Raw genomic sequence first — 288,358 nt, forward strand, 5'->3', positions numbered from 1 at the left:
CTGTAATTCTTGATGAAGTGACGATAGAAATTGGCAAATCCTAGGAAACGTTGCAATTGCTCACGGTTTTCGGGTTTGGGCCACTCCAACACTGCCTGGACTTTCTTAGGATCTATCTTAACTCTGCCCTCAGCGATGACCAGACCCAAAAAAGAAGTGGTAGTGGCATGGAATTCACACTTCTCAGCCTTGACATATAGCTGGTTCTGGAGTAGGCGTAGGAGAACCTTGCGCACATGTTGAATATGCTCAGCCTCTGAACGAGAAAATATCAGGATATCGTCCAGATAAACAAAAACAAAGCGGTTGATCATGTCCCCTAACACATGGTTTTTGAAAAACTGCGGGAGCAATGGTTAAGCCGAATGGCATGACTTGGTAATCATAATGACCTGAAGGTGTGTTGAATGCCGTCTTCCACTTGTAACGCTTTTAAGATTATGGGACTAGGCACAATAATCAGAATTCGTCTCAGGGAGCCCAAAGTATGTAAATGAAAACAAGACAGCGATGAAAGTAAAATGCAATCGATTGTATTGCCAGAAAATAAAAAAAATTTAAACAATACAAAAAACAAAATTAACTTGGATATGTCTATTGGTGATGATGTAGTTGAGTTTTGCTGCAGCTGAGGAGTTGTTATTGAGGGTGGAAGTATCAGGATCTCAGATTTGGGTAGCTCGCCATCAAGTTGTAGATCAAAGCATACAAAACAAAAACCTGACTGATTTTTTCTCTTGCAATTACACTGTAAACCCGGATTTCATATCTAATCAAACATTTAAAGTATAATGTACTTACATGGCTCAAATCGATTAAGTTTTGATTGCATTACTAGCAGATGTAAGTATGTTATACTAATTTGTAGACCTAGTTGAGCCAGTGAATGATTTTAAGTGAAATAGCTTAAAATTCCCAAGTTTTAGTGATGCAATGCATGATGGGAACGTGATCGCTGTCACTTTGCCGCCGTGTCCCTGCTTTTTGCCGAGAAGACGTCACTTTCTCGCCGCGCACCGGACGGTCCAGTGTCTACTAAAACTCGCCAGAGACGGTAAGTAACTTTGATTTAGCTAACGTTGCTGCTGAGTCATTCAACTTAATGTTTCCGTGTTTGTGTGTTGATACAAGGGGATGCTGGTAAGTACTGGGAGGACGTTACCGGTTATCTTATCTAGGTCGGCAGCCATTTTCCCCTGCTAGCTAACGTTACAAGTTTTTTTGTTCACTTGGTGCGCTGTTTGTGAGAAGTCCTAGTGAAGCAGTTTGACGTCGATGGACATTAACATTTTCATCCGTTAGGTACTTAGCTAGCCAAGTACGTCACTTTTATCACCGGAGGGGCTTTTTATGCGTAACTTTAGAGAGAAAGACGTACTTTTATTAAGTTCAACGGACATCACCATGACCGTAACCACCTGTTTGATGGCTTAACGTTAGCTAGCCAAATTGCCTTTTTTATTGCTTGACGCGCTCTTTGTGAACTTGGAAAACTGTCGTTTTAATCAGTTCAACTGGACAATTTCAATCTCTGTAGCGTTAGCGGGCGCCGCCTGGCTTTGAACTGCCTAGTCTCGGCAGATTAGAGGCGCCGCAGGCGAAAACCACACACATTCATGGCGGCAGGGATGGGAGCGCAACGTTATTTACTTTTTTTCTTACTGGAGGGGCTTTTGTGAGCAGTGTAATGCTGTTGTAACCAGTTTAATTAGACATTTTTCCACCTGTAATTTTAGCGTCTTGGTGACACAGCCCGATCCACGCTGAGCGAAGGACACGCACTCAGTGGGAAGAAGAGTGTAAGCGACCACATTGCATTGTTTTTTCCTATTATTAACGTTTAATGTAAATGACTTTCGCCATTAATTGTATTATTGTCTTATGCATGACATGTTTTGTATTAGTGATTATTTTACTTCCAAGTGAATTGCAACACAATCACACCAACCAAAACAACCTGGAGGTAGTTGCACGCGCACATACACGCACACAATCTTACTGACAGTCTCACACAAACACACACACATTCACACACACCCCAACTCAGACACACACACAGGCTCACACACATGGGCCACCACAAATGCATGAATGAATGGGAAACCCTGATATGAGTATCCTTAGCAAGATACGTTTTAACTGTTGTGTCCACTATTTTGCAGACCACTGAGCCAACAGACATCAGGTGCCTTTGTCTTCGGGGACTCCCTGTCATCTTGGCGGATGATTCTTCTGCCTTCTTCAGAACATGCTCTGTAAGTTAATTTGTTTTTGTAAATGTTGCAGGTGCATGCTCCTTTTGTCTCCTTTTTAACTGTTAATGAACACTGCCATTAATTTTCAAAATTATTTGATCAGCATCAGTGTCTCCATTAAGTCTCTATTTTATGGCCAAGCAAAGATAGTTTACCCACTTTCAGTCCCAGTCCTATTGAAAAAAAAATGCTCCCAATAACTAAAGTTGTATGAATCCTTTTACAATTTCGCAATACTTTTTTTAACTTTGCTGGCACCAGTTGGAACTTGTGAAAATGTTTTTGGGTCTAGAACTCAAATGGGGAGTTCTGATTGCAATCGATAGGTTCTGGTTGCTCCATTGGGGGGAAAAAATAAATAAATAAATAAATCAGCACGGCTGTGACTCAGAGTGAGTAAACTACATATTTTGGGCAAAGTGTTGCAACCTGTACAGATCTGAATATGGCATTTGATAAAAATTCGATATCGTCTTTTTAATATAAAATACTTTCAGTGTGGTTTATGTTGTACAATGCTGTTCATTATGAACAGTCACATGTTATTTTTTTGCACAAAAACCATTTTCTAACTGGCATGTTTATGTTCTCTCCTTGTCAAAATGTTTCTTTCAATGATAGGATTTAACTGACATGGACTCGTACAGTGAAACTTCAGTGGGAATTCTCTGCCTTGGTCAAGAAAGTACCCAGCTCAACCCATCCAGAGTAGGGATCATCTTGGAAGGGTCTGTGGTAATGGATGAACTGTTGAACCTACCACAGGCCTTCTGTGTCCTTTTTGGCCTGATCTATGCCCTACACCTGGACTACAAAAAAAAAACACTTTCAACTTTATTCAGCAAGTAATGTTCAAACTGGGTAAAAGTGAGCTGGTACCCAAAATTCAAACTTTGAAAAATCATCTGGAAGCATAAATCGTGTTCAAAATGGCCCTTCTACTGTTCCAGATTTGTTTGCCACAGTTGGTAATGTTGGACTTTTATGAAAACATGTTTATTGTTGTGTAAGGTTTAGGGTACATGTGTTCTGTGGTTTTTGCACTGATTTTTGCACAGGTTTCCATGACACAGGCTTTAAAAAAATTTCATTTCAAATGAGTTTGGTATTTTAGTTACAATACCAACTAAAAGCTAAACCATTTCCCTAATAGGAGTGTAAGTTAGAATACAGTTTTAATGTGATTTGTTGTAATAAGGATGTACACATTATTAACACAATAAGTGTTTTTGATGGTGCTTTGTTTTATGCAATGTTCAGGGCATGAATGACACACATTTTGCCACTGTTTCTGGCTTATTATTCAAAGTTGTTAAAGCAGGGACAATAACCCTGTAACGCAGTGCTTCTCAAATAGTGGGGCGCGCCCCCAGGGGGGGGCACGAAGCGATGCCAGGGGGGGCGCGCGGTGGTGGCGGTTTTAGGCACAGGTTTGTCCGGTGCGCAAATTTAACGTGGGGGCAGCGGTGACAGCGGCTCAGTGCTTGGAAAATAATCTGGTCCACTATTCGGTTCCTATTGTCTGTTCTGTCTGTCCGCGGCTGCGCGAGTGAGAACGAAAGGGGAGGGGTGGTGTGGGCCCTGTCTGCCAGGGGAATCGGGGCACGCGGACCACTGCTACCGCTGCCTGTTGCCCAAGATCACCGCTGCCCTTAGATTCCTAAGCTCATGCTAACAATGTCATTCTTTATGAACTATTGTAGACATTTTGATGACGTGTCTTTATTTTCCATCCATGTTTTCTTTGTCTGCCTGTGGTTTAGTTGGTGTCAGACAGACATAAAGACAGCAGGTAATGCAGGAAAACAGCTGCACTTTTATGAGATCAGAAATAAACAATCCGTCATTTAGAAAAAAAAAATCAGCACGTTTTTACCTATTTCTTCAGACTAAAAACGTTAAATATATTGGTGCTGCTGTGTTAATGTTTCAGATCAATTTAGATTTAATATTATTTATTGATTGAATTATTTTTTTCAGCATCAAATGGTTCAGTTGGTCAAAATGTTTCTAGTTTAAATAAGGAATGACAGATTTTTTTTATTTCAGGTACTTTCAGCTTCTTTTCTGTTTTAGACTAGAACAGGGTTTCTGTGGCTAAATAAAGTTAATATTTGTTGAAAGTGGATTTATTTTGCTTTTTTCTTTTGTTAGTGTTAAAAGATACAATTTTAGGTATACAAATTTTATAGATACTGACCTGATGTATTGTCACCGCGCGAGTGTGTCTGTGTGTGTGTGTGTGGGGGGGGGTTATGGGGGGGGGTCAGGGGGGGCGCGAAACATTTTCTTTTCCTAGGGGGGGCCTGGCAAAAAATAATTGAGAAGCACTGCTGTAACGTAATGCTGTTTTTAAATAAAACAGTAAAAAAAACTTTTGTGTTGCATATTTTTCTTAATTGAAACGTTCTAGTTTAGCAAATGCAATGAATACAAAGGTTTAGTTACTTCAACTTAAAATAGTAAGTGGAGTTCATGTGACAAGTTAATTGATATTACCAGAGATTGTAAGTGAAATCAACTTGGCATTTAGTATTTTAAACTTAAAATGATAATTCCACCCTTTCATGCATTCAAGTTAAATGCACTCAAGTTTTCATAACCCATTACTTAAAAAATTTAAGGCAACCGGTTTCCTCAAATTTTTTAAGTAAATTCAACTTATCCGGGCTTACAGTGTATAGTCTGAAAGGAAATGACTTCTGCGAGTAGGGCTCCTGCAGGGATCTGGATTTGGTGGTCAGACTCATTACACACCACAACTGGCAGGTGACATGGCCGTTTTTGTGGTAGGTTGACAAGACAGCTTTTCACGAAGAGACCACATGGCACAGAGCCGGACTGTGGATGCTCGATGATTACAGTCTTTTCACCCTGTAGCCTTGCGACCAGGCTCCCCTCTATGACAGTGGTTTGTCCAGCCAGTATAGTTTGAGGCGGGTTGGATCGCAGAGTGACAGGGGCGACTTGGCTTTTTGAGTTGCAATTTGAGCGATGTTGGAGGATCTTCTACATAGCAGAATAACCAGAAACAGCAGGTTGAAATCTTTTCTTGGTCTTGTAATGTTTATGATAGGCAACATCTAGGGTATTGGTGCCTATGAGGATCTGAGGGTTTGACTGGTTTTGGTCTGGTACAACGAGTGCCAGAGTATCAACGTTTATGGGTTGACCAAGGATGTCAGCTGGAAAGGTCAAGTTCAATTCAATGAACCCTAGGTAGGGCACGGCTTGCCCCTTTGCACCTTCGATTTCCAAGTGTGGTATTGTTGTTACTTGAGAACCAGAATCAAGAAGACAGTTGTATGATTGATTATTTATTTTAACTTCTCCAGTTGTCTTTGTCCCGATTAGGCCTATTGGCAGTTGTGGGGTTCTTTGGGACTCTTTGGGAAAACAGCTGCTGAGCATCCCACCACAGAAGCTGGCTTCAGTTTAACTGATGCTTTATTTCCCATGCTGCTTGTTTTTGACGTAGCAGTGTCTTTTTCTGTTGCACCAGAATTGGATTGGCTCTGGTGGTGCAGGTGGAGGAAACGTGACCGTCTTCTCCACAGTTGAAGCAATACCAAGGCTTGGGCTTGGTGGATGACTTTTGAGGAGGACTTTGTTTGAGATTTCGTGTGGTGGATTTGGAATCTGCTGCCAGGTTTCGGGTCAGAAGCTGTGACATCTGCTTTTGGAGTCTTTGGAGTTGTTCTTTCATCTCCTTCAGCTCTGTGTTTGGTGGTGGACTTTGGCCACATGAACAAGCGCTGTGAGATTGAATGGTTGCTTTCTGTTTAGCTGCACCAATGTGTTGCTTCATCAATGACTCCTTGGCAAGTTGTCTATCCTCTTCTGTCCTGAGTTGAAGCAACAGGTCAGAAAACGAGGGTGGATTTGTTTTTTGTTGCTCCAGTTGCAGCTTCATAATCAGAAAATTGTCCCAACACCCACGGCAGAAATGTTTCAAAAGATGTATGTCAACTTCAGATGGTGAAACACTCCCTTGGTTGACAACAGAACTGAGTGCTAGCTGCAGCCTCTGGAGGTATGCAGATGGTCGTTCCCCAGAGGTTTGGAGGGTATTCAGGAACTGGGCAAACAGTTCTTCTCCATCTTGAACAGTTCCAAAAGCTGCATCAAGGGTCTTCAGGAACACTGTTGGCAACGTGTCTGGCTTTAGCCCCTTCACCAGGTCAGCTGCAGGTGAAAGAAGGCTCTCCATGATCCTTCGGGTGACTTGCAGGGCAGACAGGCTGGAATCAGCCAGTAGGAGAGCTTTCTGGCCACGCCAGGAATCATAATCTGCTTCGTTGCTTTGCTTGGGCGTCTTCCCGGAAAAGGGTCGCAGACGTGGAAAAGATGAAGAAAGTAGGTCAGTGTTCCGAACCACATGTTCCACAACCACCTTCTGGACCTCGGGTGGATTTAGTTGGTAAGGAGACAGCGATGTTCTTTGCCTTGCTCTAGGCTGACGGCGTAGCGCCTCCTGCTGGAAAGGTGGTGCAGGTTGAGGTTGTTCTGAGCCAGTGTCAACTCCTCTTGCTTCCTCTTCATCGTCGTCACTGTCCTCGTCGTCATCATCCTCATGGTCATCTTCATGCTTAAGAGTTATATTCTTGGCTGCTGCTGCTGAATCCAAGTGGTGGCCAATCTGAGTCATCACCGACTTCAGGACATTGTCGAAATCGCAGCCACTCCGATCTGCAATCTTCTTTAATTCAGCCAGATAGTCAGGGGGGGCTGCTGTTACTGTCTGCTGTGGCAACACACTCGGAGGCTATAGGTGTTAAGCAGAACTCAAGCTCATCATCCGCCGATGTATGAGTGCGCGGCAACAGTGGCTTTAAAGCAGCGTATGAATTTTCATCTGCAAACTCAACGATCAGGTTTTTGTGCAGTGCGCTCGTGGGATTGTTTACGTACAACACACGGCTTAGGTTCACGTAACTACGCAAACAGTCAATAACGTCATTATCGGCCTTAGTGTTTGTTACCCCTGTAATCAAAACTGACTTATTAACATTCACAAACTCCATTGTTTTTGGCAAATAATGGGGTAGAATACAACAAACTAAAGGAAAAACATTTACACACCAGGGCTCCTAGCTAGCTCGCCCAGTGTAACGCTTTTAAGATTATGGGACTAGGCGCAATAATCAGAATTCGTCTCAGGGAGCCCAAAGTATGTAAATGAAAACAAGACAGCGATGAAAGTAAAATGCAATCGATTGTATTAACAGAAAATAAAACATTTAAACAATACAAAAAACAAAAGTAACTTGGAAATGGGTCTGAGTCCTATTAAGTTGTTTCCAAAAGTCTATTGGTGATGATGTAGTTTAGTTTTGCTGCAGCTGAGGAGTTGTTATTGAGGGTGGAAGTATCAGGATTTTGGGTAGCTCGCCATCAAGTTGTAGATCAAAGCATACAAAACAAAAACCTGACCGATGAGCAGGTCTCTTTGGGGTTAATCAAATGGAAGCGTTGAGGTTTCCAAATATGTATCAAGAAAAGTTTCAGGCGTCCTGGTGTGGCCACAGCAACAGCAACAGCTGAGAGCAGGAAGCAGGAAGTAGCAAGCAGGAAGTGCACCAGCTGACCTGGAGCTTATATTCACACTGAGCCTTTCACAATAAGGGCGGGGCCAGGTGTTCCCACTTAGTGTGATGGCAAGTCTGATGCCAAGGGGTTACACACTCATTTCCTTCCCTGATCCGGACCAAATGGTAGGCATTACGAAGATCCAACTTTTTAAAGATCCTGTCCCCTTGAAGGAGTTCAAAAGCAGAAGACATGAGTTACAGAGGATAACGGTTGCGTACTGTAATTTCATTGAGTCCTCGGTAGTCAATACAAGGTCTTAAATCCCCATCCTTCTTCTTTACAAAGAAAAATCCCTCCCCAGCTGGGGAGGAGGAGGGTCTAATGAGTCCAGCAGCCAGAGACTCCTTAATATACGTCTCCATGGCCATTCTCTCTGGGACCGACAGAGAGTATAAATGACCTTGGGGGGGGAGAAGTACCTGGCAAGAGGTCAATGGGACAATCGTAAGGACGGTGAGGAGGTAGGTTGGTAGCTTTTACCTTATTAAACACTTCCTTAAGGTCGTGATAAGAGGTGGGTATTTTAGAGAGGTCAGGGTATTTTTCAATAGAGATCATGTTCTGGCCAGGGATTGATGGAGTTTCCATCGCACCAAGGCAGTTTCTGTGGCAGTCAGTACTCCAGGTCAGGATTCGTCCTGTAAGCCAATCAACCTGAGGGTTATGACGTTGCAACCAAGGCAGTCCTATTATAATGGGTAGGTCAATATTCTTGAGGATGTGGAATCTGACAGTTTCAGTGTGATTGTCGATCTGCATTTTAACAGGTTCTGGAACAAGTAGACTGTTAGTGATCACATGTCCATCAATGGCTTTAACACTCAAATGGTGCTGAGACAATTAACATTGACACTCCACTTATGTACAATCTCCTCTGCCATAAAATTGCTATCAGCCCCTGAATCAATAAAAACAGTTTCTGTGAGTACCTGATTCTTGACATGAAAGGACGCTCTGGTTCTTGGGTTGGGTTGAGAGGAGGGGGACAGGGACCGGCTCATACACGTCTCCTCCTTTCGTGCTGAGCCTGGTCTTTTACTGGGCAGGTAATGACATGATGACCAGGAGAACCACAGTAAAAGCACAGGTTCTGCTGGAAACTACGATCTTTCTCCTCCTTGGAGAGTCGGGCGCGACCCAACTGCATGGGCTCCTCCATGCTTGAACCTGATGAGGCTGACTGCTTGGGGAAAAAACAGGATTGCTGTTCATGAGAAATGGGGTGTGATCTTTGTGATCTCTCTCTTCCTCTCCTGGATACGTCTGTCAATGGGAGCTGCTAGGGACATCAAGTCATTGATGCGACTTGGAAGTTCACGTGCTGCCAGTTCATCTTTAACGTTATCAGAAAGACCTTCATAGAACATGTCGTAGAGGGCCTCTTCATTCCACCCGCTGTTACTTGCAATGGTCCGGGAACGAATGACGTAATCATCGACTGTCTCTTTCCATTGGCGCATCTTGGTTAACTGTCAAGCGGCTTCTCTATGGGGTTTTACTGGGTCGAAAATCTCTCTGAGCTCTTCTGAAAATCTTCTGTACGAGGAACAGATGATCAAGTCACGAGTCCATTCAGCTGTTGCCCACTGAGCCGCTCGACCAGGCAGAGAAATTACATAGGCAACCTTAGATTTTTCTGATGGAAAAGAAGATTCCTGCCGGGAAAAGTTCAGTTCGCATTGACAGAGAAAAGTCCGACATGAAGCAGGGTTTCCGTCATATCTCTCTGGTGGATTCATCTTAGGTTCGTTGATGGATTGCACAGTGATAGAGGGTGGTAATACTTGTGAAACACTCATCGACGTGAGTTTCTCAGTTATGTCGCGTAAACCTGAAGAAAACTCAGCTATCCGCAGATCATAGTTCCTGAAGGCACCCTCAACCTGGGATTGGAACTCCTGAGCTGTCTTTGGGTCCATCTTGCCCGGAACGTTCTGTCAGGAGGGATCTTGAGGACCAACCAAAAACGACAGAACCAGGAATGCAACTTAATATTTATTGGCTGAGGACACTGGGGAGCTGGAGCTTGCAGTACTCAGAATAGACGCCAGAGGGCATTGCAAGTGGTGGGAGCTGCCAGCAGACTTGAGAGGAGGGAGTCGAAAAAAACAGTCACTTAGAGAGAAGCGGAGGGAAGCTGAAAACCTTGAATGAGGAAGTCCTCTAGAGGCCAGTGCCGGGAAGGATCCGATTTGGAGTAGCAGTCTTGTGGAGAAAAACACGGAGTGAGAGCGTCGGCTGACGAGCAGGCTGTATGCTTGGTTACCTGAAACGTGACAGGTAAGTAGGTGTCTGGCTTGAGGACCTGGAGCGTTAACATAGACAGGGCATGAGGTAAATAACTTGAACTTCAGCTCAAAGATCATCAACAAGGCTGGTGGTCAGGCAAAATGGCTAGACGTTCCGGCAATGCTTGAGACTACGTGGCAGGCTTAAATACTGAGGTGCACAGGTGAGAAAAATCAGACCTGATGAGCAGCCGCTGTGAGGGAAGGGCAGCGGCTCTCATGACAGTAAGGTTGTGAGTTGAGTTGAGTCAAATTAAAGACTAAAAAATGGGACCCAATGCCTCCCTGCTTGACACTTAGCATTAAGGGGTTGGATTGAGGGGTCAAACCATCGAATGGTTCCCAAGCAAGGTTGTGTCTGCAGTTCACTGCTCTTCCACGGGATGCGTCAATTATTTAGCACAAATTTCACACACTGACGTGTGTGACAGCTAATGGGACTTTTTTTTTAAAGAAAATCTGCCAATGAGGCAAACATTTTTTTATGCATTTGCAATGGGCCTGTTTTGCTGCCTAGAATTTGTGAAAAACATGCTTATTGGTGAACATCACTACTGTCAGGTCTAAGAATAAAAGCTCCCTTTAAAATACCAGGTATTCTGTTCCTACAAATCCTCAATGGTCAAATATTTATTTGAAATTACAACTAAAGACAAAACTTAAGTTGGACTTGCAAAAAAGAGGATTTGTGAACTTGCCTTCTATACTTTCGAGGTTTTACAGAGAAAAAAAGTAGGTAGTTAAAGTCAGGAAATGCACACACAAAAGAAAATGCTCACACATACTTTTGACCTCACGGGCAAATTTCTCATATCTCATATTTCTCATATTTCTCCCAACAGAAATATGCTGAGACCAAACATCAGATAGTTTCCCTGAAATTTAATTTCTTCAAAACAGCGTTTCTGCTATAAACGTCTGCCAAACTAACCCATAAATTTTTTTTCAACGATCTGTTTCAAGTCATTTGTTTTAAATGCTATGAAATGAAGACAAAACAAGTCAATTTACAAAAAGACACTCTAAAACACAACTGCAATGAACATCTTTTACTTTGATAACATGCTGATAAATTTGACAAATTAACATTAATCTTTGTACAGATAGATATCTGTCCTAGCTGAACACTTTCAAAGTCACGCCAAATATCATGAAATTATTTATTTTGTTTCTTACGTGTTTTGTTCCTTCTTCAGTAGGACAATGAAGGTGTAACAAGAACATAGAATCTACAATTAAAAATCATGTTCATTCTAGAGATGGCAGAGTATGTGTTAGTGATGACCCAAGTTAAAGCACGCACTTGATAAGAAGAAATGTTAATTAGAGAGTTAAGAGATTAGATGTTCATGGTAGTGTGTGTGTGTGGGGGGGGGGGGGGGGCATGATGTCAGTGACGTGGAGGTGAACCCAGGTCCGCAGAACTCTGGTAGGGGCAAAGGAGAAATTACTTCTCTAAGGTGGCGGAAGGCAGCCTCCACCACGTGTTAGCGTGAGGAGCTGGGTGCAGCAGACAATGTGCGTGAGCGGCAAGGAGCCGGAAGGAACAAGGAAGCCAAAAATTCCTTGAGCAAGAGCGTGGTTAACGAGAGATTTCAGGCTCTACATATAGACCATGTGGCCATTGCACGTGCTGAAAGTTAAACCCATTGAACTTTGACCAATCAGGCTCTTGGATTTGGTAGTGAGTGACACAATCAATTCACGGAAGTGCCAACTGTTTGAAAAGAAGACATTATTAATTCCAGTTTGTGTCCGGCCAGAATTATATTAGACCAAGTCTTTCACATATCGGAATAGAGCTGCGAAAGAAAAAGCAAGATTCACGATATTCGCTCCACTTTAACATTTCACACAAAGCCTCTTCCAATTGGAGGTACATGTGTTAGTATCTGAAAGTGACAGTCCTGTGTGAATGCCATATGCTAAAAACGTGTTCAAGAACCCGCGTTCATCCGCCAGATGTAATCATAGCATTAGGGTTTTGTGCACGCATGAATTCAATTCATCCATCAGGTCACTTTTCACTTCTCTCTGCTTTGTTTCAGTTTAGTTGTAGGGTTCGGTTTAGGGTTTGCCTAACCCTAACCAAAATCTTAATCCCCATATTTTTGTCCAGTTCTTGGTTCCACAGGGCTTATTGGTCATTTGTGTTGTGTTGTAGGTTTTGATGAAGTTTCAATAGAGAGTTTTTATTTCTGCCACACCACCAGCTCTTTGTTATTTAGATTTTTCAACAACCTCTAAACTATGACAGAAAAAAAAACCTGACCACAAGACAGGAGGAAGGTTTTCACTGGAGTGGCTTCTCATGTTCAGTTTTATTTTTTATCACTGAAACCTTAGGGAAATGTCCAAACGCGTCTTTCTGCCTGACTTTTCTAAGGCAGAGTACAGTGTTCACCCCACATACCTGATTCAGAGTGTTGCTTCATTCTAACTGAACTGTTGCTTCTGATAGGGTCTGTTGGACCACCCTCATCTCACTTCCTCATCGTACATTACTGTTTTAAAGTGGTCTGTAGGACAGACTCATCCAATCATGAACAAATCTTCTTACCCTTTCTGTGCTCAATATTATGGAAGCGAATCTGTAGCATAAATAAAAAGCAAAGTCAAAACCAGAAATGCTTTTTCATTTTCAAAATGAAGCTGCATTTTTTGACTCAAAAATGAAATGAAAAAGCAATCCACCAAGATGCTTTTTCTTTTTTCCTTCCTCAACACAGCTTATTCTGTCACTTAATTAAAATTAAGATGAAAATAGTATTTGACATTTCATTTTCAAGACGTTCTCTGGTAAATGTGTAGCATAATTCATTTAGAAATGTCTAATTTGACAATTAAAATGGATTAACAGAAATGCTTTTTCATTTTCAAAATGAAGCTGCATCAAATGACTCAAAATTCAAATGAAAAAGCAATATTTAAAAATGCTTTTTCATTTTATACTTAAAACCGCTTATTCTGTGTCATAATTAAAAGGAAAATGCAAAGAGGGGATTGCATTTGCATTTTCACATCCAACCTGCGCACCTTGTTGCAATAATCATTTCTTAAATGCATTTCCAGAGGGGAGGCGGTCTCCGTGTGTCCGGCCGCTGACAGACACAGACACACAGTGGAGCTGTTAGCGGCAGATCGCAGCAGCATTTCCGCCTTCAGCGATCATCGGAGCTTCGCACTCCGCTATGCGAAGGCAGCTGGCGGTCCGAAGATAAAAAGCTTGTCCGCGGTGCGTCAGGAGGAGGACCGCAGAAGGCGGACATGCTGCTTTGTTGTCCTGAGAAGCTGTGTAAACTCATCAGAAGTTCACAACCAACTCAAAGCCGTCTTCTCTGCCGCTAACAGCTCCACTGTGTGTCTGTGTCTGTCAGCGGCCGGACACACGGAGAAAGCAGTGACGTCATCGCCCCGCCTCCCCTCTGCTAATGCTTTTCCTAAATGAATATTGCTACAAGTTTCCCAGGGTGGATTTGAAAATGCAAATGCAATCCCCTCTTTGCATTTTCGTTTTAATTATGACACAGAATAAACGGTTTTAAGTATAAAATGAAAAAGCATTTTGAAATATTGCTTTTTCATTTGAATTTTGAGGCATTTGATGCAGCTTCATTTTGAAAATGAAAAAGCATTTCTGTTAATCCATTTTAATTGTCAAATTAGACATTTCTAAATGAATTATGCTACACATTTACCATGAACCTTTTTGAAAATGAAATGTCAAATAACATTTTCTTTATCATTTTAATTAAGTGACAGAAAAAGCAGTGTTGAGGAAGGAAATGAAAAAGCATCTTGGTGGATTGCTTTTTCATTTTATTTTTGAGTCATTTGATGCAGCTTAAAACTGCAGATAAAACAATGTTCCTCCAGAAACCAGGCAAACACAGACCCTCAATACTTGCACGGATCTTATGGAGGAGGGGCTCCAGGGAGAGAGCGTAGAGCATGCCAGACAGAGCACAGCCCTGCCGTATGCCCCGACCCACCTTAAAAGGAGCACACAGACTGCCGTTCACCTTCAGCACACTCTCAGCCTCGGCGTAAAATACTCTGATTTTGGCAATGAAACCAGCGCAGAACCCAAACTTCTCCATAACTTTCCAAAGGAAGCTGTGTTCAACGCGGTCAAAAGCTTTTTCCTGGTCCAGAGAAATCAGACCTGTTCGTATGCCCAAAAGCTCAGAGACCTCCAAAACATCTCGAATTAAAAAGACATTATCGACCATGAGTCTACCTCGGACACAGTAGGTCTGGTCCCGGTGGATGATCTGCTCCATAGCATCCCTCAGCCTATTGGAGAAGGTCCTGGATAAAATTTTGTAGTCCACGCACAGCAGAGAAACGGGTCGCCAGTTCTTAATTTCTTGAAGGTTCCCTTTCTTTGGCAGGAGAGCTACAACAGCTCTGCGACAGGACGTCGGTAGAGCACCAGAGAACAAACAGTCATTGAAAACCTCCAAGATGTCAGGAGCAAGGATGTCCCAGAAAGCTTTGTAAAACTCCACAGTGAGGCCATCAATCCCAGGAGCCTTCCGGCCCTTCATGCTCTGAAGGGCAGCAGACAGTTCAGGAAGCTGGAGAGGCCGGTCCAACTGAGAGTTCATCTCCTCGGCGACATGAGGCAGTCCACTGCAGAACTCGTCCAACAGGCCGTCATCACCATCACACTCACTGGCGTAGAGTGAGGAATAAAAGTCCACAGCCCTCTGTCTGATCTGGTCAGGTCCAAGCAACTCCTCTCCGGTGTCAGACAACAAGGAGTGCATCACCTTCATCTGTCCATGCTTCTTCTCCAGACCAAAAAAGAAGCTAGAGGGAGCATCCATTTCAGAAACATCCTGAAACCGAGACCGAACCAAGGCCCCCTGAACTTTAGAGTCCAGCAGGCGCTCCAAAGTCAACCGTTTTGCTTTTAGGAGCTCAATATGCCCCTGATTTTGAGTGGACTCACTCAAAGACTCCAAGCCCACAATATCAGTCTCCAAGTCTTCAATAAATCGACAGTAATCACGCGTAACGTTGAGAGTGTACTGCTGGCACAAAAGCTTAATTTCACTCTTACCACCGTCCCACCATTGCCCAAGAGAACTAAAATCATGTTTCTTTTGTCGGAACTGAGTCCAAAAGAAACTTAAAACATCCTTAAAACCAGCATCAAACGTTAAAACTGAATTAAAATGCCAATATGCACTTTTAGGCGTAAAATCCTTCACATAAAAGACACAAACCACAAGAGAATGGTCAGTAAAAGCAACAGGAAAGATATTACAGGACTTAAAAACATTAAAATGGTGCTTAAAACAATAAAAACGATCAAGACGGGCGAGAGTCAACCGGCTCTCGTACATGCGGGACCAAGTGTATTGCCGGCAGTCTGCATGCATCCTTCTCCATACGTCCACCAGGCCATGAGAGCAGACCAGCTGCCCCAAAGCGCGCTGTGAGGCCGGATGAGGCTCTATGTGGTTGCGGTCCAAAAGCTCATTTTCAGTACAATTAAAATCCCCCCCCCAAGAATAAAAAATCCTCCAAACTACAGCTATCCAGTTTTACACTGAGTCGTGCAAAAAAACTCTTCCTCTCAGCACCAACAGTCGGAGCATAAACATTCACTAAAAGCACAGCAAAACGCTCAAACACCGCTCTGACCAGTAAAACCCTTCCTGCAACCAAATGTTCCACCTCCGTAGAAATTGGAGTAAACCTCCTGGAGAACAAAAAACCCACCCCACCACTAGCTGAGGTGAGATGGCTCAGAAGGACCTCACCATCCCACTCTCTGTTCCAGTTCACCTCTAGACTGGGATCACTGTGGGTCTCCTGAAGGAATAAAACATCCAGGTGTTTGGCCCTCATGGTCTCAAAGAGCAGGGCTCTTTTCAAGGGTTCTCTGGCACCATTAACATTCAAGCTGCTCACTTTAAAGGAATCCATCAAATAAAAGGGGGGAAAAAAACAGGAAATAAAATAAATAAGCAAACCCATCATGAATTTAAAAACCAAGTTGTTGTCGGACTTTCTGCATCTGTTTCCTCAGTCTGTAAACCTCCTGATCAGTCAGGTCAGACTCAGCTCTGTGTTTTATGAGGTGCTTAGCAGACACATAAAAAGCTTTCAAATCAGGGAAATGCGAGGGAATGTGCAACTTCTTAAAACCTTTAGTCTGTTGCAGAAAACGTTTGAACATCTGAGCTGGATACAGTTTCATGTCCTGACTATTGGACAGCAAAGAGCTGCCCTGAGACAGTTCACTGCAGTCAGACCAGCATCCCTCACTGTCGCTGCCGTCAGTCACAGCCGCCCCCGCCGCTGAGACCACCAGTCTGCTGGCTTTAACGCCCACATCTGCAGACGTGGAGGCCCGCTTTCTTCGTTTCAGAGAAACCCCCAAATTCCCCGATCCACGCGCTTCAGCATCGACGTCATCAATCCCACCTTCTAGACACGCCCCACCGTCACCCACCACACACTCCACAGACGCACCCGAACCACAACACTCAGAGGGCTCCACCGCCCCCTCATCCACACACACAGCTGCGGAAGCATCCACCCCAGACGCCCCACCAGAAACTTCCAACACATCCACCCCCTCAGTGACATTCACGACACCCTCCACCGAAACCCCTCCCTCTGCAACCTGACTCACCGCTTCCTCCACCTGACCGTCTCCACTCACCACGTTCCCATCAGACTCGCCCACCGGCTCAGGCCCGTCCTCCACGGGTTCAGGACAGGCTGCCAATTCCTCCGGAGGACGCTCAACCAAAGCGGCGCTTCGCGGCGCGGGCGCGGGGCGATCAGCGCGCAACCCACGCTGACCATCAGTCGCTCTACCCGCCGCCGCCGCGGCCACGCCCCCCGAGGCAGAAACAGCGCGGTGTGGACAGGCTTTCACCAAATGCCCCTCATCACCGCAACCAAAGCATTTGAACGAGGCAGAAGTAGCAAAAAGCACATAGTCATAATCATCCACACGCACCTTAAACACAGAATTCAAGTCCTCCTCCTTCTTGTGGAGGATCATGAACACATGTCTGCGATGAGACACGACGTGTTTCAGCAGGGGGGACTTACATCCTGACATAACTTTACGCACAGGTGACACCACCTTCCCGTGTTTGGACAGTTCTCGCACCAGAAACTCGTCACTAATGAATGGAGGGACGTTAGACAGCATGATCTTGGTCGCAGGCTGAGAGAGCGGCGTGACGGTTTCAAACACGCCATTGATGGAAATGCCCTTCTCAACCAGCGTGTTCACCTGCTCCACCCTCTACAAACAAAACAACGGCTCCATTCATACGAGCAGCAGATTTAATTGCAGCATGCCCGATAACTTCCCCCACGGCCAGAGCCACATCCTCCACGCTGTGCAGGGAGCCGGCACCTGTTTTAACGCCGTGTTTCCTGGTAAGTGAAGTGAGGGCCATGGCGTCCAGAAGAACGCCACCGGCAGCTCCACACCCACCACCGGAAAAAACCCACAAAACACCAAAAAAAAGCTAACAATACACCTAAACCATCAACAACTAACACCAAAGTGAAAAAGTAAAGAAAAGAAGAACAGAAAAGGCAAAGAAATCAATCACTCCTCAGCTCCTTCAATCACCCTCCTCTCAGAAGAAGAATAAGAATAAGAATAGATTCGATTTATCTGTGCTATTTCTTGGTGCTCAAACTTTTTCTAATGTGTCCATCATTCAGTCATACTTGGTGATGGTCACTACTGATGTCGCCTCAGCTGTCCTGGGGCAGACTGACGGCCCCTCTGCCCATCACCGGGACATTCATGCACATTCAGTGGAGCCTCACTGGAGGCAGGGAGGGTGAAGTGTCTTGCCTAAGGACCCAACAACAGCTGGCTGGGGGGAGCTGGGATCGAACCGCCGACCCTTCCATCAATGGACACTCCGCACTACCGCCTGAGCCAAGAGTGGATTCTCTCTCTCTCCCCCCTTGCTGGGGGGGGGGGGGGGGGGGACAGCTGTTTGACCACCGGGGGACAGTCTACCAGCTGTCCCCAACTTACCCCCTTCCTCATATAACCTCATATTAGGGTGAGGGGGTGGGGGGCTTAGCCTGCGATGAGCCTTGGGGGGGGGGGGGTTACTAGGCAGTGGCCCCCCTCCTATGGTTGCCGTATGGAGTGGGCCCCCCCTCTTTCGGTTTTATTTGCACCTTAGACATGTAGGGCCCTTGGAAGGGGGGGTGCTTGGACATCACTGCCAGCAAGCAGCAGATGTCCTCCTAGCACCCTACCCGCCAATTTTAACCGCACCTTAGACATTTAGGGCCCCTTGGTGGGGAGGGTGAGGGGACGTCACTGTGAGTAATCAGGAGATGTCCCCTTAGTGCCCTACCCGCCAATTTTAACTGCACCCCCCTTAGTACACACACCCCTCCCCCCTCAATATATGCATCCCAACATAAACACACACACATGCACACCCACACCCTCTCAAACACACATACACGCACACATATTTTGCAAGGAAGGTGGGACCTAGGACCATCTGTCCCCTACCTCTTCCCTGGTGGGGGGTACGGGCCCCTTTGCGACGGCGGCCGTGTCCCCGGGGTGCCGGCTTCCTGTGCCCGGCGGTGCTCTCTCCGCGCGGTGGGGGGGTTCACATCACATCTGAGCCGGGGGTGTTCGTGTCCCTGGGGGGTGGGTTCTGGTCCTTGCTCCTGAGCGCTGGGCCCCGCCAAATTTCCAACTGTGGCCGAGCCTGGTCGGGCCATATTTACAACACCCCTTGTGGGCCCTCTTTTTTCCCCGGGGTTCCCCCCTCCTGGGCGGGGGCGGCGGGCCCCTGCCTTGCTCCTCCCTGGACCAACCGTGGGCCGGGCGGATGGCTGCCTGGAGTGCGGAGCGGGTCTCCCTTGGGGGGTCCTGGCTCGTACCTGGGGTTGGGGCGGGGGGATGCCCGGAACTCCTGGGTGGTGGTGGGGTGCTCGTCTGGGGCTGTGGGCGTCCTTCTCCGGTGGGGCCCTGCGTTAGGCTCTTCCGGCGCGGCGGGGGGGCTGCTCTCCTGGTTGGGCTGGGGCGGCGCTCTCTTTCCCTCCGTGCCTCCCTGCTCTCTGGCTCTGGGGGCCTTGCGGCGGTCCTGCTGGCCCTGGCCTGGGTGGCGGTCTTGGTCGCCCGGGCGGCGGTTGTTCCCTGCCGGTTCCCGTGTGGCGTTGGGGGGATTCCGGCTGCCGCCGCTGCTGTGGCGGGGGTCTGGGTGTGGGGGTGGCTGGGCGCTCCTCCTCCTTCTTTTCACATTCCACCATCCATTTTAGAAGAACATAAACACTCACCTGAGCACAGGTGTTAGCTCACCTTTGCACTAACAGTTTGCATGATTGAATGACTGAAATATTTCACACTAGTTGGTTTTAAGGCATAAGTATGCGTGTGAACACTATCTGTTTTGTGTACATGTCGACAGGTGGACATTTTTGTAGCTAGCAGGTGTGTTTATAACATTTGAGTGTGTGTGTGGACAGGCCCCGCCCTTTTTGTACTACATTTGAACCGTACCATAATGATTAACAACCAGTAAACTTATTGCTTTATGCTGCTTCATGGTCTTATCCCCCCTCCCCTCCTATTATCACCCTCCTACCCCCCCCTCTCCCTAACGTCCCTCTCTCTTCTTCCCCTCTTTCCTTTTCCGTCCGGTCCAACACCAAAGATTTTCAAACATGATTGAAATTAATAAAGTTTGGCCTCAATTACAAAAGGGGTTTGTTCAGTCACACCTTTGGTTTGTCTGAAGATTAATAACCCCTCTTGTTAAAGTAAAATATGTCCAACACAAGAGGCCCTCAGCTCTCATCTGTCTGCCCAGCTGTTGGACAGGACAAGTTAAAAAAAAAAAAAAGAGTGGATTCTCTCAAACATTAAAACCTTCTAAATGTTTTTTGGCAATCTTTGCTTCCTCATTGCTAGCAAATACATTGACACTGATTAGCCACATGCCTTAGTCACACAAATAATTGACCCGTACGGGTGCGGTGGATTTTCGGAAGTTCCGGGCCGGTAGACAGTTGCAGGGAGGAGGGGCTGCATCTGTTCATCCTACGAACTGACTGAGCGGTCTACCATCTTAATATCTTGTCTGGACCACCTGCGGGCCCCATGCAGGTTTGCCCATTTTTCACCTACGGCCAGCCTGTACCCACCCATGAGAACAGTTGTGACTAAGGCCTTATAACCAGCAACAGCAGCGAGATACGATACGTATGAGCAAGAAGCTTCACTTTTTACAGTGAAGGCTGGGAAAGGTGCTCAACCGTTCCTGCACAAGTAGACAAAAAGTAAAGATGGAAAACTGCAGTGGGGTCAAGACCTCCCCTACAGTTTATTTGATTAAACACATGCAGCCCCATAAAATCTGCATGGCTGAGATTGTTGCTGTTTTGCAGGGACCATGCCTGACATCAGTTGTCTTTAGGCCTTTGGCCACAGCTCTACTCCAGAATTATTATTTTATGTGTATCAGTGACGTGCGGTGAGGTTAATGGCTGGTGAGGCACTGACGTCATCAATCAGATTTACAAACATATGAACCATACTGAGTAACTTATTCACCATTTAATTGACAACAGTTAACGTGTTTTGTTTAAAATATCATTTCAACATGTTTTTTCATATACAAACTGCAGCATAGAAAAAAGCACAAACCTTATTATCATCTTACCTTTACTTGTAAATAAAGCCCATATGCCGCTCCTTCTGAAGAAAATGACTTGCCGCTTGCTATCACTTCTTCTATTATTTTTAGCGTCATAATCTCAGGGCTCATCGGCGCCCCCTAACTTGAGGCACGGGGACTTCTGGCCTCACCCAGTTGCTTTTTTGCCGGCGTTTAGCGTTCAGCACAAGAAACACGTCCCTCACAGTTATTTATAAAAACAAACACTGTACATCATATACGTCTGTTAAATTATGTAAACTCAGCTCATATAGTACAAGTGATTGAACCGACATACAGAGAGACAGCAGTACCGACTGACTGCATAGGTATTGCGCAATCCAAGGTGAGGCTCAGCGGGCTGGTGCCTCATCGCACGTCACTTCTTAGTATCTGAACGGCAAATGCGGAAATTCAGCGATTTTGAAAAGAAAAAACACCCAAAAATTATACATTTAAATGGAAAATGACTGCAAAGCACAAATTACTGAACTTAAATATAATAATAATTGAATTTATTTTTCTCTTTTCTTCCCATAATGACAGGTGAGGCACAGCCTCACCTGCCTCTCCTGACTGCACGTCACTGATGTGTATATATATATATATATATATATATATATATATATATATATATATATATATATATATATATATATATATATATATATATTCATAAAATAATAATTCTGGGGTCGATCTTACAAAGTGAGGTAAAGGTTGCTTCAGAGGCATGCTTCTGCATAATCCGGTACTGAATGAGAGCAGGGCGGGGGACAAACATTCCAGAACAATGAAGCCTTCTTCTACCCCCCGCTGTGTCCATACCCACTTAAAATCTGATTACCTACAATTCAACATTTGGCTCAAGTAAACTGGCCCCCTGGAACCAACGCAGGGCCACTGCAGAACAACACATCCTCTCTCAGAAGCCATGAGTGTCAGCTGTGGCTCACATACAGCCTTTCAGGCCCTTACAGAGCACATTATTTCCAATTCAAGTGGTCTTAATATACTTTAATAAGATCTGTTTTTGATTAATTCTCCCTTGAAACCGGTAGTAGCACAGCTACCAGGCAGTGGGCACATATAAAAGTTTGAATGAATGGAGAAGGGCTGCCAGAAAGTCAGGAGGTGGAAACAGAAATCCTGGAGGATTTGTCCTCACCAGCTGGCGTTCCAATCCAATATAATGGTGGTGCCCATGGCTAACAAAGCTGCAGTAAGGGGAAAAGTTTGCCCGGCCTGTTATGTGCTTAAGGTGTGCTCTATACGATTCAGTCGAAGTCATAAAAGCCTTGTGTGTCACATCCTAAGTGGAAGTACAGAGCTGCTCTGCGTATGTTTCCCTCAAGCAAGAAGGGACAATGGCCCTGTGTTGAGCCTGGATTCTGAAATACAGTACATCCAAAAGCAAGGTATTCCAGACCCCCCCCCCCTTCAATTAATAATATTCATTATAATACAACCTAAGGATACACGCAAGGCTAATATAAAAAGAATGCTTGTTCTCAGCAGTAGATGAGGAAATAAGGGGAAAAAAACACGAAAGTCATGTCCGGCCACTACACCTGTTTTAGTGCCTCATGACATTTTCTCCTTTCACCATCTTGACCGAAAACAGAAAATCTGTCAAATTCATCCTTGTAGTACCCAAGGTGAGCAAAGATTTGCAAACCCATGTCCTAAAGGTGAGGAAGAAGAAGCTCAGGACCTCTGACACTGATCTTCATCAACACCTCTGAGTGTTATTTTTTTAAAGGTTTCTGCTACAAAGCAAATCACTGCTATGGGCAATAAAGTTTTATTGATAGACATGTTTATTTGTGGGCCTAACTCGTTATCAACCAACTCAGAATGATGCCAAACTCCTTGCAGAGAGTTAACTTTGAGTTAAATTGTTCCAATTAGTAGAAAGTTTGGTAATAAAAGTCAGCCATTAATGCCCCCATTTAGCCGATTTGTACACACTATGATGTTAAACATATGGCAAATGTGTTTCAAAAATGTCTCCAACTCCTTTGACACCACTCAGTTCCTGCTCATTGCTGCCCTGCCAAACATTATGGTGAACACACATAAAGGTTAATGACTCCAGATTTCCTTCAACTCAAAGAGCATTCAATGGGTCATTATATAGTTATTAAAAAGAGGCAATTATTATACCATTTAATGTCTCCGGAAATTTTTGTTGCTCCACCAGTGTCACAACTTCCACTCCTGCCATTTACACTGGAAAGGTTGGCATCACATGTGCCACAACTGCACACTGCTGAAGGCTGCAGGTGGATGCAGAGCAGAAGCCATGATGTTGTGCGAGTTACATATAATAAATGCAATTATGCATCAACCTGTGCTGCAAGCACAGACTGCTATCGACAATCCATCCAACTTAAAGCCTGCTGCGTTGTTTCCTGTTGGTGGTTGTCCTCGTTGTGCCTTTGAAGAAAGCTATAATAATAGGATCCAGCAGAACTAATAAAAATGCTCTCGCTCAGATTAAAAGGGAGCTTCAGACTCAGCCACGTAACCGCATTCGGCACAAACAGCGAAACACACTTAGAGGCAGAGGCACACAGTTTACAGAAGTGGTTTATACAAGAACGAGCAGTTCTTCTGATGTGTGGATCACTCCTACCTCTCCTATTAACACAGAATGGTGTCAATGTTCCACAATTGGAGAAAGAACAAAAAAAACAATAAATGGAACACAAAAATCTGAAGTGCTGTGGATGTCTGATTAACCGGAAGAGACATCACATCGATGGTTTACTGTCTATTTTCCATTGAGTATACACTGGTTGATGTATGTGCTTTAGTAGTTTTGTGTGCCCAATGAATTCACCTCTGTGAAGTTTCCCTTCCTCAGGTTTAATCCCCAGTCTGGAGCATTGATAGTCTGGCCTGGAGGATGACATCTGTGAATCGTTCATTAACTTGTAACCAGCAGCAGATGTCTTTTAAAACAGCATGCTGCATCTACGCCTTATTTCATTCCAAGAAACGACCATTTTTGCCTGCTGTGCTCAGATGGCTCTATCCTCGTTTCTCTTGCGCTACCAACAATTACACTGGAAGTGCAGTTCATTCCACAATGATAGTTAATACGAGAAAAGAAAGTTTTTTTTATGTCTCCCAAAACTTGTGTGTTTGGTCAGAGAAGCATTTTCCCATTTGCTTTTGAGTAATACAGTTGGCTATCCACTCAGACAAACACAAGCTCAGTTTCATTTCATGGTGATAAAATTGCTGCCATGGATACTAAGTGACTGATAGGAAAAGTAATGTTGGTGCTGAAACAATGAAATGATATTGAGTTGAAACTCAAATGTGTTGTCCTCTCTGTGGCAAATAGTCATGTTTAGGAATCGATGCAAAACCTGGGCTGTGTTTTCAAATGCAAAGACCCACTCTGATGAAAATAGTTTTTTGGGTGAATTTCTTTTTTAAGGTTTTTTTCTATGATGGACAAATATAAAGAAAATTAAGCTTAAAAGTGGATTACTATGTTTTTTTTTTTTTTGTCCCCCCCCCCCCCCCCCCCAAATTGTTGTGAATCAGGAGCAGATGAAAAAAATTCGGTTTGAAAAGGATTGTATTTGTGACCTAGAATATACGCTGGGTGCGCCACAAGCTCCCTGCTCCGCTCCATTCTGAAGGCATCTATTTAAACAAATAGATCCATGTACGTCTTTATTTTCTTTGTCTGAGCTGGCATCTTGCCCACAACTGGATGGCACCAATATTGCGCACCATTTTTGTTGCACCAGTAGTGTTAGGTTGGGGGTGTGAAGGCTTGCAAGGTAGCAGGAGAACGTATAAACAGACAGCTTGATCTAGAAACCCCAGAAGCACTCATTTTGCGTGTTTACCAATAGAGATTGCACAGAACAAACAGTCTCAAAAAGCTAATCGGATGTTGTACCATTATCATCTGTTGAGTTGGTTTTAGGCTCATTCTGAGGTTTTTTGAGTGTGCTAAAAGCAGCATTACGGTATTGACAATCGTTTTGAAGAATTGCACATCAGCCCGTTTTTAGTGATCACACAAAAATTGAAGCATATTAAAACCTCTGAACCACAATGGCCAACCGCTTCAATTACCCCCTGTGCTATCCTAGGCACTTTAACATTGGGAGTTGGGTCATCTAGACCCACTAGACAGTGCTCTGAACCTTTTTTCTTCAATGATTTGTGATCTTCACTGGTGTCCATGGATTACATGAAATCTTTCCACCTTTATCCACCTTTGTCATGGTAGGGAGAACACGTCAATGCAAGGGGGGGGGGGGTCATCTAAGATAGCACAAGGGTTACCTGAGTTAGCTTATTTTGGCTCAAGCCTGGAACTGAGTGACACAGAGACAAATTAATCCAAATTTGATAGTCAAATGTACTTGGGCGTCCTACTGGCTGCCTCGACTGACAACCATAGGTCTACGAATTTCATTATACTGTGACATCTTCTGGCTCACATATGCAGATGATCAAAGATGGAATTGGAGTCACAGGGCTGATGTTGTCTCCCAGCAGCTGTTTGACCTGGAACTAACCTTAACATATGGTTTTGCTGCTCTTGGTGACATATTAGCTTATAGAATGCTGTTTCGGGGGGGCTCCATTTACCCAAGTGATCAACCTGCGCCCACTCAGCAACTGACTTGGAACATTTGAGCCTTCATGGCCACCATAGTGGAGAAACAAGGCTAGAGCACCAGTATTGGAAATCCATCCCAGCCAGATTTAAATCTGGGACTTGAACCAGCAACCCTTTAGCCAAAAGCCCATGTCATTAACCACTAGGCCACAATCCTTTCTCAAGATTTCAACATTCATTAAACTTCTGCAGCCACAAAAGCCTTACTTATGCTTACTAGTTAAAATGATATTGAATAAAATAATTTTTGTGGTGGATTAAACTGGAAGCTTTGTCAGAAAGTGTGAGTGAGAGCAATTTTTGCTCGACATCATTACCCTCATAACTCTCTCAAACGGTCGTGCCATTTTGTCATTTTATGCCTTTCAACATTTTAGGTTGAAATTATCTGTAGTATGTTTTTAGACCACAAAAGACCCCACTTCTGCATTGATGTGTACCAGGGAAGCTAACTGATGAAGGAAAGTATCCAGTAGATCTTGGATTGTATGTGCTTTGGATTGGTCAAATATCCTTTTCACTTCATTTAGTCACTTTTGTGGCTCCTTGGGGCAAAAGTCCCTCAGAGTAAATGTTAAGTTGTGAAAATGAATAGCCTCTGGTGTTAAATCCACAAACACCTGGGAAAGATGTTCGGAACGTTGGAGTCCGGCATAGAGCACATCGACGTTTCCACCATGACATCCACCCTGTGGAAATATCATGCGTAAATTTTCTGGATGGGGGAGGGACAAACCAGAGCAGGAAAACTGTGGTTGGGCTGATATGTGACAGAGTGTAATTCATCTGCTACTGTGCATCCTTAAGCTGTCTGGCAGATCTGGAATTTTTCCCTCTTTTCTCCCTGTACTTGGGTTTAAACTCCATTGATCTAAGGCAAAATTGTCCATGACTTCTCTTAAAGACTTTTTTTTACCCCCCCCCCCTCACACACACACACGCACACCCACACACACACCCACACACCCACACTCCACACTGATTTAGTAACATTTTACATGGCTTCATGGATGTTTCAAAAGTCATAAAAGTAAGAGTGCTGATTGATTAAGTGTTGTGCGACCAATGGAAAACGGCTAAAGCAAGTTGTTAGAGAGTTACAGAACGACACGTGCTAGCTTTGTAGCTCTCATGAGGAAACGGTTAACAGTGCCGTCATGCCGTTAAGGCCCAACAGACCATATCCAATAATTTGGTCTGAGGTAGAAGTAGTGTTGTGCAGCGAAACTTAATGGATTTCCCAAACATCTGCACTCAGAAGTGAGACAAGGATGCAATGGATTCTTAGCTTAGCTGCATGTATTATAGCTACAGACATTACTGAAAACTTTATCATCATACAGACACATAAAATGTAGATTTAATAAAACACAATGTACACATATGCAGTCCTATGACCATACATTTGCTGGAGCCTAAAAATTAAACATAGCATACGTCAAGCGTTTTCTTTCTTCCTTCTTCTTCTTCAAAGCATTGAAATCAGTAGATGAGGTCAAACGACACTTGCATGACAGACGTAAACATCTTCTGCATGTTAAAGATACACACTGCTGTAAGGAAGTCAAAGAATATCTCAGCATAACAGTTATAGCACGAGGCAAAATTAAAAATTATCACTGAACAAAAAAAAAAAAGTACAAAACAGAATTAATAAATAAATCAAATATATACCATATAAATGACAAAGCTACGAAGTGGCTAAGTTTATTATTTGTTTTCAATTATTTCATCTGTAGCTTGTATTACAGCCTTTTTTTCTTATTTCTAAAACATTTAGAACGATGAACGAGTCAATACTGAAAATACAGTAATAAGCTTTAATAATTAGAACAACTATGTACATGGGAATGTTGCCATGCTAGTCATGTGACGATATTCTATTGTTCTTGGACGACACATTACAGTTACAGCATCAAGCAGTCTGAACGTAAACAGTTTGTGCTGAGAATAAAATACTTTGCCTCTAAGCATGGTAATTTCTTTAATATTACTCTCAGGAATGTACAGAACGTAAAGGTCACACATGGGAACACTCAGTCTTCATTTGGAGGGAAGGTGAGGCTAGCTTTGACATAAATACATGAATAATAAAACAGTCTCTCTCAGTTCGAGATGCCAATGCGTGTCCATCGACATCGTTGGCTTCCACCGAACCTCCTCCACTTCATCCCTCCTCGAGCAGCTCGGCTTCCCTTGATACCTCACCTATCGTTGCTCTCTTCTTTGCTCTCCCACCTTCACCTCAAGAGGCCCTGGCACCTTCTGTCAGCCTGGACGGTAATGACTTTGTAATAACGGGAAATTGGGTCAGTTCTGTCCGCTTTAAAGGTCTTCCTTCCGGGAGTGGGGCTGGGGGAGGGGTCAGAGAAGCAGCTGGAGGCGGGGCATGTTAGGTATTGATTTGACACGTTTTCAGAGAAGCGGATCTGTGAGGAGTGTAGTGTCCTGGTAGTTAGAGCATTGGTGGGCTGGAAGGCAGGTGGGGAGGTGGTGACATTAGTCTGTAAGAACATGGGTGCAGCAGCAGCTAGTAGCTTTGTGTTTGTTCACTAGGTATGTTTCAGTTCTCACTGGCTGGAGCGAGCAGAGGCCAAGTGGTCGCTGTGCTGGTTCTGGGCCCGAAACCGCAGCCTCTGCTTGTTCTTCTTCTTTGGCTCTTTGGATCGGTGCTTCCCTGAACCACCTGGATTAACAAAACAGGAGAAAGAGGGACTGGTTAAGTCATTACAACTCTCACTGGCTGTGGTTTTCACAGCCTCATGTTCAGGTTCATCTTCAGAGAACCTCGTGCTGTGATCCAGTGAGTTTGCTAATGTATCGTAAAGCTTCGGTTTAGTGTCATGGCCAGTAAAATTGCTGGGCCACTAAACTGATAAGTGTACTCACACAAGTTTCAAGCATCAAGATGTCTATAAAGATATCACTGCGGGTGTCTCCAACCTTTCTCAAATCATTTTCCAGGACGCAAAAATGGGTGCTAATGTCACAATTTGTGAGTGACTGAGTGGAACATTTTGGAGTTTTTATTTCATAACTTGTGGTTTATGTTTTCATTTTAATGTCAATTTCAGCATTGGGTTGATGTCCCACAGGGAAAAAAATTTAGAGAAATGCTGCATACATGTGGTGTTGGAATAAACGGAAAAAGCCAACTCAAAAAACATGTAGAAACGTCAGAAAAACAACAAATATTCCAACCCCACATGATTGCAGAATAACTTTCTGCACCTAAAAGGTCAATTTATTTGTAGTGCACCAGAATTACAAGGAAAATTAAACATTAACAAGATATATGAACATAATTCATGCCAGTTTGGTGGGCCGCATCAAATTGTTTAACTGGGCCGTAACTTGCCCACCCCTGCTCTAAAAGGAGTCAAAAAGGCCTTTACTGTTTTCTATTATTCTGAAAATGTTGTTTTTGGTAACTTGACCTAGATTTTTTTTTTAGTAAAAATATTGGGACCCTTTAAGTGAGTTTCTATAGTTATGTTTTAGTTTTCTGTGAAGAACACATATGATTGCTTGCTGCCTAATTGAAGCGACTGTAGCACCAACAACAGAAATTCTCTTGATTTGCTTCTCTAGAAAGCACAGGTATTATCTTAAATTCCATTAATAAACAGTTTGTGCAGGTCCAACTCTTAAGTTTACACAAGAATAATACAGATTTTGATGATTATTTTCCTTTTTTTTCTTTCTGAGGACCAAACCTTAAATAAATAACTATTTAGCGCTATACTTTTCAATGTCACTCCCATAAAAAGGCAATACAAGTGCGGGAAGTTGCATAACTCCCTTTCCAAATTGAAGAGGTCCCACTGCCTAAGGTTAATCCATCCCAGGTTTCACTGAGATGGGCAAAGCATGCAGGGAACAGACTTCCTGCTTTGTGAAAGCCTGTGTGGTGGAGGCTGTGCACTCTTCGGCTACCGAACCACAAGGCAACAATCTGGCTGCCAAGGCCACAAATAAGATAACGAGGTGTGTGTGCGAGATGTGTGTGTGCAGGCATGGGGGGTGAGTGTGACGGAATTTGAGGGGAAAAAGAAAACCTAATGGGGGGAAAAGTGGAGTAAGGGTTGGATGATGAGACACTATCTGGAAGCTGATCTAGACCTCAGCGAAATGAGCCACGTTTGTCACAATCTTCAGTTCTGTGTTGTTGTTGATATGCAGGTTGGCTGTGGGTTCACCTGGAGGGCTCCGCCCCCTTCCAATGGCTCTTCATGAGTGGTGCACAGCTGTCTGTACTTTCGCTTAATTTGTTTGAGCTCTATTTGAGTGTGTCCGTTTGTGCTTTGTGTCAGAAGAGAAAATGGTGAAAATGTTCATGTCTGTGTGAGAAAAGTGTATTTATGCAGTGAGGAGTTTTACTGCCATAAACGTCTGTAATCATTCTTTGTGGATTTCACCGATCACAGTTATTTTTAGAACGTAACTCCTGCAATAAACGGTGGAACTCTGTACTGGTGAAAAGATAACGCAGAAATATGCGTAGCTGCAGCCAGAGACAAAGAAATGAGCTTTTTTCATTATTACTGGATGAGAAACAGACACGAAGGACACAGCTGCTCAGTTTTAGTGCAAACTGTGAAACATGTGAGGTCTTTATTAGGATTATGAAAGGAAAGGATCAACTATTTATTGTTTTTTGTTTTTCTAATGTATCAGTATATTTTTCCTGAATTTTTGTCATAGAGAGTGCTATTTGGTCATTGCTTTATTTCATAAATAATGTTATTTATTTTCTTAAAAGGATCATGAATGAATGAAACTTTATTCAAATAGCACTTTACAACTCTTTGAATGTACCAAAGGGCTTCACAATAAAAAAAATCTAAAATGGGAACAAAAGTTTTAAACTAAAAACTCTAGAATCTTCTGTTTAAGAATATAATTTTTAATCCAAATGTTTTCTTCTACATTCCATGTTATATCATTCTCACTGCACACATCTGCTCCTGGTCCGGCCCTTCAATCGATGTGGCCCTCGAGTTAAAATAATTGCCCACCCCTGCACTATCTCCCTGTGGATCACACTTAGATGTGAAACATCAAACAATCTTAGAGCAATTTCCTTCAATTAATTGTGGAATGGTGAAGGTTCTACACCCCCCCCCTTCTGCATTGCCAATCTGATCTAAGGAAATATAACAAAAACATGTTTTTCCGGCCTTGAAGGTCATCAATGAATAAAAAAAGTCACAGGTGCTATTACTACAGGTTAGTTTTCCTAAATTCAATTTAAAGAATACAAATAGTGGAATTATGCGCTAGTTAAATATGACTTTTAGTGCAATCAGTCCACCTCCAATTCCATTTGATGGCAATAAAGTGCCTGTTGCAGCATTAAACCACCCCTTTGTAAGAGGGGAAACCCTTTTCAGTCATTCCTTGAATGCAAGGCTGCATTTAAACTAAAACGACCTGCATTTACTGCAACTGCTTGAAACATAAATAAAGTTAGCAGAGTTAAAAGGAGTTTTTCCTAATTGTTCTAACGAGGGCTGAACATCTTAAACCCAATAGTTGCCATGGGGATGTAGAAACAAATAGAGATGCAGTAAAACAATGTATTTAGTTACAGCGATTTGAGAAAACAAAGTGGAATTATTAGGATCCATAAGAAATTGTAAAAATGTTTTATGAGTAGTTTAAATAATATTTGCTTATTGATCTAAACTGTATTTTATCAAGATGTAAGATTGGCTCTACTTCATTGGGTGTCCTTTTGTTTCTTCACAATCACCTTCTCAGGCCTGCTTTGTTTCAGAGCTTTTTCCAGTTCCTTGTTTTGCTCATGGCTACAGCAAGTTGATGACAGCTGTCATGACAAAGTAGAAGTAAATTCATCCACCCACACTGGGTTTGCACTGTGCAGCACCCTCAAAGTTGTATAGGTCTTTAGGAACCAGAGCCTCCCTGTGAGCTCATGCCTGCTGTAGACTCGTTATTCTACCTGTGAAATGAAGACAAGCAGATGTTTTTCCAGTCTGGGAGATTGTTTTCTTTTGTTAGCAGATGCTGACAAGTCCTGACTTTTATGAGCCAATGAATTATCAGCAGGAACTGATTTCTTCCAATTCTGATTCCCCATAACAAGAAGAAGATTCAGATCAGCAGCCCCCACCAAACTGCCAAAAGACCCTTCACAAACTCTACGGCAAATTTCAAAGATTTTTTAATAACTTAGTCTCTCCGTTGACAGCTAGAGGGCAACCAAGCCCCACATAAGCCCCTTCCCCAAGCATGGGACCAGCGCTCACATCCACCCCATGAACTCCCATTTAGCCTTTCCTCAGGGCACCACAGCCTCTGAACACGGAGCTTTCATCATCTCATATTTACAACTGATGTAATCACTTAAGCTGATTACCAGGGTTCACAGAGGAAACAGTTTAATTTGCCTCAATTGCTTTGAAAACCAAGAACAAATTCATAAATCTCAAGCATGTAAAGATAATTTCGTTTTGGAACGCTCAGTTGGTATCAAATCTTTTTTTTTTTGGTCTAAGTTTTGCGTTGCAGCTGACACTGTGGGCAAAGGAATCAAAGGAGCATGCCTGTTAGGAGTCCGTGGCAGATCCTCTCCACAGCCTTCTTTCTCTTCTACCTGTAATCGCTGTGACTGGACCAATCCTCAACTTCCCCAGCAGTTAGCCTTCCTTCTAACATGCAGCTGTCAGGCTTGGAGAGGAAAAATGAATCAGGTAAATTATCAAAAATCTCCAAAGCATGTTAAAATGTTTGGGAGTTCTGCAGCAGGATGCTTCTTGAGTGTGTGTGAGAATCTGTGTGTTGGAGATACGTAGTCTCTCTGCCTCACAGATTGGGAGGTTCAGTATCACCTACGAGCTTGAGAAACACTTAGTGTCTCATCCAATCTCCTCAGCTGCCAAACCAGCGCACAAAGAAATATTAAACTCGTCTGCACGCACTGTGGTGGACGTTCCTCTGTAACCTCTTAAAGCCAGTCGCCCACTTCTCGGCTTTCCTCTCTCTCGTCTCCATCATCCCTTTTTCCTCCGTGTCCTTGCAATGCTGTTTGAGGCTCTTGGGTAGACGACTGCATGGTCAAGATCCAACAAGGAGTTGAGGAGTGTTCGGCGTATCATATTATTAGGCTCAAACTCCAGAATTATATCTGCTTGTGGAATGGCAATATGACTACTTGCCCAACTGATGCACTGAAAGATAATCAGTCAAATCCATATCCAGGAGGAAGAAAGTCAAAGCCAAAGCTCTCCTCATCTGTGTCAAAACTAATATCTTTGTTTTGGAAAAGGGGACCATATTCAGAAATATGTGTGAGCTTGGTATTCCCTTGAAACTTAGTCCATTTTTACATTCTTGTTTTTTTTCCTCGCAGAGTTAGTGAGAAGTCTTTGCCTTTTTTATTTGCCTCCCAAAAAGGCCAGCATTAGGGCATCCAAACTTCAGCGTGCACTCCCTCTGCTGGGATGAGCCATGTGAAGTCATCCTGTAACGCTTTGGTGGCAGGACAGAAATCAAAGTCCTAATCTTATCTGCACTGCTTTGCGGTCGGAGAAAAATCAATGTTTGACCTCGAGAAGGCATTAAGACATACGGTAAATAGGATCCTGCTCTGCAGAAAGTGCGCCCTTGATCTCCTGTTACCTCTTCCCTCCACTCGACGCCGATGATAAATTAATAATTGTCATAGGACACACTGGAGACATGGGTGGGGAAGGGGCAACAACAACAAAAACATCCAAACAATTCTGCTGAAGATCCCAGTGGACTTAAAGACGGTAAAACCAGCATTTCTGGTGGCTTTTCTTTTTCATAAACAGGCCAAAGCAAGGCCATTATTTGTGAGGGAAGGAGCAAACTACTGGCGCCAGTGAGATTTGATTTCAGTGGCAGAAATTGGATTAGCAGCCATTAAGGGCCTCCTCACACATACATTTATAATGCCGTGAAGGGGAAAGGATCTGCAGCCAGCCAGGGCTTTCTTCACTCACACACCGACAACTCCTCTGTCTGGGAAAATGTTCCGGACGCTGACACTGCCTCGCATTGCTGCTCAACTTAGTTTGTTGGGGATTTCTAGGTAGGACACACATTTAGACCTCAAGTGGCCCACAGTTCATTAAAGCGCAGGGCAGAGGTGAGCCAAGACCGGTACAGCACTTCGTGATGTTGACCGTTTGCAGGAAAATACAGCAGAAATGGGACAGAGCATTTCTAACCAAATAGAACTTGATCCTGATTAAAATGTGCCGTAAAGTCAGACCTGGATAAAGAAGTAAGGGCAAAATAAAAAAATTAGACTTTTGTCACGGAGTAATTTACAAGAAGCTCATCTCGTCAGAGAGCTGACAGGAGGTTCTCTGCAAAGTGTCACTTAGATGCAACAAGGTTACAATGCATGACACTCTTTCAGGATATCCTTCCCTTTCCGCAGGGCTCTGTTTACTGTCATTGCATCGCTTGGTGAGACTCATTAACGTCAACATTAAATAAACAATATTAGAACAAAGGTTGCTCATCTGCTGGATCTCTTTCCTTGATGGAAAAAAAACAGGTTAGCCCACAGTTGGGCTGTTTGATGCTGACATTTGAAGAAAACTGGAAGTGAGAGTTTTTAGGAGAAGTCCCTTTGCTGATGGCAATTGTCAACAAAATATCACTTCTCCGTCTGGATATTGGTCCATCACAGCAGCAAGAAGCAGCCACAACCAGCACGAGAAGCTCATAGAAATGGAGAGGATCCAGAGCTTTTTGAGCCCTGAAGCTGTCTTCCGATTGAGCACCTAAAGCGGAGTGTTTCCATGACAGCTGTTGAATTCGCTTGGATTGGAAAGTGATTATTTCAAGCAATCAAAGCAAAGGTAATGCATAAACAAGACAAGCAACAGAGACGATATATATCAAACATAGGACATTTCACAAAGGTCTCAGCAACATGGTGCGTTCGAGCGACCAGTTTAATGAAAAGTTTATGTAAACGCACATGCACGTTCAAAACTGTCTCGTTTACGCACGTTAACTTTTCAAGTCAGTTTTCCGGCTCTACGTACAAAAGGCGTAGCCATTAAAGGCACGTCGAAAGTTAAACTATTGGACTTTGACCAATAAGGGACTGGGATTTTTTAGTGAGGTCTGGGAGCATTTTTTAATTCATCGAAGTGCCAATTTTTTTTGAAAGTTTTGCATTTATCGGAATAGAGCTGCGGAGGAAAAAGCCTGGAGGAAGATTTGTGAGATTTGCACCGCTGCGACCTTTTGCACCAAGCCTCTTTCCAGTACATGGATTAGTGTCCAGTCTGAACACCACATGCTAATAGCTCATTTAAGGTGCTGAGGTGGATTCAAAAATCATTTTTACAACTACAGCTTCACACACTCAAGTAGAAAATCTAACTTAAAAAAAATACTAATAAATTCCCAGTGGCTTCTTAGGGCACAAAATAAAGCTTAAAATTTGGATCCCAATTTAGGCAGGTCCTTGAAAAACATAAAATATTTATGGTGGATATTAGGGATGCAATGATTGACTTTCCCCATAATTCGGTCCAAACCTCAATTTTTTTGGGTCACGGTTTTGTTTCAGTTTGATAAATAATTTCTGTATTACAGAACAAAAACAAAAAACTAAAGATTCAGAAAGATCCTTTTGCTAATGACCAAGAAACAATATAGAAAAACCTTTTACTTAGCTTTTAAGAAGCCTGATACAATGTCATACAAACGTATTAAACATACTGAATTTAACACATCAGGTGTTCAACTTAAACATTATGTAATTTTGAGTAGTAGGGATGTAAAGTGGTCAGTTTTTTCCATGATTAGGTTTAATGGTTGGTTTTAAACCACCAATTGTGGCATATCTTGTGGATGACAAAACTTAAAGATGTAACACATAAAAATGTGTTGTGCAGTCTTAAGATGTCTTTGTAATTGCCTTTTGTGAAGAAAAGTCGGCAGATGCTGAAGCTGAAGACAACTACAACCAACCAGAGGGAGTTGGACTTCCTCATCTCTGATAAATCAGTTCAGTCATCATGCCTAGTGGTCTGGTGGGGGTACCAGACAACACAGAAGAAGAAATTAGTTCTGCAGAGACATATGACGCAATATGGTTTCTGGTCCATGACAATCTGCCAACCTCCACAATTTCCCCACTTCCACTCGGAGCTGCCAAAATGTAAAGGCTTGTAGTTTATCTTGAAAGCAGAAATGCCAGCACTTATTGTGGCCCCAACACCAATAATGGATATTCTGTGCAGAGACGTCCATGTGGGCTTAAAAACATGAAAGTTATTAGGGAGACAAAATCTTTACTGTTGACCTTCACCTCAAGGTATCACTGTGGATGTTTACATGAAGTTACTGTCTTTGTGGTGATGGCAGCAGCAGAACCAGCATCAGGACTAAGCTGCTGAGTCTGACACGCCTGCAAAACACCGGACTCAAAGAGACTCTGTGGTCTCCTATCTCCAGACTGACTCATCCACACATCTGGGTCTAAGTATACAAAGCTCTCCTGCCTAACGGGCGCTCAGGCAAATGAGGGATAATTAACTCTAGTTGACTTTAATGAATGGTTTAATGTTGTGTTTTATGTCTGATGAGAGAAATATAAAGCTAAACAGTTATCAAAGAGAGACCCAGAGCTGGTTTTCCTGCAGGACCACTTATAGGTCCTTTTCATATGTGTTGTGTGCTCAGGAACATGCTGCCTCAGGACATCATGCTGCGTGTGAGCACAGATACAAGGATCAGGAAACCTGCTGTGATAAACAGAACAGTAGCAAATTCATCCATCAAGCTGGTGAGTACTGCAGATGGGAAATCTGTTTGTCTTCACTCTGAGATAATAAGAGCCGTTTAAGTTGCCTTTAATGTCTTCTGTAGCATAATGAGATTTTTCCAAAGCCTTTGATCCATCCTATAGCTCCCTCAAGCTGTAATATGACGCAGGAAACGTCTTGCGGTGTTACGATAGTCATCCATCAGAGTCGCTGATAAGCATATTATATTAAGATGATGAAATGAATCGGTTTCAATGAGTACGTTTTAGATTGGATCTATTCGCTGCTTCATGACAAGGGCCTTTTAAAGGGGTATGACCCACCATCATTCATGTTTTTGCATCGACATCCTGAAACTCTGGCTACTTAAGGATCTTTGCTTAAAGACAAATTAATACAAATAGATATGGCAACATACCTACGTGTCTTTTCATGCAATCAACCTCTTACTTTTTTTATAACAGATCAGACTTTGCCTCCACAAACAACAAGAATGAATTAAATATGCTGCCTTCTCAAGACCCCAGGATTGTTAAACTTGATAGGAAACCCAAGATTGACACGGGTTCAAGGCAGAAAACGATAATCTGGTCATAGAAGTGAACTCCTTCAGTCAATATTTAATAATGATGGAAGAAATGTTTCAACTGTCTATGCAGTGGAATGTGAAACACCAGGATGCTCTCTGTACCTCAAAAGGTGTAAAAACAAGAAAGTTCAAACATTTCAAACATCTTTTGTGGTGGAGGGTTGATAATGTGGGCCAGTCTCAGAAATGCCTATTCTGCCAGGATTTTGCCCCTCCGGTGTCTGCTCTGCTTTTCCCAGCATTCACCATCATCACCTGCACCTGTTCACCTAGTTGTTTATTGCTTTGCTCACCTCTGGTTCTCTACCAGAAAGCAGAAAGATGTTTCTCTGCAGCTCTCCAGGCTGTTGGTTCAAGTCCTGCTCTGCCTACCTGCCTGACCCTGTTTTGACCTTGATGTGCCCTAGAATCACTCCTGCCTGCCCCCTGTTGGTACTTCTGCCTGCCTATTGAGAAAACCCTGGTTTTGGATTGTGTAGTTGAAAACTTTAACTAAGAAGACAGTGGACTTGGAGTGTAAGAACTGCTGGAAGAGGACGTCTTGGTGAGTCAATCAGCCTCCCTTTCCTGGACTGTGTTGACATCCCTGATCCTAATGCGAACCAACCACCAATGTTTCCTGCCTGTTTAGAGCTGCTGAAATCAACCCGGTGTTGGTACCAAAACCTTTTGGCCTGCAATAAGTGTTCGGGGGCCTGCGACTAATGATGACGTCACACTCTTTGATTGGCTGTATGTTGGTCTGATGACGTGTAAGACTATGATTGGTCTGGATAAATTACGGTTCAGCAGTAGAAGAAGAAATGGCGAGCCCCGTTGTAAACAATCAAAGCCACAGCATAGAGTGAGATGATCTTCTAAACCCGCTTTTATTGTTGTTATGATTCTTATTAAGTGCTCGTTCTCTTATAGTTTTTTAGATCCATGCGGCCAGTGCTTTATTATTGGCAGAACGGACCTGGAAGAAAGGTTCGGATGAGACTAATATGTGCCAACAACATTTAACCACGGATGAACTTTAACTGGAATAACATCAGCCTTTATTTTGTCTGGACCCAACTGGTAACACAAGTTCACATGATTGTTTGGACGGTTTCTCAGGACTGTTCATTCAAAAGCGCCTCCTCCACCTCCCTCCGTCCTTATACCGTCATTATAAACATTTAACTGCAATGTTGTGGTTCTGTTGCCTCCAGGATTCTTTTTTTGGAGATACAAATCTCCCAGGTTCTCCTGAGTCTGGCTGCTCTATGTAACAATAAAATGTAATACGTAACAAAGCACCCTCCCCTACCCGCAAACACAAAGCTACAAGTCCAGCTGCTCTGATCAGAGACATGGTTCACCTGCGTGGAGCAGCCGCTTCATTCTAAAAGCCACAGATCTTTTTACAAAGTGGGTTGTAGCAAAATCTCTTTATAAACACCACAAAGATTAATGTCAGACACAACTTATGAAGGAAAAGAACTTTAGGTTACAAAAGGAAATGTGAAATGAAAATAAGTAGAGCTCGAGCAAATCTCCAGGCTACGTAGTTTGTCCAAGTGAGGCTACCGTAGTGTGACATCATCATTAGTCTCAGACCCCCGAACACTTATTGCAGGCCGAACAGTTTTGGTACCTACCCCTCTTCTGTGCAGAGGTTCGGGTCCTATCCCTCTCGGCCTAGTTTTCTGCCTGTGTGCCAAGACTGAATAATAAATAAAAATGACGGAACAAAACTTTATTCTTTCTGTCAATTTGAAGTGTTTTGCACTTTGGATTCAGTTTTTCCTGAAGTTGAGTATGTTTAAATGTACAGCAAAACCTTGACCAACACCACATGATGAAAAAAGGACAAGACCGCCTGGCAATCCAGAATTGATTAACTGAAGAAGAGAGGCATGGCAGCAGCCCATCAAAGCTCAACCTTAACAAAAAAGATGTGCAGACAACTCAAGCTTCTCCATCAGAACAATGCCAGGTAGAATTAGTGTCTTCACTGTGCTCACTAACAGATTTGTTGATTATGGCTGTTGTCAGGTAGGTGTGTTTTTACAAGTCCAGACATTCTTGGGTCTCCATTTCTGCTGCTCAGAACCCCCCTCCTGTTGTCTCAGTGGGACTGTAAGGGAATGCAGGAGGGGATATGGGGGGATCATGTCCAGCATGAGTTGGTCTTTATCTTTCATTTCTACAAAAGTCCTTTATACCCCCTTCGTTGCCCTCGGAAACCAAAGAGGAAATCTTTTTAAATATCTCAACATGAATAACAACTGTCCCAAAACAGGACTGGCCCCTAATTAGCTGGAAGCCAAACAGAATCAGAAAGGCTCAGACACAAAAACATAGAAGGGGCCAAAAGGATCATATCACATTCCCATATGCAGTCACCCAAAAAACATGGAGGGGGGGGGGGGGGGGTTAAAGCTTGATTGGTTATGTTCTTTCTCTTTCCTATTTACTGTTGCACTATCTCCTACTTTAGTGACTGTTCCCAGCAGAGGGACGTTCTGTTGGATCTCCTGTTGGAGCTACCGTTGCACAGAAGTGAAGCCCTGGGCTGCATCAAGCCCTTGTCAAACAGAAGGCACACAAACAGCTGAGCGACTTCGACAGCCACAATCCCAGGCTGCCTGCTCTGCTCCACTATTAAGGCACCAGCCACACTCCTGTCAATGATTCCCCATCAATTCATCGGAGCACAAGCTTTCAGGCGTACGGCAGACATGATTACAGAGTAATTTCAACACTCATGTCAGAGTATCACCTCACTCAAGCAGAGGTTTTGTGTACTGCAAAAGGCAGCAGAGATGCAGCATAGAAAGTAGAGAGCAAACAAATCAAAGGGACCTCTAAGCTCCCACTAATCCAGAATGAGGCGTCTCATTGCCTGTCAGGATCACGGTCCTGGTCCCTGCCACCCACAGGAAGGTGTCTCTGTGCTTGAAAGGGTTTGACATGGTAACCGAAATGAGGTTGAGTTTCATGACAATGACCGGTTAATCGTGTCTCAGGCTTTTCCTTTACCAGAGTCCCAAAGTCTCACTCTAATCATCTTTTGATCTATTGGAAAGTAGGGATGTAGCGGTACACCTAGTTGGACCGAACCGTTTCAGTACGGCAATTTTGGTTCGGATCACTTTTGTACCGTTTCGTTATTCTGTTTCCCCCCAAATGAATTAACTTTGCGCCGAGGCGGAACTAATGTTAACCGGGAGTTTGCGCCGAGACGCTCAGTGGTGTCTGCGCTCACGCGTGTTTAGGACAGAGTGTGGCAGTGCGTAGCGCAAGAGTGTGTGTAAGCGCACGTTCAGGGTGTGCTGCTCAGTTCACCGGAACAGTAATAAAAACGGTTTCCTTTAAAAGAACGGGGACTGGTTCTTTTTATTAACCCGCTCTGGAGGCTCTGAGGATCCTTTCATTTTTTATTGTTTAGATCTTTTTACATTCAAACATTTTAAATAAGAAAACATGATTCACATGATTGCACGGTTTCTCAGGACTGTGCATTCAGTAGCCGTCTTCTCCAGCTCACACTCCGTCCCAAAGCTGCTCCTCTGCTCGGAGACACAGTTCTCCTGGGAGACCCGGTTTTCCTGAGTCCAGCAGCTCGCTCATGCAGAGCAGACTGCGGTCTGAAGCCTCCTCTGGAGCGCACACCCTAACAAAGCACCCTCCCCTGCCTGCAAACACGAAGCTACGAGGCCAGCTGCTCTGCTCAGAGACATGCTTCACACGGGTAGAGCAGCCGGTAAGTAAGTAAGTCATAGGTTAGTTAAAAATTGGGAAATGTTCTTCCTCCACCAGTTTCATATTGCAAACCTGTTACATCACTGTGTGTTGTTCCTTCATAACGTTGATGAGAGCTCAGTCCTACACAGTCCTGTTAAGTTAACCCTGGCCTCTATTTATCGCTGTAATGGTAGAGCTGTTGGTGTCTTGCCCTGTATTTGTGACTTTTAATGCACAAGACGCACAAGCAGGCCCATACTTGTTTCTTTGTTGTGTCTGCACGTCTGCTCTTTGGGTCCACGCTCGTGGCCATGAGTGGGTGAGAAGCCACAGCTTCTCTCTCAATCACCGGCTGTAATTAAAAGCTGTGATGTCTCCATGCAGACACTCGCTAGAGATGGAGGAAAACAAGGAGTGTGAGGGGGAATGAGAGGAGCTCCTGATGGGAGAGTCAGTGCAACTGTTCACCAGATGTTTTCAGGCTCCTCGCCTTCTTTCTTTTTCTTCTCCAGCCAGACCACTGGAGAGTGAGGACTGTAGCACCCGCAGTGCTGCCTGTTCTAACAGATACGCGCCACGCAAACCTATTTTCCTCTTCAAGCATGAACCTTCTTCTCTAAGCCTCTCCCAGTATTGCATTATAGAATTGGCACAAGCAACAAGTCTGATAACCGATTCACTTCAATATTACATCTTCTGAGCAAAGCTGCAGCTCTAGATACTTTACAATTGGAAACCATTTTGAAAAACACTCAAAAAACAAAATGAAAATATAAAAACAGATTCAAATTAAAAATCCCAAAGGTAAGATAAACTGAAATAGCAGGACATTACAGTAAAAGCAGAAATATTAAAAAAAATTCCCCCCAAAATGTTTGTTTGTATGTTTTATGAGACCTAATAGATCTGGTGTTACAAACACAGACAGACGGCTTGTTCACAGGTGGGGGATCTGAGAACTGTACGCACTGCCACTCTCTTTGTGGACTCTTTGGGGGTGGTGAGTAAGCCAGCACTTTGGGAACGCAGCGTTCTTGTTGGATAATAAAGTGAAACAGAATCTTTAATGTAATGGGGGGCTAAGTCGTTGACTTCTGTGTAGGCTATAAGAAGGATTTTGGATTCTCTGCTGGATGAGCAATCAGTACAAACCCGCCAAAACGGGTGAAGTGTGGCGTCTTTTATGAGTAGCATTTGGATTCTGGCTGTGCCTTTCAGGAACAAGTCTGGAAGATATCTGCAACTGAGATATCTGTTTATATTTTTTTTACTTTGGTGTGTGTGGATATGAGTGAGCGTCTTCATCAGTCTGACTTGATTGAAAGCTTTTCCAGACCCACTGAGAACATGCAGAAGCATTTCAACCGTCTGGGAGGCATGTTGAAGAAGTGAAGCCTGAGGGATGCAGCAGAATCCAAAAATCCCGCTCTAACTACAGCTAACATCAAATTATAAGAAACATGAGCGCCACTCTAAAATATCTCAACATGAGAATTAAATTAGACTGAAAAAGAGAAACAATTTCAGTAGATGTTATTTTTACTATCGGTACAAGAACAAAGTTTGATGTTTTTCACAGTTCAGAGCTGCAGAAAATGAGTCAGATTACAGTGTTTCCTCGTTACTTCAGACCATCTTTTTTTTTTTTTAACAGTACATTGTGTTCTGCATCCTGATTGGCTGTTGATCTTGTCAGTTAATCTCCTTGGTGTCTTCTGTACAGAGATGCTGCGCATGCAGCTTGCCGGAGTTGAGTTACAGAAATCTTCAATCGTGAGCAGATCTTTATTTTCATTCTTTAACACTTATTTATTTTTGTATAAAGGTTACATTTTAAGAGATCAAACGTGTGAAAATGTTCATGTCTGTCTGAGAAAAGTGCATAAAGAATTTAGTGAAGGGTTTTACAGCCTTAAACCATCTGTAATCCTTATTATTAACCTTATTATTACTATAGGATTTTACCTTTTTGGGACCAGAGGGTACTTCCTGTTTGGAACGCAAGAGGGGAAGGTCACTCAGTCCAGTTTTTGTATATAGTCAATATTTTATTGCTCCTTATTTGATGGCGTTGTTGATGCTAGACCTTACACCTCGTTTCTTATGCCATAAAACAAGAACTGAATCAAACTCCTACACATTGACAGTGTTCCACCTGTGAGAAAAAGCTACACTTAGTGAGTTATATGTATTTTTGTCTTCAATTCAACTTTGGATTTTAATCCAACGCAGACTCTGGGTAAAGATGAGAGCAACCGTTCAGAAACTTCTGGCTGTTGGAACATCAACATGGAAGCCAAGAAGATTTGTAGCCCAACATCTAAAGTCAGTCAGAAAGCCAGTTCAGTTAAAATATCACACAACCAGGCCAAATTATCTGAAAAAAAGCATCACACCCCTCATGATTCTTAAAGGCCAGATGACAACAATGTGGAGTATGGAGTCCTGGTGAGCAGCACTGACCCCTCCTCCTCCACTGGTCTTTGAAATGCCTCCACATGTTTATGGCTCATGCCTGTGGTATGACGATGGATTCTCCCGTAAAGAAAAGCCAGCCGGATCATGGGGTGTCTCAAATATTGCTCTGTGAAGACAGCTGCTGACAAAATTGACAGCAGCCACATTTATTTTGGTTAAACAGCATGCCCACTTAGTGGGAAGTTAATCAGAGACCATGCCCCCCCAACTGGCTTTAAGCAGCAAAAACTTCCAAACCATAGAAGCCTATAGAGGAGAGTCTTTGAAAATCACTCTCAGAAAGATCGGCACTAAGTAATTTCAAATATGACATAACAAAACACAAACTGGGAGTAGAGGTGACCCTAACCGACACTGGCAACAAAACAGTGGAGGGCCAGCTTAGTTACTGACACACTCACAAGTCTATCCTCAGTGCAAAGTCTCTGTCTGTCATGTCAGCGTCACAGTCAGACACCAGTCCTGACCTCGAGGCCGGAGCCAGCCCATCAGTGAGTCCAGAGCAGACAGAGTGCTTCTGAGGCCTCGCCAGCTTCTGTGTCGGCCCCTATGGAGAAGCCTTATTAAATAAAGATTAAGCTGTGGCTCCATCTATCACAATAGGCTGCAGAGAGAGGCACAAATATTCACCCTGACAGGGTGGATGGCAATTAGTGCTTGCCTTCTGTCATGGGAAAATGCTTCGTTCTCCGCTCCTGCTGGCGGGACGAACTGATCCGGATTGTCCACTATATTAGCTGGGCCAGAGATCACCGTTAATTACCACCTGTCATTCCACCAGGGCAGGAATCAGAGGAGGATTTGTTTTCTGCACACCAGCCTTTCCCAAACTGGAGAGTTCCTTAACAGAAGTGCTGGCAAACCCAACCTCTGAGCACCTCTGAGCACATGTCTTTTAGATTGGAGGTTATTGCTGACAAAATTATGAAATGAAGGAAAATTAATGTAATGAAACTTGTGCCTTTTTTTTTTCTAGGCAAGTGATTCTGACTCATGATTAAAATACACTGCGATCAGTTCTGCAGAGACAAGCAGAGCATGCTTCATCGGTTTAGCTCAAATGATAATTTTCATTTTGTTAACAAAAGGTGTTCTAGTGGCACATAAGATGGCATTCAATGTTCACAAATGTGTTTATAATTTAAATTTAAAAACTGAAAATAAGCTAGACGTAAAGAGGACCATGTGCAGTGCGTAGCCAAAGACGTCAGAGGTTAGAGTCTGTTTACTCTGAGCTACAACACCTTTGGCTCAGTTGTACAAACAGTAAAACCTGTGCAGCTAGTTCACATTCATGTATTAGCGCTATAATGCTAATTCTGTCTGAGACTGGATTGATCAGTGTTGCAGACTGCCTCACAGACATCACCACCGAGGCGGCCACTGCAGCTCTGTGCTTCATAAAAGAGCTGAGACTGCATAGCAGATGGTGGGCAAGCAGTCCACAAAACTGCAGACTCACTGCAGAGCAAGATACAGCTACTGAGCAAATCCTCTCCAGGTCCCATCTAAGTTCATGTTGGTCCCATGAACCAGACCGTAGGCGTTTGTGCTGCCGTGTAAACAAACTGCCCACCTCAATGATGTCAAATGACCCTAAATACACATGCAGTGCCAGTTGGTCTTCACAGCCCAAGTTAGACAAGCATGAAAGATGAACCGAAACTCCGACACAAACAAAGAAACATACTGTGATTGCTGCCCACATGTTGACTTTACATTGATTAAAAGCTTTCAGGGATTCAGTTACAAATTGGTAACAAGAAGGCTTTTAAATCAGATCTTGTCCAACAGATGAACTGATTTAAACTCACAAACAGAATTTTTTACGGTTGTAGAAAAATCCTTACTTCCCTGCACCTGCCTCCTGCTGCATTTGTTCCTTTCTTCAACAATGTGCTATTGTAAAGGCTCTCTTTACTTGCTACATTCTGAATTTCATTCAACACAGACTAAAGCCATCGACTGTATATGAGAACTGGACTAAGTGACCCCTCACCCCTCGCTATCCAATTAGTAAGATCTCACTTGTTCTAAAAAAAGCCAAAATCCCATAGACTCCTATTGAGAAAAAACAGCTATTACTCTGTCATTTTATTTTGTCAAATACCTATTCTCTACTACTTTTGTTTAACATGTTCTTGATAATCTTATTTTTATGATATTTCTTCTGTAGTCCAAGTTATTCAAATTACAAACTGGCCAATCAGATGCCTCAATAAAAGTAGTTGGTCTCACATCCAAATGTAGGCGCATTTGGTTGACAGATTCTCCCGAGCCCACTTTCAAGTAGCAGGGGTGTGGCCTTCCAAAAAGCTTATTACTGATTGACGAGAGCGAGCGGTTGCCACAGAAACGTTGGCTTGGACCCAGAACCAATGGACTCGGAACCAATCACAGCTTACTGACGACATCTGGTTCCACCATGACAGCATCCATAAGATGAGAAAATGGGAACTTGATTTGATTGGAGCTGGAAGCAGGTCATTTTTGTGATGTCACACTCACCCAGTTCTTCTGTACAGTCAATGACTTGAACTAAACAACAGTTAGCAATTGTTAGCAACGAGTGTGTCAAACACTGTTCCTGCACACAGAACATCAAAATGTGAGTCCAGTTGTAAATGATTGGTGAAACATGTATGCTGGAGCTTCAATAATTCTGAAAGGTTGTTTTTTTTTTTTTGTCATTTCGTGGACAACTTGTGCAGGGCAGCAGGAGTTCATCAAAAATTAGTTGTGGGCATGACTGTTGGTGCGGAAGTAAGCCTCCATTGATATCCCATCATTCCATGGTTTACACTCGCTCCCATTAGCTTTTAGCCCCTTACAACCCCAGGCTAACATTAGCAGTGTAACAGAAACTGCAAGCAATGTCGGAGCTACCCAGATGTACAGTTTTGAACTAGATGCCAGCTCAGATGAAAATGAACATGGTAATGTATCTACTTGTCTGCGAGTGGATGTCAGAATCAGCGACTGTACGTAAAAACTGGACTGATTGACCCCTCTCCCCCTCATGTTTCTAAATGACTGAATTGGCTTGGAGGTGAGGCCTTTTCTATGGGTGATGTTACATTCAGCTGTGTCCATCTGTGTCCATCACAGCCAATGGTCGGAATGGAGTCTTTGGGTGCCCCCACACTCAGAAATGCAGTTTTAATCTTACATTATTTTATGTCCTTCATCATCAAGAAAATGCCCCAACAACTTGTTAAAGGCACCAAAACCACAATATAATTGAAGTGGGTCTTAAAAGATCTGCATTGACTCCCTGTTTATTTAAGAATTAATTTTAAAATCCTTTTGTAAGATGGGTGACATTCACCACCTCTCTCCTCAAAGACTGTTTAACCTTATCTATATTGTCATCTTTACCTGCTTTCTTAGATCATCCTTGACTAACCAAGTCATTGTAAACTCTGTCTACCATGGGGAGCACTATTTCCAGCCAATCTATCGAAGCTACCCAACTTTACAAGTCACTCCCATCTGACAAATAAAACATCCACTCTTCAATAGTAAACACACCTTTTGGGAGGCCACTTTTAAATTTATTTGTATTTTTAGCCATTTTTAACCCTATCCATCTTCAGAACCCACATTAATCCTTTTGACGTTGTGTGGCTGCTGTTTGGCAAAGGCAGGGTTAACCCAAAGAACAGGTTGGTAGTCTGTTGCAGGGGCAAACACTCACATGCACACCTAGGGACAATTTATCATCACCAATCACCTATAAAGCATTTTTTTGCACTGTGGGAAGAAGCCAGAGTGCCCAGAGAAAACCTACAGGAGAACATGCAAACTCCACACAAAAGGACCCAGCTGGGATTCAAACCAGGGTCTTCTCATTGTGGGGCAAGAGCGCAAACCACTACACAACTGTGTGGTCCAGATTTTAAAAGTAAAATAGGAAAAGTATTTTTGGGGATTTTAAAACATCAAATTACTTAATTATATTATTTTTGTCATTTCAATTATCTGTGCAATAAAAAAAACAGACAACCATAACAGGTGGTGAAGTCATGGAATTCAGTGAAGGGGTCGGGTTAAGACAGGTTCTTGAGGTCAATAATCTAGTGCTTTCCTAATTATATCTTAATGTGAACATCAGTAACCTTGGATCCAGCTCATACACTTATATATAGAATAGGTTCTCCAGGGAATCTTTGTCATTAACTGTAGGCATGGATGGATACAAGTTATTGATTGGTTTTAAGTGGAGCTCATTTAAAATATGTCTTTGGCTCTCTTGCAGCTATTATCTTGACAGGATGTGACATCACTGAATCTTGGGTTTTCAAAAATTATTCTTCATATTTAGGTACCTTTATGTTTGCTTGTGTAACAAGTACCCAGCATTTCGTTGGTGAACCGCACTTGGTTCAATACAGGGTGTATTCAGACTGGAAAAATCCGTTGATCTGGATCCAGTCCTGAACTTCCCATTTCAACTGTATTCAGACTGCCATCAAACGATTAGTCCGACTGGAAAGGAACCGAGTCCACCTGGAAAGACGGGTCAGAGAGTGGTTCCCGGTCCCACACCAGGTTCTGCTTGGGTGCATTCACACTGAGAATTTGTTCCGTGTTGTCGGGGAAAACAAACTCTGGTTCAATTTAAGTGGACCAAATTTGTCCAGTCTGACTACGACATTAATTTCCTTTAAGAGGAGTTTCACTCCGGAAAGCAGATGACGGCTTCTTGGATAGAATGCAGCTAGTTCAATTCATAAATGCCACATAAAACATGACTGCATACAAAGAAGGCCTATGTTATTCAGAGGGGCATCTCCTCCTCCAGACTTGGGGGGAATCTGGGGTTGGTCACTTCTCGGGTGGAAGCGGCCGATGTGGTCAGATAAATCAGTTGTCCTGATCTGTTTCAGTAAAAAAATGGAAGCTGGGTACGCTGAACGAAAGAAAAAAAGTGGCTGTTCAAGTTAAACAGCAGGGGAACAATGAAGTGTTTCACCAAACTGAGAAGTAAGTTGTGTTTTTTTTGTCTTTCGAAAACCAGTCGTGGTATCCGGTACAAAGCTCTCTAAGACTTTACAGTGATGAAAGTCAGAATGGAATAAAACTGTGTAATCTGCACAGAAAAGTTATGACAGACAGGATCAGTGGTGGCTGGATCCTTGCTGTCGGATGACTAATGGGATGGAAGGCTTGGCCTCTCCTGAGCCCTACAGCAGAAGGGGTTTCTCTAGTTACACACACAAGAAATCAATACTTCCACAAAGGCCTGTTAGCGCTCCAAAGCACAGGTACACACAGTGGTCCCATGGCCAAGATAATCACTCGAGGTTTCTTCCCTCATTCTTCTGCTCCTTTCCTGCTTCCCCTCCATTTTCCATGCAGTCAGCATGTATTGGGGGTCTTCTTGGGTTCAGCAGAGCACTTGCAGGAGCAATTTGAGTATAAATTGTACTGCACTTCTCCTGAAAGCTGAGTCTCCAGTGTGTTTTGGTTATGGGTTCCAAAATTTGCTAAGCTATAAATTTTTACTATTTCATAACTCTATACTATAAAACTTTTGTCTTTTGGAGGGGTCAATGGTGGGCTTGGCCGGCCTTCATGCCACAAAAGGATTTCCTTTTACCTGCAAATCACAATAGCAGAGCTTCACAAATGTCAGTCCTGCCTGCGTCTGAGAACCTGTAAGCCGATTTACAGAATGTCAGGCGTGTGTGTGCGCTTAAGCTGGACTTTACCCTCTCAGAAATCTCAAATCAGGGATCAGATTAAGAATGGAAGTTTCAAACACTTAGTTGTTATGCATATCCAATGTTACTGACATGACAGTGGCTGCGTTGTTTTGAAGGGCAAAAGACAGCAAAAAGGGCAGGACATGTGCTGACCAAGTTGTCACTCGCATCTTTTTACAAACCAGTGAATCTGAAGACAAGAGTTGCTGGGAATTCTCTGTAGAGACTTTTTTGAAGAAGCAGGCATGCACTGTCATGTGACTGCCCTCTTTACCTCTCCTCTCTTCTCCTTCCTTCAGCTAGAACAACACTTGTTCGGTTGATCAATGCTGACAGAAAATAGCCTTTTTTTTATTGTTTTCCTGCCTACGGACACATGCACTGGATCCAGAGTGTCTCAGAATAATGTTGGCGATTTCTGTCCACTATTTTATATTTTAGCATTTATTTTCAACAAAAATGTGTGTAATGTTTAAGTAATTCCTTTCAGAAAAAGCCCAAAACATATGGAAGAATAACCCTTGTGCTATCCTAGGCACTTTAACGTTGGGAGTTGGGTCATCTAGACCCACTAGACAGTGCTCTGAACCTTTTTTCTTCAATGATTTGTGATCTTCACTGGTGTCCATGGATTACATGAAATCTTTCCACCTTTATCCACCTTTGTCATGGTAGGGAGAACACGTCAGTGTAAGGGTGGGGTCATCTAAGATAGCACAAGGTTAAGCAACATCTTTGATTATGATTAAAGACGATATTACTTCAATTTTCCACCATTCTAATCAGTCAAAGTAGTAACATCGGCTGTGAGTAATCCTCTCATATTCATTTTTGGAGAGCTTTATCTCTATAAAATGTTCTTTTTTACATTCATTTTGTCCGAAAAGTTGAGTGGCTACTAAAATGTGTAAGACGTTGGTTAGTGTGTGCTACACAGGCTTCTGCTTGAGAAACAATTACAGTGGAACCACAAACTAAGCACTATGCAAATGTGCTTTTCTGAAACATTTTTTTACTTCAAACTGTTTCAGAGGTGTCCCTAATCCTAGTGTAAAACTCTTAATGTCTTTAAGTACAAACTACAACATCCACAGCCACTGAAAAACCTGTGCTTGGATTTTTTAGTAAAGGTTTTCAAAGTCCAGATCCTGCTGACATGACACAATTGACAAACTTAGCTGATAATAAGGGTAAATATTTGAGTATTGTTCTTGATTCAAAGCTCTGCTTTGAGAATCAAGTAGAAAAAAAAACTAGACTTAACTCTTACAATTACAGATATATCAAAGGTAAATCTTGAAGTAACCGTGGTCCATCTTGATGCAAATAACCATTTTAATCAGGACAGACTACGTAATAAATTGTATGCAGGATGACTCTAAAACAGCATAAAGCAACCTCTAAATTTCTAGATTAAACATTTCCTTCATTATTTCTTCATCTTTTCTGAATGTAAAATGCATTTCATGTGTGTTTTGTAACTGGCTTTGACCTGCCAAAGTACTGAAGAGGGAAATGAAGCATGCCTGGAATCTCGCAGAGTTACATGTTAATTTATATCTGTGTTAATCAAAACACCTTTTCTCATTATAAATCTCTCATTCCTTCTGTGTACAGTCTGAACTTGATGTCATGTAGTTGTAGTAAAACTGTTTACTTAGTAATTTATTCTTTAAAACATTTGCTTCAGGCCAGCTTTCCAGAAGAAGAAAGAAAAGAAGAAATTCCCAGTGTATCTGTGCTCCTTCCTAAGCTGGCTTTCAACCTACTGGACATTTGAAAGGAAAAACGGAGTCTGACGGTGAACCGCTGTGTAGGTTATCTCTGAGAGTGCTCCACACTGGTTTGGCTGTCATTTTCAAGACACAGCAGAGTTATCAAGGGACTGCTGTTCTGGCAGACATGGACAAAGACCAAAAAAGAACTCTCAGCAACATGTATGATGCATGCTGTTTACAACGGTCTCCTTTACTGGGACTCAACACAATGATCACCTAAAAGCCATCCTTCTTCACATTATCTGATCGTGTTCATTTCTGTGTGATGAACAAAAACACGACCAAAGATCCCTGTGTCAAACAGAGAGAGGAAAATGTGTTGATGTCATCTAAAGCAATCCAAATATGTTAATTCACTGTAATGCAAACCGGGCTGATAGGATGTGTGTTGTAATCAAATTTCAGCTTTCTCTTAGTTTCTATGATTTTATTTATATAATATAGTTATATAATAATTCAGTGCAGATCCCAAACCCAGAGAATCTTCAGAGAAAAGCCGACAGTGGTCTATAGTTTTTATCAATACTTGGGGTGACTGTGGTGCAGGGGTAGAGTGGTCAATCTCTGATCAGAGGGTTGCAGGTTCAGTTCCTACCTTGCCTGCCCATGTTTCCTAGAGCAAGACACTGAACCCCACATTGCACTGGCGCCTTGTATGATTGGCAGCAGAGTCAGTGTGTGCATGAGCGCATAGGACTGTGACTGTGAAGCACTTTGGGCCTTAAAGTCCCACTCAGATCATCTTTTAATCTATTGTAAAAATGTTCTGTATGCCGATTTTAGCCAATAGGGCATAGTTTTTGCAGAGCGGCAGGAGTTCAGAAATTCACCTCTGAGTTGTGGGCGGGAGAGCTGGTGTGGAGTAAGCCCGTCCCCACTTCCTGTCATCCATCCTCCATCATCAGAAAATAGCACAAGAACATGATAAAAATCAACAAGACCACATTCTTCATTGGAGTGGGTCTTTAAAGTAAGGTGAAAAGGCACAAATTACCATTTTTTTTTGTCCATAAAATTGATTTTGTGAATTCAGAATTTTCTAAATTCACTAATTGAAAAAGTAATTACTAGTCATTAGCAAAGCTCCTCTTAAAGCATCATTTTGGCGTGAAAGCTCTCCAAGTCTTTGCAGTTTGCACAAATCCAAGTGTCTTTTAAGGAGGCTCCTAACCATTAACTCTCCAGCAGACCTTCCCCTGTCTGTTCACCTGTGTGTGTGAGGGTGGCCTTCCTTCCCTCTGGGTTGCACTTTAATACCACTTACATCAAGTGCTTATTTTACAACAGATGGAGTTACACGCGACACCCCTGCATCTGCAGAGGGTTTCTTCTCCCATTTGACTTAAGTGGCCCACATTTTCCCTGTGTTTATTTGAAGCTCAGAGTGCTGCATTTCACTGGCTTTTGCCAAGTTGGGATTTTTCACCTGCCGAATGGAATTAACAACACATGCCCCACACTGATATTTGGCTTTATTAAACGGGCCACCACAGTACCTCACAAGACCAGCGACCTCCAAAATGCGTGTGCAGTGACACTTTTAACTCACAGCTTGTGGCAACAAGGGATGCATCCGTCACTGGATGAGGAATTGCACTCGGAGGTTTACAATGACCACATCACCAGGGAGCAGTGGGTTCCAGGCAGACAGACACAGGGAGTCTGCTTTTGGTTTCCATGGAACTCCAGGAAAATGCCTCTGCTATGCATTCATGCAGCATCCCTAACGACTGAGACTTCATACCTGAAGTCTCTGACAGCCGTGTCAGCCATCAACAATGCAGGCTCTTAATTAGAGAGGCTCATAAAGTTGCAAAGGAAAAGGTCGTGCAGCGTGTCAGAGTCAAAAAGAAGTGCTGGGGGGGGGGGGGGGGGGGGGGGATTCCCGAAAAACAGGACACGGCTTTAGGAGCCAAGTGTGCCATGGGACCACTGTTTCCAACCCAAACAGCAGCCGCTGCCCCAGTACTGCTGAAACATGAGAACGTTTTAGAGCTTATTTCAAGTTTATTTACTCTTGCACCACTTGACTGAAAGACCCACCAGTCCAGCTCTCTACGCCAAAAATGGATAAAATCCTTGAGGTTAGAATATTATCCTCTTTCTGCTAAACACCATTCACTTTTTTTTTTCTTTTTTGTTTAGAAACTGAGTGATATCTGCCACTGTAATGGCTTCTCTTTTCTGGGGAATTAAATATTTACACTTGGTTTAGCTTAATCCACAGTTTATGAAGGAAGTAAAAGTACATTAAGGGGAAAATGCGTTTATTTTAAAAGTGCTGCCCTTGCCTCAAATGGTGTGTTTGGACCATCTGTGCAAACGAAAAAAAAAAATTCCTTCAGCTGTATTTGCACACAGAGAAAGGCCATTGACTTTTCATTTACCAGCCGACATAAATGCCACAAAAATCCCTCAACCTGACAGGAGAAACAGAGACAGCTGCTGAGGAAACCTGCAGCTCCCACGTTTAGGAATTCCACTAGGAAGATGAAGGGAGATGGAAGACAGGGGTTTGCAATAAAGTCCAGGAAAAGCGCTTTCTGGAAACAGTGTGCCAAAATCCAATAATAACATTTTATGCAAAAAAACGTCAATGTTAATCTCAGTAACACAGAAATTGAAAATAACAAGGCTGCATGTGATGCACAACTGTTCCACAATAAAGGCAAGCACCATTTTTCTCTTTTGTTTCTAAAGTCAACTTTAGCCTTTTAAGACCTGGCGTCCACATGCGCCGACATCACAATTTGTATTTTATTACCACAATAGTTATTTCTGCTTCACTGGGGCCCTGTGACTACTGTGTATAGAGGTTTAGCTCAAGTCTTAAGATGTCAAAGTAAATGTAAGAACTCAAACTCAAAGGTGCCAATAACCCTTACCTCTCCTGCAATGCCTCATGGCCATTTTGCACATCCTGGACTCGGCGATGGTGGGACAAGGGATTGTGTCCTTGGGTGGTTTCTTTACAATGTGCCGGGTTCGGGTCTCCAGACCCCACTTATAGCCGCAGGTTTTGTTTCTTCTGGTGCAGGCTCCCCAGTCGCTCCACTGCCCCACCTCGCAGCCCTCTGTCAGGGGACATTCAGACCACAGACGAGTGAGAGCAACTCAAGACCCCAGGCTAAGCTTTGATACAGGTTAGAGGGGCTTCACTAAGAAGCCTTGTCTTTGTGTGTGGTCCAAGTTCAACTGCTGTTTTAGAGTCACAAATGGACAGCTACTTAGATACGTGCGATAATGTGCACAGGCGGAAGAACGGATGAAAGACAGTCTTGGTATACCCTTCTGTTGCATGTTTGTTTAGCTTCACATACCTCCACACTCCATGTTGTCCTCCAGCGGCGCAAAACCCTCAGGGCACTTATCAAAGCAACGCCCCTTGTGGAGGTAAAAGCCAGACTTGCACTTGGTGCAGAAGTCTTTGCTGAAGCAAGACTCGCAGTTATCTATCCTGCACCCTGGAGGAAAAAGCAGAAAACGGGGAGAGTTATTGGGGTGTGAGGAACCCTGTCATCTGGAGTTAATTGAGACCTAAAATGTTTGAGAAAGAGTCCTGATAAGGTTACGGTATGTCTTCCTAAAAAATCCTCTGAAGGGGACGTGGTTCACTATTCTCCTCCTCTATTCGACCTCTATCAATAGGTTGGTCTAAAAACATGGACCTATGATGTGCTGCAATAGGAATACTAATATTCGTGATGCTATCTTGTCCCTCTACGCTGCTCAAATTTGTGTCTTTTCCCATAACCCAAAACTAATGAAAAGTAAGGTTTTCATTAAATTGTGAATGATGGCCCATGATCTCAGAGCAATGTGGACCCTTTGGGCTTTGGCTCGCTTTTCAAAGAGGGAAGGTGGGTTTGTTAAATAACATCTTGCCAAATAAATACAGAATGGTTTAGTCAGCAAACCTATCGTCTCCTACTTATCGTCTCACGCCACACCCTGCTGCTATGCATCTCACACAGCACAGCGCTAGAAAAGAAAGACCTGGCAATGTGTCATCAAGCTTTCTGCAAATAGCACGTCAAGCAGGGCTAAATTACAACAACCACACCAACGGGGCGACGCACAGGCCCACATGATTAGAAGGAGTCTCCTGGTGCTATCTAATTTATGCCGCTTCTCAGAAACTCCATGTGGCCCTCTTGCCCAATAACCAGGAGACACCTTTTTTCTGCACTCGCAGGCGCTTTCCAGGTAAAGATGTCATTCCTTCCTCTTTTTGTGACTTGTGAGGGATGGCAACCATGTATTATCATGCGCCTTTCTTTTGACTGCGATACTGTGTGAGAGAGACGGAGGGCTGCTCCTTTATCTGTGACCCCTGCAGGGCCCGGGGAAGGGAAGATTCTCACAATCACACCCCTTAATTACACCATCTCCAGCTAACCATCAGGCCTCCTCCTCGACATTCCTGCAAAACGAGGGGGTCCCTCCCCGCTTCACTTTGAACCCTAAAGTATGGCCTCTGCCCACTCACTCTGGTCTCACGCTTTCCCGACCAGTCTAAACAAACTGCGGACACACATACCAATAAGACGTGGTTAGAGATCGACCCCAAGACAACACAGATGTACTCCACCTTCTAAAACATCATAGGCACTTCTCTCTTCAGCTGTCTCCTATCTCCTCTGGTGATTTGTATGTATTTTGTGCAATGAATTATTGCAGCCAGAATGTTTATTTTTGCTTTTTAACCCATTAAGTTTTTGCTGCTGTGTGTCAAATAATTAAAACTCAGCTAAGTAAGCCCTGTAATCGAAGATGTCTGCTTATTATCTTTGTTTTCTATTAAATGATTTCACTCAAACAAATATGATAGAAATTTGTATTCAAATTGTCTGTAAATGGAAGAGTCAGTGAGGACAAGTTGCAGACACTGCTTGACTGTAAAAGTGTGTCATAATGTATTTATTTAATATTACCAGATGCATAAACTAGCAAAACATTTGGGAACATGTTTAAAAATGTGATCTTTACAAGAAAAAGATTCCAAACTCCACAAATGTATCCAGGCCTGGAAATCTATGGATCAGTTGGGTAACTTTTCATAATACTTTTCTGTTTTATAAAGATAAGCACACAAATGTAATTTAACATTACAAAAAACTAATATATCCATCTCCAAACTGCTCAGATTATTGTTTTTAAGAATAAAATTATGTTTTGCAAGGAGAAGCTCCTCAGTGTCATTCTTCATGCAAGACTTTTCCTTTTCAAGTGAATAACTGCATGATCTAGCTATGAGAGAAAGCCATGACCTTCTGAATGCTTAGTTTAGTAACTGAAGCTGCGGCACTCATTTGTTTGTTTTCAGGCTCAAAAAGAACAGAAAGAAACCATTCTAATTAGAGATCAGTCAGTCTAATGTCGATTACATAAAGAAATGGGGAAAAAACGTTCCAGCTCTTATGGGAGATTCTCCGGGGGGGGGGGGGGGGGGGGGGGACGACTTTATTCAGTGCTTCAAGTCTGCTCTAAGGCCGTGTAGATAAAATTCCTTCTAACTGTGTTATAGTTGCTGCAAATTGTTTTTCAAGAAGACAAACTTTGAAGAAAGGAATATTTTGAAATGAAAAATCCAGCTGTAGGATGTCCTGTTCACTTTTCTATTATAAAAACAAAACATTTCCATCTAATCCTAGACTTTTGATCTTTAGTGTGCAACTACAATGTGGTAAAAAAATCAGAAATACCGCTTATCACTGTTACCCTCAGTAATTGGTAGGTTATTTTAAAATCTGTCTAATTTATATTTAGAATTAATTAAACAACTAATGTTTTATGTAGATCTAAGCTAGGATGTTAGCTTCTTGGGTGTCAGCTAGGGGTGTGACGAAAACCGCATCACCGCGGATTTAGTGTTAATAAAGAATCAATCACCGATCCTCTGGAGGAAACCTTTCATTAATGTTGTCTTTCACTCTGTAACAACAAACATGAACGCGCACCCCCAACACTTGTGCACGCTCTCACTCCTCTTACACACGCAGCGCGCTGACACACACACACACACACATCCTCATTCTACAACATCTATATAGTTAGTTCATTAGTTAGATAGTTAGTTGTTACTGTTATTTGTTAATAAAGAATACTGCGTTGTAATTATAAATTGCATTAATTTGCGACGTGGCCACAGGGGGATTTTGTGTTTGGCAGCAGCTGCGGGGGGAGGGGTTAACCGCAACTCCTGCTGCTTCATCACCGCGGTGATCAAAAATCCCACACCGTCACAGCTTTAGTGTTAGCCAATGTTGCCATCTCATTAAGGAAATAACTGTTGCTAGGAAACATCATGCTGAATGGGCATGATCATCTCACATGTATGTCTTTGCAAAGTGTGATCTGTGGGAAGGGTGGAACTTCTGTCAGCGAGTCAGGCGTGCTGCTGCTTGGTGTGAAGCAGCTGGTGATATCAGGGCTTTCATCAAAGCTCAATTCATCATTTGGATCACATCAGGGATGTGATGTGCCTTTGGAGATGTATCTCAGGACACACTAAATTAGCTTTTAATAAACTAGTGTCCAACACCAAATTCAAGTGACAGAACCATTGCAAGCGCTCTTATTTACATCATTTAGTCAAGGCTTTGAGATATTAGAACCAAACTGTGATTCGCAGCGTGAATGCCCTGGTTCAAAACACGACTGCAATCTTTCTGTGATGAGTTTGCATGTTCTCACCCTGTCTGTGGGTTTTCTCTGACAGTCCACAAACATGCTTCATAGGTTGATTGGTTGCTCTCTCAGTGTCCCTATGTGTGGGAATACTTGTGTACCCGTGTGACAGACTGGTGACCTGTCCAGAATGTACCCTGACTTCATCCAACAACAGCCACATTATGGCTTTGGATACAGCAGGTTAAGAAAATGGATGGATGGGTTTGATAAACATAAAGCCCTTTGTTGTTCATTGTCATAACTAATTATTATTTGTTGTAAGCCACATTTTTCAAATCTATTATTTCTAATTCATCCTTTCCAGGCTTATCATTCCCTGAGACTTCTAGCTGGTAAACAAACAGTGAAGGAGCAGCAGGGAGACATCTGGTAGCACTCTCAAGCAGTCAGCTTGTCAGTCAATATCAGTAACACAACATTTTACACTCTTGAATCAGCAGTAGTCTTCGGCAAGGTTTTTGATTGATCTTGTTGTAAATACATGATAAGTTATGTCACTTTGTAGGATGGATGAAGTCTATAACACGCACTGAGGCACCATAGAAGTTAGAAGCCAGCAGGGGAAGCCTGGGGGGTCAGAGGTCATGTGAAAGTTAGGTGGGTTCCTCCATGATAAGCATTTATCCTTCAGTCCTGCTATCGGCCATGAAGGCTATCTGGGACAGTGTGGGCTATCTGGAGCACTGCAAGGGCTCCGACATGGACCTCAGACCCAAATCAACAGTGAAGCAGCTTGTCCAGCAGTGCCAGAAACAGATCCAGGGGACCGGGTTCATTCCTCCTGAAGGATTAACCTCAGGACCACCTTTAAAGTCTTCACCGGGGTGCCTGAAGGAGGCTAATGAGAAATAATGAGGTCGTCAGACCCTGCTGAAGTTTCAGTGTATCTGGTTCTTAAATGTAATATTATCAATATCGTCATTCTTTTTATGGGTCTGAGGTATTTTTATATAAATACAGCTTAAAGAAAGCACACGCATGGTGAGGAGCTAAAAAAACTGCCATTCAAGTGGCTGAGGAAGTTCCATTTTGCAGAGTTGCCATCAGCTCTGCATCACTTCCACCGTCACCCCTTTGCCTTTCAGGATGAGTTTTGTGATTTAGCTTTTGCGTGGTTTGCATGTCAAGTGGATGTGATCTAACAGCGGATGCCTGGCAGAATCTGGCCCCTCAGCTGTGGTGTGGTTGGGAAACCTGCTGATTTCATCATAGATACTCAAAGCCTCATGCCAGCTTGTGTCAATTGCTGTCCCCCCACAGGATGACTGCACCATGTGTTATCAGTCCATTAACTAAGAAGGAGCATTAAAAAAGACAACTCAGGAAGCTCATTTACCCAGAAATGGAGCAGGCTGTCAGGCCACACATCCTTCTACCTGGAAAGCATGGATCTTAACAAGAAATCCTACCCAGACTCTGTTTGGCGCTGCATTCATGTCCACGTTGTAAAAATATATTATATTATTATTATATATATCTTTTTCATTTATCATTATAAAACATGTATCTAAACAAATCATTTTTAAAAGCCAAGTCAAATAAAAAATAATCTGTAAATAACTGACTAAAAAATTAAAGAAAGCTCAAACATGATTTAGGTAAATATTAAAGCATAAATATTACGTTAATAAAATGCTGGATTAAACTTTTTTTCCAAAACAAATCATCAGTAAAAAAAAAGGGGGGGGACATAATCGTTTCAGATTTACAAAATATTAAGGGCCTTAGATGTGAGTGAACATAAAATACTGATTTTGCTGTGTAGCAAACAAACTAATAAACTCTCAGAGTGCTGCACCTCAATCTTAGTCTAGGACAAACTTTGCAGTTTGAATGTTTGTAGTTTAAGGACATGGACCATCCTGTGTGATTTCAAAGGCAGCGATCACACGTTGCTAGTGAGACACATCGTCGTACCTACAGAGCAGATATAGAATGTGGGCAAAACACTGCTGGTGTTTTCTATGGGGCACTGAATGTAAAAGTTCTGAAATAAAAAATATGCTGAAAGTTTTGTAACTTTGACACAACTTTTCCAATGTGTCATTTAAAAGCAGTCAGATCTATAAGCTAATTATGATAGCAAACAGAAATTTTACATAGAATTTAAATGTATACATTATCTGCAATGTTAAATCTGTATAGAAAAGTTAAATTTAAGTCCATCCATTTTTCTTAACCTACTATATCTCTTTCGGGGTCATGGGTGCTTGTCCCAGCTCCTGGTGGGTAAAGGCAAGGCGCAGGTCTGTCGCAGGGCACACAATCACACACACACACTTATGGATGCTTAGAGTAACCATAGTAACCTATGAAGCATATTTCTGGACTGGGTAAGCCAGAGTGCCTGGAGAAAACCCACACATGCACGGGGAGAACATGCAAACTCCACACAGAGAGAACCCAGCTGAGATTTGAACCACTGTGAGGCTAGCGTGATAACCACTGCACCACCATGCAGCCTGTGTTTGGATAGTAAGCTAATTTGGCTGTGGACCATAATTTTTTTGGAAAGGTTCTGCAAGTGGAATACAATTTAAAAGCAGGGTGCTTCTGTCCCACAAACCAGACTTTGGACATGCTTAATTGGAAAAAAAAAATACACATTTGAAGCTGCTAATGGCAGATATTTGTGGCTATAGTGCTCAGTATTCAGTAGTATTCGGTCCAGCTCTGCCCTTTTTTTGTTTTGTTTGGATGGGTGAACCTCTGCTCAGATACACAGACATAGGTGAAGCTGAGATGGTGTTACTGTCAATCAGCGCACCCCCCTCCCTCCCAGAGAGATACAATGGAACATGACCGATGTGTCAGCCATGCTCCTAGCTTCTCCACCTAGGGAAACAGTCTGTGATGTGCCCTGCTCGGCTGGCCCTAGCGCTCAAGAAGACAGCACAAGCATCAGATGACCGGTCAAGCACAGAAATCCTTCAACTCATTCAAGGTAGCACACTTTTGAATTCTGTTACCGCTGAGAAGAAATGCTTATTTTCATGGGCTGATGGATTCATTGTACTGACAAAAACTTTGAAAGCAGGGTTTACAGAACTGTCATAAAAGCCAAATATCCAAAACTAACTGCTGCTTTTTATTAGACTGTGCAACTACAACAATCCAAACTATGGGACCAGCTTGAAATGAATGAAAAACTAGACTGTAAATTAGAAAAATAGAAATTGTAAAGTAGAAACTTTGGAAGAGCATTATCACTGATATACAGTAATCCCTCGCTATAACACTGTTTACTTTTCACGGTGTCGCTACTTCACGGATTTGCATCGTGCATTGTATTCTGCATTCTGATTGGCTAAAAAGTCACTCCGCTTCTTCTCTACCTGTGCGTCAATAACGTTGCAGTTTAATATGTAAACGTACGTAAAACAGCTTGCCCAATTTACAACACGTACGTGCAAATTCTCTTGCAGTTTCTCTAAAACCCATAGAAAAAAGAGCGACAAAAACTGCCTATCACTATGTTCTTCTCCTGAACAAACACAGCTGCACCGCGGGCTTCAAAAGAAGAAAACACTGCAGAACGGAGTCAGGATGCAGCGGTTCAATATGAATAGCAGTGAAATACACCTGAGTTACAATTTTTCCGACTGTACTTTGTATTTTTTTCATAATCATTTTAAATTTTCTCCCGTTTGATCCAATTACTCTCGGGTCGCGGTGGGCGGGGCTAATCTCTGCAATTTGAAGCCTTCTGTTCACATTGATGATTCAAATTATCATTTGAGAGTACAGTACAGAAGTTATTTGTTGAAAAAAACGTTTCTAAAGTACTTTTATTTGTGAAACAAATGCTTGAGCATGTAAAATAGTTTGTTCTTTCTTTTAATGTATAATAGAGTTTTTAATTTTATAATACTTGTTCAAAAAATAAAGGTTTCTACTTCACGGATTTTGCCTATCACGGGTTCTTTTTGGAACCTAACCCCCGCGAAAAACAAGGGTTTACTGTACGCCACATCAGAGGAGGGAGGAAACAGGCGGCGCCAACAGCAGACCCTGTTTTCGAGCAAAAATGACATCAGCATAATCTCTATCACCCGATGTTGATCATGTCCACCCTTTCATTAGCCGCGGTTACATGGGAAAAATATCTTGATCGGATCAATGGTCGGATTAGAATTCAACTGTGTACATGGGCCCAGAAAAAAGTTTTCCGATTAGAACTAACGTTTACATGCGCAACACTTTCAAAATACTGGAAGAGGTAACGAATCCCGATGTAAACAAAGTGAGCTGCCGCATACATATCTAGCAGCTCGGTGATATACGAGATGATCTTCTAAACGTGCTTTTGTTAATGTTATGGTTATTATGAAGCGCCTGTTCGCTCATCATTTTATTTTTAATCTGTGTGGTCAGTGCTTTTTTGTGGCAAAACGAAGCCGGAAAAACGGTTAGGTGAAGGCTAACAACATGCGCTAACAACATTTAGCCTGGATGAGCATAAATCGATGCGGGAAATGCTGCAATCTGCATCTTGGCTGCACGTAAATATGTGGGAATAACATCAGCCTTTATTTTGCCGGGACACGACTGGAAACACAAATCCACGTGATTGTTTGAACGGTTTCTAAGGACTGAGCGGCATTTCTGCTTTGAAAAGCTAACACACCGCCCCAAAGCCGGAGACATGGTTCTCCTGAATTTGGCTGCTCGTTCACATAGAGCTGTGGGACAGGTGGCAGTCCGAAGCTTCCCATAAGCAACAAAGCATCCTCCCCTCCCCTCAAACACAAAACTTGAAGTCCGTCTGCTCTGCTCAGAGACCGCACAGGGTCCGGACGTCAGGGAGCACGAAGCGTTATTTTGTTTTGGGGTTGGACCTTGGTAGTCTTTATTTGCGGGCCTTGTTTATTTATTTTCAATAGTTAGATTCTGTTAGGCAGCCTTAGCAGGGAGCTGCTAACTCCGACGGTCCACGTGGCTGGGTCAGTTGTCCCCCTGAAAAATTTTATTTTTGGTCAAGGCTCCAATCCCTCTGTTTTGTTTTTTGTTGGGACCAGCACAGTAATTTATTTCATTTTGTTTTACAGGACACAGGTTATTTCTCCCACTCAAACTGTGTTCCTAAACTTTGGTGTCCATCGTTCATATGTTTTGGCCCCTTTTTTTTGATTTCCCTTAGACTGTGTCAGGTTTGCCTGTCGGGGGCCGTAACAGTTCTACATGTTCAAATTGGGGAGAAAGAATCTCACAATTAAAATATCAACTGTCTCACTGTCAAAATACAATTTATTGCTCATAAAAAATGCTAATTGTAGAAAAGCAGTGAGGAGTCTGAAAACATGAAAAGGATCAAATCTTGAATGTTCAATGTAACTATCCTAATTCACATGTAGAAAACAGTTGTGAAAGCTGTCCCCTGATAGCTGGAAAAGATATCTATCAGAGGACAGCTCTAAAAGCTATTTTCTGGTTCATAATTCTTTGGGCCAAAGCGTTCACTGGTCATAAAGAATGAGAGCAAGTGTTTTGGCCCCAGCTCTCTTTTTAAAACCATTATGAACTGCGACTTTGACAAGAACGTGGCTGCACCGCATTCATGCAGATTTGGCTCAACATGAAGCAGCACACTGAGGTATACTTGCTACAAAACCTCCCTGCATAACTTTGGGGTGACACCCACAGGCACTGGTGTGGGGGCAGCTGAGAAGAACCCTGAGGACAACACTGGAGTTGCTGGACATACTTTATGATTCCTGTTCAACTGTATATTAACTGCTGAAAGCCAATACAGCAAGGCCCAGTCTGAAGTGAGTAAGATATTGTCACACATAATGACACATAAGAACAGACCTGGCTATCAAACTGACGCCACCTCAGTTCCAGAAGCTAACTCTGACTCCTGGGCTTAGTGCCACTTTGGAAATCAGTTAAATGTGACTGCAGTGGAGTAAAACTTTGAAAAAGTGTAGTTTACACTGCTTTTAATCATAATTACTGGTGATTTAAACATTATTACTAATAAAAGCTACAAGTAGCATTTAGCGGGCCTGAGCAAGTGCAACCGTCCCGCGAGCAACGCCCCGCTCGAACCGTTTCATGTTGTTCTTCCTTCTGCATTCTGGAGCTGCAAGCTACTGATAACATGACAGCAGCATCTCGGTGGGGGGTGGGGGGCTGTAATCTGTTGGCTTTAAGGACAGAGACTTTTGCATATAGCATGAAAAACAATTCTTAAACCGAAGCCTCGTTTAGAACAGCTCATTTTCTCATCAAGAAGAAGGCATTTTCAGATTGAGAAGTCGTCAAACAAGCAATGATGATAATTACTAACACTGTACCTAGGATGAGAAAAATGGAAGTGATCTAATTTCCACTACAATGTCTAGACAAGTGTCAGTTATGTCTGATAACTTGGCCAATTAGCTGGCCCGGGATATTGCAAAGTGCAGGTGGTTTTGCATCCAGTGTGATGAGTCTGTGGAAAGCAGCAGCTGTTGTTTTTTTATTAACATCAAGAGAAGAACTCTTGACACAACTGCCCTTACAGACAACTACAAGAGGAGTTGAAATTTTTAACACGGTGAAGGAGTTTTTGTGCAGAAAAAGGTACCATTAGAAAAGCTGGTAGCAGGGACTGCAGACGGGGCTCCTGCTATGATCAATCGACAAACAGGTTTCATCACTCACTGTAAAGCTGACCCAGACTTTCCAAATTGTCTGCATTACTGCTGCTTCATTCACCAGTAGGCCTTATGTGCAGAAGTGATTGGCTCTGGACACATAATAACTCCTATTGTGAAAATCATAAACAAGTTCAACTGCAAAGCCAAACAGCACAGGATTTTCAAGGTGCTATTGGAGGAGATGTCTGCTGAATATGGTGAATATGAATATGAATATGAACTTGCAATTTTGACTGATATTACAGGAAAACTGTATTGCGAGGCAATGACAAAACTATATTTTTTTATGGAACAGCCTGCCGGAGCCAGTGTTTCTTGTGGGGATCTTTTCTGCCAGGGCTTGCTGGCTTGGTTGGTGGTTTTTGCTGCAGTTGTCTCGCTTGCTGGAGCAGCTGGAGTTAAACTTTGCAGCCTCACGGCTGTGAAGTGAACCCCGCTGCTGTCCCAGTCTGGGTGGGCACTGTGGCGATGTTCCTATGGCCAGGCTGGCTCCTGGTATGAAGAGATTCCCAAATACCGTTCCTAACTGCAGAGCCAAGCATGTGTTTACATGTTTAGGTCAAAAATGTGATGAACAGCTTCATGTTGTCTAGTGATGTAAGTTTTTAACCTAATTAAACCTAAACATGTCACCCTGTTACTAATCCAGTTGTGTGTCTAAGTTATATAAAAGCATTGTTTTTATATTTAGAGCTCTAAGTAACCAAACAGTCGTCTATCTAAAAGACCTTTTACAATTGTTCACTTTTAGCAGGTCTCTGAGTACATATGACCAATGTATGGTGGATGTTCAGAGAACTTGTATAAAACTTAAGGTGACAGAGACTTTGGAAAAGTGGCTTCATTGTTCTGGAGTTTTTTGTTTCACCCCTCAGAAGAGTTGACTTGGTGATTTCTTTTAAAAAGCTGCTAAAAAAATTATCTTTTTAAAATTTCATTTTCTAACTTGGTTTTTACATTTTGTGTTCCATTTTTTGTTCTTTTATTGGGAAGCATTTGTTATTTGTTTGGTGTTTAAAGTTGCTACATATTGTATATACACATCATTTTTAGAGACATTGTTATCAGTTGTGTTTGTTGGTGTTGTAGTTTGATTTCATTGAATGTAAAGAAAGGAAAAGAAGTTGCAGCATTGATAAAAAAGGATATAAGAGATATTTATTATCCTATGTTTCATCTGTAGGAGTGTAGTGAGGTTGGGTTTTGTTTTGGAGCATATTCATATGTTTTGTTTGAAAAAAAAAAGATAAAATATTGAGTTAATTGTATTTTGGATGAATAAAAAAAAAAGCAACGATAAGTAATAAAGATGTATAACAGACATAAAAGAACAAATGAAAAAGCAGCTGCCTTTTTGTGGCCAAACTCCTGTCATACTTGCTTGCAACCCCTGGCTAATTAAAATATGAGCAGGAACCCAGCAGGGGAAGGACCGGTGAAATTTGACCCCTGAATCAGGCCTGGCTTCAACAGGTTGTTGCATGTAAGAGGAAAAAAAATCCTAAAATTAACCGGTTCATTTTAAAATTGTGAAAGTATTCAGGGACCATTTGGACAGGTACAGCTATATGTCTGTGAAGTTTGGTCTTAATAGTTGTAAAACAAATTATAATGAAAAAAGATTTGTTTGGAGTCCAGACAGACAGAGCAAAGATTATGTGATGCATAGAATTTCTTAAAATTCATCTGTTCTACCTAAAATTTTGAGGAAAATATGGAAGGCAGTAGGACACAGATCCCTACATTTTTCTAAAGTTTGGTGTTGATATATGAATGATAAGTTATGAAAAAAAATAGGTGTTCATAGTTTTGGCTTAAAAACACCTTTTTTGACTTTTTGGACGTAGAAATGTCTCAAAATTCACCTGTAACTTTTTAAATTCTGAAAATATTTAGGAAGCAGTAGCACATAGATGCCTATAACTTGGAAAAGTTTGGTGCTGATAACTTAAACAAAAGTTATGATAAAGATATTTGTTCAGTCCAAAATTTCACAAGCAAAATTATTGATGAAGTTTCTCGTAGCCCTATAGTGCCGCGTATCAAAGGTAGAGTTTATAAGAGGCATCTAATTCTGAAATCCTAGCTTCCTGAGACAAACGGCTGATTTTCTATGAAGTTTATTTTATGAGTAAGTGCAATCGACCACTTCCTGTTTGGGGGGGGCTTATACAGGCACCGTCAGGTTCAAACACATGAAACTGCAGATTATGAGAGAGGACCCTACTAAGTATCTCCAGTTTTAATTTCATGCACGTGGGACGAAGCACAGAGAAAAGATAGGGCAAAATGCAACAAAAACTGTGTTTTTCAATAATTAGGTGGCGCTATGGAGCTCGTCATAGATTGTCATACCCATGGGTTCAGAATGGAAGTTTCATCAAGTCTATAGAATTTCAGTGAGATCAGACAAGGAATGTGCACGTGAGAGCAACTTTTGTGTGCATGGCGAGACGGCCAACTTTGCCACTCTGTCACGACCACACCCCCGCGTTGAAGTTATGGTTTTTTTATCGGAGTGAACTTCAATGGCTTTTCAACAGGTGGACGTAGTTTTGAGGTGTGTCGGCTCATCCCACTTGGAGCAGTCATGGTCCAAAGAAAACATGTCATTTCCTGTTGCCAGCAGGTGGCGCTACACCTGTTCCAGATTTTTCTACTGCAGATGTGTTCAGAGTCAGACTACAATCAAGCACATCAATTTTTGGATCAGATTAGATTATGCATGGCTGAATAATGGCCATTACTCTTGTCAGGGCGTGTTTTCAAAACGACCTTGAAGTTCGACGCACCGCCATGGTCACGAACAAAAAGAAAAACTTAAAAGCTTCGCAATATAATATCGGACATGGGTCTAGTTTACAAAACCAAAGTTTGGAGTCATTATTCATAAATCTCTAGGGGAAGTTCGTTCTAGTACGAGGCCTGCAAAGACCAAGATCCAGCAAAAATGACATATTGACATCAATATAGCAGACTTCCTGTTTGAGTGACAGCTTGGTACCAGAAGACTTTTTTGTAGGTTTCCCTCTGAGGAACATACCCTGTTAAAATCGAGCTTGTACGTATTAAAGGCCTCAAGAAGGCGACTCTTTTGGTAGAATAATAATAATAATAATAAACCTAACAGGGTCCTTGCACTACGTGCTCCGGCCCTAATAACTGGTGAAATGTTATGACATGACTATTCTGACTACAGTGTGTTTGCCTCCATAATTCAAAGAGGTGCATTTTAAAGGCGAGATTAAAAATGGCAGTCCTGTGTGCCCACTTTTGAGAACTTATCGACCCGAAGAGTGATTTAAGATGCAGTACGACTAGCTTTGTGGACTCAGACCAAGTGGTGCTGAATGCTGTATACTGATATAGCGCTTTTCAACCTTGATTCAAAGCCAAACGCACTTTACAGTCACAGTCCCATTCATCCACACGTTCGCAAACTGATAGCAGCTCTGCTAACCCTGCCACCAACCCATAACCACAATAGGAGGAATGTGTCTTGCCCAAGGACACTTTCACACATGACAGTAAAGCGGGGAATTGAACCTGTGACCATCCAATTATCAGTCAACTACTACCACGGTTGCTCATGGAGTGGATGGAGAATGCAAACAAGTTTCTCACCTTGGCCTGGTTTGGTTTCAGATGTGAGCCACAAACTAAAGCCTAAAGCGAACCAGACTTCCTTGAATAATCATGCAGTTTGAAACACCCTCACTTGGTATTGGGGGAGAAAGCAAGGAGAAAAAGGGACTGTTCACCCGCTGATTAAGGGGCTGTACCAACTTTTTTCCCTCTTCAGCTTATGGTTTTTTATGCTGCTTTCAGCCTTTAAGGCCTTTACTTCACTTTTGCTCTTGATTCTCCTTAAAGTAAACGAAGACCCTCACTCTAAATGGGACCAGGATTTAAATGTTGGATCTGCACTAAAATGCAGGTGAGCTTTCACACTTGCCAAAAAATGGACTGTCAGAGAAAACAAACTCCAGTGCAAATCAAACCTCCCAGTGTGAATGTGCCCTAAGGTACAGACAAACAGTGTTTTTTTTATTGTTTTTTTTTTCATCTTTAATTCCCATATTTTCACAACTATAAGGCACACTTAAAAGTCTTAAATTTTCTCCAAACTGTAGGGGGCGCCCTATAAGGCAGAGGGCCTAATGTGTAGTTGTGGGACGGCGGCAGGGGAGTAGTAAAAGACGACATGAGAACCAACTCAGGTTTTCTCCTGCTGCTTTTTTTCCACAATGACGGTGTATGTGTGTATGTGTGTCTGCTGAAATGTGTGTGTGCCGGGTTCCCGCGTGCTCCCTCATTTGCAAAAGGAGGGGGCAGACACTCAGCCAAGTGAGTGTGTGAGCGTGCATTCAGTTTGTGTTACTCAGGGAGGGAGAACAGTAATCTATCTTGAACCCACTCTGGAAGCTCTGAGGGTCCGAACGGGGAAGTGAACCCCCGGAGGAAGATCCGCGGTCAGAAACATCATCGTAGGAATGGTTCAACACTAGCATGCATATTTTACTGGTATGCTGTGCTAACGTGCCAGCGCCTTAAAACCTGGTGCGCCTTTTGTATGTGTTAAATACCGAAAAATTACCCATTACTGAGACCGCCCCCTATAACCCGGTGCGCCCCTTGGTGGTGAAAACACGGAAAGTCCCACCCATTGACTCTATATGAGAAGTGGACAGAGTGAGTGTGACATCAACATAGAAAATGGCTTACCTCCATGTTGGAGCCAGACAGTAAGCAGTGATTAATCCAAGCTAACACTTCTATGGCAACCACTATAGCCAATCAGGAGTGATTTTGTTGGAAGTCCACACATCTACCACTGAAAGCAGACTCGGGAGAATCTCTCAAACGCTATGAACATTGGACGTGAGATGGGATTTTGGCTTATTGGAGCCAAAGGGTACTTCCTGTTTGGAAAGCCAGGGAGAAGGGGGTCACTCAGTTCAGTTCACATATACAGTCAATGCTCCCATCTAGTCTGTTTTGGAACCAATTAGGTATTTATTGTAAAATATATAATTTTGGTAGAACGTTGACATACTATAACAGGTTCACCTAATACTGTGTTTTATTCTGAAAGTCTGCCAGACAGACTTCCTTTCACTCCATCTTTTAAAGACTTTCTCCTTCTTCCTTTATGGAAATTGGGATTTAGCTGCAACAGCTACACAAACTAGACTTTACCTTAAGCTTCTGGAAACCTCAGACACACAACATTACGTGTGTGGTGTGGCCTTAGGGTCAACTCAATGAATATACTGAGTCCTGCTCAAGGGCTGTGACTGCACTTTGTGTCCTGGACTTTATCTCCCAGAAATTATGAAAGAAAAAAGGAAAAAAGAAAAACATCAACTCTTGACCTAAACATTTATGTGCAACTAAATCAACATAGAATACAGATGCATTTGATGCTGTTGCCTTATCAGACAATTTACAGGCATTACAAGGCTTTGTCCTCCTCACAATACATTACATCGTCGACTCACAAAGTAAAATGTGTCTTTATTTTTCTTCTCCACCCATGCTCTGTGGGTCACATGCCTGTGAATCCTCCAGGGCCCACTTTTAGGAAAACTTTGAGTGAAGTTTAAGCCAGCAAGTGGCTGATTGGATAAGCCGTTTGCCAGTTTACCTCTTGTTTTCAGTCCACAAAAAAATCTTGAATGAGATAAGATCACAAAGACAAACTGTTGTAATAACAAGCAGCTGCTCCTCAAGTGATTGCAGAGGTTGTGTTTAAAAAGCTTGTGAAAAAGAAGATGTAATGCCAAAGATTCGGAAAAACTAAAGCACATGGCTGCTCTGACCACAGCACTGGAGAAATCTATGAGGGGCCGTATAAGACATTATTTATTCTGAACCATTCACATTCATACATTCTTGCTCTCACAGTCATATATACTCTCTTTCGCATACATATATTCTCTTACGCATCCATATATTCTCTCTCTCACATTCATACATTCTTGCTCTCACAGTCATATATACTCTCTTTCGCATACATATATTCTCTTACGCATCCATATATTCTCTCTCTCACATTCATACATTCTTGCTCTCACAGTCATATATACTCTCTTTCGCATACATATATTCTCACTTGCACATCCATATATTCTCTCTCTCGCATGCATATATATTCTCTTACGCATTCATATATTCTCACTTGCACATCCATATATTCTCTCTCTCGCATGCATATATATTACTTTACACATACATACATTCTCACTCTCATTGTCACTCTTAAAAAAGAATGTATGTATGTGAAAGACAAGTATATATGAACGTGTGAGGAAGAGTTTATATGTGTGTGTGAGAGAGGAGTATGCATGAAACGGAAGTTACTTTGCATGAAAAGGAAGGCACTTTGAATGAAAAGGAAGGCACTTTGAATGAAACGGAAGGCAGATGATTTCTCGTGCTCTGATTGGACGAGAGGCCGCCACCTCCCATTTTGAACAGACGCTAACACGAACCAATAAGAAGGCCATCGGAACCTTAAGAAATATTTTATCTTCACCTCAAGTGGTCACAAATCTGTCTGCATCTCTAGAGACACAAAGGAATGTCTCAAATACCAATAATGGTAATAGAAGTGCCACCGAAACAGAAAATCCGTATCCACCTTATTCCTAGCCCCCATGAGCCTTTGCGTGAATTATGGGCGACACTTCCTGTAGACGCTGGAACACGCATTTACATTAAAACAAATTCCTCTTGTTTTCGATCCATAACTACATATAAATGTGGGAAAACCAGCTGTCATTTCTTAAAAAAGGCAACGGTGAGGTGGAGATGAAATATTTGTTAAGGTTCCGATGGCTGCAGGACCCCCGTGGCTACTTCTTGCCGGTTCGTTTTTTTTAAAAAATAAACTTTATTAACAATATCTTGCACATACAAAATACCAAACACAAAACTCCACTGTGTGCAAAATACAATCTTCACGTTCGCCATGAGAATGAACAAAAAAACATAATGATAACCATGTAAAACAGGTTATGCAAAAAGAAAACAAAAATAATAAGGCAAAGGAATCTGTTAAAGTTTCAGGAGAGACCATGTTTCAACTGTTCTGACAGCTTTTTTGTTAGTGGAAGATTTAATACTGTTCACATACAAAACCATTTCTTTCTGAAAAACATAAAACACGGTTTTTTTGTTGGCATATTTACACTTGTGTATAAAGTATTTAGCCATAATTATAAGTAAATTAACTACATATATTTTTTCTGCATTAAGTCTTTCTTGTGTAAAATATCCAAAAATAATATGCTCGTAAAATAATCTATAATCTTCACATAGATGAGTTCTTATAAAATGTATCACATCTTTCCAAAATAGTTGAGTGAAAGAGCAAAACCAAAAAAGATGAGGCACAGTTTCTGGTGAGGAATGACAGAATGAACAGTTTATGTCCAGATCTTTTTTAAACTTAGTAAAGAAATGTTTCACTGGATAAAATTTGTGAAGAATTTTGAAAGAAATTTCTCTGATTTTATTGGTGATGAAATACTTTTGTGGCAGGGTCCAAACCTTTTCCCACTGAATTCTACATCCAAAGCTGTTCCAGTATGAGATAACATACGGTTTTGTGGCAATCTCATTTTGAAACAGAGAACAGATACTTTGATTATTCCTGCTAGCTGAAAAACATACCTTTCCACACCACAAGTCTGTTAATTTGGGATTTCTTGCTGGTTCATGTTAGCGTCTGCACTGTAATCCCTAGCGAGTTGACTGAACTTAAAAATTATTTTGTAACAGATTACGCAACAGTTAAGTTATATTATTAAAACTTTTAAGTTAACATTTATTAAAATTCATATTGTCAGTTGGCTTACATTTGTATTATTTCATATACAAAATATTAAGATTCCTCAACTTATAAAAGAGAGATTATTTACTTAAAGTTTTTAATATTTTCCAACTAAAAAACGCTTTAACTAACTATATTTTTATATTACTTAACTCATAAAATATGTAAAATTCACTCAAATGCTTTATAAATTCTTTAACTCATTAAATGTGTAGCATTGAAAATATTTAAAATTCTTCAGCTTAAAATGTATTCTAAACAGAGATATTGATACTGCCCCACTACATTTTAAAGGCTAACATTGATAAAAACCAACAAACGTGAAGGCCACACAATAGTGATTGCTTAATACACTTTTTTTAATTGCTCTTTAAAAAAAAGCACAAATATCAAGAGGATGAAGAAACAATAAGTGCAATAAAACTGCATTATAAGAGTGCCACACAACATATTGACAAAAAAAGTTGGTTTTGTATTTTACGGCAGAAAAAGCAAATGATCACAACAAAACACATTAGTTACATAACACTTAAACCAACAAATAGTCCATTCTGGAAGACTCACTCAACGAAACATTCTTCAGCGTCAATAAATGTCCTTTCAGTGGTTTGCTGTCCTCAAGGCTCAAGACAGCATTCTGAATAAATATGAAGGCAAGTTCAAGTTTTTTGGGGTGCTGTAGGTCCAGAGCATAGATGTCCCCGAAGAGTTAGAAGAGATCAGTCAGCCAGATCTGTGGGACCACTGACGGCAGCATCCGGAGCGTCACCACGACAACTGAGAAGATACCCACAGCAGTGTCTGTGAGGTCTGGTATTCTGGAAAATACAAAACAAAAAACACAGATGAGTTCAGACCCTCAAAGATATTCATCACACTAATGTCCAAAACTGACATTCCTGCCATCTGTCAATAGGAATCTTTTCATGCTAACATTCTGTTAGCTTTTAATCAACTGGCTATGATGTTTTAAGGACCAACTCCAATTAAAATTGTGTTTTTAAAAAGTTCTTTAGCATTTTTCTGAAGGAGGACATTTATAAAATAATTTAAGACTAAAGCTTCATTTTTCTTTATTCAAATAATGATGGATCAGGAGCAGAAAAGGTAAACGAAACTCCACTCCTTCCAATCAGGAGTCCCTGATGTTCGCCTTTCATCTTCCGTCTCAGTTTTAAAACCATTTAAAAATATCACTCAGTTTACAAACTACAAACAATTGCCCTATTTATTATGTCACTCAATAAAATCTCAATCAATATTAAAGGATTAGTGAAAACCATTGACAGGGAGTCGTGTGCACTTACTGTACAGGTCTTGAAGAAGTTGGAGGCATCTTCATGCAGATAAACAGGAAGTGCAAGGAGGACAAGTGCCCGTCTCATGTTCACATCACGTTGGTCCTAAAAGAATAAAAAGAAATATCCATTACCTTTGAAGCAAATGCAGAGCAAACACTTCCAATATTTACTTAAGGAACTTTAAGAAATAATAAAATGATACCTTTTCTAGATGTCTATTTCTAGTAAGAGGACAATACAGTGTTTATGTCATGATCCACTTCAGGTCAAAGACCCAAAGTCATTTGAAGGCAAGTTACACCATGGCTTCTTACAGCTGTTTACAAATGATTTGTTATCCGTTTTTGAATTATGCACATTAGAAATTCACCTGGAGGTCATAAATCCTAACCAAGCTGGCCAGTTCCTGTCTGTTTTGGTGGACTTAGTCTCAGAAAAGGGCAGCTTTAAGTTACACAAACATGTAAAAACTGCACAATTTCCTCTGACTGCATCTACTCTACATAAATCCATTTCAGATCTTGACAGATGAGTTTTCATGGTTTCAAATGATGGAATGGTGCTAATGCAACATCATTTTATTATTGTAATATACTGTCATAAAGACATGACAATATTCCAAAGTGTCTCCACATACATGGCAGTGGAAACACTTTGGAATATTTGCTATGTAGTACTGCAGTATTATATGTAGTACTGCATAGTGCCAAAGTAACAGAACACAACTTGCACCTCCATTCCATTGTGCCACCTTCAGCCTGCAATCTAAATATGTTTAGTTCAATTGTAAATAATTTCAGCTCTATTTAGACCTTTGGCTAGTTAAAATGTGCATAAATGTTTCCATGCTGCCGTATAAATCTAATAATGGTAATAGTTCAGGATGAATGTATTAAATAAGTATAAAACTCACCCACTGACACCTCTTTTCTGGTGAAATGGTGACTTTCTGGTGAACTTTCTGAAGTTCAGTATCTGAAAAAGTCCAAAAGAGATTTTTCAATGTTAAAAAATGTTTCAATTATATTCTGATCAAAAAACATTTATTGCACTACACAACCTATTGCATTTTTTGTTTTTTTAAAATAGCTCTAGACAAATAACAGACAAGTTACCTGGCTGGCCTTGGCGTCTACCTGGAGGTGAAACACTGAACACTCTGTAGTTCGGTACCTGAACACAACACGAGCACGTTGATTAATTTATTTTTACAAAAACCTTTTTTATAACGGAGATCAGTGATTTATAAAAGCTTAAAGCTGCATTCAAAACCCAATGCTTCCATGTAGCAACCAGGCTTAAAACTGTTGGCGGTAGCTCCTCCCACACAACCGTTAGAGGCTTTGAGTGACATTTTTGGACAAATGTCCAGCAGCAAACTTTAGCCACAGACAGAGGCCTCCAACGCGAATTTCACACGCGGATCATGTTTAGTGTGATTGCAGCATAACAGATCATTTCTACCTCTGAAAAAAAAAAAAACCTCATCACTATCGTAACTTACGGGCAGAAATGCATTTTGGGTTTGGCTCGCCATACGTCTGCTATGACAAACTAATCATGTATACATTTCCACATTAATCTCTAAAACAATCATAACACACATATGTTTAAACAACAGTAAACCACATTTACGGTAGTATAAGAGCATTTTTAAAGCATTCATTCATAAACCATGAACGATACTTACCAAATTAAATCAGGGCTGAAGACAAGACGGCACCATCAGCGATGAGGCGGACGAAAAAAAAACCCGAGGTTGGGGCGTCTTGAAGCGGGACGAAATCGCAACGCTTTGCAGAATAATAAAATGCTCGACTTTCAATTTCAAACGTCGCATACTCGCATTCGGCAAATCCAACATGGCCACCTGAGCTAACGTAGAGAAAACGAAAGACCCTCCCACCAGTACGTGATGACGTCATGACGCTACTTCACGGATCTTAAAATTTTTGAGTGCCAGATACAAATAAGCTTTAAAATATTTAGCACTGTTAAGTTAAATTTGAAAAAATCTTGATAGAGCTTAATACTTTATAGTTGAATCAACTACAAAATGACATTTAAGTTGTGTAACCTTAATAGTTATGAGTCAGTACAAGTGATAGGGTTTAGAGTGTGTTCAAAATGGGAGGTGGCGGCCTCTCGTCCAATCAGAGCACGAGAAATCATCTGCCTTCCGTTTCATTCAAAGTGCCTTCCTTTTCATTCAAAGTGCCTTCCTTTTCATGCAAAGTAACTTCCGTTTCATGCATACTCCTCTCTCACACACACATATAAACTCTTCCTCACACGTTCATATATACTTGTCTTTCACATACATACATTCTTTTTTAAGAGTGACAATGAGAGTGAGAATGTATGTATGTGTAAAGTAATATATATGCATGCGAGAGAGAGAATATATGGATGTGCAAGTGAGAATATATGAATGCGTAAGAGAATATATATGCATGCGAGAGAGAGAATATATGGATGTGCAAGTGAGAATATATGTATGCGAAAGAGAGTATATATGACTGTGAGAGCAAGAATGTATGAATGTGAGAGAGAGAATATATGGATGCGTAAGAGAATATATGTATGCGAAAGAGAGTATATATGACTGTGAGAGCAAGAATGTATGAATGTGAATGGTTCAGAATAAATAATGTCTTATACGGCCCCTCATAGAAATCCAATTGCTAGTTGTTTATTGTTCTTTTAAGCTCTTAGGTAAAAGTTGCTTGCACTGACTCAAAATATTACCATAAAGTTGCATTTATGAAGGCAGAATTCATTAAAATGACACATGGAAAGCAGTTGGAAATGAGCGCCCAGCTGCAGAAAGGAAACTGTATTAGAATAGAGGTTGTGATTCTGATGCCGTGTGACAATACAAGATATTGTTCTTACAGTAGTTAGGTGGGGAAGGGATTTAGTTTAAGTTGCCACACTTCAGCATCAGTTAAAGTCACCAGGAATGCAGGGTAGAAATATATTGGAGGAGAAGATACAAAACAAAAGGAAAAATCATGTTTTTTTCATTTAAAAAAACTAAATACATTATTCTCATATGACAAACACGTAGTTTAGTGCACTTTTCCTGTTAATTCTGTACATCTAACAACACATGACTAATTAATACATGTTACTATTCAGAAGCAGTTAGGCCAACATTAACTGTAATTACCTAAAGTGAGCACTTACTTATCAGCATCACATCTATGTTGAGGATTTTCTATCTTGCTTATGTTTTTGAGGAGTTCCTCTGGGTTTTTGAGCAGCTGTATATTTCAAGCTTTCTTAAGTTCAAACCAGTTTCCTTTGGTCTGTAGAGCACTCCAATTACCTTCAAGTGTCTCCGTTTGTGTCACTGAAAAACGAACACCATCATTCTCACAGTTAGTTTTTACCTTTAACATTATTGACGTTGCCGGCGACAACGTAATTTCACTCGCTCCTTTACATCACGAAAATCTTTTACCTTTTACACCACCAACCTGTGCGTCCGAGAAATGCTAAGACTTGAACTAGAGTCCTCTTGGTGTGACGTAAGAGTGCTAACCACTATACGCTTATACCATTCGACATTAATTTGCCACACTTAAACATTATTCATTCTGTTTGTAGTTCCTTGTATACTTTGTAAAAATGTTCTTGTTTACCCTGTCATGTCCACATGCATTTTCAACCTCTTTGTTCAGTCCAATGCTGAGTTTTCAGCTGGTTAGTGTGAAACACTGAGACGACAGTAAATATTGACCGGATCTGTACAGAAAGTTGTCAGCTATTTCAGTTTTTAGGAGTCTGACTGTGAAGAACTTCCCTTAATGGTTCTTCATGCACACCCTTCATTTGTTGAAAGTAAAGTCTCCACGGGACTGTTGGAAGGTAACATGATGCTGTCTTTGCTACACAGCTTTATGTTTTGAACTACATTTTACTCTTTTTTTAATATAGTTTGTTTGCACAGAATTTTAGAGATAATGAATAGAAAAGTGTTTGGATATAAAAAATGTAAAAAGTAAAAAATTGTAAAAGTATGCAACGCAAATGAAATTTGTTTTTAAACGTAATACATTGTCACCTTAATTGACACAGAATATTCCCAATTTAAAAAAAAATTAATAATAATGTTTTAATTTAGTTATTGTCTGAACCTTACTTTTAGTGAAATATGAAGAGGTTCATATCCAAAATATCACTGTTGATTTCTACTACAATAAGGCCCTTTTTTAATTTAAGGATAATACTTTTTTAGGATCTCATTTATGAATAAAATCAAATAAATGTGAAATGTTTTACAGAAATGCAGTCATGATATCACAAAAAGTCATTCTCAGAATTCTAAAATAGGCATTTCCCTGGTTATCTACCTTGTATGTATAAATATAGACAAACAAATATCTTTCTAGTGACTGTGTCAATAAACTGACTTGTTTTATCCCCCAAAATTAAAACCATTCAAGACCTTTGTCTATATAAAACAACAGAAGATTAATTTCTCTAACTTGAGATTCTTAGATCTCTTTTCTTCCGCCTTAAAATTTGCAATTAATTCAGCTGTCAAATGTGTCTTCGCCCAACCGCTGGTGAGATGATGCATCAGCTCACGTTGAAGACTGCGCTTTGGTCTTCCAACTGTGAAGACCCACTTACATAACATGCAACTCTGAATTAAGCTGTTTTATGCTGACTATTCCAAGTTGGCTGCCTTTAGACATATTGTATAGTCATAATGCAAGGCAGCCAGCAAACATTTTTGTATGTCGGGAAGCGGCAACTGTAAGCACAATCCCTCTACATGCTTAGGCTCTTTAGCCTAAAGGTGCGGACACTGTCTTTGGGGATTCATTTAAGTAAGTCTGTCTGGAGTTTGGCTCAGTGAACTTAAACAAAGCTCCGAATTGCTCTCTGTTTTCATATGAAACCCTCAGCCAGAACCTCAGGCCCTTGGTAAACGGCTAAAGACTCTCCCCCTCCTTTAGAACGTATACCACGCTGACATAAGGTTATGAGATCAGGGTACAAAAGAATGTGGAGAACGCTACAGTTCATTGTTTGGATTTGTTCTTTAACAAGATTTAATCAGAAAATTTCTTAGTAACAGTTGTCTTTTGCAGCTTTTATCAATTCCAAATCAGACATCTAAGTACGCAAGACCAAATGTGGGATTTTTCTCCTGTTTTATCGCATAATGTGAAACAAAGTGATGACCAGTAACACTTTAATCTCTACAATGGGATATACAAGTCATTAATATAACAAAGGGGTAAATGCATCTCTAAATTCCTTAAATTTCTACATTAAACCTGTTTTTGGAGGCTTGCTTTCTTTTCAAGGCGAAATTAATGTAATTCCCCAAAAGAAAGGATGAGTGATTTATTAAAGCTGAATTTAATGTACATATCGATGTTCTTTACATCTGGATGTAAAGCTTTCAGACAAGTACAAGGTCACAGGATGTTCGGTAATGCAGGTGTAAAGCAGTGTAAAGACAGGAAATGGGAAACACGAGTTCATCCATACAGGGAAGTTCACAGGGAACATCCTGCTGTGTGAGCAGACAAACCATTCAAATTCAGGTATGTGTCTCTTCTGGATAACTTGCAATAAATTGTGTGCTGTAGAAAAATGTGATGTTAGAGAAGTGTGCATGCAAGGCTCTTCTGGAGGGGCAAAACGTGGAGTGTGACCAAAGCTGGGTTAGTAAAGCAAAGATGTCTTACTGGAGCACATGTTGAACTCGGGACCCCGCATGCCGTAGTATCCGGCTGGACAGTCGTGAAGACACTCTCCATACTGCCTCATCCTCTCCCGCCGCAGAAACAGGAAGAGTTTGGGTGGGCACTTCACGCAGCCATTAACCGGGGAGCATGTCAAGCAGCCTTTACAGATGGAATGTGTTCCATAGCTAGCTGCAAGACAAACAGGAGAAAGGTTATTGAAGAAATGGAATAAAGCAGAAAAGGCAACTTTACTCCACAATAAGTAACACAAGAAGAAGTTTGCAAATATGTCAAAGTGTGCAATTACTACTTTCTCTGACCTGGATTTTAGATTTACATTTAAAATGTCAAAGTGGCAAACTTTTTTACATTCTCCAAAATGCTCAGGCTAAAAAGCAACAACTATATATTTAATAACTTTACTTAACTCTAAAGGGCAATTTAAAAAGAGGTTACTTCACCACACAAAAATGCACAAGAAAATGATATACAAAGGGACAATAACAGTTCATTACAAAAGAAATTGCATCAGCATATTAGAACTAAGCTTAGCTTCAATCTCAAAGCTCACCCACCAGATGCAGCAAAGCATGTGGCTTCAGTTAACTGTTATTATTAAACACCTGTGACACAGACAAAGAAATGGATTTACAGTTTGACTATATGCGAGCTGAGCAAAGTGGTTTTATTATTATTTTCAGTCAACATTACTTGCTTAATAACTACACAAATAAACTATTTTTATGCATTGGTCACAACTGCACCTCTGCGTGGGGACGGGCTATCTGCAGGTAAAATTCTAAATTTTAAGATTGTGGATTGCCCTGTAAGCCCGTAGGCCAAAAATGTTGAATGCACATTTTTTTTCTGCGGGCATGCTGGGGCATACAGGTCATAGCGAGCACATAAACAACACGCAAGGGGGAAGTAGGTGACACGCAGGCACATGTATGCATTTTTTAACCCTCCCAAAACCTGTGCACTGTGCAAAGAGCCCATTGGTGCAGTTCAAGTGACAGCGCATGCAAGGAGTGTGTACTTTTCACTTGAACAGCACCAACGGGCTCCTTAAGAAAGCTTTGCACATCCTTTAGTGTGCTCTGTGTTTGCAACCTAACTGACTGAAATTAGTGATATGGATATGGAGAATGAAGTTTGTGTGGACATCCTTCGGGCGTCCTGCACCTGTGTGCAGCATTTGTGCACAGTCAGTAAGGAGGCAGTGCACACACCTTACTAGAGTGTGGCGTAACGGGGCACTGTACATCAGCATCATAAGCTTACATAATCCTCACGAATACATCACAATACATTTGCTACACGTACAACAATGGTTGTTCCATTTTCATGACGTTCCTCAAGGCAACTGTCAGACACACCTGTGCTCCCTTTAAGATGCAGCCACACCTGGCTACGACCTCCACGGGCCTGGACAACCCAAAAATCCACAGCACCCATACAGGACAGCCCCCGTATGGATGCATGCGACTACGGCATAACAGAGTGATAAACGTCTATTTGCAGAAACATGTGTGGGAGGGGCAGAGTCACTGGCTGATTATTGAGAAGAGTAAAAAGAAACACATGCCTAACATTGTAGCTTGTTTTCTGGCCTCTTTTTTTTTTTTTTTTAAACCAATCAGTAAATAGTAAATCCAAACCTATATAACCCCTCTACTCTGCTTTATGTCTATCCATTGATGGGAGTAATACTGCCTAACCTAAGCCATCTGGGGCCACTGAGGGTTCACTGTCTTGCCCTAGGACACTTCGACAAGTGACTGGGGTAGCCAGTAATCAAACCAGCAATCTTTCAGCTGAGAGCCAACTGTTGTGCCTCTGAGCTACAGCCACTGACATGCAAACTGGAAGACGGGGATATGGTGGTCAGAATTTTGACGCAAGCCACATGCTGTCTTTGTGTGCGACCTTTAAGTCACTGATGCTCTTACCAACTTTTAACCTTCCTGAGTAAGTGCCAATACTGGCGTATAGCCGCGGTTATCTTGTGAAGCAGAAAGAAACCACATCTTTTAAGGTAACAAAAGCTTCAGAGTCTCTTTTCAATGTTTTATATATATCATTGCCCTCATGCAGGATCTTTTTAACACAAACAATTGTAATAATGCATAGTAACGTCCAACTACCCTGGTGGTTCAGATGAGTGTAACCTTTGTCTCAGTGCTCAACTCTCAATGACTTGCAGTTCACCGGTTGACAGACAGGGCAGAGTTGAGGCAAATCGCAAATGTAGAAGGGCTAACCAGACGAATACAACCCAAATATAAGGAAGAAACCATAATGGATGTATCAGTGTACTAGTTTTTTAAACTCACAGTAAATATGTCAAACTGAACAATTTGTAATTTATGCAAATGCTGGTTCTCCTCTTTGATTCCCTCAACATTCGAATGATGATTGGTTGTGGATGTGAATACTGCATTAATTCTGGTCAGAGCTGGCTTCCTAAATGATCTTGTTGAGACAGCCGATGAAAGCCACCCCAAAACCACAGTGACTCTGGCCACGGCTCCAGTTGCCTGCGGAAAACAAAGCAGCCAGTAAAAGTCAGTTCATTCCACTATAAGTGACTTTCAGTGTAAACTCCTTAGTGTCCCATTTAAGGGAAAATCTCCTTGGGCAAATCCAAACAAGAGCCATTTCAGCTGATCCAAGCCAAGTTTTAAGTATCACAAAAAGGGACTGAGGAGGAGCAGCGCTCATACAGAAGGACCCACCACAACGCTTAATAGAGCACCGTGCAGAAAGCAGCCCAGAGCCTGGAAGACAAAACACACAAAGTCTGCCTTATTGGCCGAAGATCCTCATATTAAGTTCTTCTGAATGGATTCACCCAGACAAAAGTGAAAAATAAGTAGTCCCAGTGCAAGCATCGGTTTTTAATCAGGTGAAAATCAGTCAGCGGTTGTCAGTGGCTTCCTCAGACTCATCTTTTTTTCTATTTCCTTTGTTGGAGGGCTGGAAGATAGTCCGTACAAAAGTATGCTGGCTCGGTTGAGCTGCATTCATCCAACTGAACCAGAGTAGAGGGAATTAAGATTGAGTGCTAATCAGAACGTGTCTCTGATGGTCTTAAGGGATGAGGTTTACGACGACACCCCATCGATCACATCCCCACTGCGATGCAATCTCCAAGTCTATTCATCACACGAGGCTGGTGATGGTTCATCTCCAGTCGGCACTCTTTCACTAAGACATCAAGGAGGAGCCAAAACCCCAAATTATAACAAAATTTGGCTTCTCCAATTCTCAAATGGAAAATTGTGTCTCATGTTCAACTTTTCAAACCAGTGTTTAAGGTATTACTAATTCTAATTTCAGCTGTGCCCACGTAAGCAATGCACAGCAAAGTTATTATTCCGTTTTTATCCTAGAGCCAAAGAAAGTCATTTAAAGCTAATAGGTTATTCTAAGCCCCTTTACTTATCTTTACACCATGATTGGAAATTCTTTATAGGTATGGAAAAACACTCTTTATTTTTTAATACCAACTTTAAAGTCATTAAATTATAATGTACTGGAGCTTTTTTATGCTACTGTCCAAATATTGCGGCCACCGCGTGATGTGGAGGCATGGGCAGAAGATTAGCTGCTGCCTCCCGATTTTGATGCCCCGATTTTTTGACAATCGTTGCCGTGGTCATGAATGCAGTCAGGGGACCCTGGAGACCCCCCTATAAGTCAATTATTGCGCTGCTGCCTTCCTGCCCAACCACCTGTCACTGAACGGCCACCACTCAACCTCCAAATGTGTCCGGGCAGCCACTGCCCAATGTCAAAACATTCTTCAAACCTTCACGGCCGCCGCACAGCGTGTAAACATGCAGCTGCCGCCTCCTGATTCCAACTGCCGCCGAGCGGCCACCTGTCAAATATGCTGGAAAACGTACATTTAGGTCGCCGCGCGGTGGCCTTTTGGGATGTGTGAGCAGATGCTAGCAGATGAATTATTATTTACAATTACCAACTTAAATTTCAGTCATACAACAAACATAAAATGTTATTAAAGGTATTTAAAATACAATATATTGTATTACATTTCTAAATAATAAACTATTTTCACTACATAGGCTGACGGAAGCGCTTAAAAAAGGGAAAAGCAAAAAATCCTTGCATGGTGACTCACTACAAGCCTCTTTATTGTTCAAAGAATTTCGTCCCAGCAAAATAAAATAAAATAAAATAAAATAAAATATGGTGGTGTGGTAATTGGATTACTGGTCGATCAATCAACAACATAATTGCAGACACTGACAGGGCTCCTCATAATGTTTGGCACAAAGATCCAGTTTACTCTTTGTTATCAAACATTTGTTTTTCTAGTTGCTAATCTTAAAATGCATGCTGATTGAGAATAACGTAACCACATGCCGTCTGACAGACGCATATCCCACATCCTGGAATTAGCATGTGACTGGGAAAAGAAACACTGGGGGGAAAGGAATGGCTGTTCAGAGTGGAGAGGAACTCTTGTTGCTGATGACGGTAGATGAGCTTTTGTACGTGTCTGTGGAAAGCCTTGGAGCTTCAGGCCACAGGTATGTCAGGAAAGAGGCCACAATTCAGTGTCTGGAGCTGTGCTGTCCAACTCACGTCCCACACTGCTGGTATAATATCCAGTGTACTTTACATTTATCTGTCGTCTGCCAACAGGTTTCAGACATTCTAAGGGAACATATTTCTACAAACCCCTTTCTACAAAAAGCTTCAGAGTGTAAGAATCTCTTCATCACAGCTGCTTCTTAATGTCAGGTTAAGGCTGCTGTATATTTAACACACAAAAGTATTTAGTCAGCCATCAATTGTGTAAGTTCTTTAAAAAAAGCTGGTCATTTTTTTAATCATATGTTTACGTCAACTATGAGAGACAAAATGAGAAAAAGCAAATTCTGAAAAAAACACATTGTCTGATTTTTAAAGAATTTATTTCCAAAAATATAGTGGAAAATAAGTATTTGATCATCTCCAAACATGTCTGTCATAGTTTAGGTATACTTATGATGAAAATGACAGGCCTCTCTCATCTTTTTAACTAGGAGAACTTGCACATGGATGAATATTTCCCCCCACTGTAGAGTGGAATGTAATCGAAGTTGTACATGTGGTCTTCTTTTTTTTTTTTTTTTTTTGTCTGTTTAAAGCGGGTTTAAGTGAATTCAAATCATGTTTTGACATTTGCCCAGCAGCCCCTTTTCTGGGTTTCACAGCCTCACTAATCATGTCATGCCTTCTACCAACCACTTTAAAACCCAAGTGACCCCGACGTGAAGAGAAGATGAGCTAATCGTTCACACTGGCAGCATGGACGCCAGCTTTACCGTACACGGGTTTCAAGAGAGCAGATGCGTGCACATCAATAAGAATGGCACTACTTGCACACCATAAGCTGATGTCGTTTACAGTTTCAACCACACGGTGCTCATTACACAAAACAAAATAAATCTGCCGTTTCCACTTCTGAAAGATCCCTGTGGGCCCCAAGTGTTGTATTTACAACAGCCAGAGTTCATTCAAATATCATAGGGGAAGCATCCACGAGAACCTTTTAGTAGAAAAACCTAATAAGTGCCTCAGTGTGTCATGTCTAAAGGCTGGCACAAAGCTGCCGCTGATGTGCATGAACCACATGAAGGACCCCTCATATCCTCTTCCTTCACCATTAGTAAAGCCATGATGATTGGATTGTGTTGATTCTAAATCGAGTCAGATGCATTTTGTACATGTGCCTTAGCAAAGGGAAGTTTACATGATGCATATATGTTCAAAAGACCAAATTGGCAATTAGAAAACCCAGAGCTTTCTTTATTTAAATATGAAACACCTGCCAGTTCGCTGCCACAGCATGTGGAAAATGACTTAGCTAGCACGCTTTGGCACAGAAGAAAACCTGTACTGCAGATTTTTGCACAGAATGGAGAAATGTGTTATGATGAAATGAGGTCTACTGGTGGAAATGCTGTCAACAAGCTTGGTGCCCCACAAAATGAAAGAGTTTCTTCAATTCAACAGATTCTTTAACTAACCGCCTGCTACCTTTTTTAACAAACAATCCCCGGTCATTTATCAAGCTATCACTGTGCTCTGCATCCTGGTTGGCTGGAGACCTCGTCAGTCAATCCCATCCATGCCCTGTCTCCTGTAATTTTCCAAATCTTTCACTGTGAGCAGGTCTTTGTCTTCCTTCCATAAAATTTGACTTCTTTTTCTACTAAAGTTTGAACTCTAAAAGTTTAAACAAGAGAGGAAAGTGTAAAAATGTTCACGTCTGTCTGAGAAAAGTGTATGAAGCCTTAAAGCATCCACAACACTATTTTGTGGATTCAACCTATCCTGGGATATTTTTAGAATGTTACTCTTGCAATAAATGGAATATTGTGTCGGCTGATGTGATGCCAACATATCCTCACTGTAATGTTGACAAAAGTGTAAAATATTTAATACAAAAATTACAAAACAAACTTTTCCAAAAACATCAAATGTTTTCTCAATTAAATCTCAATTAAAGACCCATTTCAATGAAAATTAAGTTTTTGGTGTTTTTAATATGTGCTTGTGGCATTCTTCTAATGATGGAAGACGTATAAAAAGAAAATTTTGCTTAATGAAATGAAATGAAATGAAATATCGAAATAAAATATTTTTATCGTCATTGAACATGTACAACGAAATTACAGTGCAATGTTTCGGGTCATAATAAATAAAAACTAAAACTGCGAAATAAGACAATATAAAACACCAGTAGGTTAAATTATGTTTGATAATGGTTGTGAGAAAGCAAAAAATGTCATTTGAAAAAGCTTGTAGTTGTTGTGCCACAAGCTCCCTGCTCCGCTTCAGCCACTCTCTGACAAATACGTCCATGTGTGTCTCCATTTTCCTCGTCTGAAATGACATCTGGATGGATAGCTCAGATATTGCTCGCCCTTTTTGCTGCATCGGTAATGTTCATTTGGGGGTTGTGAGGGACCGTAAGCTAGTTGGAGAGAGTGTAAACAAGGAGATGCTGGTAAGTGTGGGCAGGCTTACACCATGGCAACAGTTCTGACTTCAAAATTTCAAAAAGCAAATTTCTAATGAACCCAAACTCAACAGTTTACAACAGAAATGTGCGCAGCAACTGTGTTCTAGAAAATGACAAAGGCTTTCTGCTTTTGGCATAATCCCAGTTAAAAGACCACTGGGAACGCTTTTACAATTGATGAAAAGAGGATTGAAGTCAAACTTTCTTGATTTAGTTTTGGCTCACAAACAGATGTTTGTAGCAAATGTGTGAAAACTTCGTGACAGGTTGCTAAATAAATTGTTAAATAACATTTGCAGATAAAAGCTAGAATTGGACAGTTCCTAAGCATAAGTGTGAGGCTAGCACGTCATGTACACAAACTGTCGTTTACATATTCTCTTTGAATTTTGAGTCTCAATCTAGTTGCTTGTTGATAAAGTTGACAGTTGTTTCAGTTGCACCTACCGATCTATAAGCAACACAAATTGAGGAAAGTTTGAGGTGGGTTTGAGACACATGTATAACTAACCTCTTAAAAAAAGGTAGTTCCTATTTTTTGAGATTTTAAAGATTTCAGCAACAAACAAAAAAAGATATGGTCTAAGTAGTAAAATTTACAACCCCGTCAAACATTTGAATCTATTTTTAGAAGCAGGAACCCATCCAATATGGAAGCCATGCCAGTCAAGTTTGATCTTGCTGACATGGCATTTATCTGGATTATGGACCAGAGGTTCCATCGCAAAGACTGTTTGCAAGTTGTCCACAGCAGTCAACGCCCAGTGATATTCAACTGCTAACAATCTGTGCTCCTGGGCTGAATATTTGTTTTCATTCATGCACAGCAGACAAAATCTCAGCAGGACAAATGTTGGCATGCTGTTTGATATATTAGAGCCCTCGCCCTGCAGCCATATGCTAGCTGGGAGGTTTGTTCTGAGAGCAATTAGAGCTGTGCTGAGATCAAGCAGAAACCCAAACTCTATCTCAGGTACATTTTCTTCAGGACTCCAAAGCAAGCATGACAGACTGCACTAAGGGCTGCCAAAACCCCTCCACAATTCCACCTACGACCGGCTAAACTTCCTGCTTTCCATTTACCTACCGTCACCCATGAAATCACTCACATCCACCCATTCCAACGTTCTGCAATCCGAGACCCTAACAAGGCAAATTGTGCATAATTTGTTTCTTTTGTGCACTAAACTTACCCTCAAGACCCAGAAGACCCTTTGGTTAAAGGTTTTCACGGATGTGCTGATATGCAGACAGGTACTAAAACGAATGTGTGAAAAAGCCTTTTCCAGTCTTTTGATGTTCTGTAAACTTTGATGGACAACACAAATCAGACTGAGTTTGCGTTGTTGTCAAATTCCTTTCATTTTCATCTTGTATTTGTATTTCTGTGAACAAATAAACATATTACTGGAATAGTTGTTGGATGGCAGCTAGGTTAGCAGGGTAGCCTCATTGTGTCAGTATTTGGTGTAGCTGCAGGAAGTTCAAGGTTTTGTTCGTGACCACACAACAACCAAGTACAGAAGACAATTCAGCAACAAACACAGTCAGGATTTTCCTTAAAAAATGAAACTAAATGAGACAATTACAGGCAGCTGTGACCAACCATGAAGGCCACAGACAACCTGCAATGAGAAAACCAAAAGGAAAACCATCAGGTGGCCACCTATAACATGCACCTGATGGATAGGCAAAAAGAATACAATAAAAAGGTGTAAATATCAACATAAAAGTCATTAATTCAGGATGGTTTCAAGCAGAAACAGTTTTTATAAGAGGTCACCGGGGGGATGCCCGGAACTCCTGGGTGGTGGTGGGGTGCTCGTCTGGGGCTGTGGGCGTCCCTCTCCGGTGGGGCCCTGCGTTGGGCTCTTCTGGCGCGGCGGGGGGCTGCTTTCCTGGCTGGGCTGGGGCGGCGCTCTCTTTCCCTCCGCGCCTCCCTGCTCTCTGGCTCTGGGGGCCTCGCGGCGGTCCGGCTGGCCCTGGCCTGGGTGGCGGTCTTGGTCGCCCGGGGGGCGGTTGTTCCCTGCCTGTTCCCGTGTGGCGTTGGGGGAATTCCGGCTGCCGCTGCTGCTGCGGCGGGGGTATGGGTGTGGGGGTGGCTGGGCGCTCCTCCTCCTTCTTTTCACATTCCACCATCCATTTTAGAAGAACATAAACACTCACCTGAGCGCAGGTGTTAGCTCACCTTTGCACTAATAGTTTGCATGATTGAATGAATGAAAGATTTCACACTAGTTGGTTTAAAGGCATAGGTATGCGTTCGTGAACACTATCTGTTTTGTGTACATGTTGACATGTGGACATTTTTGCAGCTAGCAGGTGTGTTGATAATATTTGAGTGTGTGTGAACAGGCCCCGCCCTTTTTGTACTACATTTGAACCGTACCGTAACGATAAACAACCAGTAAACCTGTCTGCTCTATGCTGCTTCATGGTCTTACCCCCCTTCCCCTCCTATTATCACCCTCCTACCCCCCCCTCTCTCTAACGTCCCTCTCTCTTCTTCCCCTCTTTCCTTTTCCGTCCGGTCCAACACCAAAGATTTTCAAACATGATTGAAATTAATAAATTTTGGCCTCAATTACAAAAGGGGTTTATTCAGACATACCTTTGGTTTGTCTGAAGATGAATAACCCCTCTTGTTAAAATAAAATATGTCCAACACAAGAGGCCCTCAGCTCTCATCTGTTTGCCTAGCTGTTGGACAGGACAAGTTAAAAAAAAAAAAAAAAAAAAAAAAAAAAAAAAAGAGGTCACCTGAATTTAGTTTTCAAGTTGAAGACGTTACGCCTCTTATCCAAGAGGTGCAATTATAAGTAGATGATAAAATAAACATAATTCTATATGAGGTTGCTTTGACTAGACTGTGGTCTGTTGTATAAGTTGGTGCTAAATAGAAAATGTCATTATGTGTCCTGAAAAACATATAATTGACATGCAAGGCAGACTATATTCACATATCATTTGGATTCCAGACATGGAAAATGGAAGATGTGAGCCGATATTAAAACAAAACAGCTTCTATTCTCAGAGTTCTCTGCCGTTTCTCCAAAGCCCTCTATAAATCTAATAATTCACACTACAACATGAACTGTGACTATTGTTTGAGACAGGCTCATATTAAAGAACAGTTGTAAATTGTCAACTGACATAACAAAAAAGTAATTCTCCTCCATCTATGCACACATTTATTCCATATTTGTCATATGGACTAGGGGCAGGGATGGAGAACCTTTGGTTTTGGAACAACAAGTCAGAATGAATTTTGATCTCCAGTGGAAAGCATCACAGTCACCAAATGAATTGTAGGCTTGCCTCGTGGCACAGCGACGACCACCGTTTATCGTACGGCGCACCTATTTACTTAAATGATGGCGCAAGTTTACTGTTGTTCCACACAGACAAAAATGGAGAAAGTTTAGGAGGGAGACTGGCAGATACGGTACAGGAAAGCCAGCAAAACAGACACTTTCTCCAACTTCTCACACTACCACACTCTCTAGACAGATTCTCTATAGATTTAACAGCCACTCTAACCTTTCTGCACCAGATTATCACAAGCTGGTACATGGTAAATGACAGAAACCGCCTACTCTTCTGGCCCTTGACTTCATCTGCCATAAATCTGCAGGTCTTATTTGGCTTTAAAATTAAAAAGAAATAGCAAAGGGGGTGAAGAAAAGAAAGTGTAGATGGTATTTGAGGGCATATTTCTCCTCCAGTTTTGTAGAAAATATGCTGCACTGGCCTCCAGCTCTTTTCCAGCTGGAAATAGTCAGGTTTTGGGATCTAAGTTCTCTTTCCAGTTTTGCGTTAACAGATCATTGTGTAAGCACATGTTTATAATTTAGGAAAGTCGTGCTGCTTTTAATGATTTTGCAACATGAAACTGAGAAAACACATTCGCTGTCAGACATATTAACTGAGCCAAAAAGTCCCTGTGACACGCCGGCCAGGGTGGGAAGTGCACCGACTGGTACCGTCACTTGAAAGGGCGATGGTAAATGGAGTGCCAAATGGGTAAAACAGGCAGTCATGCTGCAAACAGGCTACTGGAAAAGTCACAACAAAGAACAACATCTGTTGCCAAAAATGAAAGTCCACACGGAAAGAACAGTGTTGTGGCACAGAAAGATGACCTGAACTGACCTATGAAAACTAGACCTGTTTTTAGGGGGCAAAGAGCAGTCATCCATATAAGATAACATTTTAATCCTGCGTGACAGGTCAATAAAAGCCTGTACCAACTTTGCTCATGTAGCTACGTAGTTGCTAAGAAGACACATTTATGAAATAAAAGAAGAGAACTGACTGATGTGCACCTATTCACACATTATAAACACATCCAAACTGTGAAGAAGCTTGCGTTGATTTTATTTTTTTATGGCTAAATGTATAGCAGTCAAATAGCAAAATGCTAAATTACATTTTTTCTGTTGTCCAAACATGAGAGAGTTCATTTTTCCTGAGGTCATCTTGCATTGTTAACATGTCTCTTTGACAATGAATCCTTTACTGTTAGAATTGGGCCACATTTAAAAGGAGTGGGCATTAGTGGCCGAGCAGCATGGCTGAGTTTGTGGGTTGCACCTTTTAAAGTTTCCTCACCAAGTTTTTCCACTTTTATTCCTGGTTTGTAAAAAAGTTCTTAAGTCACAGCTAATTAATGCAACGTCATTATACTTTTCTTTCCATTTTATTCTATTCTCAAAGAAAACGACAAAGCTTTTATAACTGTTGCTTCTAAAAAAAAAAACTTACACAGATGTTTCAAAATTGTGCTTAAAATCCTAAAAAGATTTGAATTTTTTACATGTTTTTGATTGCTCATACAAAGACATAGAGCATAAAAGACAACACGGGATGGTTTCATTTCACCTCCAATGTTCACACAGCGCTCTTTGGGATAAATTATCTATGTTCATTTTTAATAGCACCTCTGCATCAAAAACAAGGCCAAATGAATCTTTAGGCTGGTTTACTCTGATAAGATGATTGATGCAGCTATCTTTGGTGTTGGTCCCCTGTCTTGTGGGTGCAGCATGCTGTGCACAGACATGCAGACACATTAGCATACAGAAGTCTGTTGTTTATTCTTTAAAGCATTTTTTCTATACATAAGCTCTTTGTTTTAAGATCCAAATCTTTTATTTTTTGAAAAGCTCGCCTGCAATTATACACATGCATCAAATAAATCAATCAGAAAACATGTCAATGACTGTAAGCAATGTTAAGCTGTGACATCTCAGCCTCATGAAAAGCCCTCGTCCCACTTCCGATTCAGCGCTTTGGCTAACTCTGAGGAGTCACGGAGAAGAAATCGACGTTCTTAATGACAGCACACCAAACCCACGCCAAAATCCCATCTGAGGTGAACACAAGGGGGCTTAAAGAGAGCTGGAAATGCTTTTTCTTAAAGCTGAAACTGACAGATGACTGTGAACTTCATGTCTGAAAGACCCGGCCAGGTGAAAATAGAGTTTTGGGTCTTTTAATCATTTTCTTGTGGCACTTTTTTGATGACAGAGGACACATGTAAAGAAAGTTATGCCAAAAATGGCATTTCTGAGTATTTCTTCATTCAAATCGTTGTGAATCAGGAGCAGATGGAAAAAAATGCAGTTGAAAAAGAGCTAATGTCGAAAACACGCTGGACGGCCCACAGGCTCCCTGCTCCCCTCCTCAATGGGGAAGGGAAGGGGGGGTACCAACAGTCCCATCCACAACTCAGGTTCATCTCTAGTGAACTGCAGCTCAGTAGAAACTATGTCTTAGAAAAAGACAGTTTTTTACATTTTGGCTAAAAAGTATATGACCATAATAAAAGGACCACTGGGAACGATTTCACAATAGATTAAAAGATGATCGAAGTGAGACTTTAATAAGAAAATAGCATTTATCCCTGCATTCCTGTCACATGACAGAAATATTTGTTTGACTTGCTTTGGCTCCAAAAAGATTATTTTAAAAAAACTGGAATTTTACCTTAACAAAGACGCAGGGATAGAGTTTGTCCCTGACGTGGAAAATTTATCCACAATGGTTTCTTCTTTCCTTAAAAGGTCTCAGCCTGTAGTAGTAAACAAAAAAGCGCCTGTGCATCTATGCTCAACCTGACTTAGCATGTAAAAACATGTTGTTTGCGGTTTGCTGACACGGAAACGTGGATCATTTGGTTTACAGTAACAGCTGTGGATGCACAACCTGCTCCTTTAATCTAATATTAACACAAGCAGTGTGCCTTACATATGCTGCCAAAAGATGCAGCAGCAGCACACAAGACCCAGGAAGCTCTGTGATATACTGCATTCTTCTTACCTCATGCCTAGATGTCTACATTAGCAGAAGATTATTAAAGTCCTTGATGCCTTTTGATGGCAAAAAAAAAGCAGAGATTTGTGCAGAGTAGAAATAATTTATATGCTGCTACTGCCTAACTATGAAGCCACAAGGGGGCCTCAGTCTGGGTCCCCCTGTGCCGGTCCCCAGCCCAGAGGAAGTACAGGGTTGTGACAGGACAGGCAGGGAATCCAGCATAAAAATCTCTGCTGAACCACCTGTGTGATCCAGTGAAAGCAGATTGGCTGTTGTGTCCCCTGAAGGGACAAGCCGAACGGTAAACAACATCCTGCAGGACGAATCCCACTGTGCAACTGAATGCACTTTTACTTTAAGCAACAAAAAAAAACTTGTAAGTTTTTGTCTGGAAACTATAAATAAAACTAAGCTGGCTTGACCTCACAGTGCAACATGCAGAATTGAACCTTTTCTCCTGATGACACTTATTCAAGCCTATATCCATAACAATCAAGTTACTGCTATGGAAAGAGAGAAATACAGAGCTTGAAGTGGTCCTGGAGTGACATCAATGCTGCTTCATTGTGGTTTAAAGACCCATAAAGTGTTTTTATAGTTTAGTTCATTAAAAAAAACAAAAAAAACAGAATAAATCTTCATCTTCTGGGTCACTATTTTTAAACTATTTACTCAAATAAAGCAATGCCATAATCCAGGTACTTTAGTTGTGAAGGATGCTGCATTCACGGGTCATTTTTAGTTTTTGATGATAATATACACAACTTTTGAGAAATAGTTAAAGTAATGCAGAAGACACATCCCATGCTACCGAGCTCCAATGACATGTTCCATCCTCCTCATCATCAGTCAGCGTCCTTTCAGACTTCTGCTGAAGAGAGCAGATAAAACCAGTTTTATGTCTCTCAAGCATGGAAACACCACAGGAGATTATCTATGATTCACCAGGATGGACTTTATCATCTTCAACGCATGTGGCTTCTGTTTCTCCCTAACTTTGGTTCATCCATCTTATTCCACTTTCCCGGCGTCATGTTTGAAAACTTTGGTTCTTAGCAATTCAGTCTTGCTCGACTTGACAGTCTTGCTTTAGAAATACAACATCTAATAGTAAGAAATGCAGCAGGAGCTTCATTTATGCACTGGGACTTTATAGCTCAAGCTGATATAAAATATTTCGTCTGCAGGCAAAAGTAAAAAGACTTTAAATATCTGCAGGATTACTTGAACCAGTACATGATAAATCCTGTTGTTTTTTTTTTTTACAAGTTTGTGCCAAAAGCTTTCAGTGTTAGCAGCTAAACTGTAAGAAGTATCATAAATCATTCTATAGCTTTTTTGTTTTTTTCAGAGTTTAAAGGTGATGCATAACACATTTGGAAATAATTAGTTCAACTTTCGAGGAGGTGTTGCAAAATTCTGCAGTTTCTTTCTTTTTTTATAATGCTCGATGTCGTTGGCAAATTCCAGGATTTTAATGTAACAAAAAATATGCAGCGAAATGCAAATGTTCCTGAAAATACAGATAGTTAAATTAAATACTAATATTTTTACATCAATTGATCAAAACCTGCCAAAAACAAACTTAAGAAGGGAAGAAAGTAAAGATTCTTGCATTGACAGTAATCAAAGTGAAAGATTGAAATGGCTCCCAAAAGAGGGAGAACCATGCAGAATGAGAATATTTTACTATTTACACTCCCTCAAATTCACTCAAGCTGTGGGAGAAATGTGTTTTGCCCTCTGAAGGGAGGGAAGAAACAGCTAAGAGGAAAAAGGTGGGTGAAAGAAAAGGTGGAGTGGCTCCTATTCAGACCACATGGTGGTAATTTATCACACATAAACCTCACACCTAATTTTCACACCTTTACTCAATGGGCAGTTCCTCTAGTAATTCACTCAGCCATGCACATGCACGCATGCTAAACTACGCTCTTTTAAGAGGGAGGGACTAACAGCATCAGAGATGAGGATCAGTTTAGTCGGAAGGCGTGCTTGGAATAGTTGCACCGCATGTAGCATTGCAGCAGGACTACCTCCCCAACACCCTCTGCGTTTGTCATCACCCTGACTGAAATCATCTCCACTTTCAGCTCACGCATTTTAAAAACAACAGAGCTTTCCACTGGCCAGAAAGCACAGCATCTCTGGGGTTCCAGATGGGAACGTTCGTATCAAAGATGCTTCTTACTGTCAGCTTCACGCTGTTTTGAGACTTCTTTCTGACCAACAATAGAGTCAAATAGGGCTGGACAGTATGAGGACAACTTGCGATGTGCGATTTTATATGACATGAACAAATAGCAAAACAACAAACAACTAATAAATAACTTCCATTTCACTGCAACAGTTTCATTGAAATAAAAGTCAGCATAAGGAAAACTCCAAATGGCCCTCGTCTACACAGGAGGCTAACATAAAAGGGCATCATTCGATCGGTCGGAGACGTGAAGGGGTCCATCCGATTGGTCAAATGTGTAAAGGAATGTATTTGATTTGTTAAAATACTTCAAACTGCCATAAGATTGTTGTAAACATTTAAGGTAACCAACCATAGGCTGATATGGCAATGACCATGAATTTGCTTCCTATTGTGCAGGCCTGAAGTCAAATTAGTTTGACTAAAATAAAGAAGAAAAAGATGAACAGATGACTGCTACAAATATTCAACCATAAAATTATTAAGAAAAAAAAAAAAGTAAGTGTGAGATTTTTTTTCTGAAACAAAATTTCCATCAATATCTAAAATTAAGGAAGCCATTAAGGTTCAAGTTGGACTGACCTTCATTTACAACCTCACACTTCTTGAAGTCTCAATGAAACTTCTGACGGCTGGATGAAGAGGTTCTTCCAAACCTGAACCACAACTAATATTTGGACTCAAGCATGATCTATCCTGGCTGGAAGTCTGTTACAAAGTTTAGCCCCATTGATCTTTTCAAAGAATACAACCTCGCAAACCTTTTTGACCCACCAGGGCCAAAAGGCAGACCTGAGGTAATCATCAGGGTCAAAAGTGGAGTGCACTGCAGGAGGCAAATGGCACAAACCTGCCTCTAAAGCCTTTAGAACTAAAGCCAGCTAGTTCTGACTACGTCAGTGTGATGTAACTCTTATCCTATCCTAGGCACTTTAACATTGGGAGTTGGGTCATCTAGACCCACTAGACAGCGCTCTGAACCTTTTTTCTTCAATGATTTGTGATCTTCACTGGTGTCCATGGATTACATGAAATCTTTCCAACTTTATCCACCTTTGTCATGGTAGGGAGAACACATCAATGTAAGGGGGGGTCATCTAAGGATAGCACAAGGGTTAAAAATCCTCTGATGAAGATCAAATCGATGAGGAGTGTAAAAACTAATGTTCAGTCTTGAGCTGCCCCATCGCAGGTTCAGTTCACCGCACAGACCGTCTGGGCCAACGCAGTCACTGACTTGATTGTCTTTAGCTACAGTTTCAATGTTTATGAGATTATTTCTTCATTTTGAACTAACCTAAGATTTGAAAGAAAATGGTTGCCAAGCAGAACAGCTCATGGCTGTCCACAATAAACAAGCCCTGATCATCATCCCTCCACCAAAATAGAGTGGTTCCAATCCTGGCTGGGACCCTTCTGTTTGGAGTTCTCCCTGTGCATGTGGGGGTTTTCTTCAGGCACTCTGGCTTCCTCCCACAGTCCACAATACATTCCAAAACATGCTTCCTTAACAAGTGTCCCTGGGTGTGATACTGTGCCCTGTGATGGACTGGCTACAGTCTAGGGTTTACCCCACCCTTGCCCAACAGGACAGGCTCCAGCAACCCCTGACCCCAAATGGGATACAGTGGGTTAAGAAAATGAATGGATGGTGTTTTTATAAAATGCAGTTTGGATTGGGTTTGGTTGAACAAAACAAATCAATATTTTTTAGAAGACAGCTCAGTCCACACTCACTCTTGATGAAAGTCATTTCATTAGCAGTAACTAGTCTATTCCCATCAAATTCTAATAACTGATTACCTACCAAGAAGTATGTGCGCCTGAACACGCCTTTGACGAAGTTCATCTTGTTTTATTGTTGTTTTTTTTAAGTGAAATCAATAACTAATCATTTTTGTAATATTTATTTTTCTTTACATTAAGGTATATTTTTTCCTTGACTGACACGATAAAACCAGGTAATTGAAAACCATGTTAATGTATAAAGTTTTAAGAACAGTTTAAGTGCAACTGATGTTCTTACTACACATTTCATTTTAGAAAAATCCGTCTTCCTCAGCTTTACCAGGTGTCTGTGTTACGTTCGGTGTAATGCTTTCATTCCACATCAGTACACTTTCAGTGATAGCATTCACTGAGGATCTACAGAAGGACAGGATGCCGGTGGTTTTAAAGTAAATCCTGAAGATAATGTGAGCATATACAACGTGGGTTTCTGGAATGAATAAAAACAGTTCCTTTCCTCGTAGGCTGGAGGTCAGAGAGGGGAGAGCAAAATTCATCTGTCTGTACAGAGGGATTTTTTTTTTACAAGTTCAGCGCTTTTGTGCAAGGATCATTTTCACATGTTTTACAAAAAAATGTCTGTGTCAAAGCCATGTTCCATTACCGGGGTTTTGGCCCTAGGGGAGCTGGAGGAAGTGGCAGGGGTGAGGGAAGTCTGGGCATCTCTGCTTAGACGTCTGCCCCACTACCCAGTCCCAGACAAGTGGATGAAGATGGATGGATGGATGGATGGATGGATGGATGGATGGATGGATGATGGATGGATGGATGGATGGATGGATGGATGGATGGATGGATGGATGGATGGATGGATGGATGATGGATAGATGATGGATGGATGGATGGATGGATTAATAGATGATGGATGGATGGATGGATAGATGATGGATGGTATGGATGGATGGATAGATGATGGATGGTATGGATGGATGGATAGCTGATGGATGGATGGATGGATGGATGGATGGATGGATGGATGGATGAATAGATGATGGATGGATGGATGGATGATGAATGGATAGCTGATGGATGGATGAATGGATGGAGGATGGATGGATGATTGAGGGATGGATGGATAGATGGATGGATGATGGATGGATGATTGATGGATAGATGATGGCTGGATGATAGATGGATGGATGGATGGATGGATGATGGATTGATTGATGGAGGAATGGATGATAAATGGATGGATGATAGATGGATGGATGGATGGATGGATGGATGGATGGATGGATGGATGGATGGATGGATGGATGATGGATGGATAGATGGATTGATGGATGGATGAATGGATGATGGAGGAATGGATGGATGGATAGATGGATGATGGATTGATAGATGGATGGATGGATGATGGATGGATAGATGGATGGATGGATGATGGATGGATAGATGGATGGATGGATGATGGATGGATGAATGGATGATGGATGGATGGATGATGGATAGATGATGGATGTATGGATGGATGGATTAATAGATGATGGATGGATGGATGGATAGATGATGGATGGTATGGATGGATGGATAGATGATGGATGGTATGGATGGATGGATAGCTGATGGATGGATGGATGGATGGATGGATGGATGGATGGATGGATGAATAGATGATGGATGGATGGATGGATGATGAATGGATAGCTGATGGATGGATGAATGGATGGAGGATGGATGGATGATTGAGGGATGGATGGATAGATGGATGGATGATGGATGGATGATTGATGGATAGATGATGGCTGGATGATAGATGGATGGATGGATGGATGGATGATGGATTGATTGATGGAGGAATGGATGATAAATGGATGGATGATAGATGGATGGATGGATGGATGGATGGATGGATGGATGGATGGATGGATGGATGGATGGATGGATGGATGGATGATGGATGGATAGATGGATTGATGGATGGATGAATGGATGATGGAGGAATGGATGGATGGATAGATGGATGATGGATTGATAGATGGATGGATGGATGATGGATGGATAGATGGATGGATGGATGATGGATGGATAGATGGATGGATGGATGATGGATGGATGAATGGATGATGGAGGAATGGATGGATGGATAGATGGATGATGGATTGATAGATGGATGGATGGATGATGGATGATAGATGGATGGATGGATGGATAGATGGATGATGGATTGATTGATGGAGGAATGGATGATAGATGGATGGATGATAGATGGATGGATGATAGATGGATGGATGATGGATGGATGGATGGATGATGGATGGATAGATGGATGATGGATGGATAGATGGATGGATGGATGATGGATGGATAGATGGATGGATGGATGATGGATGGATGAATGGATGATGGAGGAATGGATAATGGATGGATGGATGGATGGATGGATGGATGGATGGATGGATGGATGGATGGTGGATGGATGGATGGATGGATGGATGGATGGATGGATGGTGGAAGGATAGATGATGGATGATGGATGGATGGATGGATGGATGGATGGATGGATGGATGGATGGATGGATGGATGGATAATGGATGGATGGATGGATGGATAATGGATGGATAGATGATGGATAGATGGATGGATGAATAATGGATGGATGGATGATGGATGGATTCTGTATCACTGATTTTTGTAAATTGAAACCCACAAAATTTGAGTTTAAAATGTATATAAATATTTAAAGCTGGGCAGCAAAGACAGGCATGGAAGGCGAAGGTGTAAGTGTAGTTGTGAGTGTGTTGAGGTGGGGTTGTGTTTTTCTGTACAGTGATTGGTAGATTTTTGTCTCTCTCTTGTAAATAGATTCCTGCCTCATCAATGTCATGGCTAAACATAGAAAAAAACAGTTCCTTCCGGAGCTTGAAGGTCTGGATGGCAGCATTTACCAATTTTTGGTTGCTGGAGGCATCTGACTGGAAAAAAAGACCCTTAAAAAACAGAGATTGAAGGAGATTGTGCAGCAATAGCCTGTGGCTAGAGCCTTGGGTTGGTTGGTTTTGACCTGAGGCCTACATGCCTCAAAAGCTCCATTAGTAACATGAGTAATGGGAATCCCTTTAAACAGTGCAGCTGTGGCAATTATTTCAATTTAACACAATTTAAAAACTAAATAAATAAATAATTGAAAGCGTCCTTTAAGATTTTTTACACCTAAAATACGTCTAATATATCAGTAAGGAGCCAGTACTCTTCTCTAATTACTAGAGTGCGGCATTAGGGGACCGTATGATGGCATCATCCATACATCAAATGTGTGTTCAATTAGCATTATCCTTATAAACACTTGCCAATACACTTACCACACGCACTACAGTGGTACGTTCCACTTTCATTAGGCCCCTTAAGTTGGCCGCACGAGCTTAAGGGAACTGCAAGGCACACCTTAAGATGCCGTCCTTCCTCTCTACAACCCAAATACCTGCAGTGCCCTTGTAGCTGCATGTAACTAAATTACTGAGGCGCAAGGTACACAGGAGTGTCTTAGGGCTCAGACCCATTTGAATGTTTTTCATTTACAAATCATTTATTTGATAATAAGTCAAAATCTGTATCTTTGTATGTGTTTGATTATTAATTTGTAAAAGTAATTACACAGAAAAACAGGTTCAGGCATTCCTGACCCTTTGCAGGAAGTCTCTTCAGACTGGGTTAGACCTTTATACAAAATAAAAGTGTACCCGGCTTTCTTCCTATTGTGGTTAGGTGGGCATGACCAGGAAAACATGGGTTTAGTAAAAGGACGGATGGATGATTTTCTTCAAGGCCATGCCTTTCATGACTTACGGGATGCATAATTGTTTCCTTCATTCCTCATTTGTCAATGTGCGCAGATGTCCGTCGAGGGTTTTGACCAATCGCTCTTTTAGTTATGAGCTGTTCAAAAGTTTTTGTGGGTTGAAAATTTCGCAGTTTATGCTTATTTTACGTAGTTTATATGCAATTATTACTTAAATCATATGCTTTTTTGGGTGATTTTTTAAGAAACCAACGCAAACTTGTGGCCTTTAACAATCGTTCCACGTATGTCTACATGTGTCTCGCAAATTTTTTACGCATGTACCACCGATGTATAACTTTTACATTGCAGATCACGTTAAAATAACGTAGTTGACCCACAAATCACTAATTAATTGCAAAGAAACAGTGCAATTATCACGCACAGTTCCTGTTCTACGTTGATTTACATTTTTTCTGCGTGGTTCATTCGTATGTGATACATCTGTAAAAATTTTACACGAAAGACCTAAACCTTTCTCACTTTTTCTCATTGCCATAAAAAAACAACAAAAGTCCATCAATAAATGACAGTAATTTTTCATATGGTTTCAGTAATGAGCTGTTCATTTGTGAGGCTGATTTGTTGGCCAAATCACTCCTATTGCTGCCATCAACAGCTTGATAAGATCAAATCTCCAGAAGCAAGTGACCCCTGTGTTGATCAGTGTGACTTACTTTTTTATGGCGCCAAAACTAATATCCTGGGTGGAATGCTGATACATATTGCATTGAGGACCAAGACTCTGATGAGAGCGACAGACGCCTGAAAAAGTATAAGAAGCAGGAATGCAGTCATCAAGAGTATCATCCAGTGGAGCCAAAAAGATCTGCCTTGCACCTACATGCCACTGTTTGCTGCTACAAACAAGCAGCAAATCAGGTTGCCAGGTCCTGGCTGCTGTTTGAAACAATGTTCCAAGGTGCTGGAACTCAACAACAGGAATCGACTTTTTTCTTGTCCAAACAGTTTAAGTAAAACCTGGCTTTCTCACAAACCTCCCGCAGGCCTCAAAGTTTATACCGTTGTTTCAGAAATGGCTTCTCACATGCATATGCATCCACTCGCACTGGTACTCCTGATACTAAGCAGCCCTGCAGTGTCAGCTGCACTTCACTTACAGCACCAAGGCAGTGCCATCTCTAAAACCATTAACTGGTAAACATGTAAACTGGTTCTGACCCCGATCTAGAGATACCTATTAGTGATTAATCTTGCTGGTGACAACTGTTTACACTGCTAAGGCTGCTGCTCCTCAGACCTGGCCCCAGTCCAAATAAAATAATGTCCTGTTGAGAAGGATCGAGCCAAGATGTAACGCAAGCGAGTCAGAAGAAGAGAAAAGACGAGAGGAATTTGAGTAACATTAATGGAGTTCTTTGTCTTCATATTTTCTCGTTGCCACAGTATTGTTTCATCGCCTTAAGCAAGATTAGTGAGAAACACAAATAAATACAAGAAAGTCAAAGGCAGCCACCACAATTGATGAGCGCCAAACAAAAAATGTGCAGAATTCAAATCATAACAGAGCTTGCCGATTTCTCCCACACTTCTCTTTCTTTTTATCAAATGTGTGAGAGGAGGAGCTGTTAGAGTCATGCAGGCAGAGAACCCCAAAACTATATACTGAACCACAACAAACAAAACAGCCACAGCCACAATAAAACAAAAAATCACTGTACTGCTGTGAACACTTCTTGGCTAAGAAGAACAAACTGTCAAAAATGAAACTAGAATCGCGTTGGCAGTGTTCTAGCACTTTCTCTGGCTTCTATAACATCTGACTATGTGCTTTTTTCTTAAAATGTTGTTGGCAGAACAGCAGTCAAACCCAAGGCACATAAAACATCTGTGATAGCACTTAAATATTTAGATAGGTAGGTAATTGTTTGGTTCCTAACATTAACACAATTATGGAGGGAATTAGCCAAGCATCAGCAACTAGCTTGGAAATGTCACCAATCAAGTGACACTTTCAGATTTTGTAATACTTAAATGTTTCTTTTTTTATTAATAGCAACACATACAATTCATTTGGACATGTAAAAACCAGTATCACCATATGTCCTTAATTGAGCTCATGCAGTTTGTGAAATGACACAGCCATGAGTCAAACCATTAACACCATACCCTAAGATACTAACAACTATTTTCATATCATCTGTATTTGCCCAAATGTGCTTTTAGTTAAAATGTTGGAACTATGGCCTTACCCGAAAAAAAAGGATGATTTGTTTTTGCAGTTGCTCAGTGAACATTAGGCAAACAGATTACTCTATCTTTGTCAAACTATCAAACTACCAGGAGTTTGTGCCAAATGGCATGTATTAACTATTTTCACTCTGACATTTTGGTACATTAGTTTAGCAGGTAATATTTTGAAGAAACTAAAAATATATATTACAAAAAAATGAAAAAAAGTTGTATAATTTTGTCAATTCTACAAGTGAAACTTGCATAGTAATTGGAATCATCATATTAAAATGTTTCAACTTCTTGGTTATGATTCAAATACCTTCACTACTCACTACAAAGTACTACAGTATTCCCCCCTTGTTCGCGGAGGTTAGGGACCGGAGACACCCACGAATACAGGAGAACCACCCCCACAGCCAAAGACTATCCGTCACTGACCCTTACTCATCAGAAACCATTCTAAAACATTTCTGATGTTGTGTAAAACGTTTATTAAAGAACATTGGAATTGGAGTTTTATTTGTTTTTATTCAGAACAATTGACTTCATCTCCACTTCCCTCCTCTCCCGCAGCACCGCCTTTGGATGCAAAAGTCTCATACAAGCGTCTTCAGCTGAGTTTTTGGAATGAACTGGAGGAGTCACATTACTGAAAAAGATTCTGTGAATACCGAAACTCGAATAAGCGCAGGAACACTGTATCTAGTACGTTCTCCATTTTGTAGTGCATCCAAATCTACAATTCCAAAAACCAGTGCCCTAGAAGTTTCCCAGAAGTCTCTGCGAAAAACCAGTGTGCTTTAATGCCTACTAGATAGATGAATATAGACCACAATGCATTGCGTTTAAAAAAAATAGTCGTAAAATTCTCTTATTTATTAGATTTTCACTTTGTGAAATCAGTGATGTCATGCTTGTCGTTTAAAAAAAAAAGATGTGAGCTTGGTGTCTGAATTGCTTACAAAATCCAGGGCACTAGATAGTCCCGTACTACATAGACTTTTAGTAGATAGGGATTAGGGAAGGAAGTCGTACATAGCCCTGTTTCATGTAACTGTGATTAAAATGGTATATTTTGCGTTTCAGAAAAGTATGAAATGATATCCTTTTTAGCACAAAATGGTATTTTCAGCTCAAAGCAGAGGTTTAGTGGAAGCCCAGGTTTCTTTGACAGCTGTCTGTACTGTAGGTAATCTTTAGGTAATCTGCATTGTTGGGTTTGGTGTTTCCCATTTTCCTATAGATATTCTCTCAGGTTCCGCTCAGGAAGGTTTGTAAGCAAATCAAGCACAGTAACACAGTCACTAAAGCAGCTTTTGGAACCTTTGACAATTTGGGCAGTTGCCAAGTCCTGCTGGAAAATAGAGTAATCTCCGCAGAGCTTATTGGCAGAGGGCACCATGCTTCAGAATTCAGTGTGCTGGCTCTTTTGACTGTGGACTTCAGAAAACACAGTGAGCCGACACCTGCAGGTGACTAGACGCCCCAAACCATCACTGACTGTTAATACTTCATACTGGACTTCAAGCAATGTGGATTCTGTGTCTCTCAATTCTTCCTCCAGACTCTGGGACCTTGATGTCCAATGCAAAATAAGACAAAATGTATTTTTATCAGAAAAGACAAGTTTGAAAGATTAAACAACAGTCCAGTTCTTCTTCTCCTTAACCCAGGTAAGATCCCATGAATCTCCTTGTGAGGCTTCCCCAAACCACTGAATGGATCACAGTGGACAATCCTCTCAAGAGTATAATCGCTACTGTTGCAAGAACACATTTATCCAACACACTTTCTCCTCCTACTCATTTTTTTTTTTAGTTAATACAGACTCAAAGTCACAACTAAATCCACAGATGTGCTTCTGGGAGTTCACGCCATGCGTTATGAGGGGCTCACAAGACAATCTTTGCACATTGTTAAATAGTGAAATTACGACTTCACAGTTTGTGATATCAACCATCAGACACGGTAGAGAATTTATGATGGTATGGGGCTGTTTTGCTGGATCCAGGTTTGCTGACTAGTACCTACAACAAGATAATGACTCAAAACAAAAACCCAAGCTGTACAGGAACTAGCTGAGGACAAGAGAACAAGATAAAACCTGAAAACATGGGGTTGCCAGCATATTGTCCAGACCCATTACATTGGTTTGGGATGAAGTGGACAGAAGAGGCAAAGCAAAGCAACCTACAGTACAATCATTCCATTTCAAAGAACAACAAGGTATTACAGTGAATACTTTCATAAAACAGGAAATATTGGAGTTTACTAAACTTTGGACCAGTAGTTTACCTGTAAATGGCAATGACAGGATGTCTTTGCCTACAGCCTGCTGTGGTGTCCCCCAGCTTCAAAGTGTCAACGGTTGGCTAAGAGTTTGGCAAGATACACGTAGAGAAGGATGAAACAGAAAAAACCTGACAAAAGAATCTCTTCTTATATTCTGGGTCAAAAGGTTTTTTTATGCCATAATTAGTTTAATTACAGGGCGGCTCAACAAACTTTTTGTTTGCTCTGATACCCACAGATGTGCGTCTAAATCAATGATTCCGTTGCTCTCCTTCAATCACTTCCCTCCCAGTGACCACAGAAATCTGCATGCCATGTCGCCCTCACCGTAAATCCGGCATCTTCACTCTGCTGTCCCATGTCTTTAGGGAGGGAGTCAGAGAGACAATGAGCTCAGCATCAAGCCACAGTAATGACTCCCAGCCTTGTCTCTGATTAAAAACACACCGGGTGCTTCTGCACTCCGCAGGCCGCCGTGAGACAGTACCCTTCTCATACCACAAGGTCTGAGGTCCTGGATATCGAGGCACAAGCATCCACAGCAAAAATGAATGTCTAAGTAAACTAATCATTAAAAATATCCAACAAAAAGGTGAGTAATTGAAAGCACCAACTGGTCCACTAATTCCCCAAATTACTCTTTAATTATTCTACTCCTGTCAGGTTTCACTGTAAGAATCCAATTCAATTCAATTTTATTTGTATAGCCCAAATTCACAACAACAGTCGTCTCGATGGGCTTAACTCATCCAGTTTTTGGTGTAACTTTACCAAAGTAAATATTATTGTCTATCACATAAAGAGTCAGTGCATAACTGTAGGTTACAGCCTCCTTACTTCTCCGTATTTATCCGTTTGCTGCTACGTTAGAGGAAAGTTTCCTACGGAGGCGCTTTGTTATTGACCGGCTTACTTCTCCTTTATACCAAAGGCATTGCATGCAATGTTTTAGTTTGATTTGGCATGTACGCATAATTAGATTTCTCATGGAAGAAAGGAGAGGGGGTAAAAGGAGTTGCGTCCATCTATTGAGAGCCAAGGGGTAGGCAACTGGGGGGGGGGGGGGTAGTCACAGCCCCCTGCCTCCCTGCTCTTGCAGCTATTTGAATAGGCGCTGGTGCAAAGAGACCTTAGCACCACACCAGAGTCTGGTGTCTGTTTGTGTGTAGTTCATTTGTGAGTGTCAGTGTACTTTCTCCAGATGTTCTAGGCTTTTAAGATCAATGCTAAAGAGACATCTATCATTAGACTCAACCCAGAAATATACAGACACAAAAAGCTATTGATCCAATGTGTTTTTAAAGTCACATCACCTTGAGAACCATTTCTAAATGTGCTTTTATCAGCCTGGGCAGGCACTGGTTACTGATAGGAGGTTTTTTCCCAGAGGGGCCAGATACTTGTAGTTAAATTATGTTACCTTTTTATTTATTTATTTTTTGGATTAAGGCACAAATATCAAAAACTCATTTTATAAATTGGAAAAAAATCTCTTTTTAAAGCATTTTTCTTTTGAAAACTTTTCATTGTACATTTTGCTTTTAAATAAAAAGCAATTATGAACGTTAGAAATCCTGTACTTTAAAGGACACAGCTGCAATCCGACCGGCTAGACTTGATGTCATATAACTACAACCAGTCACAAATTGCAATTATTTAATTTCTCCTTCAAAATCCTTTTTCATACAGTTGGCACTTCCATAAGTTAAAAGGAACGGCATCCATTTATCGCTACCAAATCCGGGTCCCCGATTGGTCAAAGTTTGTCCCAGTTTAACTCTCTACACATGACTACTGGCTACACATGAATGGAAGGATTTTAAACGTGGAAGCTTGATACGCACATTTACATTAGGTTGTGCGTTTACATAGACTTCTCATTGGAAGTGGTCGCTTTCACACGTGTTGCAGATGGTGGTGGGAACATACCTTAAAATCTAACTTAGCGTACAACTATTGTGATTTTTTTTAATGGAGAGAAATTGCATAATTTTGCACCAGTTTTCTTAAAACCCTAATGAATTGTGTATTTTCATACTACCGGCTTATTAGATTCTCATTTCTCAAAACACTCATAAAATATGTTTGACACTACCAATTTCCTCACAGTGTTGCCAAAAATCTCTCAGACTTTCTGACTCACAGAAACTAATTGCACCGCTTTAAAATTTGAAGTGAGGTCTATCCTGCAAGTGTTTTCACTCTTTATAAAATGTTTGCACCGCAGCAGTAGAGACTCTGCAGCTAATCAGAGAAAAAGGTTTGCAGAGTTTCTGCAAGGATTGCTAAATCCCAGCTCAATGTGATATTGTTTCAATATTAGCTGCATCTCTAATTAATGCAACTCTAATTGAAAATTGCTGCTACAATAAGCTGAAAACTACATTTTTGACTGGTAAGTTTTGAACATGGGAATTAGCAAGCTGCTAGTGTTACTTCCCATGGTTGTCACACTTCAAGTTAACTTAGCTGCTGTCTTTTGTGATTAGCAAAGAGGAAATAGCTCCTTTTAACAATTCCCGTGATTATATTAAACAGGGTTTCGGAAAAACACAATGGATGGCTATTGTGCTCACATCATTTCCACTGAACAGCTTTTTGCTGGATTCATTTGGAGATTTGAATTAGCCATCTCCTTCTCTGGGCAACTCTCCTACCTGTGAAGCCCTGGTATGACTCATTTTTTTAAAAGCTTCTTTTGTGTTGTTGTTTTATGCGTGCCACTTTGAAACAATTCCCAACATTAGAATCTTTACGGCCCAATAAACTCAAGAGAGTCGGACCAAATTGGCTGGCCGTACTTGGTAGCTTTAAAAGGAAACAAATGAAGGTGTAGCTGCTGCAACAGCGGAGGAAACGGGCAAAGGTGAGGGCTGCAAAAATTGCCCCCAAGCTCTGCAGGGACACTGTCGTTTTTGTCCACTGCTCAGAAGTTTCCAATCACTGCAAGGAAATATGGAGTATATTATAAGATTTTATACAATAACTTGATTTATTTCACATTTCCGCAGAAATCTACTTTTATGGTTAACAGTTGCCATGCCTACAGGAAAAACAACACATGTATGGCTTGTTTAGCCAGAACACTATTAGATGACACAGTTTGCAGTAATCTGTTCACAGTTATGTTGTATGGATGTATGTGATAAATCTACAAATTGTTACAGAGGAAAACTTTAGGTATATGTAAATAAATACAATTTTCACTTCTTAACCAAACAGCACATGACATAAAACAGTAAAAACCATTTTTAGGAACTAACGTCACTTTCTTTAAGTCCCGCTCTGATCATCTTTTGTCCTATCGTAAAAGAATTCCCAGCGGTCTTTTAATTAGGAGTTTGCCGTTCTTAGATACAATTTTAAAAAGCTGTGTTGTTTTCTCAGACATAGTTTCTGCAGAGAGAGCAGCAAGAGATCATCAGACATTCATCTGTGAGTTAAGGGCAGGATTGTTGTTGGGAGTAAGCCTGCGCTCATTTCCCATAATCCCTTTGTTTATACTTTCTCCTGCTAGCTTACAGCCCCGACACCCCGTAGCTAACATTAGCAGTGCAACAAAAACAGCTCATAATATTGAAGCTATCCAGCCATACAGTTTTGAGCCAGATGCCAGATCAGACAAGGAAAGCAAAGACATACATGGATCCCTTTGTCTGCAGGCGGATGTATTGGAATGTAGCACAGCGGGGAGTTTGTGGCCTGCAGATTGGAGTTTGTCTGTAACAGCAACCAGCTCAAACAGGGAGCCGGTCTTTCCACACACTTTACAGCCCAGGTACACGGGCAGTTCTTGTCATCAGTGGAAGTGGTAATCCTCCACTGAAAGCCCTGGCTGGGGTATGTTAGGAGACGAGTGTCGTGAGTTGTGGGATCAATGTCTTCATCATTCCGCCATCCACCTGTGCTCTATTTTTTCTCTAACTTCCTCAAACACTCGACCCCACACGTCTATTCACATGCACTCGGGGAGGCTTGAGAGGGAAAAGACACAACCCTGTTCCTTGACACCAGAGCTCAGGCTCAGGTCAGCTCTAATCCTTCTCAGGTGATGCTGTTCAGATTCAGAGGTTTCAGGCTGATCTGCTTAAATATGCCTTCCTCCTCATCGCGCTCAAAATTCCCCGCTGCTCAGCCAGCACCCGAGGAGCAGGAGGGGGGCAACTGCCACTCTGGAGTTTCGACTGAGGGGACCAGTTTTGCATGACCTTAACAGTTGTCCAGTTTTAAACATGGAGGGAGAATAAAGCCTTTTTTAAACAACTGGACCAGGTAGACGTCACAAGAGAAGGCGTCATCCTGAGCTTTTTTTCCCCCTGTTTTTCCAGAAACAGGAATGGTGACACCCGGTGTGTTTCTTGGAGCGTTCCCACTCATCCTGCTTCGGGCACTTAAAGTATAACATTGTGCTGACGTGCTGGTTCCAACATGAACACTTTCACCAACAACCTTAACCCCACATCCAAATTCTTCCCCTACCCCTCCAGCTTCTTCCTATCCCTCTAATTGTAGGGACATCTGGAGGGTTAAGGGGGTCCGAAATAGATTTTTGAAGGGGAGTGCTCTGTAGACCTCCTCCGTGAGGATAATCCGCGTGGTGCTGTGGCGCAGAGCAGAACCAAAGAAGTTTACCTGTGATTGTAAGTTATGACTTTTCGTTTTAGCAAATCGGATGTTATTATGCTGGCAGCTACGCGCTAAAGTGGCTGACCGGCGACTCTTGATGACATCATCAAGTGAGAGTGATGTCTGCATTAGAAGACACTATTTTTCTGTAACTCTCCATTTGGAGGGCTAAGTGTGGGGGTGGGGAGAAGCCGTAGAGGAAGAATTCAGATTTCTGCACAACTTCCGTAAACATGAAGTATTTCATTAGATTGAAGCGATAAAGCCACACATGATACCCTTGTTGCTGAGATCCATAATGTGACACATGTCTAACGTTCACTCTGCTACGCCGAGACGCTTTCATGTAATCACGGTCCTCCCTCCAAAACATGTGGGATTGCTGCTGAGTAGCAGATTACACAGCTGAGCATGATCTGAAACTGGCTGAGGCCTGCTGGGAATTCAAATTTGGGATTCCAATATAGCCATGGAAGGGTTAAAAGCATTACATGGCAACTTTTCCCCACTCTTGACCGTCGTTACTTATTCATTACGTGTGTAAACAGCTTAGAACCCCTCTGTGCATCTGTGTTCCCTACAGCAGCGCCGGTACTCAGCTTGATTTTATGTAGTCAGCAGGTGGCATCATTAGCCAGAGAATAAAAATGAAAAATAATACCCCTGCGTCTCGCTATGATATCCTAGCAGGGCTCACTGGCATAATTTTCCTGTTTCTAGTGTGCAGGATTGGAAGTAAGGAGGTGTAAATTTAATATACGTCTTCATCTGTTTTGCATTTCATTTGGGAGAAACAGAATGTGCAGAATTACCTCTGCCGTGTGGGTCGTTGGATCATGCCGTGTGCTGTGAGAGGAAGGCATGAAGGGGCACTGAAGGGGCACAGAGATCTAAGGTCACCATATTCCCTCATCATTCTGACAACACCTCACTGAACGATGCTGCTGTGCGCGGCACATCCGTGACCACACATTCAGAGAGCGGTTCGCTAAAACACACAGGGGGGTGTTTTGTTCCTCTGATGAACTGTAGGAGCAAAGTTTCAAAGATCTTTGGGTCTGAGCAGACAGCAGCATAGATTTGCTGGAGGGTCACTGGTTCGAGTCTTGGCATTGACAGGTTCGGTCTGGTTGAAACACATGTTTGCCCTACTTCTGTGGAGCCCTTGAGCAAGGCCTTAGACCCAGTTTGCTCCAGTGAAGCGTGCTAAGTGGCCACAGGTGCATGTGTGGTTGTATTGGGCAGCTCCCAGGTATGAATGTGAAGCTACCCAAGTTAACAGTTTGCTGTCAACAAACGTCCCATCAATAAAGAAACGCTTAAAAAGACAAGTTCTATATAAAGCTGCCAGGAGAAGGGGAGGGGGGGGTACTATTTGGGCTTTTCTGGTTCTGCTGAACATGGATTTGTACGGGATGCTTCCTATAGAACTGTGATGAATATAAGGAATGAATCAGATATGGAGAGCTTGGCAGACTGCCGCTGCTTTCTTAGAATGCCACTTCTGCTCCCTCCCAGCCCAGCTTAATATTTCTTTAAAGGGAAAAACCTGCGCATATTTGCACGGGATTAGTTTGACACGTGTAACATCCGCTCTGAGAGCTGGCAGTAACACTAATGTCCAGCTTACTGCGCTCATCTTGAAGTTTTCCCTGCAGGTCAAACCTGCAATTGAACCTCTTGATCTCATCATCCACAGCTCTTCACTTTCCCCTCTCTGTCTGTGCCGCGCTCTCATGCGCACAGCGCCGCTTGGCTATCCTACATAACCTGTAAAAAGAGTGATCAGACCGTGACGTGCAGAGTCTCCCTCACGCTGCGCGCGGAGAAAGAAAAACGCAGAGGAGCTGAAAACCGTGTGTGTGCCAGTATCCCGCTGTGATTGCCTGATTATTTGCAGATGGGCAGCGCCGGGCTTGAAGAGTGCAGAGGTTCCCCCTGGCACGCTGCGCATGCGATTATATATGTGATTGCCGTGGAACTTCTACTTTCCGCGCCCCGAGGATGTCGGTGATGTGCCACGGCTCTGAGGAGGGCCCTGCGGGGACCACCTTCCCAACCCGACGGACCCTCATTCATTCGGAATTACAACAAAGGAGCAGATCTGCCCCCACCCCCCGCGTGACTCCGCTGAGCGATTGTTCTGTGGGTTTCCGACCGACTCGAAGTGGTTATGAGATCAATTAAAACCAGCTTAGGGAGTTGGAGTGGAGATGTGCGACTCATGTGTTCAAGGCGGAGGATTCCGAATCCGCTACTACACACATTGCATTCAGGGAACAGTTTTGCTCACATTGAGCTGCATCAAAATCTAATATAATTAAAAAAAAATCCTGCATTTGTTTGACTTTCATAAGTTTGTTTTACGCGCGCTTGATCCGGAATTTCCGCCTGCTCTCGTGTGCTCCAGGAGCGTGCGTAAAGACACATTTTCACAAAGTGTAAGTGATCTTTATTTATGCCTGGTAGTGTCTCCCTCTCAGGCACACACATGCGCACACGGAGAGTTCTCAATCCAGTGATGCCACTAGATGCTCTGCCCGTTTTAACCTCGGGGTTACCTCTTTTGTTTCTCCTCCAGCGATGCGACGGCGCCTGACAGTTGCTGTACTCCATACAGTTCAAAACGATCAGGGCAAATGAGAAGAGTCGAAACTGCATCTGGGCTGTTATGTGGACTCCAAATAAAACAAAGAAAAGAAATAAAAAGAAAAGCGCAAACCTGCGCCTCGTATGATGAGCTCTGTCACTTTGGGATACCTCCTTTCAGGTTGTTTTTTTCAGTCAATCCTCAAAAGTGTCCAACATCAGAGATGCTACATGGCATCGCGCTTCCTGTCGGAATCATCTTCTCTGAGGAGTTTATCTTTGAACAAGTTAAAAACACAAATGTCCTTGTTTGGAGAGGAAAAACCAAATGGGTTTTTTCATTGATAAGAGTGACGAAATCAACTATCCTGTTGATGAAGGGATGAACGAACCTCTTCTGTGTGTAAATGTGTTGGAACTATCGCAGATGCAAATGTTTAGGAGCCCTCTTCAAAGATAAAAGAAGAAGAAAAAAAGCGCAAAGTGTGCGTAAAAGTGTCCAAAATCCTCCTCGAAATGATGTTGCGCACCTCTCGGGGTAAAGGTAAAGAGTGATCCCGCTTCAGGTTCCTGCTGAGTGCAAGTGCGGCTCGGAAACGTGCAGCATCCCTGTCAGAGTTCGGTCTTCAGATGAGAACAGAGGTCCGAAGAGGAAGGAAAAATGTGGAAGCGTATGGGAGGGAGGGAAGGAGGAAGGGAGGGGATCTGGGGTTCCTCTCCTCCAGCTCTGTTAAAAGTTCCGCTGGCCTCCTGCGTACCTGCGGTGCCACCCTCAGGAGTCAGTCCCGCAACAGAAAAACTCACGTGTTGCTTCGCTGGTTAAAATTCAGCAGCCGGCCAGTGCGTGGAGCGCGCGCAGAGGCTGAGCCGTGACTGAGTCCACGCTGGTCCTGATGCGCGCTGCCCTTCACCTCATATAGCGATATAGCGGCGTGTCGCTGTCACGTGCAGAGATTTCCACTTGTGTTTCCTTTTATTGGGGATGTTTTAGAGTGGCATTGCGCGAAGTGGCCCCCAGCGCCCGCGCACTGGCTCACTCACTGTGGGCCGGTTCGACATCGCCTCTGGGTCCTAGTGAGCGCAAATAGTTGGAACATTCTGGGAAGAAAAACATTTTTCCTCTGTCTTTTCTTTTTTTTCAGAGGTAATGGAATTTCAGACCGTCTGCGGTGGACCATGGGATTTCTGGTTATATCAACATCTTAAATATGCTTTTACTATTCGAATTAGGATCCAAATCAATCATAAAGGAGTGCAAATTTTTCTGTCCGACTTTCTGCTCAGCATTAGTGACCCCATCTCTGCTGAAGATTCAGACCTTCTTTGAACTTGTCTCTAATAGGAAATCAATGGTGAAACAACATCAGGATTTCATAAAGTCTTTTCCTTTTTTATATAAATGAATGAAGACTTAAGAGGACTGGGGTGATCCTCATCCTCACTCTCATTCACCTCATCAGGAGAGACGCAGCTGCTGTCAGAAGAACCAGGTAATCCACACCTAAGTGTGGGGAAGCAAACCACATGGGGGAGGAGGAAGAGGAGGCAAAATTGTGGGAATGTTTTCTTCAGCATCTAGAAAACAGGAATGTCTTACCCCCCGCAACCACTAGGTGTGGCACTTAATCCGTTTTTAATTTAAAGGAATTAATTTGAAGTGGTTTTTCTATCAGGGAATCTACAAGTGTGGGGTCCGACAGTGAAATGTATCACAGATCGTGGATCACTTATATACGTTGCTGTACTTCAGGAGGTAAAGAAAGGGGGGAAAAAATCTGTGTTTAATAATGTCTGCTGGAAAACCTATGGTGACCTTTGTCCTGGCTTTGTTTATGCGCTCCTCCAGAGAGTGGTGACAGACGGTGTGGTCAGCCGCAGCCATGCCCCTGGTTTGGAATCCCTTCTAGAAACAACATCTAAGAGTGCACGGTTAAGGTGAAGGTGATCATTTAGGCCTCTGGTCCCTTTATTTCATGATGTGTCATGGAGAAAAAGGGGGCCGGTAAACCAATCACTTTGCTCGCCTATCTCCCTCTGCTGCTGCTGCTCGTTGCAGTGCACAGAAGAGGAGGTGACGTCAGCATTTGGATGGTCTGGCTCTGCGCCCTGGAAGCCATAACAGCAATGAGGGGAGCTGCTGTGTACTCGACTCATCAGATGATCCAGGCGGAGATTTCATCACTGTTTGACTGATTGAAGGGCAGAAAGATGGAGGGAAAAAATAGCCAGCTCAGGGTGGTGAGGAACACGTCAGTATCTGAAATGTCAAGAGTCCCCAAATATTCCAAGATGGCATTTTCAATGTCCAAAACTCAGAAAATTCCAAAATGTACAATTACAAACTATGCCCTTTAAGTGTTTATCAACAGTTTTTAATCTTTTTTCAAAAACAAGGGAGATCAAATCTGGATCATTTGATGTAATACGATCTAAACGTTTCCCAGTAGCCCTTCAGCTGATATTGAGAGGAAACTGTTGTCATGGATCTGATGTCAAAGCCATAGTTAACCTTTGGACCTCAGCTCCCAACGCCAATCAGAGCACCTTTAATGCAATTCAGATCCTTAATGCTGAGTTTGAAGGCATGCAATGCAGCTTCAAGAAACCTAAAGCATTTGTGGAACCTTTCTACATAAAAGTTTCCTAGAAACCCACAAATTAATCTTAGGCTGTTCAACAGAATCCATTTGAAGAACAACCAGGCATAGACAAAAAGGGTGGCACTTTCACCTCAGATTTTGTCGCACAACTTTTGGAGCCAATTGCAGGGATCAAGCATTTTTTGTTACTGTCAAGAAGACCTTTGCCCCTATTTGCAGTTGTTTTGGTTCACGGTTATTGGCGACCCGTGCAGGATGAACCCCGCCTTTGTCCTTCAGTGGCTGGGTGAGCTCCAGCAACCCCATGACTCCAAACGGGTATTGAAAATGGATAGGTGGATTCTCTTGGGAAAAGAGTTCCAATTGTCTCAGCTTTAAAGTTTTTTCTTTCTTTCCACAGATGTTCAATAGAGGTTTAACCCTTGTGATATATTGTGGGGTCAAAATGACCCCACCCTTACATTGACGTGTTCTCTCTACCATGACAAAGGTGGATAAAGGTGGAAAGATTTCATGTAATCCATGGACACCAGTGAAGATCACAAATCATTGAAGAAAAAAGGTTCAGAGCACTGTCTAGTGGGTCTAGATGACCCAACTCCCAATGTTGAAGTGCCTAGGATAGGACAAGGGTTAAACATCTGAAGAATACGTACATCAGACGTCAGAGGTGCATTAAGCGACTTGAGGATGGCCATTGCCAGCCTTTAAACAAGCAGACTGATGGATTGGGATCAAAGCATTTTCAGTCCTTCCTAGAACAGCATCTTTTCTGTTCAGGTCTGTTTCAGTGGTTCGATTGCTGAAATAATAAGTCAGTGGAACGTCAATAACCAAGTGGCACTGAAGAGCAGGCTTAACTGTCATTTAAAATGGTTGATGGAGAGAATCTTCAACTCTGTCCTTTTGAAATAAAGCATCATTTTTGACTGTTACGGTCTTCAAACTCAACCAAAGCTTCACATATTAAAGTTCCAGTCTGATCATCTCTTGTTTCCGTGGTCGTTATACCCTTTTTAGTCAAAATAAAAAAAAAAAAACTGTTTATTTTGTATAGCGGCAGGAGTTTATCAGACATTGGCTTCTGAGTTGTGGGTGGGACTATTGGCATAGAGCAATCCCACCCCCCCTTCCCCTCCCTGTGGCTGAGTGCTGGGAGCTCAGCTCTTCATTCACAGCAATTTAGAAAAAAGAAAGACTCAGAAATGCAATGTTAAGCTCGATTTTCTTTAGATATGTCCTCCATCATACAAAAATGACACAAAAACATGTTTTAAAACCAGAAACATATTTTTCTTTTTATCAAAGTGGGTTTTTAGAAGTGGCTGCAAACTCTTTTATAACATTAGTTCTACGGGCAGAAAAGTAGTAGTCTTGTTACAGACACAAGGCTCCAGTTCATCCAAAAACGAGCTTCGCTAAAAGACACTTCAACAAGACTTTACAACCACTTCCACACATCCCGGACTAATGTGTCCAAACAATCTGAGCTCCTCAGAATTTGAAGGTTTTATCTGGCCTTTCTATTTTTGAGCCACATGCACCTTGTAATGACCCCGCTGTGCAAACCCTTGTGATGTCTTCTCTTCATGCCACAATGGAATAATGATAGGTCTACCTGCTGCAGCGCGTCTCTGGACGCAGTTTGCTGCAAAGGCTTATTTTCTTTACCATGGCAAAGATCCTGCTGTTTTCACAATGTACTAGCTCCATTTATAGGTCCAGCAGAGAGTGATGACATTTAATAAAAATGGTTTCATTCGACAACAAGCTCCCATGCTCAGCTATACTGCTGTTCCAGCAGCTAAAACCATTACCTTTAGACATGTAGAAGGAAAATCTAAAATGAAGTACCGCACATTAACCTGAAACATAAATTAACCTGCTGGTAAAGCGATATGAGTGAAAGGGAGCAGCAAATGGAAGCATTAAACTGCATCAGACACTTTTCTCTACAGCATCGCTGCTGCTGCTCCACTTTAGAATATAAAGAGTACCGGAACAAAAGTTAGGAGCACCACCCAAAACGGTTTCAACACTTTTTCCATTTTTTACTCATTACATATCACTTAAAACAAAACCGAATTCATGTGGAAAATGAGCACATTTCCACTTTCATAAACACTTGTTTAAGCTTTCCTCAAAGTTCCGCTTCAGGAAACAGAATAAAAAAATAAAACTAAAAAACTTTATGGTTTATCCCTTGTGCTATCCTTAGATGACCCCACCCTAACATTGACGTGTTCTCCCTACCATGACAAAGGTGGATAAAGGTGGAAAGATTTCATGTAATCCATGGACACCAGTGAAGATCACAAATCATTGAAGAAGAAAGGTTCAGAGCACTGTCTAGTGGGTCTAAATGACCCAACTCCCAATGGTAAAGTGCCTAGGATAGGATAGGAAGGGTTACAACAGTTGAGCTGTGGTCAAAGTTCATCACCAAAGCCTTAAGGTGGAATAAGTAGTCATGTGTTGAGCTGTCTTGGACAGGACTGTCACTTCCAACGAGCCATTAGATATCGACTTGAACTTGGTTTATTTCTTTTAGAAAACTTAAATATGACGCCTAAAACAGAGGTGACTGGCAGCCCGCTCCCAGTGCAGACAAATACTTCAGCTTTTATTATGCTTTCATGCTTTTTGCTGAATGATTAATTAATTCTTGTCTTTAAATGCAGTTGTTTCCCTGCTGCCATCAAAATGTTTGAATGGATCTATAAAAGGGGAGTTCCCAGTAAATGTGCCTGGAAAAGACGCCACATTTATGAACATTTTAGGTTGGAGAGAGCAGATCACCCACTAATCTAACTTCTTACTGGTTGAAAAAAAAGTGAATTCAACAGGTGGCAGCAAATGTTCTACAGTATTCATTTAGTTCTCATTTGTAAAGATCCAACAGAGACTTTAGTTTCATGTGTTATTACCGGCTTGTCACATATTTGATCTTTTAATACCATAACCTTTTTAAATTTCATCTTATATTTGGTTGAAAGTGTTCCACCCATTGTTTTCCTGTTTCTCTTTCTTTCTTCTAGTATCTTCCACCACTTTTTGCTGCTTAACTCCTTCTACCATTTTTCAGCTATTTCAACCATTTAACTATTCAAATGTTCGACTCTTTCAGCTTTTTCCAGCTAGGACTTTTTCAAATCCTTGAACTTTTCAAGATATTCCAGAATTTCTGCCTCCATTGAAATCCATGGGGAATCCTTGAAAACCTTTGCTTCTTTCTGTGGTGCAGAGGCTCGCTGGTTCGATACCCGGCGATCGCATTTTTCACAAAAATACATTTTTTGTTATTGTGCCGTTTTCACTTTTTTATGATCAACTTTGATCATTTCTTTATTTATTTTGCCAATTATTACCCTTTTAGTGTCATTTTCATTTAACAATATAGCATCAACCCTGCATTTTCTTCTGAAAATTCAGCTCCTGCTGGTAGAATATGTTTTTTTATGTCGTGTTATGTTTTTTTATGGTGCTATCCCAACACTGCTGATGCCTAAATGTAGTTGCAATGTTCTGCCAGAGATGAATAAAGTAAATCTTGAGTTCTTTCTTCCACCAGAGGGGAACGCACTCATCAAATTTTTTATTCTGTGTGTTAATAAAGGTGTTACGATTAACCGTTTTTTATGACTACGAACCAACCAGATCAATCTGTCTGAGGCATCGAATCGACCTAGACATTGTAAATATTGTTTCAAAATGAAATCAATTGATCTTGGAAAATATTTAGATTGAAGCTCGTTTGGCTTATTTTCCTACAACATAAAAACGACCGAATGCATCAGTGGACAACACACGTGTGATGTCATTAACACGGATCAGTCCATCATTCCAGTCCAATGTGTGGACAGACTTTGAATAAAGTCATGTGACCATCCAGTGTCTAGAATGTTCTAAGAATGTTCCCTTTGGATTCTTTGGATGTGGAAAAACAACAGTGGTGAACTTTAGGAAACTAACGTGTGAATGGATTTGACATTCATTCTAGTTTACTTGTTTGTTTGGACACAGATTTCAATTAGATTTGATGATCTGGAAGAAATCCAAGAATCTGGAAAACTTCACTGGAATTTTCTGTCTGAGTCTCACTGGTTGAAGTTAGGATGAAGATGATCTGGATCCACTTTAGGACAGAGAATCAGATTCAAATGAACAAATATGGAATGTGAATTGTTTCAGCAAAAACAAATGATATGAATTGATTTGTTGTTAAAATGCATCCTTACATCCATAGTGTTTAGCCAGTTTTTCCCTTCTGTAGTATTTAGCCTTCGTAACCCTTGTGCTATCCTAAGCACTTTACCATTGGGAGTTGGGTCATCTAGACCCACTAGACAGTGATCTGAACCTTTTTTCTTCAATGATTTGTGATCTTCACTGGTGTCCATGGATTACATGAAATCTTTCCACCTTCATCCACCTTTGTCATGGTAGGGAGAACACGTCAATGGTCATCTTGACCTTATAGGATAGCACAAGGGCTAAGCCTTAGTCAACTGCCCTTACAGGTCTGCAGTCAAAAATGGTCAAACCTGTGTGGGGCACGCATGTGGTCTGCACTGTAGAGCGGAAGTGTTCAGGTGCAGTCATGCTGCAGGCGACGGCTCGTGGCAAACACTTCTACAACATGAAAAGGTAAGTAAGGAATCGTACGCTCCATTGTCAGGCGTCCCTTAAGGTGGCCTCACGAGAATCAACTGAGACACGCCTTTAAGATGCAGCTGCTCCTGTCTTTGACCCAAAAACTAGCAGCACTCGTATGAGAAGAAGGCCTTAGAGATGATGAAATAAGCAAACAGCCAGGAGTTATTTTTGTTCTCAAAGATGCTCCAGCCTGGAAATCGAAGATTTTCTCTTTAGCCATAGAGCAACCAGTGGACTTGGGCCGTCTTGAGTGTTGTGAAGTTCAGCATGGCATTTCATCTTTTTAGAGATGGGACTGCTGAACTCTCAAATGTCTCTTTTTCACACACCATCACAGATGTGCACACAGAAGGTCTCATCTCTTTCTGGATTCTAAAATAACAAACCTGCCAAACCTTAGAGCATGTTATAAAGTAGCTTTGTTTAGAAGTTCAGTGGAGTGCAGACAAAGACACTTCTTGTTCTTTCGTGATTAAAATGTCCCAATAGTCACTTTATCCATTCAAAAAGAATAGGTAATAAAAGTCCCACACATCGTTTTCATGGAAAAACGCACGAGAGGAGGCGTTAGGTTTCAGCTCAACTGTCCAAAGAGCAGTTATGTTTATCATATGAGTGGGTCAGTGACACATAATGGAAACCAATAAAAAGGAAAGCAGCAGGTCTTGGTCTGTCCTGGTCTGAACAGAACACAGTTTGACTCCTGCTGAGGAGCCTGAACAGCAGGCCAAGCATCTCTGCACCTTCCAGATCTTTGGTCCGACTCTGAATGTTTGTCGTATACATTCTGGATAAAATATGCATGCAAAGAAAATGAGAAGCGCCGCAGGCCTGAAAAGCTGTTTTAGAGAAACAGCAGGGTGGGGTGGGGTGGGGTGTTATTAGAAGGTTAAAAGCAAAGTGGGCTGGGATGGGACATTATAAAGATTGTGACCGTCTGGCTAATGGCTCTTTATGGTTCCCTGGTGTCCTCAGAAAGGCAGGATGACTGGCAGTGAGGGTGACTATGGCTAACTGTACATCACCTCTGCGTGCACCCCTCCCCCTCGCTGGGGCTGCCCGCCACGCTGAAGAGAACCACCGAAACACCATAAAACCAACAGACTAAACAGCCATTCATCATCACTGGGCACTCACCAGCCGCATCACAGCAGCAGTCTGAACTGTCCCGCTCGCTGACTCAATGTGCACATTAAAACTTCATCAAGTATTACTGATACAGAAAGTCCAACCACTCTAACCTCAACAGCCATGTGTAATGTCCAGAAATAAGGCAACAGTGGGTGAAAATGGTTGTGTCGGTCACTTTTATTGAATTTAAACCAACTGTAAAAGGAGATTTTGCTGCTTAACAGACACGCTTGGAGAGAAGATGCGACTCAGCCATGGTGACTCATCTCCGTGGAGGCTAAAATCCAGACTCCTGACCTGCCCAGTTCGGTGTCTGCGAGAAGAAAAACATCCAATTAGACCCGCGGCTGATACCTGGGACCAATCAAAACCAATTCTGATCGTAATTGTGGGAAATGTGAAAGAGGAAAATACATATGTAAGCAGTTATATGCAGACATTTCCCCAACTGGGAAATGTGTGTCCAGCTGCTGGAGTTGACGGGAACTCCGAGCAGCCGGGCGGGAAAGGTTTTCTATACATGAAGGACTTGCAGCCATTAGGACAGCGGGATGTAGCGCTGCTCTGTGAAACTGTTTAAGCTTTTCCAAATGACAAACATCTTTAATGAAGGAGGAACTGCATAAAGGAGGCCACTGCGCACATCCAACTGTTCAAGCTCAAGTGTCTGGCCCATCGTGGATCTTTGAGGAGTAAGTATCTGCATGAAGCTGCAGCTCCAGTGCACATCTTGGGTTTTACCATGAAACTTGTACGGTCAACATCAAAAACACACAGCAAGAAGATGAGTGGACCCTGGGCCAGACACCTGCAGCAGGGAACTCCAGGCTTGACTGATGTCGTCCTAAAGCCTTCACCTTGTTTGCGCTGCAGCCCTGAGTCAGAGAGCCCGGGCCTGGTTTTATGGTGGATGGGAATCTACCTTGTCATTAGGCCTTTGAAGAGGAATGGAGGGATGAAAGCATTACTTCTGTTAAACTTGCTGTTACTGGCTTATTCCGTGTAAAGAAAGCTTTTGTTGATGGCTGTTCATCAACATTCTTCAGCCTTGTTCCTCTCAGCTGCTCATTTCAGGGCCTTTGAAGTCAGATCTTGCTGACCTACTATCTGACCAGTTGAGGAGGGGTTTGGGGCGCCCTACAGCGACGAGGTGGGGGTGGGGAGGGGTCTTGCATGTGTATGTTTTTGCGCATTACTCACCTCGTTCCTGCTGCTGTAGGCCTGCTTTTTCTCAATGTTCATGGCCAACATTTGGCTGCGGAAGGAGAGGCTCTTGGTCTTCTCAATCACCTGCTGGTACGGGGATGTGGCGTTGTTTCCCATGACAACATGGCCCTGGAAACACGGAACACAACGGATGAGACCAGAGTTCATCTCATTTGGTTCTGCATAGACTATTCTGTCATCTCCAGGCTGTAGCTGCATGCTTCTCGTGCATTTCTGGACAATTCTGGGTCATTACAGACAGCCTCTGTGATGTAGAGGCCAAAATGTGAAGCTTCAAAGCTTCACAAACAAATGAAACAGGGTAAGGATTATGGTTCTTTGTTATACCTAACCAAGAACCACCAGAGATGTAATGAAATTGATCTGATTGCTAAGTTGAGCGGGGAAAAAACGGACTAGAGAGGAAGACAAAGTCTCACCAGTTTGGAGTCAATCTTGGCGTCCAGCCTGGCGTTGCGGATGAGGTTGACGATCCATCTCTCTGCTTCCTCGGGAGTCATGTTCAGTTTGTCTGCCAGCATGCTGAAGAGCACACCAAACATGGAAACCGTTAGAAAGTCATAAATACAAGAAAACACAATAAGATGAAATCATAACGGTGGCGTTTGTTGCCTGACCAATGTAGGAGTTTGTCCACAATTACTGGAGCAAAGGCTGTAATTGTGCAGGACATGCAACACTGCATGATCCAGATCCTTGTCAACGAGAGCTGCATTCACACACACAAGAGTTTACACACAGACGAATGAACTCCAGAAGTAATTAACGGTTTTCTTCCTGATGAGAATCACTAGTCCACAGTATTTGAGTGTAGCAACAGGAACGGCAGGATTTCTATTTGTCAAATAGAGGTCGGCCACGGCTGGATGAGCTGCAAAAGTATCACTGCTTGGAGTTGCATCAGCTTGCCGTCAGCTTCAGCTGGTGTGATGAAGTTGTTACAAATATAAAAGGAGTGGGTCATATTCACAGCTGCTCCTACCATGGGGCTTGGGGAGCCTCTGCTGTGGCTGGGGCTGCTCATAGGCCTTAGTTGGGTGGAGGCAAATGCCAGCGGGAAATAATGATGCCTGCAGCCTAGATTTAACTTTTGTTTACACGTTTATATTTGACATTTTCTTTCAAATGTCACAAATGGTAAAATGATGCTCTAAAAACCATATTTTAGCAGAGGGACACTTGCCAGTTTCTTCTGTTTGTCTTTGAGTTTTTGCTCATACCTTATTTTAATCTTAAACTGTTTCGATGCCCATTTGCAGAGACACAAATGAACAGAGATCCTCCAACAGTCAGTTAGCTAAACTTTGCTACAGTAGGACATATTTCAGGATCATTTATGGCTTTTTAAGAGTTATGTGCAGAGGAGGAAATCAAATCTGCCTTTTAGACAAAAAAGAAAGGACAATTGACTTTTTTTTCCCACAAAAAAATGGTTATTTGCTAAAATTGAAAAGCCATAGTTGATTTCATACATTTCTGTATTATCTAGGGGCTTTATTTTCTGCAGGTGTTCGATGGTGACTCTACTGCAAAGTCTTTCGTCAGAGCTTGTAGTGCCGAGTCTGCGTTGACTGATCTTTTTCTTTACTAAACGCTGATCCAGGTACCTGTACAGTTATTACAAATGCCTGAATAAGATGAAACCTTAGCACAGAGCTGGGATTCATTTTGCAGCGATGCATGCAGATCTGCAACTGCATCAAAATAAAATGGTGACTGCTGTTAATGTTGCACTGCAATTGCAAAATGTAATAGTGTTCGTAAATATCCAACAAACTGACAAAAACTGAAAGCAGAGCTTAAAAGAAAGCCTCCTTTAATCCAAGCTTGATTTACAGACTTGCATGAATTACTCGGTTAGAGCTGCAGGGACGACCTCCTGCTGTCTGCGTGGCTCTGGTTACTTCTCCTTTCTGCAGAGGACGACTGTCCACCTGGGTGCTGAGACACATCGTGACTCACTGTGCTTAATGGTGAGCGTCCCTCAAATCAAAGCCAGGTTAGACACTAGCTTTTGATGCAGCTAGACGGAGCTGTGTCACCGCACTACAAGGGGAAGGCCAGGGCGGCTGACAGGCTTTGATCCCTAGCACTTCCCGCTGCAGCTGGCTTCCCCTGTGGCTCAAAATACACAGACCCCTCGACATCCTCATCTAGACCCCCGTCCCCCAACATTTCCTGCCCCCTTTCCTCTGTCTGCTCTCACCCCAATTCATTTAAGGGGAACAATAAATATCATAACCACTATGCGCATGGCTTCAAATTTTTAAGTGACCACATTTCCAAAATCTAAACACCGCTGGAGAATTAAAAAAAAAAGTCACCATTGTGTCTTATTCTCACAAAAAAAACAGGATGACAGAATAATCATTTCAGCAACTAATTTTTACTTCCTGACCCATTAATCACACTTTAAGGGACTTCGTCAGAGTAAGCTGAGGTCTCGTCACGTCACGGATCACAGATCCCACCATTAATGATCATCTCATTCAGTGGTAGGTCCTTGGACTTGGGATTGCTAACATATCTCAGAGCTAAAAACAGAAAATGAGTAGGAAAATAACAAAAGGAGAAATGCTTTTTTGCAACCCATGACTGTTGGTCAAATGGTGGCAAAGCTGCACGAAGAGAGGAGCTGACATGATGTCACAGTCTGGAGTGAGCATCAACAGCAAGTAGGAAGCATTGCCTCAGCAACGTTTGGTCTCCAAGTGACATGAAGCGTCTCTAAACATCCCAGAAAGATACGGGGAAGGAGAGGGAAGAAAGAGATACAGAAAAAAAACCAACTGTGAATGCAGTTCAGTCTCAGAACTGAAGGAAGGCCAAGAGTAAAGACAGAGCAATGGAGCCGTCACTCACACCAACTAACTGAGTAACACCAGCTCTGCTGGACAGATTATGACCTGCGCTAAATGACACATGACGGCTAAATTATAAATAATTACTGACCACCTGTCTGTTCAGAACAGGGTTGGCCGTATGATGACGGAACTTCAGATGGTGATAGAGAACACATGTTGGTGGACATCATAAACGTGGAGGATTTCAAGCCCTAATGTTGGACATCAATTTAAAGACGGGAGATGATCTCTACATTATGGGGGTTTTGTACAGTACATCCACAGGAGGGGGATTTGTCAGAAGAAGCTAAGAACATATCACAATACTCACCACAAAATTTCAAAAGACTTTTTAAAGTGTACTTCGTACTATAATATTATTCTTTTTCTTTAAAAATGCAATAAACAAATTCACGTACCCCAGCAGGGGTTTCTCGAGCATTTCACACAGCTCAAAGAGACTGTTTAGAATCCCACTCCGATCATCTTTCTATTGTAAAACCGTTTCAGGGGTCTTTTTTTTTTAATTTTTTGACAGGGAATAACCGCTTTTACATCATTGTTACATTGTTTCCAAGTTACACATCATTTTACATCATATGTATTTTCAGTCAGTAAATCAGAATTCGTGTTTTTGATCATTTTGTACTCTTCCCCTCTTTTTTATATGAACAGAAGAAAAACAGAACAGCTGTCAATCACACTCCTATCCAAAAAAAAGACGAATCAATAAAATAAACTCACATTATCTTTTGTCTTGTAATAGAGAAGTATTTTATTGTTGGAATTGAATGAATGAATGAAAGTAGTTCTGGTCTAAGAGGTTCAATATATTTCACCCATTTTGCCCACCATCTCAAACCTTTATCTGTTTGCATCTTTATTGCAAAAGTTAGTCTTTCCATAACATAAATGTCATGTATTGTTTTCTACCAATCATACAATGATGGAGCATCTGGTTGTAACCACTTTCTTGTCAAGGCCTGCTTCCCTCCCACCAGCAATATTCTCATTAAATATTGGTCTGCTGCAGACCGCATGTGTTGTATTACTGTTCCCAGGTATAGAGCTAAGGCATTAAAGGGAAAGGTTTCTTGAAATGTCGTCTCCAGACATTTATGGATTTCTTGCCAAAAGGATGTGAGTACAGGACAATCCCAGAATATATGGTAGTGGTTGGCTTCAGATGAGCCACATAACCTCCAACAGCTTGTACCAACACCTTGATGTCTCTTTAGTGTCGGGGTGATGAAGAATCTGATTATGCTTTTCCATCCAAATTCCCTCCAACTATGTGAATGTGTGGTTCTCCATTGGGATTTACAGATATTTTCCCATTCTTCCTTAGAGATGCGCAATCTTCTTTCTCGTTCCCTTAACATATTGAGTGTTTGTGTGTCGGGAGTCCTGTAGACCCTTGTACAGTCTAGATCTTATTCTTCGTCCGCTCCCAGAAGTATAGGCTGTTATAAACACTTTCAGTTTGTCATTGTCTAATTTTCCTGATCCCTCAGCCAAGATCCCATTCAGTCTATGGCGTATCTGAAAGTACCTAAAAAATCCCTGTTCTCCAAACTGTATTCATTCTTACACATTTCAAAACTTTTTACTGCCCCCTTTTTTTATTAGGTTGCAGTATGCTGTGACTCCTGCTGTCCTCCATATTTTAAATCTTGAGTCTGTCCTGTTTGGTATAAAATCTGTGTCGTATGCTCCCCAACGCAGCGCCTTTTCTGCCCCCTCCAAATTACAGTTTTTAACTATTTTCCGCTTTATTTTTAGTGATATTTTTAGCCATGGGTTTTCGTGAAAGTTATTTGTCAGTGGTGGTTTATTTCTTTTCATTCTGGTTTGTAAAATGTTTGAATACCTGTTTTTAAAAGTTTATTTCTATGAGCAACCATTTATTTTTCACTTCAGTTTCAAACAAAGCAATAATTTTTGCACTTTAAAAATAAACTATTTCTTTATCACATTTTCATATCAGGGATTATTTGTATCGAAAAATGTACTTGTTACATTGGTATTTAAGTTAAAGTCTTAGTATTTGTTCTGACCATTCAAATGCACTTTCTCTGTTCACAGATGTATGACAGACTGAAAAGGCTAATAAAGTGATTCAATGAAGTTCATTGTGTCTATAAGTTCTATTAAGCACTTAAATTGTTTTTTTTTTTTTTTTTTTTTTTTTTTTTTTTTTTTTTTTTAATCAGACACTGGGTTTGTTTTGTGTAAAACCTACCGACATGTTTCGGCAGAATGCCTTCCACCTTCGTCAGGGTCGTCATCAGATGGTGGCGTGTGACGTCTTTAAAAACAGCTGATTTGTGACTGAGGCGGAGTCACCTGTCAAACTTTGACAAGTGACTCCGCCCCTTGATGTCCGTCTTTCCGAAGACAACAGACACCGCAGATGGATCATGGAGGCGGTGGAGATCAGAAAACGAGCCCACACTTCCATGAACCGGGATGAGGGGGCTTTCCTGCTCTCTCACACCTGGAGCAACATCCTCCAGAGAAAGACGGACATCAAGGGGCGGAGTCACTTGTCAAAGTTTGACAGGTGACTCCGCCTCAGTCACAAATCAGCTGTTTTTAAAGACGTCACACGCCACCATCTGATGACGACCCTGACGAAGGTGGAAGGCATTCCGCCGAAACATGTCGGTAGGTTTTACACAAAACAAACCCAGTGTCTGATAAAAAAAAAAACAATTTAAGTGCTTAATAGGCTAATAAAGTGTTTGTATAATCTGTTCAATTTATTTGCAGGTAAAACTAGTTCTGCAAATTTGTTGAATACAGAAGAGCCCATAGCTGTTACTTTTTACTTAATATATTTTTCTTAAGTATTTAAAAAAAAGTCAAATCAAGATGAATCATCAAAATTTAAAAGTCTGATTACTGTGCAATAAACAATATCATTTCTGCAGCCCTAATGGATGGGAAAATTATTTCAAACACATCCAGAATCATTTTATTTACATATAAATTTTCACTCTTGTTCAGTACTCAAATGGAGTTCGACCTTCTGCAAATGTGAAGTACAGCTAGACATCACACTGTCAGTGATTTGAATGAATGTGCATGAGCCTCTTCAGCCCAGATATAACGCTGAGCAATTCACATTAACTTATGGTGCCTTTGACGAGCTGCCAACTAAGAACTGGAAGTTTTCTCCTTCTCACTCAATAAGGCAATGTAGCCACTGTGTTTCTAGAGCCATCTCAGAGAACATCCATCCCATTTCTTCCATTACTTTGACTTGCCTTTCGTGGAGGAGTAAATAGTAGCTTTGAAGTTACTGGACAAACTCTTTTCTCAGGGAGACATGAACATTTTCACACTTTTCTTTTGTGTTAAAACACTCAGTTTAAACATTCATAGACCAATATTATAGAATAAACCAAAGATCTGTTCACGATTAAAGATTTATGCAAATGTGGCAAGCTAAATGCATTCGGCATAATAGATTGATGTACAATGACCTACAACCAAGTTAGGTCACAGAACGCAATGTGCTGTAAAAAAAACAGAAAAAACGAGACTGTGAAAGGTGAACCGCCAGGGACCACTGTTTTTGTTTTGTATAAAACAAAGATAATATAGTAAACAGACTCAGTATGGCCATGGTAACTGGAAAACTTGTTATACATACTTAAAAGCCTAATTTCGTTTGTTTGTTTTTTAAACAACAATGCGCCTTTACCCAGAGACTTATGAATAAATTCTGGTTGCCTTTACCAATGTCGATGGGATTTTTAAGAAGTATACCCAGCTCTATTTAAATGTTTGGTTGGTTGTTATTGTGAATATGCTAACGTCGCTGACGCAGCTAACGTGTAGTGGTGTCGGACTACTGTTTTTTTTACGTCACTGACAAGGTAGGGAGTGAGTGTAGTCACTGTTACATCTGGTGTAGTTGTGAGTTACATGTATTGTTAATAAACTACCGTATTTTCACGATCATAGGGGCGCACCGGGTTATAGTGCGCGGTCTCAGTTACGGGGGATTTTTCAGTCTTTGACACATACAAAAGGCGCACGGGTGTTTAGGCGCGGGCACGATGACGCCTCGTTCGGACCCTCAGAGCCTCCAGAGCTGGTTAATAAAAGAATCAGTCTCTGTTCTTTCAGAGAAAACCATTTTTATGTTTGTTTTTTATTGTTCTCCCTAACTGGTTAGCACAAACTGAATGCTTACACACTCACTTGTGCCGAGTGTCTCCCTCTCTCCTGCACAGGCGCCAGCAGACACTGTCTTTAGGACACACAAACACACACCCAGTGTGTGTTTAAAAAGACTGAGTTGGTTGTGATTTATTTGTAAATTTCAGTCATAAAACAGCATCCAAAATTCTGTCAAAGTCCTCATCTTCTTTATCTGAATAGCGGGCTAAATTTCTAACAAACACGGCAGAGTCTGTCTCGTTGCTGCGCAGTTCCAAGCAAACACGTTAGCCTGAGCTACTGCAATCCGTTCACAAATTGCGTATCTCTACCACGCCGCTCCCATTTCTTTACAATGTGAGTCATCGGGATGTCGAAAGACAGCGGCGCCTCGTCCATGTTGGTGATGTGGCTGGAGGTGTTTGTCTGCGGTCTTCTCACTGCAGAATGAGCGGAAGGTGAACAGCTTTTCATTGTAATCCGCTGGAAGTTACTGCAGCACCATAATCCTCGCCTGGATGGAAAGATGACGGCGTTTCATAAAACGAAAGCAAAAGCTTCCTCTGTAAGCGTTGTTGCCCCTTAGTGGAACGGTGACTGCAGAGAAGATTCTCCAAGCTGATCGTTAATCCATCACTCCAGTCGCCTTGTTTCCACTGAAACTCAGCTGCGTCTTCTTGACTGTCGGAGTTTGTTTTCCAGCTTCCTCCACGTGTGAACCATAGATTCATTCATCTTGAATTCTCTGCAGCTGCTTCCACGTTCCTCCGTGTAGCTGATAGCTGCAGTTTAAACTGTGCTTCAGCCATGTTATAAACCAGTGTGGGGACCCAGGGCTTAGCCCCGCCTATGTCCACTAAGACTCATGGGAAGTGTTGATTCCCACACCATAAGTTAGGTGGCTGTAAAGAGAAGTGACCCTAATGTTGTTTATTTAACTTAATGGGCTTCAATGCCGTAAACCAGAGTGAACAAGTTGCACTTCTACTTATCCCTCCCTTACTCATACTGTAAGGGGTTGTTAGGTGGATGAGGCAGTTGTCCACTCCAGTCAATCAAATGGCAGCTCCGGTCTCGCTGTATGAATAGGGGTGTGTCAAAATATCGATATGGTGATATATTGGCATATTTAGTCCCGTGATTGATTCTCGATATGTCTTCATCAAGTATTGACCTTTTATTTATGTTTGAAGACCCTCTAAAACGTCATATTAATCATCCTTTCGTAAGACGATTCTTCGGAGGATCGATAGGGGGCGCTCGTTGTGAGATTGGAGGTCGAGGGCGGAGGAAGAAGAATGCACATTCAAACAAAAACGCCGTAGGGAAAAAACAAGTAGAATAGCGAGAGCAGCAAGTTAAAAGAGGCGCCGGCAGCATTGAAGCTGCATCAACAGAGTTGTGTGAGAAAGCCATGGCTGTTGCTGGCCTGAAGCCGACACAGCCCGGCGTGAATACCTTTTTTCCAGGAGAAGCTACCACCGCCTTCTGCGAGAGCAGAGGCAATGACAGACGGGATTCCTGTTTAAATGTACAAGGAGCTCAGTCCCTGCAGCGAGGTGGAGAACGAGGGATTCTGGTTTTTATTGAATGCATTAGAGCCACGCTTTGACATTCCCTCTCGGAAATACTGAAAAAATGATCCCTGCACTGTACGCCCAGACCAGAGCTATGACTGGTTTCAATTTTATTTTAGCAACCAACGGATTACAGAGTTCCGTGGTTGTTTTGACAATTTTGGAGAGGCACATGTCAGTCAAGTCAAGGTCAGGTAAAGTGATGAAAACAAATACTGTCTGGTTTCCTCAGCAGGGACTTGATCTAACCCCTTAACCCCTGTAAACATGCTCCGTGCATCATACCGGATCACCGAGTGCCCTGAAAGGCCCAGGGCTCATGGCTGGACCAGTCAAACCCCCGTAATCTAATTTATAAAATCAAGTCTGACAAGGTTTTCCTCCCATGAAACACGTTTGTATAAAAGTTCGGACTTGATCTTTTGTCTCAGAGAGATATCTTTAATACCTAGAGATACTTAGATATGAGACCGAGTTATAAGAGGAAGAGGCTGGAAGGTGTGAGAGGGAGCGCCGATTGGCTCCGACTTGACCAACACTATTGACATCCCTCGGCCTTTAAGCGGAGCAGACAGCCTCCATGCCTGGTTTTATTTTACACAACCATGATCCTGTTCCCTTGGGGCACGGATCATTTTCATTTCGACCCCTTAACTCTCCCTGGCTCCTGAGCTTTCGGCTTCAGCCTAGGGGAGTCCTGTGTGTCTCAATACCAAGCTCACAGTCAAGAAGAGAGGTCAACACTGGGGGTCTGATTTGGTTAGAGGAGAAACCAGAACGGAGAAGCCCCCCCAATAACCCCCTTTTTAACATAGATGCTCCAAAACTAAGGCAATGTTAGACAAAAGCATAGCTGCATTTGCAAGAATATGAACTATGTGGAGGAGCCCCTGTTTTGGCTCTGCACTAACTTAACTTTTTTTTTTTTTTTAGAAACCAAAATGATTGAGCTGACTTTTTAATGACTCAGTTGTGAAGTGGAAAGATCACAAGTGTTGCATCCAAACTGTGGTATAAAAAACACTAGTTATGAAGAGAGGGGGGAAGCACTGCACCAAAAGCTCACGTCTCAACAGTTTACTCAAAATGTCAGAGGACAAGTGAGTGTCGCAGGTCAAAGCAGGGTCTCACCGCAGAAACACGACTACAGAAATAGAGCTTGGAAATCAAACCAGGAAAACAAAGCTACATTGGAAAAACACACTGGGGAAACTGAAAAGTCAAGACAAAAAGATGTGTGTTCGGGCAATTACAAGTGCAGGCTGAATCCGTTTCTCTGGCTATAGTGCATTTTGCATAACCCTTTATGGCATCAAGTAAAGGAATGGCGCCAGCTTCTGGTTTACTATTTTGTCCAAAGCAGTGGGCAAAAAGCAAGCTAAGTATCTGTTAAACCATCAGGGCCAGCAGCTGTAAAAATGTCCTCATTAAAAACAACCATCAGATTCGTCTGAATCCACGCTCGGGTGCAGTAGGCTTCTGGGTAAAGGACTAATGACTTGGAATTTGGGTGTCTGTCAAAAATAGACTTGCTATGTCCATCGTCGCAACTGCGACCAAAATAAATGCGGAAATCCCTAAAACTGTACCCAGTTTAGGCTCCTGCATCACAAACCTCGACAAAAAGACCTGAGGATGCACAACAAATATCACAGTTCAACTTCCTCTTTCAGTGTTACCACTAACTTTTGTGGTCTTTAACAACAAAATGGATCCAGTTGCATTAAGCCTGCCAAAATGAAACCAGAACTTTTAATCAATTCCAGACAAACAGCAACTGGAGATTTCGACAGGGTCCGATCACGTTCCATGGTTCAACCTTGACGACGGACCTCCTAGACTCTGTATAACAGCAATTTAATCATTTTCACATCATCTGAAGTCATTAATTGCTTCTTCCTGCTCTGTTTGTAGACTATGTCTACTCTTTGTAAACTCTTTGGCATTCGCAGCATGTTCCAGAGCTAATAAACTGCTTTCTAAGAGTAGGGGTAAGTTTGCACTGTCAGGGGCAGAATTAACAAAAGAGTGTCGGACATGCATGGCCAGATCTGAAAAACCACATAGTCAAACAAGAATGAGGATGCTCTAAAATGACGTCATGAAAAAATGCTATTTGCTCCAAAACACCAATAATTTGCATTTGGACTTTTCAGTCCGTAAGCTAAAAAGACCAACCGCTTCTCACTGTAACGACACAAAATTTCCAACTTGCACTCAGCAGAGACTTTCAGACCCTTTTGACCTTCATTTACCCAGCAAACATAAGCTGGAATGTTTGGGTGTATTGGAGCAGCTGGGAACATCTAAAGCCATCTAAACCTTGACCTCTCGCTAAAGAAAAGTGTCTGTGAACCAGCCTCAGACAGGTGGTCTTAAAGGTCAAGCAAGCAGAGCAACCTGAGGAGACTTGGGAGCAGTTTAAGCAAACAAAAACTTAATCCGCAGTTAGTGTGGGGGTCAGCATGATTGTGTGGATTGGGCAATAAATACTTATCTGTGGGGTAAATGCCACTAATCACACAACAGATTCTCTTGGTTCCTGTTTGCAAACTATTTTAAATGTCCATCGATGGAAAAAAAGGAAGTACTGCAAATGTTCAGAGATGCTTGGCACAAATCCTGAGTACAAAATGTTACCAGTAGCTTATTTAAAGATACCTACACACCAGGTATTTGACGCACATTTAGCCCATGCTATTCACTCTGGATAAGCAGAACGGGGCTACTTCTTTTTTTTCTACTGTTTACTAGTGCATGTTTGCCACCTACAGCTGGAAGAGGCTTGGTGCAAAATGTCAAAGTGGTGCAAATCTTGCAATTTGGGCACGAAACAGAAACTGTTCCATTTAATGCTAGCATCCTTGAAATGGTGGATATGGATGACCATCATGTTAGGAGAATAGCCTTGGTTTATCTTTGTTTGAAAAAGAAACGCAGATGTCGCAGGCTTGTCACCCTTTCTGGGTTCACCAAGTAAACCAAATCCATACGTCACCACCAAATCCAAGTCCCTGAAAGGTCAAAGTTCAACCTGGTTTAACTGGTAACACATGTTCAATGGCCATGGGTTTTGTACGGAGAGCCTGAAAAAGGTCGTAAAAACGTTCATAGCTACATGTAAATGCAAGAATCTTGAACTCAGAAAAACCTGAAACGCATGTTCACATGTGTTTCCATAGACTTTTCATTGGAAGTAGCTGCTTGAACACGTGTTGCAGAGAGGGGTGTGAACGTAGCTTTTTGTAGAAGCTCATCGGTTCAGTTTGGTTTCAATTGTAAAGCAACTAACTTGATGCTGATGCACTGGTGAATTCTGCAGAAGGTCTCAAAGATGAAGAGTCGGGCATTTTCAATGAAGTCCTCCAGGCAGGCAACCAAGAAGAAGTCGTTCACAAGAACCTGAAAAACAAAAACAAATGATGTGGCAAAGGCTCATGCTAAATTCACAGAATGTCTCTTTGAAAAGTTGAAGGTTGAACTAAGATAAACTATTTAATTAGAAAACTACAGCCGGGACAATCACAAGTTTCAATGCGTCATTTGTCTTTTTGAACAAAATATTTAGAGGAAACAAATCTTTTGTTATTAAATGATTCATGTTGCCCAAGTTTCAACACTTTAAGGCCCGCTGTGCTTTAAACAGCCATGTGAACCACAGAGCATTTTGTTTTTTAAATGAAATATCACCATATGCGTTAGATTTAAAATGGGTTTTAAGTTTCTTTAGACAAAACAAATTGAGTTTTTCCCCCCTAAAGGCTGAGGCATCACCACTAGCTGTTAAAAACCAATCATTAAATAAAAATCAATCAAGAACTAGAATGATAAACTTAAAGAAGGCAGAAGGTCTGTGCGTTTATCAGTACACACATCACTTGAGCCACCTAACAACAAAAACTCCTGACTCGGACTCATTGACATTCTGTAAATGTTGGTGACCCAGCTGGTGCCTCAGAGGTTCGATTGTGCAAAATGTTCACTTTCTCAGCATTTGCTGCATTCCAACTCACTTAAAGAGCAATTTCCCATCACAGACCCCCATTTTGAAAAGTATGGAAGAATTACCAGCTCTTTGTTTAAGCTTAAGCAGCTCTTATCAGACCAGAGTTTTGGTCGAATACCTCCAAACGGCATCAAACTACAACATTATCAAGCAACACACATTTGAGCTTCAACACTGCTTATCTTACACTGATAAACTTTAAACAGCTAAGTACTCTAATTATTGTCATCTTGGTTTAAGGCCACATTCACACAAATTTTGGCTTGAAGAGTTATTTTGTGTGCAATCTAAGGGCCTAACTATTGGTAGCCTCTACTTCTCGCTCCTTGACGTGCCTTCATCTGACATCTGACAATGATTTCAGAAACCAGAAGAGTGGGAAAAGAAGAAAAGGGAACCTGTAAAGCCCAAACAGAACAATTTGGGTAGAGCTAAGCATCCCATTAGAAACACATGAGTTGAGCCATTTCAGGGTGGGGAGCAAACCAAAGTCACAAGAGCTTAAAAATAAAAACCCAATTCTTGTTTTTGCAGCCATCTTCATCATAAAAAAGACGAGTGAAACTCTTTTAAAATCTGTGTTCATCACAGAGACGTAACCTGTGTACGTTAACCACTGAAAAAAAAATGTCTTTGCTACCTTCTTGTCAAGCTTTGATGTGAATAATAGATGCTTCTGGACCTCAACCAAGAAACACTTAGGACAATGTTCATCCTTGCAGGCCATTACAGGAAATCCATTGAAAAGGGGCTGTTAAACATTCTGGAAACCACCCGACTCTTTAATCCTTCAAGACCGCAACTTTAGCTCTGGTGCTGACACTCTTTGAACCAGCGCAACTCTTCGACTTTTTACACAATTAACATATTTCCAACAGAACCGGAAGCTGCTTTTCTTTGCTTAAGAATCATTGCTTTACGTTAATTGTGTAAAGGTCAAAGAGTTATGACGGCCTGATGAAGAAAAAGACGAGGTTCATAGCAGTTTATGGTCTCTAATGGATCTGCTACAAGTAAGCCTAAAATATGAGAGGCAAGAGCAATATTTACCAATTTGTGTAAGATACTGTAAAATATGATGTCTTTACCAATGAAGCTGTTTTTAATCTCTTTTAAATAAACCTAAAAACACAAAAACAATCCAGAAATGGGTTTGTTACAACAGGTTTTCTGCCCTCAGTAGTAAAAGTCACCACATTGACTCTGTTCAGCTTTGTCCTTCACAAACAAAAAGAACCTTTATCCTGCACTACTCGAGTTCTATTTTCACATCAGGGATCAGGGTTACATTTGACCTTTACAGACCACAACTGAAATAAGCAGAAACAAGTGTCTGCGGAGACTTTTGCTTAGAAAGCTCTGACTGTTAACTACTGGCCTCATGGGTCAACGACAAGCCAAGCAGAAGCTGACTAAAGCCTGAGTCATACAGGAGACCGTCCTATCTGCCAGTGCGATACAAGACACAAACTGCGGCTGTTCTGTCTTCATCTGACCCACAGGGACAAAGGCACGGGGCCAGAGAAATCACCATTACTACCATGTTTACCACAAAGTTCACTGTTAAAACTTCAAAGACATGACCCACAAAACAGATGTTCTCAAAGGAGCTTGACTTTGTTAGGGAAAGGAACAATAAACAAGACCATCTACTTCTGATTGGACGGGAGTTAAACGGCAGAACGAAAAGTGAAAAGACTACTCACCGACTCGCATTCTCTGAGCTTCTTCTGGGCACTGTCAAAGTCAAAATTCACGTACAGACACTCCACAAACTCAGTGATTGGATCTTTGTAGGTGTAAGACTCCTAAAGAAACAAAAACAGTTTTTTTTCAGGGATGTCTCCATGTATCCCAAATCATGTAAGTCACTACTGAAACAAAAAGAAGTTCTGGACTAATTGCAGCAAAACAGAAGTTTTTTCCCCCTTTTTTCCCCTTTACAAAGTAAAAAAAAGAAAAGAAAAGACAGTGTTTTGTTTTAATTAAATTGCCAACAATAATAACACAGACAACATGACAAATGATTTGCACACTGGCTACAAAGGCTAATTCAAATAGGCTGAGTGAAAACACTCTGTGATCTTCAGACAGTTTCATCAAAGCGGAAAGAGTGACTTCCTCGCCAACCCAAGGTCACCAGGAGGAGAACACAGAGTCCATCTTTTAGTCATTCATTTTAGTAAAAAGCAACAAGCTTTGATCTCTGAAGTCCCTCTGTCACTGGTCAACAAGTAATGGGCATAGAACATAAAAGTCAGGTGGTTCCCCGCCATTCATCAGAAGTAATTGTTCAGAGACGTTGCCAGCAAGGCTGAAGCTCTAAGATACACCTGCTGTGCTTGACAGGAAGGGCTGGACGCTTCCTGTTCCTTCAGACCCTAATAAACTCAGACTATTTCAGCACCTGATGTTTGAAAAAGAAAGTCTGTTACCTGCTGTATGACCTTCACTAAATCCTTCAGAACCTGCCGGCGCTTACGCACATCCTTGTTTGTGATGACCGCTGTGGTTAGGTAACGCAAGATGTGGGGGCACATTGTCTGGATAGCATTGAGATATCTGAAAATGGGCAGACGAAAAAGTATTCACTTAATAGAGCAATGTTAGCAAAGACATGATCTTTACAAAGACACATATATAACATTCTGGCTGCCTGTCAGGGCCCTGGCATTTGGGATTGGGGAAAATACTTTGCAGCTAAACAGATACATTTTCCAGCAAGACCTTCATCTCTGCAGCTTAAAGCTTTCTCTTTCATTAGTCCTGTGAGAAAGGGGGGAGGAAGAGGAAACCCTGGCAAGGGGATATAGCTCTTGAGCAGGGACCTGCCCGGTAGCAGAAACTTAATCCATGAGGGACTGATGCTCCAACCACAGGTCAACTTGCTAAAGTCTGAAAACAAGAAACACAATGCTGTTACAGGCGGATTCTAATCCCACACTTATTTCAGAAAGAGGATCCTGTACAAACATGCAACGCCAGCACGCAAAATCCACTTTACTTGTCAGGATGGTCGTAAATGTACATTACCTGCGTCACCAGAGCGGTTCTTTAAATATGTGACCACATCTGATCAGAAATAAGGAAGTGGGCCCCTTAAGGTCTCTCAAAGCTATGGCCAGAGGAACACATGGCGCTCAAAGCAACCGTCCTGACAACAGTTTAATTAGCCGGATCAATTAGAGGGACAGGGTCCTGTGGTAGCTGTGATGTTGAGTCTAAAAACAGCAGTGGGCTACATGGCAAAGCCCGTCACCGGTCTCCTTTTAGGAGAGCTCCCTCCTTCTCTTTGTAGTTGTTTGACTTTTAAGGAAGACCACAATGCTTCATGCTGTGTTCCTGATTAACTTACACCTACACACTACTGGGGCCTCAAATAAGGGATCCGGCGGGAGTCCCCGCATCATGTGCAGTTAGACGGTTTTCACTGTAGCCCTGCTTCAATGGGATTTGCTCAGAAATATCGAATTTTTCTCTGAGTATAAGTCAGAGTTTTTCACATAGTTTGGCCAAGGGGTGCGACTTATAAGTGTTTTTTTTTACAAATACATATGCGCCTGTGTTTTACAAATACATATGCGCCTGTGTTTGTTATTTTCCTATCAACAACAACTAGAGGGCACTGCAGTTGATGGAGCAGTATTTGCTACTGACAGGAACCCAGAACAAGAAGCTCCGTTCATTCTTAAGGCCCGTACACACCGGGACGAATTTTCGCCAGCCGTTATTCGCCAGCGGTTTTCAACACGTTTTTTGTGTTCACACCCAGGCGAATTTCGCTGACGATGAGCCGAGCGAACATGCAATTTCATTCCCTGACATTAGATGGCGCTTAATGTAAAACAGAAATACTCCTGTACACAAGGTGGCGCTGCGCAACTTTACGCTTCTTAAAGTCGCTTTTCACTCAGAAGAAGAGAGCAAGTATTTACGTGCTTGTCAGAATCATACAAAGAAAACATGAATATTTCAAGCATCAGTTGCTCCAGCTCCAGTTCCAGCGATGAAGAAATGATTGTTCTGTTGAATGATGAAAGACGTCGGAAAAGACGTCGATTTTGGGAACATCCCATAGTTACGAGAAGAGAAGAACATGGGGAGTTTTATCGACTGGTACAAGAGCTGAAAATGTATGAGCGTTTTCGGGGATTTTTAAAATGTCCGTCAGTGAGTTGCATCTTCGTCTTATTTCTTCGCGGCAGTGTTGACGGTACTTGGCGTGTATCTTCTTCGCCGTGACGTATGTGTGCTCAGCAAGACAGTTTTGTGTTTGAGCACCCCCAAGTTGTGTTTTACTGTAACTTCAGAAGCTCCAGACACGTGTGCAAAAGCGCCATTCTCATTGGTCGAATAGTCTTTGACGCGGCGGGTCAAACCAAAAAAACAAACCCGAGGCGTTTTTTTAAAAATGACGCTTTTACGCGTGGCGTTTTTCGCGTCGGTGTGCACACTCACATTGGTGCCCTTTGTTTAGTCACGAGGTGTTCAACGTCGGCGAATATCGCGCGCGAAATTCGGCCCGGTGTGTACGGGCCTTTACAGTGGGCTCTGCAGAAGTGATATAAAGAGCTTAGTTGACTTGTTAGCATGTTCTTTATGTGATGGGTATTTGAATAATTGTTCATATGTTGTGCCAAAATACTAGATTCCTCTTGTGTTTTATGAATCTAAATAAGCATCAATGTTTTACGGTAGTGAAGTGTGCATATATTCAGTCTATTCTTCTTGTCTATTCTGTTGATATGATTTGCCTTTCAAGATGAAATGTCTGTTCTTGGTCCCGTATTTTATACATTGCTCCCAAAAGTTTAACTTATACTCCAGTGCCACCGGTCTAGGATTTTTTCTTTTGTTATGAATATTTTGGTATCTGCGACTTAAACTCCAGAGCCAAAACTACAATACTATGGATCACCACAAGGAGTCTGGAGGAGAATAAAAAAACAAAAAAAAAAAAAAGGTCCGTTATTTCCGGACTATGGAGCGCACCTGATTATAAGCTGCAACCATAACATTTTTTAAAGGATGAAACATTTTGTACATACAAAAGCCGCACCTGTCTATAAGCCGCATGTGCCCACATTGAAACATGTGTTGTTGATTGAGGATGTGCTGAAATCTTGCGCTGCGTGTGTAAGAAAGAGGAGGGAGCGGTAAAAGCGGAGCGAGGGGAGAACTCGTGAAGCGCAAAAGGGAGGCTCCTTCCTCTTACACACAGCTCGCTGACACACATACTCATTCTACAACACCTATAGAATTAGTTCATTAGATAGCTAGTAGTTACTGTTATTTGTTAATAAAGAATACTGTGTTGTAATTATTACTCGTACCGGTATTCATTTGCGAAACGGCCGTTGGGGGATTTTGTGATGGGGGTAGGGCGCGGACCACAGCACTGCAGCTCCTGCTGCTTCATCACAGAGGTGTTCAAAAATCCCACACCGTCACAGCTCTATTCCAAACAGTGCATGTGACGCGGCAGCAATATGGTAGTAACAGCTCTAACAGGACTGGTTAAAAAAAGCATACCGGTAAAAGTCACTGAGAGCAGCAGCGCGTTTGTGCGTCTGTGCACTGAAACCATGGAAGTCTTCCTCCTCAGTGACGTATTGAAATAGCGTCAGATATTCTTTCGCTACACTCTCTCTCAGTCTCTCCTTCCTTGTAGTTGTCAGTGTCACTCTCATCCTGAGGTAAATTCTCTCCTGAGCTTGCGCTGTCCTCTCCGTCACGCAGCACACCGGCTTTTCCAAACCCGTACCTACGATGGTGGATTTTTTCACACTTCTTTTAACTTGAAAGCTGCGGCATATGCATTTCTTCTTGCATTTTCCATGATGAGGGTCTGTTTGTACTATTCATTCACAAAGCAGGAATTTACATTAAACTTGCGTCTTTCTCGACACATATAACGTATTCTCCCCGTCTCTCTCTTACCCTTTCTGCTCGAGCACCCCTAGTGGCGGTTAGAAAAAATGCATTAAAAAGAAAAAAATGCATAAATTAGCCGCATCATTGAATAAGCCGCAGGGTTGAAAGCGTGTGACCAAAGTAGCGGCTTATAATCTGGAAATTACGGTAACTTGGCAGTAACCTCTGGAGTTCATATTTGTATGACTGACACCTGTGCAAAGCTGCTTTAACCCAACTAACTAGTGCTGCAGCTCATGTAGAATGTGCATGCTGCAGAAACAAGCTGTGAAAGCCCATCTGCTGACTGCAGGGGTAAGAGAGGTCAAATGTGGAGCTGAAGGCCAGCCGCTGGTCACCAACTGCTGCCAAAGGAAGTGCTGGTCAACAGATAGGAAACCAAAGCCAAACCAAGCTCCAGTGGGGAAAACATGAGGTTTCTACACTGTGAAAATGCAAAGCACACAAAACTACCTCAGTTTGTCCAAACAGATGGCTGGGTGCACTTTTCATGAGTAATTATTGGGCTGGCCCCCTTAAATCATTCACAATAAAATGAAAAACCAAGTAAAATTCAGGCAACCAGACATTTGAGTGTGCTGTGTTGTGGTCGCCTGTCATACTGTCTGTGGAGGCCAATCATCTGTACAATTACACAAGCCTGCAATCAGAACTGGGAAGGGGGGTAAAGGGGGTGCAAAGGCATCAAATTGGGTGGTGTGCAAATTTTAACACAGTGTATAAAGTTTCCGATCTGCAATACACATGGCCTGCTTCTGGGCTTGGAGAGTAAACAGACCACACGAAAAACACACACTTCTGAAACCACTTGCAACATACCAGCAGGGTTCACAAGGAAGCCCACCACCCAAAAACTGTTGTTGAAGCACAAATGTTCATTTAAGTCAACTTCATGTCAAAGAAGCAGGAACCCTTTTTTTCCTGCAGCAGTATCTTTACTGCACCCGGGTAAATGAAAAAACTTGTCAGCAGACAGATTCCTCTGTGCTAGTGATGAAGAACAGCCAAAAAAACCTTCATATAATCTTATAAAAGTAGTATAGCGGTGCTACAACTCCAAGTATACTTGTAGCTATATTGATAAATAGTCTAAAGTTCTTAGAATTTAACAAAAAAGGTTCTTCTCTTTAACCTCTGAGCACTTTTTTGATCCTCTAGATAAAAAACACTACAAGAAGATAAAAGTACTTACTGGGGTTGATAGAGAAAGAGCTCGATGATGTTGTCTCTCCCTTTGGGGTGGTTGAAGAAGACGAAGAGAGACCAGTGAATGAGCCATGTCCTCTGCTGGAGAGACTGGAGAGGGGAGCTCACAGACTGTCGAGGACCACGCCAGACACCCAAACATGCAGGAGGAAACACGCACAATAAACAAGGGGGGGGGGGGGCAGTCAAAAACTCCTTAAACCTTGGACTTTTCACTGAAGTACAACAGGAAAAAAAATGTCTGCTTGTCCTCTAAAAGGCAATCAAATACCAGCAACACCTTCATGCTCGGGTTGGAGTTCTTAGGTAGTCAGATGAGTACATGTGGTGAGAAACAAAATGCCACAGCAAAGCTGTACTGCAAGTGAAATGTCAATATGGGAGTCTATGTAAGAGTATCTAAATGCAGTATCAAATTCTGAGAAGTAGGGCATTTACGTTGTTATCAATAGTCTCTCTCAGGCGGGTTAGGTCCTCCATGGCTGCCTCCCAGTTCTGCATCAGGATCTCTGAGGCCAGCTTGCCCCACAGCGAATTCAGGGCGTTCTTGTCTGTGGATGGGACCTAACAAACACATGACACAGCAAACTCCTTCAATGTCCATCCATGTTACTTTGCACACAGCGGTTCAGCAAAGGCAGTCAAAGCAGAATCCCTTTTGCCTGAATCCTGAAGCGGTTTTACATCTCATCCTTCAAGATGAGAAATCTTGCAGATATGAAATGTACTTGTCCGAGTCATGAAGACGCACAGTATTATGTTGTTTCAATTTTCGCATCATAAGACGTTTTCCAACAAACCTATTGATACATGATTGGCTTTGAAATTGCGTTATTACAATTGACTATATGAGAACTGAGCTTAGTGACCCCTTTCCCGTCATTCCAAACAGGAAGTACCAGCTGGTTCCAAGAAGCCAAAATCCCATAGACTTCTACTGACAGATAAATAAACAGTTGTTTTTTCCAGTCATTCCATTTGTCAGAGCAACCAGTCTTGCTCTGTTACCCTTTTTAATGTGTTCTTGCAAATCCCATTTTCTTCATTATTTTTTAATAAAATTTGTTTAGTTATAAACTGACAAATCGGATGCCTCAATAAAAGTATTTAGTGTCTGTTATTCCCCTCATCAAATGTTTGAAACGTTTACAGATTCTCCCCAGCCCGCTTTCAGGGCTTGGGAGATCTACCCCCCTGCCGTTTTTCCAGCTCTCTCTGCAATGCTTGCTGCTGATTACCTGGACCAGGTGTGTTCATTCAACCAGAATCTGGAGACATCTGATTGAGCCAATCAGCAGCTAGCAGGGCGTGGAAATCCAGACAACAGTGGTGGAGGGTGGAACAGGGTGGAAGATCGAGGACCAGGAACGAGTGTAGACAGTTCAGTTTTAGTTCTGAAATTTTAGGCAGGAGATTTGCATTTGCTTTTGTTTTATTCAAAGAAAGAAAGTCCTGGAGACTCTCTTTTTTTGAAGAGAATAACCACCATACCTACTTCTAATCTGCAGAAAATCAGCACAGCTCTGTGTGTATCTCAGTATAATTAAGTTCAAATATGAAGTGATGCTAACAAGACACGTCTTTGAGAGGGTAATTGCTCTCCAACATGGTGCAGGGACCGTTTCTGATTTCCAGAACAACCCAAAACAAACAAAAAAGTATCAGGTAATGAAATACAGGTTGAGGAAAATCAACAGTGCAATCACTTTGGAGTGGACGTTGGCCTATACCCAAGGGCTCATGGGAAACTGTGCCACAGTGGTTCACGATAACGGCAAAGACCAGACGCGGTGACATGAGCCAAGCAGGAAGTCAGGCTGGGTGTCTGCTGAGCATCCAGAGGAACTTTAATGCGGGCAGCCGACCCCCATTTCCCATCTGACAGCAGCAGACTGAGACGCACCACAGAAGCACTTAGGGAAGACTCAAATTAGAGATTTTTGACACATACATGTCATTTTTTAGGGTAATCCCCCCCCCCCCCAACAAGAGTTCCAGTCTTGGAACAAGAGTGTTCGATTACAGAGCAGAACTCGGGTCTATAATGACTGAGTGTTAAGCGCAGAAGTCACAAGAAGGATCCTTATTGTAACTGAGAAAAGAAGCTGGCTGCTCAACCGGCATAAAGGTCAGCGTTTCATCTGTTCAAGTGTTTTGTTTTCTTACTTTTTTCCCCTTTTCTTGGAAGTTCCAGCCTGCTTCATTTGGCTGACCTCCAGGTCATTATGGCAGCTTTCTACACACACATAAACACACATACACACAGTCTGGCTTTCAGTCGTGGCCACGCAAGAAAAGTTCAATACCTGGGTTTTTCCAGCAGTTACCTTAAGTTTCCACTGGTTTGGGAAATGGGCACATTTTCGCTGACTGACCAGCAACAATAAATTTACTGTGTCGAGGATCCGTCGGGATACTCAATCTTTATTCTTAACATTCAATCCCTGCATTAAGAGATGATATGAATAAGTTGCTCTTTTCGGGCGAGGCCACACTGTAACAAGACCTGAGGCATGGATTTTGCAAGGCTGGCTTCCTTCATTTAATTGACTGGGTTTCCCACGTTAAATGACTTTATGGAGCTTCACCTCTCCCATAGGGGGGAGGAGAGAGACAAGGGGCCTATGAGGATGGGAGGTCCACAAAAACACAGAAAACAGAGGGGTAGAGCTGTACACTCTAATGAAATCCATTTCTACCTTTGCCCCCCCCCGGAAATAAAATCTCTAGCATTTCTTAGCGTAAGCAACGTCTATTTCAGGTTAAAGGAGCTAAACTTTAAAAAAGAAAGGTACAAAAAAAGAGGTACACTAACTTTTTTTAAAAACCATCAATGCTGAAAGTGTGTGAATTGGTTTGCTGCAAATGACTTCAGAAACTATAAACAGCTGCTCTCAGAACAGTGAAACATTCATTGCAAAGGTTTACAAAGACTTTCATTGAGTGTTTTTTTTCCTGCAAAAAGTATCAGTCGCCAAGGATGATGTCTTCATTCTCCAGAGAACAAACACGTCCCAGTCCTTAAGGAACACACTAGAAATGCGTTTGATTACCCCCTCAGTGACAACACAAAGTCACACGGACACCAAGGATGTTCTACGTTTTTCTTCTGTTGACTTTTTCCAATAAGAAAAAAAATCCAAAACGCTGACAGACAATTAAAGCCAGCTTACAATGCCTAATGCTGAACTCAGGCGTTTATGAATATTCGTCCAATAGTGATGTTCGATTAGCTGGACTGATATATTAAACAAGATGTCTCTGAAGAGCCCACACCAGAACTACATTTCTACAAGAAAAGACCCAAATCAGAGAGAGATTAACTAAAAAAAAAAAAACGTTAAAGACCTTACTTAGACAACACGAGTTCATAATAAATCCCTTTTTCTAAATGCAAGGGTAACTTAATAGCCAAAGATTACACTGCACGTTAAGTAAAAGGTTCTAAAGAAAATTCTTTAAGCATTTACGATGTCTCTGCTACTTTTTCTAGATGTGTCTAACTATTGTTAAATAACAAAGACAACTTCAGTAAAAACAAAACAATCTTTAATTGATTTTTCTATTGTAGAAGACGAAAAAAAAGTTCTTGAAACCCGCCTATTAATGTCTGAAAAAGTAATTGCACCCCATTAAAAAATGAATGGACTGTGATTACCCACCAATGTGGAGAACAGTTTAAATGTACTTGATTAGTACAAGACTTCCCCAATTCTTTGAAATAAAAGCTTACTGACAAAGTGAGCCACATTAACACATCTGTAAACGACACACACCACGCTGCTATGTAAAGACATTTAGAAACAGCTGTAAAACAACGTGGCCAACATGTATCAATCTAGAAAGGTTAAAGTTATTTCTAACGTTTCTAGACCCAACCACAAGGAGAGCCATTTATCCACAAATGGAGAACCTTGGTGTTAAGCCTTTCTAAGAGTGACCTTCCAACCAAAATGACTAAGAACACAATGACCACTCATCCAGGTCATAAAAGAACTAGACAACATGTGAAGAACTGCAGACCTCATTTGACTCAGTTAAAGCCAGAGTTCATTATTCAACAGTAGGAAAGAGACAGGACTAAAATGGAACCATGGGAAAGTTCCAGGGTTAAAGCTACCGATGACCAAGGGGAAACACAGACTCGTTCCACGTGTAACAAAAACATCAGTTATACCCAGAACTTTAGGACAAAAAAAACACATTCTGAAAAGTCAATTTTCTGTTGCACCTGACGTACAGCAAACAGAAACGAGGCAACTATCAAACATGGTGGCGGTAGTATCATAGTCTGCATCCTCAAGACCTGTACAAATTGTTAAAAATGACAGAACCATGAATTCTGCTCTCCACCAAAAGATCCGGGACAAAAAGTCTGACTTTCAATTCATAAGAATGTAACGTGTTAAAAACAATTTTACAATAAAAGTTTAAGATTTGTATTTTGTTTAACCGTGTTTTTCCTGTTTGTCCCTGCATCGTCATTTTAATCCACTGTTAACCTTAGTAAATCAGGTGTTTTAGAAGTTTAAATTGGGAAAGACTTGAATGAACAGCAGGTTTATAAGAAAATGCAATTGTTGTTCTATTCAGAGATAGCAAAAACAAAGTCAAACAAGGTGCCACCTTCTGCTTCTAACACCAACTAGAAAATACCACATGTTGCAGTTCTTCTAAGGGCCTCTAGAGGCAGCTTATAAATGTGTGTAAATTCCTCAATACTCCAATGTTAAAAACACCTTTTCTTTAAAAAAACAATCATTTTGATTTTTTTAAAAGCAATAATTATGGAGTGTTATTTCTGCCACTACTTTGCAAACAAAACTTTCAAAGTTGCAAACGAAAATATGAAATATTTCCTTTTCAATTTTTTATTTTCTTTATTTGTGTTTGCAAAACACAGGTTTTCGCATGCGTTGTGTCACATCTCACTTTTTTCCTATCTTTGATTTTGCTTCCATAAGTATCAGTTTGACGTGACAAAGCTGCCAAACAACTTCTGATTTGTCCAGATTCTAACCAAGTAAATCGCTGTATTTATCTAACATGTTGACTGCTACTGAGGCTCAGAAGCTGAAGCAGCTATTTTTACCCTCAATTTTGTCTCTTTGGATGAAGAAGTTTTCATTTTTTATCATTTTAAAAATTATTTACACTTTTTTTCTTTTTTAGCATTGAATAATTTTATTAAGTCACATTTGTAAATTTATGGCTGAGGATCTCCAGAAACTATAAAATAAACTGTAAAGTTTATCTGCTGACACTAAATCAACAGGCCTGTGTGTGATCTGTGAATCCTGCAGAGCAAATTATTTGTAAAAAGGTAGATTTTCTTTAAGATCTGTTTGTTAAAACAAAACAGATTTAAAGCACATATTATTTTATGCTACACAAGTGTAGAGGAATAGATTAAGAGCAGTAATAAGCAAAAGAATGATGGCTCAGCAAAGGAGACTCATTGTATTTAGCAGAAGAAGCATTTATAAACTTTATGTTAATTTTCAAAGTGTCTTATGTTTTAAAACTCGTGAGCGTTTTTCCAAAGTAAAAAACAAATTTATTCATGAAAAAAATGCTATTTTCTCAATTTTTCAACATTTAATGATTAAAATAAAACAGTTGTTCAGATACAAATTATAAAGTGTTATTTCCTGCTGGAAGCGCCCCTGCTGCTCATTTTTTGTTCTGCTGCAGACATTTTAAACACGTTAGCCACTACACTGACATGAATAAGTACTAAACTTGGTTTGATTTTAACTGCTTTGTTGCTCCTTCTGGGTTTAACTCTGAGACAAACGGGCCAGACTGGTTGAAAACGGCAGAACCCCGTTGGAACAGAACCGACACAAAGTCCAAAGTCCATGTCTGCCTCCAAGCACCGTCAATATGAGACAGAGACACCTGATTGGTTAGACCAGTGTTTTTCAACCAGTGTGCCGCGGCACACTAGTGTGCCGTGGGAGATGGTCAAGTGTGCCGTGGAAAATTGCCCTCATTAACTGATCTAAAAGCATTTCCCATCTCCAGGAAATCAGCTCTTTGTTCATCCAAACAGGTCCTGATAAAACACTGAGTAGTTAGGAATATAAACGATCATAAAATACTTTTTTCTTTGTGTTTATTTGATTCTATTAAAGACATTTTGATAAGAATGACGGTAATGCGAAATAGCTGCAGCTAAACTGTGTAAGGAAAAGTCCCGCAGCTTTTACTGTCTCCACGACTCCACCAATCATTCTTGAAGGCTTAATCACATGTCATCAGTCTGACCAATCAGAAGTGGTTAAAGTCTCCACTTCCTTGTTCCAATTTAGCTCATAACTCAGTCAGTTCCGACAAAAACACCAGCTAAAGCTCGTCTTTAGCGGTGTAACTTTCCACAGAATCCGGTATCAGACCGTGGAACAAGTGAACAAAACCATGAAGCTCAGAGACGCGAGTCTTTCTGCCGTTTTCTCGCAGTTTTCAGACTACATCTCCCATGATGCATTGGCTTAAAGGGACAGCGTCTTGAAAACACAACGAACATACAGTTTGTATGTAACTTAACTTTTATTACATCTTTTAGAAAAAACATCTGCAACTTCCTGCTTTTTCTGCCACAATTATCACAAAAATGCACGTCAGATTGCCGGGGGGGGGGGGGGGGGGGGCGCTGTAGATCAAAACAGACTATGAGTTTCTGCTTCTTTTTTTTTTCCTTTTTGGGATGCTGGTGTGCCGCGGGATTTTTGTCAAGGTTAAAGTGTGCCGTGGCTCAAAAAAGGTTGAAAAACACTGGGTTAGACTGTGGACCAATCAGATGCTGTTTGATGGCAGCTTTGTCAGGTCAAACTGAAACTTATCTCAGCAAAATCAAAGATAGGAAAAAAGACAGATGTGACAACGCATACGAAAACGTGTTTTGCAAACGCAAAAATATTTTTTGAAAGCAAAAAATAAATAAATTTGAAAGCAAAAAAAAGATTTTAAGCAAATATTTAATATTTTTATTTGCAACTTAGAAAGTTTTGTGTGCAACGTAGTGGCAGAAATATTCCATACAATATGCACATATTTAGAGGCGTGGGATTTTTGATTGGCAGGCAGGTGTTCTTAGCAGAGCTGTAAAATGTAACTTTGTCCCACCCCTTATTGTGTTTAACATATGGTTTAAGTTGGACTCAATCTAAAGGCTGTGTCACACTTCTAATACGTACAATTTGCACATTCTCCTCGTATGAAATGTCGGTCTTTCGTGATCCATTACGTGACATGCGTCATCCACAAGTGTTTCTTGCGTTCGTCATTCGTCGATGTGCGCAGATGTCCGTCGGGGGGATCAACAGGTCTTTACACAAATTCAGTTTTGAGCTGTTGGTCAGTCGAAAACTACACAGTTCATGCATGGTTTACGTAGTTCGTATGCACTTAGTACATAAATCTTATGCAATTATGCATGGTTCTTCCGATGCGCATACGCAGATTGGTCGGCCTTCCAGGACCGATAACTAAGTAATTGACGCACGAAACACTAATACATTTCATATAAACAGCGCAATAATTGCACACGGTTCATGCACGAGTATTGTGTGACAGGTATATAAATTGGCTGAACCCCGGAGCCTGTTTCGCAGATCTCCCCAGCTGTGGCCCTTTCATCTGAACAATATGCGCAAATTGCATGTAGCTGCAGTGCGACACGGCCTTAAACTCCAGTTCACATGCAAGTGTCATTAAAGCTTTATTTTCATCATGAAGAATCCAATGCATTACTACCCATGTTAAACAAAACTAAGAGGAAGTACACAGAGTTAATAGATGTCAAACAGACCTTCTGGGTTCAGACACTATTGATCACAGGGTCTCCGTTTAACCTCTGATTCAATCTACAAATTACCTCATTTCTGAAAAAGACTAAGGACTCGAGATAGAATCACGACTTTAAATCCCTCATTTGAGATTGAATGCTTTTTCCATTATTACAAATCCTAAAACCTCCCCCAACCTCGTTTGGAACTCCCCACTTCTGCTCATCATTTGTGAGATATAAGAAAAAGCAGTTGGATGACAACAGCTGGTATTGTAAACTTTGTCATAGCCCCAGATTAAAATCCTTCTGAACCAGTGCTGTGCCAAGTAAGAGATGCTGTGCATTAATAAGCACAGAATCTCATAAGTCGTGACCGGGGACTCTCTGACTGCAGCTCTAAAATCAATAAACTGTCTAGTGAGTCCAACATCGTGAGAAGACTATGGGCAAATTATGCAGGCCGCCACTGATCACTGGGCCCCGTTAAAGATCCTGCTCATGTTGTACAGCAGCACTCTACTTATACAGAGGATGTGGGGGAACTGAATACCAATGACGTCAACTCATTCCTTTACATTCCTTTCTCCCTCAAGTTCAGGGCTTTTGCCGCATTTTACATACGTCTTCTAAAACAGACTAATAATATTTAAAAAAGAGGTCAACAAAGAAACATGTTATGTTATGTTAAAATAATTTTAGTGTTTTTAAAAAACATTTCTGTTGTGTATGGAATATGCATTTGGAAAAACAGAGTTCCCTCAACCGGATGGCATCATACAGCACAACCTATATCAGGCTGAATATTCAATGGAGAGTTCAAACATTTTTCATCGTTTTGTCAGCAATTTAAAAGATGATGGTAAAAATCTTAAACATAAGTCCAATTAAGTAAAAAATGCTCAACCCTATTTGCTGCTGAAATAAAAAAAGGTGTTTTTTCCATGTTTTTGGACAAGGTAAAAAAAAAACAGAATACACACTTGCAGTGGAAAAGAAAATGAATAAAAACGATTATTTTTCAAACATGTGAAATCGACATTTGTTTATGGGGTCATAGCTTATTAGGTTGAACAAGTGTCTGCCATTGGGTTTGGCCAGGGGTTCAACTACACAATTTGCATCCATGATGCATATTAGATGCAAATTTGCATCCAGAAGCTCATAAGAGGACTGGGTTGCAATTTTACTGAATGCGAGTGAAAATGCTGAAATCTTACCAAAACTCTGAAGAAGTACAGGTATTCTGCTGCACCAGAGTAGTTTCCACACTCATACTGGAACTTGGCGTATCGGTACAGTGTGTCCAGATACTCCTGACGAAACTTTAGGAGAAACACAAAAGTTGAAAATCACAAGGAACAATCAAACATCGCTAATGTTCACTTGGACCAGCTCAGTGGCCTTGTGGTAGAGTGTCCGCCCTGAGACTGAAAGGTTGGGAGTTCAAATCGATGGCCAGGTCCTACCAAAGACTCTAAAAATGGGACCTTCCTTCTTGAGGGTTAAACCATCCAATGTGTGACTGTGTCTGCAGCCCCCCGCTCCCCCAGAGGACGGCTCAAACACAGAGAACAAACTTCACGCACCAAGGTGTGTGACAGCTAACGGGAATATAACTTTTAATGCAACAGTTTGAAGATAAGAGGAGAAAACTGTTCGAAAGTGCTTCACATCAAGATATTTGAACTACACTGCAGTTGAACATCCTAACTGCTACAGTGTTGAGTGGTGGTTTTTTCTTCTTGAACAACATTTATTTAAGTTCTGCTCCAAATCTGTCAGGCAGCAGTCACATAGAAATGCGCATTTAAATTTATGGGCGTCAGTTCAAGCCTGCTCATTTTCCTACAGCCTGTACAGCTAACAGATGTCACGTATGACAGGATATTGTGCCACATTGTCCCGCCAGTCATACTGATTTTTAGAAACATAAGATTAAGATTAAGTCTTCTCTCTGGCGAGCTGTGGACACAAATACATGGTCAGTGCAGAGGTGCACTAAGGACAACAGGATGCTGGAGTGGGAGGGGACGATTAAGGGGAGGGTAAGGTGCCAAACATCATGACAAATATAGTGCCTCCGGCATGCTTGCGGCTATATCCATGGGTCCGAGTTATTCCATTTATTTTTAACAATTCACCACAGAATGTCAATGTCCACAAGATTTCTGCAAGCCATACAAACCCTGAAAATGAGTTAAAGGTTTTGGGAAGTAATTCTACTTTCCCTACGTGGCCCATCCCTCCACTTTTTGCCCGTGAAGGATACACGGGTTCACTCAAGAGCCATGGGAAACAAAGGGAACATGCCATATTCCAATAAATAAGGCCAACTTACATTGTGCTTGTCCGCCAAATAGTCAAAAAGCATGCGTCCATCTCTGAAAAAGGGCAAAACATGGTAATTAAAGTCCATTCATCAATCTGGAGCATTTGGCTGACAGCTGAGTACTTGGAGATTCCCTCAGATAAACTAACAGAAATCTAAATTAAAGCTGGGCAATTCATCAACTCAATCGATTATTTGAATTTGTTGTTTTAGATTATTTATTTGGGGAAAATCAAGATTTTATTTTCCAAGTGAAACTGCAAAATAGGGCATGCGCTGCGAGAAGCGCCCCAACCCCGTAACTTCCGGTAGTTGCCTCGGAGTAACTTCAGTTTAAACTGCTCAAACAGCGGAACATGGGACGATTTTTACCAGGATCCAGAAAGAACCGGAGGATAAGCCTGTTGGACTTACGGCAATTTAATAATTTTCGGTTAATGATAATGCGATGCCAAATGTTATCATGCTATGCTAACGTGTGTTGCCTATATGTGATCACGGACCGGTTTAAACTATATAGACGTGGCGGATAAATACAACAAAATGAAGTCACAGAACATTTCTAAAATCTGTATTTCATAAATATAATAAGATGAATTTGTATGGATCTTTATTAGTAGTGCCTTTGTAACATTACAGAGCCGGTGTTGAGCTAGCAAAAGCCTAAGCAAGCAATGATTTCTCAGCTCAGCCTCTTCGTCTTTAGCGTTGGTCAAAATAAAAGAACGGAGCGGCTCCTCTAAAGCGTTGCATCTTCAGTGCATTTTACTACTGGGCCTGCAACCAAAAATCTATTTTTGTGGACACCACATAGAATCTATGTGTGTTTGTAGAGTAAATTCCGGCTTATAAATGGAACGAGAGAATGTGCGTGTGCTGGCACATATAATGCGTTCTGCGTCAAATGAATTTCACAGAGGTAAAGGCAGAATCCTTCAATGCTTCAGGCTTTCTCTGCTTAGACGCTCAAGACAACCATGCTTTGGAAGACATTGATTCTTTTCTCTAAAACCAGAAGTTAGTCAACACATAAGTGAAGGCAGACACACCCAAAGGTGCAACTTCTTATTAACCAGAAGTCAAGTCAGGATTTGTTTTGAGCCTTCGATCAGGACTAAGAAAGATTTGAAGAACCAACAGACACAAAGTCTCTTCAGTGTTTCAGGAATACACAATAAGCAATGGTTTAACCTCTTCATCCATGGCACATATCATCAAGTTGGGGCAGATAGATTCCAGTTAACATCCTTGACAGGATATCTGAACTGGGCTGAGTGTGCAATTTGTCCAAACAAAGCTTAGCAAGGCATATTACTACATCAGCTAACTACTGAATAAAAAGACACGAGTCCAGAAGAGGTTTTTATTATTCAGTAAAATTCTTTGTGGTTGGGTTACTGTGTGGATCGATTAATCCCAATGGAAAAGGCACAGAAGTTCAAATGTCAGTCCATGTCTCATTTCCAGAACTGGATGATCCTCTAATTGAGACAGTAAGTTAAAAACAAGCCAATGCATCAGCATAACTTTGACCATAATGAGAGAATAAAACGGGAGAATGTATTTTGGCTGGAGAGACTGCGCTTTATTGACCCCAGATGAGGTTCTTATTTACCAACCAAACCCTAAGAAGAAACAAAAGCAAAAAGGGAATGCAACTGGAAGATGACTCCTCAGAAAAACGGAAGATTTTTCTCCAAACTCCCTAATGACAGCAAACTAACATATGTGCCCCCTTAGGACTGAACCTTCCTGACACCAACATTTAATGTTCAACCATTTCAATCACAGTGGATCCTAAGCCAGTCTTTAAAGGTTTTTACCTAATAAACTTCAATTAGGCATAAAATAGCAATTGTTTTACCTGTCTTTAAGTGTTGACTGGGACAATTAAAGACCAACTCTGATGAAAATTCTGTTTTAGGTGTTTTTAAGCAAGTTCTCCGTTCTGATGATGGAGGACATAGATACAAAGAAAACTAAGCTCAGAATTGCATTTCTGTTTTTTTCTTTAATCAAATTGTTGTGAATCAGAGGCAGATGAACAAAAAAGCAGTTTAAAAAAGGTTCCAGTTGTGACGCAGAAACTACACTCTGCAGGAGACGAGCACCCTACGCCGCTCCTTCTGATGCATCTATTTGCAGACAAATAGATCAGTCTTTGTTTTCCTCACCTGAGCTGGGATCTGACTCAAAACTATACGGCTGGATACTCATGCCGCTCTGCAGAAACTATGTCCAAGGCAACTTTCACACTGCGGGGCTTAATGCTCAATTCGGATTTTTTGAAAAAATCCGATTTTTTTGCAAGACCATTCGCATATCCAAGTAAATCCGAACTTTTGTGATCTCCTGTGTGACCGCGAAACAAGCCAGAATTGACCCGCATGCGCAGAAGAGTACTCAATGGTGAACGACGTCACTCGTTTGCGGAAGTAGCTAACGTTAACAATGGATGTCAACAACAGTGTTGTCAACAGCGGAGCTCCTTTTGCATTGTTACATTTATTTTCACAAAGGAGCCAGAACAATAACAATCTTCTCATTTTAAGAAGGAATTGGAGCCAGGATCGTCTGGACACACTGTTGTGGAATGGGGATGTGTATGTGCTGGGGCTGCGTGCGCGTGTGTGTAAGAGAGAGGAGAGAGAGCGTACAGCGCCAGAGGGAGTGTGTGTGTTTATGGGGGGGGGGCAGCGGAAGTGTGTCGGATGCGCAGATTCGTGTTGTGTGTTACGAAGGAAGGAGAACGGTAATAAAAGGTTTCCCCCAGAATAAATGCTATTGACTCTTTATTAACCCACTCTGGAGAATCTGAGGGTCAGAACAGGGAGGAGGAGGATCCGCCTTTGATCCCCCGCGCTTCTGACCACGGCGGAAAGCGGAGAAAAAAAAAAAAGTCATCACGGGAAAGGTTCAACACCACGCTCGGCCATGTCGCTGGAAATATTTTCAAAAACCGCCCGGTTGCGATAAGAGCCCTTGAGTTTAGACTGAATAGAGCTGTCACCCCAAATATTAATCCAATCGGTGACCTCGCTTCCCTTTCACTGACTGTTCTCAGCAGCATCGTCCGCCATGGTTGATGTCTTTGTCCTCGTTCCCGCCTACTTCAACGCAGAATTATGACGTTTGTAGCGTATCGATGACGTACGGTCGGACTAATGTGGCCTGGCCGTTCAGACGGCGGTCGCATTTGAAATCGGATGCGTATCGGATTCAGGACCACATACCCAAGTGGCCTGGGTCGCATTTGAAAAGATCTGATCTGTGTCGTTCAGATTCAGGTCGCATAGGGGCAAAAAAAAAAGGGAATTGGGTCGGATTGCGACCCAATTGGTTGGGGAAAACGACAGTTTTTTTATTTTGGCAAAATCATAATTGGAAGACCACTGGGAACACAAACGATCAAAAGATGATGGGTCCTTAAAGACTGAAGCTGTCAGGGTTGGAACACCAAAGCAACAGCGGCAAAATGAACAGGCTTCACCTGGTTGACTGCATCTGCTTGGTCGTCTCTGGATCCTCAAACATCTTCACAATGGGCTCCGTTTCTGACTGCAGCTGCTTCAGCTGAGCCACAACTTCTGTCCTCTTCTCCCTTAGAGCTGACACAAGAAGAATACAGAATGATACGTGCCATTGCAACATCATAAACCAGCTGTAAAACAAAGTTTACAGCTAAATCGATTCTGAATTGAGGGTAGTGTGCAGCTGGAGTCCCTCATGGCGTCTATCAAATCTGATCATAAATGTATTGCTGAGCGTTTACACAGAAAAAGAGCTACTTACTATGAGGAATTTCCTTGTCAGGAAACAGGTTTTTGTACACATCCATGGCAAAGTCCACCATGTTGGTGTCACTGAGAAGGTCCAGTTTCCCATGAAGCAGCTCCTGTTCATTGTAGATCTGAAACCAAGCAACAGAAACTCCTTAGAGCAGCGTCCCCAATCTTTTTAACGCCACGGACCGCTATGACGTCACATAAAACCTTCACCGACCGGTCTTTCAAATGATTATTGGAGCGATATTACTATGAAGGAGGAACAAACACGTGACAATATGAACCCTGAGCTTTTATTTTGACAGGCATGTCATAGTACATGGCACAGGAGTCATCATCCTCTCCCCTTCCCACACACTGTCTATTAAATGTAGCTTTCTTTTTTTGGGAGTGGAAGGATCCTCTTCTTTCCCCTTGGCAAAGAAACTTTCCAAAGACGTTTGTTCTTTACTCATTTTGCTAGCTCCTGGGTTTTATTTTAGCGGTATCCTATCATGTGACCGAGAAGAGCGCCTTGGCCTGCTTCAAGAGTGACATAGATGGATGGAACAGAGAATCAGGGAATTTTTCAAAATAAAACATCTTTCAGATTCCAAAATAAAAGGAATGTAATATAAGTTATTTATTCTCTCTGTGCGGCCCGGTACCAAATGACCCACGAACCGGTACTGCTGCCTTAGAGCGGTGTTTTTCAACCAGTGTGCCGCGGCACACTAGTGTGCCGTGGGAGATGGTCAAGTGTGCCGTGTGAAATTGCCCTCATTAACTGATCTAAAAACATTTCCCATCTCCAGGATTTCAGCTCTGTGTTCATCCAAACAGGCCCTGATAAAACACTGAGGAGTTAGGAATATAAAAGATCTTAAAATTACTTTTTCTTTGCGTTTATTTTATTTTATTAAAGACATTTTGATATGAATGACGGCAGTGCGATTTAGCTGCAGCTCCGTCTGTATTTAGGAAAAGTCCCGCCCCTTTACCTGTCTCCACCAATCATTCTTGAAGGCTTAATCACATGTCATCAGTCTGCCCAATCAGAAGTGGTTAAAGTCTTCACTTCCTTGTGCCGATTTAGCTCGTAAAGTCGCTCAGTTCTAACAAAAACACCAGCTAAAGCTCGTCTTTAGCGGTGTAGCTTTCCACAGAATCCGGTATCAGACCGTGGAACAAGTGAACAAAACCATGAAGCTCCGAAAAGCGATCTCCGCCGGCCGTTTTTATGCACTACATCTCCCATGATGCATTGGGTTGTGAGAGTGACAGCGTAAAAGGAGTTCTGTTGTTAAACGTCTTGAAAACAACGAACACACTTCAAACTTTTTTTAAATCTTCTAACTTAACTTTTATTGCATCTTTTAGAAAAACAGCTGCAGTTTCCAGCTTTTTCTGCAATAATTATCACAAAAATGCATGTGAGATTGTGGAGGGGCTGTAGATCAATACAGACTATGAGTTTCTCCTTTTTTTTTCATTTTTGGATGCTGGTGTGCCGCGGGATTTTTTTTAAGCTTAAAGTGTGCCGCGGCTCAGAAAAGGTTGAAAAACACTGCCTTAGAGGATGTCTTTTCCACTGTCACACGTCAATCCGGTTTTCCAGCCTGGTCAATGGAACTGTGCAGACTTTAATACTTCATCACCACATGTAATCGCGTCAAAATAAATACACGTTTGCAGAACCACTTTTACAAATGCACTACAATTTTTAAGGAGACAATAAACAAAGGCAGCTGTCATTCTGCACAGAAGAAGGTAAATAAATAAACAAACTAAATAACGAACAAACCAAATTACAAAAGGATATTGGTTTTTATTCTCTTGGGCTTCTATAAAATAATAAACAGTTAATAAAATAACATGTAAATCATTCATATTACACTGATGTAATATGACTGACAAAAGACTTTAAGGTGTAGGATTATGTTAGATAAATTGATGGAATCTAAACAAGGAATGCTAGCAACAACCAGCTACAAATTAATAGTTGATAAGAATTTGCCTGGATAATTTATTACGCTATTAAATAATCAAACAGTTGGAGCATTTCTGGCTTCTTTTTTTTTTTACTTTTCTGCCCCTTTTCCCTCCTTAGTAAAATGTAGTCACTAACCTTTGTCAAGCAAGCCTGGAGTATGCAGCGTTCTGACAGAATGTAAGTTATATATGAGGCTTTTAAGACCCTTAGAACACTTAGAACAAATGTGATACCTATTTGACCAACCAGGGGTGGAAAGAATAAGAATTTAAGTTAAAAAACTATTATAGTGTCAAAATAAAACTTATAAATAAAAACTATACTTCCTTAAAGATAGAGCAATCCTCTAAACAGTTACTTGAAGTACCTAAAATATAAAATTTCAAGTAATAATATTTTTTTTACATATACTAGTAAGTAATAAAGAAAGATTTATTTTATTTTATTCCTTTAAGGAAAAACAAAATGCATTATTAAAAAGTTATTTGCAAAAAAAGGGGAATCCTAGTTTACATAAAGTCCCTTAATGAACAATTTATTGATAATGAAAAGATCTAAATCCCCTAGTATAACATGGCAAATACGTCACCACGTTTTATCTGACGTAATTACGTATGGATGCCGCCATATTTTGTAGCTCCGACTATGCTTCCCATTTCATAAAAACGTGTTATAATCCTGATTTTAATTCATTAGTATTTATGTATTTCAACTAAAAAGTAATTTAGTAAACCAAAGCAAAGCCGTCCCCATTGTTGTAAAGTAATGAATTTCCCTCTGCTGCGCGGTGTTCTAAAGCCGGTTCTTGCCTACACTTCAAACGTTAAGCATATTTTTTACATCCACTGCCATCTATCTACTTTCCAATAAATAGTCAATTATTGGAATTTCACTGAAATCCCGAACAATTTAGTAGTTTATCCGTTCAACTCGCATGAAAAATCAAACAATGTAAAGTTAAATTCAATGACAAGTACAACTTCCGACACTGTTTTTTCAAATACAATTTGGAAAACTAAAATAAAATAAAAAAGTGGAAACGATAAACTGCCAAATTGTCGGAAGCTTTGATTCAATACATTAAGTAGTATCTTACGCTGTGGTTGATCTATTTAGATTAAGTTTTTCCCGATTCGAGACAAACTATTGTGCTTTTATTTTCTTAACTGGCCTCACCATTTCCTGTTACGCTGCCACATTTCTTCCCCGACGCCAACGAAATGTGGCCAACTGGCAAGCGTGTTTCATTGTCACATCGGTTCAAACCCAGTTATTTTACTTACTAAATGTAACACAGAAATACAGCTAAGTGTGTATGTGGTTTTGTGTTTCGTACCTCTTTGACAGACAGGAACTCCAGCAGAGGAAAGACGAGGTGACGGTCTAAAAAGTGAGCAATTCTGGTGGTCAAGTCATATTCCGCCATGTTTGCTGGGAGGAAAGGGAAGTGGAAGTGTGCAATACGGCTGCGCGTAGACGGACTAGCCAATCAACAACGACGTTCTCAGCATCCTATGCGCGCGCACAAATACTGTTTTCCACATGTATGTTTATGCATATTTTCCCCTTTTTTTCTTTGATTATTCTTTTCTTTTTTCAGAATTCTGTTTGATGAAGAATAATAAAGCTCCAGTTTTGATAAATTAAAAAAAAAATATGTGAAGCTCATTGTACAACACTGATTTTAATTTTAAAATGTAAGATATTTTACTTTCATATTTTCCACTTAAAAGACATGTTTATTCTAGTATACAAAAACAACACATTGAATTCAGAGTTTTAACTCTAATAGTTGCATTCTGAGAAAAATAACTAAATTTTAAATTTAAATTAGAATTCTGGAGAACAAATAAATTCCAGGTTTGTTGTCCAATAATCAAAGTGTTTTACTTTAGGAGTAGACATCTTTATGTTGTGCAAAATAGTTTTTGTCAGTCACCAATTTTGTTTTACTGAAAAACGTTAGAGAAGTCCACACTATTCATCTACGTCAGCGTGATAGAAAAATTGGTCCATCCATTTTCTTAACCTGCTTAATTTCTTTTGACGTCACAGGGTTGCTGGAACCTATCCCAGCTACCAGTGAGCAAGGGTAGGGTACACCCTGGACAGGTTACCATTCTGCTGCAGGGCAACACAGATACACAAAACCACACACAATCACATTCACACCACAATTTGGATGTATCATTTACCTAATGCAGCATGTTTTTGGACCGTGAGAAGAAGCTGGAGTTCCTGTAGAAAACATAAGCATATATGAGGAGAACATGCAAACTCCAAACAGAAAGTTTCCAGGTTGGGTTGTCAGGTTAGGTTGTTAATCCCTACACCAGCGTGTGAGACAACACTCATTCATTCATTCATTCATCTTCTAAGCCGTTTTGTCCCTTTCGGGGTCAGGGGGTTGCTGGAGCCTATCATGGCCACTCGTGGGCAAAGGCAGGGGACATCCTGGACAGATCGCCAGTGTGTCACAGATGAGATAACATGTGAAAAGGAAATCATCCAGGAATCTACATTGTATGATTTTTTAAGTACAATGGTGCAGAACACATATTATTTCTTACAAACAAACAAGAATTATGTTCCCCCACATATCTGCTACGTCTTCTATAAGAAGCTCTTCTACTGTATTCTCCACCGGTTACTTTTCCCGTTTGGACTGCTTATTTGCATGAAAGGTACTTGTCTTGAAACAATCAGACTGCAGCCTCCCCATCATGACTAAGACTAAAGTGCTATCAAAGGACACGAGAGACAAGATTGTTCACCTGAAAAAGAGTGGGATGGACCAATCTACAATAAGCAGGCAGCTTGCTAAGAAGAGATCAACTGTTGGAGCAATTATCAGAAAATGGAAGAAACACAAGACCACTGACAAATCCCTCCACCTGGAGCTCCATGCATATCTCAACTGGTGGGGTACAAATTGTCTTGAGAATGTTGGGGAAACAGTCCAGAACTACATGGATAACTGTTGCATCCTAAGAACACCTTACCCACTGTGAAGCATGAGGGTGGCAACATCATACTTTGGGGCTGCTTTTTTAGTAAAGGGGACCGGACGACTGATCCGTAGGAAAGAAAGGCTGAGCGAGGTCATGTATGGAGAAATGTTGGACAAAAACTTGCTTTCATTGATGTTCTCACCATCAGTGAGAGCTTCCCCTCCCCTTAAGTTCTCCAAAGAATGTCTTACTGTCACCTGAAAACCCTTCAGATTTCCAGTCATCCTGTGTAGCAATGTTGACGCACAGAAACATTCACACAGGGGAATCAAAGTATACATTTTATTTATACAAACACAAGCTCTCCTCCACACACCACAGATACTTTTCCTGCAAGCTGGTTTATGATGTCTTTATTTAGAGAAATCCATTTGAGGGCAAACATGCTCACAATGAGCGCCTAGACAGGACTTTGCTAAAGTTTTAATAAGAACAACACAATCATTTTCAAATGTGTGACTTTTCCTAGAGGTCAGAAAGCCTTCACTGTGCATCTGGACCATCCTTCTTTTCCCCCTCTATTTTCAGAATCTGCCTCATAAAGATGTCCATCTGTTGAACCTAACCAGCAGACAAGAGCCAGCAGTTGCTACTAAATGGTCCATCTCTAATAGGGTTCACTGACACCTTGTTTTCCAACCTCTTTTCATGACAGCCACACTAAAGTCCTGTTTTCTTGCACAGTTTTTCCCTTGTTAGCTTTGCCCTCTTTCCCTTCCATGCTCACTTGTCTTTACAGGCTCGCTGCAGGTAGAAGTGAGTCATAAACGGTTCCCCTCAGTGTGGCCTGTAGCTGTTTTACTGGGTGCTTCTGACACAGCCAGCTTTCACGCAATAGCAACTCCCTTTTTAAATTAAAAAGAGCAAGAAAATGAACAGAACTCTTCTAAAGCATCTCTTGTGCTTCTGGTTTTATTCTAGAAGAAGCTTTGCTGTCAAAAGTGGAAATTATGTATTAGAGATTTTTCACAGAATGTATCAAAATTTTCACTGCAGCAGATACTCTATTTCTTAGCAGAAACTGTTTTAGATTTATATTTCATTTTAATGTGTATTTTAATAGGTTATATCAATAAATTAAATTAATTATAAAAAGGTTTTTTTCCAGTTCTCCTTGTCCATTGAGGTTTCCGTATTTAACCATTTGAAATCCAACCTCCAAAATCACAGACAGAATCTTTTTGATTGTTCTTAAATTTGTTTTAATTTGACCTTATTTGCTCCTAAAGTTGTTCAATAAAAAAAGTTTTATAAGATATGTTTTTGTTTTCAATTTGCATTTCATCTGACAGGTGTTACAGAGATAGCGAGACCCTTTTTCATTTTCCATATTTAAACTCAACAATCAATGGCCAAAATGCAAGACCTTCTATGTGTAATTTTTTTGGCCAAATCCAAATGGCCCTACAAACCAAGAGCTTTGGAAAGCTTTGGATAGTGCCTTCAAAAACGGATGATACTCCCACTCGATGACGTCATCAACAGTCGACGGCTAGCAGCTACATTAGCACGGAGCTGCTATCGCTCGGAAATAAATAACATTGGTTTTATAACTTTGAAAAGAACGAGCTAAAACAAGTCATTACTTACATCTAAACGTAAACCTCTGTGCTTCAGAGCACACCCACTTGAAGAAACGCTTGTCCTCCGCGGCACAGCAAGACACGGAACACTCTCATGCTGGAGGGCTCGGCATCCGTCCGCTGCAAGGTTTAGCCCTTAAAAAACTATTTTGGACAAACCTTCCCCTCCAAATCCCCCTACCATTAGAGGGGTAAGGAGAAGCCATAGAGGTAGGGGAAGAATTCGGATTCAGCCTTAGATTTTGAGTTTTTACATTAAGTTCTGAAAATAGTGTAACGTCTGGCTGAAGGTAATGAAAAGTTGGAGATGGCCGTTTCCAAATGTTAAGCCCTTAATGTAGCTTAAATGGTTGCTGTCGGCCGCAACCACGCCAAACACAGCACAAAACGGAAGACTTGCCCTGATGTCGTCTCCTCATTTGATTTCCACGCTATCACGACATTCTTTTATATTAAATCGTTCCTCCGCTCCCACCCACACTCTTCCAATCACATTCGTCTAACTGATTGGATCACCAATAGAAACACGGAACACAACAGAATCATTTAACGCTAACTGAGGATAGCAACACAGAACAGATTAACACAGCTTACTGTCGGCCACAACACTGCCTCCTCCCTACAAAGCTCCTCGTCCAAATGGGTCACACACAAAGTCAAGGTGGTAGGGAGGTTTTCTTAGTCTCTTGAGCCTCCGTAAAGCAGTTACAGGTGGTGATGTCCCTTGACCTGAGACCACCTGCTGCTGTGGGGGAGGTAAGGCTGGGGAGTTATCAGGGTGACCATCGCCAGGATAAGGGGGTGTAGCTGTCAGGCCCCTGGGGGGGAGTACAGGCCTCCTGGGGTGCTGCTGTGGGCAAACATCACCCCGGCAATGGGCCAACCTGTCTCTGTGCATGGCCACATGCCTTCCCCCAGATGGGAGCTCAACCCTGTAGACCACGTCTCCCAGTTCTTCAAGCAACGCGCTGGGCCCCACCTAGTGATAGTCCAACTTGGGGCATCTGCCCTTCTTTTTCTTCTGCACAGCTGTGACCACACCTTAAGGCCCGTTCACACCGGGACGAATTTCCTCGTGACTAAACAAAGGGCACCAATGTGAGTGTGCACACCGACGCGAAAAAACGGCACGCGTCAAAGCGTAAAAAAAAAACGCCTCGGGTTCGTTTTTTTTTTTTGACGCGTCGCGTCGAAATCTATTCAACCAATGAGAATGGCGCTATTGCACACATGTCTGGAGCTTCTGAAGTTACAGTAAAACACAACTTGGGGGCGCTCAAACACAAAACTGCCTTGCTGAGCACACATACCAGCGAAGAAGATAGACGTCAATTAGCGTCTACACTGCCGCGAAGAAATAATGACGGACATTCTAAAATATCCCCGAACCAAGCACCAGTTGGAGCTACTGATGCTTGAAATATTCATGTTTTCTTTGTTTGATTCTGACAAGCGCGTAAATACTTGCTCTCTTCTTCTGAGTGAAAAGCGACTTTAAGAAGCGTAAAGTTGTGCAGTGCCACCTTGTGTACAGGAGTATTTCTGTTTACATTAAGCGCCATCTAATGTCAGGGAATGAAAATGCATGTTCGCTCGGCTCATCGGCAGCGAAAATCGCCTGGGTGTGAACACAAAAAACGAGGCGAAAAACGCTGGCGAATAACGCCTGGCGAATATTCGTCCCGGTGTGTACGGGCCTTTAGAATCCACTGTCAGGCCACCCACTGGAATGCTTACCGTTCCTAGCCTTAGCAATGAACCTGGAATGTGAAGCCCTTAATGTAGCTTAAATGGTTGCTGTCAGCCAGAACCACGGCAACACAGCACAAAGCAGAGGACTTGCCCTGACGTTCTCCTTGTTCCATTTCCACGCACACATGCTATCATGACATTCCTTTATATTCACTTGTTTCTCTGTCCCCACCCACACCCTTCCAATCACATGCATCTAACTGACTGGAGCACCAATGGAAACACAGAACACAGCAGAATTACTAAACACTAACTGAGGATAGCAACACAGAACAAATTAACACAAATTAAAGTCGGTTGCCCTTGCCCTTTTTATGACATAAAGGTCAAAAGACAAAAACCTCCTTTCAGCATTGACTGGAATATTTTAAACATTTTTCTTGTCTCCAGAAAAAAGGGATGTTTTTCAGATGGGAGGTTTTGTATTTTGATCATTGAATGCGGGTGCTACAAATATATATTCCGAGGTACATGAAAAATTTATAATAAACAATTACCTTCAAGGTTTGGCTTAAAGTACCAATTTCAGATGTTTGTGGAGAATCACACATCAAAAAACTGTAATTTTTGTAAGACAAATTAATGTTTGTTCCTAATACAGGTCAATGAAACAGCTGCGGTTGTTTTTAAGAGCTATTTCCATATTATAAAGAAAAGGTTCTTGTTGTATTTTGGGGTGTGTTAAAACAAAACATTAAAGACTGAAGCTGTAAAGCAGTGAAACATGTGCTTCTGTCCTCAACCTGACCCAGATAGTTTTTCACGCACATAAAATCTAGTTCCTTCCACACTAAATTTACAATTAAATGAGACACACCTAGTAATTTCTATGCCATAAAGCATTAATATGTGACTTCAGTTGAATGTTTTAGTTGTAATAAGAGTACCTTCTTATACACAATTTTAATTTAAAAAATATCCTCAATAACACAGGCAAGGGCAGAAAACCCAAACAGGTTTTTTGTAACAGAATCAAATTCAAAGAAATAAGGAATGAATTAAGACTCTTTCTCTTAAAAAAAAGAAAAGTACACTGAGGAAATGTTTTCATGAGAATGTGTCTCTCCTCCTTTTCTGAAGCAAAACCTTTGCTATTTTGTTGACAATGTACAGTACATCATCATCTTTTGGTTTGTTCTCAAAGCGGTCCCACTGGTCTTTCATTTATTCATTTGATTATGATGTTTTTAGCCAAAATAAAAAAAAACCTGTGTTATATTTTAGGACATAATTTCTTCAGAGCAGCAATAGGTCATGCAAAATTCACATCTGAGTTGTGGACGGGGCTGCTGACATGGAGTAAGCCTGCTCCCTTACCATCTCCCCTCTGTATACGTGTTCTCCTGCTAGCTTACAGCCTCTCACAAACCCAACCTATACCAGTGCAATTAAAAGGACGATCAATATTGGAGCTGGCCAGGCGTACAATTTTGAGCCAGACTCCAGCTCAGATGAGGAAAACAAAAATAGTTATGGATCTACCAGCAGATGCAGCAGTAGAGCAGAGCAGGGAGCTTTTAGCCTGCTATTGTTGCTTCTACGTCACACCTACAAGCTTTTTTTATTTTTTAACTTTTCCTGTCCAACAGCTGGGCAAACAGATGAGAGCTGAAGGCCTCTTGTGTTGGACATAGTTTACTTGAACAACAGGGGTTATAAATCTTCAGACAAACCAGAGGTATGTCTGAATAAACCCCTTTTGTAATCGAGGCCAAACTTTATTCATTTTAGTAATATTTGAAAATCTTTTGTGTTGGACCGGACGGAAAAGGAAAGCAGGGAAGAAGAGAGAGGGATGTTAGAGAGGGGGGATAGGAGGGTGAACATAGAAGGGGGGGGGGGGGGGGGGGTAAAACCGTGAAGCAGCAGAAAGCAGCATGTTGCTGGATGGTTATAATCATTACAGTGAGGTGTAATACAGGATGTAATACAGGTCTATAAAGGCGGGGCCTGTCTACACACACACTCAAATGTTATAAACATACCTGCTGGCTCCAAAAAAGTTCACACGTCAACATGTACACACTACAAATAATGTCCACCACTGTAACTATGCATTCAAACCAACTAGTGTGAAATATTTCAAAGTATTAGTGCAAAGGTGAGCTAACACCTGTGCTCAGGTGGGTGTTTGTTCTTCTAATATGGATGATGGCATGTAAAAAGAAGAAGGGAGAGTGCCCAGTCATCCCCACACCAATACCCCACCGCAGCAGCAGCCAGAAACCCCCCAAAAGCCGCACAGTAGCAGATAGAGAACAACCGCCCCCCAGGTGATCAAATCCGCCACCCAAGCCAGGGCCAGTAAGACCCCCATGGGCGCCCCAAAGCCAGAGAGCAGGGAGGCATGGGGGGTACAGAGAGTGCAAGCACCAGCCCAACCAGGAGAGCAGACCCCCGCCGCGCCAGGAGGCCCGAATGCGGGACCCTGCCCCAAAATAGCAGCCATACCCCCAGACGAGCACCCCACCACCACCCAGGAGATGTTGGCATCCCCCCATCCCAACCCCAGGTACGAGCCAGGACCCCCCAAGGGAGACCCGCCCCACGCTCCAGGCAGCCACCCACCCGGCCCACGGTTGGTCCAGAAGAGAGCAAGGCAGGGGCCAGCCATCCCCGCCCAGGAGGAGGACACCCAGAGGAAGAGGGGGTCCACAACAGGTGTTGTAATCATGGCCCAACCAAGCTCGCACACAGTTGGAAATTTGGTGAGGCCCAGCACTCAGGGGCAAGGACCAGGACCCCCACCACAGGGACACGGACACCCCCGGCTCAGGTGTGATGTGATCTTGGTCTTGCCAGAAAACTCAGGGATCCCTCTCCCTGCGTGGAGAAAGGGCTGCCGGCCCCAGGAAGTCAGCACCCAAGGGACACGGCCGCCGTTGCCAAGGGCCCAGTACCCCCTTCCAGGGATGGGGTAGGGGACAGATGGTCCGAGGTCCCACCTTCATTGTGAAATGCATGAGTGTGAGGGTGTGTGTGTGCATGTATGTTTGTTTGTGTTTGAGTGTATATTTTGAGGGGTGTGTGTTAAAATTGGCGGGTAGGGTACTGAGAGGACATCTCCTCATTACACAGTAATGTCTAGTCACCCTCCCCACCAAGAGGCCCTAAATAACCTAAATGACTAATGACCTACAAGCTTTTTTAAATGACATTTTTCACCTTTATCACAATTATTTGAATAAATACTCAGAAATGCTATTTTAATTTAAAAAATTTTAATATATGTCCTCCATCATTAGATAAATGCCACAAGAAAATGATGAAAACACCAAAAACACAATTTTCATTGGAGTGGGTTTTTAAATAGACTATATTGCCATATAGTATTGGCCCCCCATGCCTTGACCCACATATGAACTGATATATGTGAACTGAAGTACCATCCCATTCCTATCCCATAGAGATGCAAATAATGTGGGTCCACCTTTTGGAGTGATTACTGCCCATTTTTTGACACAATTTTTGTCTTTTTGATGTAACAGTTCCACATACCAACAAGCTACAATATTGTTCGCCATTTTTATTGCACCTCTGATGTGAGCTTGGGGGTGCGAGGGGCTGTAAACTTGCGGCTGTGGGAGAGAGTGTAAACAAGGGGATTATGGGAAATGAGCGTAGGCTTACTTCCATACCAACAGTCCCGCCCACTAGGCCACTCCATAGTAAATTTCTGATGAACTCTTCCCGCTCTGCAGAAAATAATGTTCTAGCAAACGACACAGGCATAATTAAAAGACCACTGGAAACACTTATACAATAGATCAAAAGATGATCAGAGTGGGACTTTAAAGTCTTGTCCAGAAAAATTTGGATTAACCCTTGTGCTATCCTAGGCACTTTAACGTTGGGAGTTGGGTCATCTAGACCCACTAGACAGTGCGCTGAACCTTTTTTCTTCAATGATTTGTGAACTTCACTGGTGTCTATGGATTACATGAAATCTTTCCACCTTTATCCACCTTTGTCATGGTAGGGAGAACACGTCAATGTAAGGGGGGGGTCATAGCATAGCACAATGGTTATATCAATCCAAAGAGTGGACATCATGTCAAGCCAAGCTCTGTATTACGTTTTCAGTCCACATTCACTTTTAGCTTTGAACCTAATTCCAAGTTCAAAGATTAAGCACTCAACCCAACTCTTTCCTGTTTTGTATCCAACTGGGGAGTTGGTACGGAAAACGAAAAACTAAGTTTGAAGCAGAAGCCACCAAAAATAAAAAATAAGTTGAAATTTTGATGTTCTAAATTAAAGATTGTGTTTTATAGGGATATGAAATTTCTGGCCATGATGTTTTGTGAGACTTAATAATGTCCAAATCCAGATTATAGTCAGAACCAAAAATGCATATCTTCATGCACAATGGTTATCCATCATTCCATGTGTTTGACTTGCAGAAAATAATCCTCTGCTCTAATGGGAGGAACTCAGAGGGTGCCTCTAGAAAAGGGACGAGCATTCTGTGAAAAACCTCAGCTCATAGATTCACTGAAAGCTTTCTTTGGTCAACAAGTGAATCTGAGAGTGAGAGGAGATGACACTGCCAAAGACACTCACCACTGGCCATGTGCTAAAATCTGTCAAAACAGGAATCAATAAAGTCTGAAGACAAATGACTGCATAGGCTCTGAACGCTGCAAAGCCAAGCATCGTGTGTCTGAGTCTGAAACCCAGCAACTCATTTGAATTTCAATGATTTCTCTGTAAACTTTTTAGATATGCATCAGCTCATTCTGGGGGCATGTCAGGTTATAAATCAGCAGCCCACACTCCTGGTTCAGAGCCCAGAGCTGACTTCAGCATCATCCAACCCCATGGCAGCCGAAGAGAGGTTATCGACCATGCCAGTGGTCCTGAGAACAAAACAAATTCAATATAAGCGTCCATGGTGGGACACGTGTGTAACACATGTCAAACACACAAACAAGAAGTGACTTGTCGGCACACACATCAGTGATATTGCAGATAGCAAAAAGGAGAGTCAATCAATATTTGCCCCTTGGCACTTCTTGTTGTACACAAATTCAATATAGCTCGACAATTTCCCTTTAGAAAAATAACATTATTGAAAACATGCCCCTACATACAGCAAATCCAAAACCACAGCTACAAGTATTGCTACCAGAAGGTAAAAGTGAAATCTGATAACTCCAGATGGGCTTGTTTGGCCTCATAGGTCACGAGAAGACTTTTTTCATTTTCATTTAGAAATCTTAGAGAGTGGATCGGGGCAAAAGCCTTTGAATAACTTCTCTGTTTAAGCAACTTAAGGGAAAACCAGCACACTTAAAGTGCAACAGCGCCTCTTTTTAAAAAAGTCAAACCTCAGCTTCTGTTCCAGATATATATTTTAAATTCCACCAAAACAAAATTACTGTCAGATTGAATGAGGTCCACCAGCTGCTGCACGAAAATGATGTGATTTTTGGATGCAACAGTAAAAAAATGTTCAAAAATTGAACTGCCAAATTGAAGCCTCACTGCCAAATTCTCTCACAGACATCAAACAATTCCCTCCAAAACAGCATGTGATGCTCATGTAAGGGAAGACGGTCATTATGTTCATTTTGGCCGAACCATTTAAAAAGGGAATTGGGAATCATGTGCCAATCTCTGCCTATAGCATTTGGCACTTCAGCTGGAGTTTGAGCAAACCTGCATTGTTGTTGAATTTTAATGGAAAACGATCAACCATTAAATTCAAACCAGCAGCACACATGTGAGGTAATACAACTCCAGGCAGAAAATATGGAAGCAATAGCATTGAATAATGTTCATTTAGCATTTTTGGAAATATTTAAAAGCAAACTACTGTGTAAGACAAATATAAATTTTGGAAAAACAAAAATAATTGCACGATAACATTTTTGAATCACTTCAGAAAATGTTTTTATTTCTGTTTTCTGATATGTACGATGTTAAAGGCAACGAGTTCCTCACTATTTTTCTCCATCATTTTGACTAGATTGAGATATACCTTACAAAATGGAAAAAAGATCATTGAAAGATGGATGGCTACCCAGGAACAGCTGATAGAATGACAAATACTCCTTCCTCATCGGACTTACAGCTCTATGAAAATGATATTTTTTCTCTTTCAACGCCTATATTTTGGGTTATTTTTATATTTTAAAGCAATACATAAAATACATTTGAAGTATTAATGACCGAGCACAATCTTTTACTTATGAGGAAATTGGGAAATGATACAAAAATCCCTTTGTTGGACAGTTCTGTCATTATTGTTTTCTTCAACAGATCTGGATTTAGGATTATTTTGTTACATAAAGGCCAATAATCGAATTGTGTTGACTAGACTAATTGAAGTAAAAAAAAATTTTTGGGTTAAATTAATAACTTTGACCATCTGAAAAGGAGCAACTCTCATCATATTATGCTTCAAACAAGGGCCAGAATTGTTTTCCTTTATTACATAATGACATTGTGTGATAAACACAACCATTCAAATGTATTGAGAGATGTAACATTTTATCCATATATAGCTCTGCAAAACACCGATTTATGAAAATAATGGATCAGTCTCAGGAAGAGGAGGTACATAGTTTCACATTATTTTAAATAAATGTTCACATTTTTTAAATAGTAAAAGTATATATACCTCGCCCTAAATGGTTACATGTTATTAGTGTTTTCATTTACTTCATTAGGACACATACAACACTCCAAGAACAAGCTGGTTTACAGAAACATCCCATAACAAAACAACAACCAATGTTTGAGAAGTGGGTATAAATAGAATAAATATTCTTCACCCATAAATAATCTAAAGGCATACAAGACTTTATGCTAACTTTACTGTGATTATTTTTGTCAAAGGGGATAAAGATTTTGAAGGATTTTGCCCTCCATAATCGCATAATCCCTTCATGCAGGCCAATAACAGCAAACACAGACTAAAATCTTGCTTTTGTGTGAGTCATCACAAGCCTCACTGCTGAATATCCTTTGTTTTATTAAATTGTTTACAAATTTTAATGTAAATATCCAGGAATTATCAGAAAAATACTCTGAAATTTTTAAATGTTTGAAATAACTTTTACACCCAAAAGAGTGAGATAGAGATGCCAGGGGCCAGTGGTTAAAAAAAATCTGATAAACCCTGCAAAGGGTTTATTAGCTGAAGTTAGTTTGTTTTCAGAGAGGTGAAGCAGCATGGTGTGTCCATTTGAAGATGATTTAGTGGATGAAGAAGCTCAGATAATACTTTTTTCCACCGTGAGAGGATGATAAAACCACATATGGATGTTGGAAAGAGAAACTTTTTTACTTTAATCTAACTTATTTATTTGCTTCGATTAAGATAAATCATTTTTTTAGTTAAGTCAGCTTAAAAATAACACGTAGTTTTCAGACAGTTATTTTACTTTCATTCAAATTTATTCAATTAAGTAGGTGTAACTTTGGTGCTGCTGTTAAATCCGCAGCAAGGAATTGTTGGGATACCATTCCCTCTTTCTGTCTGGACGGATCTGGGTACAAGTGTAGATTTATGTCTAAATTTGTTTAGTTGTAGCTGGTTTTACTGTGTTTTGTCTAGCTATTTTGTCCTACTGTGTTTATTTCTTTCTGCACCATGAGTGAGAGGATGAGTTTATTTAGCACCACTAGTGCAACAGTTTAATTTAAGAACTGAAGTTAAAGACAGAGTCATGATTATTAATGCATAATATATATTGTAAATCCACACTGTATCATTTATTTTCATTTTATAAAAATGAGAATATCTTCAGCCTCTAATTTAGACATATGAGAGTTCAAGAAGTACAATAAATTAAGATGGAAAAACATTTAATTGAATTAGTAAAATGACATTTACTAAGATAAATATGTAAATTTGAGTTGTATAAACAATTATTGAGTTGGAGACGTAAGAAATTAGGTTGAATAAATTGCCTTCATGTACTTGCTGTGCACGTGCATTAACCCAGGGTTACCAAGTTGAGCGTAATCACACTAACTCGTATCCGGTCTTTTGGAACCGACATACCCAGAAAAAGCAAGTTCAGGCAGATTTCAGCCCGATTTCAAAGTTAAAGTCAGGGTAGTTTAAATGTGCCTTTTGGAAAAAAAACCAGTAGAAGAAGAAGGGCCATGTCCAAAATGAGGGAACGGGAGACCCAGGAGCATTCTTCAGGACCATTAAACAAAAAATTGATAGCAGATATTTTCGTATTTCCATTTTTATATTTCATACTTCAGATTGCAAGTATAAGGCTATCCCCTTTACATGTGAAAGTGCTTTAGCACAATGGGTTCCTAAAACTTAATAGATTTTTTTTCAGGCTACAGGCAAAAAAGCTTGATATCCAACTGTGGATTACTTGCGGGCTCTTCAGTTTATCAGTGATGGAAAGGTCCATTCAGACTGTCCTTCTCTCCTCTGTATGGAAAGAACTGCCACAAAGGGTACAGATGTAAAATGGGCCATTGGTATGGATAAGATTGTTGTGCTCTGACAATCAAGAAGAAAGTTCCAGAACCTCCAGTCAATGAAACCCATCACTTCTTTTACAATTTCCCATACTAATAAGCATTAGACAGGAACCCCACAAAGAAGACTTCTCTATCCAGAGAAGTGAAGAAATGCACATTCCTTCGGAGCATTATGTATGTTAGTTTGTTGGTAATGTTTTTTCCTTAAAAACATAGAAGGCTTAAAATTGCCTAAATCGCGAAGGCATGTTTTTTAAAAAATTTCCCAAAGTCATTTAATTCTCCCATGTTTCATGTTCGGGTAACTTTGTTGTTTGTACGTCAACAGGCATCTGTTGTCATAGCAATTTTGATTAAAATTCTCAGTAACTATCATATATGTAACAAACTGTTCAGTTTTTTGCGTTTCCTGAAAAATCAGAAAAAATGACTTAGGCAATTATTTTTAGAAGGTGACGATATGGCATTTTGTTTCTGATCTTTGTGGTCTGTTGTTGGGGCTTCGCGTAGATCTGACAGAGATGTGGGAAAGGCAAGCTTATGATCTACTGAGCCATCCTGATGAGCCTCTAAAACTGCTTCCTCTGTGCTGTAGCTGCACAGCTTCAAAAAAGAAACTTCTCTGTTGTACATCCAGTAGGTAGACGTTACTCAGCAGGGTTGCAGGAAGAAATATGAGCAATGTTTACAGTCCAGTTCACATCCTCTGTAATGTCCCAGAAAGTCTGTCACGTTCAACCTCCTAGAACTGATGGTCAGGCTTGGATTTTGAAAACTCTTCACTTTCTGGAAGTTTATGATGATGAAAGGTATTTTATTTAGAAATGTTTTTTGGAATATTTAAGATGACAGAAAATGAATTCTATTCTATACAAACATTTGCTCTCAAAGCTTCTCAGCTGCAGGAGGCGTAAAGGGCGAGAGGAGAAGAGGACAGAAGGGCTCAAGGTGCCCAACATGCTATTTAACACTGGATTCATTCATTCAAGTTTGACTGTTTTTACATACTGATGCTTTAACATCAGTTTTGCATGTTTACCTTTTAATACAATGCATAGCCATTTTGTAACTCATTCAAAAAATGTAATTCTTTCCAAAGTCGTATTTTTCATGATCTGTTGTGGAAAATATTTGCACATCGTTTTCTTTTAAACACAAAGTGATTCTGGAATTTGATTCTCAGTTTCTTTCATTTTTTGATCTTAAACAAGTCATTACCAATAGTTATATTCCTTAAACTTTAATGTGAATACGAAAATGTTAAAGAGCAAAATGTCATAATTTTCTTTTCTACAAAATAAATCAACAGAATGGCTAACCTCCTCAGGAGATTCCTCCATGCATTTGCAAAGGTCCTGATCTAGGACCAGAGTAGCAGTCACTACTGCAAAAGGTGTCAGGGGAGCAATAAATCTTAGGCTTTCTGATGTGCAGAGTGCTGCTCTGACTCTGGCTGAAAATTGTTCTTGGCAAATGAATCAGTAAAGTGGCAAAAAGGGGTTGAGGAAGTGTAATTAGGATGTCCTTCAGTTTCTCCCTCATAACCTCTCTGCCACACTACGGTCAAAGATACAACGAAGGAGCTCCATCCCATGCAATGCACTCCAAAAACGGTATTTTTTGCAGGAAAGGAAAGCAGCTTGCTTCAACTGGAGACATAATTAGATTCAAAAGTCAACAAAATGCTGTCTGCTCGATAGCGCTGATCCCAATTCATCTGTCTTCCTTTTGCAAAATAGTGGGATAGAAAAGGAAATCTGAACACCAAAGCCAACATCTCAAGGATTTCTCAGTGTTCAATCCGTAAGTGATTACTTCAGTCAATGTGAATATATGAAGACTTTGGAAGGAAATATTTGTGTTTATCAAACATGATGCTTCGAGAACAAGGAAAACTATTCTGACAGTCATATGCATGAAAGCAGATCAAAGTTAAACAAGCACCTTTGATCAATAATCTTATTTCATTGGTAAAACATCCAGCTGCATCTCAAAGCTAAAAACAAGACAGTTTTCATCCATTTGGTGGTATTTATTTAAAGCCACTCATGGCGGTTCCGCTCCTCGATAGCACCTTGGTAGATGGAGAAAGCCTTCTGAAATTTTGATCCAGAGGACCTTGTGAGATAGTTTTAAAGTGAAAACCTGACCACATATCAACTGATGTCATATGCAGTCCTGAAAATATTAAGTGCACAGAGAGCTGAGAGAAACTTGAACCACAGTGTGATAGACCTATTTGTATCTCCAAAAGAGATGATTATTTTTTTTTAGAAGCCAGAACTTGTTCAACACTGAAAATGACCTGTTGCATTAACACAACACCATTTGCACAGATCAGAACATATGTATGGAGCCCCGGGCATGACATTATAACAAACAAAAAATAAATAAAAATAAACTATTGTTCCCTCAAGCATCATTTGTGGCCACAATTCAGCATTTTGTTTGCACAAATTACTATTTTATGGCCAAAAATTCGTTTTTATTAGTATTTTATGTGCACAATTTAGCATTTTTTGGCCACAAAGTAATATTTTAGTAGCATTTTGTGGCCACAATTTAGTAATACCAACTGATGATACTACTAGTGGGCACAAATTAATGTTTCATGGCCATAAATTAGGATCTTATTAACATTAGCACTTTGTGGGCACAAATGAGCATCATTTTTTATGGCCATAAAAAAACGTATTTGTGCCCACAAAAAGCTACTTTGTGAGCAGAAAATGGCAATTTGTGGGCACAAATTACTAATTTGTGAAGACAAAGTACTAATTTGTGTCTACAAGGTGCTAATAAAATATTATTTTTTTGCCACAAAACTCTAAATTGTGCCACAGAATGCTAAGTTATGCGCATAAAATACTAAGATGTTGGCCACAAATAATTCATTTGAGGGAACTTTTTTCTTATGTCATGGTTAGGGTTCTGTAAATATGTACGAAAGCCGAGAACAGTCTACTTAATGTTTTTATAAGCATACATAGTTTAAATGGCCCCACCGTTGGCCATTCACAAACATTAAAATAATACAAACAAAAAATAAGCAACGTGAAATAAATTACCTTTAACATAACTCCAATTTGATTGTCCTCATACATATTTATAAACTGGAAAATATGTGTAGAACTTTTCAAATCGTTCAAATCCAGACGTTAACACTAAAAAAAGAAAAACCCATTTGTTTTAAAGTGGTGCGATCTTTAGAATCTTCAAAGTTAGAAAAAAAAAATCTCAAGTACACTCTCTGGCAGTGCTCTATCTACACTATGACAGATTTCTGTAAACTGGCCAGTACTTTGTTGCAATGTCAGAAGTAAAATAATGTAAAAAGCCTTTATGATATTTTACTACAAACACCAATGAATTGTGGGATTTTACTGTAAAAAGAAATGGATGTGGAAATTATCCTTGTCACTAATGGAATTTCCCAGTCACTATAAATCAGAATACAGTAAGAAAAATTCCCACTAAAATATGGGCAATCCCGAACAAATACAGCATTATTTTTTTCTTACCTACTTGGACTAAGTTAAACCTGATATCCCTAAGTACAAAGACTGTTTATTGTAAGCAAGGTCCAATTATTTACATGTGGCGTCACTCACAGTAAAAAATCAAGCTGACGGCATAAATGTATCCACTGATACCACATAAATAGAAAGAGTCCTATCAGGCCTGGCTGGCTTGTGGGACTTCAGAGGCAGATGACAGGTACGGGCTGAGGCATGGACTGTTTTAGAGGCAGAAACTCGGTCCTGGGAGGAGTTTGGCGAGAAGGACTATTGGTTGGCCTCAAAGAGATTCTGAAAAATCTGGAAAATTCGAGGATCTCCTCAATCCCACTGACACGCCTTCTTTTGAGGAAGCAGAGAATGAGGACTTTGGGGTCAGGCTGTCTACCACCCAAGCTGAAGTCACTAAGGTAGTCAATGAGCTCCTCAGTGGCAAGGCTCCAGGAGTGGAGGAGGTCCGCCCTGAGTACCTCAAGTCTCTGGATTCTGTGGGAGCTTCTTGGCTGAACCGTCTCTGCAGCATCGCATGGCAGTCAGAAACTGTACCACTGGACTGGAAGACATTGGTGGTGGTTTCCCTTTTTAAGAAGGGGGACCGGAGGGTGTGTTCCAACTACCGGGGAATCACACTCCTCAGTCTCCCTGGGAAAGTCTATACCAGGGTACTGGAGAGGAGAGTCCATCCGATAGTCGAACATCAGATCTAGGAACAACAGTGCGGTTTCCGTCCTGGTCGTGGAACAGTGCCCCCTTGGTATCATGTGGAGGGTGGTCTGGGAGTATGGGGTTCGGGGAGCCTTACTGGGGACTGTCCGGTCTCTGTTTGACCGGAGCAAGAGCTTGGTTCACATAGCCGGCAGTAAGTCAGACCTGTTCCCGGTGCACGTTGGACTCCAGCAGGGCTGCCCTTTATCACCAGTCTTGTTCATAGTTTTTATTGGAAAAATTTTCTAGGCGCAGCCAGGGGCCGGAGGGGCTGTGGTTTGGGCACCACGGGATTTTCTCCCTGCAGATGATGTTGTCCTGTTGGCTTCATCAAGCCAGGACCTACAGGTTGCATTGGGGCGGTTTGAGGCCAAGTGTGAAGCGGCTGGGATGAGGGTCAGCACCGCTAAATCTGAAGCCATGGTCCTTGATCGGAGAACGGTAGTTTGCCATCTCTCTGTGGGTGGAATGTCCCTGCCCCAGGTGGAGGAGTTAAAATATCTTGGGGTCTTGTTCACGAATGAGGAAAGACTGGAGCATGAGATTGACAGACAGATCGGTACAGCGTTCACCGTTAGGTGGTTGCTGCACCGGTCTGTTATGGTGAAGAGAGAGCAGCCAGAAAGTAAAGCTCTCGATTTACTGGACAATCTTCGTTCCAATATTCACCCATGGTCACGAGCTCTGGGTCATGACCCAAAGAACGAGGTCCCGAACACAAGCCGCTAAAATTTGCTTCTTCCGTAGGGTGAGAAGCTCAGCCACCCGCAGAAACATTTTCTTTGCATGGAATGGACGTTCATGGAGCAGTTTAAACATTACCACTCCAACCTGCTACACCATGGTGGCTGAGTAAGAGCGGCAATGTGTAAACTCAGGGACGTCTCAAGAAGTTGGTTCTCTGAAACACACAAAAAAGTAACACTTTTTAGTTTCATCTTTGTGTCTTTTGTCAGCTGTTCCCAGCTCAGTTATTGGATCACTGTGTCACTATGCATCTTACTTTTACTCAGAAATTTACATTTATTTCATGTGCTGGTATTATGAGCTACTCCTTTAACTATGTCCTCAAATAGTGCAAAACTGAAGCAGAAAGCTGGTCATACACTCCAGTTGTACTTGTTGCAGTAGTAGGTTTAAAGGTTGTCATCTGGTTTTTAAAGTTGAAAACGGCTTTGTCAATTCTGTCAGAATTCTGTCAGAATTGACAAATCCATTTTCAACTTTAAAAACCAAGTCCAGATGACAATTTTTAAACCTACTACTCTGATGGAATTAACCTGGATGAATGAGAGTCTTCACAGACGTATCGTTCTTAGTGAAACTGCTAATGCCAAAATCAATTAGGAGAACACGCAGGACATTTGAGCCAGTCTATGTTAGGATGTTTTCCATTTTTATCTCCTGGTGGAAGATTTCCTTGTCTTGCAGCTCTTTTGCAGCTTGGACTAGCTGTTTGAAAATGATTTGAGGAAGGCAGAAGATAGAGAATCATCAGAAAAAAACCTCATGAAAGAAGACCCCTCAGAGGGAGAAAGGGAAAACTAACTTGTTTTGTGTCTACTCTGTACTTACATGGTAATTACTGTGTATTTATGTGGTACTATTTGGTTCATACCTATGTGGTACATACTGCATATCTTTAATATACTTACTGGGTATTTACATGTTGAGCAACAGTGTCTTTTGTGGTAATTACACATATATATATATATATATATATATATATATATATATATATATATATATATATATATATATATATATATATATATATATATATATATATATATATATATATATATATATATATATATATATATATATATATATATATATATATATGTGTGTGTGTGTGTGTGTATAAAGAGAGAGAGGATCAGGAATAAGTACATCATAGGGACAGCACAAGAATGGCAGGTTTCCAAGCTTTCCTCTGGGGGTCGGAGGGGAGTGGTAAAAAAATATTGACTAAAAAATATTTAGTCAGCCACCAATTGTGCAGTTCTCCCTCTTAAAAAGATGAGTAATTTTCATCATAGGTAAACATCAACTATAAGACATAAAATGAGAAAAAAAAAAATCAGAAAATCACATTTTCTGATTTTTACAGAATTTATTGCAGCCTGGTGCAGGTCAACTACTTGGTTTCTGGTGTCCTTAGACAGCTCTTTGGTCTTGGCCATAGTGGAGTTTGCAGTGTGACCGTTTGAGGTTGTGGACAGGTGTCTTTATATAGGCAACCAGTTCAAACAGGAGCCATTGACACAGGTAACCAGTGGAGGACAGAGGATCCTCTACAGAAGTTACAGGTCTGTGAGAGACAGAAATCGTGCTTGTTTGTAGATGACCAAATACTTATTTTCCATCATAGTTCATAAACACATTCTCTAAAAATGAGACAATGTGATTTTATGGATTTTTTTTCTCATTTTGTCTCTCAAATTCAGCTATGACAAAAATTACAGGCCTCTTTCCTCTTTTTCAGCAGGAGAACTTGCACCACTGGTGACTGTCTAAATACTTTTTGACCCACTGTGTATCAGTTTGTTAAAGTCATTTGTGTATATATGTATATATAAATAAAAATGAAAAAAAAAACGCCCCTCTCGCCCTGTTGCGGGTGGTTTCTCCTCCAAGCTGGGGTCCTCTACCAGAGGCCTGGGAGCTTGAGGGTCCTGCAGTATCTTAGCTGTTCCTAGCACTGCGCTTTTCTGGACTGAGAGGTCTGAGGTCTTTCCAGGTATCTGTTGTAGCCACTCCTCCAGCTTGGGGGTTACTGCCCCGAGTGCTCCAATTACCACAGGCACCACTGTCATCTTCACTTTCCATGCTTCCTCCAGTTCTTCTCTGAGTCCCTGGTATTTCTCCAGTTTCTCATGTTCCTTCTTCCTGATGTTCCCATCGCTTGGCACTGCCACATCCACCACAACGGCTTTCCTCTGTTCTTTATCCACCACTACAACACCTAGAAATAGACTAGATGTGAAAACAAGGTTCTGTTACAATATGTATATATGTGTGTATGTGTGTGTGTGTGTGTGTGTGTGTGTGTGTGTGTGTGTGATTAATGTAAGGAAACATAAGGAATAAAAAGTTAAATAAAGCAAAATGGGTGGGAATTATTATAATTTTGCTTCTTTCCACTCCCTTTCAAGCAGTTGATTAAACTTCTTTTGTCAAACTTAATATTCATAGTTTCATGTGTCATGTTGTGTGTCTGTGTCTATGTATGTGTTTATGTATGGTTAACAACTGAATTACCAGCAAGTGTATGTGGATGCAAATGTATTTTCCAGTAAATAAATAACAAATTATTCTATTTTTCTCTGTCTAGACGTGTATTTCTGTTGCTTGTTCGATTGAGTTTTATTTTTTAATCAATTTTTCCTATCCAAACCATTTTAAAAGCAAAGTGGTTTCGCCTTCGGTGACGTCACTGTTTCGCCTGCTGTCATATGGGAAAACATGGCGTCTGTGTCAGAAATGTACGATGTGGGCTGGGAGGGTAAGTAAACGTTAATAGTCTTTTTATGTCTTGTTGCCGGGCGTTTTGACATGAATGTGAAAATGTAGATAAAGACCTAGCTGTCTCCTTTGAGTCACAGAGAGGCGCAGTGAGCGTGGGAACATCTCGGCTAATGCTAGTTAGCTTCCGCGTGCTAACTCCAGAGCTTTCGTGAGCTACGATGTACCAACTCGACTGATCTGAGCCTGAATGCAACATTTTTCTGAACAACACAAAGCCTCTCTGTTCTTGTTGAAGCCTTTTTGAAAAGGTTGTGTTGTCATAGTATCACTGAACTCTAGCTGTCATCTCAGAATATCTAAACTAACAACAAACACTGAGTGAACGGAGTGTATGAATGTGTTTAAATTAAACGTTAGTTTGATCATGTAGTGCAGCTTTGCATACAGTTAAGATCAATGTATTTAAAGGGAACGATGGTGGTCTTTGATTTCAAAGTTTAATATTTGATTTGTCCACAGAGATGAGAGACAAACTTCGCAAATGGAGAGAAGATAACCGCAGGAACAGTGAACAGATAGTGGAAGTTGGGGAAGAGCTCATCAGTGAGCATGCGTCTAAACTTGGAGATGACAGTACGTTTGCTTCTACACTTTACTGATTATTAAACACCAAAAGGTGCAGTTCAAATAATGTTTTATTTGTATTTGTTTTAGTAAAGTTTCGTTTTTGACACACTCTATTATTCTATAGTGAATTTAATGTGTTACTACATCAATGTCACAAGGAGCCAAAGTACTGTTTCAAACCACACACTGGACTTTTTGTTGTTGTTGACACCAATGAGCCTCTTCACATGACATCTAAATCTAGTAAATATAACCAGATTACATGTCCTTACTTAGTTTCACTGCAGAAAGCAGAAAATGCAAACACTCCGGTTAAGGTGTTTCAGTCTATTGTTAGCATAAATGACATTTAAACTTCCGGTTATTATTGTCTTCCAAACATTTTAAGACCGCGGCTGTAGAGCTGTCCTGATTTTGGGTCATAAAGACTTTGCTGCACTGCTGGTGTTGTTTCATTCATTATTCATATTGAGACAATTATTACTGGCTTTGATATTGAACATTTTGTCTTCTGCCTACATTATAAATGCATAATTTCCAATATTGCACACAAGATACTTTTGTTTTAACTTAAATACCTGCAGAAATACATCAGAATATTAGGAAGCAAACTATGTTTATTGACCGAAATCTTTTTATCTTATTGCTGTAAGGTGTAAGGAAAATGAGAATATGCTGTTTACATGATCTTTGCAGATTCTGTTGACTCGAACAACAGATGATGTTCTTATTTTTGTGTGTGCATGTAAACGGGCCAAATAAAACACAATTAGTGGTACTGGTAAATTGATTCGAGTGATTTTTATAATACCGCTGACCGGGAAAAGAACAACGACTGCTCATTATTTTAATCATTGGACATGTTAGCTGGTTATAATTAAAACCAAATGGGCAGATAGAGAACTCGATGCCTATTGGGGTGGTGATTCAGATTTGTGTATTTTCCTATTTTAGTCATATAATATTGATGTTGATAAATATGTTCAATCTAAAGAGAAAAACATCTGGCGTTAGCTTCACCTACGGAGTCCTGATAAATCAGATTGGGAAAAGTCATTTAGAATGCACAATTAGTCTTCTAGCCAGAAGCTGCATGAATGGGAATTAAAAAAGAAAAAAGCCAAACTCCCCACACAGTAGCTGCGGTTTCATGTGCAAAATATCTTTGATCGGAGTAGAATTGAACTGTTTGCATGAGCCCAGATTATAACAAAAGTTTACACACGCCACACTTTCAATGGGAATAAATCATTTAGACATGCGCAGAACTCTAAAATACCGGAAACGACCGTAGAAGAAGAAATATTGAGTTTGGCTGTAAACAAACAAAGCCGCAGCATAGAGCGAGACGATCTTCTAAACGTCTTTTTATTATCGTTATTATTACTATTTAGTGCCTGTTCACTCATCATTTTTTTAATGGCCTCATGGACCCGGAAGAAGGGTTAGGATAGGCTAACACGGCTAACAACATTTAGCCCTGGACACACTTAAAATCCGCGCAGTCAGTGCCACAAAGGGCATCTTGGCTGCACGTACATACGTACGTGGGAATTACATTAGCCTTGATTTTTGTCTGGACACGACTGGAAACACAAATTCCCATGATTCTTTGCACGGTTTCTCAGGACTGTGGGGAGCAGCATTTCTGCATTTAGTAGCCGTCTTCTCCAGCTCACGCTCCGTCCCAAAGCCGCTCCTCTGCTCGGAGTCACAGTTCTCCTGGGAGACCCGGTTCTCCTGAGTCTAGCAGCTCGCCAAGTCGGACTGCGGTCTGAGCGGTCTAACAAAGCACCCTCCCCTGCCTGCAAACACAGGTGGAGCAGCCGGCCGGTCCTGTTGGCGCTCCAAAGCTCTCTGGAGTCCCACGCCGTCTATGCGTGACCTAAACCAGAGCAGTAGTGACCCACGATCGGAATAAACTGTTTCTATGCACCACGATCGGATCAACAATCAGCATAACCCACCTTCTCCATTGGAAAGAAATTTTGATCTGAAAGAGTCTGATCAGGCGGAGGATTCTGAACGGTGTGTTTCCATGAGGCATTTTTATTCTGATCAGGTGTTCATTCCGATTACTTTTGTCCGTGTAAACGCAGCTATTGCCTGATGATTGGAGAATTATATTCTCATGTATTTGGGCGACAAAAAAACACAACAAAAAAGCAATGAAACAATTGTAATTAAAAATACAAAAGCAATTCAAGTGGTTGAAATTAAAACCAAAAAAATGCTGAAGTTTAATAAATGGACTATAGGTAGGCATAAAAAAGGGTTGTCAAACTGCCACTGTTGTTCAGAAAGTAGTCCAACATTTGAAATATAAACTCAGACTCATGATTTTGTTATTGACAGTAAACATAACACCAGCATACATTTCATTGATTTTTTTGTTATAAAAACTGAACTTAAATTTCTGAGTTGCAGCCCCGGCAGCAGAAGACATTTTTGTCACCCATCTGAGAAGACATTGTCAAACATGTTTTGTGGTGTTGCTGGATTGATGGTCATTGTTAATGTTACTGAACTGGTCTAGATTCACACACATGTTCATTTGAACTGCACTGTTTTAGAATGGTAAACACAACATGAGCTGGAAGCTAAGATAGGAGTGGGCTTGTTTGTTGCAGTTTGTCATTGTTTGCTGGAAAAGGTAACAACACGTTTGTTTTTGTGTGTTTTTCCTGCCCAGTTTGGATCATTTACGAGCAGGTGATGATCGCAGCTCTGGACTGCAGTCGCGATGACTTGGCTCTGGTAAGCTGTTACCACACTTCCTCACTCCCCCGGAGCCTCAGAAGCAAGAAAGCGTTCACACTGTCCCCACAGCCAGTAGTCCATGTGGTATTGCACTGTGGGTAATTTGGAAAAACTGTTTATTGAAGTGGACTTGGAGGATGTAGCATCCAGTTGTTTGTTAAACATAGACATGATTTTTGGCTTTAATAGGTTTTTTCTTTTTAATTTTATTTGAAGTCGTACATTTCTACGGCAAAATTTTGGAGTTTGCTTCGAGAAATATAACCAAATATTGTTTAAGACAGAATGTGGGGAAAAAAGTCAAATATTAATTCTTTCTTTTTTATTTTTAAAGTTCCAGTCAGTGTGTAAAAACGGCTACTAGCTCTACGTTTTACAGCAGCACATGTGGTTTCCCAAATGAGTAACACAATAACAGCCAATTCTGGTGAGACAGTGAAGTGGTCCTCGCGGCACTCAGAAGATGACGTGTGTTTTGTTGAAAGCATTTGCAGAAATGAAAAGCCTTCCAGTCAACCCGTTTGTTTTGTTTGTAAGATCCTCTGCATCTGGAGTGGAGGAGAACATGTGCCGTTTCTAATTGTTCTTTCTCCTCTGCCCACATCCTTGCAGACCTGTCTGCAGGAACTGAGGAAGCAGTTTCCAGATAGCCACAGAGTGAAGCGATTAGCGGGCATGAGGCTGGAAGCTTTGGAAAGGTAAGCATTCGCTACCAAAAGCTGCACAGGCAGAGGACACAAAAAGCACACAGCCAGTGTTTTGTATTTTGGGCGGCTTTGGGAGAGAAAGTGTCAGCAGTTAGCGTGGCGTGTTTATGTTGGAGCGCTGTGTCCTGGAGAAGGAGGGAGCAAACGGCCAGTGCTGGGGAGTCAAGCTGCCCTACAGCTTGAGTCAGGGATTCCCGGGAAGGAAGCGGTTGGTTCCCATTGTTCTTCTGGGGGTCCCTCGGTTGTTTTTGGTTTGTGTTCCTCTATTCTTAACCTTTTTTTTTTTTTTTTTTTTTTTGCTGCTCCTCATCTTTTCCTCTGTTCATTGTGTCCTCGTCCCGTAAAACCAGCATGACAACATAGCCAGAATGGAGAACTTGACTAAGAAGAATAAACAGAAGGTATTTTGGGTGTGCTGTGCAGAAGACGGGGTAATTCAATCTGTCTATGACCATCCGGGTCACCTTGGCTGTTTTATTGGTTTTTTAGCGTTTCTGTGATAATTGAAGGTGATTGCTTCCTCACTGTCAAATGAAATAAGCCCCTCTGTGGGACCTTATTGGCAGCAGACAGGGCGATGTTTGAATGACACAACTTGAAAGGAAAGCCCCCTCCCCTGGACTCACGCCCCCACACACTTGGCTCCTAAATAAATAAAGCAAATCAAAGTGGCCCATGAGGGGTTGCCTGGTGCCTCTGAAATCTCCCAAAGTGTGGCTGAGTAATAAAGTGAATGTGAGGAAAGCATCAGTGCCTGAAATGGGGCTGCTCCCTGCTAATAGGAACCAGAGTTGCTCCTGTCGGTTGCAGGCTTTGGGCGGGATGGTTTCTGATCAGAGCCATGCGTCTGACTACCAAAGCGTGCATAACATAAAACATCACAGGTCGCATTTATATAGAAAAATCAAGCTTTATTTATAGATTTGAAATGACAAGTAAGGCATACGTGGCTTTTATTTCCAGGATGCTTACGGGTATTATGTGAAAATGATAGTTTCCTGTATCAATGAAGTTCTTTTAACTCAATTCAGAAACGTTTGAAGTAAAACTGAACCAATCGGTCTGCAGATCCAGACAGATGTCAGAAGCAGGGCTGGGAATCACTGTCTAAATACCGATTCACTTCCATTCCAGATTCCACACAATTCTACTTGAAATAGTTTCATTTTCCAAATGTCCTTCCCAAAACAATTTAGTCTGGTTTTCAGGTAGCTGTTACATTTAAACCAAACCTGGAGCCTTGCTTCGTGGGCTGCCGTGGTGCAGCGGTAGGGCGGTCGACCCATGATCGTAATATTGCAGGTTCGATTTCCGCTTTGCACGCCCATGAGTTGAAGTGTCCCCAAACAAGACACTGAACCCCACCTTGCCTCTGGTGGGAGGTTGGCGCCAGTGTGTGAATGTGTGTGTGAATGTGTGGGTGAATGGGTCTGTGACTGTAAAGCGCTTTGGGCCTTGTAGGTAGAAAAGTGAATATAGCTCGTGCTGGTCTGCGGCGCCTTCCGTCCGTGAAACCAGGGTTCGAATCCGGGCTGCTCCCTATTCCCTTCTCTGCCTCTGTGCCGGTCCCAAGCCCGGATAAATTGAGAGGGTTGCATCGGGAAGGGCATCCGGCGTAAAACATTGCCAAGTTAACCATGCGACTCATCCTCGACTGAGAGGTTGTTGCGCTGTGGCGACCCCTGATGGGAAAATCCAAAAGAGAAAGAAGATTTACTTGATAAAATGATAAACCGCTACAATAAAATCTAGCAAAGTAGCAGTTTCTTGCCCTTAAGTTATTTAACCCTTTAAGGGAAATTTAAGGGTTTGAAAAAATTAATATATAATTTGTAAAGTTTAGTTTGATTCTATAAACCAATTTCATTTTTGTTTAAATTCAGCTCTTGTGAAAGGGGCATTTTAATTTGAAATTGAACCAAATAGACATGAATATTCATTCAGACTGTTGGCTTAACTTCAAGATCCTCTCCGATCATCTTTTGATCTATTATAAAAGCGTTTCCAATGGTCTTTTAATTATGATTCTGCCATTTTTAGCCAAAATACAAAACCTGTGTCGTTTTCTAGGCCAGTTTCTGCAAAGTGGCAGTTGTTGTCAGCGGCCCTTCAGTCCTTTCCTCGTTGATGAGAGCTCTCCTTTTACGTGCCCTCACACTAGCTTCCAGCTCCCCACAGCTAAAATCTAGATCTCTCTTCCTAGAAGCGATACCTGCTGCAGCACATATGTGTCCATCTGTTTACTCCTCATGTGCACATGAGCATGAGCGGGCCGGGGGACGGCTGAATCCGTAGGGAGCTTGTGGCTACGTCACAAATAAGTTCTTTTTCAGTTGTGCCTGACTCACAGCGATTTGAATAAAGAAATACGCAGAAAGGCAACTTTGAGCTTCATTTTCTTTATACATGTCCTCCATCATCAGAAAAACTCCACAAGACCATGTTAAAAGTAATTTTACTTTGTGTCTCTGAAGGTATGAAGAGGCCAACAAGCACTACGATGCCATTCTCCAGGATGACCCCACCAATACGGTAAGAGCAAAAAACTAAGATGGGGGGGTGGGGGGGATTTACCTTGGATTGCGGTCTCAGCTTTTTTGAGAACTTAAAATCTGTCAAGGGACTTGGTGTTAGTGGTAGGAGTTAGCTAAGTTAAGCTCCCCTTGGCCCGGCTGGCCTGGACCGCAGTGCTGATCCGCCTATCACCCTCACGACTGAAAAACGTGAAGAGAGTGATTCATGGGCTTATCCAGTGCTGAATGTTTAGTGGAAATGGAACACTGAACACTGAATCATTCAGACCATTAACCTCCTGCAGCACCTTCCCTTTTGTCATCCAGTCAGGTGTGAAACCTGCTGAGGCAAAATCAAAACGGCTTCTTACACTTCTGAACTTCTTGATGTTTTGATGCCTCAGATTCAAAGTTGAGCATCGGTACATATCTGCTCCTAACGGTTTCAACACAAGAAATGTCCTTTAAAGGCTTTCCTAAACAAACTGACTACTTCATTGGTTTTGGTTAAATCCCTACTCCCCTTCTGTGTTTCCTCAGAGACGTTCTGTGCTTCCTGTGCCATTCTGACCTATGGATTAGTTTAAATGTCTTCTATATATTTGTACTCTGCTGGCAGCATGTGGGGAAAAACATCAGAGGCGTTTTTACTTCGAACACCACGCAGAAATTCTTCACACTGTCAGCTAAGTTCTAAAGCAAACACACTGAAAAAACCGATAACCCTTACCTCACTCTGATTCCCCCCCGCTCGCGTACCCTGATATGCTACCAAATGGGACTGAATGTTTGTGGTTTGATACCTTAAAATCTGATGTAACATCATTTCTGGTTTTACATTGAAATTCCAATTTAAATATGCTTTATCTGTCCATTTCACCACTTTTACATGCTCTAGAAATAAACAGTCAACTGAGTTGGGAGTGAAGACATGGGAACTTGGCAGCCAGCTTCCATGTGTGCACGTGCATGTGTGCGTGCGCACATATGCGCGTGTGTGTGGGAGGCTGAGGTCTTGAAAGGTGGCTTATCTGCAACAAGCCCAGCTTTCTGTGGAAACTGCTGTACCCCTCCCAGACGGCGACAAATTCCTGCTGTGACTGATGGGAAAATTGATACACCCACCACCTTTATGGAGGTTTGGTAGAAGAGTTGGAGGAAGAGGGATGGATGCTGGACTGCTGAAGCTTTGGGGATGATGACCATCCGTTTTCTCAGAGGAGCACAAGCAGCTTTTATTCACTGCAGCATATCTTTATTATTAGTCAAGGGTTATAATATTATTAGTTCAATTATTTGCCAGTTCTTTCATTCTTTTAACATTCACAGCAGCTTTACCTGGCACATGTTGTGATCTGTTTTTTTTTTCATTTATTGGTCAAAAAAATATTTCCAACGTTTTTCAGAGAGAGAGTGTGGCAGGTTCATGTTTGTTGGAGGATTCAAACTCCTTTTAGCATTCCCGCATTACCAGAAGTAAAAGTCTCACTACAATCATCTTTTGATCCATTTCAGAAGTGTTGCTATTAGTCTTTTAGCTATGATTATGCTGGTTTTAGCCTAAATCAAATCAAAAACACTGTTCTTTTTCAAGAACACGGTTTCTGCAGAGTGGCAGGAGTTTATTAGAATTTGACTTTTGAGTTGTGGGCGGGACTGTTGCCGCACCCCCACTTCTCGACACCCATGTGTTTAAGCATTCTCCTTCTAGTTTACAGCCTCTCACAACCCCAACCTAACATTACCGGTGCAACAAAAATGGCGAGCAATATTGGAGCTGTCCAGTCGTACAGTTTAGATCCAGATTTCAGCTCAGACGGAGACGTTCATGGATGTATTTGTCTGACAGTGGAAGCAGCAGAATGGAGCAGAGCAGAGCTTGCTGTTGTTGGTTCTATGTCCAAGTTTGGAGAACAAGTTTGACACCAAGAGCCGAATTTCTTCACTGTGAGAGTCAAAGAGCCACACAACACACTGACCTGCCAAGACACACACTCACAAACATGCAATTAAAGCCATATTATTTTCCATAACACACTCCTCTCCCTACAACACAACAGCAAGTATTGTACTTGTGTTTATTTCAAGGAAAGTGTCCACCCTCAATACACACATCAAATGCTGCTTAACACAGTGACTACCCGGAGGTCAAATACCCCCCTTCACATACACTCACACACACACACCCTCTCTCATCTCATACACACACACACACAGACAAACAAACACTCTACATTCTCTGCCTCTCTCTGACACCCAACTACTCAGTGACGGATGGTGAGGTTGATGGCTGGTGAGGCACTAACTCCTCTGAAGTCAGATTTATGATGATAAAAACTGAATATTTCACTATTCATCCAACAGTGTTTAACTGGTAATTCTTTATAACTAATCAACATTCCTCTTTCAATGACACTTACACCAACAAATACACAAACATCTGGACAGAGCATCTGTCTGGTGTCTGAATAATTTATATTCACAATGAACACATTAAATACATTACATTTCAGATGTGTGTAGCATACATTAAATTCCTGACCTTTATTAAAAAATTTTGCTTTTGAAAATTTGTTTTTATATAAAATTTGAAAGCTGATAATTGCTAGAATGTATAAAATATTGTAATGACTCAGTGCAGCGGGGAAAAAGAACTATCTGTGCCCTTTCTTTTCGGTTTTAGAGTCCACTACTTTAAAAACATACAAACAGCGAAACAGCATGGACCTCACTTCTGCTCACAGCCCCCTGACTCATGGTTTTACACCCAAGATTCCTCACTTCCCATGAGTCTTAGGGGCTGAAGGCAGGGCTAACCCCAGTCGTAGCCTCTCTGATCAGTTCCTTGACGCGAGTGTCAGTCAGAACGGACCGATGCCTTGATTTCACGTGTTTCAAGGTAATAAACAGGGACTGGCAGACATATATTGAGGAGAACATCACAGCAGCTTGAGAGCAGCTCTTTTGCACACGGGTATTTTTCCGTTCTCCAAAACGTAACAGGGCCTTCTTTCAAAAGAGATTTCATCTCATTCATCTCAATCATCAGTGACAAGCGGGGATCTCTGGCAGTCAGTCTCTGCAATAAAGGGTCGATGAGAAAAGAGATCTGCGGTCGTTTCTGCTGCAGGTCCTCAAACCACAAAGTAAAGTTTCCGTGCAGCAGCAGCGTCACGTTCTGCAATTTATTCATTTTTATTGCAGCTTTCTGCTGTGAGCTCCTCAAAGAAGGAAAGTGGGATGATGGCCGTTTTGAATGTGTACTTTAGAAAGCTTCAACTTCTCATAAAGGAGACAATTTGTGTCAGATCAGGAAGAGTTTTTCATTTTCCCCGGGATACGTTTGGTTCTTTACTGCCATGACCAATTTTACTGCTTCTAAAAGCTCATAATAATAAACATAGTGACTTGCCATTCTGTTCAGTAAAAAAGTAAGAATCTTCCCATTCTTCCAGAAACGTACTGTGTTCATCTTTATACTCTGAATTAAGGCATTTTGACCATGAGGGTAGCAATCTGTGCGCACATCAAATGTTTCGTTTTATTTTTCCGGCATTGGGCGTAACCCGCGCAAATGATTGGTGGTCACGTATGTGTCGGGAGCAGCATTAAAACACACCCACAGCCAAATTACTTTTAATATTATTCATTTTTAAAACCCTCTGATGGATTTGAGTGTGGTTAAAGAGCGAAAAAAAAACAATGAAATGAGGCACAGTATATAGAAAATATGATGAGACGCAAAGAGCCGCATGCTTATTGGCCGAGAGCTGCGTGTTCGCCACCCCTGACCTACAAGCTTTTTCCAACTGATGTTTTGTCATCTGCTCCTGATGAACAACAGCTTGAATAGAGACATACTCAGAAATGCAATTTTAAGCTTCATTTTCTTATGTACATGTCCCCCATTAAGAGAAAAATGCCACAGGAGCATGATAAAAACATCAAAAACACAATTTTCATTGCAGTGGGTCTTTAATTGGACCTGTGCAATATTGCTTTAAAGCAATGGCCAACAAATTAGCAACAAACTAAAACAATTTCCCATTTCAGTTTGCTGAATTATTTCGTTTTAAATGAAAACAGTAAGGATTCAGTGGTTTGGTTTTGTTCTTGGTCATGTTTTTGGTATTTGTCACTCACTCCACTCTAAAGTTCATGATCCACAGCTGTCTTCAGTTCAGTTAATTACCCCTCAGCCTATTTAAGTGTCTTGGTTTCTGTTCATCCTTGTTAGGTCATCTGCTCTGTGCCACCAGTTTGTTTCTCCCCATAGTTTTGTATGTTTCATGTTTATTAATTACCGGTAAGTGTTTCCTGTTGCCAATCCTGGTCTCCAGCATTTTGGGTCCTCCACCACCAGTTCATGACACAAACAAAAATCTTAGATGTTTAGATGTTCAGAAGATCTAAACATCTTAACCTAACAAAATCAGACTTAGCCGATTTACTGATGACAAAAAGAACTTGATTTTCTTAATTACACATGTTGTCACTGCTGTCATCTGCATCACAGTTTTCTGCATGTATTCATTCATTGTTTTGATAATGGGCGTAGTCATTTCAGTAAATCCCAGGACACCACCCCAAAATGGCAAAGATCTAATAAAGAGTGGCGGGACGTCCTCGGAAAGGGATCGGTCTGTTTCCTGACCTCCTCATGCTTCAGACTGCCACCCATGTGAGCCTTAGCTGTCAGTTAAACCTTTGATTGGGGATGGAACAAAACCCACAAGTATGCTTCCCGTCGGAGGGATGTTAACTTGGAACATTTTTCCCACAATCCTTGTCCTCAGGAGTTGTGAGTAAAAGTAGTACCAAGATACACGGACATGTTTTATGTCACCTGCTTGGATGTGAAGGCGGTCTTTGCTCTTGCTTTCTCTGCTCTGCTCTGAAGTTTTCAGCAGGAGATGAGCTGAAGGAATGGCGGAAAATTTGTGACCTCAAAGAAGACTTGCAAGGCATCCCAGAATGCAAAGCAGAGATTGGAAACTGAGCTGTTGTAATTGCAGACTGTGGAATAGATGTGGTACCCATTTAACAAAATTGTTGAATCAACAAAAATCGTTCAGGTTTTTTTGCCATTCTGCTATCCAAGAAATGTAGCAGTTCCTTAACTTTCAGTGTTCCAGCACCTACAGCTTTAGGTTGACTTTTCCTTTATGTAAACTATATGATCTGTTAGGTTCTGTGTGTGCATATTTGCAAACAAGAATGAAGGGTGTAGTGTTTGACTTTAAATCAACTTACCAATTACAGCAGCATTGAATTTCATTTGTGCCGCACTAAGTGATTCATTGTTTCCCCTTTTACTATTGATATAGCGGTGTAGTAATCACAGGAGGTTAATCAACTGTACATACTCTTGTAAATTTAAAGTATTTATAGCTTAATATTACAAAACAATATCTTTAAAAGGGCTAGTTTCTCATTTCTTTCTCGAGTTCACCTTCATGGTTGTGTGGTAGGTGCTCAGATGGTTCTCATTAACTTCTAAAAAGAATGTTGCGGTGGGTTGTAACCCAGAGTCAGGGATGATGTTAATAATCCTGCCCTCACTCAAACCCTTTTCAGGACGCTCATTAAAAAAGAATGGCAACACCAGAGGGATCAGATCCATGTCAGTTTGTACCAAAGGATCAGAGGAGGCAGAGAGGTGGCTTGGAATTTGCTCTGATAACAAAGTGCAGTTCAAGTCTTCTGGCCTTTCAGCATCCGAGCAGCTTTGGTTTTAGAAGAAGCAAGTGCAGGAACCCACATTCAAAGACACTGGTGTTTGCTTTGTTGATTTTCTTGTTTTCCTAGCTGAGCAAGGATCCCACATGCTAGTCGTTTAGTCTGAAATGGGTGAAACGTTCTGGTCTTTACATCAAATGTTCATGCTTTCAAAATGAACAGGTGTTATTGGTTTTTTTTTGTCCTGAGGGCATAAAGAACTCGCAGTTCTCTGTTTAGAGTACTATATTTTTTGCACCAGATTACAAAGCGACTCGTCAATGAAGGGTCTATTTTCAATCTCATGTCATATAAAAGGTGCACCGAACTTTAAGGCACATTAAGTGAGACAAGAGTCTGAGATCAGTCTGTCAGTCAAACCATAAGTTATTCTAGAACGTATTTGTAACCCGCTACCCGTTAGCCACGTTAGTGTATTCACAACACTTGTAATTCCCAGTCTCAACACGTAAGAAACAGACTGATACCACTAAAACAAATGTTACTGCGACTTCGCTAACTTCCAGCTTTGTCACTAAAATAGTACAACACAACTACACATTAGCTGTGTTAGGGTATTCACAATAATGCACAACCAACCATTTTTACAGAGTGCTGTATTCCTCTCAAAATGTCTTTGACATCAGTAAATACAACCAGAATGAATCCATTTATAAGATGCATTGTTCACTATTCACATTGCATTGCAAAAGTCCCTTATAATGTAGAAAATACAATATAATTGCCAACATTTTGTTAATATATTTGCTTTCCTGCTGCCTGTGTGCTTTTCTTCTCTTATAAGCTAAAATATTGCTTGTCAGTTGAGGTTGGAGCATCTCGGCAGGTTTCTGTCCTGACGTGATGGATAGGTAGATTTCTTGTGATGCCAGTGTCATAGGAGGCCCAAATTTACAGCCGCTAAGACGTGACTCATACACAGCATCAATGGCTTTGCTCAAGAGTGTTGTACAGGAAGCCTCACTTAATCATCTGCCAGTCCATAAATAAAATGGGTCGTGACAGGGCAGTGCACCCTTAATGGAGCAGCAGGCTTCTGTTAAGAGATTCAAGTGGTATCAAAAGGAGCTGGAAGGGGGAGCCAAACATTTATGGAAACCTCACAGAAGCAGGGCTAATACTTTGTAGTTCAGATTGATGAGAATCTAATCCACTTTGAGATCAGTTCAACATCGGAATGAAGCAAAAAGCACTTTTCAGCTGATGGAAGTTGGGGGGGGTTGTGCAGCGCAAGCTGTGTGGAGCGCCGGCGAGAAGACCGGCGTTGGGGTTTGAGGGAGCGTGCCATTTTCCCCACTTAGTGAGGGGATGAGTCACGGCTTAATCGCAGCCACAGAGCAGATTCCAGCTTCATAACACTGACTCACAAAGCGTGCCCATCTCCTGGAAGACATTCAATTCAGTCGTCTCAATGGGCTTCGTACCGATAATTGTAAAGTAAACATACAATCAAAAGGATCATAAATGCATAGAATCTAATAGGAGAATACTAAACTTTAACTAACAGACTAAACTAATCTGGGCATCCCTGCCCTTAGACCAGGGGTGGGCAAACTACGGCCCGCCTCCATGTTTGGTCCACTGAACAATATCAGAGACCCATGTTTTGTTTTTTTAATCTGGCTACACAATCAAGACGTGACATTTTATTCCCCCCTTCTGCAGTCTGTGCTCCAACCTGAAACCCTCTAAAAATCTCTGTCAAACAGAACAGAAGACAGTCTTTCCTTTCTATGTCACAGTTCATCTTTCCTGGTTTAGCTCATTCTTTTAGAGCGATTATGCTGCTTTTTTTAAACAGCGCACCCTGTTCTGTGTCCTGATTGGCTGGAGACCCTGTCAATCAATCTCCTCAGTGTCTCCTGTGCAGAAACGTGGAGCTCTTCAGATCAGAAATCTGTGATCGATCAGATCTTTGTTTTCATTCTAAGATCCTGGACCTCATTTCTATGAAGGCTTGAGAATTTAAACAAGAGAAAATGGTGAAAATGTTCATGTCTGTCTGAGAAAAGTGTATTTATGCAGTGAGGAGTTTTACTGCCATAAACGTCTGTAATCATTCTCCGTGGATTTCACCGATCAAGGTTATTTTTAGAACATAACTCCTGCGATAAACGGTGGAACTCTGTCCTGGTGGAAAGGTAACACAGAAATATGCGTAGCTGCAGCCAGAGACATAGAAATGAGCTTTTTTCATTATTACTGGATGAGAAACAGACACGAAGGACACAGCTGCTCAGTTTTAGTGCAAACTGTGAAACATGTGAGGAGGTGCAGCCCTCAAAGTCTTTATTAGGATTATGACAGGAAAGGATCGACTATTTATTGTTTTTTTTTGTGTTTTTTCAAATGTATCAGTATATTTTTCCTGAGTGTTATTTGGTCATTGTTTTATTTCATAAATAATGTTATTTATTTTATTAAAAGGATCACGAATGAATGAAACTTTATTCATACAGCACTTTACAACTCCTTGAAGGTACCAGAGGGCTTCACAATAATACAATTGATCTAAAATGGAAACAAAAGTTTTAAACTAAAAACTCTAGAATATTCTGTTTTAGAATATAATTTTCAATCCAAATGTTTTAATCTACATTTCATGTTATATCATTCTCATTCCACGCATCTGCTCTTGGTCTGGCTCTTCTATGGAGTTAAAATAATTGCCCACCCCTGTCTCTTGATGGATTGACTGTGTGGCATAAGCAAACATGACAAAGAGAGGCATCTTTTAAAAGATCTTTTTGTTTTATTTTTTATCTCTAGTCAGTTGGAGCACTGGAACAATCCCAAAGTGATCTTATGTGAAGTTAATACAAGCCCTTCAAGGGAAAGAACAGACTGTCACTCACTAAATTTGCTTACCCTCTCCCAGAAAAACCAGAGGAGCTGCATTGCTAATCCTGTTTAATTTCTCCCCCCCAGGCAGCAAGGAAGCGCAAGATTGCCATTCTGAAGGCCCAGGGGAAGAGCACTGAAGCCATAAGAGAGCTCAATGAGTATCTTGAGCAGTGAGTGTCCTAACAGAGGGGAGACAGTCAACTGCCCCTCCTCTTCATCTCCTCTGGCTTTTATTTAAATTAAAAACAAGTCTGCCTTCAATACAGCTGGCACATCCAGACTACCATTAGTGCTATTGTAATAAGTAATTTAAAGCTCACATTTCTTACTTTAATATGTTCCAAACTCCTTCACTCTTTTACTAACTTTCAGGAGGAGAACTGAATGTCACTTTGTGTTTCACAGGTTTGTTGGGGATCAGGAGGCGTGGCACGAGCTGTCGGAGCTTTACATTAACGAACATGAGTGAGTATAGGTTTCTGATTTAGAAGGCAGCAGAGATGCATCACTCAATTAATGTGGATGTTTAATGGGAAATAGGCAGGAAAGCTACAGAAACGTAGCTGTTTATGAAATGTGTAGTGCACAGCAAAGTTTGGCTATGGTTCTCACTTAAAAAACTAGAATCCATAAGTCTGGACTTTTGAAGTCTTTTTCTAGACACTAATTTATACCTGTTCCTAACATATATCTCTTTATTTAAGTGGTTGACAGTTTGTCACATTAGATTATCCATCCATCCATCCATCCATCCATCCATCCATCCATCCATCCATCCATCCATCCATCCATCCATCCATCAGGTTATGGGGTTGCTGGACCAGACCCACCAGCTAAAGTTTGGCGAAGGCCAGTGTGTTGCCAGACCACACACTCACACATGCACACTAAGGGAACAATGTAGAGACGCCAATCAACCTATGAAGTGTTTTTTTTTAAACGGGGGAAGGAAGCTGGAACGCCTGGAGAAAACCCATGTATGCACGAGGAGAACATGCAAACGCCACATAGGCAAACTCCCCCAGTGGGGATTTGAACCTGGGCCTTCTCACTGTGAGACGACACCATCGCGTGCAGCTCTAAAACCATGATCATACCTACACATTGATCACATCTCTATCTGGTAACTTGATCTTCAGATGCTTGTTGAATGATGTTGAGGTATTTTTTTTTCTTCACTTAGAAGTACTTCAATAGGATTTCTCTCTTGAACCCACCCCCTTTCTTTTTTGCATAATGTTAAAAAGACTCCTAGACTTCCTCTCAGTATCTTGGCTCCCAAGAAGAAATGCAAGGTGGATAACCAAAACGTGTTGCTTTTGTAACTTTTTAGTCTTTCATAATTGTCTGGTGCCCACAAGTTAGTAAAGCTGCTCTGCCTTTTGTGTGTTAGTCCGGTGTTGTGTGTCGGTGGTTGCTCTGGTTGGAAGGCAGCGGCAGCAGGAATGTGTAGCACAGTAAGAAGGTTACTTATTGGATATTTCATTCTTTTGTTTGGGTGGGCTCTAATGCTTTAGTACCCAGGGGAAATCCAAGGGTGAGAGGATTATCTCCTGGCTTATCCCAACACTGGTAATATCACAGCATTCACTCCCACAGTTGCTTATCTACAGGCGTGTCAATTTCTTTTCTTTGTTGTCTTATTTGGAGTTACAAACTCCCTGTTTCCCCTCCTCCTCCTCTTCCGGACAGACAGGCATTATCACTACTCTTTTCCAGAGAAACGCAGCAGGAGCCAGACACCCGCTGTAAAGTTCCCAGGAGAAGACTTTTGCTCTACCACCAAACTAGACAAAAAAGATTGTACAGAAGGTTGCTGTTGGTTGGAGTACTTAAAGAAATATTTGGTTTTTAAACAATTTTTAAATTAGGCTATGTATCAAGTTAGCGCTTAGATGATAGAGTTCATGCTATCAGCTCGAATGTTCAGACAGAGGGGAAGGCAGACCATTCGGTAAAAGAAAATTAAAAAGAATTTGAAAGAACCCGCTTTTTTTTTTTTTTTTAAACAACAAAGCTTTTCTGTGGACAAACAAACAAAGAATAAAATAAAGAAAGAAATTCATTTAAAAGATAATAGACGATTGCAGGTTGGAACAAAAGCTCTGTGCTGGAGTTGCACACTGCTTCACTTTTGGTCCTCAGCTTTCTTTCACCGTCTGTCCATGTTGACTGCAGAACACGGCACATTTTACACTGACACAGATTTACTGCTGCCTAAATTAAGAAACCCTGCATTTAGTAACATTTGCTACATTTTAGTAAAACTATCCCTTAATGTGCACAAATGATAACATGTGAGCAGTTGTGCTTAGAGGTTCTGGCAGATGCCTGTTTTTCTGTTTTTTCACACTTGTGTTTTCCACCCAAACGTCTTTAATTCCGTTTAAAAACAGACATTTATGAAAAGACTCCTGGTCTTGGACTTCAACTGACAGATAGCAAGATCTAAGATGACATCGATGGTCCAATATTTTTAATGTGACACGCTGCCTAAAATATTCGGAAGGATGTTGAGTATGTTGCTATATACTCAAGTGTCACTTCAACACAATCCAATGTAGATGTCACTGATTGGACCTGACGTTGGTGGAGAATAAATTAGCTGTTACTCCAGAATGGGAAGAGATCTTCTTTTACACATTTTTCTAATGAAATGCTTCCAACCACATTTTGAGAGCCATAACTTGACAGCGGCGCCCTTGGAGTGTTTAACTCTTACAGTGTCTTTATGGGACTAAGAAGTGCTGTCGCTGTTGGAATCTGTTTTGCTGAAGAAAGAGGATGAATTATTAATGACCTTTAATAAATAATCTTGGTGTCAGAATTCCTGTATATTCCTGGATTGAAAGTATAAAATCGCTATGATTTTATTATTTAAGCAAAAGGTAATTTTGTTTTTCATCCACGTTTTGACTTAATTTTATTTGCTGCCCAAATTTGAGACTTTGCAGCAAAGCTAACTGGTCCTTCAAACCCATCTGCATCCGGAAAAAGACTGTCTTTGGTACACTTGGAATGTTGTGTTAAAATAGTTAAGTCATTCCCACTGGTTTTAATTTCCTCCAAAACAGAACTAATACAAATCCTGCAGCTACACAACAGAGTGAGGACAATGTCACCTGAGGCCTGCAGTAAGGGGCAAACGTACCAGCCATCACTGAGAGCTGTTAGCTAGGGTGAGGTAAGATGACTCAGAAGAAAGAGTTGAAGAGGTAGAGTTCTTGATCTGGTACAAAATGTCGTTTTAGCTTCACTGCAGAGCCTGGCCACTGCACAAGCACATCTGAAAGTCTTTACAAAGAGGAAGTGGTAATTGTAAGCAGCCCCCAACCCTTAGACCCTCAGATCTCCACCTCTACTCAGCTCCTTCCCACTGTTTGTTTCGTTTTTCTCCATCTCCCAGTCATCTAGAACCTGCCATCACCCTATTCTATTTATTGTTTAGAAAAGTATCATGTTTTGACTTCAGATACACTTAAAAGTTCTTTATGTGGCAACATTGTTGAGCAACATAGAAGTCATTTCCTACTTTTTCTGTCTTTATTAGTGTAATTTTCTTAGTCTTTAAAAAAAACTTGATACAACAAAGAAAACTATCCCTGACTGGTTCCATCAGTGGAACTGCTTCTGTTCTGGTCTTGCTGAGCATTCGTTTGGACAGATGTTTTACTGCTTGACTTTAATGCTGCGTCATAGTTTGCTCTGGCCAAGTGTGTGAAATTACAGCAGATTAGTGTGAGGTCAACAGCACAGCAGTATACTGTTGAGAAGTGATCTTATCCCACTATAGTTCTGGTTCGCTAGCTCCCATTGTAGTGGTGACATCAGGAAGGTAGTTAATGTCACATTTAAGGAAGAAAAAATAAGATGTACCAGATTTGTCCTTCGTGTCATAAAAGGCGCGACTGCTTTCTCCTCTGATATCTGTGGATCTTCTCAGTCATCCGATCTTACCAGTACAGGATCTTGTTCTTCAGGACAACTGGACTGTGAAGGTTCATCTACATCGGTGTCCAACTTTTTTCAGGCCACAGACTAATTTATGACAATATTTTTACGCATTGGCCTGTACAAGGGTAAAGTGGATGTCCCAATTTTTTTTTTTACTTCCCGTAACCTCAGCTTCCTTTAACTCTTGAGGGTATAGTGGTTAGCTGCTACAGCTGCTTTAAACTAAATTTCATGTAGGAACCAATAAAATGTGATGGATTTTCATTAGCCCGAAACTGTCAAAGAGGAAGCTAAATTAGGTGCCAATTTCAGCTTCATCCAACACCAATGGTGTGACGAATAAAAGAAAACACAAATCAAGCGTCTCTGAAACGGGTAATTTCTAAATGTTTTTGCCATGCAAGATTCTCTCTCTCTCTCTCTCTCTCTCTCTCTCTCTCTCTCTGTTCTAATAATTCAATAACTACATAGTAAAAGTACGCAAATCTTTGTGAGGTCACAGTGCACGACAAGTCGAACAAGGATATACCAGTCAAAGCCTGGAATTATGCACCAAAGTCAATTTATTCAACTTTAAAGTTGACAACTTCTACTATATCTTTAGTCAAAAATGCTGTTTCTGAAATAATAACTTAAAAACTACATAGTAAGAGTACACAAATCTTTGTTAAGAGATAGCTTTGCTGATTGTATTTATAATATTTTTGTAGTGATACATAATTAGAATAGGTACGGTGTTTGAATGAAAACAGAAAGCAGCGACGATTGTGTTTCATGCTGTGCTGCAAACCGTGTTATTGGGGCGAGCATGACATTTCAAAAGTGCGGCTGGCTTAACCACGGCTGACTAAATGGCGGCCCCTGGTCCATGGGCGAGGCTCTAGAGGCACGTGCTTCTGGAGAACAATGTTGCCAAAGTGGGCTCGGATCCCTCGATCGGGGACCTGCTTACCCAGTAGTAGGGGCCAAGGCAGGACAACAGGTTCAAACGGGGCGTCTGGGTATCGCTTCCATCTTCTGTTTTCTTACTGGCTCTTTTCTGTGAAAAGAGGCTTTTCAAATACTTCTGTCAGAATCAAATTAGAAATTAAACAGCAAAAATATAGGTTGTGTTTTTTTCTTCTTCTTGCTTTTGTTCTCTGCAGCCCGGTATCTACTGCCCCACAGATTGGTACTGGTCCGTGGGCTTGAGGGTTGGGAACCCCTGATCTTTTGCGTCCCCTTTGAGGAGCCTCTTTAGTTCTCACTGCTAATGGAGAATCACAGTATTGATGTCCTGAATGCTTTAGAGATGTGTCAAAAAAGATTTCACATGAGCAGATGCAGATATCAATTATCCACACACACATTAGAATTGTTGGCTAGTGTGGTATTATTTGATGGGGGTTCAAAGGTGGGGACACTTGTTAGTGGCCTGTTTTTGTGTGTGAGACCATAGTTTCCTGAGGAAAGACGTTCTAACAAGATTGTACCTGGAAGATGAGAAATGTCTTAAGCCCCCACCCCCTTTTTATGAAAGGTTTTTCTATTTTAACAGCAAAGTTTTTTTGTTTGTTTTTTTAAACCATCTGTGCTCTCTGTCCAGAATATGCCCTTTTTGTAGCAAAGGGGTTCTGGCAGATGCTCTTAAATCAATGTGGGCTACTTTGTGATGATGTCCCTCATTAAATGACCTTTACTTCCTGTAGTTTACAAATATTCAAAACTATGAACTTAGATGCTGAGGAAGCTAAAAGTTGCAGCCTCAGCATCTGAATCAGTCAGCTCACTCTTTGTCATTTCCACAGTTATGGAAAAGCGGCATTTTGCCTGGAGGAACTGATGATGACCAACCCCCACAATCACTTGTACTGTGAGCAATATGCAGAGGTGAGTCAAACCTGGAATTGCTTCATTCAACAAGGGGTAGGGGTGGGGTGGGGTGAGGGATTAGAGGCATAGATGTTAGTAAAATTCCAGTAAAACCTTTCCAAATCAAACTATATTTATTAAAAAGTGCTTCTCATGCCTTGCGCTACTCCAAGCACGTTAACATTTAAAACACAATATTACAGTAAAAACCCAACCCACCCTTCACCTTTTCCACTCCCCTCCGTTAACACATATGACACATGACCCCCCACACAATGAGTACTTGTAAAAGTAACTTCTAAAAGAGATTTAAAGCTCGACTCTGCTGTGAGAAAGCATTATTTGGGAATCTCTTCGTACCAGGAGTCAGCTCGGCTGTAGGAGCGTCGCCACAGCGCCCACCCAGACCGAAGAATCATTCGCCGTTCTTTTAGAGGAAACCTTTTTTATTACTGTTCTCTGTAACTGAGTAACGCAAAGTTCTGCCCCCCCCCCCTCCTGCACACGCGTGAGCGCATACACACTGATTTCAGCACACACACATACACTCATTCCACAACAATAGTATGTGTTTAAAAAAGGCAGCATGAGCAAAACTGAGTTGGTTTTGATTAAGTTTTTTATATTTCCAGTCATCAATCCGCATCCAAAAACCCATCAAAGTTGTCATCTTCTGGATCTGAAATTAACAGTTGGGCTAAATTTCTATTAAACACGCCAGCTTCCCTTCCATCATTGTCAGAGTCCATCTCGTTGCCGTGTGGCTTCTAATGAATGATGCCGGCTTTTCGGCACTTCGGAAGCAGTACAAGCAGACACATTAGCCCAGGGCTTGGGAACCGGGGGATCCGGAGCAGCGGCTATAGATATAGAATATATCTATATATATATATAGAATAAACAAAAAAAAGAATAAAGCCATAAAAAAATCAATATTAAAATGTATTAGTTGAAAATACTAACAAATTAATTTTAAATATCTAATAAATCCATAAAATGTTCAGAAAATAAAATAAAATACAAAAAAAAAACCTAGAAATTTAAAAAATGAAAATTCATTGAGGTTGACAACTTGTGATGCTCAGTCAGGCCTGTCTGAAAAACTTAAAAGGATTTTCAAACAACATAACATCCCAGTTCATCTCAAACCAGTCAATACCTTCAGACAGAAACTGGTTCATCCAAAGGACAAAATTCCCAGCTACAAACAGAGTAATGTTGTGTACTCTATCCACTGCAAAGAGAACTGCAATGAACAGTATATAGGAGAAACCAAACAACCGCTACACAAGCGGCTTTACCAACATCGCAGAGCCAACCCAAGTGGACCTGAGTCTGCAGTACATCTCCACCTGAAGGCCACAAACCACTCGTTCGAGGACAGTGAAGTCAAAATTCTAGCCAGAGAGAAAGGATGGTTTGAGCGAGGAGTGAAAGAAGCCATCTTTGTCAAGAAGGATAAACCTTCTCTTAATAAGAATGGTGGTCTCAGGTTTATTCTTCCATCAATCTACGGCAGTGTTTTGAAACCTACACAAACCAAACCAGTTCCACCTAGGTCGTTAATAGCTGAAAGAGACGACCATTTGGAGAGGGAGTCACTGGCTCCCCAACCCCCAGCTGAGGACAAAGGACTATTAACGACCCGAAACCACGTAGGCTAAGTGGACAACACCTCCAGTTTCAGGTCTGACTCCTCCCCCATGAGCGCATATATACCAGCTCTTAGACCAGCTAATTCAGAATTGACAAAGCCTCTTGGATAAGAGGTGAAACGTCTTCCAACTTTAAAACCAAGTCCAGATGACATCCCCTAACATACTACAATGGAACCAACCTGGATGAATGAGAGTCTTCATAGACATGCTCAGTCAGGTTGTTGTATTGTCTCATAGCATGAGGGACAAAAGACTTCCTCCGTCTGTCTGTGTATTTCGCTGATGAACATGCTCCTCCTTCTGGTGAAGGAAGCTTCCTCTGTCATTGAACAAAGGACATCCTCCTAAAAACAACACAAAACTAATCATTTAGAGAAATCTTTTAATTTGCTTATTACACAAGTAACAATAAAGAAAAACCTTTTACTCAGCTTATCCTGGTGTAATACATCACAAGACAAATTTAACATATACGTATGCAAATGTTTGCAGTAGGGATGCAACAATTCAATTTCCCTTCAATTCAATTCAATGGTGTAACATAAGGTTAAGTTTTAAACCAGGAATTGTACCATCTCTACTACTAATACATGTCTAATGCCTCCTCACACAGGTGAAGTACACCCAGGGGGGGCTGGAAAACATGGAGCTGTCCAGGAAGTACTTTGCTCAGGCGCTGAGGCTGAACAACCGAAACATGAGGGCGTTGTTCGGGCTGTATATGGTGAGTGTTGTGTTGTATGAGGAAAAAAGAGAAGCCAGCAGAAGCTTTTTTGTAACCATGTGGTTTGTCAAGGTTGAGGCTGGCCACAGTGTGAGTTAAATTAGACTGGACTATGTATGTATGTGTTTGGGGGGGTGGGGAGGAGGCCCTCAGAAAGGTCACTGCTGACTCAGAAAGTGGACTTCAGCTAAGAAAATCTGTCTGTTTGGAGCAGTTTTTCTTTGGAAATATTATTAGATTCTATTTAACTTCTTTTGTTCAACTTTATTTTAGTTCTAATTTCATGTTAGTCAAGTAAAACAAACTGTTTACCTTTTGAGAGCAGTGGAAAAGCCTTTCATTCATATTTGAAACAACAAGCTTTTTCCCTCAAACCCCAGCAGCTGCTTTTTCACTCGACGTTCTGCTGCAGGAGCTGATCTGATCAACCCTAAACATCTGTTCTGTATAGAGCAGTGTATCACCGCCAACTTCCCCAATCACTTTAAGACATTTTAATCAATTCATGATAAGGTTTAACTCTGTTTCCCATTCAATTCAAAATCTTTTTATTTTTAGACTTCCATTTAAACAGCAGTGTTGTTTGGGTCTGGTAATAAGTTTTTCACGACTACTGATCTTACTTTGAAAATGTGAAATAGTTGCACTGGAAACCATTACCTGATGTAAGAAAAAAGAAAAGAACAAAAAAAACTAAATTCATAATTTTACCATTATTCAGATCTCCTAAGAAGGGGTTTATCAGAAATTGTTGCGTTAAACCAGCTGTGAGACACACTGGATTCACATAAATACTGTGTTGTAGTAAGCCTTTTAGTAATATTTGTGTACATATTAGAACAATTAAAATGCAGTACTTCAAGTTTGAAAACAAGATGATTATAAAGAAGAAAAAAAAACAAAGCAGCCGATCCTCAAAATACAAGTCTGAATGAAAAATCCTGTAATTATTTGATTGTGGTCTATTTTTTATTTTTAAAGAGGAAGTTGCCTGAATGGTGTGAAAGGTAGAGCGGACATAAAACCACAAAGTGTTAAAAAAGGGAAGAAAGGTTACAGAAGGGGAGCAGATCTCACACGGAGGGGCCCACATGTTCCTCCATTGTTCACTTCACTTAGTCCAAACAACACAAAGCAGCCCATCACCTGTCAAAGCTCACACAAGCAGGAGGGAGGGCAGGGCAAGGTCACATGTATGACATGTGCAACACGTTAGCTGAAGGAGGTTGGGGGATTAAGCAGCACTTTTTTAGGCTAGTCGTTCCCTGATGCTTAGGTTTTTAATGAGCACCTGAGGTGGGAGTTTATTCTTTTTAGTCGTAAATCTGTCCCCAGAGTGTGTTTTACAGATTGTCAGCTAGTCTCTGTGGTTCAGATCGTGACAGGTGGAAGAAGTTCAGTGAAAGGACAAAAACTTTCACCATCCTAAAGCATCTTGAGTCAGTGTGACAGTGGACTTGGTGCTGACCACAGCTGGGCTGTGGGTTGCGTTCTGACAACCAATGCATGGGGATTCCCCTCCATAATGGCCCAGGCTGTTATTCAGGGATAGCCTGTCAGGGCTGACATCATCTAAATTGAGGTTTCTCGAGGTAAAAAAATAGAAATAGAGAAAATGCTTACTAAAAACAAATACAGAAGCCAAACCATTTTCTTGAAGAAGAAAAAAAAAGAGCCAGGTTGATTGGTGTGTAGTTAAGGTTTCAGCACGTTGGTGGAGAGGGCTTTGAAGTGCAGGAAGGCTAAGCCCTCTGGGGTTTGCTGTGTGGAGATGATGGCAGGAACATGGGAAAGACATGGGATTTGTGGTTCTGAGCAGAGCTGTCGGGCAGGCCCAGACCGTGATTCACAAGCTCCTCCTTTCGCTTCATGTTGGGACTATTTTGAAAGATACAAGCTCCTTTCATCGCACAGAGTCGACGGCGTTTGAGAAATTAGGCCCGTTAAGTGACAATTTACGTATGAGGCATTAAAGCACTCAGTTTTTCCTCCCCATAAATGATTTCCCCTGTGTCATCAGGCCAAGGTCTGCTTTTTCTCTTCATTCTGCCACAATGACTAGTGGATTGGAAGATGGTAAAAGTGGTTGCATATTCATCTCAATTATCCTTTTATTGCTGTTACACCAAGTTTTGATATGAGAACACTTCTCTCCCTGTTCCCTCCATTGCCCCCCACCCCTCTTTTATTTTTCCTGCAGTCTGCAAGTCACATCGCTTCCAGTCCTAAAGTCAGTGCCAAGGTGAAAAAGGACAATATAAAATATGCTGCCTGGGCTGCCACTCAAATAAATAGAGCCTACAAGGTGAGTCACAAATTGCTCTTGCGTAGCTGTGAAATTAGCCTGACTGCATTTTTCTTTTTGCTTCCTCTGTCCTCTACTGAAAGTCGATTTTACTTTTTCCTGTACCCAGACGCTGGAAACCACCAATCGTGCTCTTCTGTTGTGTTTTAGGGTGTTGGCGCACAATATTCAGACATCCTTAAAACCCCCTCATTTGCATAGGGCACCAAACGTATTTACAGCCTGTTGACCAACAAATGCATGCCAAGCCTGATTTACTCCCTTCTACTCACACAGAACTGTGAAAACAACCTTCAAGTCTTTCGGTGTGTCTGGGTACATTTACTGTTAATGTGTTGACTTAAGGCCACAATGTCTGCGAAGACTTCACGTCACAAACTGGTTTCAGACAGGAGCCGCAAGCAGATTTAGAGAGCAGATGCATTGAACTGTAGCAGGACCTTATGGCCTTTTGGAGGCTGACAATTACAAGTAGAGTTGAAGATATTCTAGGTTTTCTTAAATTCACAAATCCCCTACTGTTCTTCAGACTTGCATTGTTAAAAGGTCTTTTTTTTAACCATTTTACCAACATCATTTTCAAACAAAAATTAAATGAAGTAATTGGGTAAAAAATGAAAGTTATTATTGAACAGAAATTTAAGCTGCAGACTTTATAATAGAGGATTTAAAACTAGACCTGGAATATTGGTAATTGGTTAAGTATTAATAAAAAAAATCTAAAATCCAGTGGAATCTTTTTAAATATTAACTAGTCTTTCATTATCCCATTTCATTTTTGCCATCTTATTATTGCTAAAATGCCATTATTGTCACTCAAAGTGTGTGGGGAGAAATTCATTCTCCTCGTTTGACCTCCATCCCTTACGGCAGCAGTGAGCTGCAGTCACAGCCAGTAAGTCGTTTAGTGCTGCACCCAGTTACATGCTCAAGCAGGGAAGCACTTGGTTCCATTTTTAGAGTCTTTGGTATGACCCAACTGGGGATTCAAACCCACAAAGTCTTAGGGCAGACACTCAACCATCAGACCACTAAGGCAGTAAAAGCCGAACTACCAAAAAACTCAAAGCTACAGCTACAACTCATCTCCAACTTTCCTAGAAAGAAATATGTTATAACAGTGTACTAAAGCTTCTACTTCTTTAAAGAAAGTGAGATTCTTTGAAAGCAAAACTAACCCATGCCACTAAAGGAGAGTAAAATGGGAGTGTTTGCCCATAATGAACAGAAATAAAAATGTTGAATGCCAAAAATGGATACTCATGCAACTAATTTGTTCAGCACAGAATCCTGGTGGATACAACTAAGCTTGATCCTCTACTTAGAAAGTACAGAACTATTTGCTCTTTGTGAGGAGATTGAGCTGGTCTATTTAGAACTTTGATTTTTGAGTTCTGTTCTGCTTTTCAGAGAAAGCACCTGGAGAGAAGCTACGGTTGGTGAAATACGATCCAATTTTCTTTAGAACTCTGGCTGCAGCACTTTCAATCAGCTAAAGGTCCTTCAGAAAATCTGCAGACCAGCTTGATAATAAATAATAGCAGTAGTCGAATCTTGAAGTAAAAAATGCATTATTAAATTTTCCTTTACCATTCAAAGAAAATCATGTTGCTGATTTTCGATGTATTGCGGAAATTAAAACGATTCTCCAAACGTGATTTATGTAAGAATTACAAACTTTCCTGGTCTAAAAGTGACATGTTAGAAGTCTGAGCGACTGCTCCTTGTTTAATAGGGAAGTGCTGCTGAGTATCATCAGCAGCAGAAACGTGCTTTGTTGCCTGACCGTGTTAATTCATAGAAGCATTTAAGGACTTTAAAGGATTAACTGTAATAAAAGGATATTCCATGTATGGGATTCATGCAGCACCATCCACTTTAGGACAGTTTTGGGGTTTGTGCTGTATAAGCACTGGTGTGAGGACTCCTGTCTATTTCTTCACTCCCACCTCCAGTTAAGCAACTTCTGAGCTCTCAGGCGAACAGATGCTTGCTGCTGTGGGACTGCTAGCTGATTGATGGCCTCTTAAAAGTGTTGCATTTGTTTTATTAGACTTGAATACCTGGTGATTGTCATACCTCAGTGTCAGGAAAAGGTGGGCAGGTGAGCGCAAGTGGGAGCAGACGTCTTCCAGAGGTCATGACTGAATGAGGAGTACTTTGAAGCATTGTAATTTCTTTGGTGGGGCTGGCTGACATGCAGAAAGCCTGGACATGTAGTGGACATGTAGTGCTTTCGGTGACACTTGATGTCTTGCCTGAACTCTCTAAACAAATTCTGTGATTAGCTCCTGTGTCACGGCGCACAGACTTCTGCTGCCTCCTGACTCTATTATCAGATACTCTAAGTAGATGTTGAGCTGCCTGTTCTGCTCCTGCTGTTGTACAGCAGGGCAGGAGTTAATGTGGTGGTCTCACCTCGGGCTAAGGACATAATTGACTACCAGGCCCGGGGTAATGGAGTATTAGGCAGCAAAGCAATTAATCGCACTGATCATTACAGCTGCAGTGACACATACACACTAAATGCAGAAGAATGAGTCATCCTTGGAAACAGCATAGCCAGTTGTGTTCGCAAGCCAAGTGCCCACTTAAAGATGGAGTTTGGCAAAAGATAAAGGAAAAACAACTTTTGTCGTGTAAGTATAGTTTGAGCTAAGACAGCTGTGCTTTTTGTGAATAAAAGATTTGTTCTGCTTTTTTAAACATTTTTCAGCTGATACACTTACATTTTGGTTACCTCTAAATGATCTTCATCAAGGTGCAACATAGAGAAAGTCTGTTTATTAGAAACTCATCTTCCGCCTCAGAGTTTGACTCCATCATGACCAAACAAACACACAATTCACACAGTGTGACTGTAGAGGTAGAGCTGGTAAACCTTGATAGCCTTCATCCAACTTTTGAACTCGAGTATCAGTCCAGTATTCAGTCCAGATCTCATTTACTGACTGTAAATGAGATCTGGACTGAATGACTCCTCCTCCCGCATTCCAAACAGGAAGTACCTGCAGGTCCCAAAAAGCAAAAAATCCCCTGGACTTCATTAGATCAGTGTTTTTCAACCTTTTTTGAGGCACGGCACACTTTAACCTTGACAAAAATCCTGCGGGCACACCAACATCCCAAAATTTAAAAAATGGAGAAACTCATAGTCTGTATTGATCAACAGTCCCTCTGCGATCTCACATGCATTTTTGTGATACTTGTGGCAGAAAAAGCTGGAAGTTGCAGCGTTTTTTTCTAAAAGATGTAATAAAAGTTAAGGTAGAAGATTTAAAAACTGTTTGATGTGTGTTCGTTGTGGTTTCAAGACGTTTAACAAAGACGACTCATTGTGCGCTGAGATGTTGTCACTTTAACCCAATGCATCATGGGAGATGTAGTGCAAACAGCTGCAGAACGCAGACAGACTTTCGTCTCTGAGCTTTATGGTTTGTTCCAAGGTCTGATACCGGGTCCCGCGGAAAGCTACACCGCTAAAGACGAGCTTTAGCTGGTATTTTTGTTGGAACTGAGAGACTTTATGAGCAGAATCGGAACAAGGAAGTAAAGATTTTAACCACTTTTGATTGGTCAGACTGATGACGTGTGACTAAACCTCCAAAAATGATTGGTGGACAGTTAAAGGGGCGGGACTTTTCTTAAACAGTTATAGCTGCAGCTAAATCGCGGTACCGGCATTCTTATCTAAATGTCTTTAATAGAATCAAATAAACACAAAGAAAAAGTATTTTATGATCTTTTATATTCCTAATTACTCAGTGTTTTATCAGGGCCTGTTTGGATGAAGAAAGAGCTGATATCCTGGAGATGGTAAATGTTTTTAGATCATTTAATGAGGGCAATTTCCCACGGCACACCTGACCATCTCCCACGTAGAGGTAAGATCTTAAGCCCGAGCCCGATTCAGAACCCGACCGGGCCCGAAATTCGGGTCGGGGACTAAAATGACAATCATTACGTTCGGTTCGGGTCGGGCGGGCTTCTCTGTCGCTGACTTTTTTAATAAATATATGCTTATAAAAATGTATACTAAAATGATGTGTGGATAGTAAACTAAGGAATACTTGTTATAAATAAATAATTTGGTTAAAACAGAGAAGGCGCTGTAAGCTAATTGCTATATAACTACAACTAAACAGGAAGCGCAGACGCAGAGCCAGGCCACGCTTTTACGCACGTGTCCTGAATGTAATCTTCCCTCCGCAATAAAGCCTAGTGGGCTACAGTATTTCGCCGCGTAATTAAGCGAGTGCGCATCAAGATCTCTCTTTCACTGTCTTTGTCTGGCCTCTTATTCTGTGTTCCAGCGTTATTTCGTTGTGCAAATGCATTTATCATGATCATAAAAATATGTAGATTATTTTAACCTTGAGAAATCTTGCGTTGTTTTCTGCCAAAAATACTATAGGATAAATTGAAATTTCAGGTTTGCTTCGAGCTCGGCCCTGCACATCAAGTTAATTGGTCGGGCTCGGCCTGGGTTGGGCTTTAATGCCCGCGGGCCTGGGCCGGGTCGGGCTGGATTTTTTAGGCCCGATCTTACCTCTACTCCCACGGCACACTGGTTTAAAAACACTGGACTAGAGAAACAAACAGCTATAACTCATTCATTATAATTGTCAGAATAACCAATCTTGTTCTGTGACCTTTCTAACATGTTCTTGATAATACAATTATTTCATATTTTTTTCTGTAGTGCAAGTTATAAACTGACAAATCAGATGCCTTTTATTAAAGTGTGTGGTCTCATGTTGAACATTCAAAGCGTTTGACAGATTCTCCATAGGTCGCTTTCCAGTGGAAGGGGTGTGGACTTCCTATAAGCTCACTTCTGATTGGCAAAAGTGGTTGCCATAGAAATGTTGACTTAAACCAGTGCTTGTCAATTATTTTTTGCAAGGCCCCGCCTAGGAAAAAGAAAATGTTTCGTGCCCCCCTACCCCCTATCCCCCACACACCCACTTGCCGTGGTGACAATATAATAGGTTAGTATCTATAAAAATTGTGTAAGTATATCTAAAATTGTATACTTTAACATTTAAAAAAGAAAACATCAATATAAATCCACTTTCAACAAATATTTCCTTTATTTTGCCACAGAAACCCTGTTCTAGTCTAAAACAGAAAAGAAGCTTAAAGTGCCTGAAATAAAAAAATCTGTCAGTCCTTATTTAAACTAGAAACATTTTGACCAACTGAACCATCTGATGCTGAGAAAAATAATTCAGTCAATAAATAACATTAAATGTAAATTGATCTGAAACATTAACACAGCAGCACCGATATATTTAACGTTTTTAGTCTAAAGAAATGGGTAAAAACATTGCTGATTTTTTTTTCTTCTAAATGATTGTTCATCTATGATCTCATAAAGTGCAGCTGTTTTCCTGCATTTCCTGCTGTCTTTATGTCAAATACTGACACCAACTAAACCACAGGCAGACGCAAAGAATACATTTATGGAAAATAAAGACATCATTAAAATGTCTGCAATAGTTCATAAAGAATGAGATTATTAGCATGAACTGAATGATCTAAAGGCACGCCATGATCCAGGTGTTGCGCAACAGAGGGAGTGCTCCGTGTGCGCGTTCCACCCGCAGCCTGAGCCCACTACCCCTCCCCTCTGCTTCTCACACATGTGAGCCGCAGGTGACAGGTGACAGGGGCAGCTGTAGGGACGGCAATTGACAGTTTCCGGCTGTTACAAACTTGATAAAACAAACTATGATAGAACAGACAACAGGAAACCAATAGTGGCGCTGATTTTTTTCCAAGCACTAAGCCGCTGTAGCCGTATTACCTGTGCCCAAAACCGCTGCCACTGCGGGGCACGCCGCACTATTTGAGAAGCACTGACTCAGACTGACTTGAGCTAATCACTGCTTATTGGCTATTTCTGGTTCCAACATGGCAAAGTCCATTACATGAAATTACATGAAATCTTTCCACCTTTGTCATGGTAGGAATAACACTTCAATGTAAGGGCGGGGTCATCTAAGATAGCACAAGGGTTAAAAATCTTCAGTTTAAACGCTTACAGTTTCAAGAAAGATCTCTGTTTTCTGCAGACGAGGCCCAAAAATATTGAAGACCGGCCATGAGTCCCGGGGTTATTTAACACACACACCCTACCGAAAACCATGATCACTGAACAGTTTGTAACTTATAAAATGTAAAACAAGCCTGACAGGCAAAGAAAATACAAGGTTAAGAAAAGTAGCCATCTACCAAAATTGTTATTGGAAATGGTGAATGTGAACGCCTGCAGGTTTCACAATGACAGGAACCATGCAGCTTCTATTTCAAAAGCCAGCATCTGTGTTGGTGTATCAGTGCTCATGCCATGGGTAGATTTCACATCTGTGTTCAGCACTTACACTAAATGACATACACATGTTTTTAGCAGTTACAGACAAGGTTTAAACAAGTTCTGCCCTGTTGGTGTTTTAAAACAACATCCCAACCTTAGTTTAATTTGTTGTCTTCAGATTTCATTCAGAGATGTCTTTCTGTGCGGGTCAGGCGAGGTTTAATTGGACAGATGCTTTGTTATGTTCCTGGCTCCTTGCCCAGAGTGAAGAAATCATCCTTCCTTTTTATTATTTACTGGGTGCCCTGTCTGTTGCAAAAATAAATTAGGTAGAAAAATCGTGGGCCCATTTGCATCTGCATGAGTGATCCTGTCCAAGTTTGGGTTTTGATTTGCGGCACTTCCCGTGTCGCTGTCCAACCACAGAGCAGACCTCTGAGACAAGTGTTACGATCTCCTGCCCCAAAGGCCATGGAAGTGGACTAAAATGAGCACGCTGTCCCCAAGTGCATGTTGATCAAAAATAGAACTGCAAAATTTAAATGGTGTATTAGAGCACGATGGTTCCTGTAGTCACTCCTCCTATTGTCTATAGTAATCCAGGCCAGTTCATTGATGCCACAGTTGGACTCTTTTTGATCACTGCAAGGAAGAAAGAAGGGCTTTGGGGCTCGTAGGTGGAAAAGGTTTTCTAGAACAAAATGAATAGTTTCTGTGTGTCTTGTGTATTTAGAAGTTTGGTTTAGTAAGCCCTTTTTAAACTGCAGTGACATTTAGGGATGTTCTGATCAGGGTTTTTCAGCTCCAATCTACGTGTTAAAATGAATAAACAGATCCAGGTTCCTCTTTTATCATTTAAACAGTCCACTAGGTTGAAGTAGTTTGAATAATCAAGTATAACTAGTAAAAATAAGTAACTAAGAACTACTAAAAATGGTGATAATTAGTAGTGTGAGGAAGTTTGGTGACTGGAGCTTTAGTATCTTCAGAACTATTCAACATTTTTTATCTCATTTGATTCATATCTCCATTAAAAATTCTTAAGTATTGATGACTTTCTTTTAAAACTCTTGAATGAATATGATAAATATTCATGACTGGTTCATATCAGTGTAAGTTAGTTTTCTTTGCACTTTGGCAGCCGTCTCACTGCTGTGTCTCCACTTAGTGACTAAAAAAAGAGACCAAATCTTTTTATTTGGAAATGCCTTTGTAGCAGTGTTTGCTGTCAGTTTAAAATGTTGTTTTAATGAAATATTGAGCCCGAAGGTCCAAATATAGGAATATCTTGCTAACTTCACTGAACTGTTTTTTTGGGCCTCCTGCCCAAACTAGTGCCATACTCTGCTGCCCAAGAAATTGTTGCGATCTGTTAATGATGTGCAGATTTCTTTTAGAGTATTTATCTGCAATAATTGGCTTGAACAGCATAGTGCTGATCACAATAATATACAACATCCAAGTCTGAAACTGCGTGATTGGGCCGATTTCCGATCACATGATCAGATCAGGAGTTCCTTGGTGACATCACTGACACCAGTTTAAAGGCCCGTTCACACCGGGACCAATTTCGCCGGCGATTTTCGCCGACGTTTAACGCTTCGTGACTAAACAAAGGACACCAATGAGAGTGTGCACACCGACGCGAAAAAACGCCACGCGTCAAAGCGTCAAAAAAAATACGCCTCGGGTTCGTTTTTTTTTTTTGACGCCTCGCGTCGAAATCTATTCCACCAATGAGAATGGCGCTTTTGCACATGTGTCTGGAGCTTCTGAAGTTACAGTAAAACACAACTTTGGGGGCGCTCAAACACAAAACTGCCTTTCTGAGCACACATACCAGCGAAGAAGATAGACGCCAAGTAGCGTCTACACTGCCGCGAAGAAATAATGACGGACATTCTAAAATATCCCCGAACCAAGCACCAGTTGGAGCTACTGATGCTTGAAAGATTCATGTTTTCTTTGTATGACTCTGACAAGCGCGTAAATACTTGCTCTCTTCTTCTGAGTGAAAGGCGACTTTAAGAAGCGTAAAGTTGCGCAGCGCCACCTTGTGTACAGGAGTATTTCTGTTTTACATTAAGCGCCATCTAATGTCAGGGAATGAAATTGCATGTTCGCTCGGCTCATCGTCAGCGAAAATTGCCTGGGTGTGAACACAAAAAACGTGGCGAAAAACGCTGGCGAATAACGCCTGGCGAATATTCGTCCCGGTGTGTACGGGCCTTTAGGCAGCCACTCCCTGGCACTTTCAGCCCCCACACCAAGCCTCTATCAAAATCCACCTGAACCATGTTCAGGTCCACCTCACTTCAGTTCTTTGAGTTGTGCATGAGCACAGGTTGCTAAACTAAGTGTACCTTGAGGTTTGATGTACTAAGAGAAGATCCTGTTAGCCTGGTGGTTTTTTTATTATTGTTGTTTATTTGCCACAGAAATCAAATGAGATTTTGTTTGCCCCTCCCCCATATATCTCTCTCTGTTCTTCTCTGATGCAGCTTGCTGGCCGTGGGACCAAGGAGACTAAGTACTCTGTGAAGGCAGTGGAGGAGATGTTGGAGTCCATGCAGATCACCATGTCTTAGAAATGCAGAGGCATCATTTCTTCTTTCTCAAACGTGGCAGCTAGGTCTCAGTCATTTTAGTCATTCTTAGTTTTGTCCTGTTTTTAAAGAAAAGGCTAGTAACTTAATAACCTTTATGAACACAGAAAGCTACAGTAAAACAAGAAGTCTGTTGTGATTCAGTCCCAGATGGCAGTTTACCGTCTCCTCCATGTCATTTGCTGTTATTTGCCACTTATGCATTAATGCTAACACCGTCTGATTGAGAAAGAAGAAAACTGTACATTGAATGCTATTTATACAAAAACGATAAGTAGAGATGCTGCCTGTTTGCACTGACCTCTCCTGTCTGTGTCCTTCTGTAAATGAAACAAATTAAACTTTTTTAAAACCTTCCTCTGTGTTGGACTGAATCCTCTAAAGATCTGTTTTGTTTGGGTGGAACAGAGTCTATATGTTGTTTGTTTCCATTCACTGCCACATTTGAAATGTAATAACTCTGGAGAAGGAAGGGGCCACAGCAACAACAGCCATGAAAGCATGATAATGGCTGGAAAATCCCACATTTCAGTTCGCCTTACAACTGCAGCCTTCTGAAAACACCCCTGTCAATTCAGCACGGAGAGTCTCTGAGAATGTGCCAGCTGTCCCGTTGGAGTCTGGGAGCATTTATGGCAAAGACGGAACAAGGAACGGAGCAGCACCTCCAACTGCTTCTGACAGACACACGAGTTCATCTCCAGAAGGAACGGCTTTCTTCATTTATTAATGTCATTTTAAGATGAAAAAGCATCAAGAACAAATTGTGCACATTAACTGCTTTGAGTTGATGAATTTTCTTAGAACGGCTGAACTGGAATTACAGGGGGAAAGCTGTTTTCGAGCAGTTTTATGTTGCAGCTATCTTGTAAATACTGCTGTATTTATGAGCTCATTTATGAACTTGTAAACGAGGAATAAATGTGAGTCGCTGGCTGACACTTGTGTTCATTATTATGAGGAATTGGTTCTCAGTGGCTGTTCCTATGAGGCAATAGTGCCATCTGTAGTCAGGCTAAAGAATTGAAGACTATGGGAATGGGACGGCAGACAGGCATGCTCCAAGTTTAATCAGCAGACGATGTCTTGCAGCTATGACTTATGGATGAGAAAAAGTGACTTTTTATTATTTACAAGCCAAATTTGACTTCCATCCTTGTGTAGTCATAACCAAAACCCAAATTTGAGATGTCAGGGGGAAGAAATCTCCTAACTTCGCTAAACCAATAGCCCAGTTTAGTGTGTATTGTGCTTTCCTAGGCACTTTAACGTTGGGAGTTGGGTCATCTAGACCCACTAGACAGTGCTCTGAACCTTTTTTCTTCAATGATTTGTTCACTGGTGTCCATGGATTCCATGAAATCTTTCCACCTTTATGCACATTTGTCATGGTAGGGAGAACACATCAATGTAAGGGTGGGGTCATCTAAGATAGCACAAGGGTTATTACTGCCTTTAATCTTAGGTGACCCCACCCTTACATTGACATGTTCTCCCTACCATGACAAAGGTGGAAAGATTTCATGGAATCCATGGACACCAGTGAAGATCACAAATCATTGAAGAAAAAAGGTTCAGAGCACTGTCTAGTGGGTCTAGATGACCCAACTCCCAATGGTAAAGGGCCTAGGATAACACAAGGGTTAATCCAGGATTCCCAGGAAGATTAGCTCCTCCAGGATCTTTGCTTCTGCTTGGCTGCTGTGGAGAGTCCAGTTTGGAAGAACAGGATGAGCCCAGGGATCATGAGTGCTGCTGAGCTGTGCTAGATCAGCCAATATGTCGAAGACCGAGAGAAGGCCAGTAATTTACAATTTTTTCTAAATTTTGAAACAATTTCCTATGTTTTCTTATGCTGGGATGATTGTTTGGCTCTACATATTATGCTGCCATAATAAATATGCAATCTCAGATTGGAGCTGAAGGCTTTTTGTGTTGGACAGGTTTTACTATCACAAAAAGAGGTTATATAGCTTCGAGAAGAGAAACCAGGGTGTAGATTTGTATAAACCCCTTTTTTTGTATTATGTTTTATTTTTTGTTACATTTAGTGTGTGTGGGGAAGGAGAGGGGAAGAATGTGAGGGGGGGGGGGGGGTGGAAGAGAGTAAAAGGAAAAGAGGTGAGAAAATGGGGAACCCATGGGCCACCGACCACCCAACAGGCGCCCCGCCTCCGCGAGTCAGCCACGGCACCCGGCCCGAGCATCCCAGAGATCGCTGCGCACCCACAGCCACCCCCCATAACCTACCCTCTACAACCCTCCTCCCCCGCCATATTATCTAAGCCCCCCTCCCAAACCCCCGTAATGCCTTCCCCCCTCTGTGATGGGGAGGGAGAGCCCCAGAGGATCCCAGCGAGCCAGCCCCCAGGTCTGTCCCACCCATGCACTCTCGCACACATACTCACAATCTTCTGGTTACCCCCCATCCCCCCGCCGCCACGCATCAACAAAGTTTTTCTATCGGGTTTAGATCTGGAGACTGCCTAGGCCACTCCAGAATTTTGAAATCTTTCTTATGAAGCCACTCCTTCATTACCTGGGCAGCGTGTGTTTGGGATGGTTGTCATGCTGAAAGACCCAGCCATGTTTCATCTTCAATGCTGATGGAAAGAGGTTTCACTCAGAATCTGACCACACACGGCCCCATTCATTCTTTACTTTACACAGATCAGTCGTCCTGGTCCCTTTGCTGAAAAACAGCCCCAAAGCATGATGTTTCCACCCCCATGCTTTACAGTAGGTCTGGTGTTCTTTGAATGAAACTCAGCATTATTTCTCCTCCAAACACGATGAGTAGAGTTCTTACCAAAAAGTTATATTTTGGTTTCATCTGATATTCTCCCAATCCTCTTCTGGATCATCCAAATGCTCTCTAGCAGACTTTAGACGGGCCTGCACATGTACTGGCTTTAGCAGGGGGACATGGTACGGTGGCCCTGAAGTGCAAAGCATTCAACAAATCACTCGATACAAAAACATTTTTAAGATCACAACAACAATTAAAAAAAAAAAAAAAATTTAAAAAGCAGCATTACATTTTAGAAAACAAAACAAAATTTCACAAACCAAAACTTGAAAAACAAAAATGACAAAAAAAAAACATTTCAGAAAACAAAATTAATTTCCAGGAAAAAAAAGAAATATTAAAAAATGAAAACATTTCAGAAAAAAAAAAATTCCAGAAAAAAAATGAAATATTAAAAAATGAAAAACATTTCAGAAAAAAAAAAATTCCAGAAAAAAAAATGAAATATTAAAAATGAAAAACATTTCAGAAAAAAAATGAAATATTAAAAAATGAAAAACATTTCAGAACACAGAATGAATTTCCAGAAAACAAAACGAAATCTTCAAAAATGAAAAACATTTCCAAACCGGAAGAGGCAGGTACTATGGGACAACGCTGATTGGATGATGATTTTTGTCAATCATTTGAACTGAAAAGTATTTTAAATGAAGCGATGACGGATTTTATCGTCCAAACAACAATGTACTATAATAATCCACGTATTTCCCATTTATATATCAAATAAAAAATGCAGCAAACTGTTAATGAACTTTAAAATTATTTTTTTAACATTTCGCCTGACACACGGTCACCCGGAAGTAGTTTGTGAGCACTTTTACTTTGAACGCTGTGCGCTAATGTCTACGGCTGCGAGGTTCACGCTGTCAATCATCTTCAGGTAAGAATCAATTCTGTGATCTTTTCTTTTGTCAGTCACATGTCTCTAAGGATGTTAATTTTAGGATGTTAAAGTGCTGCTTTGAAAAGATAATTTCTTTTTATCTTGCGCATGCGCAAAAAGAACCCGATGGAGACGAACCGTCTTCACATGATAGCCGTTCCCGTTTTCGGTGACAACATGAGAGAAAAAGCTCCGAGCCAGCCTGATTCTGTGATTTATACAGTAATTACAGTAATTATATGGCATCAGTGTTGCTAAAAATCGACTTTAAGACTGAAATCAGTAAACAAGTTCTTATGGGAAATAATATTTAAGTGCATTGTATATTTTAGAACCATGCATATACACATATACTGAAACTTAAAAATGAACTTTAAAGTTTATAAAATACTTAATTGAATTAACATGTGATATTTCTGCAGGTGAAGTTTCTCAAAGCGAAGTTCCAGAAAGATTTGTGCTGCAGAAGAACAGATGGCAGCTCTACATGGGAATACAAAAAGACTAAAGTCATTCATATCATTGTGCAGTGTACAGGCAAGTCACCATGATTTATGTGAAATGTAATCAATAAATATTATTTAACCTTAATATCTAATTTTTTTTTTTTAAATTGCAGGTCCTTTAAAAAACGTCTTTAACCTGCTGCATAAGCCTGATTAGTTGTAAATGATGCAGTGGGGAGTGAAAAACGAAGCATAATTCCTGGCTTTAGTGTCGGGCTGATGATCTGGAAATCACATCTATGAGGAATCGCATCAAACACGTGTACAACTCCAAACAACTTAATGTTCCTTTAAGCAAAACTCCAGTTTAAAATGTTCATATTAGGCTTGCTTCATTTAGGAGTTTTTCCATGTTTACCATTTTAGGTTTTAAAGCTTTATTAACAAAGATGATGTTTGATTTTCAAAGCTGTTGTTTAGAAATGTTTTTTTGTCAATGAAAAAACTGAATGCTGATGTGAGGATTGTAATAATGGATATGAAAATAAACAAATTTGTTTCATAGCAATGCAGTATATTTATTGAAAACTTAACATGAATACGTTATTCAGTAACAGAAACAAAGAAACAGTTGTGGATTTTCCTTTATGGGCTTCTTCATGCAGTTGATCAAATGTTCCGTTTACATTCAGCATTTACTCAGCGTACCTGTCAGTCACATTTATTAGAGGAAAAAATGCATCTGGGAAAAGTCTGTTTGTGCTTAACAACTATATCAAAAAGAGTCATGTCAGGGAAGTTTTGTCCACATTGCTGCTCAGCATCACATCCAGAGGAAGATGCACAGGTAAGGGACCCCAGTTCCTGCTCATACATGCTTGCAGCTTCCTCTGCACTGGACTCCAGCTCCATTGAAATCCCTGACAGAAATAAATTAATAAATTAAAAATCCCTGACAGAAAAACATTAGCTGCCGTTCATCTTTCATTCAGGAAAAAGTTGAGTTCATCAAAATGAGGAGAAAATGGGTTAAACCAGAAATTCATTAGGGAGGGGTCAAAACACCAAACTCAGAATAAAATACATTATTTCAGTCTTATAAAAAATACATTCTAAAACAATTTGGTATTCCTCCTCTGCCTGAAAGACTAAAACGTTTTTTTTTAAAGAATCTTTTTAGACTACAGACTTTGCCACCTTTAGTTACACACCTGGACGTGTCTGATGATGTGCACATCCAGTCATTTACTGTCATGTTTCTGTGCACTGACACACTCTAAAGTCACAGATCTTAATAGTGTGAATAAGAAGCATTCATAAATGTTATTCTGAGACACAAACTGCTGCAGTTTACCTGACAGCTTTGCTGATTTATGCGGCTGGTACACCTGTCTGAGAATCCTGCCCACGTGACCCCCCCTCTCCAGCTGATGAGGTAACCTGTCATTAACGTATGACTGAAAGATCTTGGATCTGTCTGTAAACACCCACCTAGAAATCACGTTTAACGCTACATTTATTAGATCAAACAAATGTGCCTCCATACCTTATCTGTGGATGGCGGGACTGCATTTCCTGATGTGCGCCGTCTTAACACCCGTTTCTTCGCAGCTGCTGCTTTAGACAGAATCTTCTCACGACATTTTGAAACATTTGTAAACCTGGTTGGTGTTGATATTTCTGGGTGCGTCCTGTCATCACATCTGCTAAATATTCAAAGATTAACGTTTATGTTAACGTTTTACCGTCCCTTTCATTGTTTACCTGCAGAACGGACGTCATCCACACAAACTACTTCCGGGTGACCGTTCTGCTTCAGACGAAATATTCAAAAAATAATTTAAACCTTCATTATCTGTTTGCTGCATTTTTGATTTAATATGTAAATGGGAAATACGGGAATTATCATGGTACATTGTTGTTTGGACGATAAAATCCGTCGTCGCTTCATTTAAAATACTTTTCAGTTCAAATGATTGACAAACATCATCATCCAATCAGCGTTGTCCCATAGTACCTGCTTCTTCCGGTTTGGAAATGTTTTTCATTTTTGAAGATTTCGTTTTGTTTTCTGGAAATTCATTCTGTGTTCTGAAATGTTTTTCATTTTTTAATATTTCATTTTTTTCTGAAATGTTTTTCATTTTTTAATATTTCATTTTGTTTTTCTGAAATGTTTTCATTTTTTTTATTTCATTTTGTTTTCTGGAAATTAATTTTTTTTCTGAAATGTTTTCATTTTGTAATATTTCTTTTTTTTTCTGGAAATTAATTTTGTTTTCTGAAATCTTTTTTTCTTTTTTCTTTTTTATGTTTTGGTTTCTGAAATTTTGTTTTGTTTTCTAAAATGTAATACGCTTTTTAAATTGTTGCTGTGATCTTAAAAATGTTTTTGTATCGAGTGATTTGTTGAATGGTTTGCACTTCAGGGCCACCGTAACATGGTGACCCTGCAGGGTTTGAGTCCCCAGTGGCGTAGTGTGTTACTGATGGTGGCCTTTGTTCCTTTGGTCCCAACTCTATGCAGGTCATTCACTAGGTCCCCTTAGTGGGTCTGGGATTTTTGCCCACCGTTTTTGTGATAATTTTGACCCCACGGGGTGAGATCTTGGGAGGAGCCCCAGATGGAGGGAGATCATCAGTTGTCTGGTATGTTTTTTATAATTGCTCCCACAGTTGATTTCTTCACACCAAGCTGCTTACCTGTTGCAGATTCAGTCTTCCCAGCCTGCTGCAGGTCAACTATTTAGTTTCTGGTGTCCTTAGACAGCTCTTTGGTCTTGGCCATAGTGGAGTTTGGAGTGTGACTGTTTGAGGTTGTGGACAGGTGTCTTTCTATAGGCAACCAGTTCCAACAGGTGACATTAATACAGGTAACCAGTGGAGGACAGAGGATCCTCTACAGAAGAAGTGTTTTTCTCATTTTGTCTCTAAGAGTTGAGTTATACCTATGATGAAAATTAGAGACCACTCTCATCTCTTGGGAGAACTTGCTCAATTGGTGACTGACTAAATACTTTTTTGCCCCACTGTATATATGTTTGTTAAAGTCATATGTTGCGAGTCTTAGAATTGTACCGTACAAGCTTAAAAAAATTATATTTATCAAGTTTTTCTGTGTACTTGAGAAACAAATGTATACTAAGTACTTTGTTCTTGCTTCCATAGGATTTAAGAGGGTCAGTTCCAGCCTGTAGTGGATAACAATGAATCTCAGATGCTGTCATCATCATCAGAGATGTTTACCTCAATAAAGGCAGGACAGAACCTCTGAAATTCTGTAAGTAGTAGTAAACCGTGGACTACAAGAGCAAAAGTTGTCTTTTTAGAGGAGAAAGTTTGGTTTCAGACTGTGGAGAAGATACTGGATTGTCAACTGCAGAATCTCATCTCAACATTTTACTTGCTCGAGATTGGCTGTTTGCACTCTTCTCTGGATTGTCTAGGAGGATTGATGGAAGCTGATGCAGCATGTGGTCTTCTTTAGAAGTTTATGGCACAGTGGGGTCCTGGGCTTTAGGCCTCCACATGGCGGTCTTATGTGGACCACCCATCAATGCAGCTCTGTTTGCACCTGTTGTACACACTGACATAACCACGTGTGTACATAGCCAAAGGTGGAGCAACAACAGCCAATTAGGTCAGGTGAAATAATCTGCAATCTGTAAGTCTTGCAGTTTCCAATCTTGAACTATCCAAACACACCCAAGTCCCACCCTGTTTCAAAATGCCCTGCTCTCTCAAGCTTCTAGCAGCTGCACGTCAACTCCAACAGTACAGGTAAGAACTAACTGTTCCAAAAACTGAGATTAAAGCTTCAAGACAATATAAGAAGCTAAACTTTCTCCTGATTTAGTATTTACACAAAAAATATTTGGGGTTCATATATATATTTGGGTAATGTTGATTTACATTTTTTCTCCTGTCAAAACATGTATTTAGTGAAGCTGTAAGTAAGCAGAAAGACTCAGTTGCAATAAAACATTTTAATAATCAACTTTTTTTATAGTAAATATTGCTTGTAAAATATAGGAAAAATGATATGGTATATAGCTTATTCAGCATTTTTTTTAACATTCCTTAAGTGCCTAAAGCACTTTTAAGTCACAGTCCCATTTGCACACTCTTTCACACACAGATGGCAGCTCCACTGCTGGACACTGGCACCAACCTGTAATCACAAGGAGCATAGTTGGGTTCAGTGTCCTGCCCAAGGATACTTTGACATGTAGGAAGGTGGGAATAAGTCGACCTCCCTGCACTGGCCCACGGTTGTGATGACTTGACTTCCAAGATAACTAAACAGGGTATTTGGCCCCCTTGAACTTTTTAACCTTTTGCCACATTTCAGGCTGCAAACATAAAGATATAAAACAAATTTTTTGTGAAGAATCAACAAGTGCGACAAAATCACGAAGTGAAGTTGTATTTCAAACTTTTTTAACAAATAAAAAACTGAAAACTTGGGCGTGCCTTAAGTTAATACTTTGTAGTGCAACCTTTTACTGTGATTAGGGATTGTGTGTTCAGGGTGATGAGCTGTGTTGCTGTTACACCGAACAGAATGTTTTGGGTTTCATCTGACCAGAGCTCCTTCTTCCACATGTTTGGTGTGTCTCCCAGGTGGTTTGTGGTAAACCTTAAATGACACATTTTATGAAAATCTTTAAGAAATGGGATTCTTCTTGCCCCTCTTAAATAAAGGCCAGATTTGGGCAGTATACAACTGATTGTTGTTCTGTGGACAGACTCTCCAAAACTCAACTGTGGATCTCTGCAGGTCATCCAGAGTGATCCTGGGCCTCTTGGCTGCATCTCTCTTTTTTTTTTAATCCAAGTTTCTTTTTATTTGAGTATTCAGCAAGGTAAAATGGAACATAAGATCAACAAGATATTTCCTAAAAGTAGGGGGTTGTTTGTTTTTCCAGTGTAGGAGGATTAGCCTTCTGGCCAGAAGTATAGTGAAAGCGATAACACTCTTGGATTTACTAGGAAGCCGGAGAGAGAACTCTGATACACCAAATATCGCAATCGAGGCCTCAGGAGCAATGTGTGTCCCCAATGCATTAGAAAAAAGTTGAAAAATGTTGTGCCAGAAGGACCTCAGTGTCGGACAAAACCAAAACATATGTGACAGTGCCTGGTTCCATTTCACATCGATCACAATTAGCATTAACCCTTGTGCCATCCTAGGCACTTTTACATTGGGAGTTGGGTCATCTAGACCCACTAGACAGTGCTCTGAACCTTTTTTCTTCAATGATTTGTGATCTTCACTGGTGTCCATGGATAACATGAAATCTTTCCACCTTTATTCACCTTTGTCATGGTAGGGAGAACACGTCAATGGAAGGGGGGGGGGTCATCTAAGATAGCACAAGGGTTAAGGTCTGGTTTGATTTTAGCTAGCTTTACTTTGGACCAATGCAGTCTGTGAACCACCTTGAATTGTATCACCCTTTTGTCAGGAACTGGTGGTGGAGGACCCAAAATGCAGGAGACCAAGCTTGGTGACAGGAAATAAAACATTTAATAAACAAACTGAAACATGACAAAACTATGGGGAGAAACAAACCGGTAACAAAACAGAGCAGATGACCTGACAAGGATGAACAGAAACCAAGACACTTAAATAGGCTGAGGGCAATTAACTGAACTGAAGACAGCTGTGGATCATGAACCTGAAACTGGAGTGACTGACAAGAAGGAAACCAAAAACACGACCAAGAAAACCAAACTACTGAATCCTTACACTTTTGTCTTAAGCATATTGAGGATGAATAAATATTCTGAAGAGCAGTCTGCCATACATCCTCTGATAGATCTGTAGCCAAATCTTCTTGCCACTTTCTTTTTGGGATGAGTCAGTGGATCTGTGTTGGATGAGTTGATTGCTGTGTAGATTTTGCTGATGAGTCCTTTTGATTGTGGAATAAAGGTCAAGATGTTTTTAAGAAGTGAGTCTGGTGGTCGCGAGGGGAAATGGATGAGTGTGGTAAATAAAAAACTTCAAAGTTGAAGGTATCTGAAAAAGTGGACATCGGGAATTCGAAATTCCCTTTTAGTCTGAAATGATACAAATTGACCTTCCATGAACCGATCCTTCAGGGTTCTTGGACCATTAGCGGACCAATATGTAAAAGAGTTATCAGTTATAGAAGGGATAAACATAATATTTTTCACAACTGGGGCATATATCGACATATTATTGAGGCCCAGGCTTCTCCTAAATTGTGCCCAGATTTTAAATGAATGTTTAACTACTGAGTTCTGTGAAATTTTGTCTAGAGATTGTGACAGTGGTATTGTTGAACAAAGCAGAGAATGTTAAGCGGCAGATTGATATGATATTCATTCAAGATATAGCGTAACCATTTCAGATCCTTATGACTTGATGTCTCTAGCCAATAAAGCAATGTACGGATATTGGCAGCCCAGTAATAGTATTGGAAATTGGGAAGTGTCATTACCCCATAATCTTTGTGGTATTGTAAAATATTTTTGCGAATGCGGGCAGTCTTTTCATTCCATATAAACGATTAAATCAGTTTGTCTAGGTTAGAAAAGAATGTTTTTGTTCAAAATAAAGGTATCGACTGAAATAGATATAGAAACTCAGGTAGGATGTTCATTTTAACAACATTAATTGTGCCTCCCAAATAAATTGGTAAGGATTGCCAGCGTTGCAAGTCTTGTTTTACTCTATCTAACAATGGAATAAAGTTTGTTTTGTACATACAGTATGTTTATAATTGCTTGTGATCCAAATCCCTAGATACTTGAATTTATTCTGGCTTAATTTAAATGGTGTGGAATTTGAAACATCTTTTAGTGCAACAGGATTTATGGGCATCAGTTCACTGTTGTGCATATTTATTTTGTAACCTGATATTTTTCCAAACTCACACAAAAGTGTGAGTAACTGAGGAAGGCTGTGTAGTGGATCAGATGTATATAGTAATCTAAATCTGCCAAATCGGCCAACAGCGTACAAACCCCGGCCACGCGCGCAGCGGCTAAGTTAGCATCTTTCACACTTTGTGTGCAGAATCTCCTCTCTAAATACCTTTAATAGAATCATCACCTCGAAGAGTAATTACCAGAGGTTCAATGACCAAAAGCGAATAATAAAGGTTATAAAGGGCATCCTTGCCTTGTTCCAACTCCCAGCTTAACAAAAGGTGAAAGATTATTATTGGTACAAATTGCTGCGACTGAGGAAGAGTAGAGAATACGGATCCAGGAGATAAACCTTGGGCCAAAGCCAAATTTTTTAAGTGTATAAAAAAGGTAGTCCCACTCCACCCGATCGAATGCTTTCTCAGCATCGAGCGAGAGAACTATTTCCGGTATATCTGGTGGAGAGCGATGAAGAATATTTAAGAATCTTCGAACATTATGAAAAGAATGACGATCTTTGATAAACCCTGTTTGATCATCAGATACGATAGAGGGCAGAACAGTTTCCAAGCGATGTGCTAGTATCTTTGCAAAGATTTTACTATCTACATTCAATAACGAGACAGGCCGGTAAACACTACACTCTAAGTGACTTTTACCTTTTTTTATGTATTAAAGAGATAATAGTCTGGGGCCGGTTTAGCTCCTGCTGGTTTGCGGCACCTTCCGTCCGTGAAACCAGGGTTCGAATCCAGGCTGCTCCCTGTTCCCTTCTCTGCTGCTGTGCCAGTCCCAAGCCCGGTTGGATTGAGAGGGTTGCATCAGGAAGGGCATCCGGCGTAAAAAAAAACATTGCCAAGTTTACCATGCGACTCATCTTCGAGGGAGGGTTGTTTCACTGTGGCGACCCCTGATGGGAGAAGCCGAAAGTGAAAAAAGGAGATAATAGCCTGTCTCATAGTCTCTGGGAGAGAACCCGAGAGGGAGGAATCATCATGGACTGAAAGTAATATAGGGGATAAATCTTTTGCAAAGATTTTGAAAAATTCACTTGGGAAGCCATCAGATCCTGGTGGTTTTCCGCTTTGCATAGAATGTATGGCCTTCTGAATATCTTCTCTTTTAAAAGGTCTCTCCAGATTTTGAGATACTTCCTCATCTACTCTGGACAGATTAAGCTTGCTAAAAAACTTGTCAAAAAGTACTTGATCCTTCTTAGATTCGGAGGTGTATAACTGTGTATAATATGCATGAAACCTTTGATTAATCTCTAAAGGGTCAGTTAACTTCACATTCTGTTCAGTGTTGATGGCTATAACAGCCTGAGCCACTTGCTGATGACGAAGCTGATGGGCGAGTGTTTTACCTATCTTTTCTTCATGTTCATATGATTTATATTGACATTTATTTAAAAGATTTGCAATCTGGGACTTCCGGTTGTGACATGTAAGGAGAGGACGCATAGGAAGAGGCTCCCGGCTCATTTTTTCTTAACCCCTCTTTTAATACATTACACTGCGTAAACTTTGGTATATATTTAGTTGTGGTCGTATCAAGCTCTCTTGGTAAGAATGAACAGCTCTAAATCTGCCAAATCGGCCAACAGCGTACAAACCCCGGCCACGTGCGCAGCGGCTAAGTTAGCATCTTTCACAGCTAGCAACTCTCCGAGCACCACAGGAGCGTCTGAGACCACCCCGCCGCCCGTTGCAGCTGGTGCAGACATTATGGACCAACTAGCGGCTGAGTTCGCAAAACAGAGAACATCACTGAAGGAGGACATTGAAATGGCCATCAAACCAATACAATCCTCTCTGGATTCGCTACAGACAACTCTCCACTCCTTCAAGAGCCGTCTTACCTCCGTGGAGGGGGTTGCCGGCGATAACTTTGAGCGGCTCACAGTTGCGGAGTCTGCCATCAGAATGCTCCAGAATCACAACCAGGAGCTTTTGGATCGATGTGAAGACCTGGAAAACCGCTCACGGAGATCTAATCTCCGCATTCTGAACATCCCCGAAGGCAGCGAAAACAGCAAAGACCCCGTGAAGTTCATGTCGAATGTGCTGATGCAGCTGATGGGACCAGAAGTTTTCCCCGCGCCGCCTGAGCTTGAGAGAGCACACCGGACCCCGACCTCCAAACCCGGCCAAAGATCATCTCCTCGCACGTTCCTGGTCTGCTTTTCTAGGTTCCAGCAAAAAGAAGCTGCGCTACGCTGGGCCCGGAGTCATGAGCTGAAATACCAAGGTGCCACCATCAGAGTTTACCAGGATGTCAGCGCGGCGCTGGCTAAGAAGAGAGCTGCGTTTAACGGCGTCAAACGAGCACTGTACCAGAAGAACATCAAATTCCACCTGCTCTATCCGGCCCGGCTGCGAGTGATGTTCGACAACAACGTGCTGACTTTTGATTCGCCTGAGGAAGCGCAGAAATTTTACGACCAGAAATTTGAGCATGTTGACACTGGACTTCAGGTGTGAGTATTTATGCTATAAATCTTAAGCCAAAAACCACTATCTGACGTAACCACCGTCGTGCGTGGGGTCCCTTAGTTTATTCATGTGTATGCGTGTGTTTTATTTTACCATTATTATAATATTTGATTTTTCGTTCTTAAGTTTTTAATTTTTTTTTTTATTTTTTTAATTTTTTAAACATATTCAGCCTCAGGATCTGACGTTTAAACAGATGCCAAGATATGTTTAGTAGTTTACAATTTTGTATCTTAACTTTGTCTTTTTAATTTTTATTTTATTATTATTATTTTCTTGTTGTTTTTTTCCCCTTCCTTTAACTGATTAGTTAACACGTCAGTTATTTGCTAATGATTGCCTGAACTTTAGTGCTTATGTTCTATTTCAAAGAGCTGGGAGCCCTATGCATAACATAAGGAAATGTGCTACCAGAAGTTCGTAGGAAAAATAGTGTTTAGCCTGCAGCTTGCCTCATTGAGAAGGACAGGTATAGGCTTAGTTCTTAGGTTAGGTTTAAACAGGGTTTTGTTTAAGGGTGGGGAAGGGGACGTCATCACTCTTCTGCAGCATGGACTGCGTTTTTTCTTTGATAAAGTAATTAATAAGCTGTGCACCCTGGCTGTCACTTCTGGGTCTTTTTCTCCCTTATTTTTTATATGGTGAACAGTGCTGATGCAGGAGGAGCTGCTGTACGTTTCATCACTTGGAATGTAAAAGGTTTAAATGGACCTGTTAAACGAGCTAGGATATTTAATCACCTTAAACATTTGAAATGTGATATTGCCTTCCTGCAGGAAACTCACCTACTGGTTAAAGACCAAGTTAGACTTAAAAAAAGCTGGGTTGGTAATATATTTCATTCTAATCTTAATTCTAAAACCTGCGGAACAGTCATACTAATTCATAAAAAAATCCAGTTTGCTGAAACCACCATTATTCCAGACCCTCAAGGGCGGTTTGTGATTGTGTCTGGGCTCCTGTATCATAAGCCTGTGGTCTTGGTAAACATCTACGCCCCAAATTGGGATGATGAAAAATTTATGAGTAAGATAATGTCATTGATTCCTGACCTAAACTCACACCAGTTAATTTTTGGTGGAGACTTGAACTGTGTAATAAATCCAACACTTGATTGTTCAAATCCTAAATCAACAAACCTTTCCAAAAAAGCCAAAATCTTATCAAATTTTATGAACGAGATAGGATGTGTTGACCCTTGGCGTGTTTTGTATCCACAAAGTAAATCATATTCTTTCTTTTCTCCTGTACATCACTCATATAGTCGAATAGACTATTTTTACATTGACCAGAATCTTCTCCCATTTGTTTCAAAAGTTGAATACTCATCTATAATTGAATCTGACCACGCCCCTGTACTACTGGATCTTGTGTTTCCTTACTATAAATCAGAACGCCCCCCCTGGAAGTTTGACAGAAACCTCTTGGCTGAGGATAGCTTTTGCAAAATGATATCCCAAAGAATAGACGACTTCATAGAAACTAACCAAAAAGATGACATCTCCCCCTTCTATCCTCTGGGAAACATTAAAGGCTGTTATCAGAGGCGAAATTATCTCGTATTCAGCTAAAATAAAGAAAATGAGAAGGACCACACAAGAAGAGCTTATCAAATCTATATCTAAAGTGGATGCTCAGTATTCTGCCTCTCCCTCCCCTGAACTCTATAAAAAGAGACTAGACCTCCAAACAAAGTATAATTTGATAGCAACTGAAAAAACAGAACAGCTTCTGTTAAAATCACGGTGATATCTCTATGAACATGGCGACAAAGCTGGACGTTTCTTAGCACACCAACTGAAGTGTCGTTCAGCTGCTCAACTTATTCCCCAAATAACAAAAAAAGATGGCACACTGACTATTGACCCAGCAGAAATTAACGAAGCGTTTACTTCCTTTTACTCCGACCTGTATATGTCAGAAATGACAGAAGATTGCTCGGAGATGGAAATGTTTTTAAATAACTTAGAATCCCCTTTAGTAACAGAAATACACAGGACCAATGCTGAGCTTCCACTGGACCATAAAGAAATCACTAATGCAATACACTCAATGCAAAATGGTAAGGCTCCGGGCCCAGACGGGTACCCTATAGAGTTTTATAAAAAATTCTCAAACAGACTATCCCCAATACTACTTGATATGTTTAATGACTCTCTCTCCCGTGGCTCCCTCCCCCAGACATTAACTGAAGCATCAATTACCCTTCTCCTTAAACCAGGTAAAGATGGTAAAGACTGTGGCTCGTACCGACCCATCTCTCTCCTCAACTGTGATGCAAAGATCTTAGCTAAAGCCCTCTCTCTTCGTTTAGAATCCACAATACAGGATGTGATCTCTGATGATCAAACTGGTTTTATGCCGGGGCGCCACTTATTCAAAAATGTACGCCGACTTTTTAACATAATTTACTCTCCTGCCTCTGTAGCAGAGGCAGAAGTGGTAATTGCACTTGATGCAGAGAAAGCCTTTGATAGGGTGGAGTGGAGATATCTATTTGCATGTTTAAAGAAATTTGGTTATGGTCCCAACTTCATCTCCTGGATCAAGCTTTTGTATAAATCACCCAAAGCCTCCATAATTAGTAATAGCAAGCGGTAACAATATTTTCAGTTGTCACGGGGTACTCGCCAGGGTTGTCCTCTCAGCCCACTACTATTCGCTTTAGCTATAGAGCCCTTATCTATCACACTTAAAACTTTACCATCAATCAGTGGAATTCACAGGGGCTGGAAAGGAACATAGAGTATCTTTGTATGCAGATGATTTATTGTTATATTTGTCAGACCCCATTCTAAACGTCCCTCACATAATTTATGCTTTGAGGAAATTTGGGGCTTTCTCTGGGTACAAATTGAACTTAAGTAAAAGTGAATGTTATCCTGTTAATGATCTGGCTCTCCAAATACAAAATGGCGCCTTGCCATTTCAAATGTCCACAAATGGCTTTAAGTACTTGGGTATCACTATTACAAGAGATATGCAACATCTCCATCAAAAAAACTTCTGTCATTTATTAGAAAAGACCAAATTAGACCTAAAGAAGTGGAGGACTCTTCAACTATCCCTGGCAGGAAAGGTTACTTGTGTTAAAATGACTGTACTCCCCAAATTTCTTTACCTTTTTCAGTGCATCCCCCTCTACATCCCCAAAATATTTTTTAAATCTCTTGATAAGATTTTTGTCTCATTTCTGTGGGATGGAAGGAAACCTAGGATATGGCTTGAATTGCTACAGAGGTCTAAAAATCAAGGCGGTTTAGCCTTTCCCAACTTTCAGTACTATTACTGGGCTTCAAATGTAAAGAATATCTTACACTGGCTCCACAGTCCGAGTGTGGACTGGTGCCGTCTTGAAGCTGCATCATGCATCTCAACTTCCCTCCATGCTCTGGTCACCTCTGACTTGTCTCTCTCTGCCCTTAAATATACCGATAACCCAGTCATCATAAATACTCTTAAAATATGGTTTCAGTTCAGACGGAACTTTGACTGTGGGGATCTCCTGCATTTGAGTCCCATAAATATGACTCACTTGTTTCCCCATGCTAGACTGGATTCTGGTTTCATTCTCTGGAAACAGCAAGGTATTCATTTGTTCAAGACATGTACATAAACTCTGTTTTTGCTAGTTTTGATGATCTTTCAATTAAGTTTAATCTCCCCCGGTCTAGCCTATTCCGTTACTTCCAAATTCGCCACTTCCTTCAGCGTCATACCCCAGACTTTCCATATTTGCCATTATGCTCAGGTATAAAAGCACTTCTAGAAACTCCAGTACATCTTAGAAGATTCCAAAGCTAAACTAGCAAAGATCTATCCTAATGTAGAAGCCAGCTGTGATAGATGTCACCATACCCCTGCTGACTTAACACATATGTTCTGGCTGTGTCCATCTCTGACGTCCTACTGGTCTGTCATTTTTAAAACATTGTCACAAGCTCTCAAAATTGATCTTGAACCTAACGCAGCCATGGCTATATTCGGCATCACAGGTGGAAAACAAGCTATTCTAAGTAAACAAAATAAACATATCATTGCTTTTACAACACTACTTGCACGTAGAAGGATTTTACTTCATTGGAAGTCAAATAAACCACCCAAAGTGTCTCTATGGTTTAGTGACTTGTTACAATTTATGGAGCTAGAAAAGATTAAATACACTCTAAGGGGGTCCAGAGACAAATTTCTATCTGTGTGGGGGCCGATACTATCCTACTTTAATAAGCTCAAAACTGTCCCCGAGTAGCAGCTTCCGACAACTTTCCTGTTTGCTTGTGTTGTCACACTGAGCCTTAGTGGTGCACACCTGCTTATATCTCTTGACGTAATCACACTTTAAATATAATTTTTATTTTCTATTATCATATTTTTCATATTTATATATATATATATATTTTATTTTTTTAATTATTATCTTTATTTTTCTGACGTCTTTCATGTTCTGTGGGATGGGGTGGGAGTGGGGTTCAGCTATGTGTTTGTCTTGTTTACAAAAAAAAAAAAAAAAAAGAGAGCATTGTTTGTATAGTGCCTGACATGTGACCTTGTTTTGTACATGTTCTGTACTTTTGTTGCTCAATAAAAAAGAATTAAAAAAAAAAAAAGATTTGCAATCTGCTGTGTTGTCAACAAATTATATGCGATCTGAAGAAGGAGTTAGCTTGCATATCATCTAATTTCTTGGCTGCATCTCTGATCAATCCTCTCCTTGTTTGAGCTGAAAGTTTAGATGGACGGCCGGGTCTTTGTAGATCTGCAGTGGTCTGATGCTCCTTCCATTTCAATATCATCACTTCCACGGTGCTCTTTGGGATGTTTAAAGCTTGGGAAATCATTTCCATCCAAATCCAGCTTTAAACGTCTCCATAACAGAATCTGGGACCTGCCTGGTGTTCCTTGTTCTTCATGATGCTCTCTGTGCTTTGAACAGACCTCTGAGACGATCACAGAGCAGGAGCATTTATACAGAGACTTGATGACATGTAGGTGGATTCTATTTATCATCATTAGTCATTCAGGTCCACTTTGGATCATTCAGAGATCCTGCACTAAAAGGAAAGGGGCGGAATCATTTTGCACGCCAAATATTTCAGTTTTTTATTTGTTAACCAACTTCATGATTGTGCCCCACTTGTTGTTGATTCTTCACAAAAAATTACAGTTTTATATCTTTATGTTTTTTTTAGCCTGAAATGTGGCAAAAGGTTGAACAGTTCAAGGGGGCTGAATACTTTCACAAGGCACTGTATACTGGTTGGAGACAAAAACGAAACATTCCACCTAAACAAGTGTGTTCCATGAATGCAAGTTTGTGTGACATTTGTACATTTTCTCATCATTTGGTGTTTTAGTCTAGACGTGCCAGTCCATTACGAGTCTCACACATATGCATTTTCTCACCCGCAAAAAGTGAAAGGTTTTAAGGTGGCAGTTGGCAATGTGTTTGGGATCATTGTTATGCAGGAAGATCCAGCCACATTTCATCCAAAATTGTCTCACTGTTGTAAAATCGCTCTGCCCAAAAAACTCTCCATGCATGGCCTCATTCATCCTTTCCTTAATCAGTCATCCTGTCCCCTTTGTAGAAAATCAGCCCCAGCATGATGTTCTCTCCCCCATGCTCCATAGTGGGTATGATGCTCATGGGAAGCCGCTCAGCATTCTTCTCCTTCCATACATAGTGAGTGGTGTTTATAACAAAAAGTTCTATTTGGGTCTAATCTTACCACATGACCTCTCTTCACATTTGCTTCCAACTTAATTCTCCAGCTGCTTGCTTCTTTGTTCGTGAGCTCCCTGATGTGGTCTGTTGCTGATGTGTTGACACCTTGACAACCCTGCCTTCGATGGAAGTGGCTGCTTCTTTTGCTGTCTTCTGTGTCATGGATCACACTTCCTGCCAAAACCCTGCGGATCGAAGGTAAAAATGGTTAATCCCTATTTAAGGACCCTACACAGACCCTGCCTGTCTTCTTACCGCTTGGGTGGATTCCCTCCAGGCTTGTGCCTCTTAACTGGGAATCCATTGATTGTTGTCTCGAGCTCCTGGAAGGTCATGGTTCTCTTGCTTCTTGGCCAGCAGTACGTATATCCCTAATGCCTGAGATGTATTCTTCTTTTTGGGATTGGCAATTCCCACTTCTTCTGTAGTTCAGCCCTTAACTCCCCCAACTAACGTTTCTAATGCAGCTGACGTTTCTCCACAGATACATTCAATGTTCTTACAAGGCAGTGTCTGGTAAGCATTGCTGGGAAGTGCAATCCTTCAACAGGGGCCTGATCTGCTACACCAGGGGTGGGCAAACTTTTTGACTCGTGGGCCACAAAGGGTTCTAAAATTTGATAGAAGGGCCGGACCAGGAGTGGATGCGTGGCGGGATTTGGCAATCCACCTCCCCAGAGAAAGAAATATTATGGAATCTGAACAAAAACATGTTTCATCTCTGATTGAAAATGATTATGTATATTTTAAAACCAAACATTTTGGTGTTTTTATCTTAAATCTGTGACTTTGGTTCTCACTTTTAATGCCAGTTGCAGCAACGGCGTGATGTCATTCACGGAAAGAAGCAAACTTAGAAAAAATGATGCATTTATGAGCTGTTGGGTTTTCAAAATCCATTTTGTGTAGCCCTTTTAAAAAAACATTGGTTGGGAACTGGCACTTTATAATTAACTGCAATTAAATTTTCTTAGAAATGTGTAAAGCAAGACAAAGTGCAAAATGTTGTACCTCATTGGTTTTGTTGAAGTGTCAATCATTTCTTATACAATCGTATTATTGTGTTGGCAGCAAATATACATAAAAATAATACATTTAAACAAATGTGCCTCTGACGAGCCCAGGTGGCCTTGTAAGGGTCAAGTGGCATTGTAAGGGTCAGAAGATGCAACCCCCCGCACCACATTACCCCCTTTTCACCCACCCTCACTGACTGAGTGTCTGCTACACGCCCTCAACACTCCCCGTTTGTCTCTGCCCTCCTAAATTTGTTCAAGGAAAAGGAAACAACACTTCTGCTGTGTTTGTAGACTAAACCTGGTGGCGTGGTTGAGGAGGAATACTCGGACAAAAGTGTTCTTTCCCATATCGTCTGATACAAAAAAGCCACCAACCGAAAGTCCTGTGGACATGCCATAACAATTTCAAAACTTCCTTTGGATATTACCAACATGGTTTCATCAGCAGATTTTGACTTTTTTAGCCTCATCAGCGATTTTGGCCCTATTCATTTTTTTGACACTCCTTCGTGATGTCATGTTTTTTTATGGGCAGGGGTCATTTACTACGTCAAAAATTCATTTTCACCTGGTACCAGGTGCATACAAATTTGGATGCGTTTTTAACTATGTGGCTGGAGAAAACTTTTTACTCAAAAGTGCAGGAAGAAAGAAGAATTGTGAATACAGTACAATATGGTACTTACAGTTCAGGACCACTGTGGACCAGAATAAAGTCTGTCGTGATGACAATAACAGAGCAATCAAGAATAAACAAGTCACAGGTGCTTGACATTTCTGCTCTTTCTCTCCTTACCAGAGGGTGGAGACAAACATTTCATTGCACTTTTTTTGAAACAACATTTTTTAAACCGTTTAAAATTATTATTTCCTGGTGCGCAATGTTCTGTGGTGACATTTCTTTGCCAATGACAGAGAGTAGATAAAAGGAACCAATTTTTCAGCAAACTAATCCGTTACTTGCTGTTTCAGAGGAGGGAGGAATGGAAGAGCTAGAGATGAATGAGCAATGCTAAATCTCGGCCTTTCCAATCACGCAAGCAGGCCTAGGGATGAGATAATGTTCTGGCTTCAGACAGGGATGGCCTGACTCACTTCCTTTTTCTGGAAATGATGATGCAACAAAAGGGGAGAGTTGGACCAGCGCATATGGATCAGTCAAATAACACCTGACATGTAGAGGGGAGCGGGTACAAACATAAAGTAATCTGAAGGACTTCCAAGCCTTCGTTCAGTTTCAATAACTTTGAATAATAAGAAGTGCACACAGCAAGAAAATGCAAATCTATTTGCACAAGTTGCACACATTTAGATTTTTCTTTTTCTTTTTTTTTTTACTTGTCCTGTCCAACAGCTTTTAGACTTTATTTTCACATTCACAACTTTATTCAAAACTATGTCTCACTTTGTTTAATTTGCTGGAAGAGTTGCACAGATTTGATTAAAGTTCATCCTACTCAGTAGTGATAGGCCCTACCACACTTTTAAGTTTCTATTTGATACTGATTACTTTTTACAAACATGGATGGGGGTCTGACTTGGCTTGGGGGTGGTCTTTTTGCTTGTGCTAGGAGGGCTGCCATTTGCACACGTGAGGCTTCTTCTGGCTCTAGGACGGGGTGGAGCAGCCCTCTTAGGGGCCGCGGTTGCTCTGGGCAGCACCTAGCAGGGCTGCTGGATGTGGGGGAGACAGGTAGGCAGGTTGTCTGTGGGCGGGGGAGTGTCCACTATCGTGCTATTCTTCTGGTTGGGCTGAAGCTTGCACTCTCTTTGCTCCTGTGCCTCCCTGCTCTCGGGCATTGGGGGCCTCTGTGGGGGTCCTGTTGGCCTTGGTCTGGGTGGCGGACGTCTTTGCCTGGCGGTTGGATTTCCTCCATCTGCTATACCGTACGGGTGTCAGGGGGGTCCTTACTACTGCTGCTGGTCTTGGTGTGGGGATGACCGGGCATTCTACCTCTTTTTTTACATTCCATCATCCACCCCAGCACAACATAAGCACTCACTCGAGCACAGGTGTTAGCTCACCTTCACACAAATAGTATATGTGACTGAAAGAAATGTTTCACATGTGTTGGTTTGTATATATAAGTATGTGCGTGTGAACTGTAGTTGTGTTGTGTACTTATTGATATGCTTGTATGTGTAGATTTTTGGAGCCAACAGGTACACTATGTTGGTCAAATGTGAGTGTGTGTGGACAGGCCCCGCCCCCTTTAGACTAACATTTATACCTGATAGTAATGATTATAAACTTCAAGTATCTTGTTGCTTGATGATTCTAACCTCCCTTCTATAATACTCCTTCTGTTTTCTTAACCCACCCTTTCCCCCTTTCTTTTATGCCCTTGCCCCCCCCCCAACATCCCTTTCCCTTCTTCTCTCTTCTTCTTTTCCTTCCAGTCCCACAAAAAACTATTACAAATATAATTAATAATAATATAAATAAAGTTTAGCCTAAATTATAGAGGTGTAACGATACGCTAAAATCTCAATTTGGTTCGGTTCAGAATTTCATAGGGCTCGGTTCGGTACATTTCGGTACGGTACTGCTGTTTAACAAATCTGCCTGATATGAATTGCTATTGTCATGGTCTCGCGAGACTTGACAGACTCAAAGAATGGTCAGATAAGTAAAAGAGATTTAATTCACAGCCAGTGAATGAGTAGACTTGAGGTAAGAAGGATCTTGATGCCCCGCCCATAGCTACTAAGACTCATGGGAAGTGTGAAATCTTGTGTGTTGAATCCTTCACCATCACTGACAGAGCTATGAAGAGAAGTGAGGTTCATGTTGTTACGCTGTTTGAGTGTTCGTAATAAATGGGTTTAAATGCCGGAAAGGAGATGCAGCAATCTATTTCTCTGTCTACTCTCTCTCTGAAACTGTTTGAGGGCGTGGGACAAGGACAGTCAACGCAGCTAGTTCATTAGCTGCTCAGCTCTCATTTCCCCGCTACGAGTGACAAAGCAGCTGGGTGGTTACAATGCATCTTCTTTCTCTTTCGGCTTTTCCCATCAGGGGTCGCCACAGGGAATCATCCTTTTCCACCTCACTCTATCATGAACATCTTCTACATTAAAATTAGCCAACTTCGTGTCCTCTGTTAAGACATCCATGTATCTCCTCTTTTGCCGTCCTCTTGCCCTTCTGCCAGGCAGCTCCATCTCCAACATCCTTCTACCAATAAATCCACTGTCCCTCCTCTGAACATGTCCAAACCATCTCAGTCTGGCTTCTCTGACTTTGTCGCTAACACAGGCAACATGAGCCGTCCCTCTGATGTACTCGTTCCTTATCCTGTCTAACCTGGTCACTCCTAAGGAGAACCTCAACATCTTCATCTCCGCTACCCTCCATATCAGCCTCTTGTCTCTGTCTCACTGCTACTGTCTCTAACCCATAGAGCAGAGCTGGTCTCACCACTGTCTTGTACACCTTTCCTTTGAGTCTTGCTGACACTCTTCTGTCACACAACACTCCTGACACTTTCCTCCAACCGCTCCAACCTGCCTGCACTCGCCTCTTCACCTCTTTTCCACACTCCCCATCACACTGAACTGTTGACCCCAAGTACTTAAACTCCTGCACCTTCTTCACCTCAGCCCCCTGTAACCTAACGCTTCTACCATGCATATGCGGGAAAAAAAAGAAAACATGTGCCGAAACGGCACAGAAGTGAACCGAACCAAACCGAAACTGCCGTACCGAAACGGTTCAGCTCAACTACGTGTATCGTTACACCCCTACTAAATTACAAAGGGGTTTATACAAGTATACACCATGGGTGTCAGAAGATCCATAACCTCCTTTTGTAACAGTAAACTCTGTCCAACACAAGAGGCCTTCAGCTCTCATCTGTTCGCTCAGCTGTTGACAGGACAAGTTAAAAGAAAAAAAAAGAAAAAAGAAAAGGGTAAACTGCACAACTCGCAGCTGCCCTGGTCATGTGCCTGATTGAGCAGTTCATTATGCTGTAGGGTGGGGGTTTGTTTTTAGGACAAAACACTGCAGTAACTTCCCTGATGACCAAAAACATCTAAAATGGACACTTTTTTTCTCGTTCATTAATTGGCAATCGATACAATAATGGAGTAGTTGATACCAAAATTGGTGATGTATGGGTATTTGTATTTTGATACCTTGTCAATACTCACTACTACTCAGCCATTCAGTGCATCAATGAGTACATTACAATGCCAAATGGAAAATGGGCAGAAAATGTTCATTCTTCTTTCACAAAGTTGCACCAACATGAACGCAAACTGAATTTTTTCTCTGCGAGTGTTGGAACTTGGAAATAATTTCCTAACAGAGCTGTAGAACAGCCCGCAGAAAAACATGTGTTAGAGAGGGAGCACGGTGGGAACATGTGGTTGTGAACGTGTGATTATGAATGTGCAGACGTTGTGCAGACATACCTTGATGTCAGCTTGAGTTTGTGCGCACATGCGAGTAAGATTCTGTGGTCATTTCAACAATACAAAGAAGTTTTACCCAAGGAATTAAAGCTTTTGGCCTGGGAAAGGGCCTTTTCTCCAAAGTCGCTTGACCAGCAGGCTCCAGACTGGTGCAGTCTTCTTCCAGATGATCTCCTGTGGCCTCCATGAGCCTTTCTGATTGTTGCTTTGGCTGCTTAGCTCCAGGGCCTCTGGCAGAGTCGTGGACTGTGAGCTTATGAAGGCTGTATCCTGTCTGCAGATTCTGTCACATTACAGGGCATGTGTCAAATCTGAGGGTGGCAAGTAGCTGGCTTGCTCAGTTTTTCTTTCCAGACTCGGCCTTTGAAACCACAAATCCCTTTTCTGAGTGTCTTCTCAGCCAAAATGTGCAGGCCCACCCCACACAAGGCAAGGGGCTAATTACATAAAAAAAGGGGGAAAAGCAGCGCTGGCTGCTGATTGAGCTTCCCAGGAGATTGTTTATGGCAAGCAGGGAGGAATATTTTGGAATTGTCAAGCGAAAGACTACAAGACCTACAGTATGTTCTTTTATTAACATAGCATTGTGAGACACAACTCCAAACAACATTTCACTTAAGTCCTGGGTTCAGATTGGAGTCTTTGCCTGGCTCCACACCGCATTCATCCAGGCAACTATGGAGTCCTTACCGCAATCCTGTTTAGGACTAAGTTTTCAACAAACAATAATTTTGAATGGAGTATTTAAGTGCAGATTTGAAGTTATAATAGATGTTTTAGAGATTAAATCACTGAGGAAATAGAATATATTTAGAAAATATAAAATTACAAAAAACAAAACTATTTTTGTTAAATTTTATGGACTTTTTTTTATTGTCTATTTTAAATGAAGTTATAAATAACTTGAGCATAAATTATTTTTAAAAAGTATAGCAAATGTAAGAATATAAAAATTGGATGCTTATTGCTACTCGATTTTGCAAAAGCACTTTTTTTAAACGTAGTATTTGGTGTGGTTTTTTATGTGAAACAAAGAAACTTTCTTTTGAAGCTTCATCATTCACTCTCTCATCCCAATAATGGCAGCAGCTGAGCCTGCTCCACCATGATTTACTAACAAACGAGGAGAAAGTGTGATGTCACAAAGCTGAGGTGTCTCTGGGCTGTCTGCCCTCTGTCCTGCTGATTTTTTTTCAAAGTGATGTCATTCCACCAAATCCAGAAGACATAGGATCATGATGCAAAGCAAGTGAAGTTGTTAAAAAACAAGGAAGACCAACAGCTCTATACCCAGACAATCCAGAGGAGACTGCACACAGCCCATCTCTGTCTTTCACAATGCACCCTGTTTAGGCTGGTATTTGCAACACATGGGCGGCTAAAAGATCAGTTATCTAAAATATATGTAGATTATGTTCATTAGAAAAATCATGATTATGATTAGGCCCTGCAACAGACTGGCGACCTGTCCAGGGTGTCCCCTGCCTTCGCCCACAAGTGGCCGGGATAGGCTCCAGCAACCTCGTGACCCCGAAAGGGACAAAACGAAAGAAGATGAATGAATGAATGACTTTGATTAAAAATAAAACTATATCAGAAGAAATAGACATAGCACTGTTTCACAAATCTTCATAGCATATATTGATCAAGTATCAAAAGTTAAGGACGTTTGCAAATTATTTTTCATTAAGAAAAAACATGAATCCATTTTTGGAGCAAGTGAAGTGTTATAATTAGAGATTAGTCATTTTAACTATCTTCAATAATTGATAAAGCAATTTTTTTTCATCAGAGCTAGCTTGTGTTTTTGATTCACAAACCTGATGAGGATCGCTGGTTTATCCGTCTCCTTTCTCCTGGGGAGCGGGTGGCAGGTCTTGATGGTATTTAGATCCAGGGAAATCCCTTTAGACGTGAGAAATTATTCCACTTGGTGTTCCACAGACACTCCATCGCTCCCAGATTCTGAAGAAATGCTAGCAATGCTAGCGCTGTTAGTAATGCTAGCTCCAGCTGCATTTGGCTTTGTCCGAGGTTTGATCGGTACTCCAGTCAGAATGACATTATTCATCCTTGCTTCTTGTTCCACATCGTCCAGTCTTTTCTCCAGAATGTCCAGCCGGTTATCTTTTTGCTCGTTTTGAGCTTTGAATCTTCGGAAGTCTTCCATTAGCTCCATGAGAGGAGTTATCTTGTCGTTCACTCGCTCCACGAAGCTTGGATGTTGTCGAGTATGTTTTTAAGGTCATCGTAGTCACCTGCTGCTTGGTTTTTCTTTAGGGCCATGGTCAGCTCTCTTTTTTGGAGAAAATCCACTTTTATGATTCTTGAAGATAGTTGTGAATCTTCTCACAATGAGGTGAGAGTACTACTGTGCTACCGTCCAGCCCCCTTAGTAAGACTTATGTTAAATCACCAATGTGTCTGGTATCTATGAACATCCTATCTATCAAACAAGAGTCAATAGCAGAGGCAGGCGTTTGGCACTGGCAGAGAATAATTTGGCTCTTAGTCTTTGGGCGCAATCCACACACAGCTCTGCAGCCCTTTCAAATTTCATTGAAATTTGGAGCTATGTATAAGAGAAATAAAACGCCTTCTGCCTAGAACTAATATCAAAAAGAAAATTTTCTAACATTTTGTATGGTAGTCCTGAAGTGCAAATCATATAAACAAAAAATCACTTGACACAAAAGATTACAACTATTAAAAAAAAAAAACAAGTAATTAATACTTTACTTTTTATAAAACAAAACAAAATGCCAGAAACAAACCTTTTATTTAAAAAAATTAAAAGAAATCTCAGAACAACACAATTGGACTGACTTTGGCAATGTTTTTAGGATGATAAAAACAAGAATGAAAAAACACAACTCAATATCTGCTGCAAAGGCAGTAGATATAAAATGAACAGATATAAAATGTGTTGATTTTTAAATTGCAATGTTGTTTTTCTGTTGTTTGTTTTGCTTTTTTTAATCGCTGTTGTGATCTTAAATATACGGAGCCTGTGTCCTGACATTAAAAAATTGAAATATATCTCGCTCCCACAGATTAATATCTTGTTACCACAAATTAATATCTTGTTCGCACGAAATACTATTCCGTTCCCACAAGATAATATTGTGTTCCCTCGAAATACTATTTCGTTCCCTCAAAATGATTAACTCGTGCGAACATTATAATTAATTTGTGCGAACGCAATAATTATTCACGTCATAAGTCATTCATTAACACGGATATGGTCTCTGTTCGGCTGCTAAAGCCGCTTTCAGCTGTAAATTCTGTGTCTCTGTGACCCACATTCGTTCAAGAAATGAAAAAGAAAAACAAGAATGATCAATTTCTTATTGTCTCAACGAATATAAGGAAAATATCATAAGATTTCTGATACCTGGGTTTGCTGCTTTGGCATACGATTCACCGGACATAGCTCCGCAGCGGAGCTCTTTTGCTTGTCATGCTGGCATTCGGGGAGCTGGCTGGCCGGTAGACAGACAGCCAGCTGATATTGTAGTTTAGGGTCGAATATAGGAATAATAATATTCAGGACTTGTCTTTTAATAACATTCTTACTCTTTAGCAGTCGCTTTACATTCAAAGGCTAGTAAGCTACATGCTAACTAACTAGCCGATCATTTATCCTGTTATTCACGTCATAGATTTACAGCAAATACCTTCACATTTCTGTCTGTGTGTATCTCGTTACATTGCATTGAAGACACGGAGGATGTTTAGAGATCAGATTAATTTATTTTAAAAAGCACAAAAGCATCGGTAATCACGCTCATTCACATCCTGGTACGCTCTCCATCCATCTCACTGCAAAAAGCCGCTTTCTGCCGCTACTTCTGTGTCTCTGTGAGCATTCAATAGGGGTAAAAGTCAAAGCAAGAATGATCAATCTATTATTGTCTCGATGTAAATCAGAAAAATATCATAAGATAGGCTGGCTGCTTTGCCATATTACTTAACTCGTAGCTTCTAGCATCACATCCAGATGTGAGCAATATCCCAAGGTGCACATCGACCAATCACCGTGTACCTGTAACTGAAGTGAAACAACAAGACCAATTACAATAGGGTCCTTGCACTCCGTGCTCGGGCCCTAATGATTGGCTGTACGAAATGCATCTTGGGTATGCGTGATGCATGAAGGGAAATTGCTCACAGCCATGTTTGTAATGCTTGAAGCTAAGTCAATTAGGCGAATGGTATTTCGTGCGAACAAGATATTAATTTGTGGGAACAAGATATTAATCTTTGGGAATGAGATATATTTTAATTTTTTGATGTCAGGACACGGGCTCCGTATGAATATGTGTTATAGTTGAGTGATTTGCTGATGTGATTTGTACATCAGGGCCACTGTAATTTTGAGCTGTTTCTGTTTAAACCTTTATCTTTATGACAGCTTTTCATGCATGATACAGCACTACAGAGTGCCAAAAAATAAAAGGATCGAGATGCAGAAAAATACTGATCCAGCCACCAGTTTTGTGATATGTGCGTATAGTATTAAAATAAGAAAATCAAGCTTTAATTCTTCAGGATAACTGGTGTGCGATGTGATCTGCTAACTCTCTTTGACTTTATACTGGTCACTTTTACACCAGTGTGGCACTGGAGAAGCCTGCTGATGTCCTCTTTTTCTGTCAGGAGCTCTCATCCAAATTAATGTGACATGATTTGTAGCCGATACAACAACAAATACCAACTTGGCAATCTAGCAGTGCATCTGAGAAGGACTTAGCTCATACGAAACGCTAGACTGATTTATTTCATAATTTATAAACAACAGCACCAGTATTTCAGCAGTTCACTTGCAGCTTTTGATTTATTTTTCCACCATTTACGTAGCTCCTATAAACCTGACAGGATTGTTTGTGCTCTTTGTTAACCTACATTCATTGTGGAGCCTGTGAAATTTTATTTATGGGAAACTTCTGTGTGAGAAGGACTATGTTGAAGAAACAAACACAAACGCGCAGAAACGCATTTAAAAAAGCAAGAAACAAAAACTATATTGTGAATCCAACAGACAACAGGAAAAACATAAAACAAACTAGTTCAGTTTATGAGCTGGATCCTCAACTTAGTGCATGGCTGTCCCTCAGTATTTATGTGGGTATCTTATATCTTAACTGTGGATGAAAATAACATATTATAACCCTTCATCTATCTTAGATGACCCCACCCTTACATTGTCGTGTTCTCCTTACCATGACAAAGGTGGATAAAGGTGGAAAGATTTGATGTAATCCATGGACACCAGTGAAGATCACAAATCATTGAAGAAAAAAAGTTCAGAGCACTGTCTAGTGGGTCTAGATGACCCAACTCCCAATGTTAAGTGCCTAGGATAGCACAACGGTTGATTGAAGCGGTTGGCCATTGTGGTTCAGAGGTTTTCAAATGCTTCAATTTTTGTGTGATGTTAAAGTGCCTAGGATAGCACAAGGGTTAATGTCATTTCCTTTTAATGGTGGCTGTATGCGTTAATTGATTCATCTTCTAAACCTATTTTGTCCCTTTTTGTGGTCATGGGGCTGCTGGAGCCTATCCTGGCAGCTTGTGGGCGAGGGCAATTTAGAGCAACCAATGAACCTATGAAGTATGGTTTTGGTGGGAGGAAGCCGGAGTCCCTGGAGAAAACCCACGCATGCAAACTCCACACAGAAAGGTCCCCCATTGGTGTTCTTTTTCAGGTTAAAGATAAATATAATAGATATAAAAGATAGGGAACACATAGGGAACACAAAGGATGTTGTCAAATTGTATTTGTGCGGGGGGGGGGTTACTCGACAAGGGAGTAAGTTGGTGTAGAACTGACCCAGACTGTGGAAGAAGTATGTCGCTTAAAGAAGTATGTCATGTGCAAGTTTGAAGTTTTTAATTCATTTATCCATCTGTCCAATTTCTGATCACGCCAAATCCCTGTCGGGGTCATAGGTTGCTGAAGCCTGTCCAAGCTACTGTTGGGTGTTTCAGGGACACACACCCACATTGGGTCAATTTACAGATACCAATCAACCCATTTTTAGAAGCATTGTTTTTTTTCTTCACGTATCGAACTGCAGTAATGTACACGAAAGCTCTGAAGTTGTCTTTTTTGTAGAACATGTCATAATACAAAATTTGAGTGCATGAATTCAGAAGCATGTGAGTTTGAATGAAAAAAGTGTTAATTTTCTTGATGTTTTTCCTACTTTTTACTTTGATGAGTTCATGTTTGTGCGTTTAAATCAAACTCAATTCTCAACAAAAAATGAAATTACCTGACTTTTTGTATTGGGTTTATTTTCTTTGTGCCAGAAAACATGCAATTAAGGATAAGGTAAAAAGATAATATAACAAGTTGGGATATTCAAATAAAAGCTGTTTATTTTAAAGGAGTGTCAGTGTCTTTGTCTTTGTGGGTTAATTATGACACATTTGACATTGCTTATGTTGCTCCTCCTTGACAGAAGGATAATGCACTGCATTTAAAAATATGGCATGGATCCATTTTAGCCATTACAAATGATTAATAAGTTGTACATCAAATGCAATGAGCTGGGGTAAACCTTAAATATCTGTGGAAGGGAGACAGTAAACAAACATACTTCACACATGTTTGTGATTGAGAATGCCTCCATATTCACCACAATCAGCTCAGGATTTCCAACAGACATTATTATTTTAAAACACGGCTTGATTATTTTGAAACCATCATAATGTTGTAAAACATGCAGCATGTGGTTTGGTTCTGTCCTACTAAAATAATTGACAACCTGTGACAAAGTCTGGCCAGCAGCCTGAATGCCCCAACCGTGTCCATGGTGTCTTTGCAGCTGCAGGATCTCCATGCCACAATGGATTCTGCTTTCTCAGTTCTTTGCTGATGACATTCTCGATTGTCCCATTCTTCTCTAGCCACAGTGGCTGAAAGTGCATGATCTCCAACAGGAATGTCACATTTTGTTTTCTTAACCAACAAGACAGTTTAGCACTTCGGCTCCACAAAGGTTTAATCAAGCCAGACTTAAAGAACAGCAGCTCTGTTGGATCTTGTTCAAGTACAAGTCGTTCTTTTCATGGCAGAACTCTGACTCGCATTTATGAATGCAGCAAGCTGTGTTTACCGACAGTGGTTTTCATATGAGTTTCTGAGCCCCAGCTGCGATTTTCACCACAGAGTTATGTCTGTTTTTTATGATGTGCTGCCTGAGGCTTGAAGATTACACACACTGAACAGTTCCATTTTCTACTTTTCCCTTAATTAGAAAGATTTCATCAGGAAAATATGAAAAATTATAACATTTTCTTATTATGGAGAGGAAAATATTAAATTTGATTGGTGAACCTCTCCTCACCACAAAGATTCTTTCTTTATTTTATTTATTCAAACTTGCCTCAGAAGCAAGTGATATTTAAGGGAGTTCCTTTTTCTACATAAGAGGTTGATTAAAGCTTAAAAGGGGACTTTGAAAACTATTGAAAAGCTGTTTATTTAGCAGCAAATAATACAAAACCTGATATAAACAGATGATTTCATTCAATTACTGCAAACAATGGATTAAACAGTGTCAGAAGTCAGAGATATCTCTCCCCCTCTGGAAATCAGTGGGAACCATCTTCAGAGTTCTAAACAGACTACTACATCTCCCAGCAACCCCAGCGCACAGTTCCTGGACTCTCATTGACTTAATCAATCCAAGTATACTTAAAAACTGCACTGAGCCATTCAGTGTGAAGTGTTGTTTGTACCATTCTGCCTGCATCACTGAGTGGTGTATCCCGACCCGACCCGACCCAACCCGACACGACCCTGTTCTGTATTTGACTCCGGCTGCCTGCCTAGAATCTCGTCTGGATCCTGACTGCTCTCGTTGTTTCTCTGATGCTTCCATGCTTGTTATTGACCCCTGCCTGTCTGACCCTCAATTAGCTTTGTAAACTTTTAGCTGAGCTAATAAACCTGCTACAAATGGATCCAGCTGCCTGTTTTGTGACAAACAGTTTCCATGAATATGCAAATGTGAGGATACCCCAGTGCTAACTTTCAATTCTGCATCTGGTTCTTTTTCTCTAAAAGTCACAGCTTTTATTGAGTTTAAACTTAAACAAAAAATACAGATATTGTTTAATGTTGTCAGTGCATTGCAGGGCTGGCTTGATAAAATCGATTAATCAATCTGAATTTATTCAAGCTTAATAAATTAATAGTCAATCCATAAAAGTAGAGATAGATCTTCAATGCATTTTCTTTACCATTAAGTAATGCAAAACAGCAGGAAAGCTGAATTCCTAGCTTGATGCTAACGTATAATGGAATTTCCAATAGGACGGCTAACGCTCGCACAGTAGAATTTCAGATAAACTCACAGGTATGAATTTTCCAAAGTATTGCAAGGGAACCTTTTTTTAAAGTAACCATTTGTGGTCTATAACACCAGTTTTTTGGTCCGTCTTCTAGAATAATGTGTAATTCTGTAGCACAAGCTTCACCTAGTGGCCAAACTGAAATGCCCTCCAGGAGAGGCAGAACATAATGATCTGCACATTGTTGGTGGAGCTTCTCCTTTTTACAATTTTACAATATTTGAATAGTACCAGATTAATATTTTCAAAACAAAATCTTTGTATTGCTTTAAAAATGATTTTAATAAATTGGAAAAACAAGAAAAATATAAATAAAAATCAACACAGAAATCTACTGTTTGATCATATCAGCTTGGAAAAAATGTCAGCCCAAAGTTCAATTATCTTTGAAAGAATTCAGTCTCTCTGGTCTCCCATAGCCAACTCCATGACTTAAAGGGTGGGGGGCCTAGTCATCACTGCTCCCTGCCGTGGTTCGGGGTGGGGGTCGGGGCCTCCGGTGCCCAGTGGGGGGCGGTGGGGACTCCGTTGGTCGGGGGGTCTGGTCCAGTGCCTGGGTGGGCGGGCTAGGGTGCTGCGCGGTCTTCTGGGCTTGGGTGTGGTGGGGGAGGTTGACTGGTGGTCTGGCTTGGCTGGGGGGGTTGGTCTCTCTGCCTGTGCTGGGGGGGGGTTGGCGGGGGGCCCTGCTCGGGGGGGGGAGGTCCAGCGGCGCTGGATGGGCTGCCCATCTACACCTGGGGCCGGGATCAACCCTTCCCTGGCTCCGGGACTGGGCGGGGCAACCCCCTTGGGACCCCTGGTCGCTCTGGGTGTCATCCGCTGGGGCTGCGGGGTCTGGGGGGGCTTGTCTGCCCTGTCCTGTGGCGGAGGGGGGGGGCTTTCGGGGGGGGGGCACTATCGGTAAGGGACCTTGGGGGTTTGACAGGTCGGGTCTCTGCTGAGGCAATCGGCGGTTGCCCCGGCCGATTGGTTGCCTCGGTCCCGTCGAGGCCTGACCAGAGCTCTCCCAGGGCTGGCGCCTGGGGGTCGGGGCCTGCACTTGCTCCGGGGGAGGCGGCGCTTTCTGGCTCCTCTCTCTCTGTGTTGGGCGGGTGTTGCTGGGCCTGGGACCCCTGGGCTGGGGGGGACCTGGGCCCTATGCTGGGGGGGGCTGGGGGACGGCTGTTTGACCACTGGGGGACAGTCTACCAGTCTACCAGCTTAGTACACATACCCTTTGGTCCTCAAAATATACATTCCAAAATAAACACACACACATGCACACACATGCCCTCACAAACACACACGCATTTCGCAAGGAAGGTGGGACCTTGGACCATCTGTCCCCTACCCCATCCCTGGTAGGGGGTACTGGACCCTTGGCAACGGCAGCCGTGTCCCCTGGGTACTGGTTTCCTGGGCCTGGCGGCCCTCTCTCCACGCAGGGAAGGGGATCCCTGAGCTTTCTGGCAAGGCCAGAAGCCGGGGATTACATCACACCTGAGCTGGGGGTGTCCGTGTCCCTGAGGGGTGGGTTCTGGTCCTTGCCCCCGGGTGCTGTGCCTCGCCAAATTTTCAACTGTGGCCGATCCTGGTCGAGCCATGTTTACAACACCCTCGTGGGCCCCCCTTTTCTCCGGGGTTCCCCCCTCCTGGGCGGGGGCGGCTGGCCCCTGCCTTACTCCCTTCTGGACCAACCGTGGGCTGGGTTGGTGGGCTGCCTGGAGCGCGGAGCGGGTCTCCCTTGGGGGGTCCTGGCTCGTACCTGGAGTTTGGGCGGGGGAATGCCCAGAACTCCTGGGTGGTGATGAGGTGCTCGTCTGGGGCTGTGGGCACCCTTCTCGGGTGGGGCCCGGCGTTGGGCCCTCCTGGCGCGGCGGGGGGCTGCTCTCCTGGTTGGGCTGGGGCAGCACTCTCTTTCCCCCTATGCCTCCCTGCTCGCGGTGGCCCTGGCCTGGGTTGCCCTGGCCTGGGTGGCGGGTGTGATGGCCCGGGGGGCGGTTGTTCTCTGCCTGCTGCCGTGTTGCCTTGGGGGTTCTTGCTGCCGCGGCTGCTGTGGCGGGGGTCTTGGTGTGGGGGTGGTTGGGCATTCTCCCTCCTTCTTTTCACATTCCACCATCCATTTTAGAAGAACATAAACACTCACTTAAGCACAGGTGTTAGCTCACCTTTTCAGTAATAGTTTGCGTGATTGATAGAATGACATATTTCACACTAGTTGGATTGAAGGTATAAGTATGCGTGTGGGAACACTATCTGTGTTTTATCTACATGTTGACATGTGGACATTTTTGCAGCTAGCACATCTGTTTATAACATTTGAGTGTGTGTGTGGACAGGCCCCGCCCTTTGAGATTTGTATTACATCTGAACCTTACCGTAATAAAACACATCCAGTAGCTTGTTGCTTTATGCTGCTTCATGGTTTTATCCTCTCCCCCCTCATATGATCACCCTCCTACCCCCCACCCCTAACATCCCTGTCTCTTCTTCCCTTCTTTCCTTTTCCGTCCGGTCCAACACAAAAGATTTTCAAATATGGTTCAAATTATTAAAGTTTGGCCTCAATTACAAAAGGGGTTTATTCCGACATACCTCTGTTTCGTCTGAAGATTAATAACCCCTGTTATTAAAGTAAAATATGTCCAACACAAGAGGCCTTCAGCTCTCATCTGTCTGCCCAGCTGTTGGACAGGACAAGTTAAAAAAAAAAAAAAAAAGATAGTGATGGATGAAAAATCAATCCTGTCAAATCCACTTTGATGTGCCTTTTTAAAGTTTTTCATATATTAGGTATATTTCAGAAGATGATAGGGAAAATGGCGGCAAGAGGGACAGGCACAATCACAATGTTCCTATTTTATTTTGTACTTTTAAACTTGCTAAAGCCCTTATCCAGAATACTTCAAAGAAAAGTGGACAACAGTTTTCGATTGTTCTATTCACTGCATAATTCGACCAAACATTATGCTGTGAGCTGCCAACAAATGGATAACGTAATAGCGAAAACAAGTATTGGCTTTGGAACCCACGCACTGGCTGTGACATTTGTGTATCCGTCACTTTACAAGTTGAAGATCACCAACCGGACCAGTCCAACAGCTGTAACAAAATCTGTATAGACCAGCGGACTTATCATTACAATCTGTTGGATGTTATCTGAGGACATCCACCCACGCCCAGGCCCTTTCCCCAGAAAAGCTAACCCAGCAGCGGCGGCTACACGCATCACTCCTACCTTACAGGTATGCTCTTCTGCACCCTCGTGTACTTTAGTTTTAGCAAACATCCAGAAAGAATTACCAAGACATACAAAATGTTAGCTGGCCTCTCTGAGCATAATCTTCTCATTGTAGTAAGAAAGCTATCAAGGAAAAGATTTTATTTTTCTGCCGGAGAGAATGACTACATTGGGATCCCAAAAAACATAAAGCGGCTGGGTTGCTCGGTTGGTAAGGTGAAGGACTGACATGCAGGAAACCAGGGTTCAATTCCCGGGGGGAATGAACAAACTATTGAATTGGTGAGCAGTTAACATCACCCAGTGAGGGCCTTTGAGCAAAACTACTGCCTTTAAAACTACTGCCTACCAGCGTGAATGATCATATGGTTATGGTCATAGTGACTGTAGGTGTGAATTTGGAGCCATGCCTCTACCATCACCAAGTATGAATGAAAAATAAATGAATACTGGATGCATTATATGCACTTTGCGCATCTGGAAAAGCGCAGATAAATCCAATCCATTATTATTTTAACCCTCGTGCTATCTTAGATGACCCCACCCTTACATTGATGTGTTCTCCCTACCATGACAAAGGTGGATAAAGGTGGAAATTTTTCATGCAATCCATGGACACCAGTGAAGATCACAAATCATTGAAGAAAAAAGGTTCAGAGCACTGTCTAGTGGGTCTAGATGACCCAACTCCCAATGTTAAAGTGCCTAGGATAGCACAAGGGATACAGGGGGAGTTTTAGAATGCTGTTGAGGAAACTGACTGGAATCAGATGTTAAAGAGAGCTGACTGTGAAATGGATTGTGAATTGTGAATCCCTCTCTGGCGCATTGCAGCCATGCTTTTAATGTGCACTGTCCCTGTTAAATAAATAAATAATTAAATAAAATAATTATAGGTGTAGCAAGCATACTATAGACTATCCAGGTCTAGTGTAGGAAGTATACTAACGGAATTCTTCTTTAGAGTAAATTGAAACATATTAACATGTTTCAATACATAGGTAGTAAGTAAAAAGTATTCCTTAAATACAGTATACTGCCTCACTTTTATTTTGGACTAAGTGTACGTTTAGTACACTGAAATAAACTACTTTATATTGCAATAAAGAAGCTTTGTCTCACTTATTTGAGATGTTTTAAGTGCAAAGTAATGTGAAGTTAGTTGGAGATGAAGACTTGTAAGATGCACAATTCCACTCATCTTATCACAGGTCAAGGTGTTGGCGTATAAATGATGTCATCTCAGGCTCAGATAGTATTACAAAATGATACAATCAGAAAATTGTAACTATGCATCAGCACATCCAGAAGAGCATCAACAAATCTACAGCAGACAAAAAAGGAGATCCAATTTTAATATAAGCTATCACATTTTGTACAATTCAGCAAAGTTAACCTTGTCTTTGGTAACACTTAAATCCAGCTCAATAATCTCAATTGTCACATCCTGCTCACATTTACCCCACTGAATCTCATGGCAATGCTACAACTGTGAGGATCCAGACCAGTAAACTATAAATCATGCTGAAGGGCATGTTGTCTTCATAAAGGTCAGGCATTTTTCATTATAACTGTTTGTCAATGCTAACTTCTTTGAGGAAAAAAAACTAATTCAATTGAAGACTGAGACAGGTCAGGTTCCTTTCCAGCCAGTATTGATGGATTTTTTTCAGAGATGCAAAAAGACCAAAAAACTAAATTAATAACGTTTTTGTTTTTTTTACAGAAAAAAATGTTCCACAAATTTACAACTACCACTGGAATATAAATGTTATAGTAGATTTATTCACATAAAATCATCGATACTTGCATTTACAGAAAAAAGAATCAGATTTGCTCTGAGGTCACATGTTTGCACTGAGGTCTGAAAGAACAGACATTTCATCTGTGTCGAATGTTAAAATTACCCAATTAACAATAAATGGATCTAGAGTCTTGAATCTGTGTTCAACCCATTGAAAAATGTAACTTCGAAGGGAAGCAAAGTAATTATTCAGCTGTAGACACACTCAATGATGGATTGAAGAGTATAGAGTGGTCTATTCATGCATAGGGGGCTCATCCTCTTTGCGACAAGAATATTCTTGCCTTCCCAGGTGTTACGGCTGTGGCCGTATTTGGTTTTGTTTGGTTCTGTTTGCTCTGTGTTTTGTGTATTATTTCTGTATCAGAGTGGGACTTGTGTTTTTTGTGGATCTTTGTTTGTATCTCTGATTATTTTCAGGCATGCTGGCAAGGGCGTGGCCTCCATTTGAACAAGCTGGCGGAGGCAGCCTTTAAAGGCACCACTTGGACCTCCAGCCGGTGGGAAGGGGGCCTTGCTGCAACAGCCTCCACTGCAGCTTGGCCCGCTTCTCCATATTGTTTTGTATTTCACCACTTGTTTAGTTTGTGTTGCATTTTGTTTTGTACTTTGTAGTTCTTTGTGGTTTGTGGTTTTGTCTGTGCCCACTCTGATTAGTCTTTTGGTTTATAGTTATTTGTTAAGTGAAGCTGTAGGGGTGAACTGCCATTTTCTTTAGTACATGTTTTCTCCTGTTTTTGTTAGGTTAAGGAGGTTAGTTTTTGTCTTTATTTTCCTTTTCCTTTGTACAGGTAAGATTACATGTTTCAGTTAGTTGGGGTTTTGTTTGTTATTTTGGCCTGGGTTCACCCTGAAGCCTTTTTGCTTCACTTTTAGTTATTGTTGGTGGTTTATTTATTTCTAAATAAATTTGTTATACTTTGGTATGGAGACATTTGTTTGGTGTGTTTATTTATATTTAGTAGCCAAAACCTTTATTTTATTTTATGTTATGCCCCCCTAGCACCCCTAGACATAGAAGGGGGCGTAACACCAGGGTGGAAGAGAATGTGATGGGTGTGCTGTAGTGTACTTATTAGGGCTCCCCTCTCTCATGATGTGGGTCCTTTGTGGATGTGTGGTGTGGTAACCAGCTCTATAGGGGTGTCTACACCTCATACATATGAATGTGGGACTTTCCTGATGTGTGCAATCTTTGAAGCTTTTGGACTGCTGTCCACCCCAATTTATAGGGCTCTACATCTCCCTGTGGCCTATGTGGTGGCCCTGTTAGTGTGTAGAGCTGTGTCGGATGGTGTCATGACCTTCCTGTCCTCCTCATTTAGTAACCTGCCTGTGTGTCTCTTGTTTTCTGAAAGAAGCTGAAAGAATTGGGACCTGAGGGTAGCCCTGCTCTCCTGTGTTGCTGTGGGATCTGGTGGTTGTATTGACTAGTGGGTTCTCTGATCCTCAAGCCCTCTTGAACTCCAACACCTTATTGTGGTATGTTTGGTATATTTTGTGGTTTTTGGGGAGATGACCACCTCCTGGTAAACAGGGAATCTGATCCAAAAAGGAGGTGCTACATAGTTCTCACCCAACACACCAATACCAACTGTGATTCTGCCTTCAGTGGTGTTCACAGGTTGGTGTTAAGTTGAGCCCTGACTTCACTGCAGTGTCTGCAGGTGGAGTGGAGTGCAATCAGCGCTGCTTGACTTACTTCTGCAATCTCCCATGAATCCACTTTCCTGCAGTATTGCTTTTGAGGTCAAGGGGTTGCTGCAGAACAGGATAAACCAGGTTGATAATCTGTTGAAAGGCCACACAATCACACACACTTTCACATTCACACACATAGACTATTTAAAATCCTTAATTAACCTAAAAAACATGTGTTTGGTCTGTGGGAGGATACCAGAGAAGAACATGCAAAGTCCACACAGAAAATTCCCAGCCAGGATTCAAATTGGGCCTTCTTGCTGTAGTAGTAGTAACCTTTTTATTTTGGACAAGTGAAAACAAGTGTAAAATAGCAAAATAAGACAAAAACAAGACAAAAATTATATAAAACAAGAAAATTATATAAAACAAGACAAGACAAAATTATATAAACACAAGTCCAAAAGGGGAGTGAGAAGAAGAAAAATCTTATAAACTCTCACCCCCTTTTACCTTAAGTGCTTTCTTTCCCAACTAAATCCAGTACTCCCACCATCAAAGTCCAGTGCCCTACCCAAGTGTATATTCGGTTACAGCTGCACATGTAATTCTCATTTCCAAAAAGCATGCAAAAGAATAACAAAACGTATTCTCAAAGTATGCAGATTTATAAATGCTGACTTTCTGTATTTTTTTGTTATTTCACATATTTGTCCATGATCATATTTCTGTATTTATACTTAAATTATTTTATGTTTGGACATTGTTTCAAGCATTTACTGGTTCTGTTCCACAACTTCACGCCACAAACTGAAAAACGAAATCTCTGTATTTGTACGTGAAATATGTATGAGAAATTTATTTTTTTCCCCTGAAATTGTATTTTTCCTCTCTTTTAATAAACAACCTTTGGATATTCGTCGGTAATAAATTTTTACTAGATCGTAAAATTTGAGTAATTTTGATTGTATGAATAATTTATTTGTTTGCTCAAGATAATTGACTTTGTGTATGATTCGTATTGCTCTCTTCTGAAGTACTGAAAGTGAATGTAACGTTGTTTTATAGTTGTTCCCCCAAACCTCTACACAATAAGAAAAATATGGTAAAACCAATGTACAGTATAACATGTGGAGTTATTTGTGGTCCAGAACCAGTTTAGCTTCATTCAAAACAGAAATATTTCTGGATAGTTTAGTTTGTAAGTAGCTAATATGTGCTTTCCAGGTTAGTTTGTCATCAATTATGACCCCAAGAAATTTATTTTCATAAATTCTTTCAAGTTTCACCCCATTTCTGTGCATGTCAATGTTAATATTTTTACCCTTATGGTGACCAAATAACATCATTTTTGTTTTACTTAAATTTAGTGAAAGTTTATTTACATCAAACCACAGCTTCAGTTTTTCCATCTCCTTCTTAACAATTTCTATGAGTTGCTGCAGATCATCCCCATCACAAAACACATTTGTATCGTCAGCAAATAAAACTATCCGTAATCTGTTAGAAACCTTAAATAAATCATTTATATATAAAATAAACAATATTGGTCCCAGAACCGACCCCTGAGGGACACCACAAACAATGTCCAAACATTGGGAACAAGCACCTTCAACCCTTACAAACTGCTTTTTGTTGCTCAAATAGCTTCTGATCCAGTCTAGGACTAACCCCCTAATGCCATACCATTCCAATTCATTAATTAACATACCGTGGTTAATTGTGTCAAAAGCTTTTTTTAACACAATAAATACCCCGATTACCTGTTTTTGTTTTTTATCATCAATTGCATTTGTTATGTGAGATGAAAGAGCTAACATAATCTTGCAACCCTGCAGTATTCCACAAACCCCCAATTTTTCAAAAGAATCTGCATCTTAAATCATTATCAAACATTAAGAAAATTCAACAGCATTGAGATATTTAGCCAAAAAAGCTCACCCTACACAGTGTGACTGTTTAAAACTGGTTAGTAATGATCTTAGACTTATTTGTACAAGCTAGTTTATTAACAAACTCAAATTCATTGTCACACCACATTATTACCTTCTTTTTTTACTCCTGTATTTTAGTTGTAATTGTGTGTAGTTATTTCTACTTGACTGTACTCTGATTCCAATGGTTTACAACTAAGGCAATGGTGATCTACCTCCTCTATGCTGCTGGATAAAAATATTCAACTGTGGAGTTTTTTCCAGCAGAATATTAATGTGTGGAGGAAACTGTCTGAGGGACATTTGGCTCACCATGTGTCATGTTGAAGAAATCCATTAAGTATCTACAAGTACAAAACGATTTGTGTATGTTTAGTCTGTTTTAATGTCATAAAGTTCTTTTTACAATCTTTATGCTTTGTGGTTGTTTGTGGTAAAAAACGTCCACACTTTAGATGAGGTGCTGCAAAACAATTAATAAACTATTAACAAAGTTAATTAATACATTTGTAAAGCTTATAAGCAGTTTAGTAATATGGATTTAGAAGACAATGGTCTGACTTTAGATGTTAATAAATCTTATTAACACTTTCAGGTATTTGCAAGACATCTATAATGCTAATAAATAATTTACTAGCATCTGACACATTAATAAAGCCTATTAATTTTTTAAGTTAGTTAATAAAACTTATTAAGCTTATGAACACTTAGGCTTGTGTGAGACATCTATAATGCTAATAAATATCTTACGAGAACCCCAAACAATAATAATACTTCTTAATTTGTTAACAAAGGTTGTTAATAAATCTTATTAGGCTTATTAAAACTGACACATTTGTTAGGCACCTATAATATCAGTAAATGCATCATTAGCATCTTGAAAACATCCTAATAATAATGCTTATAAATGTGTTAACTAAGTAATTTAATAAACCTTATTAGACTTATTGTACTAATAAATGTCTTACTAACACCCTTTAAATTCATTTATAATGCTTGTTAATGCGTTAACAAAGCTTGTTAAGGAATCTTAATATAAAGTGTTACCAAGGTTTCCTGCACAGGCCTCTGCATGACCCTGAAACTTCATTAACACTGAGGCAAAAAGTAAATCCGGTGGGAAACATTGTTCGTGTTGTTTGACCTGTTTAAGGAGTGGAATCTGTTAGAATGAGCTCCATTTCAAATTTAACGCCTGGCGAAAACTTGGCTCGAAAGCAGAAGACTCCGACTCAGAAAACAGAGTGATGAGTGCTGGATAGACGAATGGTCTGGCCGGAGGGTCTCATTGAGCAGCAGGGGTCCTGTGGTAGGAAGTTGCGGTCTGTAGAAAGCAAGCACAAAACTTGGGAAGAGTAAGGCCTGATACTTATGACCTTCTGGCTGAATTGGACTATGAGGTACATGGAGTGCATGGGAAAATATTTGAATACTTTAAATTCAACAGATTTAGAGACCACAGAAGAGACGTGAGCTCAAAAGCCATCTTTTCTGACAAGCATAAAGGATATTTATACTTCTCTGTGCTCACAGTGAAACCTTGATATATATATATATATATATATATATATATATATATATATATATATATATATATATATAGCACCAGAGCAATAGAGGCTCAGATCTACCACACCAGATAAGACCCAAGGTGTAGGCTGTGCAAAGAGGCGCCTGAAACAATCCAGCACATAACTGCAGGGTGTAAGATGCTGGCAGGTAAAGCATACATGGAGCGCCACAATCAAGGGGCTGGAATAATATACAGGAACATGTGTGCAGAATATGAACTGGAAACCCCTAGGTCAAAATGGGAAACACCTCCAAAGGTGGTAGAGAATGAGAGGGCAAAGATCCTGTGGGACTTCCCGATCCAGACTGATAGGATGGCAATGGCGAACCAACCAGACATTGTGGTGGTGGATAAAGAACAGAGGAAAGCCGTTGTGGTGGATGTGGCAGTGCCAAGCAACGGGAACATCAGGAAGAAGGAACATGAGAAACTGGAGAAATACCAGGGACTCAGAGAAGAACTGGAGAAAGCATGGAAAGTGAAGGTGACAGTGGTGCCTGTGGTAATTGGAGCACTCGGGGCAGTAACCCCCAAGCTGGAGGAGTGGCTACAACAGATACCTGGAAAAGACCTCAGACCTCTCAGTCCAGAAAAGCGCAGTGCTAGGAACAGCTAAGATAATGCAGGACCCTCAAGCTCCCAGGCCTCTGGTAGAGGACCCGAGTTTGGGTGAGAAACCACCTGCGGAAGGGTGATAGGGGTGTTTATTTTTTTTAAATACATTTATCTACATACATACATACATACATACATACATGCACGCACACACACACACACACACACACACATACATATAAATTTTCGCCCCTCTCACCCTCCGCGGGTGGTTTCTCACCCAAACTCGGGTCCTCTACCAGAGGCCTGGGAGCTTGAGGGTCCTGCATTATCTTAGCTGTTCCTAGCACTGCGCTCTTCTGGACTGATGTGTGTGGATTGTTTGTGCTGGATTGTTTCAGGCGCCTCTTTGCACATCTTACACCTTGGGTCTTATCTGGTGTGGTAGATCTACACCTTGGGTCTTGTCTGGTGTGGTAGATCTGAGCCTCTATCGCTCTGGTGCTCAGGGCTTGTTCCTGAACTGCCAGGATCAGTGCGTCAGTGCTGTCCTGTAGGCCAGCCCTTTCTAGCCATTGGTAGGACTTCTTGATATCAGCCCCTTCAGTCATGGTCCGGAGGTACATCCCATGGAGGGGTTTGTCCTCCCATGAGGATCTGTCCTCCAGCACTGTATCGTCTGCTCTCCATTGCCTGAGACATTCACTGAGCACACTGTCATTTGGGGCCTTGAGCTTGATGTACTCATGCACCTTGGATGTTTCATCCTGGATAGTGGCTTCTACGCTCACTAGTCCTCGGCCTCCTTCCTTGCGGCTAGCATACAGTCTCAGGGTGCTGGATTTGGGATGGAACCCTCCATGCATGGTGAGGAGCTTTCGTGTCTTAACATCCGTGGTCTGTATCTCTTCCTTTGGCCATCTTATTATTCCTGCAGGGTATCTGTTAACTGGCAGTGTGTAGCTGTTTATTGCCCGGGTCTTATTTTTCTCATTGAGCTGGCTTCTCAGGACTTGCCTTACTCATTGGAGGTATTTAGCTGTTGCAGCTTTCCTTGTTGCCTGCTCCAGGTTGCCATTTGCCTGTGGAATTCCAAGGTACTTGTAACTGTCCTCAATGTCTGCTATTGTTCCTTCTGGGAGTGAGACCCCTCCTGTGTGGACTACCTTGCCCTTTCTTTGTCACCATCCGGCTACCTTTTTTCGAGCCAGAATGATATCCCAATGTCAGTACTGTAGATCCTGGTGGTGTGGATCAGGGAGTCAATGTCATGCTCGCTCTTAGCATATAGCTTGATGTCATCCATGTAAAGGAGGTGACCCTCGTTGAGTAGTTGAGTCTCGCTGATTTTTGAAACTCATGGTTTTCGATATCAAACGATACATTGGTCACAGTATGCCTCCTGTTGTGAAATTCACCATGCATTTTGGCAGGTAATCTTTCTAACAACATGAAACTCAATTTCTAATGTATGTGTCTATTAGTCAAACTAGCAAGTGTAATTTGTCACAGTCATTTTACCTAAAAAATGAGAAGGTTTCTAAATAAATAAATGAAGCAGGAAGGAGAATGTATTTGAACTGGTACATAAGAGTAAAAGAAAATGGCACAAAGAAAACTAAACTTTAAGAAATAATGTTTGGTGCTATTACTGTATTTTGGGAGCGTCATGTTAGTTCTACTTGAATACTTCCACTTTGGTAAATCTCAAACAACCATTAGCTCATTGGTAATAGATACAATTCTAGAATATTCTGCTTCCTCAAGGACAGACTCCTGCCCCAATCACATTTAATCCAATGATGCTCCATTTACAAATTAATACACAGATGTGTTTTGGGCCGCTGGCCTAACTTTGAGGCTGAGGACGATCGGATGAGTCACCACAGCAAAATCAATGCAAGCCTAATGAATAAATAAATAACTTGCTTTCCTATCTATCTATCTATCTATCTATCTATCTATCTATCTATCTATCTATCTATCTATCTATCTATCTATCTATCTATCTATCTATCTATCTATCTATCTATCTATCTATCTATCTATCTATCTATCTATCTATCTATCTATCTATCTATCGATATAGATATAGATATACATATAGATATAGATATAGATAGATAGATAGATAGATATAGATAGATAGATATAGATAGATAGATAGATAGATAGATAGATAGATATAGATTGGATTAATCTTTTGTGTATTTGATTGTCCTGAGAAAATTTAACAGGAGTGTATATTGAGGGAGAAACACAAATTTAAAACTCGCAAATGTAAAAGAGCGTTTTGCATTAATTCATTCATGTGTATTTTACATTTATTGTCTGCTTTAAACACACAAGGATTTACAAAGATCCATTCTAAAATCCAGGAAAGGTTTATGAACCCCAATAAAATGTTGTTTTGGTCCGTTGCCCAAATGATCAGACCACAAACCATTCAGCAATGGCATTAACAGTCTGCCTTGGCCTGTTTTCGTGCTGCGGCCTGCTCTGCTCTGTAAGAGTCTTGACTCTTACAGACTTCCAGTCCAAGTCCTATATGAGCCAAACACTTCTTATTCTACAGCTCTTAAGAAAAATATCTGGGTTTCTCCATTTTTGTTATTTATTTTTGTTTGTGGCTCTCCTGCCTTGATCACACCTTTTCTGGGATGTTTATGGATGAATGAGGGCCTGAGCTCAGTTATTTTAGCCCTTTTGGTCGGCCAAAATCAATCACAGCACAAACATGCTTGAGTTGAGTTCCTTTTGACCAGAATCCATTTATCATTCCATCCGTCTTCTCTGAGCTATCGTTAACTATGCCAGGGAGCAAGAGTACAAGCAGAGATGCCCAGACGTCCCTTTCCAAAGAAATTTTCTTCAGGTGAAACCCCAAGGTGCTCCAAGATGCATAGTTCCCTCATTGCCTCCTCTCAGGTTTTAACTTTAAACTACAGCCCCCCTCAAAATATTAAACATGATTACAAATGGGAATGGAAAGCAGACTCAAATATGTAGACATTAATCGGCACAAAGACTTTACAAAGATGTATGATGTGAACTATGGACCACTCAACGCTAAACTGCATGCGGATCTACAAAGGTGGAATGCAATAGTATTTTTAGACCTTCACTCTCGAGTTGACTCGATAAGAATGAATATTTTACCACGAATGTTATATTTATTGCAATGTTTACCATTTCCCATTCCCCAAAAGCAATTTGTAGAATGGGATAAGATGTTATCAAGATATGTATGGAGAAGCAAAAAACCCAAAATTAAATACAAAACCTTACAATTAAAAAAAGATCAAGGTGGCAGAAATCTCCCTTGTTTACAAGATTATTTATGTCCTGCCCAGCTGAGGCCTCTTAACTGCATGTGCTCTCCAGCATACGCTGCAGGATGGAAAAATCTAGAGCTGAAAGCCTTTGTGCCGGGGGGCTGGACCAGTAGTCAGGCGCCGGCGGGTTGGGCCAGTCGTCGGGGTTGGTTGAGTCGTCAGTCCATAGGGCAGGCGGGTAAGCAATGAAGTCTGGGGCAGGCGTGGCAAGGTCAGGGTGCACCGGCAGATTGGGCCAGTCCTCGGGTTGTGGCGGGTCAGGCCAGTCATCGTAGTCGGTTAAGTCGTCAGTACATAGGCTAGGCGGGTCAGGCCAGCAATCGGCTTGCGGGTCAGGCATGGAGTCGACTAGCAGGTCAGGCATGGAGTCAGAGACAGGCATAGCAACGTCAGGGTTCTGCCAGCAGTCGGCTTTCGGGTCGGGCCAGTCGTCGAGCTCTGGCAGGTTGGGCCAGTCGACGAGCTCCGGCAGGTCGGCGCCAGTGTGCGTACAGCACCTCCTTGGAAGCAGGGGCGAGTCGAGGTGTGTCTGGCACCCCCTGGGAGTCGGGACGGGATGCGGTGCGACCGGCACCCTCCTGGGAGCAGGGACGGGTCGGGGTGCATCCAGCACCCTCCTGGGAGCAGGGACGGGTTGGGTGCATCCAGGACCACCACTGGAACAGGCTGTGGTGCATCCGGGACCACCACTGGAACAGGAAGGGGCTGGGGTGCATCCAAGACCACCACTGGAACAGGCTGTGGAGGGTCCGGAACCACCTCCGGAACAGGAACGGGACGTTGAAAGGGGCGGTGACGATGACGACAACCCCCCCTCATGGCAAGATGGCTCCCCTTCATGGCAATACAACTCCCCTCGTTAGTAGGAGAGGAAAACTGGAGTAGGTCAAAATCCCAATATGACCTGGTCCTCTCTGCTTCCAGGCAGTAGGTCTCCAGCAACCGCATGTCCCGCTCTGCTGGGTGCAGGAAGAAATATGGCTGGTCCATTCTGTCAGGTTGGGAGGGCTGATGAGCGTGAAGGACCCAAAATGCCGAGACGGGAGGCACACAGTTCCAGGGCAAGGGATTTATTCAACTTACAAAAAGCGCTGCAGAGCAGGAAAACAAAACTAAACTTACTGTGGGCATAGCATGAACACATGACAGAAGGGAGTCAGGAAAGAGACGTTAATGGACCAGCACAAGAGGAAGGCAGAGACAAGACTTGAATACCAACAGCACTGACAAGACACAGGTAAACATGATCAGGACAGATTGGGACTAGGGAAGTAAAACTCAAAACCATGACATAACAGTAAACCTTTCAAAATAAAACAGGAAACAGAACTCAAACGTGACAGAAACAAAAGGGAAAGCAAAAACCGATACAAAGAAGCCCAAACCATGACAGAGGCACGCAGATGGCCCGCACAAAACAGCAAAGTCGTTGACCATTCAGTGACCCCATAGGACAAAAGGGTTAGTGCATTTATTTCCTGCCGGCCTGCTGCAGGCGACAGGTAGTGGTCGGTTATGCAACACACAAGGGTAAGTAAGAGTGAAGTAGGTGATATACAGGTATGTGGTATGCATTTTTCATTTTTTAAACCCACCCAAATCCTCCGCACTGCATTACGGAGCAGTGGACAGGTGGAGCTGGACAGCTGGAGAGGTGTCCTGGGCATGTTCCACTGGGTGGAGGCCCTGGGAAAGACCCACACGTTGGAGAGACTATGTCTGTCGGCTGGCCTGGGAATGCCTCGGGGTCCCCCCAGAGGAGCTGGAGGAAGTGGCTGGGGCGAGGAAAGTCTGGGCATCTCTGCTTAGACTGCTGGCCCTGTGACCCGGTCCTGGATAAGCGGAGGAAGATGGATGGATGCATTAAGGAGGCTTTTATGTTCATGTGATAAGTGTGGGCTTCTGGTGATGAAGTCTGACTGTAGAAATTAAGAAATTAGACAATCAGAGTGTAGTTTGTGTGGACAGGTGTTGTAGGTGCATTTATGAATCACCTGCCAACCCTGTGGTGCCAGCACTACAGCTTCCTAACGACCAGAGTGCGGCGTAAGGCACATTACGACAGCATAACCCATGCGTCATAAGTGCATGTAAATTACATCATTATTTTAAATACTTAATGAGACACTATCTACAGTCACGAAAATGGTACATTCCATTTTCATGACATCCCTTGAGGTGTCCATACGAGCCCCAAGGGAACTCCAAGATACACATGAGCTCTCCTTAAGACCCAGTTGCTCTACGACCCAACACGGGCCCAGACAACCCAATTACCCACAATACTCGTATGGAGGGGGAGGGAGGTTAACCTGTACTGGGACATGTGACTAAGGTTTAAGATTTTGTTTGTTGTGCTTGTGTCACACATGCTTTGAGTTAGCGTAATTTCATCACTTCTGTCTCCTAATGAAACTATTTTTACATTTTGCTCTACTGTCATTTGAAATCTGGTGTTTGAGCCCTGTTTCTCCCTTTTTTCCGCCTGCATCATGTTGTAGCAAACAAGGCATTTGATTATAAGGCTGGAAATTGTTTTTCTATTTAGTTGGTTTAACGTTGCTTTCTGTCTTTATTCAGAAACTTCAAACAACTATAGTTCTGAACTGAAGTTGTTAAATAATTTGAAAAGAATGAATACAAATGTTAGCTGTTGGATGGTCTTAGTGATATAGAGCTTTTCAGTGTTATGTCTCCTGTTTTAGTCACTGGAGTTATTTGGGTGTGAGAAGCTTATGTTTATTTTGCATTGACACACTTATAAACACATACAGAAACATCAGATTTTTTTTAACTACAACAACATTCTAAAGTAAAGTTTTGTTGCTTTATGTAATTATTTCCCAATGGACAGCTTTTACTAATGCATCTAGTTAAAACCTCGTGGTCAGCGTGCTGAAATAATGACATGGGCTGATGACAGACAAATTATGTTTGCCTGAAAAACATAGAATAACACCTACATGTTAAACATGGTCCCTACTAAAGCAGATGTTAGACTGAAAGTTACAAAAAACAGCAATGTAGAAAAGGAGTGTTTGACCTTTGTCAGTGGTGCATTCAGCACCTTCTAACCTCCGATGATTCCCAGCTACGCCTCACATCTGGCGCTACACAAGTGAAGCTCATACATGGAAAGTTACAAACTCTGTGACAGGTATATTTCCATGTGTCCTCCCTTTAAGGCAATAAATCAATCATGATTATGTGCAATAAAAGCAAAAAGGGGGTGTGATTATTATTGCACTAAATGTGGTGTTGTCAGGGGGCTTTTCTTTTACTTCCCTCTGCTGCTTTAAAAATTTTTTTTTTTTTTACTGCTGGTCATAAATGACTGTTTTATGGCTTCACGGTTGCTAGTGCGTGGTCTTGATTCAGTAATAGGGCCCCTCATGTTCTCCCAGGATTGCTTTTATACAGACTGATGTTGTAATTGTGGCTGGTAGAGGGCTATGACACAGCAAAATGCCATGTGGATCTTAGCGGGGTCTGTAAAAACTTCCCCTGGAAATCAGGGCTAAATGATCGTGAGCCTGACCTCTGCATCCTAGCTCTGACGACAGTGGAACCCATACTGGGGGCTTTTCTTCATTTCTGAAAATGAAAAAAGATGGAGATGCCATGTCACCATTTAGACTAATCTAGGTCATACCTAGTGTACATTCAACTCTGCCCATTCCACATAACTGGTACAAACAAAAAGAGTGTTACAGGATGACTTTATGCACTTAGGTCCATGCTGTTACATCACAAAAGACGAGGCTTTTTCACTTTACCAACAGCCTCTGCTTCTTGGGTGGTGCAGCTGGAACACCCTCGTACTTATTATTTTGTACCCACATATTGGATTTCTGAGTAATAATATTTGGCTTACTGGTGACTTTTGGGTTCTGCATTTGGTGCAGACTTGGGCTCAAAACTCAAGACATTCATGTGAAAACATCAGTGATGATACTTCAAAAGAAAGAAAAGAATTCTTAAAAATAAAGAACAGTCCAAATTTGCTTCTATTTAACTTTCTCTAAACACTGACTAATAAATACATGTTCTACCTTGACAAAGAACTTTTAATGATTTTTTTAGTGTAGAAATTCATTATGGCAGAACAAAATTTAAATACATTTAAAATAGCATTTTCACATAGAATGCATTTATATTGCTTGCTTTAATTTAGTGAAACAATGATTAGCCATTCATAGTATATTTGAAACACAAATTTTTAAGACCTCTATCTCATTGCCATGATCCAAACATTTCTTAAAAACCCATTGCTTACAACCTGGTCAACGTTTTCTGTCCTTAATTTAAACTAACCCTGTCATGACGAAAAACGTACCAAATCCTCCAATATATCATCATTGATACTATCTACATCTCATAATGAAAAATATATTGTAAATTCTTTTTGTGGATTTTATCATAGTTTTAAAACAGCATTTTTATTCCCAAAAAAAACAAAAACATATATATATATATATATATATATATGGGAGCTTGAGGGTCCTGCAGTATCTTAGCTGTTCCTAGCACTGCGCTTTTCTGGACTGAAAGGTCTGAGGTCTTTCCATGTATCTGTTGTAGCCACTCCCCCAGCTTGGGGGTTACTGCCCCGAGTGCTCAAATTATCACAGGCACCACTGTCACCTTCACTTTCCAGGCTTTCTCCAGTTCTTCTCTGAGTCCCTGGAATTTCTCCAGTTTCTCATGTTCCTTCTTCCTGATGTTCCCATCGCATGGCACTGCCACATCCACCACAATGGCTTTCCTCTGTTCTTTATCCACCACTACAATGTCTGGTTGGTTCGCCATTACCATTTAATCAGTCTGGGTCTGGAAGTCCCACAGGATCTTTGCTCTTTCATTCTTTACCACCTTCGGAGGTGTTTCCCATTTTGACCTTGGGGTATACCGTCCATATTCTGCACACATGTTCCTGTATTTTATTCCAGCCCCATTGTGGCGCTCCATGTATGCTTCCCCTGCCAGCATCTTACACCCTGCAGTTATGTGCTGGATTGTTTCAGGTGCCTCTTTGCACAGCCTACACCTTGGGTCTTGTCTGGTGTGGTAGATCTGAGCCTCTATCGCTCTGGTGCTCAGGGCTTGTTCCTGAGCTGCCAGGATGAGTGCTTCAGTGCTGTCCTGTAGGCCAGCCCTTTCTAGCCATTGGTAGGACTTCTTGATATTCAGTTATGGTCCAGTGGTACATCCCATGCAGGGGTTTGTCCTCCCATGATGATCTGTCCTCCAGCACTGCATCCTCTGCTCTCCATTGCTTGAGACATTCATTGAGCACACTGTCAGTTGGGGCCTTGAGCTTGATGTATTCATGGATCTTGGATGTTTCATCCCGGATAGTGGCTTCTACGCTCACTAGTCCTTCCTTGCGGCTAGCATACAGTCTCAGGGTGCTGGATTTGGGATGGAACCCTCCGTGTATGGTGAGGAACTTTCGTGTTTTAACATCCGTGGTCTTTATCTCTTCCTTTGGCCATCTTATTATTCCTGCAGGGTATCTGATAACTGGCAGTACATAGCTGTTTATTGCCCGGGTCTTATTCTTGCCATTGAGCTGGCTTCTCAGGACTTGCCTTACTCGTTGGAGATATTTGGCTGTCGCAGCTTTCCTTGTTGCCTGCTCCAGGTTGCCATTTGCCTGTGGAATTCCAAGGTACTTGTAATTGTCATCAATGTCTGCTATTGTTCCTTCTGGGAGTGAGACCCCTCCTGTGTGGACTACCTTGCCCTCTCTTTTTCACCATCCGGCTGCATTTCTCGAGCCAGAATGACATCCCAATGTCAGTACTGTAGATCCTGGTGTTGTGGATCAGGGAGTCAATGTCACGCTCGCTCTTAGCATATAGCTTGATGTCATCCATGTAGAGGAGGTGACTGATGTTGGCCCCATTTCTGAGTCGGTATCCATGGCCAGTCTTGTTGATTATTTGGCTGAGGGGGTTCAGACCTATGCAGGACAGAAGTGGGGACAGAGCATCACCTTGGTATATCCCACAATTGATGGACACTTGTGCAAGTGGCATGCCATTGGCTTCAAGGGTGGTTTTCCACAGCTTTATTGAGTTTGCTATGAAGGCTCTTAGAGTCCTGTTGATGCTGTACAGCTCCAAGCATTCAGTGATCCACGTGTGTGGCATTGAGTCATAGGCCTTCTTGTAATCAATCCAGGCTGTGCACAGGTTGGTGTGTTGTGACCTGCAGTCTTGAGCGACTGTTCTGTCAACCAGGAGTTGGTGTTTGGCTCTTCTGGAGTCTCTACCAATGCCCTTCTTTGTGTTGCTCATGTATTGATCCATGAGTTAAAGAAACTCTTATTTCAGGATATGAAAAAACAAAAAAAACGAAGAAACCTCAGGGTTGTCCACATGAAGGAGGGATCCTCCCCCAGGATGGACAGGCGATTTACCAGAACTCTTAGAGAAGAATTAACTTATCTAACACCACAACTTCATATATAAATATGAGGCCCACACAACATCTGTGCTGAGCTATGTGCAGTTTTGCACAGATGCTGTTCTGCCCACAAAGTCCATCAAAGTGTACCCAAATAGAAACCATGGTTTGACAGTCGAGTGTGGTCTCTGCTCAAAGCTCGGAATGCAGCCTGAGCAGAGCTGAGGAAGGGAATCAACCAGGCTAAATGCAGGTACAGAAAACGTGTAGAGGAACATTTTGGTAAATATTGTAGTAGGTTTAGGATATTACATCTGGACTTGGTTTTAAAGTTAGAAGACGTTTCACCTCTTATCCAAGAGGCTTTGACAATTCTGAATTAGCTGGTCAAAGAGCTGATATATATGCGCTCATGGGGGAGGAGTCAGACCTGAAACTGGATGGTATTGTCAACTTAGCCTACATGGTTTCGGGTCGTTAAGAGTCCTTTGTCATCAGCTGGGGGTTGGGGAGCCAGTGACTCCCTCCCCAAACTGGTCATCTCTTTCAGCTATTAACGACCTAGGTGGAACTGGGTTGGTTTGTTTAGGTTTCAAAACACTGCCGTAGATGGATAGAAGAATAAACCTGAGACCACCATTCTTATTAAGAGAAGGTTTATCCTTCTTGACAAAGATGGCTTCTTTCACTCCTTGCTCAAACCATCCTTTCTCTCTGGCTAGAATTCGCACTTCACTGTCCTCGAACAAGTGTTTTGTGGCCTTCAGGTGGAGATGCACTGCAGACTCAGTTCCACTTGGGTTGGCTCTGTGATGTTGGTAAAGCCGCTAGAGGTTGTTTGGTTTCTCCTATATACTGCTCATTGCAGTTATCTTTGCTGTGGATAGAGTACACAACATTACTCTGTTTGTAGCTGAGAATTTTGTCCTTTGGATGAACTAGTTTTTGTCTGAGAGTATTAACTGGTTTGAGATGAACTGGGATGTTATGTTGTTTGAAAATCCTTTTAAGTTTTTCAGACAGGCCTGAGATATTCGGAATTGAAATACTGTTCCCTTTCGGCTCTTGTTCCTTCTTGTCTTGTTTTTCTGTATGTTGGGATCTGGTGAATGCCCACTTGTGAAATCCACAGGTTCGGAGGGCTTGGCAGATGTGTTGCTCTTCTTTCTTCTTTCCGTCAGAGCTTGTGGGAACCTCCTGGGCTCTGTGTTTTAGTGTCCCCTAACGCCTAGTTTGTGCTGTAAGGGGTGGTTTGAGTCAAATAACAGGTACTGATCTGTGTGAGTAGGCTTCCTGGACACTTCAACCTGGAGCCGTCTGTCCTCTCCAATGATCACAGCACAGTCTAGAAAGGCTAGGGCACAGGTGTCAAACTCCAGGCCTCAAGGGCCTGTGTCCTGCATGTTTTCTAACCAACCTGCCATTGAAGATCTTTATTGGGTAAACACACCTGATCCAGGTAATCAATAGCAGATGAGGCAGGATTTCTGAAAAACCAACAGGAGGTCAGCCTTCGAGGCATGGAGTTTGACACCCCTGGGCTAGGGTGTTGTCCTTTGTGTCTTCCCTGGTGAACTTGATGTTCTTGTCAACTGCGTTGATATGATCTGTGAAAGTCCCCACTTCCTGGATTTTGATCTTGACCCAAGTGTCGTCCACATATCTGAACCAGTGGCTTGGAGTACTACCTGGGAAAGAGTCCAGGGCTCTTTCGACTTCTGCCATGTACAAATTGGCCACAATGGGCAAGATTGGAGAGCCCATAGCACAGCCGTGTCTCTGCCTGTAGAAGTTTCCCCTAAATTGGAAATATGTGGAGTTGAGGCACACTTCCAGCAGTTCGCAGATGTGGTCTGGTGTCAGATTTGTTCTGTCTTGTAACTGAGAATCCTGCAGTAATCTCTTCCTCACTGAAATCACTGCCTCGGTGGTGGAAATGCAGGTGAAGAGGGAAGTTACATCATATTTTGGTAAATAACAACCTCGGGGAGATGTGGAGAGGCATCAGATCCATCACAGACCACAGGAGCAACACGCAGCAGATCACTCATGACCCCACCTTGCCTGACACCTTAAACACCTTCTTTGCACGCTTTGACACTCCTGGCAGCAGAGACACTGGTCATCTCTTACAGCCGGAGGAACAGTCCCAGCCTCTTGTCCTGCAGCTTCATTAGGTGAGCTCTACTCTGAAGAGGATTGACACCAGCAAAGCAGCAAGACCAGGTAAGGTGTCAGGTCGGGTTCTGAAGCTATGTGCACATCAGCTGGCTGGAGTTTTTCTGGAGATCTTCAATCGGTCCCTGCAGCTCACCTCAGTTCCTGTGTATTCTCACCAACAGGCCTCAAATGGTGAGAATCTGGGACTCAACATCATCCACACTGATCCTGAGCACAGGAACACCACCTAAGCCCCGCCCTCTTTACTCTGTTCACCCATGACTGCTCCAATATTCATCCCACAAACCTGGTTCTAAAGTTTGCTGATGACACCATCGTAGTGGGTCTCATATCAAACAACGATGAGACCCACTGCAGAGAGGAGGTCCAGCACCTGACAGGATGGTGTGCCGACAACAACCTCATCCTGGACACATCCAAGACCAAGGTCATTGTGGACTTCAGAAGGTCGAGGAAGAAGGTACACCCCCCCCCCCCCCCTTATTCATGGGGAGGAGGGGGAGAGTGTGGACCACATCAAGTTCCTGAGGATCCACATCACTTCCGACCTCACTTGGTCGCTGCACACATCCCACCTGGTGAAGAAGGCTCAACAGAGACTCTTCTTTCTCAGGAAGCTTAAAAGGACTGGACTCTCATCTAAACGTCTGGGGAACTTCTACAGAGCAACCATAGAAAGCATCCTCTGTCTGAGCGCTACGGTGTGGTATGGGAGCTGCACCGCTCAAGACAGGAAGGACTTTGCCCGGGTGGTAAGAAACGCACATGAGATTGTGGGAGGACCTCTCCCACAACTCCACTCAGTGTACGACAGCCGTGTCCGAAGGAAGGCTGGTCGTTTGGCTGCAGACCTCACCCACCCAGGACATCAACTGTTTGTACCTCTTCCATCTGGAAAGAGCTACAGGAGCATCAGAACCCACATGAACAAACTGAGGAACAGCTTCTTCCCCAGAGCTGTGAGGTCCACCCCCCCCCCACAGTCTTAACATAAGCATCTAATCCCCTGTCACCACATAATCGACAGTTGACTATGCTCTGGTTGCACCTTTATGTAATCATGAGTATGCAATACTCATTCCATGTGTGAAATATTCATGTCATGTGTACAGTACTCATACTCCTTTCATGTCCATGGATTACAAAAGGACTGCAGAATGCATGTAAGAAAAAGAATACTCTTTATAAAAACTACTTAAAAAAGAGAACAAAAGAGGCCAAAATTAAATATAAAAAATACAAAAATAAGCTAACGCAGATCATAAGAACATGCAAGAAGGAATATTATGGAAAACTTTTAGAGGAAAACAAAAGTAATATCAAAAAAACATGGGGCATACTTAATACTATTCTAAGAAAGGGTAACAAGGAAGACTCCTATCCAAAGTATTTTATTAGTAAGAGTGAAGAAATAGATCAAAGGGAAGAGATTGCTAAAAGATTTAATGATTTCTTTGTAAACGTGGGACCTGAGTTAGAAAAGCAAATCCCGGATCCAGGAACATTTAGAAAGGATGTGCAAATGTTAATTGACAGAAATCCCAGTAGCATGTTTCTTAACCCAGTAACTGAAAATGAAATATTAAAGACCGTGAGAGGAATGAAGGGTAAACTCTCTACTGATGTTAATGGCATTGATATGGCTTTGGTGAAAACAGTAATCAGTGGAATTCTGAAACCGTTAGAATATATCTTCAATTTATCATTCCAAACAGGTTCATTTCCTAATCAAATGAAAATTATACCATTGTACAAAACCGGGAACAAGCATCACTTCACAAACTATAGGCCAGTTTCTATGTTACCGCAGTTATCAAAGATTTTGGAAAAAATGTTCATAACCCGATTAAACTCTTTCATCGAAAAGCACAAGATACTGGACGAAGGACAGTATGGGTTCAGGTCAAATCGATCAACATCACTGGCCCTGATGAATGTAATAGAAAATATAACAAATGCTATTGATAATAAAAAACATGTAATCGGGGTATTTATTGACTTAAAAAAAGCTTTCGACACAATTAACCACTGTATATTAATTCATAAATTGGATCGGTTTGGCATTAGGGGGTTAGTGCTAGACTGGATCAGAAGCTATTTGAGCAATAGAAAGCAGTTTGTAAAGGTTGATGGTGCTTGTTCCCAATGTTTGGACATTGTTTGTGGTGTCCCTCAGGGGTCGGTTCTGGGACCAATATTGTTTATTTTATATATAAATGATTTATTTCAGGTTTCTAACAAATTACGGCTAGTTCTATTTGCTGATGATACTAATGTGTTTTGTGATGGGGATGATTTGCAGCAACTCATTGAAATTGTTAAGAAGGAGATGGAAAAACTGAAGCTGTGGTTTGATGTAAATAAGCTTTCACTAAATTTAAGTAAAACAAAAATGATGTTATTTGGTCACCATAAGGGTAAAAATATTAACATTGACATGCACATAAATGGGGTGAAACTTGAAAGAATTTATGAAAATAAATTTCTTGGGGTCATAATTGATGACAAACTTACCTGGAAAGCACATATTAACTACATACAAGCTAAACTATCCAGAAGTATTTCTGTCTTAAATAAAGCTAAACTGGTTCTGGACCACAAATCACTCCACATGTTATACTGTACATTAGTTTTACCATATTTTTCTTATTGTGTAGAGGTTTGGGGGAACAATTATAAAACAACGTTACATTCACTTTCAATACTTCAGAAGAGAGCAATACGAATCATACACAAAGTCAGTTACTTTGAGCACACAAATAAATTATTCATAGAATCAAAATTACTCAAATTTTACGATCTAGTAGAGTATTGTACCGCTCAAATAATATTCAAGGCCAAAAACAACTTATTACCCACAAATATCCAAAGGTTATTTATTACAAAAGAGGAAAAATACAATTTTAGGGAAAAAGATACATTTGTCATACATAAAGCACGTACAAATAAAAAGAGATTCTGTGTTTCAATTTGTGGAGTGAAGTTGTGGAACAGAACCAGTAAATGCTTGAAACAATGTCCAAACATAAAATAATTTAAATATAGATACAGGAAGATGATCATGGATAAATATGTGCAAATACAAAAAAATACAGAATGTCAGCATTTATAAATCTGCATACTTTGACAATACGTTTTGTTATTCATTTGTATGTTGTTTGGAAATGAAAATTACATGTATATATGTACATATACACTTGGGTAGGGCACTGGACTCTGATGGTGGGAAAGTAAGGGCTTAAGGTAAAGGGGGTGAGAGTTTATAAGATTTTTCTTCTTCTCACTCCCTTTTGGACTGGTGTTTATATCATTTTGTTTTGTTTTGTTTTGTATAATTTACTTGTCTTTTTCTTGTTTTTGTAAGTTTTGTCTCGTTCTTGTCTTATTCTGTTATTTTACATTTGTTTCACTAGTCCAAAATAAAAAAGACTACTACTACTACTATGTATGCAATATTCATCTTTTTTTACTGAACCGTTTTTGGTATTATCTATTCTTCATATTTATTAGAAGAGCTGCTGGAAACAATTTCATTGTGCACTGCATAATGACAATAAAAGATTCTGATTCAAAAGAGCTGTGGTGGTCTAGACAAAGTAATGGAAAAGTTATTTTTTGTTGAATTATGAATATAATTCCAGCAGACTATCTACCGTATTTTCCGGACTATAAGTCGCTCCGGAGTTTAAGTCGCACCAGCCCAAAAATGCATTATAAAGTAGAAAATAACACAGATAAGTCGCACTAGACTATAAGTCGCATTTTGACGGGAAATTTATTTGACAAAATCTGAGACCAAGTACTAATAACTTGCACATACTCATATGCCACAATCATAGCAGACTGTTTATCTCATAATTTCACAGTAATTCTCTCTATTTATTTATTCCTTTCATGAAGCATCATTGGCCAACTAATACTCTGTTTTCATCCTGTATTTGTCGAAACAGTTGTCATTTTTATTGCATTTCTGAATCTATGAAATCATTGGAAAATAGAATATTATGTTTTTAGCCTTCAAGATCTTACTGTAAAAAAAGTTTGCTGATTCTCTGAGTCACTTAACATCCTCTTAACACTTAACATACCTCATACATCAAATTGACCCAGGAACATCATCTCTGTTCCTCACAAATGAACATAACAGGAGGGTTAACAATGTATTTATTTCAATTTTGTTCTAATATAAGTCGCTGCGGAGTATAAGTCGCACCCTTGCCAAACTATGAAAAAAAGGGCGACTTATAGTGCGGAAAATACGGTATATATAGAGTATTCTTTTCATTTTCATTAGATTCATAAAATAATATGAATCCCCATGTGTACTGCTAAAATATAGAGGTTAGCAAAATGCTAACTCTCTCCACAGGAATGCCAGTCATAGATACATCTTCACAATGTTGTAACTTTTTAAAATGTGCATTTTATTAAAATAACCAAATATATGTTATTTTGTGGGAAATGATCCTCGAATTAAAAAGGCGTGGAAGATGTTGCTCCTGGGTCAAATAAGTTTGAAATCCTGTTCTAGCGATTATGGTCCAGGATATTTTTGTTGTTTTATTTATCTTGAACCTTGTTAAATAAAATTCTGAGTTAAAATACATAGACATTCTGCCAGAAGTAAGGTTAGTTCAGCTTTAAATGCATCAGAACATCTTGTGTTAAGGCAGCATCTTCAGTGTGGATTTTCTTGCTGGATGTCTCTGACTAGCAGGGGTTCTAACTGAGAAGCTGTCAGCAATGCTTTACGTAGCCCATGTTCAATGTTTAAACTGGAAATAAAATAGAAAAACAACATTTCAGGACATGAATGTGAAGGAACACATTTGCATATAAATAAGAACATAAACAAATTTTAGTTATACATGCTAAATTGTTTTTGCACGTGTCACACAAATTCCGCGTGGAAATATAGCATTTGCTTTACCTGTTGTGCTGTTTTCTTATTTACAATTTGCTTTTAAAGTTGTTGTTTTTTTCATGAGGCAGAAAAGCTGCAGCCTACAAATCAAAAGAATGCTTTTTCAGCAATCAAGGAATTAAGCAATTAAGGAAAGCATTTTGTTTAGTAGTTATGCTTTTATGTTCATCAGTACTTGAAGACAAAGTCTTGATTTTTTTGATCAGACATGACTAATTTCTTTCTTTTTTAAATATAAAGTCTACTACTACTACTATGGTATAAATGACTTGACCAACTGCAGCCACATGTCCTAACAGCAAAAAGAATTTGGCAAACTGCCAAACTACCATTTCTTAGTGAGTAGACCTCAGTAACAGTGTGAGAAATGTTTCATTTCAGATTGTGTCACAATGAAAACCCTCATAGTTTGCATTGAAAACATGAGACAAGCAGAGTCCACAGTCATAACTCTTCCTCAGAGGCAGCAGAGGCTCTGGAATGGACGCGGGTGCTGAAGCTGAACAAAACCTGAACGTCGTCAAGGTCACAGTGCCGTAATCCAATCGTGCACATTGCTTTGGGAAAGCGAGCATGTTGAAACAGATGTTTTTCATAGAGGCTTTTGTGGTGTGGAGTTGACGAATGCGCTGTTACTTTAATGCAACATGCTGTGCTGCTGTTGGAGTCGCATTCAATTTTCATCTCCTCTTAATTACTCACAGTGTGCTCTGACTCCCTGAGTGTTGATTTAGAAAAACGTCTTTCAAAACCAGCTCTACTGCAAAAAGCATCTACCCGCTGCAGCTTTATAAGCCTATATTGGTGTGCCCTCTAATGGTCTGCTATAAAGCCTTTTTGACACCATAATTCCACCAATTTACATGTGAATGTGCAGCATGTTTGGGTTTTGGAATCTAAACATTCCAACTAGAAACAGAAATGGAAACCAAAGCCTTTTATAAATATCCTTTTATGATAGATTTTACTGACCTGAAGCTGAAGTGGGAATACTGAGGACTTTCCGACCTGGACACCATCAAAACCTCCCAGTCTGTGCTTGCCAAGGCATTTTATACTTGTCCCCCCGTGCCCTCACTGCACCTGGCTGTGTAAATAAGACAGGGTTTGTGCTGGGCTCTTTTATAATGTTTGGATCAACTTGTGGTCATGAAAGCAGCAATTTAGTCATAAATAATAAGTAAGTCTCATTCATGGCATGCTAAGTCTCATGTGGATGGGTCACAGCTGTCATGTATGTTTGATTTTGTCCTTTGTCTCCCTTCCCTGCACACTCTACACACACACATCAAATCAAATCAACCTTTATTTATATAGCACTTTTTCAACAACATATGTCACTCTAAGTGCTGTGCATAAAATACAATAAAATTTAAAAACAAGATGACAAGACAAACCGTGCGACAACCCCCCCCCCCCTCCAAAAAAAACACAGACACACACACACACTCACACACACATCAATAAATAAATAAATAAATGAATAAATAAATTAAAAAAGTGCTAAAATGATAGAATGTAGAGACCAGGCTTTGTCCTGAAGTGGGGAAACGATATTTTGGGGACATGTCCACACCAGCGACCCCCCAACCCAAGTTCATGGAGAACACTACCACAGAACCCCCCAGATCCGATCAAAAGAGTCAGACCCAGGAGATCCGACTGCAGCGTCCCCGCTCACTGAGAAGGGTCAGTCACTGATGTGGAGGATCCCTCAGAGGAAAACACTGGAGTGTAATTAAATGTAAAAGGAATAAAATTAAAATATATATAAAACAGGGACAAAAAACAATTAATTACATGAACCTTAATAGGCATATGAAATAGTAAGAGCGACTTAATGCACACTCACCCACACATACATACACACGTGTGGACCTTCTTGTAGTCACCAAGAAGCAAATGAAAGTGGACATGCATTTAACAAAATAAAAGGAATCTAGCAGTGCCATATGCCTCTGTCTCGGCTGGTCTCTTGCTTTCAAAGATAAAGGAGATGGTCTTTCAACAACACAATTGCCTTCACGGCAGACTACAGGACCCTTGCTTATCTGTTTGTTGCAACAACAACAAAGGAACAATTTAGAGGCTTAGCACAAGCCGGGCAGGAGAAATACATTTTAAGTGAAGACCTCCAACTGGTCTCTTTTTGAAAGGATGGCTTTTTCTGTGCAAAGATTAGCTTTTTTAGATGTTGGCAGAATTGACTCAGCATTCACACTAACCACTTGTATTAATGAAGTGGCCAGCAACAGTTTCCATTCATGCATAAAACAGCTGCAGTATGAGGTGATTTTTTTTTTGTTGCTTTTCCCAAAATGATCCATTATAAGTCATTATACAAACCCGGTGATAGCTATGAACACCTTTAACCCAAAGTAAGGATTTGATGAATTTCAAAATCAAATTAATCAAAACAACTTGATAATGAAATTCCTGATTAAAAAAACTATTTCTATTTAAACAGAGTTCACCACCAGAGATTCTGCTGAATCCTATTATTATTTGTTGAAGATATTTCTGTCTGGTTTGATAAGGAAAATCATTTATTTCTGTCTTTGGTTAACAAAAAAAGATGTTATACTGCAACTCTAATCAATGCTCACTAGATTATATAGACAGCAATGCATTGCGTTTGAACAATTTTTGAAAAGTAAACTTTGTAATTACATTTTTTTTAATAAACCATCCATGTTTTCATCCTCAGAATACAGTGTATTCTTAAATAAGTTTTGTCAAAATACTTTTATTGGGTTTTTACATAGTAGAATATGTGATGTCCTATTTGCCATTTAACCCTTGTGCTATCTTTTGATGACCCCACCCTTACATTGGTGTGTTCTCCCTACCATGACAAAGGTGGATAAAGGTGGAAAGATTTCATGTAATCTATGGACACCAGTGAGGATCACAAATCATTATAGAAAAAAGGTTCAGAGCACTGTCTAGTGGGTCTAGATGACCCAACTCCCAATGTTAAAGTGCCTAGGATAGCACAAGGGTTACACATAGAGTATATAATAATACAAATATACAATAATAAGTAGATGCCTTCAGAATGGAGCGGAGCAGGGAGCTTGTGGCGCACCGTATTTTCTAGGTCACAAATACAATCCTTCCTTCCTTATCTATCTATCTATCTATCTATCTATCTATCTATCTATCTATCTATCTATCTATCTATCTATCTATCTATCTATCTATCTATCTATCTATCTATCTATCTATCTATCTATCTATCTATCTATCTATCTATCTATCTATCTATCTATCTATCTATCTATCTATCTATCTATCTATCTATCTATCTGGAAACAAGTGTTGTTGTTTTTTTAGAAATCCCCATATTGCTATGCTTTTCTAAATAAAAGTAGCTGAAGCTGCAACCAGCAAGACTATCATCTTTCTATAATGTTACAAAATCACTTTATCCATTGCATTTACAGTAAGCATGCATGAGTCATATTTCTTTTTTTAAGAAAGCCTCTGGAAAGAGCTACTTCTTCATCCTGCAGGGTTTAGCCTCCAGGTCAGTGTGATGCACCAACAGACCCATCAGCCTTATTTTTTTCACAGCAAGCTTGCTCTGTCTCTACTTGCAGACATTTGCCAGGACAGGACTGCAGTTTGATTTTTGTGAAGAACAAGATGCCAGAATCGACCGGTACTTGAGAAACAATGGTGGACCCTGTGTGACACTTCTGGAACCCCAGACGTTCTCCTTGCTGTAATTCACTGCTTATTGTATCTGTAAGATCACAGTTGCTGCCTACAATTGGTTCTGGCAACCTTGGCTCAACAACATTGTGATGACTTGACCAACATGGGGGAGGCTCTTTCCAAAAGGATTGAGAATAAAGGGAGTGGGTATGAGAGAAAATCTTTAATTGCTGCAGGAATCTAAACAGCTTGGGAGAAGTTTCTTGAAAGGGAATGGGACACAGATGATGTGGAAAGCAGCAGTGTGATCCAGCGGACTCAGATTAGCTGGGCTTCTACTTGCAACTTGTGCAGCAGATGCTTTACTTTTAGGCCCAAGCCGCACTGGGACAACAGCAGAGAAATGATCAGTGTGTGTATTCTGTTGCAGCAGTGAAGGTGGGGACAGTCAAGTAGCAGCAAAGAGGGAGTCTTGGGTGAGTACCGTAATATTGACAGATGTGGATGGGGAGGTGTACTCATCCATGATGCAAAAGATAGCACTGACTGAGTAGAGCCAATCCCCCAGCAGACACCATGCTTTCTGATTGATCCCCTTGACGATTCACCCATTTTTGAGTCACCCTTCTTCAAACAGGCAAAAATAGGAAGAATGATGTAGGATGCAGAATCTGGAGTTGTTCTGGTGTATCATTAAACCACTAGCTCTTCCTACTCTTTGTAGTTTGGAAGTGCAGTCTCATTGCTTTGAGTTTGTGCCTAGAACTGTGAGAGTGGTTACCACTGCTTCCTATGGGGAGGTTTAATTCTGTGTTCAAACCCAACAGAAAATATTTGACAAAAGAATAAAAATGTGTCACCAAACACTTACATTCTCATTTCATTAGATCCAGAGTGAAGACACATATGCATCCATTCAAGTGAGTTTAATGCAGGAAACACATGGAAAGATGGAGAGTAATGACTTTAACGTCATCTGGGCAAATTAAACTCTAATAAAACTCAGAGAGAAATTAAATTCTGGCCGGCGAGAGCACTAAACTGTGACTTGATTGATGCATATGGGTTTAAGTAACTCCAAAAATCTGCAGGTGATTTTTTTACTGCCCAGAAAACCATTTATAAAAGGCAGGTTGTTGATACAGTGATGCTGGTTTCCCAGATGAAATACCATTCGCCCGTCAGAAGGAAAGATTTACAGTGTCCTGGTTAAACATTGATCCGTATGGTCTTCTGGAAATTTGTTTGGAATTTCCTATTTGTCTAAAACTGATCATTTGAGCTAAACGAGCTATACCACAGATTCAGACTAGGATTTCCTGCAGATTGTAATAAATATAACACAGACATGGTTGTTAGTGCAAATTAAACATTCTGAATAAGCTCTTTCATGGAAATGAAACCTACATCTAAAACATAATAGACACACACAGATAGCTGCAGCCAGAACAAGTGTTTTTCTTCCTTCCTGAGTTATAACTGTTGCATGGTTTGTTTGGGATTTACTGTAGTATGAAGAAACTACAGGAGGGAGAATTTAAGAATAACAGTATGCGACTGCAGCTATCCGTCTGTCTGACTGAGCAGGATTTCGCACCACAGATTCACACTTTCCACAAGGAAAGCTTTTGTTGTTTAGTTTGGATTAGATGTCCTTGAAGGATTTGATTTATTGATTTATTTCAAGCATTGTATAGTCAAAGCAATAAAGAATTTACGCATATTTATCAAACTCATTACAGAAATGTTGAAATGCATAGGATGAAAGAGTCTTTTTATTTTTTGTGATTTATAACTTTGAGTAAAAGTCCTGTAGTGTTCCTCGCTCCCCCATATTTACTACAAACAGTGGAAGCCTAATTTTCTCCTTCTCTTCCTGCTGTCCTCCTTGCAGAGGTCCTATCAAATGTCTCACGCTTGCTCACCATGTGGTGTGAGTCCTTGTTTCTTCGGTTCTTCCTTCACTCTAGTTTGCCCCACTCATGGTGGGGTTCAGGAGGAGGGCAACTGACTAAAGAGGCTCCTAAAAGCCAAAGCTGAGGGCAGACCACAGGGAGGCCTGATGGATGGAAACCATTATGATAAAAGATCGCTTATGTCTTTGGTAAGGAAAGGCTAAAACCCAGACTAGATAAACACAGATTACTGTGCAGGAAAAACATAATTGCACCTTGAGTCCACTTTAACAACCTGTATAATTTTGTTAACTGATTTTGGTTCAAAGACGGTTGTGCCAGCATGAAACCACAAACTCCCATCTTGGATTTACTTTTAGCTGCCCTTCAGGTTAATATAAATGTGAAGGGGCATGGGGTATGAAAGGGGCAGTGTTCGAACTGATGTGTTGGCCTGTGGCTTAAGTGCCAGTCAGACCATCATCGAGAGAAAGCTATCCCCATGGGACAAGATATCACCATAGCCTGGTTGGCTGACAGCTTCAGAGCCCTTATTGAAAAATCAATGTCCATTTGTGCGTCCAGCTCACCTGGCCGTCTGCCAGCTCGGCTGAAGTCACCTAATGAAGCCTGATCCCGTTACCTGATTCCAGAATCACTGAGTCAAAGTGACTTTGCAGCTGAAGTCATCCACACATCAGGGATCTCAGGGGCGAGTTCGACATGCGGCATGATGTTGTTGTTTTACATTGCATGCTCCTGTACCTTTTGATGTCTACCTGCCTCCTGATGTGAAGATACTTGAGATCACATTGACCATATGCAGAAATAGTTTTTGGCTTTATCTTACGGTTTTTTACCATCAAATTGGAATTATTATACTTAATAATTCCAATTTTAAATGTATAGAGTACAAAAAAAATTAAAAGCATGTGAAAGTTTTTTATCATGATAGTCTGGATAGCAATGACCTGATATTAAGTAAAGACACTCGATTAATACCTGTATTTTGGACCTCAGTCCAGTTTTGTTAATGTGTACATTTAAAAACATGTGCATAGATGGTTAGCATGCAATGAGTCCAGCAACTGAGACCTACAGTCACACAATCATGTTGTACAATTTACCCCATAGTGTAAAAAACTGAAGCTCCAACAGAATTCTGAGGCCTTTGAGAGAGAGAGCTGGCCATCAAAAATAGGTTATGTTTCACATCCTGGAAAAAAACGAATTCTATGATCAACCAAACTGGTCGTGACAAAGACAGAGATTAACATAAATTAATTGAAAAAGAATAAACAGAAAAACAAGCTATAAAAACTGACAAACAAAACATAAAAAAGGTTATCCATTTGAGTAAAAGGAGGAACAAGTGAAGGTTCTTTTGAATGAGCAGATTGTACTTGTAAAGTGTATTGATCTCAATACTTTGCCTTAAAATTATGCTCAGACAGATATACAGCAGGATTATATAGAGCAAAAAACGGATGCTTACACATTACATTTACTTATTCAAAAATTTCACCTGAAAGCAACAGGAAAGATTTGGTATAATTTGATATCTGCATGCCTTCTAATAACTCAAGAAGGTAGAGTAAAACTTTTAAAGTTTCTTTTTTGGCTTAACTGTGTCTCTATTAAGTGTTTTGGTGGTAGTCTGTTGTTCAACGAAACTACGCTTTTGAAAATTTTGTGAGCTTTCCGTTGTGTGGCAAAAAATAAATAATTTTAATTTCTGATCAAAACATAGGTTGTGTTGAAAATTTATCCACAAATCTATAAATTTGGTGCCAACAAACTATTAAAAAGAGATGTGGTATTTTACCCTATATCCAATTATAAGACCATCAGTGAAATCTTGTGTACAATAATTCCTATTACATTTCACAAGGTACTTATCATAGTTGCAATTACTTTTAACCTGATTAGCTTTTTTTGTACAGATATCTTCTAAGCAAACACTCAAGATGATGTAAGAAGACTTTTTCTCCTCAATATTTATTAGAAAAATAAAACCTATTTTTTTTTCCTTTTTTTGGTTTTGCTTTGAGTGAAAACCAATGAGTTAAAAAAAACATCTACAGTAATATTCTGATGCTAAACCAATCCAGCAAGAATATAATATTTGCACTGGTGCAGCATTTAAAAATACAGGGAAACCCCTCTGCCTGGAAGCATGCTTTAAATGACTAATTTTAGCATGGAGTATGAAAACCAACATAGTGCTTGTTAACCAGACTTTGGACTGGAGAATAGATTTTGTGGTTCTCACATTTGTGTATTAACCACAGTATAATTACCAAGGCTTTTCTTTCAGTCAGTCCATTACCAGATGGACAAAGGGACTACTCTGTGATAATATGTTTTGTGATGCATAGTGGCTGCAAATATTGTGGTTTCGGGGATTCCGGGAAACCCTTTCTGTGTGTGTAAATGCACAGCATCGCTGACTAATCATTGCATTGAATGTCAGCTGATTTGAAAGTTTCGTGGGGAAAACTGGGTTTGAAAGCTAGTTTGCTTTGGCACTTTACTTTACTTTTAGTTTACCCTTTACAAAATTTTATTTGCCCATTAAAGACTGGCCAATGGTGGCATCAGATAGCATTTGACTGGGCTGCAAAAGCAAAGCAAGATCCAAGGTAAAACAAGACATCCAACTGCAAAACCCCAATCAGATTTAAACTCCAGTAAGTTTAATTGATTAGGGCAGCAAACCTAATATAGCAATACTCACAAGTAACCTTTGTGCTATCCTAGGCACTTTAACATTGGGAGTTGGGTCATCGAGACCCTCGATAGTGCTCTGAACCTTTTTTCTTCAATGATTTGTGATCTTCACTGGTGTCCATAGATTACATGAAATCTTTCCACCTTTATCCACCTTTGTCATGGTAGGGAGAACACGTCGATGTAAGGGTGGGGTCATCTAAGATACCACAAGGGCTAAATAGCGTTCAGTGCTGACCAAAAACAACACATAGATTTGCCAAATCTTAATTGTCACTAAGATTTTCAAAGTAACAATTGTGGATGGATTTCACATAAGTTTAGCTTTGTACCTCTGTTGTAAAACTAACAGCTAACACTAACATTTAGGGAGGCATTAGCAACAGACAATATGGAGGTGATAGGGTTTTTTTTTTTTTTAAGTTGTAAGGTCATTTTATTTGTTGTAGTTTGTCAGATAATAAATAATAAACAGACTCCTCACTGGGGGTGACAGTGAGTGAATACAAAAAAAACAAAAACAAAGAATAAATTAAATTTTGCATAAAAGGAACAAATAATCTAAAATGTCACCAAGGTGATAGGGTTATGGCCCGGGGTTGCATTAGAGCTTCAAAACATTCAAGACACTTTGTCAAAGTTGGCAGAACTCAGACATTTTGACAGTCAGAAAATGCTGAGTAAGCGTGTCAAACCCAACATCAAACTTAATATCCCTAGAACTGATCCCAACACACTAGCAGCAGATAAAATGCTAATTTAAATTAACTGAATTAATTAATTTAAAAAGCGGGATTGGAGTGTACTAGTCGGAGCAGGATTTAAATCAGAATGAAATCTTTTGACACATTCTTAAATTTGTAGTTTTTTTTTTTTTTTTTTACCAGAGTAATAAATTTGGGGTCAGACAAGCCGTGTAGACAGATCATGTTGCTAAAGCCTTTCTTCAATTTTGTTTGAAGTGAGTCAATTGTTTCCCTGTCCACTTGGCACATGGACATCTGGGAATACGGAGATTTGTTGGGGGAAAAAAACTGCCAAACATTTGACTGCACTTTTAGTCGCCAAGACTTAAAGGTTTAGAAGACAATTTGTTTTAGATATTGGATCAAGCCTTTTTATTATAGGTTGTCTTAGTATGAAACTGAAAATATCTAAAAGAAAAAAGTCAGAAAAGTTTAAAAGTTTTTTTTGACCATTCCCAACTCTTACTCAGGTTTGTGTTAAGGACTATAAGCTGTATGTTCTTAGACTTTGCTTAAAATTATTTGAGGAAACTGCTTCAGATAACAAAAATCTAATCTAATCTGTTCTACCTGGCACAAATTATAAACCTATTTTCCTTCATTCCTTTCTTTCTCATCTACTAGAAAACCAAGCTCCTAAACTCCAAATCTTCACAAGCTCCCAAGTGAACGCTGTAGTTCTTTTTGCTGCCGGTCATCATAAAAGTACAATGCTCTCTGTCCAGCTGGCGCCATTCTCTTCCTTCCACCCCTGGAGAAAAAAGGTGAGTTTTGATGATTAGAAAACTTCCAAAAGTACCTTCATCAAAGACTGGATCTTATTAGGGAGAGGACAGAGGAGGGTTCAGTTCAGTGATGATGAGAGGAAGTGGCTAAGTGGCTACGAAGATGGATGAGGGAATGAAGGGACTACCATACGCAATGCTCTCAATAAGGCACAACATTGCTCAGAGGGAGTGTGTTCTGCCTTTAAAGCAGCTGACGCTTTCAAAGTTGAGCTGGCATTCATTACCAGAGTGACGTAATCTGTCTGCACACCTTGTCTGACCCTGAATTAAAACTGGCTCCAGCTTCTTCTCATAGGAGATCCAGAGGAGAGTTTGTTCTCAGAGGGTCAATGACCTTGGGATCTTGTAAAGAACATGAAACATTATTTTTAAGCAAAAATATTCCCATTACTAGGAATACCCCACATGGTGCTGCCAACTCTCCTGACCGGCCATGTAGTCTCCCCAGTCCCTCCTGTACATGGTAGTTTTACAGAGAGGGTAGTGTGTAAAGCAATTTGGTTGATTAAAAGAAAACATTATAAAGCACTACCTTATTGAATTTGACAGCACGTACAGATCTGGATCTCACCGGCCACTCTGTTTTATTGGCCCGGATAAAAGAGATCACGTCATACCCCCACCTCTGCACTATACTGCCCACCCATTGGGGCCACCCTATTTTTCCTTTCCAGACTTCAGACACACAAACATTGCCAGGAGGACATCCGGGAATACAGAGATTTGTTTAGACCCCGAGTCCTAGACTTTTCCAACTCCCCACCCATGTCTTCGCACCTCTCTAACCTTGGCTATCACAATGAAGAAAGACAAGGATGTGACGGAGGGAATAATGCATAGATGGAATGTAACATTAGGAGGGGATCCTGGCATAAGAAAAAGATGAGTCATTTTGTTTGCCAATAGGTCATTAATCTCTTGAGTGGATAGGTTACAGGTCATGATCCTCGTCCCTATCTGTCCAACACGAATTGTCCCAGCCTTGTAGTCAATAATATGAACTCACTGGGGCCCTTTCTATTTTGGGACAAAGGAACAGGGATTTTTAGTGGAGGGTGATGGCCATCAGTGAATATCAATCATCGGGCAATCTACTGAGTGGAGCCCAAGTACCACCTCTCAGCTTGTCATATTTAGTCCAAGAAAATGAGTAATGGTGATACTGGCGTTCAACCCACTTGTGTACAGAAGTCCCCAGAAAAAGTGGAAGTCCTGTGTTTAGATGACATCATTCATGGCTACTTCAATTACTCAGCAAAAACGGAATAGCAGCACAAACAGATGATGTAATGTGTTGGCTCTGTTTGGCCACCAAATTTAGATTTGTAATGTACACTGGCTTTTTGCATTGTTGACTCCAAAGACTTCATGACATCATTGACACTATTATCTGGCCTCAGAAGAACTTTGATAAAACAAATTTTGTCTAATTTAGTTATGACAAAATACTAAATTATACCTCAGACACCCAGGACAAACATGCTGCTGCAGCTATTCTATTAAAAAACATTGCAATAAAATCTATTCTTTATGTTTGGTTTACCCAAATTTTAGGTCTTTTTAAGGCCATGTCCAAGTTTGACCTTAACTTAACCAAAAGCCTATATACAGCATTTACCAAATCTTATGGTATAATTAGACCTTTTGGGAATAAATGTAACCTACATTTGTGGATAGATAGACATAAGTGAATTTAAATACCTAAAATAAACTAAAAGAAATGATGACACTTTAAGTTATGTTACAGAACTGTCATGGAAAAAAAGCATTCCATATCCAGGATCTTAAGATAACGTTTTTGGAATTGATTAATTCTAAAACAGTAAGAGTAAAATCGGAAACAAAATTAGCTTGTGACAAAAAACAAGAATTGCTAAATGTTTGAACATGTGAAAAAAAATACACGACTATTTGCTGTGTACTCTATGCAGGAAAGGGGGTGGTATTCACCAGTGGGGCTATGACCTGGCTTTTTGGCTTCAGTGTTTTCTTTTAAAAAGCAGCTAAAAACCTATCTTTTTAAAATAGAATTTTTTTAATTCTTTTATATTCTTTTTTCTATTGTGTTTTACCATGTTTTACTGTGAAGCACTTTGTGATTTTTATCTTGAAAGGTGCTATACAAATAATGTTTATTATTATTATCATTGCTAAAATGTTGGTGAGTGGCTACCACATCCCAGGTGTCCTTTGGCGAGACAATAAACCCTTAGTTGTGTTAGGTCAAGCAGAATGCCCACTCCTTCATTGCTGTTTGATGTCTATAACTTTGGATGAAAGCAAAGTGTAAAGGTATCAGAATCAGAATCCTTGATCGTCATAGTACATAATAATACAATCAAATTGTAGCAGCCTATGAGTGGTAAACATACTGTAAATCTAATCAAAATATGTACAAGAAACAATTAAATACAAGTATGAAAAAATAGAATAAAGTGGAGTGTAATAAAGTGAAGCATAATAAATGTAGGGGTAGATGAAAAGTCAGTTATTGCACAGAAAGTCAGTTATTGCACACATAAGTTCTCAATTTGGAGCCGAGTGGGGAGTTCTGCTGCATAATGCAGTATGTAGAGTGCGTAGTAAACAGTACTGTAGTGTGTGTGTGAAACAGTCAGAGTGGGGTGTAGTTAGAGGAAGTATGTGTCTTCCGTATGGTATTTGCCTGTGGAAAGAAGTTGTTCCTAAGTCTGTTTGTCCTGGTTCTGATGGACCTGTACCTCCTGCCAGAGGGCAGCAGGCTGAATAGAGGGAAGGCAGGATGGGTGGAGTCAGTGAAGATGCTAGTCACTCTGCTGAGGCAGTGCAACTGATAAATGTCCTTCAGTGAGAGGAGAGGGCAGCTGATGATCCCTTGCACTGTCTTTACCACTCTCTGGAGGATCAGCCATTCCTCTTCAGTGCAGTGGAAGAACCACACTGTGATGCAGTAAGACAGGATGCTCTTTATGGTTGAGCGGTAGAAGGTTACCAGCAACTCCTGGCTTACATTGTTCTTCCTGAGTATTCTCAGAAAGTACAGGCTCTGCTGTGCCTTCCTGATGACAGCCATGGTGTTGATGACCCATGTGAGGTCATCTGAGATGGTGGTGTCCAGGAGGGTGAGGCTGTAGACCCTCTCCGCGCAGTTTCCGTTGATGTACAGTGCGGATGGATCTGCTCGGTGCTTCCTGAATTCCAGGATGATCTCCTTGGTCTTGATGGTGTTCAGGATGAGGTTATTAGCCTGACACCACCTGGACAGTTTCAGGATTTCATCTCTGTAGGCCATCTCATCACCCCCAGAGATCAGCCCCACTACAGTAGTGTCGTCTGCAAACTTCACTATGGGGTAGCTGCTGTGAGCTGGACTGCAGTCTGCTGTGTAGAGCGCGTACAGCAGAGAACTCAGCACACATCCCTGTGGGGAGCCTGTGCTCAGCATCCGGGTGGAGGAGAAGTAGGGTCCTAGTTTAACTGTATGTGATCTGTTTATGAGAAAGTCCTTGATCTGGGAAAAGGTGAGTGGGTGGAGTCCTAGGTCAGACAGTTTGCTGACCAGAATGTCAGGAATGATCGTATTAAAGGCTGAGCTATAGTACACAAAAAGCACACTGGTGAAGGTGTCTCTGTGTTCCAGGTGGCTCTGCGCAGTGTGGAGGGTGATGGATATGGCATCCTCCGTCGATCTGTTTGCTTTGTAAGTGACTTGGTGCGGGTCAAAAGTTGGAGAAAGGCAGTCTTTGATGTGTCCAACAGCAGCCGTTCCAGATACTTGGTGATGACAGGGGTGAGTGCAACTAGACGGTAGTCCGTGAGGCCGATTTTTTTTTGTTTTGGAATGATGATGAATGACTTTAGACAATCAGGGGTGAAAAGCTTGAGCTAGCGACAGGTTAAAGATTTTTGTGAAGACCTAGGAGAGCTGGTTGGCGCAGGCCTGCAGAACCTTCCCAGGAACTACATCAGGCCCAGCCGCTTTCCTGGGGTTTACCCTGCTGAACATCCATGCCACGTCCTGTGCCTGCACAGTCAGTGGTTTG

General features: G+C 41.2%; 3 protein-coding genes and 5 long non-coding RNA genes across 9 annotated transcripts in view; 3 read left to right on the forward strand and 5 right to left on the reverse strand.

Moving 5' to 3' along the window:
* LOC144984519 (uncharacterized) overlaps positions 1-4,117 on the forward strand; it is a 10,272-nt gene extending 6,155 nt beyond the window's left edge. The window contains exons 1-3 of the long non-coding RNA XR_013648268.1: positions 1-1,799; positions 2,163-2,255; positions 2,877-4,117. The exon at positions 1-1,799 is cut by the window's left edge and continues 6,155 nt beyond it. This is a non-coding gene — a long non-coding RNA (uncharacterized LOC144984519). The remainder of the gene's footprint in view (positions 1,800-2,162; positions 2,256-2,876) is intronic.
* Positions 4,118-28,047: 23,930 nt separating this feature from the next.
* rspo2 (R-spondin 2) lies at positions 28,048-111,616 on the reverse strand. Its single transcript, NM_001252245.1, has 5 exons — positions 111,517-111,616; positions 78,715-78,903; positions 53,849-53,992; positions 53,414-53,602; positions 28,048-28,163 (listed from the first exon to the last, which is right to left on the reverse strand). The coding sequence occupies exons 1-5, from the start codon at positions 111,614-111,616 to the stop codon at positions 28,048-28,050; spliced, it is 738 nt and encodes a 245-aa protein (NP_001239174.1).
* Positions 72,308-74,827, reverse strand: LOC144984509 (uncharacterized). 2 transcript variants are annotated; one of them, XR_013648259.1, is made up of 5 exons: positions 74,694-74,827; positions 74,119-74,176; positions 73,917-73,978; positions 73,010-73,105; positions 72,308-72,520 (listed from the first exon to the last, which is right to left on the reverse strand). It is a non-coding gene; the product is annotated as an uncharacterized LOC144984509 (long non-coding RNA). The 2 variants fall into 2 exon arrangements; XR_013648258.1 differs by lacking the exon at positions 74,694-74,827 and having other exon boundaries at positions 74,119-74,310.
* An 8,474-nt stretch (positions 111,617-120,090) lies between the features above and the next one.
* On the reverse strand, positions 120,091-158,271 carry eif3ea (eukaryotic translation initiation factor 3, subunit E, a). The gene is made up of 13 exons (XM_004086632.3): positions 158,109-158,271; positions 154,808-154,925; positions 154,506-154,623; positions 151,025-151,067; positions 149,904-150,008; positions 141,333-141,458; positions 140,881-141,005; positions 136,190-136,316; positions 135,461-135,562; positions 133,041-133,150; positions 121,578-121,680; positions 121,132-121,266; positions 120,091-120,244 (listed from the first exon to the last, which is right to left on the reverse strand). The coding sequence occupies exons 1-13, from the start codon at positions 158,196-158,198 to the stop codon at positions 120,209-120,211; spliced, it is 1,338 nt and encodes a 445-aa protein (XP_004086680.1). The 5' UTR covers positions 158,199-158,271; the 3' UTR covers positions 120,091-120,208.
* A 20,885-nt stretch (positions 158,272-179,156) lies between these two features.
* emc2 (ER membrane protein complex subunit 2) lies at positions 179,157-214,235 on the forward strand. Its single transcript, XM_004086631.5, has 11 exons — positions 179,157-179,309; positions 179,792-179,905; positions 182,592-182,656; positions 183,272-183,357; positions 185,841-185,898; positions 194,547-194,632; positions 194,868-194,927; positions 200,204-200,285; positions 202,539-202,649; positions 204,850-204,954; positions 213,775-214,235. Exons 1-11 carry the CDS (start codon positions 179,270-179,272, stop codon positions 213,859-213,861), a joined length of 894 nt encoding a protein of 297 aa, XP_004086679.1. The 5' UTR covers positions 179,157-179,269; the 3' UTR covers positions 213,862-214,235.
* A 2,579-nt stretch (positions 214,236-216,814) lies between these two features.
* LOC144984441 (uncharacterized) lies at positions 216,815-218,585 on the forward strand. Its single transcript, XR_013648114.1, has 2 exons — positions 216,815-218,108; positions 218,191-218,585. It is a non-coding gene; the product is annotated as an uncharacterized LOC144984441 (long non-coding RNA).
* A 630-nt stretch (positions 218,586-219,215) lies between these two features.
* On the reverse strand, positions 219,216-220,587 carry LOC144984442 (uncharacterized). Its single transcript, XR_013648115.1, has 2 exons — positions 219,564-220,587; positions 219,216-219,457 (listed from the first exon to the last, which is right to left on the reverse strand). It is a non-coding gene; the product is annotated as an uncharacterized LOC144984442 (long non-coding RNA).
* A 1,472-nt stretch (positions 220,588-222,059) lies between these two features.
* Positions 222,060-234,904, reverse strand: LOC144984424 (uncharacterized). The gene is made up of 4 exons (XR_013648076.1): positions 234,843-234,904; positions 233,393-233,807; positions 233,142-233,322; positions 222,060-222,188 (listed from the first exon to the last, which is right to left on the reverse strand). It is a non-coding gene; the product is annotated as an uncharacterized LOC144984424 (long non-coding RNA).
* Positions 234,905-288,358: the final 53,454 nt, after the last annotated feature.

The sequence above is a fragment of the Oryzias latipes genome, chromosome 16, assembly GCF_053564925.1.
Source record: "Oryzias latipes strain Hd-rR chromosome 16, Olatipes_Hd-rR_3.1".
Classification (NCBI taxonomy): domain Eukaryota; kingdom Metazoa; phylum Chordata; class Actinopteri; order Beloniformes; family Adrianichthyidae; genus Oryzias; species Oryzias latipes.

Coding starts and splice junctions, on each gene's coding strand:
- eif3ea (XM_004086632.3), bottom strand. CDS start 158,198: ATGGCGGAATATGACTTGACCACCAGAATTGCTCACTTTTTAGACCGT. Junction 154,624..154,807: donor TGACAAGGAAATTCCTCATA/GTAAGTAGCTCT, acceptor TTCTTGTGTCAG/CTCTAAGGGAGAAGAGGACA. Junction 121,267..121,577: donor CCAAGATTGACTCCAAACTG/GTGAGACTTTGT, acceptor CCGTGTTTCCAG/GGCCATGTTGTCATGGGAAA.
- rspo2 (NM_001252245.1), bottom strand. CDS start 111,616: ATGCAGTTTCGACTCTTCTCATTTGCCCTGATCGTTTTGAACTGTATG. Junction 78,904..111,516: donor CTGGAGGAGAAACAAAAGAG/GTAACCCCGAGG, acceptor TTTGTCTTGCAG/CTAGCTATGGAACACATTCC. Junction 53,603..53,848: donor GGACAACATGGAGTGTGGAG/GTATGTGAAGCT, acceptor GTCCCCTGACAG/AGGGCTGCGAGGTGGGGCAG.
- emc2 (XM_004086631.5), top strand. CDS start 179,270: ATGGCGTCTGTGTCAGAAATGTACGATGTGGGCTGGGAGG. Junction 194,633..194,867: donor CTCAATGAGTATCTTGAGCA/GTGAGTGTCCTA, acceptor TGTGTTTCACAG/GTTTGTTGGGGATCAGGAGG. Junction 202,650..204,849: donor CGTTGTTCGGGCTGTATATG/GTGAGTGTTGTG, acceptor TTTTTCCTGCAG/TCTGCAAGTCACATCGCTTC.